This window comes from Callospermophilus lateralis, chromosome 18, assembly GCF_048772815.1.
Source record: "Callospermophilus lateralis isolate mCalLat2 chromosome 18, mCalLat2.hap1, whole genome shotgun sequence".
NCBI classification, from domain to species: Eukaryota; Metazoa; Chordata; class Mammalia; order Rodentia; family Sciuridae; genus Callospermophilus; species Callospermophilus lateralis.
In genome coordinates this window covers 10,786,326-11,038,783 of record NC_135322.1, presented here as the reverse complement: position 1 = coordinate 11,038,783, position 252,458 = coordinate 10,786,326, and the positions used below count along the sequence as shown (strand labels likewise).

The following is a 252,458-nucleotide window of genomic DNA, read 5'->3' as shown; positions in this document are numbered from 1 at the left end:
ATTAACGTCACGGAGGATCCAGGCTGCTGGGAGGACTTCAGGACTGTTAAGAAAGGAAGAGCCACCTGAGGGGAGGAGAGCAGCCAGGGGTTGGGACAGGGAGTGGGATGGGTCACCTGTATCTGAGGGATTGTTGGGCTTTTTCTTTTGATGTGGGATCTCCCCATCTCCCAGCCAGTTGTCTGAAGTTCTGTGCCCAAGTGACCCCTGCACTCAGCAGGAGGCGTCGGAGTTGGCCAAGCTGGAGCTCACAAACTACTGACTCCTCCAGACAGGAACTGAAACCCGCCCCCCCCCCCCCCCCCGCCAGAATTGGTGGGGTGCTGCTGGGTACAGATGACCCCTAGTTACCCTCAGAAGCCACCTCCCCACCTCTGCCAGCCATCTCTAAGTCCAAAGCAAACAGTCCTGGGCCTGACCAGGCATGAGTGCTCCCTCCCCAGGTGCTCAGCCTCCTACCACAGAATCCAGGGCTCCCAGCCCCTTGAGGAACCAGGTGTGAGCCCCAGGGCCCTGTCCTTGCCCTGGCTTCTCCCTGTGCTTCAAGTCTGAAACAGCGGGGAACACTAGGACTGTCAAGCTCCTGACCCATCATGTCCCTGAGCTGATACAGGTCCTACTCCGCCAGGGACTGTCCCCAGTACCTGCCACCTAATTAATCACCTGGCCTTGTTGCCAAGCCACGTCTGACACTGCAGCTCTTAAGACCATCCCACCCCCATGCTGGGATCAAACCCAGGTGCTCTACCACAGCCCGTTTCATTTTGAGTGAGTCTCACAAGTTGCCCAGCCTGGCCGCAAACTTGCAATCCTCCACCTCACCTCCCGAGGCCTGGGATTGGATGTGTGCGCTGCGCCAGCTGCTTTCCCACTTTTTTTTGTTGTTGTTTTTAATATTTTTTTTTTAGTTGTAGTTGGACACAATACCTTTATTTTTTTTTTATTTTTGTTTTTAATTTTATGTGGTGCTGAGGATTGAACCCAGCGCCTCACACTTGCTAAGTGAGTGCTCTACTGCTGAGTCACAACCCCAGCCCCCCCCCACACTTTTTTAAATATTTTTAAGTTGTCAATGGACCTTTATTTATATGTGGTGCTGAGAACAGAACCCAGTGCCTCCCACATGCTAGGCAAGTGCTCTACCATTCGGCCCCAGCCCCAGCCCATGCTTTCCCACTTTTATAGTAGAGAGGCTGCTCAGAGGTGGGTCGTTTGCCCAAGATCACAAGCTGGCAGTGGGCAGAGGCAGGATTCAAGTGCCGGTGGTCAGGTCTGGAGTCCAAACCTAAGCACTTTTTGCTTCCAGCGTATGAAGGGCACCCTGCCTGTCCCAGCCAGCAGCTGCTGGGTTCCCGTTTCACAAGTGGAGGAAAGAGCTCTAAGAGGAGGTCACCTGCACCCGGGGTCATACTCAAGACAGGGAGCAAGGGCCAGGTGCGGTGGCGCACATCTGTAATCCCAGCGCCTCGGAAGGCTGAGATAGGAGGACTGTGAATTCAAAGCGGGTCTCAGCAACAAGGAGGCATTAAGCAGCTCAGTGAGACCCTGTCTCTAAATAAAAAGTACAAAATAGGGTTAGGGATGTGGCTCAGCAGTGAGTGCCCCTGAGTTCGATCTCCGCCCTGCCTCCTCCCCCAAAAAAAGATGGAGCAAGGGTTAAAACCAAGTTTCACTCAAGTGCTCATGCCCATAAGGTCCCCGGCACCCCAGAATAGAGGAGGACGCCTGGATTACTGAATAAGGAGTCGTCTCCCTTCCTGGGGGCTGGGGGTGGGAAGTGGTCCAAGGCCTCCATGCCCCACCTCCTTGGCCCTGTTGTGTGTGAGGAGGGAGAGGACAGCCTGCCTCGTGACAGGGGGCTGGCCGAGTCCGCCCTAGCCCTGGGGTAGGGGGCGGGACAGGGGAGCCCTATAATTGGAGGAGTCTGGGCTCCTGGAGCCCTGCTCAGCTCCTGCGGACTCAAAGGACCCGCTACCCCGGGAGCCGGTGAGATGTGCAGCCAAAGGGCACAGGGACCAGCAGAGGGGTCTTGGGATGATGTGGGCACCTCAAAACCCCCTGACCTCTAGGGAAAGTCAGGGGCTAGAAGGAAAAGGCAGGAAGCTCAGAGAGCCATTTGGGAGACAAGATGGGGGGAGAAGCAGTGACCGGCCTCTGCCTGGATCAGTCCAGACACAGGAGCAGGGGAGTGGACCTTGAAAAGCCAGCGGTAGGGTCTCCCACCCTATCTAGAAGGTGGAGGGTGGGGGCAGCATTTGGGGCAGCTGGAAAAACCCAGAGATGAATCCTAGCCAAGTCCCACTGTGATTTATTGAGCACCTACTGGATGCCCCCATTTGTCTTCAGGTCTCCATAATCCAGGATGCAGGGGTGGCTAGACCAGATTGAAAGAAGTACTTTTCTATGTGGGTTAAATTAGCATGTAGATTGAAATCAGCGCTTAGACGCGACTTTGGAGCTTAGAATGTGAAGCTGGATGGAGGAACGCAGAGCTGGACCTTAGAGAGCCCAGCTGGGTGGGGGCTCAGTGGAATCTGAACCCTGGAGAGGGAGATGGAATTTTGGCAGTGAATGGAGAGATAGGAGAAGACAAAGAGGGAGTTAAATAGCCGAGTTGGGGGGAGCAGCCTGGTGAATGTTTATGATTGGATTAGGTTATCTCAGATCTTGGGGTGGGGAGGCTTTGAAGGTGGGGCCAGGCTGGGGGGAGGAGTCCCCACAGGGCTGTTGATTCAGTCTCTCCCCTCCCCAGACTGACCATCAGGCAGAAAGATGAAGGTTCTGTGGGCCGTGTTGGTGGCCACGCTCCTGGCAGGTATGGAAGCAGGTCCTGCCTGGTGACCTGCATGTCCCTCTTCTACCCCTTGGCCTCGTTCAAGTCCTCAACCCCCTCTTCTGTGACCCATCCTCCTTGAGAGTGAGGCCCAGGTCTGAGGCCTCCCTGACCTTCACTGGCCCTGAGCAGCTGCTGTCCGCTCTTTGGCCTGTTTTCCCATCTATAAAATGGGCACAAGCAATGTCGTGCTGCCGTGCTCTCAGGTAGGTAGTGAGTACCGGCCAAGAGGCAGCTGTGACCCTCCTCATTCTCCCTTGCTCCTGTGCAGCCCGTCACAGGGCCCACAAAGGCACGAAGGACGTGGACAGTGATTAATCAGACCACCCCCTCCCTGCCGGCCTGGGCTCCAAGGAGGCCCAGAGCACTGTGCAGCGCCTGCTCTGTGTGAGGGAGCGTGCCTGACCCTGATGGCCCCGAACTTGCCCTACACAGGATGCCGGGCGGAGCTGGAAGTGGAGCCAGAGGTACAGGAGCAGACCAAGTGGCAGATTGGCCAGACCGGCCAGCCCTGGGAGCTGGCACTGGGCCGCTTCTGGGATTACCTGCACTGGGTGCAGACGCTCTCTGACCAGGTGCAGGAGGAGCTGCTCAGCTCCCAGGTCACCCAGGAACTGGCGTGAGTGCCCCCACCCCCGGCCTTTGACCCTCTTGCTGCCTCTGGATCCTCTGAACCTCCAAGGACTTGGGTTCTTTTCTGTCCCTGGATCTCTGCCTCTTTCTTGCTCTCCTTTAAACTCCTGGCTTTCCTCTCTGCTTCCCCCAGCTCTCTGTCCCTGCCCATCCTCCAGGCTCACAGGCTGGTGCTCTCTGCCTCTGTCCCACATCCCCATCCCCTTTACTTATTTATTTATATTTTTTAGTTGTACATGGACAGAATACCTTTATTTTATTCATTTATTTTTATGTGGTGCTGAGGATCAAACCCAGTGCCTCACACATGCGAGGCGATCCGCCACTGAGCCACGACCCCAGTCCCCGCTCCTCCCTTTTTACTTTTTATTTTGAGACACTGTCTCACTAAGTTGTTTAGGACCTTGCTCAATTGCTGAGGCTGGCCTCCCACTTGGGATCCTCCTGCCTCTGCCTCCCAAGTTGCTGGAGTTACAGGCATGTGCCGCCACGCCTGGCCCCTGGTCCTTCTTTGTCCTAATCTCTGTCGTCTTGATCTCTCTGCATCTCAGTCTCCTCTGGGCCTCTTCCCCTTCCTCCTCTTCCCCTTCGGGTCCCCCATCTGTCTCAGTCCTGTCTTGCAGCATCCGCCCTCTTGGCCCGCAGGGTGCTAATAGAGGACACGATGAAGGAGGTGAAGGCCTACAAGTCGGAGCTGGAGGAGCAGCTGCGCCCGATGGCCGAGGAGACGCAGGCCCGGCTCTCCAAGGAGCTGCAGGCCGCGCAGGCACGGCTCGGGGCAGACATGCAGGACGTGCGCAACCGCCTGGAGCAGTACCGAGGCGAGGTGCGGGCCATGGTGGGCCAGAGCACGGAGGAGCTGCGGGCGCGCCTGGCCTCGCACCTGCGCAAGCTGCGCAAGCGGCTGCAGCGCGACGCCGAGGACCTGCAGAAGCGCCTGGCCGTGTACCAGGCCGGGGCCCGCGAGGGCGCAGAGCGCGGCGTGAGCGCTATTCGGGAGCGCCTGGGGCCGCTGGTGGAGCAGGGCCGCCTGCGGGCAGCCACCGTGAGCAGCCTGGCCAGCCAGCCGCTGCGGGAGCGCGCCCAGGCCTGGGGCGAGCGGCTGCGCGGGCGGCTGGAGGAGGTGGGCAGCCGCGCGCGCGACCGCCTGGACGAGGTGCGCGAGCAGGTGGAGGAGGTGCGCGCCAAGGTGGAGGAGCAGACGGCGCAGATGCGCCTGCAGGCCGAGGCCTTCCAGGCCCGCCTCAAGAGCTGGTTCGAACCCCTGGTGGAAGACATGCAGCGCCAGTGGGCCGGCCTGGTGGAGAAGATGCAGAAGGCCATGAGCGCCAGCACAGCCCCCGCGCCCAGCGACAACCACTGAGCGCCGGCCCCACCGCCCGGCCCCACTCCGCCCTGCTCTGCCTCCCTTCTGCAGCAGGACCCTGTCCCCACCACAGCTGGCCTCCCCGCGGCCTCTGCTTAATAAAGATGTACCGAGCTTCCAGCACCAACCCGGCCTCCCTGTGTGATTCCTCACCGCTCTAGCCTCAGTCTGCCCTTCCTTCCCCACCCGGCCACCCTGTTCCCAGTACTGTCACCTTTTCTGCCTGTGGTGGGCGTGTGTGTATCGGTGTCTTTCCTTTGTTGGTCTTGGTACTGTGGATTGAACCCAGCCGCAGGGAACCACTGAACTACGTCCCAGCCCTTTTTAAATAAATTTGTATTATTTATATTTTATATAAATATATAAGCAACTTTATATATATATAAACTCCCTGAGTTGCTTAGGGACTCACTAAACTGCTGAGGATGGCTCTGCACTCAGGATCCTCCTGCCTCAGCCTCCTGAGCTGCTGGGATTACAGGTGTTTGCTGCCAGGCCTGCCTTTTGTTGACAGCACTGGAATGGACCCAGGGACACTTACTACTGAGCCACATTCCTGGCCTTTTCTTCTTTCTTTCTTTCTTTCTTTTTTTTTTTTTTTTTTTTTTTAATATTTTTAAAGTTGTGGTTGGGCACAATACCTTTTTTTTTTTTTAATTTCTAGGTGGATACAATGTCTTTATTTTATATGTCTTTATTTATATGGTGCTGAAGATGGAACCCAGTGCCTCCTAAGTGCTAGGCTAGCGCCCCACTGCTGAGCCACACCCCCAGCCCACTCCTCCCCAGCCCTTTTCATTTTGAGTCAGGGTCTGGCTGAGTTGCTGAGGCTGGCCCAGATTTGCACTGCTCCTGCCTCAGCCTCCTGAGTCACTGGGATACCAGGCGTGCTGCCCGGCGTGACTCAGTTCCTCCTGTTCATAACACCAGTTTCAGAGTGGCTGCCACCAGAGCCCCAATGGGCCTGTGGACTTGGTTGGCTGTGCTGCTTCGCCTTTCTCTGCTCCTTCCCTCCTTTGTCTCTGACCTGCTCTTCCTTCAAGGCCCATCTTCTGGTTTCCTGTTTCCCTGGACCTCTGTTATCTCTCCCTCCTACAGTGGGTTGCTCTTGCTCTCTTGCCCGGGGCCTTATTATTGCTTTTCCCCCCTCCCACCTTCCCCTGTCTGTCGTCTGTCCGGTCTGCCCCCTCCATCACGTTTCCTCTGAGCCGCTGCCTTCCTCCTAGCCCCAGTTAGCCTGCTGCCTGACCTTTGCCCTCTCTGGCCTGAGCGTCCCAGCTCTGCACGGCTCTCCATTCTCCTCTCCCCAGCTGTGGTGCCCAGCTTTTGTTTTTCCCAGAAAGCCTATGGGGTGCAGGGTTCAGGCTGGGGAGATGAGAGGCACCTACCAGGCACCCTGTAGGAGTCTGCACTGGCCCTGAGCGGAGCTGGGAGCCGGCCTGCAGAGGCGAGGGTGGAAGGATTCTGGAGGGACTGGCTGCCTTCCCCTCCCACCCCCTCAGTTCTCAGGGAAAGAGCAGGGTTCCCACCAACTGAGGCAGGCCAGGGCTTGAGCTGTGTCTCCGGGGTTTGGCCTGGGCCTCTCCAGTCCCCTGCTGGCCTTGGCACACCCTGAGCTCAGCTTTCCCTGGCACAGCTTTGAGCACCCATGTGCAGGCAGGCTCCCCCTCCTGGAGGTGACTCACCCAGCCAGTGAGGAGAGGAAGGGTCACTGGGCTCAGAGACCAGGGCCTAGTTGGCTGGGGGCATGCCTGTTCGGAGCCTCAGTTTCCCTAGTGAAGTGACAGATGCCACCTTCCACTTAAGAACTGAATCCTGAGCCGGGCGCAGTGTCGTACACCTGCAATCCCAGCAGCTCAGGAAGCTGAGGTAGGAGGATTGTGAGTTCAAAGCCAGCCTCAGAAAAGCAAGGTGCTAAGCAACTCAGTGAGACCCTGTCTCTAAATAAAATATAAAATAGGGCTGGGAATGTGGCTCAGTGGCACAGTGCCCTGAGTTCAATCCCTGGTACCCCTCCCCACCAAAAAAAAAAAACCTGAATTCTGAATTCTATTCCTGAATCTCAACAACTTGAGAAGCTGAGGCAGGGGTATTTCGAGTTCAAGACCAGCCTCAACAAATTAATGAGGCTCTCAGCAACATAGAGAGACCCTGTCTCAAAATAAAAAAAACAATAAGGTATGGGAATGTGGCTCAGTGGTAAAGCACCCCTGGGTTCAATCTCTAGTACCAAAAAAAAAAAAAAAAAAAGAAAGAAAGAAAGAAAGAAAGAAAGAAAGAAAAGAAAAGAAATCCTTACTATTGAATTCTCACCAGTGGAGACACCTAAACAGGGGGTGCCTGACTTCACCACAGCCGTGGCCAGACCCAGGAGGAACAGGAACTGAGGAGTGGGGATCAAAGACTAAGAGGGTGCTGTGGCCAGTGGCTGACCCCAGCAGGGATCTAGAGAGCCCTCCTAGAGTCCAAGAATGGAGTGGGGGACAAAGCCCTCTCATTCCTCACTAAGGTATTGAATTGAGTGCTTGGCCCTCCCTCAGTTTCCCCATATGTCAAAACCAGAAACCCCTGCAGCGGAGGAGGAGACAAAGGAAATAGCAAAGGCCTGCTACCCCATTCCCAGAGAGATGCAGACATCCGGGTGGCTGTCTGAGGAGCAGCAGGAGGGTCCGGCCAGAGGCCAGCACACAGGGACGGGAAGCTGAGTCGCCCGGGGGTGTTGCAATCCTGCCAGGGTCGCATTGGTGCCATGCCTTTCACAACCAGCCCCCCACCCCCCCGAGCAGACACGTGGTTGTGGGGGCACAGGGCCAGCCAACCTAGCGTCTGGGGACGGCCACCCTCCCCACCAGCTGCCAGGGATCACTGGCGGTCAAAGGCAGCCCATGGGGAAGGGGGGAGGCCTTGGAACGCAGCCCTGGAGAAAGGATGTGAGACGGAGGAGGGAGTGGAGGGGCAGGCTTGGAGCCAGGAGGGGCTTGGGGGTGCACAGTCAGGAGGGGCTGGGAGGCAAGCGATGGGGTCACACAATGGGGCCTCCGCAGCTTCGGTTTTGCAGTTTAGAGAGGCAGAACAGGCAGACGTGGAGGTGCACACCCGAGATCTTACAGACTCCAGAGACTGAAGCAAGAGGATCACAAGTTCAAGGCCAGCCCCCGGCTATTTAGCGAGACCCTATCTCAAAATTTTAAAAAGACTGGGGATGCCGCTCAGCAGTTAAGCACCTCTGGGTTTAATCCCCAGTCCCAATACCTAAATAAATAGGCAGAAGAGTCATGTACCTCTAAGAGGAAAGAGATCAGGAACTGAAGTTTGGACCCCAGAGATCAATCACCCAGGGACGCAGGGGACACTCCCAGGTGCACGGGCGGGCAGCTGCGGGGCCAATGTCAGAAGAGGGCTGGGGGTGGCAGCGGGGTAGGAGCCAGGCACAGAGGGAGTGTCTGAGCTGGGGGAGTTTGCAGAGGGGGGAGGGCAGGTGGAGGAGGTGGGCTGGGGACACAGCAGGCACCTGGGATGAACCTGAACCACACAGAGTTTTTCCTGAGACTCCTGAGGGGAGAGGGCAGCAGGGAGGGGGTGAAGCTGTGCCCCGAGTGCAGGAGGGGGGCCACCGCGGGCTGAGGGTGCACCCCACTCCCAGGTCAGGAGGTTTAGAGCGAGGATGCTTAAGGGTGACGGGCCTTGGCCCTAAGGGATAAGTCCCGGCCAAAACTAATAGCCCTCCGACTCCCACCAGCCGGCTAAGGGCAAAAGGGAGAAAAGTGGGTGGGCACAGCGATGGGGCGGGGCCAGGAGGGCGGGGCTTAACTTGCCCCGCCCCGGCCCAGCCTGATAAAAGCCCGCGGGGTGGGGACCTCCTACCCTTGCTGGTCTGGGACTGTCCTAGCCCAGGTTGGTCCCAGGAGGGAGACACAAGAGCTGGGTGGGGGTGGAGAACCACGGTGGGGAGGGAAGTGGGGCCACTAATGTCGCCACCCGCCTCTGCCTCCAGGTGCCGCTCGCCGCCATGAGGCCCCTCCTGGCGCTGTCGGTTCTGGTGGTGGTCCTGTCCGTGGTTCTGGAAGGTAAAAGTGGGCTAGGGGAATTGGGGGATTGGAGGTTTGGGACTAGGACGCTGGCCACAGCCTCGGGGTTCAGCATAGGGAGTCCTTGAAAGCTCTGGGACCCTTCTGTGCCCTGGTTCCCCTGCAGTCCTCTGTCACCCACCCCTAGCATGCTAGGAGGGTCTCAAGGTTCTCTAAAGGTCTGTCCAGGGTGGCAAGGCTGCCCAGGGAGCCCCAGCGACGGGTGACTTATGCGCCTCTCTGAGGCTGGCTGTCCCGCAAGGGACAGGAAGGTGAGGGCCACTCCAGTGCCCACCCCCATTCTAACTCCAGGATCCCCAAGGATGACTTTCAGGGACCTCCATATCCATCCCTGGAACCCCATCCTAGGGATTCTGCCTAATCACTGACATGTTTTCACCTCTCCCTCGTTTGGGGGAGCAGGCCCAGCCCCAGCCCAGGCCGCCCCAGATGTCTCCAGCACCTTTGAGCAAATCCCGGGTAAGCTGAAGGAGTTTGGAAACACCCTGGAGGACAAGACCCGAGAAGCCATCGACCACATCAAAAACAGTGACTTTGCTACCAAGACTCGGTTAGGGCCCTTCCCAGGGGGCCGTGAAGGGACCTGTGGGTGAAGCCCTGAAGGGCAGTCCAAGATGAGCAGATTGGGGACACTGAGGCCCTAAGAGGCTTACAATATCCCTATGGTCACCCAGCTAAATCTCAGGGTGCTAAGATTCACGGGACAGGTGCCCTGACTCCCATCCTGGACACATTTTAGAGATGGGCCTGGGTGGTCACAAAGGACCCCAAGCAGGACAGTCCACAGGCTGGTGTAGACACCCTTCTTCCTGAGGGATCCCAGGAGAGGGGCATGACAGCTGCCTGAGACCCCTCCTCTCTAAAAGGGGTAGTTCTGAGGGAGTAAAAGAGGAGGCCCTGAGTGGCGCCTGGCATATGACCAAGGCTGATGCACTAATTAACCAAGTTTTGTGCCCTTGGGCAAGTAAAGAATCCTCCATTCGTTAAGAGGTGTTTATTGAGCATCTACTAAATGCAAGGAAGCCATCAAAGTGGGGAAGTACACAGAGGTGACAAGTGGGGGAGACAGATGATAAACTGGTGAATCCCAACTAGTCCGCATGAGGTTAAGCACTGTGAAGACCCTAGAGAGGATGGGGGTGCAGCCAAGGAAGGGAGAGCAGCTCTTTGCGATTGGTGACTAGGTCTTCTCTGAGGAGGTGACATATTCAATTGAGATCTGAATGATGAGGAAAACTCAGCTGAACCAAAATTTAGGAAGGATGTTCTCTGTGAAGGGAAAGTACAAAGGCCCTGGGGCAGGAAGACCTGTCAATAAGGAGAGGACTTCCAGGCAAGGGGGACAGTTCAGGAAAGGCCAGAGGCTGGATGGAGGGACAGCTAGGGCGGGAGCAGACTTGGTGACAGTGTTGGGAGCAAGAGACGGCAGGCCTGGAGCCAGGCCAGGTAAAGTGCTGTGACTTCCAAGGGCTCTGGTCTACCTGGGGAAACTGAGGCACAAGCAAGCTGACCCCCCCCCAGCCCAGGTGTCTTCCTAATACCTCAGACAATGGGGATGGGGACTCAGGAAGGGGAGGATCAGGGAGTCATGGATAGAGTGGAACTGGGACCTCCTGGGGGGACTCCCACAGTGACTCCTTCCCCCATTTCCCCCTCAGGAACTGGTTTTCTGAGACATTCACCAAAGTGAAGGAGAAGCTCAAAGACGCCTTCTCCTGAACTCCTCAGGATGGAGCCTAGGCCAAGAGGGCGTCCATGAAGCCCCCAGCCGTCGTCCCACCTAATAAAAATCCTACAAGAATTCTCCCTGAGTGCGTCTTCACTGTGGGTCCCCAGGGGCTGCAGGACAGGGTCAGGTGGCGCCCTAAGGACTGCTGTCGGGGACTCCAAAGTATGGAGGTGCCTCGACTTGGCCTGTGCTCAGGAGGTTTTAGCTTTATGATCCCCATAAATTAGATTTATGAACTGTTGCTCCCAAAAAGGACACTGAGGCCCAGAGATGTGAAGTCCTTGGTCAAAGATCACATAGGCGGGGAGCAGAAGGCGGAGTGAAGCCTCAACCTCCACTTCCCTGGGCTCCTTTCCTGGTTTGGGCTGCTCAGGACAAGAGGCTGGGTTTGATTTATCACAGCGCATAGTAGGTGCTCATTAAACTTCAAATGCAGAGAAAAGGGAGACGCAGAGGAAGGCAGCGGTGGGACTGGCTAGAGCCCTGACGCAGACCAGCAGTCCTCAGCCTCCAGGTCTCCATGTCCCCTCCTCCAGGAAGCCCTGCCTGACCCTAGGCTGGATCAGCGCCTTGCTCCCAGCCCTGCCAACTCTGGGTCTTCACTGCCTGGGGACCAGACTGTGAGCCCCAGACAGCAGAGGCAGGACTGTGTCCCCACAGTGTCTCCAGGCATTGCCCAGCATGGAACCAGTCCCAGTATGGGGGCTCAGAATATTAGGTAAAATAATGAAGCTAAACTTGGATAGAAGTCTTTTCCCCGCGTTTTTTTTAATCGGCGTATCAGCGTTATACATAACAGTGAGATTTCCTGTTGTTTTCTTTTACCAGGGTTGAACCCAGGGCCACTCTAGCACTGAGCTACACCCCAGAGCCTTTTCTTTTATTTTTCCTCTTGACACAGGATCTCTCTAAGTTACCCAGGCTAACCTTGAACTTGATCCTCCTGCACCAGCTCCCTGAGTTTCTGGGATTGCACCACACCAGGCTAAAAGTCCATCTTTTTTTTTTTTTTTAATTTTTATTAGTTATTGATGGACTTTTATTTTATTCATTTATTTTATGTGGTGCTGAGAATCGAACCCAGTGCCTCACATATGCCAGGCCAGAAATCTACCCCTGAGCCCCAGCCCCAGCCCCTAAAAGTCCATCTTAACACGTTGAATTCCTACAAACCCCTGTCACATAGAGGCTGCCACGGCTCCACTTATTTTCATTTATCTTAGGTGCTGGGGATGGAACCCAGCATGGAACCCAGAGCCCGTGCCTGCTAGGCAGGCCTCTGTCACTGAGCCCCAGCCCCAGCCCTTCCCTCCGCTCCTCTGCCTCCGCTTCCCGCTTACTGATCTCTCATGTGTGATGTCTGCTTCATCATTTGCCTGGTTACTCGCTGGCTCCAGTTAGTAGGATGCCAAACCCATGCCACCTGACTTTTCTTCTTTTTGAGGTCCCAGGGCCTTGCACATGCCAGGCGAGTGCTCTAGTGCGGGGCTACAGCCCCACTCCTTTTTTTTTTTTTTGTACCAGGAATTGAATCCTGGGACGCTTTACCCCTGAGCCACATCCCCAACCCCCCCCCTTTTTTTTGGGGTACTTGAGATTGAACTCAGGGGCACTCGACCACTGAGCCACACCCTCAGCCCTGTTTTGTGTTTAATTTAGAGACAGGATCTCGCTGAGTTGCTTAGCAACTCAAAGTTGCTGAGACTGGCTTTGAACTCATGATCCTCCTGTCTCAGCCTCTCAAGCCTCTGGGACTACGGGCCTATGCCACCACACCTGGCATCCCCAGCCCTTTTTACTTTTCGTTTTGAGACAGAGTTTTGCTAAGTTGCTTTGGGTCTCACTGAGTTGCTGAGGTTGACCACCATCTTGTCATCCTCCTGCCTCAGCCTTTTGAGTCCCTAGGATTCCAGACGAGTGCCACCACCCCTGACTCATGGAAACTGTCCTGCTCCTGCGGTGCCTCAGTTCCTAGAACAGTGCCTGACACACAGTAGGTGCTCAATAAACACTATGGCCAGGTGGAATTGTCACTCAGTGGTACAGCTCTTGCCCAGGATGTGTGAGGTCCTGGGTTCCAGCCCCGGCACCTCCAACAAAACCAAATGACAACTCTCCAAAGCCACGGAGATCACTGGCTTTCCACTGAGGCAGACGGGCAGACGGGCAGACAGGCAGACGCTCAGGTACAGGCATCATCCACTCCTGAATTCTGAGTCTGCAATTTCCCTTCCCTGTTTCTTACATCAGAGGCAATTCATGTGTTCTTCAGGACCTTGACAGCATAGAGCCCTGGTCACACCAAGGAGACACCCAGAGTCCCAGGCCCATATGTGGAGGCCACACTTGCAGGCAGCCAGGGCAGGGAAAGGGCTCCATGCTGGGCACCTGGCCCAGCCCCAGGGGCCAACAGGGATTCCTGGGGGAGGGGACGTGAAACCCTGGTGATTCAGAATTAGCCCAAGAGAATCAGGGCCAGGCACGGGGGTGCACCCCTGTAACCCCAGCACTTGGGCCAGGGCTCAGGTGGGAGGATCACCCAGTATCAAAATAAGGTAAAAATAAATAAAAACAAGTAAAAGGATGGGGGACATGGCTCCATGGTGAAATGCCCCTGCGTCCAATCCTCAGCACCAGAAGGAAAACAAAACAAAACCGAGTAGATGCCCTGAATGACGCTCCGGTGAGACTGTTGAGCAGTTCCTTAAAAAGCTAAAGGACAGACGGGCGGCCTGGCGGCACATACCTGCTGTCACAGCAGCTTGGGGGGCTGAGGCTGGAGGATCACCAACTTCAAAGCCAGCCTGGGCAACTCAGCCAGGCCCTGTCACAAAGCAGAAAGTAAATGGGGGGGGGGACTGGGGTTGGGGCTGGGACTGAGTGGTAGAACGCTCACCTAGCACAGGAGGCCCTGGGTTCCATCCTCAGCACCCATAAAAATAAACTAATGAAATGAAGACATTGTGTCCAACTGCAACTAAAAAAAATTTTTTTTTAAAGTAAATGTGCTTGGGATGTAGCTCAGTGGACCAGGGGATGTCACCCAGCACCCCTTGTTCAATCCCCAATACAGAGAGAGAGAGAGAGAGAGAACAGTAGTTAGACAAAGAAGCCAGACTCAGAAGCCATCCATTCCTGCTCCATTCCTGTGAAACATCTGGACAGGTGAATGGCTAGGGGCGGAAGGTAGGTAGAGCCGGGTCGGGGAGAAAGGAAGGGGGAACCACCGCGAGGCTTACAAGTCTCCTTTTGGGATGATGAAAGAATGTTCTGGAATTGGTGGTAATGGTTGTGCAAATTGTACTAAAACCTTATTTATTCATTGGTCTGCCTGGGCAGTGCTGGGGAGGGACCAGGGCACAGGCCTCCTGGGCAACTGTGGTGCCCTGGGCTCCGTCTGTGACCGCTGTTTACAGGTGACGGGTCCTTGCTTCCCCGATGCTGAAGGATCACACCAGAGAAGCAGGCCGAGGCGAGAGGAGAGTGGACCTGGAGGCTTCATTAAAGGACAGCGGAAAAGGCTTCTCCCCAGGAATTAGGGGACCCGAAAGGCGAATCCGTGGAAGGGCGGGCGAGGTCTGCCCTTTATATGGCTGAGGTCTTCTCTTAGTGTCCCACACTCCTGTCCTTGGTCTCCCTCTGTCCTGCTGTGATAGAACACAGGCGGGAAGGCCAGAAGGTGGGAGAAGGGGGACTGGGGGGCAGGGAGGAGGGATCAGGCCGGAAGGGCCTGGGGGGTCTGATTAGCACCTGGCTGTTTGCTGGGAGCTGCTTCTTTAACAGTTCCTTAGGTCAGGCTGGGGCCTTGGGGACATTAGCATTTCAATTTCCCCAGGTGTGGTTCTGGTTGCCTGGACTCCACTCTCATAATGGCCTCCAATTTCTTCATCTCACTCACCCTAGACCCGATTTCCCTAACTACACTAACGACCTATCTTCAAATCTGGCTTCACATCTTTGGCCCTTCAGGTTTCCTTTAGAGACGGGCCTCCCTGGGCCCCCAGGCTGGCTTTGCACTGGCCCTCTGCCTGCTCGGCCTCCCTCCCCCCTGAGCCCCAGCTCAGTGGGAATGACGTCTCAGTTTCCACCAGGAACAAGTGGATGAGTGGATGGCGACTTCCCAGAGGGAAGGCAGAGACCGGGGCATCTCATACCCCTTTCTACCCAGATTCCCTCCCCAGACAGCACAGGCAGCAGGGTGAAGGGTCAGAGAGGCCCGAAGATGAGCCAGAGGGTGCCTAGGGATGGGGGGAGGGGAGGGGTCTTGACTGGGGAAGGACCCTGTGGTCAAGGGGAGAGGAGAGTGACTGGGGGCGACTGGCCAGGCCTGGAGTCGTGGAGAGCACAATCGCAGGTCCAGAGGTGCTGTCTGCCCTCAGACGTGTCCGTGTCCCAGGTCTCAGGGTCCCTGGCCACCAATCCTAGTCCCCGTGTGGTGCTGAGGGCTCTGCTCCCTCCCCCTCCCCAGCCCCCACAGGTGTTTTTCAGTTGCCTCTGAAGTCCACAGTGAATGACCTTCGGCCTGACCCCGTCACTAAGATGAGCAAACATTGCAGGCAGCAAACAACAAACAGCCCACAGCCCTCCCTGCACACCGGCCTTGGAGCTGGGGCAGGGGACAGAGACCTCCCCCCCACTCTCCTGTGCAGGCGTCTCCAGGTGGGAGGGGCGGAGGAAATCCCTGCTCAGCCCCATGGAGAGCGAGGCCCCATGCAGATGGACACCCACACCCGCAGCCTCGGTTTCCTCATCTGTAAAAAGGGGATTCTGGGCCTGTGATCTCCGTGGCTCAGGAGTTGAGGAGGAGGATCTTGATTTGGAGGCCAGCCTCAGCCACTTAGCAAGATGCTGTCTCAAAATAAAAACTAAAAGGGGCTTGATGTGGCTCAGCCTGGAAGCACCCCTGGGCTCAACCCCCAGTACTAGCCCTCAAAAAGGGGGGATATTAAGAATGCCACCTCCTAGGGCCCTGGTGACCTCTGCCCCTGTGACCACGCTCTGCCTGTTGCACAGCGGGACACATATTCTAAATAGAGAGCAGCAGATGATGACCAAGCACTTCCCCTGGGCACTCCATGTGCTCCATCTCCTGATTTCTTCCATGCTCCTGTTCTCGGTTGAGCCTGTGAGGTCACAGCCTTTGACTCCCAGGCAAGGACGGTGGGGGCAGGGGAACAGGCCCAGAGAGGTCAGGTGACCTGTATCAGGTCACACTGCTGGGAAGAAATGGAGTTAGCTCTGAACACCCAAAAAGGCACAGTGGGTTTATTTTTATTTGGGTTTTTGTTTCTCTGTTGGGTCACAATCCACATGACACACATTTTCCTACTTTAGCCATTTTTCGGTGTATATAGTGCACCGAGAACATTCAGGTGGTTGCACAACCATCCGTACTATTTCCAGAACTTCCTCATCATCTCAAACAGCAACTCTGGGTAGTCTTATCTTTTTTTTTTTTTTTTAATGTATTTTTAAATGTATAAAAATGGGTAAAATGTATTTAAAAAATCAGACTTTTTATACCTTTATTTTATTTATTTTTATATGGTGCTGAGGATGGAACCCAGTGCCTGACACGTGCCAGGCAAGTGCTCTACCACTGAGCCCCAGCCCCAGGCCCTTGGTAGTCTTCTCTTGTTGGTTATTGTTAGCAATAACCTCCAGGGACTGTGTGTTCAGCACCTACCACGGGGAGGTCCAAATTCTCCCGGAGGCTCCAGGTCAGGACCATCCTGTACAGTTGTTCAGGTTACAACCAAGGTTAGCTTCTCAGAATTGCCACTTACAAACAGAGCATGCCTGTCATCCCAGCAACCTGTGAGACTGAGGTGGGCAGATCCCAAGTTCAAGGCCAGCCTGGGCCACTTAGTAATACTGAGCCTGGTTGAAAATAAAAAGGGCTGGGGATGGAGTTCCATCGTAAGGTGCCCTGAGGTCAATCCCCAGAATGAAATTTTTTTTTTTTTTCTTGTTACTTATTCATTATGCACAGGCAGAGTGGCACAGGCCTGTAGTCCCAGCTACTCAGGAGGCTGAGGCACAAGGGTCACTCAAGTCCAGGAGTTGAAGGTCAACCCGAGCAACATAGTGAGACCCCATCTTTAAAAAAAAAAAAAAAAATCTATCTTAAAAAAAAAAATGAAAGAAATCATTGTTGAACTGAAATTCACATGCACCTGGGTGTCTGGTACTTGATCTGCAACCCTAGACCAAGGCATCCCATGATCCCTGGCCAAACCGTGAGCCCTGGGGTGTGACTGGGTGCTCTCTCCCCACCTCACACCAGGTCTGTGCCTGCTGTGGCCCTCCGGGCCTGCTGGTCAGCAGCTGGACCTTCCTGCATGGGTCCTGCTCAGCCTTCACAGGGACCTGGGGGCAGGTGCTCGTGACCCTCCCATTTTACACAAGGAAACACTGAGACCCAGAGAAGGGATCGTCTCTGCCTGGTTGTGCAGTGAGGGAGACAGGCTTGGAGGCCCAGGGCTGTCAGCAGATCCAGCCAAGAAGAAAGAGCTAGAATGTTCAGGATTCAAGGGATGGCAGGAGGTGAAAGGGGAAGAAACACAGGTTGGGGACCTGGGACTGTACCGCCGTCCAGCCATCCAACTGGCCCTGGTGAGGCCCCGTAGCTCTCAGAGACAAAGTAAATGATCACAGCCACCCACCGTCCATGAGCACCCACACTGCTGGTCTCTCCCTTAAGGGAGGTGGGAGGAGAGAGGCCAGCGTGGGCGGGCATGGCCTCTGATTGTCACTGTCACCTGGGCCCTTCTCTCTGAAGTCCCTGCCAAGGCCTGTGGGGAGGTGGCTGTGGGAGGGCTCTGCTGGTGCAGCCGGCCCCTCCCCAGATCTGGACAGCTGAGCACAGAGGGGCTGAGAGACGGAACCCCCAGAAATGCCGCTCCTGGGAGACAGGGCCCGGGTCCTGCCCTCCCTCTGCTTCTGCCTGCTGGTCCTAGCCTGGGTTGCGGGTGAGGAGCAGGGTCTCATGTGGGCTGGTAGACATGGGTGCGGCCCTTGGTGCCCGATGCTGTGTGTCAGTGCACATGTGTGACTGGGGTTATACGTGTCAGGGGCTGGTGTGAAGTGTAAACGTGGGGTTGGTACAAATCACAGTGGCCATTTGCGTGTGACAAGCAGATGTGTGTGCAGTTGTGGCAAATGTGCATGCCAGAGAATGTGCTTGTGTGTACCAGGTCTATGTGTATAAAAGATTAAGCTGGGCACGATGGTGTATGTCTGGAATCTCAGTAGCCAGGGAGGCTGAGGCAGGAGGATTGAAAGTTTGAAGCCAGCCTCAGCAACTCAGTGAAGCCCTAAGAACTCAATGAGACTGTGTCTCAAAATTAAAAATAAAAAGGGCTGGGGATGTGGCTCAGTGGTTAAGTGCCTCTGGGTTCACTCCCCAGGATCAAAAAAAAAGAAAGAAAGAAAAAGAAACAGGAAATTGGAGTGCGAGGCCATGTGTGAGGGTTTCTGTGAGCGTGCGGGTGTTGGACGTGTTTTGCACATGGATTTCTCTCACATGGATTCAGTGCCTCTGTGTGTCCAAGGCACTGTCCTTTGTGCACTGTGTTAGCTCCGGTTCCCTCCAGAGGCAGGTGTATGAGTCCCCCATTCTACAGAAGGAAAAACTGAGTCTTAGAGCAGTTATGTCGTGGGCAGAAGCCATGCAGGTCACATGGTGCCTCTGGACAAGGGTGTGTGGTGGGCCTGTGTCGCAGGTGGGCTTGTGGGTGGGGTCTGCACATGTGTGGGGGTGCTGCACCCACAGGTGTGTGCAAGGAAGCAAACTGTGACCCATGGTGGGACATCTGGCCCTGAGGAGGGGCTGACAGCTTGGCCATGCCAACAGCCATCCTGCGCGTGTTCTCCCTCCGCTGTGTGCTGTGTAGTGGTGGCTCGGACCCTGTGCAGGGGCCGAGGGGAACGCGAGGGGCTGGGGCTGTCCCAGACAGCAGATCAGGTGGCTAGAGGAGGCATGGCGAGGTGGAGACAGACAGAGGGGGAAGACCACACAGGGCAAGGGACAGCTCTGGGGTACAGGGAGAGGGGAGAGTCAATGGTGGAAGGGGACAAGAGGACAGAGGGCCTAGGAGGGAGCAGGAGGCAGCCCAGGCCCCTGGAGTGACAGGGGGTGAGCTCGGGGAGAGACGGAGGAGTGGGGTTCTGGGGTCCCAGCAACTCGAGCTGCTCTCTGTTCCCCCCAGCATGTGTGCCCACGGGGACCCCGAGCCTTGAGCCAGGCCCCGAGAAGAGCCGCTGGAGCCTGGTGCCGGGCAGGCTGAAGGAGCTGGTGGAGCCGCTGGTGACCAGGACCAGAGAGAGGTGGCAGTGGTTCTGGTGAGCCTGCGCCGGCATTAGGCTCGGGGGAGAGCAGGCTGGGCCCCGGGGCTGGGGGAGGAGGCTGGGGCCTAACCCTGGACTCTAGGTCTACGGGGAGCGGAGGGGCCTGGGGCTGCCATGGGGGCTGAGGGCAGTGGAAGGTGAGAGGGCAGAGCGGGGACCCTGGGTCAGAGGGAGAGGAGGCAAGGGCAGGGCCTTCGGAGGGGCTTGGGGTCTCAACTGTGGTGTCCCCTTCCTGCAGGCGCCCTGGGGCCCTCCAGGGTTTCATGCAGACCTACTATGATGACCACCTGAAAGACCTGGGTCCCCGCACACAGGCCTGGCTCCTCAGCTCCAAGGACAGCCTCCTGAACAAGGCCCAGAGCCTGTGTCCCCAGCTGCTCTGCAGGGAACAGGCCCAGGATTAGCCTGCCCACACCTCCCCCAACCCCAATAAAGACCTCCTTATCTGTGTCCCTGTCCAGTCCCCTCCTTTGTGAAGCTGGAGATAACCCTCCCCACCCATGCCCAGGAATTATGAGTGGAAGAGGCTACACGTGGCAGGGGGGAGACTCTGGGGTGGGGGTGCTGGGGGCGAACCGGGTTGGGGGACTTCAAGGCTGCCTTTCTGGGGAGCGGGGAGGGTGAGCAGGTCCCCAAGGTGGGCCCTCAGAGCTCTGCCCTTGTTTCCCAGCAGATTCAGGCCCTAGGCCCCGTTCCTGGTGGGTGCTTGGGACCCCCAGCCCCTCCGCAGCTCCCACCGCCCCCTCTGTCAGAGGGAATTATCAGTCAGGGTTATCTGAGGTTTGACCTGCCAGCGGACCGACGTCACTGTCCTTCTTGCCCTTCCTGCCCCCCGCCCCGCCTCGGTGGCTCTGTTGGCCAGGACTTTGGCCCAGGCTGAGGAGGTGGCAGCCGTGGAGGGAGGTGGGCCTCCAGGGGTATAAAGCCTGGGTGCCTGTCGGGAGCTGGTGAGGACAGAAGGCAGAGCCAGAGCCCGGTAAGAGAGGGCCTGTGGGGGTGGGGAGGGGAGGGGGAGACATGGTTAAATTGGAAATTGCCAGAGTGGCCATGACGCTCAAGATGGCACCACGGGATGCGGAATCCCGGTGTGTCTCCCCCCTGAGCCTCCTGGATCGATCTGGACCTGTCTTCTACTGCAGTTTCTCCAAAGTGAGAGGGTGACTTTGTGCAGTTAGTAGTTAGCCCAGAGCTCCTTCCAAAGTGGATTGGGACAAGGATTAGGGAGCCCCTGAGAGACGAGAGACATGTCCTCTGTGCTCTGCTGGGCGGGAGATTTTTTTTTTTTTTTTTAATATTTATGTTTCAGTTTTCAGTGGGCATAACATCTTTATTTTATTTTTATGTGGTGTTGAGGATCGAACCCAGTGCCCTGCGCATGCCAGGCAAGCACGTTACCGCTTGAGCCACATCCCCAGCGCTGGGCGGGAGTTTTCTTGGGCTCCCAGCTGGACCTCAAGGAGGCTGCTCCAGGGAGTGAGTGGACTTTGCCTGGAGTTGACAGGACAGGGCTGGGGTGCACTGTGGCAGAGGCTTGCCCAGCATGCACAGGGCCTGGGCTCCATCCCCAGCTCCACACACACAAAGCCCACCAGGCGTGAACTGTTAAAATCAGGGCAGTTAGAACAGAGGTCCAAAATAGACCCCTTGTGCCTGTCAGTGTGACCTGGAGTCAAGCAGGAGGAACGAGGAGCACAATTCCAGACCCCTGCCCCAGAGTGGGGTGGGCCCCAGTGACCAGCCCAGTGACCCTGCTGCTCGACACCCCTCAGTCTTCCAGGTCCCTCGACGCCATGGGCACGCGATTCCTCCTGGCTCTGTGCCTGGTCCTCCTGGTGCTGAGCTGTGGTGAGTGGCCTGCAAGGGGCATTTCGAGGAGAGGGAGCTGGGAGCATCTTCTCACCCAACCTGGGCCACCTCCTCTCCTTTGCTGGTTGTTTCAGCTCCCCTAAGCCTTGTCCTCTCTGCCCCTGCAGAGATCCAGGGGCTCCCGCAAGATGAGCCTGCCAGCCCGCCTCTGCTGGCCCAGGTGAAGGAGTCGCTCTCCAGCTACTGGGGCACTGCCAAGGCAGCTGCCCAGGGCCTGTACGAGAAGACATACCTGAATGACATGGACGAGAAAATCAGGTGTCGTCTCCCCTGGGAGAGAAAGAGCTGGCCCCTGATATCAACCACGGCCAAAACCTGGGAGTCCAGGCCCAGCCTCCTCCATCAGACCTGGGGGGCCAGCCCAGCTCTCCTCCCTCAGACCCCGGGGTCCAGGCCCAGCCTCCTCCCTTAGATCCGGAGGTCCAGGCCCAGCCCTCCTACCTCAGGACCAGGGGTCCAGCCCAGATCTCCTCCCTCAGACCCAGTGTCCAGGCCCGGCCCTCCTGTCTCTGACCTCAGTCCTTTCTCCCCAGGGACTTGTACAGCAAGGGCTCGGCAGCCATGAGCACCTACGCAGGCATCTTCACTGACCAGCTCCTCACTCTGCTGAAGGGAGAGTAGTGTCAACCCGGGGTGTGGGTGGGGAGCCCAGGCCCCAGCATCCCCTGGTTCTCCTGACCTTCCCGGGAATCGGACGGGGCTCCCGCCACGCCAGCTGCAATCAGCCCTCCCCTACTCTGGCCTGAACTCTCACCAGTGAGTGAAAAAAATAAATAATAAATATTTATTCTCTTTGATGTGGTGGCTTTTCTGGGGCTCAGGGACCAACATAGAGACACTGACTGAGTCCAAACAACATTTAGTCAGCAGGTATTGTCTGTGTGTGGCCATAATCTGGAACCTGGTCCTGAGAATGAAGAGGAAAATAAAAACAAGAAGTGATCATAACAATGAGTCACTGCTCTTGACTAAGGTCTGCTGTTCCCCTGTGTAAAATGACAAATCATGGACGAAGATAACCTGCAGTGACCTCTGACAACACAGAACCCCTGTGTTGACACTTTACTTTTTGTTTTCTTCAGTATTTGTTGCTGTTGTTGTTGTTGGGGGTGTAAGGACTGAGCCCAGGGCCTCAGGTATGCCAGGCAGACGCTCCAGCATCGTGCTCCACCAGGACCCTGAGATGACAGTTTAGATGTGCCATCTCAGGGAGTATCCAAGGCAGGAAGGTGGGCACCCACAAGTCCCTGCTAAGCTTATGAAGTTAGTTCACAGTTTGGAGGGGACACAGGAAGACAGACCTCTGAAGCCCTGATGTTTTGACAATCCAACGCATTCATCTCACCTGATTTCCTGGAGATCGGCACCAAGCCCTGAGGGCATAGAGGGAAATACAGATAATCCTGCCCTCAAGGGGCTTCTCAAAAAGCCACCGAGGGTGCCCACCTGAAATCCCAGCAGAGTGGGAGGCTGAGGCAGGAGGATCAAGAGTTCAAAGCCAGCCTCAGCAATTTAGGGAGGCCCTTAGTAATTTAGCAAGACCCTGTTTCAAAATAAAATACAAAAAAGGGCTAGGGATGTGGCTCAGTGGCTAAGCCACTGACCTAATCCCTGAGGTCAACTCCTGGTACCAATAAAAGCCACTGATGGACGCTGTAGCTCAGTGGTGGACTGCTTGCCTCACACGTTTGGGGCCCTGGATTTGATCCCCAGCACATTTAAAAAATAAAAATACAGAAGCCACAGATCAGGGACTGTTGCAGCTGCAGGCAGTTTGAGCGATTCTGGTTTTATAGTGTGTTCTGTGGGCTGTTCTCTCCTTGTTAGTAATAACACTTCCTAAGCTCCTCAGAGCCAGGAGCTCCACTCCACCCTGAGGCTACAGCTAGACCCCTGCCTCAGGGAGCAAGAAGACAAGTGGAGATCATTTCAGACAGCAGCATGGACCCCAAGGAAGACTGAGTGGAAGAGACCCCCAGACCTTGGATGTGGCTGCTCTAAGCAGGCAGAAGTAGGGCCCAGGCTCCATTGAAGACGGGATGACCAGGCTGGAGCTAGTCAAGGGGACACAGTGCAATGCATTCTGGGTAGGGCTATTGTTGCTGGAAAGTGGGGTAGAGGAGCGGGTGCTGATTGGGCCCCCTGGTCCAGGTGGGGTGGTTAGAGGGTGGGAGGGAGCATCTAGCAGCAGGAAATTGCAGGCAAAAAGCACAGGATGAAGGACAAGGGTGGGACTCCATGGGCTGAGGGAGGCCGGTGCTGGGCCCAAGGGTGGACGATGGGGCGCTGAGGGAGCAGAGGATGCTCCCACAAGTCCCTGGGGTGGGGCTGTGGGTCTCTGGGGATCCATGGCCTGGATTTCTCCTAATCTGCTTGGCATTATCCTCCAGCCAGTCTTTCAACGATCTTGGGGCAGTTTTCCCAGGTTCTGAGGCTGGGCAGCTATGAGCCCAGTAGAAAACAGAGGCCTTGGGAGGGGCTGTGGGCAATGTCCCCAAGTCCCCAGGTCTGGGAAGAACTGAGACTGCCAAGACCAGGGGGTGGTGGGGAGGGGGAAACCCTGGGGGGGAACAATCCCTGCTCTGTCCACTTGTTTCCCACAGACTCGAGCCAAACCAAATCACTGTCCAAGCCAGCTTTGCTTCCAACCAATCCGGATGCCATTCCCAGACTCCTCCTGCCTTTCTCAGACCCCGACTCCCTTCAGGACCCCAGAAGACCAGGGCCCCAGAGTCCTCCTCCCCAAGAACTCAGCACACTGAAGGATAGACTCCTCCTTCCTCAGACTTATAAGTCTGGACCCTGAATCCCTTCTCCTAGAGCCTAGAAGTTCAGGTCCCCAGCCCCCTTCTCCCTTGAAACCTGAAATCACAAAGCCTGGCCAGTGTTGGGCTCCCCCTAGTGGAGGGCAGAGAAGGCCCATTCTGAGAACACTTAACTGAATGGGATTTATTTGGTTACCCAACAGACAGGGAGCAGGGCTCCCAAGGGCTCAGGCTCTGAAGGGCCCTGTGCAATGTCACAAAATTGAGGGAGAGTCTCATGCTCTATCGGATCAGGATCTGCAGTGTATGAGACTTGGAGGACATATTGTGGCATTTTGTAACTAGAGCTGGGAGCTGCCTCCCTAATCCTTTTGAAATTATTATGAGTATTATTACTATCATTATTTTTTTGGTGCCAGGATTGAATTCAGAGGTGCTTAACTACTGAGCCACATCCCTAGTCTTCTTTTTTATTAAGACAGGGTCTCACTCGGTTGCTTACAGCCTCCCTAAATTGCTGAGGCTGGCTTTGAATTTGTAATCCTCCTGCCTCAGATTCCTGATTATAGGCATAAGCCAGCACACCCAGCCCCTTTTGAAATTTTGAGACAGGGTCTCTCTACATTGCTGAGGTTGGCCTCAAACTTGTGATACTCCTGCCTCCACCTTCTGCTTCGCTAGGATTACAAGCATGGGCCACCACACCCACTGAAGCAAGGAGCTACAGGTTGCATTCTCTTCCTTGCATAGGCCCTCAAATCACCTTGTGCGTTCAGAGAGCCTCGTCCAATCATCCCCCTCGTCCAATCATCCCCAAGGCAGTGCTGAAGTTTCAGGAGCGGCCACCAGGGTCCAGGATCTACCTGCTCAATGAGGGGGACACACCCATTCCTGGCAGTGATTACAAAAAGTGAACAGGGGTGGGGAAGCTGAGGGGACTAGAGAGGCTGGGGAGAGGGTGCCTGGCCCTGTAGAGAAGAGAAGCTTCTATTATGACCTCTAGTTTAAACTAGTTATGGTGGTGCATATTTGTAATCCCAGCAATTCAGTAGGCTGAGGCAGGAGGATCTTAAATTGAAGGCCAGCTTCAGCAGCTTACACAGGCCCCATCTCAAAAACAACAAAAGCACCTAGTTTATAGGGGGTAAGATACCGAGGCTCAAATACAAGTCACTTTTCTGGGATCATTTAGTCGGTTGGTAGCACAGGTGAGAGGTCCCCCCAATGCACTGGTAGAGGTTCAACAGTCTGAGAGGTCTACGTCCTCCCTAGGCTCCATGACGCCCTTTCTGAGGTCACCCTCAGCACGTGCCCGCCTTGGCGCTGTAGGAAGACACACGGTTAATGAAACATGATGGCGTTCTCAAAGCCCACGAAGCTGAGTTCAGGATGGCGAGGTCTGCCAGACAGCGAAGGCCTCTAGGGGAACGAACATGCGCACTAAAAGTACGGCTGCCCAAAGCCCAGGGAGCGGCTGACAGGGTCCCATTCCGAGGTTTTTGTGGCCGTAAGAATCCTGAAATAGGAACTCTGAACGCACGGAGAGACTATAATCTCTGGGGACTTGAAGGGGGAAAGGTGTCAGGAGGCGAGAACACCCATGGAAGGGCCTTCTCCTTTGAGTCCCACTACGGTGGCCAGAGAGGTTCCTTTAAAGCAGGAGGGGCGTGGCTCGGGCGGGATGTTTTGAAATGTTACGGTGGCCGGAAAAGTTCAAGAACCTTGGAATGAAAAACAGAAACGGCGGACCGAAGCGGGCAGGAGGGCGTGGAAAGCTTATACAAATCGAAAAGGCGGGTTAACTCGAGAGACAGAATGAACAGAATTTGTGGAAAGTGAACACGTTGTTCCAAAAGTCCTGGAACTTCGGTGCATTCAGTGTTTACTCCAGGTGAAAACAAACAAGCTGCAGGGCAGAGTGGGGAGAGGCGAAGTACGGTGGCTAGTTTGGTCCTTTCATAGCCGGAAGTGGAACTTCGGGAAGGCGTGGCTGCGGCGCTCTTGGCGGATACGGTGGCCCATTGGGTCGGGCAAATTGTGAAATCTCGCGCGATTGAGCTAGTGCCGTCGGGGACGGGGCGGGGCTGGCGGCGGGGGCGGGGACCCGGAGCGGGAAGATGGCGGCGGCGCAGGAGGCGGACGGGGCCGGCAGCGCCGTAGTGGCGGCCGGGGGAGGCGGCTCCGGTCAGGTACGGAGGCCGAGAGGGGCCTGAGGGGGCTCTTCCCCAGCCGGGGGGCCTCCCACGGGGCGTGTCCTGCCTCTCTTCGCAGAATCTGGTGCATTGGGGGCTCCTTGGCTAGAGGGACCTTGAATATCTGGCCCAGGCAGGGCCGGGCCGCCCGGGAGGCCGGACAGTGGCGGGAACGGGGCCTTGTTGCGCGCCCGGTCCCCTGCACGCTCGTGCCGGACTCCCACTAGACTCTTCATTCCGCCCGGGGAGATCGTGGCGCGGTGGGGCGCAGGCTTGTTCCCAGGAGTCCTAGGTTCTTCACTCTGCGATTCCAGGCTCCAAGACCATTCCTAGAGTGGTCTGACGTCCTGGGTCTCACCCGCAGCGCCTGACATGTTGGCCGTGGGTAATTGGAAGTTTTCTAGCTCTGGGGAAATCAGGTGATTATTGTAGGTAAGGGCACAGGCTGTGGAAGCCAGTAGACCCATTTTACAGAAGGAATCCGAGAAACAGCGAGACTAAGGCGCTTGGAGAAGGTCACCCAGGTTAAGTTTGGCATCCATTCCATGTAGAACCTGATCCAGGGTGTCTGGACTGACATGGGGATGCTTTTAGCATAAACTGACCCTGTGGGGGAGTGGGTCCAAGTACAGACGACTGCTAACCCATTGTTGCCTAAACTAAACTGAGGCTGTAGAGCATACCAGGTAGGCAGCCACCATTCAGGCATCTGGGGAATGGATGGAGTGACATCAAGGTGCTGTCGACCCACCCACTGGATGTCACTGACATGTGGGAGGCAGCTCAGGGGAGAGAAGTGCAGGTTGGGAGGGGAGAATGAGGCTGACTGTCTCTGTGACCTTGGGCAAGTTCCTTTCTTTCTTTGGGCCTTTCTTCTCCAGTGATTAGTGGAGGTTGTGGACCGGAGGGCTAGTCCTGTGATGGGTCACAAAGATGACTCCAGCCATGTTCCTGCTGTCTGGGGAGTGGGAGAGGAGACTGCCATAAACAAAGAGTTATGATCTTGGATGACTTGGGTGCTGACAGAAGGCTGGGTCAGGGACTCAGGGAGCCCAAAGGAGGACAAATAATATCACCTGGGGAGGATGCCAGGAGGAAATTTGGGGATAGAGCCCAGCCCATCTGGACTGGATCTTTTCAGCATTTCAGGGCTTGGCAACTCAGGAAATGGTGAAGTTCCTGTTGGAATGAAAACATAGGCCCTGTCTTCAGGAGCTTCCCAGTGTTTCAGAAAGGAGGTCTTTCCTCCTCTCATGGGTGGGGGTGGCTGCAGAGACCATAGCTCAGGTTGCCCTGAACTTCCAGAAACCTAGATCTTCTTTTGTCCATCTCTGCTTGAAAGTTGTCAGTGCTTACCCTTGGCCTTTAGGAAAAAGTACAATTTTTTTTTTTTTTTTTTTAAGCAGATTGCGGCCTTTCATGATCTGTCTCTTATTTATATTAAACTAGGATTTCTCAAGTCTGGTGCTATTGAAATTTTAGATTGAATAGTCTTTGTTGTGGGAAGCTGCCCCATGAACCTGAGGATGTTCAGCAACATCTGTGGGCTCTACACTAGATGTCAATAGCATACACACCCCTCCCTGTTTGTGACAACCAAAAATGTATCTTAATGTTGTGAATGCCCCCTGGGAGGGGGGCAGAATCCCTCTTGCTTGACAACCACTAGACTAGAGGAGGGCGAGCCACTGTGAAACTCCCCAGTTCCAGTCGTGTGCCCAGATCTCTTTCCTCACAGCCTTTCCATGTTCTCCCTCTTCACTTGGGTGATCTTTACTAATCCTCCAGATCTCAGATGTCTTCTCCCCCGGAATGCTCTTTCTGATCCTCTCAGACTGGGTCAAGTGCCCCCTCTGGGGTCCCCTGTCCAGGCTGCCCACTCTGGATTGCCACTGTCTGGGAACAGGTGTGGGTGTGTGTATTCCACTGAGGTGGGAGCCCTAGGAGAGTAGAGCCAGGACTATCTTGGTCACCATTGTGTCACTAGCACTGCTCTGCTTAGGGCCAGGCACGAGGAGATGCTCAGGGTTTGTGGAATTAATGGGTCTTGAACCAGAAGCTGGGCTGAGGTGAGGTTCCCCAGAGCGGGAGCGCGGCTTCCTCCCATCCTGCCAGCAGCAGCAGCAGCAGCTGCTTCCTGGGCCCTTGGGGATGTTCCCAGGTGTTGTGTGTGAGATTGGACATGCAGGCCCAAGAGTGGGCGCCCTGTCTTAGTCATTTGATATGTTCACTGTCCCCGCCGCCGTCCACCAACTCGAGGGCTTAACACAGCCCCAGAGTGGGCAGACCCTCGCCCAGTCGTGTGCGCCAGCCAGCTTGCTCATCTCAGCCAGGAGCTCAGGCCTAGAGCCCACAGTGCCACCGCTGAGTCCTTCAGCTGATACGGTGGAACCAGCACTGCCTGCTGGGGACACAGCTGTGGACAAACAGGCCCTGCCCTCCTGGAAGCCCTGCTCCTCTAGAGGCTGGGGAGGAGGGAAGTATGAACAGGGACGAGTAGTAACAAGATAAATAAGAAGAACACACAGCGTCCTAGGTGGCAGCAAGTGCGGTGGACAGAAGTGAAGCTGTGGAGGGGACGCGCAGTGGGGGTGGTGGGAGGGAGAGCTGCAGTTAATGTTTTGGTTCTGGAGATTAAACCCAGGCCAACAACCCTGTGCTTCCCTTTTCTTTCCTTTCTTTCTTTCTTTATTATCATTATTATTTCGGCTTGTTTGTGGACACAGGGTCTCACCAGGGTGCTGAGGCTGGCCTCAAACTTGCTGCCATCCTGCCTCAGCCTCCTGAGTTATTAAAGTCTTTTTTTTTTTTTCTTTGTAGTGGGGATTGAACACAGGGGCTTTCTCCCACTGAGCCACATCCCTGTCCCTTTTTATTTTTTATTTTTGAGACAGGGCCTTGTTAAGTTGCTAAGGCTTTGAACTTGTGATCCTCCTGCCTCAGCTTCCCATGTTACTGTGATCACAAGCATCAACTGTTATCCTGACTGGCTGCAGTTTAAAGAGGTGGCCCAGGAAGGCTTCTCTGAGGAGGTGACACTTGGCTAAAGACCTAAAGGAGGTGTGGGAGGGAGTCACAAAAACACGTGAGGGAAAAGCTTTTCAGGTAAATGAACAGCGTCTGCAAAGGCCTTGGGGCGAGCAGCTTGGTGTGGTGTAGGAAGAGCCAGTAGCTGGCTGTGCCCTGGAGCGGGAGGAGGGGGCACTTACTTTGCTAGGCCACCATGAAGACTTGGCCGTTACTCTTTGAGAAAGAGGAGTCATTAGAGGTCTCTCCCTCTTTATCTAAGTATTACTGTGCTACTGTGAACTTGTCTGTGTTGGTGGGGGCAGAGTGGCCTTCAGCACAGTTGTGCAGTGGAGAACCTCACATCTGGCCCGAGAATCAGTCCTTCCTCAGAATCCACAGGAACTAGTCCCAGGACTCCCCTTCTCCCACAGCCTGGGCTGCTCCAGGCCTTTATGTAAAATGCTATGATATTTGCATACAACCTACATGGAGGTCATTTCTAGAGGACTCACAATACCTAATACAATGTAAATACTTTGTAAACAGAACAGGAGCATGGCCTGTAACCCAGCAGCTCTGGAGGCTGAGGCTGGAGAATGTGTCAAGGCCAGCCTCAGCAAGATGGCAACACCCTGTCTTAAAATAAAAATTAAAAAGGACTGAGGATGTGGCTCAGTGGTAAAGTGCTCCTGGGTTAATCCCCAGTACCAAAAAAAAGAAAAAAGAAAAAAAAAAGAACAAAGCTTTACTGTATTCTTTAGGGTGAATGATAATAAGAAAAAGTAAAAGTCAGTACAGATGCAAATCCCCCCGCCTGGGTATTTTCCATCCACAACAGGTGGAATCCTTGGATGCAGAATCCACTAATGTGGGGCCAACTGGACTTCATCTCCTTCAAAAGCTCCCCCATCTCCTCATTACTCCCCCTGTCTTTGGAACCAGGGATCGAACCCAGGGGCACTTACCCACTGAGCCACATCCCCAGCCTTTTTTATATTTTATTTAGAGACAGGGTCTTCTAGGATCTTGCTGAGTGGCTGAGGCTGGCTTTGCACTGGCAATCCTCCTGCCTCAGCCTCCCGAGCCACTGGGATTACAGGTGTGTGCCATCTCACCTGGACCCAGCCTTTTTTTTTTTTGCTTTGAGTCAGGGTCTCACTATGTTCCAGCACTGGCCTTGAACTTTTAGTCCTCTGGAATTACAGAAATGAGCCACCGCATCCAGTCCCTCACCCATACTCTTCCCTCTTGAGAGAATACCTATCCTTGGGCTCCCTGTGGGGCTCCCTGTCTCCTCCTGAGGGTCTGACACAAATGTCAAAAGTAGCTCCTCGGGTCCTTGCTGATCACCCAGGCCACCCTGCGCCCTACCTACCCCTGCCCCCGTGGCTGTCTCTCTCCCTTCTTGTTTCTGCAGAGCACTCTTCTGGTTTTCCAGGCCTGCCTGTCTTCCCTCTGGTCCCTGGGTCTAGGCCGAGACCTCCGTGGTCCCACCCCTAGGCACAGGGCCTGGGGCTCAGAAGGTGTGCAGGGAGCAGTGTCTTCAAGGAAAGCTTTTCTCTCCGATTAGTACTAGCTTTTTATACCCTGGCCCTCAGGTCAGGGAGGCAAAGTGACATGTCCTTCCAAGGTGTCGTAGCCGAGAACTGGGGGACCAGGACCACAGCTGTGTCTGACCCTGGAGCCCCACTTCTGACTTCAGTGTTGATCTGTGCTTTGGGAAATGGCAGGAAAGAGCGTCTTCTGGTGATGGGGACAGGAGGTGACAACAAACACCTGTAACGCGCCAGCCCCAGCCTTCGCCTGTACCCCAGGCATGTGCTGTCTGCCAGGCAAAGTGGACAGAAAGACCTTGCAAAAGAGTGGGCCCTGGTGGGGCGGGCTGGGCAGCAGGGCCTTGGGAAAGGGAGGGCGGGTCCTTTGGGGACAGCAGGTGCCATGTATTTGTCGGCTGTTCTCGTGCTCCACCTGGTGCTGGCCCTGTGCTGGTCAGTACTCCTGAGTAGACTGGCCCGCAGCTCTGGTTCTGTCTCCTGAAGGGTGAGGGGCTGCTGGCCGGGGGACAGGGACGGGAAGGGGAAGCCAGCAGGGTCCCTGCTCAGACTCCCACACCCGCTCCTTAGGGGTTTTCTGATTCTGAACATTATTTCAGTGAGGACTCTTGTGGCCTCCCTGCCCCTGTCATCCTGCTGTTGTCTTCGTCCTTCCAGAGTGACCAGACCAGTAGCTTAACCTCTGGAGCCTCTGGAGCTCAGTTCTGCCCGGAGCGGTTTGGAGTCCGCCCGGGCTCTGTGCGTGTTCAGGGCGCCCACCTCCCTGCATGGCTCCCGCTCAACCTATGTCCCCTGTGTCACCTCTGGACCAGCAGCCCCTGGAGGGCAGGACTGGGCACTCAGGAGGCTTCAGGAACTATTTGCCCTTTCAGACAAACCGCAGCCTTGCAGTCTGGCCCCTGTCACAGACCCTTGTCTTGTCTCCAGTAGACGCCTCCTGTGTCCTGGCTGCAGCCTCAGGGAGTAGTGGCGGCCCCCAGCCTCACACGGGTGCTCTTACCTCTGTTTCTGCACCTGCCCCGGCCCTGCCCCCGCCTCCTGCGCCTACCAGTTGCTGCAGTTTCAGTCTCAGCTCCCTGAACCCTGGCCTGGCTCAGGTGTCCTTTCTGGGCTCCTGCATCCCAGCCCTGCCCGCTTTGGGTCACCACTGTCTAGAGATAGGTCTGTCTCCCCGGGTTATAGATCCCCAGGAGGTCAGCACAGGGCTGGCTGGGTCACCACTGTGTCCCCAGCACAGAGGAAGCACTCAGGGAGTATTTTCCTCCTGAGAAGAAAACCCAGCTCCCTGCCCGGTGCTTTCTTTCTTTTTTTTTTTTTTTTTTTTAAAGAGAGAGTGAGAGAGGAGAGAGAGAGAAAATTTTTTTGATATTTATTTTTTAGTTATCGGCGGACACAACATCTTTGTTTGTATGTGGTGCTGAGAATCGAACCCGGGCCGCACGCATGCCAGGCGAGCGCGCTACCGCCTGAGCCACATCCCCAGCCCCCGGTGCTTTCATTTATTCAGTCTCTGGCTGCTGGTTGAGCCTTCTCTGTGCCCGGCCCTCCTGGGCCTTGGTGGGTGGTGGTGCCTAAAATAGCCCTGTCTCATGTCCCGTTCCCTCTCCTAACTCTGGTGTGTGTCCCCCACAGGTGACCAGCAATGGCAGCATTGGGAGGGACCCGCCAGCGGACACCCAACCCCAGAACCCACCACCCCAGCCAGCACCCAATGCCTGGCAGGTCATCAAAGGCGTGCTGTTCAGGTGAGCAGCTGGGGATTGGGTTTGTTCACTGGAGAACTTCAAGGAAAGCATAAGGGTCGGGTGCCGGGTTGAACGTCTTGAGTCCCCGTAACTTGACAGGCTGAGGCAGGAGGGTCACAAATTCGAGTCCAGCCTGGGCAAAACCCAGTCTCAAAATAAAGAATACAGTGTGGAGCACTTGCCTAGTATGGGTAACGCTCTGGGCCCAAGCCCTGGTGCCATTAAAAAAAGAAAAAACCGGGTGCAGTGGTGTACATAGGCCTGTAATCCCAGTGGTTTGGGAGGCTGAGGCAGGAAGGTTGCACGTTCAAATCCAGCCTCAGCAACTCTTGAGGCCCTGAGCAACTTAGTGAGACCCCACCTCAAAATGAAAAATAAAGACTGGTCTAGGAGTAAAGTGCCCCCATATTCAGTTGCCAGTACCCCCCTCCCCCCTGCCCCAGAAAAAAAAAACAAAGCGGAAGGAAGAAAGGAAGACTCACCTGAGGGTGAGGGTGATGCTCATTGCCCACTGGGAGAGGGTGACTTTTTTTTTAATATATATATATATATTTTTTTTAGTTGTAGATGGACACAATACTTTTATTTTATTTATTTATTTTTAATGTGGTGCTGAGGATCGAACCCAGCGCCTCACACGTGCTAGGCGGGCACTCTGCCCCTGAGCCACAGCCTCAGCCCAGAGGTTTACTTTTCGTGTGATAGAATTTCATTTTTTCGCAGTGCTGGGATGCACACAGGAGCCTGCGCTCACCACTGCTGAGCCACATCCCCAGCCCTCTTCTTTTTTTGTTCTGGGTCCTAATCTCTCTCTCTCTCTCTCTTTTTTTTTTTTTTTTTTAAAGAGTGAGAGATTGGGAGAGAGAGAGAGAATTTTAATATTTATTTTATTTTTTTAGTATTTGGCGGACACAACATCTTTGTCTGTATGTGGTGCTGAGGATCGAACCCGGGCCGCACGCATGCCAGGCGAGCGTGCTACCGCTTGAGCCACATCCCCAGCCCTCTCTTTTTTTTTTTAATGTTTATTTTTTAGTTTTAGGTGGACACAATATCTTTATTTTATTTTTATGTGGTGCTGAGGATCAAACCCAGGGCCTCACGCATGCCAGGCGAGCGCACTACCACTTGAGACACATCCCGAGCCCCCCTAATCTCTCTCTCTCTCTCTTTTTTTTTTTTTTTTTTTGGCAGTGCTGGGGATTGAACCCAGGTCCTTGTGCATGGGAGGCACAAACTCTATGAACTGAGCTATACCACCAGCACCCCCTGGGTCCTAATCTCTTATAAGGAATCCAGTCATGGTGGATTAGGACCTCATATAACCTGAGTAACATCTTAATTTCAATTTTATTCTGTTTTGTGGTACTGGGGATTGAATTTAGGGGTGCTCTGTCACTGTCACACATTCCTAACCCTTTTTATTTTTTGTTTTGCCACAGGGTCTCACTAAGCTTAATGAGAGCAGCTTTCAAATTTATGACCCCCTGCTTTGGCCTCCCAAGTAGCCGCAGTTCCAGTAGCTGTGCCTGGCCTTGCTTATTTAAAAGGTTTTTTTCATTGTGCTGAGGGTCAAATCCAGGGCCTCATGCATACTAAGCACATGTCTACTGCTAAATTGCCTATTGATTATTATTTATTATTATTGCCATCTCTAAACACAGTCACTGAGGTACTAAGAGTTATTCCTTCAATACAGGAATTTTGGGGAACACAACTCAGTCTGCAACCTCTATAGAGAAAATTTACTGTTTTAAGGTTGGGTGTATTGCTTAGTGATAGACCACTTGCCTAGTGTGCTCAGAACCCTGCCTTCAATCCCCACAAGTGCAAAAGAAGACAAAAATTGACCATTTTAACTATATATATGTATATTCTTTGTAAGGATGGTGGGGGGACCGGGAATTAAACCCAGAGACACTTTACCATTGAGGTACATCCCAAATCCTTTTTTTTTAATATATATATTTTTTTATTTTTTAGTTACCGTTGGACACAATACCTTTATTTTATTTATTTTTATGTGGTGCTGAGGATTGAACCCAGCACCACATAAAAATAATGTGAGCACATGCTAGGTGAGCACTTTACCACTGAGCCACAACCCCAGCCCCAGTCCTTTTAATGTTTTAATTCGAGACAGGGTCTTGCTAAATTGCTGGCCTCAAACTGGCTACCCTGCCTACGCTGTCAGAGTTGCTGGGATTACGGGTGTGTGCCATCATGTCCAGCTATTTTAAGCTTTTCTAAGTGTAAGCTCCTGTGGTATTAAGTGCATTCACATTGCCAGGTGAGATGGCACACTCCTGTAATCCCCGTGCCTTGGGAGGCTGAGGCAGGAGGATCACAAGTTCAAAGCCAGTCTGGGCAACTTAGCGAGACCCTGTTACAGAATAAAAAATAAAATGAACTAGGGTTGTAGCTCAGTGGTAAAGTATCCCTGGGTTCAATCCCTAGTACCCCCAAAATAAAAATAAAATAAAAAACAAAAAGACTGGGGTATATCTCAGTGATAGAGTGCCCAATTACACCCCCAGACTCCAACCAGATGCAAAAGTACATTTACTCCGATGCATGCCTGTCATGCTGTTCACCTTCCCAAACTGAAACCCACTAAATACAGACTCTGCACTTCGTTTTCTCACTGCCTTCTGACATGTATCTGTATACTTTCTGTGTGTGTACGAGTGCTTGTCTGTCTCTCTCTTTTTTTTTTAAGAGAGAGTGAGAGAGAAAGAACTTCAACATTTATTTTTTTTTTTAGTTTTCGGCGGACATAACATCTTTATTTGTATGTGGTGCTGAGGATCGAACCCGGGCCGCCCGCATGCCAGGCGAGCGCGCCACCGCTTGAGCTACCTCCCCAGCCCCATCTCTCTTTTTTTGGCACTAGAGATTGAACCCAGGGACGCTTTACCACTGAGCCACACCCCCAATTTTTAAATTTTGAGACAGGGTGTTGTTAAGTTGCCAAAGGTCTTGCTGAATTGCTGAGACTGGCCTTGACCTTGTGGTCCTCTGGATCACAGGCATGTACCACCATGTCTACTTCTGTCCCTGTGACTTTTTATTTATTTTTTTTTAATTTTTTAGTTGTAGTTGGACACATACCTTTGTTTTATTTATTTATTTTATATGTGGTGCTGAGGATCAAACCCAGGACCTCACATGTGCTTGGCAAGCGCTCTACTGCTGAGCTACAACCCCAGCCCCCTGTCCCTGTGACTTTTACTGCTTTGGTTAGCTCTGATGAACGGTCAGCCTTTGTTTTCCTGTGACAGGCGATGGTATCTTCTTGCGTATGGATTCTCATGTTCCTTCTAACAGTGGGACTCAGGGTTGTGCCCTCAGTGTCTAGTTGCCTGAAGTCTTGGGGGGATAATAGGTGGGAATGGGGTGGTATATCTGACACTTGGTTTTGTCCTTGTCTGTCTACACCTAATGACAGGCCCTTTTTCTGTTCTGTGCCCTTATTTACCCATCTGCAAAATGGACATTTCTTTGTTCTCTTCTTTTTGGAGAGGTCCTTCAGTAAAATGGTCAGAAGACCAGGCCATACAGTTAGGCAGTCATCTGTCTTCTTTCAGCTGTGAGAAATTACACAGCAGAAAGGTTTAAGTTTTGTTTTCTTCTTTTCCTTCAGAGGCACTCTACCACTGAGCCACATCTCCAACACTGTTTATATTTATTATTTGAGACAGGGTTTCACAAAGTTGCCTGGCTGGCCTCAAACTTGGGATCCTCTGGCCTTAGCCTCCTGAGTCGCTGGCATTACAGGTGTGCCCACCATTTCCTTAGCTAGAATGTCTGCACATCACCAGGGCTGGCCACAGGGAAGGCTGGGAAATGTAGTCTTTATTCTGGGGACCCAAGCACCTTGCTGAAAAGCAGTGATTCTGTTCCTAAAATGAAAGGAGGGTGATTCTGTGGGGGCAGGGATCCGTCTATAGATTGTTGGGCAGATCTGTAATTTATTAGATTTCCTCTAAATTTGTAAATCATATGTACTTATTGTACAAAATGAAACAATTTAGACAACATAGAAGAGTATAAAGAAAAATGAGGGGCCTGAGCTTAGCTCAGTGATACAACATTTCCCAAGTCCTGTGAAGCCATGTGGAGTCTGTGTACACCCTGCTCACAGGCTCCCGTCTACTTCATTATTTTGGAAGGGAGAGAAAGGAATGGAACACAAGGATGCTTTACCGAGCCTCATCTCCAGCCTTTTTTAAAATTTCTTATTTAGAGAAAGGGTCTCGCTAAATTGCCTAGGGGTTCGCCAAGTTCCTGAGGCTGGCTTTGAACTTGCCATCCTCTTGCCTCAGCCTCCCTAGTCACTGGGATCACAGGTGTGCGGTGCCACGCCTGGCTTTCCCATTTACTTTCAGTCATCCCTAGATTTCTTGGAATGCCTAACACAGTGCACATGCTGCATAAACAGGTGTTACACTGTACTGTTCAGGGAATAATGAGATGAAAAAGGTTTATACATGTTCAGAAGCAGTTTTTAATTTTGAATGCTTTCCATTTGCGGTTGGTTGATTTCACGTAAGTGAAACCTGCAGCTCTGGAGGGCCGACACTAAAGAAAAGACGGGACTGTTGGTTGGTGGCCATCTGGTGAGCACATACCTAGTAATTGGCCCTAAGCAGGTCACATTAGGATGCTCAAAGACAAACTTGTTTAAGAAAAATTATGAGCAACCTACGTGTCCAAAATAGCGAATTAGCAAACATCATTTGGAGCGGAGAAGGTTGGGGGCACCGGTGGCTCCGATCGCATGGGAGATCCGGCCCCAGGACGGCTCTGTCACCTCTCAGCTGTGGCATCTGCTCAGGTGATCACCTTTCCTGTGCCTCAGTTTCCACCTCACAGATGGGAGTGCTGACCAAGGGTCATCAAGTGGATTCTATGAGAATCCATGTCACCAGTGTGACATTGCTTTTCATTGCTTTCATTATAGGCTGGGGCTGGGGCTCAGCGGCAGAGCGCTTGCCTAGCATGTGTGAGCCCTGAGTTCGATCCTCAGCACCACAAAAAAAATAATTAAACGAAATATACCGTGTCCATGTACAGCTAAAAAATAACCCACAAAATCTGACACAGTTGTCAATCACATTCTGCCGTGGGACAGAGTCATCTGCCTGGTGTGCTCCAAGAGTGGCACATAGCCAGGCATGGTGGCACATCCTGTAATCCCGGTGGCTCAGGAGGATGGCAAGTTCAAAGCCAGCCTCAGCAACTTAGCAAGACCCTGTCTGAAAATAAAAAGGGCTGGGGCTGGGGCTCAGTGGTGGAGCACTCCTGGGTCAATCCTTGGAGTCCCATGGGCTACCGGGAGCTGTGCAGGAGAACTCTCTTCTGTGTGTTCAGCCCCTAAGCCTGGGCGTGCTCCTGCCACTGGCCCCCCAGGCTTCTCCACCCTGAGCTCCTTTCCCCGCTCCCTTCCCCGATGGTCATGTAAGGATTTAGGATCTTATTCTGTGTCACTCATTTTTCACAGCCCAGCAGCTCTGCATAGATTATTTGTGTCCTTCCCTTCATTTTTACAGAAGAAGCAGGCTGTATCACACACTGGCCTCTCCTTGGTGTTTTCTCATTAGCAAGGTATCTGAGAAATCTTTCTGCATCAGTACAGAAGGGAGCTTGCCGCGGATGAAAGAGCTCTAATACAGACTCACCGCAGGCTCATTTCCTCCCTGAGAACCAGCCGCGCCGCGGTCAGTTGGGTGGGTGCGCACAGACCATTTTGTCTGGAGTCATCCTTTTTTTTAAGGTGGACACAGTATCTTTATTTTACTTTTATGTGGTGCTGAGAATCGAACCCAGTGCCTCATGCATGCTAGGCGAGCGCGGTTACCCCTTGAGCCACATCCCCAGCCCTGGAGTCATCTTTTAAGGTGTTATTTTTTGGTTCAGAGGTAAACCCAGGGCCACCTAACCAGCCCCAGCACTTCTTATTATTTATTTTGAGATGGGGTCTTGTTAAGTTGCTGAGGGTCTTGCAAAGTTGCTGAGGCTGGCCTCAAACTTGTAGTCCTCTTGCCTCAGCCTCCCGAGTTGCTGGGATTACAGGTGTGCTCCACCACATCTGGCAGTGCTTTTTATTTTCAATTTTGATTTAGGGTCTCAATGGGTAGCCCCAGGCTGGCCTTGAAATTGTGAGCCTCCCAAGTAACTGGGATTAAAGGCATGCACCACCGCCGCTGCCCCTGCCTGTCTGCACCCCAGCACTGGAAGCCAGGGCCTTCGCACCTTAGGCACACACTCTACCTTTGAGTGCTTTTTTATTTTATTTTCAGACAGGTCTCACTACGTTTCCTAGGCTGGCCTCAAACTTGTCATCCTCCCATCTGTGTTGGAGTTCTTAAATTGAGCTTCAGGGTTTATTTTCAGGGTCCCATGAACTCCTCACAGCTTTAGGGAGATTATGTGAACTAGGCCCTGGGGACGGGTGGCATGTGAGCTTGTCCTCAGACTAGACCTGTGGTTGCTGGGGTGGAGATGGCCAGCACTGGGTGTATAAAGGAGTGGGGAGACGGAGGGTTTGGTTTAGTCTGTTTTTTCCCTCTCCATCACTCAGGGATTGAACTCAGGGGTGCTTCACCACAGAGCTACATCCCAGCCCTGTTTATTTATATTTTAAAACAAGGACTTACTAGGTGGCTGAGACTGGCTTTGAACTTATGATCCTCCTGCCTCGGCCTCTGGAGTCACTGGCGTGCATTCCGGTGTCCAGCTAGGAGGGTTTTTTTTTGTACCGGGAATTGAACTGAGTCACCTCCGCAGCCCATTTTGTATTTTATTTAGAGACAGGGTCTCGCGGAGTTGCTGAGCACCTTGTACCTGGCCAGCTAGGAGTTTTAATTTATGTCTTTTTATACATTTACGAGTTTCCAGCTGAGTATGGTGATGCACACCTGTAATCCCGGAGACTCGGGAGCCTGAGGCAGAAGGATCACAGGTTTGAGACCAACCTGGACCACTCTAGAGCACTCGTCTCAGAGTAAAATACAAAGGGTGCTCGGGATGTGGCTCAGTGGTGGAGCACTGGCCTAAGCCTGCTGAGACCCAGGGTTCAATTCCCAGTAATGAGAAAAAAGGGAAGAAATCATATTTACAATTTTTCTGAACTGGTGGCTGTAGGGCGGTAGTTGGGGTGGGAAGGAGGGAGGACTTAGAGTCTGTTTTATTTGCTTACTCGGGTAAATTGCAAAGTGTCAGGAGGGTCCAGGCCCCATAGGCCTGGCTCCATGAGCAGAGGACCGTGTCTGTGAGCCTTCCACAAAGGCCCTGAAGACCATGGTGACACATGTTCTCCAGAGAACTAGGCAATGGAGCCCCAGCCTGCCTGGTTTTATTCAGGGGACTTTCCTTCTGGGACCCAGGAGCCCAGAGGGATGGGGACCTCCGTGGGCTCCTCACTAGGCAGGACGGAGCTGCCTGTGGGTGTCTTTGCTCCCAAATGTTCCTGGGAGTATTTACTAAAATGGGAACTTCTCGTGGAGGCGGTTGGGTCCCCAGAGAATGCCAGCCGTGTGCCTCAGGGACTTTTTGGGGAGGCAGCAGGTGGCTGAGCTAGGCCACGGCCCCTGAGACCCCAGACCCCTGGGCCTCATGGCTTCTGCAGGCAGAGGCAAGTCCCTGCGCCTGACCGAGCTCAGCCGGGGGCAGCCCGCCCATGCCAGCGGGGCACCTTGTCCTTTTCCACTTTGCAGCTTTTGTTTTTGTGGTGCTGGGGATGGAGCCCAGGGCCTTGTGCATAACAGGTGGGTGTTCCCACCGAGCTGCACCCCAGCTCAAAATCCAGGCTTCTTAGCTGGACATGGTGGCACACGCCTGTAATCCCAGCCGCTGGGAGGCTGAGGCAAGAAGATAGCAAGTTTGAGGCCAGCCTCAGCAATTCAGTGAGGCCCTGTCTCAAATTTATAAAGGAGGCTGAGGATATGGCTCAGTGGTAGAGCACCCCTGGGCTCAGTCCCTAGTATCGGTCTCTCTGTTTTCCTCTCTCTCAGACACGCACACACTGAGCCACATCCCCAGCCCATTTTATGTTTTATTTAAAGACAGGGTCTCACCAAGTTGCTGAGGCTGGCTTTGAACTTGCATTCCTCTTGCCTCAGCCTCCTGAGCCTCTGGGATTACAGGTGTGTGCCACTGTGCCCAGCTTCTTTGTTGTTTTTTAGGAAGACAGGGTCTCGCTGTGTTGCCCAGGCTGGCCTGGAGCTCCTGGGCTCCAGGGATCCTCCTGCTTCGGCCTCCTGAAGAACTGGCACTTCAGGCATGCACCACCGCGCCTGGCTGGTTTTTTTTTTTCCCCTGAATATGAATATTTTTTATCAGAGCTTGGTTGGCTATGGATGCAAAACCTGCAGATACTGAGGGCCAAATGTATTCTCATTTTTTCAATATTTGTAATTAACAAATATAAAATGTGTTGATATATTCTTAGTATATTAATTGATTTTTCATTTTTGTTTTTTATTTTAAAAATTTTTTTCTAGTTGTAGATGGACAGACACAGTATCTTTGTTTTTATTTATCTTTATATATTAGTCGTAGGTGGACACAGTGCCTTTGACTAATTAATTTATTTTTGTGTGGGCTGAGGATGAAACCAGGGCCTCCCCTGTGCTAGGCAAGCGCTCCACCACTGAGCCACACAGCCCAGCTCCCTCTGCAGTTCTCGTTGAGGGCCGAGTGGGTCTGAAGGACCTCACCTTGTGGCTAAAAATGAGGACTAACCCATTACTTACCACCGTTTCTCCAGTTTTCGGTTGATTTGAAGTTTGAAAATGTTCCTTCTTGTAAGGTTTTGTGTCCCTGAAATATTGGGACTCCAGATTCTTAGGATTCTCTCACGCAGGGACCCCGGGGGTTGGGGCGGGTGCTTCTCAGGTGTGGGAGCTCGTGAGACCATGTGACCACCCAGAGCCCCTGGGGGAGTCAGGGTGGCCCCATGTGGAGCCAAGCAGTGCGGGGCCCCCAGCACCCACTGGCATCCGGGCCTATCTCCATACTTCATTTGGGGCCCTCTTGCCATCTCAGCCACCTTGTGACTGACTTTTTGGGGACCCTCCCCCACTTGGTCACAGCCCTAGCCAGACCCCAGAGCGCAGGTGCCCAGCAAGGCACTGGGTTGCTGGGGGCAGGCCTGTGGCTCAGCCGTGTGCTTCCTCCTCAGGATCTTCGTCATCTGGGCCATCAGCAGCTGGTTCCGCCGAGGGCCGGCCCCTCAGGACCAGACGGGCCCCGGGGGAGCCCCACGTGTCGCCAGCCGCAACCTGTTCCCCAAAGACACTTTAATGGTAACTGCTGGGTGGGAGGTGGTGTGGGTGGTGGAGGAGTGACAGTGCCGGGATGTCGGGAGGGAGCAGACCCTGGCCATCGCTGGCTTGTGAGCGGGCAGGGGCCGGGCCTGGGCCACCAGCAGGTGTAACCTGGGCCACGTGGAAGGAAATGGTGAGCTCCTTGGGCTTTTTGTTTTGTGCGGTTGATGTTGAGGCGGGACACCAAAGACTTCTCTTAGTTATTTAAAAACTGTCCCAGCAGGGCATTAGCTGTAATTCCAGAAGTCTGTCCAGCCCTTAGAGGTTGTGATGGGAGGCATGCAGGGAAGCGGGAGGGACAGGGACGGAGGGCCGGCACCAGGCAGCTCCGGAGCCTCCACTGTAGGCCTTGGCCTGGGCCTCTCCCTGGGGTTCTCCGTGGCTCCCAGGCAGCTTCCCAGGGTTCTGGTGGGAGGTGACCCCTGCAGAGCTGTTCTTGAGTAGGCCCTCAGGACTGCAGAAGACTAAGATGGCCTGGGCAAGGAGGGTGTTCTCCAAAGCCTGCCCCCTCCCAAGTCACTAGCCCTGGGGCCTGCAGATGAAGGGGGGCCAGTCGAGGAGGGGTTATCCAGGGAGGTCCTGCCTTTTAAATTTTTTTCTTTCTTTCTTTTTTTCTTTCCTTTTTTCCTTTCCTTTCCTTTTTTTTGGTACTGGTGTTTGAATCAGGGTGCTTTACCATTGAGCTATATTTTTTGTTTTGAGACAGGGTCTCACTAAGTTGCTGAGGCTGGTCAAACTTGTGATCCTCCTGCCTCAGCCTCCTAATTCAGGCATGCACCACCACACCTGGCTCCTGCCAGCCTGAGGTGCTTTGTGCTCATGGATGTCACAGACTCAGAGCAGGACAGGCAAACCTGTGTCAGTGTGCCGGCCCCTGCCCCCAGCTCTTCCCCTGCTCTTTATCCGTCAGCCTTCAGAGGCTCTGAGCTCTGCACTCTTCCTGACTCCACAGAACTTGCACGTGTACATCTCGGAGCACGAGCACTTTACAGACTTCAACGCCACATCGGCCCTGTTCTGGGAGCAGCACGACCTCGTGTACGGAGACTGGACTAGTGGCGAGAACGCCGACGGCTGCTACGAGCACTTCGCCGAGCTTGACATCCCGCAGGTGGGTGCCCGTGGTCCCGGCCCCACTGGGGACGCCTCCTGCGGGTCCAGCCCTGAGGTCCCTGGGCTTCCTCTGCCTCCTGAGGAGCTGGGTGGGGTGGAATTGGTGTGCGATTCTCCCAGCCGCATCCAAGATTGCGCGGCCCGAGCTTTAAGCAGTGAGAAGCGCAGTAATCGTCCTCCAGGGCCTCCTTGTCACCTCCAGGGCCTTTCGTCACCTCCAGGCCCTCTTCGTCATCTCCAGACCCTCTTCGTCACCTCCAGGGCCTCCTCGTCACCAGCGTGTCAGGAAGCCCAGTGTCAGAATAATGTTGACCAAGCACTCACCCAGCAGGGAAACCTGCCGCACCCCATGAGGGAGCAACTATTGCTGTCCCCATTTGACTGGCAGGGAAACGGGGGTACAGAGAAGTGTGGCGACTTCCCCAGGGTCACGTAGCTTGTGAGAAATCCAAACTTGGGGTCTCCGTCTCTGGACACTGGCAGCTTAGGTTCAAATCGAGCCTCTTCGAGGAAGCCCTCCTGCCACTCGGGCTTGGTCACACTCCCTCTCTGGGTCCTCATAGCCGGCAGGACTTCCCATCTTTCCCTGTCCACTCTGGGTCTTCCTGTTTGGGGACAGATCTTCCTCCCTCGTAATGTTTGAGCCCTGTGAGGGTTAAGTCTGCAGCCAGTTCAGTCACGTCTGTGTCCCTGTCACTGTAGCCCAGCAGGGCGCCAAGCACAGGCTGTGGAGCAGCGAGGAGCCTCCCTGGTTTGAGCCTCGGCCTCTTCTCAGCAGGCCTTCTCAGCCTCCAGGAGTGTGGGGCGCCTCTGCCCTGTCTGTGTGGCTGGAGGATGTGGATGCAGTCTTAGGCAGGTGACACCGCCTGCCAGGATACCAAGCCCAGGCCCCACCCCAAGGCCGAGAGGAGGCTGGGGACTGGCCAGCCACGGGCGAGAGCTACTCCCATGGACTTGGGTGTTCCCTCCTTCAAAGTTTCGGGGTGCAGTCAGGGATGGACTTCACAGGCAGGACCTGGTGCCGAGTGAGTCCCAGCTCTGCTGAGAGCTGCCCGGGGCCCTCCACTCCAAGCTCGGGCAGCCTGCGTCCCCTCAGCCTTGGTTTCCTCGTCTGTATCCAGCGAGAGCAGCCCCTTCCCGCAGATGGGGAGGGTTAGCCCAAGAAAGGCTTTGGTGGAGCTGGGCCGTGGGAGGCAGGACAAAGAACGTGGAGGGGACAGTGTGTCGTGGGGTGGTCCCAGGAGCCTGCACCCTGAGTTCTGGTCCACTTACTCGTCCCCGTATTCTTTTTTTTTTTTTTGGTATGGACCTGGGGATGGAGCCAGGGCCCTCTACCGCTCCGCTACATCCCAGCCCTTTTCTGAATTGTTCTTTGAGGCACGGTCTTGCTAAATTGCTGAGCTGTTCTCAAACTTGGGTCCTCTTGCCTCAGCCTCCCAAGTAGCAGGGATTACGGGTGTGTGCCTCTGTGCCTGGCTTCACCCTGTATTCTTTAACCCCTTCATGTGAACCCCAGTTGTCTCCTCTGCAAAATGGGGTTGTAATGTGACCGACTCACGGCACAGGGCTGATGTGTGACTGTTCACTCCGGTAGGGGGACACTGGGAGGGGCCTAGGGCAGGGGGATTGTGGTAAGAGCTGGTGTTTGTGGGCCTTGTCTTCCTGCCTGGTGGGTGATGGTTGTTGTTGGTGGCGGTGACCAAGGCCTCACTGTGCCTTGTGGACCCTGCTGGGTGCTCTGGGTCCTCCCTGCAGTGTGGTCTGGTCAGGGTAGCGCCATGCTGACCCACGTCCTTTAGGTGGACACCGAGGTCCGGCGGGGAAGCCGAGCTGGAATGAACTCCGCATCTGGCCTGGTGTTTGCTCTGAGCCGCCCAGCTGCTCTGCCCACCCCGGCCCTCGTAAACAGCTGGAGAAGTGGGGACAGCAGCTTCTGGGAGAGGTGACTGGCAGGGCTTCCGTGCTCCTTCTGCCCAGTGGCCCGCCCAGCTGCCCGTCTGTCTTCCAGAGCGTGCAACAGAATGGCTCCATCTACATCCACGTCTACTTCACCAAGAGCGGCTTCCACCCCGACCCCCGGCAGAAGGCCCTGTACCGCCGGCTCGCCACGGTCCACATGTCCCGGAGTAAGTAGTCACTCCCGACAGCCAGGACCATCCACAAGGGGCCCGGCCTCCTGGGGCCCAGGCTGGAGTGGCGGACAGTGAATCCCAGGTCAGGAAGGGCAAGCTGCGGCCCATGCCTAGGGAGGCCCGGGCCGACAGACACACTCACACCACCACCCCTCACGTACCCTGTGGCCTCAGCACCCAGACCACAGAGGAGTGAGCTAGGAAGAGCAGGTGGAGGTGGGGACTTCAGGAGGGAGAGAGTGTTCCAGGGGTGGCGGGTGACTCGCGCACAGCCTGGGCTGGTGAAGCTGATGCTCAGGTGCCCCGTGGACAGCGCAGGGTACATGGCAGGGGAGCGGGGTAGGGCTTGGCACGGGAATGGCATCTTTTTCATTGTGTTTGTGGAGGTGCAGCTTCTGTGTGCAGGTGCTGGGGGCGCACACTGTCTTTGGGGGAGTCTCTATGCGTGTGTTTTGTGGAACGTTGCCTGGCTCCCAGGTGGCCCGGTCATTTGGGTCCTGCAGTAAGGTCTGAGTCAAGCTCGTCCCTGAGGAAGGCATGGTGAGGGGCCTTGCAGCTGGATGAGGCCTTCTGTTTCAAGGACTGTCCCCCTACTTTCATGCGGTCTGGTGGCCTGGGCAGTGCTAGGCACGCACTGGGAGAATCTTGATTGGGTGGACAAACCTCGGGGCACCATCAACTGACCCTGGGCAGAGCTGGATGCTTATGGCCTCTTTTGTGTGTGTGCAGGGATTGAGCCCAGCCACAGAGCCACATCCCCAGCCCTTTTTTTAGTTTTAGACAGGATCTTGCTGAGTTGCCCAGGCTGGTGACAAACTTGTGATCCTCCTGCCTCAGCCTCCCGAGTTCTGGGATTACAGATGTGGGTCACTGCACCTGGCTGTTCGTAACTTCTGACACAGCCTATATGGAAACCAGTTTTATTTCTCTCCACTCAGCGCATCTGGTTGACTATTTTTCAGATCTCCTATTGCACATATATGGTTTAAAATTCAAATACTATGTCAGGTGCGCCAAGCCCAGGCTCCCGTCCGCCCCTTCTCCTCCTCCTGGCCGCCACAGCCAGCCTCAGTAGAGATCCACTGAGCTCTTTATCCTGCTCCTTCACCCCAGGGCTCCCACTGACAAGTTAATACTGGAGTTTCTTTTTTTGTTGTTGGTCCTGAGGATTGAACCCAGGGGTGCTGTACCCCTGGGCTGCGGCCCCAGCACTTTTCTTAGACGTTTTTGACTGTGTGACTGTTACTTGTATCTGAACCATTCAGTGAGTCGCCTTTTTTAAAATTTCTTTCTGCCTAACTTCACATTTTCCAGGAAGCTAATAATTGTCTTTACCTGGCTTTTTGGGCTACTTCCTTGAGTCCATGGTCTCCTGTCGGCACCCAGAGAAACCTCACTGTCCCTGGGTTCCAGCAGCTCTGGAGAATGGCTCTTCTGAAATCCCATCCCCCGTTCCCCTACCTTGGGTTTTGTTTACTCCCTGGAGCTTTTATTTTATTAAGCACTATTCCCAGCGCCCCTGTGGGCTTGGTCAGACCCACCTGGCTGTTTGGGATAGCACTGTGACAGATGTCATGGTTTTCATATGCGTCAGGCCTTCCCTGTTCCCTTTGTTAAAAAAAGATCCTGAAGGATGGTCATTCTGTAAAAGAAAGTCCGTGAGCTCATGTCAGTCACCAAAACTGACTTGGAAAAGTCCCCTGGAGTTTGCCAGTCACGTTCTAAGCCAGTGTGCCTGGGAGCGCGTTCAGCTGCCGGCTGGCTTCCCTGAGAAGGAGCTGGGAAGAAGTGGGAGAGGTGGCCTGAGAGGCTGTGACCTACCAGGATGGTCCCGTGGATATGTCGGGGTCAGGGTGGAGGTCAAAATGTGTGACACCTCAGAGGTTGCCCTGCATGTAGCCCAGGTGGGTCCCTGCTACCTTCGCTTGCTGCTCACCTGATCATCCTGGTGAGCTGTCGGATGCCTGTGTTTGCTGGGGTTTTGACTTGGGGGAGTGTGGCTTGTGCAGTGAGGTTGCTCATGGGCAGTGTGACAGAGGTCAAAATGTCTGTGAAGTAGGCCTGCAGCCAGTAGACTGAAAAGCCACCCAAGGCCACCCAGGCCTCCCCCCAGCCCCAGTCTGTGCTGGGACCCCTCAGAGAAGGGACATAGAAGGACTTGGACTTAGCTACCTTTGCCACAGGGTGAAGAATGAGGATGTGATCAAAAAAGCCCCTTTCGTTCCCCAAAGGCCAGCATCCGGGTCCAGAGTAGCCCTGTGTGGGGAGGTGCAGTGTGAGCCAGAGGCTTGAAGTTCCTCCTGGAAAAGAGCCAGCAGTAAAGGGGCAAATGAAACCAGCGGGTTTATGTTAATGGCACGAGGTTGAGCTCAGTGGCACCTGTCATTTCCACGCGGAATCAGTGTGGGAACGAAGGTGAGGCCAAGAGCACACCACGCCCACAGCCCGCCTCCCGCTGACCAGCCACGCTTTCAGTGCTCAGTGGTCGCAGGGGCCAGGGCCCCCATGCTGGGTGATGCAGCTCTAGAAGCTAAATCTGGAGAACAGGAGGCTCTCTGCTCCCCGTGGCAGCCGGGCCCATCTCCTGTTAGAGCCGGGCCCTCTCCATGCTCCCGCCCAGCACTGCCCCCTCCCTCCCTGGTCGCCTCTCCCAGGTGAAGATGGCGCAGGGCACGTCCTTCTAGAGTTCGTTCTCTAGGATGCCCACCCTCAGTGCTCACTGCTCTCCTGGGACATGGGGCCAGGTCTCAAATTAGTTAATTCTCTCTCTCTCTTTCTTCCTTTCTTCCTTCCTTTCTCTCCTTTCTTTTTTGAGATGGGGTCTCCCAGTGTTTCCCAGGCTGGTCCTGATCTCCTGGGCCCAAGTGACTCTCCTGCCTGGGCCTCCAAACACTGGACCTGCAGGTGCACACCCCAGGCCCAGCTTCAGAGCTGGTTAGAGAGAGACGGTGGCGCTCGTGTTAGTGACAGCAGGCCTGGTCCTCCTTTCCAGAGCCCAGGGAGGGACTCGACTCGGCATCCCTTAGCTTGCAGGAGTCAGATCCAGGGCTGTCTCCAGAGCCCTCGTGGTGGCCAGCTCCTTTGACCAGCTCCCCTCCCTCCCTGGCTGCGGGCAGGACGGAGAAGGTCACAGCAGGAGAAGGTCACAGGCAGCTCTTCTTCCCCATGAAAGGGAATAAGAAGATGTCCCCGTGGCCAGGAGTGGGGCGACGGGCACGAGTGAGCGCCCCCCTTCCCAGCGAGTCCTGGCAGTGCCCAGGACAGGGCTCACAGAGCCTGGGGCCTTCGTGAGAGGAGTGGGGGCGGCCCTGGCTGGGGTGTCACGGCCCCGGGACGCCTCTCATGTTGGCGCTCCAGGCCTTCTCGGGGCTCCGTCTGCAGCCTGCCTCGTCATGACCGAGTGTGTGGCCATCCCAGCCTGTGGTGTGCGCGTCAGTGTTTGAAATCAGCCGCGACTGCTGCATGGGCTTGGGTGGGACACAGGGGCAGTGGGCTTGCGTCGCCGAGGGCTGTGATGAAACAGCTGGGAGGGGAGTGTGCTCAGGGGAGTCGCTGAGGATGGGACAGTTAACCTGGGACTTGCAGGCTGAGAAGGGGCCATCCATGAAGACTGCAGGGGACAGTCACAGGGAGACGGAGCAGCCATCCAGAGGCTCAGGCAGGGGTGATGGAGGTCAGCTCAGGGTGCTACCCACCCAGCAGTCCCCCGACAGAGGTCAGGGGGCGTGGCCTCTGAGAGGCCAGTGAGAAGGCAAGCCCTGTCATCCAGGTGGGGGCCCTGGGCTGGCTGGGTGGGTGGAGAGGCCAGAGGACCATCGGATGTGTGGTGCAGGCAGTGGCGGCCTCCACTGGGTGAGCAGAGGCCTAGTCTCTGGACATGCAGGTGCCCGTGCCCGAGGCCTCACGTCCCCATATTTCCCCTCCCCCGCCACCTGCAGTGATCAACAAATACAAGCGCAGGCGATTTCAGAAAACCAAAAACCTGCTGACGGGAGAGACGGAAGCCGACCCAGAAATGATCAAGGTAACTGTGAGTGGGGCTGTGGGCGTCGTAGGGACCAGCTGGGTCGGTCACCCTCAGCTGGCAGCCCCATGGCTCACGGCTCCCCTGAGCTGGGATGCGCTGGTCCACCACACCTCCCTCAGCCTCCCTTTCCTTACCTGGAAAGGGGTTGGGAATCAGGTGGAGTGGGGAGGTCTACCGGTACGCCTCTCGCTGGCTCTGTGAGGGGGTCCTGCACCAGTTCCATTTCACAGGGAGACACGTGCCCAAGTCTCAGCCAAGCAGCGGTGGGGCGGGACTCACACCCAGGTTGCTGGCGCAGAGGAGAGGCCCGGGGATGCAGCCAGGGGGAGCTGTGGGCTGCAGGTCCTGGTGGGCTGGGCAGCAGGGGGACCCGCAGGATGGGAGTCTTGCTTCCTGGGTGGTCCTGGGAGGAGGAAGTATGCCACTCAGGAGCCTGTGGAGCCACCATCTCAAGGCAGGGCCTTGCCCCTACCTGAAGTGTGGGCTTCACTCTTCTGTCCCCCTGGTAAGAGGATCTCAGGGGTCTGAAGACTGGCCTTGGGTGGGCCAGGGCGAGTCCTCTGCCCCTGGCTGTGGTTGTGGAGAGCCAGCCTTCGTGACAGTCGGGTGTTGAGGAGGAGGTGTGTGGAGCAGCTGCCACCAGCCCCTGTGCTCCCCCGAGCCCACTGCCGTCCCCATCTTCCCGCAGAGGGCCGAGGACTACGGGCCCGTGGAGGTGATTTCCCACTGGCACCCCAACATCACCATCAACATCGTGGACGACCACACGCCGTGGGTGAAGGGCAGCGTGCCGCCCCCGCTAGACCAGTGTAAGCCCAGCCCAGCGGCAGCCTGCAGAGGCCTGGGAGGGTGCTCGAGTCCATTTCCTGTCTCACCCCGGGAGACCTTCCTAAGTCCTTGCCCTCCCTGGACTCCAAGCCCTGTCTTGCCTCTGCTCTCCTCTCACTCCCACGCCCCTGGTGACCCAGGACCAGCTACCACTGGTGACCAGCTGCCGGGTGCCAATCCGTCTGCAGCAGGTTTCATCCATCACAAGCATTTTCAAAAACTTCATCTGCTGCCGGCTTTGGCAGCTGAGGCAGTTCTGACTGATTCCGTAAAGCCCACGACACGGGGTCACCCCGGGGCACCTGGCTGCGACCTTCACCCAGGCCCCTCTGCTGAGGTTAGGGGCTCTCACACAGCCCAGAAATGGCCCTTGGCCTCCAGTGTTTGTCATAAGGGCCATCCTGGGTCCCTGTCCCCAGCTGGCTGAGCAGTGCCCCGCCCTGTGTGCCCCCAGACGTGAAGTTCGACGCGGTCAGCGGGGACTACTACCCCATCATCTACTTCAACGACTACTGGAACCTGCAGAAGGACTACTACCCCATCAACGAGAGCCTGGCCAGCCTGCCGCTGCGCGTCTCCTTCTGCCCGCTGTCGCTCTGGCGCTGGCAGCTCTACGCGGCCCAGAGCACCAAGTCGCCCTGGAACTTCCTGGGTGACGAGCTGTACGAGCAGTCAGACGAGGAGCAGGACTCGGTGAAGGTGAGCTGGCTCCTCCTGGCTGCAGAGGCCAAGAGGAAGTGGCCCGTGGGCTGGGGACTCCCTGCAGCCCCTCCTGCCCCCCAGTTCAAACTGCCTGGACCCTTCCCTGCAGGGCCCTGCCTGGCCTGGGGCCTTGCCGCCGGCTCTGTCAGCCCGTCACTGGGCCGGGCCCTCTGGATCTGGACCCGCCCCACCCTGTCTCCCCGACTTCACATCCCTGCCCTAAGTGCCTTCCTGTGGCCATCTGTCAACCTGGCTGTGTGACATTGAAACTAGGCTCTGTGTGCCTGAGGCTGTGGTTGCCGTTGGGTTTCTGTTCCTCGCTGTCCCTCTGTGTCCCTTGCCCCACCCCTCTCCCTGTCTCTGCCTCTCCCTGTGTCTTCTCCCGTCTCTGTATCATGTCTTCGTCCCCGTGTGTCCTTCTCTGACCAGCTGTCCTCCTGGCTGGTGCTGGCTCTTCCTCTCTGGAAGGCCCCAGGGGCGGGCCTGGGGATTGTCAACAGGTCCTGTCTGGGGTGCCCTGGGACAGGAGGGCAGCTCTGAGCAGGAGCAGGCAGTGCTCATGGCCCTTCCCCCAGGTTGCCCTCCTGGAGACCAACCCCTACCTGCTGGCGCTCACCATCATCGTGTCCATCGTCCACAGTGTCTTTGAGTTCCTGGCCTTCAAGAACGGTAGGTGTGGGACCCCAGGGCTCTGAGAGACCTGTGGGGCCTGGGGATGGGAGGGCGCAGGGCAGGGAATCGGGGTGCCTTTTCCTCCCCATACCTCCCCCTACCTGGGATCTCTCAGCTCCAGTTTCCAGAAGCCTGGTGAGCTGGGGAGGGACAGTGACCCCAAAAGTCCCAACCCAGAAACTCCCACCCACCAGCTGAGGGAGGGGTTGGACCTGCTGCTCAGGCCGAGGCCAGGATGCACCAGCAGGAACAGGCCGGGGAACTCCAAGGCCTAGAGCAGGGAAGCCCCAGAGCGGCTCCTGGTCTGCCTGGTAGGCCGCCTCCCGTCAGCCCCCCGCCCTCCTGGCGGGAAGGCAGGAGTCCCGTGAAGGCAGAGTTCTGAGGACGACCATGCTGGCCCTGAGGAGGCTGTCATCACCCCTCAGGTACAACAGAGGAGGCAGAGGTCAGAGCTTAGGCCATTTGCCAACGTCACCCAAAGTTTCAGCCTGTTTTACCCTCGTGGCCAGGGTCCCCAGGAGGAGGGGGTGCCTGCACCTACTGTCCAGAAGAACGTAGTGTCCCACTGTAGTCCCTGATGTGACCTCCATGGGGACCTGGTTAGCTGTCACATGGAGCTTCACTAGACACTGCCTCACCAAACCCTCTGCCCACCCTGGGCAGGTCTGCTGGGCTCTTCCTGTCCAGAAGAGGGAGGAAGCTCATGGAGGTGTGGGCGCTCCCCTTGGTCCCTGCAGGAGTGGAGCAGTTGCTTTCTGCCCTAGGAGGGACTCAGCCACCCCTCCCACCAGAACTTGCCTCCCCACCATTCTTACCAGTGGGCCTGAGGGTTGGTGTGGTGGGCTGAGCAGAGTGGGCCAGGTCCACAGCCCGAGTGCCAGTGGGCCCTGTGTGACTGCGGCCTGGCCTTGCTGCTGTGAGCCAGGCTGTGGTGTGGCCCTCCTGTGGTTGCACTTGTCACCCTGTCAGCCTGGCTGGGCTCGGAGGGGTGTGGTTGACCTGAGTTTCCCAGGTTGGAGACTAGAGCCCAAGGGTGTCCACAGTCCATTTCCTTCATGGTTTAGCACGAGGGGAGCTGGAGGAGGTCCCCAAGCCTGTGCCCCAGACCTTCCTATCCCAGGAGGCAGGGTGGGCCGTGGTGTGGCAGGCCAGCATCTGTCCAGGCTCCACCCTACCCGGCTGTGACCCCCAGCACTATGCACAATGAGCATCTGTCTGACATCAGGCAAGGGACGGCACGTGGGGGTACTGGGTGCTCCTGTTCTGCATGGGGACCTCAGAGGTCCTGCCTGCTCGTGGCGTGGAGGCCACCAGTGCAGAGAGGCCCTTCCTGGGGGAGCGCAGTGCTCGTCTGCCCGCGGAGGGCCCTCACGCCCCGCCTCGGCTCGCAGATATCCAGTTCTGGAACAGCCGGCAGTCCCTGGAGGGCCTGTCTGTGCGCTCCGTGTTCTTCGGCGTTTTCCAGTCCTTCGTGGTCCTCCTCTACATCCTGGACAACGAGACCAACTTTGTGGTCCAGGTCAGCGTCTTCATCGGGGTTCTCATCGACCTGTGGAAGATCACCAAGGTCATGGATGTCCGGGTACGTCGGGGCGGTCAGGGGCGGGGGCCTCCTCCCAGCCTGGGCCTGGAGCTGGCCTCTGGGGCTTTCCCGACGCTGCTGCACTCCAGGACGAGGGGATTTTCACACCAGGGGATTTTTTTGGGTCATACGTCGGCCAGGGGAACTGGGAACAGTGGGGAGGGCATGGTCTGGTTCTGGCTTGGGGGCCGCAGGGGCCAGGGCCACCACTGACACCACTTCTTTCCTGTGTGCAGCTGGACCGGGAGCACAGGGTGGCGGGGATCTTCCCCTGCCCGACCTTCAAAGACAAGTCCACGTACATCGAGTCCTCTACCAAGGTGTACGACGACGTGAGTGTCCCCTGCAGCCCCAGGGAACAGTGTCCAAGCAGCTACACTCCTGAGGAGCGGGGACTGAGCCATCAGCCTGCCAGCTGCTGAGCCCACACTTTAGGGCCTATGCCACACCCTGTGTCCCCTGCCTGCGTATCTACTTCCTGGCCAAGTCCAGAGTTCCCAGGGCTACCTGGAAATTCCCCCAGCCCAACTTGCCAGGCCAGGTATGGGATGGGAACAAGGGTGCTAGGTGGGGCCCTCAGAGCCAGCCACAGCCCTGCCTGTGACCCCACAGATGGCCTTCCGGTACCTGTCATGGATCCTCTTCCCGCTCCTGGGCTGCTACGCCGTCTACAGCCTCCTGTACCTGGAGCACAAGGGCTGGTACTCCTGGGTGCTGAGCATGCTCTACGGCTTCCTGCTGACCTTTGGTGAGCCCCCGCCGACAGGGCAGGGCCTCGCTGGTGGACAGTCCCAGGCCCTCTCTGGGCAGTACCAGAACACAGTGGGGATCCAGTCGGTTGGGCCTGCTCTCCCCAGGCTTGGCCATCATTAGGGGAGTCAGACCTGTCCCACAGAGCGGTACCCAGGGTAGAGAGGTGGGATGTGGGGACCTAGGGGCGCCCTGGCCCCATTTGTGGTGAGGAGGGCAGATCGCGGGTGCTACTTAGAGGGAACTGGGGAGGCCACTCTCGGGACGGTGTCCAAACTGGGGCTAAACAGTGCCAGGGAGGGGACCACACAAAGATCTCACGGCAGAGGGCAGAGGACATGCAAATGCCCCAAGGCAGGGATGCAGCGGGGTTGTGGGTGGCGAGGAGGCCAGTGGGGCTGGACTCCGGGGCCCTGGAGCACTCCAAGGCCAGGAGCACCCGCGTCCCCGCACTCAGGGTGCCCTTCGCTCTCACACAGGCTTCATCACCATGACACCCCAGCTCTTTATCAACTACAAGCTCAAGTCCGTGGCCCACCTGCCGTGGCGCATGCTCACCTACAAGGCCCTGAACACCTTCATCGATGACCTGTTCGCCTTTGTCATCAAGATGCCCGTCATGTACCGGATCGGCTGCCTACGGGACGGTGAGGCCTGGGGATGGGGCTCAGGCCCCGGGTCAGGGGGTAATGATCCTGGGCTGGGGCTGGCATGCGGGCGAACCCAGGCCTGAGGACCCTGTCCCGCTGCCATCCACAGACGTGGTCTTCTTCATCTACCTCTACCAACGGTGGATCTACCGCGTCGACCCCACCCGCGTGAACGAGTTCGGCATGAGTGGCGAGGACCCCGCAGCCGCTGCCCCCGTGGCCCAGGCCCCCACGGCAGCAGGGGCCCTCGCACCATCAGCCCCCACAGCCACCGCTGCCAGGGAGGAGGCCCCCGTGTCCCTGCCCACCCAGCCCACTCAGGGGGCCAGCCCCGCCACTGAGCCCCAGGATGCCCCTCCAAAGCCAGCAGAGGACAAGAAAAAGGATTAGCCCTACTGGTCTTCCTCGTCCACTCCGGTTCCTGGCGACCACCACCCCTGCCGACCTGGCCCCTGCCGCCCCTTCCTGTCGCCCTCTCCCTGGACAGATTGGGCAGGCGGCAGGAGGCCCCCTTGGGCCAGGGCCCAGCGTGTGACACGGGGCCGGGGCGGGCTGGGCTCGTAGTTGTGGAGGCGCCGTCTGTCTGTCTGTCCTGTTCCAGCCATCTCGCCCTGCCAGCCCAGCCCTGCTGGGAATCATGGTGAAGCCGATGTGGCGCTGCCGAGGGGGGCCAGGTGGGGAGGGGCCGGGGCCCCTCTGTGGGACGCCCGCAGTCATCCATTGTCTTGTCCCTTGTCCGACCACCCCCTCCTCCCAGACCGCCACCCTTAACACAGTCTGGATTTAATAAATTCATGTGGGTGTTTAACTTAAGCTCAGCTGCCGCTCCCTGCCTGCCTTCCTCTGCCCCGCAGAGCCTCTCCTGGGGCCCGGGGCTCTCCTGGCTTCCAGAGGGAGAACGCCTGGTGCAGGATGCAGAGTGGGGGGAATAGTGGCCCCAGGGAGTCGCGCCTCGGGACCAGGCCCCTCTCTCACTCTCCCCTCCCACTGCCCTCGAGGGGCTTCTGAAACTGTCTCAGACTCCGGGGAAGCTGCCCCGTGGCAGGCCAGCCCCCACCCCACCACCAGGCAGGGCCAGGAGCGCTGCTCACAGGAGGCCTCCTCCTGACTCAGGGCAGCTGCTGGGAGGGACGCTATGCTCAGGTTTCCTGCTCGCAGTGTGACGTGTCATGACACGTACCTGATGTGCTGCCGCTCACCTCAGCTGTGGCAGGGAGCAGCACCCCAACTGCTGCAGCACCAGGCGTGGAGGCTGCCTGCCGAGGACCCGCTCCGCTCCCGGGTGTGATGCTTGTGCCGCCTCTGCAGGTCACGAGCTGGGACTTTGCCCGCTGGAAGTGAGGTGGCTGGGCTCCTGCACCCTGGAGGGGTGGACCCCGGTCACCTGCATCTGTGGAAGGGTTGGTTTCTTAGCTCAGAGGAGGCCGGGCTGAGGGCCACTTTGTAGGCTCTCCTTGCTTCCCAGTCTGCAGAGCCTGGCTGGAGGGAAGCACCTGCGAGGTGTCCGTGCTCACTGAGCCCATGTGTGGCACTGTGGGCAGCTCTGTCCCTCAGCCTAGATCTGCCTCATTCCCTGCCCCACTCTGTATCAGGCCGTGGCTCCCCAGTGCCCTTGGAAAGACCCCAGGCCCCACAGCACTGCTCTGTGGGCTCCTTAGCTTGCCATTCCCTGCCTAGAACATACCCCGGCTCAAAACTTCATGCCCCAGGCACCCTCCAGGTTGCAGCTTGGGGGCCGCCACCTCCAGGATGCCCTCCCTGACCCCCAAGTCCAAGTGCCGGGGTCTGATCTAGGCCTGGGAATGGCAGCCTCTGGGCCCACAGGCAGCACTGGGGCTGTCTTCCAAGGCACTGGAGCCAACATCCAGGGACTGTGGACTGCTGGCTTCCCTGGTGCACATTCACTGCCACAGCCACGGCCAGAGAGGGCAACTGCAGGTGCTTCCCTCCAGCCAGGCTCTGGACTGGGAAGCAAGGAAGCCACAAAGGCCCTCCCCCTGTGCTGGGACCAAAATAGTGCTGCCTACCCTGTGGATGCAGGCCTGCAGAAATCCTCAGGGCATGCATTCAGTTATTTATTCAACAAGCATGAGTCCTGACAAGAAGCAGAGGGGAATCTGGTGGGCTCATGGGCCTGACATAGTAGGAGCCGCTGTTTGTTGGTCCTCAGAAGCCAGGCTCTAGTCTAAGCACCTAATGTGGTTTGCTTTACCCATTGAACTGAATGTCACTCCATGTCCCCACTGCCTTGCCAGCCGGTTGTGCTGGCCCAATCTCCACCTCTTCCCTCAGCCACTGCTCCAGTTTCCTCTCCACTCTTGGTGTTTTGGTACCAGGGATTAAACCCAGGGGTGCTTAACCCCTGAGCCACATCCCCAGCCCTTTTCATTTTTTGAGACAGGATCTTGATCGGTTGCTGAGGGCCTCCCATGTGGCCCAGGCTGCCCCGCTGCCCAGCTTCCCCTTCCTCACTGCCCTTAAGCTACACATTTCTCTACCTCAGGGCCTTTGCACTTCTTCCCTGTACCCTGAACGTGCTTCCCCCCAGTTATCCACATGGATGGATCCCTCACCTTCAGATCTCTACTCAAATGTCACCTCAGACCCTCCCAGTGTCCCCCCCAAATTCTATTCATATTTACTGCTCTTTTCTTCTACAGTAGCATCACCACCAGATGTGTAGTTATTTATCTATTTTATGTCTCTCTTGGATTTTGGCTCCTTGATGGCAAGGGCTTTTGTCTGTGGGTTCCTTGTTATGTCCCCAGCTTTTAGAACAGTGCCTGGCACTGTTGAACAGAATGTGACACTTTTTTCCCACCCCTGGGGATTGAACCCAGCAGTGGTCTACCACTGAGCTGTATCTGCAGCCCCTTTTTATTTTGAGACAGGGTCTTGGTAAGTTGCCCAGGCTGGATTTGAACTTGCAATCCTCCTGTTTCAGCCTTCCAAGTAGCGGGGAGTGCAGGCATGTACCACTGTGCCCACATCATGTGTAATAAGTCTGTAAATGGAGCGTTCGCAGCGATCCTTTGAAGCTTGCTGTTCAGCCTCATCTAGCAGATGAGGAAACAGCCCTGCAGAAATGAAGGAATTTGTCCAAGGTCACACAAACATCGCAATGCAAGTACTGAGGACCTAAAGTGTTTAGGGCGGTACACCTGTCACGGGGAAGAGCTACATCCAAGGGTCTACCACTACTATTACGATGATGAATAGATTGTTTTGAGATGGGGGTCACACGTTGCTCCAACTGACCCTCAAATTCCTAAGCTCCTCCTGCCTAGGGAGGAGGGACTATAGGCATGTGCCACCACATCCAGCATATTATCAGTATTTAATTCCCACAGCTGTCCTACTGAAGACCCACTCTACAGCTGGGAAACAAGTTCAGAGATGAAATCAGTTATCTGAAGTCACACAGCAATTGAGGTCTAGGATTTGAACGCAGTCAATCTGATTCCAGTCCTCAAAGCACAACCTCTATAAGGCCTACATGCCAAATCCAGGCGGGGGCTTAGTTTCCCACTAGTTTTTGTATTATTTTTACATTTTTAAGTGGTTGTTACAACCTAAAGAAGAATCTCTCATGCTCCTTTTGTGGCTCACAGTGTAAGAATTGGTTTCATGCCACTGTGGGGTGTGCCTCTCGCCAGCCACGTTATGATGTCAGCACATCACCCACCTGGCAGGAAGAAAGAATATATTGCTTTATGTGAAAATTATATGAAATTTCATTATTTTATAACTTTTTTTTTCAGTACTGGAAACTGAACACTGGCCTTATACATGCTAGGCAAGTGTCCTGCCTCTAAGCTACATTCCCAGTGAAATTTCACTTGTGATATCCATAAAATAATACGTTGTTGGAACATAGCCCATAGCCACACTCATTACTTCTTTTTCTTTCTTTTTTTTTTTTTGAACTGGGGATTGAACCCAGCGGTGCCTTATTGCTGAGCTATATCCCAGTCCTTTTTATTTTTATTTTGAGAGAGGGTTTTACTAAGTTGCTGAGGCTGACCTTGAATTGGAATTCTCTGGAGTCCCTGGATTACAGGTGTGCCCCACCATGCCTGGCTACACTCATTACTTTTGTACTGCTGTTGGCTGGTTGTGTGTAATGGCAGATTTGACAGTTGAGACCACCTGGCCCTCAAAACCTAAAGCCTAACCCATTTGCTATCTGGTCCTTTGCAAGATGGAGTTTGCTCGATAGCATTAATTCTCCAACTTGGCCCTCCAGCAATCACCTGAAAGGTTGGAGGCCACACTTTTGAGAATCACTGCTGTATATGAAAAGCTATAAGGCCTGAGCTTCTGAGTCCTGTGTCCTACTGCCCATACAAGTTACAGCACACAGGTCATGCTGAATAACACATACCAGGGATTGAACCCAGGGGTGCCTAACAACTGAGCCAAATCCCCAGCCCTTTTTAGTTTTCATCTTGAGACAGGGTCTCACTAAGTTGCTGAGGCTGGCTTTGAACTTTCAATCCTCGTGCCTCAGCCTCCTGAGCTGTTGGGAGTACAGGTGTGCATCACTGTGCCCAGTTAAATAAGTGTATGTTGAATGGATCAATTAGTCCACATGGGTGATGAAGAGAAGAATTGGAACGTCCAGATTTTTCACAAGCAAACAGGGAGGATATCAAACTCTGGCTCTGGGGGTGCAACTGAGTTTGAACCTAATAGTTACTTTCTCAGGAACATGGAAGGCTTAGGGATGTAATCTAGCCAAGTGTGGTCCCTCTTTGAGCCTCAGTCTCCTCTGCAATAATCCTAATTCTAGCAAGTGCTCCTGGTGCTCTTGCCAGGTACCAAGCTCTGTGGGCACACTGCTCCATGTGTACAGCAGGGCTCCTGCTGTCACCATTCCAGAATGAGTTATTAGCCTTGGGACTCAAAGCACTTTGCATTTATTAATTTTTATCTATCTATTTATTTATTTACTACTGGGATTGAACCCAGGGGCTCTACCACCGAGCAACACCCCCAGCTGCCCCTGCCTTTGAGGCAGGGTCTCTCTAAATTTTTGAGTTCCAAAATTGTCATCCTCCTGCCTCAGCCTGCAGAGTTGCTGGGATTACAGGCGTGCACCATTGTGCCAAGCACTCTGTGCCGTTTCTAAGTGTTTTGGAGAGGCCATGGGAAAGAACAAATAAAACATCCATCCATTCATTCAGAAATATTGGACACCTACCCTACTGTGTTGTGTTCTGCATTAGGGATACAACAAGAAACAAAACAAACGTACATTCTGGCATTCCAGCTTTAGCCGTTCACTATGTGAACTTCATTCCTAATTTACAGCTGAAGAAACCTCGGGGATTTCATAAAGATCATTATTATCAATGACATGTCTCAGTGGCACAACTTCTGAAGCTTCCCTTCCAGCCTGAGAAACAGCACGCTCAAGTCCTACTAGGAAAACATAGGCCGGGGCTCAGTTTCCCGGCTTGCTCGATGGGCAAGGCGTGAGTGGCCCTAGGCAGGTTTCAGTTGTGCTGTCCAGGGTAATGGGCAGTGACGCTCGCCTGGCCCCTCCACAGCACCCAGACGCCCCTTCCCGTTCGGCCCCGCCCCCACGACCACGTGACGCGCGGGGGTTTTCCCGTTTCCCTGGCGTGACGTCACGACGGGGGTGTAGACCAATGGGCGCTCAGGCTGGCGGCGCCGGGGAATTCCGCCGCCCCGCCCCCTCCCGCCGCCCGCCCGGCCCGGCCCGGCGCCCCCCGCAACCCCGGGCGCCGCGCGTCGTGCCCGGCCTGCGGCCCCAGCCCCTGCGCCGCTCTCCCGACCCGCGATCGCCTGCCAGACTGTGCCTCCCGGTTGTCCGGCCTGTCCGCGTGCGTCTGGGCCGGCCTCCTGGCCTTCTGTCCCCACTGGCCGGGCCATGCCGAGTCGCCGCGTCGCCAGACCGCCCGCTGCGCCGGAGCTGGGGGCCTTGGGTAAGCGGAGCCGGTGTTCGGGAGAGGAGTCTGGGGCGGGGCTGGAGATGTGGGAGTTCTGGGGGTCCTGGAGCAACCTGGGGGTTCCTACAAGAGTCTAGGTATTGCGCGGGGAGAATGTGAGGGTTGTGGGACACTGTATTAGAGGGAAGGAGGCAGAGGATGATGAAGGGTCCGGCCCAAGGTACTGGCGAGGCGTCCCGCTGTAGAGTGAGAAGGGGGCGGGGCCTCACTCTGAGGCAGAGAAAGGGGCGGGTCCCGGCTTTCAGAGGGAGAAGGGGTGGGGCCTGACTCTGAGAAGGAGGAGCTGGAGCGGCTATTGAGGGGCTAGGGGCGGGGCTAGGCTCCGAGAAGGAGGAAAGGACGCGCCACGGATGGGGCGGGGCCTGATGGTGAGGGCGGGAAGGGGCGAGGCTTAACGCAGAGGAGGAAGCAGAACCCGACTCAGAGAGACGAGGGGGCGGGGCCTGGCTGCGGAGCGAAGGGGAAAGGCGTGTTCTGAAAACGAAGGGCGGGGCCTGGAGCAGGGAATGTGGAGGGGTGGAGCCTGCCTCCCGAGAGAGAAGGGGCGGGCGCGACAGTGGAAAAGGGAAGGGGTCGCTGAGAGAAGGAAGGGGGTGGGGTATTTCCTAACAGGTAGAGAATGGGTCCTCTGAGCCTCACCTTAAGGGGAAGAGGCTCGGACAGGTCTTGGGTGTGATGAAGGGTGAGGAATGGCAGAAAGGAAAGGTCAGGACCTGTCCAAGGGTTGGCAAGGAAACTTGGCCAGGCTCTGCAGGTAGGGGGAGGGGCCTGACCCAAGGGACAGGAACAAGGTGGGGCTTGGATAATTCCCTGTTCGAACGTCTTGCTGCCCATCACCCTCTGAGACATGCCTCCCTTTCCTAGGGTCTAATGACCTCTCCTCGATCTCACTGAGCGTTTCCAGGACCACAGGTGAGCAGCCCTCCGCAGCCCTGCCCACCTGTACGCGCGGGATGGGGTGGGGGGAGCCCCTGTGTGGACAGCATTGGGCATGCCTCTGTCTGGGGGATTTGCAGAAGTCTATTTCAGCCCACCTTTGATGAGCTGTGTCCCTTCCTGCCCTTTGAGATGGTCCCCTAGGTGTCCGTACTTTCTGGACTGTTAGGAGTCTCACAGGTAAAAGTAATCACTTACTATGCAAGAAGGCCCCCGGTAGAGATTCCCCATGGTATAGCAGAAGGTAAAGACTGCCATGCTGGTGCCACTGCCCCCTCACTGTATGAATGTCTGTGAGTCGCTTACCCTGTTTGGGCCTCGGCTGTCCTAATCTGTAAAATGGGCACAACATTAGTGCCTCCCTTTTAGGGAGATTGAGAGGATACAATAAGTTGATAACAGTGAACTTGCAAAGCAGTGTGTGGCAATGGTAAAGGCTCCATAAGTGTAAACTGTTAGAGGTGTAATAATAATGCTAATAATAACTTTTAGGCAGTCTATATAATAGTGTTGAAACCATGTGCATTGAAATCACCCAGAGGGCTTATTAAAACAGACTGTTAGGTCCTACCTGTAGAGTTTCTTATTCAGTGGGTCTGGGGATGGGCCATGAGAGTTTGCATTTTTAGGAAGTTCCCAAGAGATGCTGAGAACTGTTTATAAGGTCCCTCAGCCTGTGCCTTCCAAAACTCAGTGCTGCCTAAGGAAGTGCAGAATCCTCACCAAATTCTGACACCGTGTCTGTTATAAGTTTGCTGGGATTTGGAGGGCAGGGATAGAGTCCTGACATTGCGACTGTGCAGTGGTCCCAGTTGGCTGGGTCTGGGCCTCTGTCTGGAAGTAGAATCTTGGGATGGACCTCAGGAATGCTGGGGCGGCCATAAAGGAGGTGCTGTAGCTTCTCCAACACATGCGAGAGTTCGGGGGTGGGGGTGAGGGTGGAGGAAGGTAGGAAATGGCATTGGGGACAGATACAGTCCTCGCACTGGTTCTGGGCAGAAACAAGACTTGTGTGGCCTGAGACCCAGATCTTTGGTTTCAAATGAGAGTGATTTCTGATGCCATCTATTCAATAAATATTTATCGAGTGCCTGTTCTATATCTGGCCCTGTGCTGGGCAGGGCTGGGGACATAGCAGTGACTGAGATAACCCCAGCCCTGCCCTCATAGGACTCCTTCCCTGGATGGGGAGGAGAATATATAAACAATAAGTTGATGTGGGATTATAAAACGTAATAAGGGCTATGATGAAATCTTAGGGTCAATGATATTTAACAGTAGGGTGGGGTCAGGAGACCTAGGGAGATAGAGGGAAAGTTCCCTTCATTTTCATAAATACAGGCTGGGCCTTGGGGATACACTGAGGATTGGTCAGACACGTTCCCCACTTTTTGGGGCTCACAGTCTGTGGGAGGAGACAGGTAGGAATCATTATAGTGACAGGATATATCAAATCCTCATCAGTGCCATGAAAATTATAAAACAAAGGGACTGGAGTCAGGGGCTTGGGGGACTGTCTTGGATAAAGTGGCCAGAAAAACCTGTCTAGGAGGTGATGTTTGCACAGAAATCTGAAGGAGTAGTAGGAGGGAGCCATGCAAAGAGCTGGGAGAAGAGCATTCGGGAAGAGACCAACCTGTGCAAAGGCCCTGAGGTAGCAAATACATCATCAGCTTTCTGCTCCCATGTGACCCATCCTGGCTGACCCTGAATGGTAGCAAGTCTGTTATCTGAATAGAGCCTTGAGTAAGGAGAAGAAGTTCTTAACATTTCCTGGCTGAAAGAAGACTTCAGATAATATTAGCCAAGCTTTATGGAGGGCGTAGGGTGGTCGCATGCAGTACTTAGCAGTTTACGTGCGTGCTCTTAAAACCTGACATTACCTCCTTATGTAGGAGCTCAGACCTCATTTAATAGAGGAGGCTCAGAGAAGTTAACAGACTTGGCCATGGGCCAGTGACTGCTAGGATTCAAACCAGCCCTGTGTACTGTACCCCTTATGTTGTAAAGCCGTGTCTCCTAACTTTCCCATTTCATAGACAAACTGAGATCCAGAGAGGGGAAGGAATTACCTACGTCCCTAAAAACTTGTCCCCCAACACTTTGTCTAATAGCAGCCAGCATTTATGTCTTGCCTACCATGTGACAGTTCCAAGTATTGTTTGATTTTTAAAATTATTTAAGCTTAACAAGGTAGACATTATTGTTCCCATTTTACAGATGAAGAAACCAAGCACAAAAAATTTAAGTGGTGGCACAAGGCCACACAACTAGCAGGTAGCAGTGCTTGAACTTGAACTGAAGCTGTTAACCCCAAGCTCCAGCCAGCATCACCCAGGACTCAGCCTCCCCCTGCAGCCTGGAGATGCTTAAGGGCCCCAAATCTGACTTGCCTTTGGGTCCCCACTGCATCCAGCATAGATGTGTAAGGAGGATTTTCCAAGTTGAAGTAACTTGACGGTGACCTTAAGCAGGTCCCTTTCTCCCTCCCATCCTCACTGTCCCTGGTTCCCTAGTGGGGACCGAGGCACCCTACTGACTTCACTGATGGCTTGAGATAAAGGACGCAGGATAACCACCTAGTAAGGGGCAAAGTCTGGCTGCCAGCTGCCACTCCCTGAGCACAGAGGAGGAGGCTAGATCTGGCGCAGGACAGGTCCCCAGCCAGTGGCCTGCAAGGCATCCCTGGGCGGAGCCTCTGGCTGGGCCCGACCTCCTCTCTGGGTGACTCCTAGGCTCACTAGTGCTCTCTGGGCTTCCCCGCGTCCTGTCGTGGAATGACGGGAGGTTGGTTTCAGTTTCTCCACTGCCCCTTTCTGGGTTGAGTTTTCCTGCAGGAGACAGGGGCTTCCCTGAGGACCCAGCATCACTGCTAGCCCTGTCCCAGGAACCCCGGGGCAGTCTGGGGTGTGGGTGGGCACTGGGGCCCGGAGGATGGGGCTTGGATCCAGGCAGCTGAAGATCTGCCCCCTCGGCCCTTGAGGCAGCCTGCGAGGGCCGGGGGGGCGGGGGACGACAGGAAGGAACCTCCACTCGGTTTGCTCAGAATCAAGGGGGTTCATTTTCCCCCTGGTGATAGGGCCCTTTGCTTTCCCCCTGTCCCCAGCAGTGCTTCCCAATCGCTGGTCTGAATGTTAGGGGAGGTGCTGGCTGAGTTTGAGGATGCCCTAATGCTGGGCCCCAGAACTGGGGGGTGAAGGGAGGTTATCCCAGAAGGGGAAGATGGGGGCTGGGGGCTGATGCCCAGGAGTCATCCTAGGGTGTCTCAGGACGGAGGCTGGGGGAAGGGTCACAGGAGGGACAGGGTTGGGGATCTGTCTGGATAGCTGACAAACCCTGGCCACTTTCTGAACCTTTCTTTCTCTTCCTTCCACAGATGAATTGGGTGAGTACCAGGAGGCAGGCATGCGGGAGGCGGAGGGCCCAGGTGCTCACATGGGGGCGGGGGCAGGCCTCGGGTGAGGAGGGTGACAAGGGTGACAGTGCAGCTCTCATTTGCACCAAGTCATGCTCCCAAGATCCTGAGTGGTCCTCGAAACTGGGATTCCTCAGCGGGAGTCAGCAGCCTCCGATTTACTATTATGGCCTCCTTCAGGGACGTCAGTGAGCCCGCCTGCCTGGGAACCAGGCACTGCTCTGAGCACCGGGGACCGTCAAAGTCCTGAACAAAGCAAAGTCCCTGCCCTCATGGAGGTGGCACAGAGAATGGGTTCAGGAGTGTTAGGGATGGGAGTCGATTTAGGGGGTGGAAGTTGAGTGGGGCTCAACTCCAAGGCTGGCGAGTGAATGACAGAGTAAGGTTAGAGCAGGCGGAGTGTGAAGGAACAGGACAGCCACAGGCGCCTGGGAGACAGGGATCTGGCCTTCCGAACAGCTGACATGTGAATGGAAATTTGAGGGGAGCCTGTGTGGGTTGAGTGGGGAAAAGTGGGGTTCAGGACGGCCGTGGGAAGAACAAATACAAGGCCCTGAAGGGGGCCAGGCTTCTTGGGTGCAAGGAACAGACTGAAGCTGGTTTTTTGGAGGGTGGGGAGCTCACTGGGGGGGAGTGTGGACTCTGACTCCCAGGAGGTTTCCGAACAGAGAAGGGACAGGCCTGGACATCCCAAAATCCCTCTGGCCGTGCACTGGGGACAGATGCAGGCTGGAAAGGCAGGAAGAGGGGGCTGTGAGCTCGGGACTGCTGTGGTCCAGTGGGAGGTGAAGGAGGTGATCTGGGACAGCAGTGGGAACAGGAGAATAAGCAGAAAGTAAACATTTTTGAAACCGACATGGATTGGAAGTTTATCCATTTTTTTTGAGACAGGGTCTTACTAAGTTGCTTAGGGCTGCCTACCTTGCTGAGGCTGCCCTTGAACTTGGAATTCTCCTGTCTCAGCTTCTGGCTTCGCTGGGATTACAGGCCTGTGGCACTGTGCCGGGCTACTACACAGATATGATGGTAGGCGATGAAGAAGGCCCTTGCAGAGGCGGGTGACTGTCACCTGTAACCCCCGCTGCTATCAGGCAGGAAGGCTGAGGCAGGGCCTCTCTGTGTTGCCGGGGAGAAGATGACCTTCCAGTTGGAGCCCTGGTGGCTGCTGCAGAGCAGCTGTCATTAGTGTTAGCAAGAGGCCGAGCCCCGGGGGTCGGCCCTTACCTTAGCCAGGTGAGGGGTGGCACGGAGAACGGGTTCAGGAGTGTTAGGGTCGGGAGTCCATTTAGGGGGTGGAAGAAAACAGAAGCGGACCGACCCCAGGTTTCTGGCTCAGCCTCTGGGGCTCCTAGTGGTTGCCAGGAGGGGCAGGGCCTTGGCGTGCCCAGCGAGGCCCTGTGCCCTGCGGCCCCCGGGGAGGCAAGGCCTGGGCCTGGAGTCGGATGGGTGGGACAGATGGGTCACACGTGTCTGTCTCCCGCAGAGATCATCGACGAGTACATCAAGGAGAATGGCTTCGGCCTGGACGGAGCGCCCGGGCACTGCGAGGGGCAGCCGCGCCTGGTGTCCCGCGGGGCGGCCTCGCTGAGCACCGTCACCCTGGGCCCCTCCGCGCCACCCGCCACGCCGCCACCCTGGAGCTGCGCCTTGGGCCGGCTGATGCCGCCCGCGCCCGGGCCGGGCCCGCGGCCGCACCTCGTCATCACGGAGCAGCCGAAGCAGCGCGGCATGCGCTTCCGCTACGAGTGCGAGGGCCGCTCGGCCGGCAGCATCCTGGGCGAGAGCAGCACCGAGGCCAGCAAGACGCTGCCCGCCATCGAGGTGGGCCGGGCGCGCGGCCGGGACGCCCTGCACTCCTGGCCCGGGAGGGAGTCGCGTGGTGCATCCTGCCCTGCTGCTGCGGGGCCAGGGCGCAGCCTCCCCCACCGCGGAAAAGGGCTGCAGAGAAAGGCGTCCTCCCTGGCTGTGTGGCAGTGTTTATCAAAACCGTCCCTGCCCCTAGGCAGTGCAGCCTCCTGGCTTGCAAATGGGGCCTGAAGAATCCCAGTACCTGGGTTCCAACCCCACTTCAGCCATTTACTAGCTGTGCAACCTTGGGCAGGTGACCCGGTCTCCCTCTGCCTGTGTGCTCCTCTACAGAGTGGGATAATAATAATACCATCCTCCTGGGTGGGCTGGGAGGGTTCGGTAGACGTGCCAGGGCCTCTTCCATGGTCAGTGCTGAGTGCAGGTGAGCTGCTGGTATCTTAGTGTTTCTGTGGTCCTCATTACCCCGAGGCTGGGCCATTCCACTTGGAGGACTTTGTCATGTGGCTGTGTGCAGCTAGGTGAAGAAGGGGGTTGGGTGTCCGTTGCAGCCTTGTTGGCCTAACCAAGAATCGGGAGCTTGAGTGTTAATGGAGAACTGGTAAACCGTGACTGTCTGTCTGTGCTGGCACTGCTCTAAGGATCCATCTGTGAGAGCGAAAACATAAATACCAAGACTGACAGAGAAATGCTAGAAATGCAGGTGTCCCCTGTATTGATGTGGAAGTGTCTCCAGAATATAGTAAAAATCCAAAAAATTCAAATGCCATGCAGAACACTGCACAAGTATTATACTACTGTGTGTGTGTGAGAGAGAGAGACAGAGAGAGACAGAGAGAGTTTGGAGATCCAGCCCAGAGCCTGGACCGTGCTAGGTAAGAGCTCTAATAATTCACTACACCCTAGCCCTGCAAAACAACCCAAAAAACCACACAGTGGGTTTTGGTTTTGGTACTGGAGGGTGCTCTACCACTGAGCTACACCCCAGCCCTTTTTATTTTGAGATGAGGTCTCACTGAATTGACAAGGTTGTTGCTAAGTTGCCAATGCTGGCCTCATGCTTGTGAATCTCCTGCCCAGCCTCCTGAGTCCCGGGATTACAGGTATGCGCCACCATGGCAGCTCGCATACTTTGCTGTGCGTTTTTAGCCTGGGGAAGCCAACCCAGGGTCTGGGGCATGCCCAGCACGTGCTCTACCACTGAGCTACAGAAGCTCCCAGCCCGTGTTCTGCTTTTCTTATTTAATAATATATCTTAGAGTAGCACATGTGGTGCAGGCCTGCAGTCCCAGCGACTCAGGAGGCTGAAGCAGGAGGTTCAAAAGTTTGAAGCCAGCTTCAGCAACTTAGCGAGACCCTGTCTCTAAAAAAACTCCAAAACAGTGACCTTTGCACTTATGACTTTAATTGGGTGATGAGCAGAGCAGCTGTCTGTCCTCTCTATCCCCGCCACCCTGGAGGAGGCCAACAATTGCGGGAAAAGTTGGCGTTTGAGGGTAGAAATCCTGGTTCTGTCGCTTACCTGTGAAGGGGGCGGGCTGCCAGTTCAGTGCTCCTCCTGGTCTCAGTTCATATGCAAAATGGGGTGCATCTCTGCCCCTGTAGGACCCTGAGAGCCTGGGCCAGCTGCCGGGTACAGGTGGCAGGCTGTGTGAGGGTGAGTGAGGCTCCTTTTCTGCAGCTGGCCACTGTTATCTTTACTTGATTCAGTTACAGGCGTTGTGGTCCGAATTGGGGTGCGGAGTGCGTGTAGGGGAAATTCTGATCAAAGAACGATGTTCTACTGTGCATGCGTGTAACTCCAGAGACTCAGGATGCTAAAGCAGGAGAAGCCCGGGTTCAAGGCCAGCCTGGGCAACTTAGCAGGACCCTGTCTCAGAATGAGAACAAAACAAAACAAAGGCTGAGGGTGGAGCCCCTGGCAGGGCGCTTACCTAGCATGTGCCAGCCCTGGGCTCCCTCCTCGGTACCCAGGGAAATTGAAAAAAAAAATTTTTTTTTCTTTAACTGTATATTCCCAGTCACTGGGGTTTTAGGAATGGGGAGACTGTGGTGGAATGGGCAGTTTCACAGTCCTTCTGTGTCTCGATCTGTGTAGTGCTGGGGGTTGAGCCAGGACTTCATGTAAGCTAAGAGAGCCTCTACCAGAGCCACATCCCGGCCTTATCCCTTGTACATTTTTAACCATTAATCTGTTTTTCTAATTTGAGAGGAGATTTCATTTTTCAACTTTACCTTTTTCTTTTTTCTCTCTCCGTTTTTTGGGAGTTGGGGTGAGGTGGGTTATTGGGGATTGAACTCAGGGGCACTCAACCACTGAGCCACATCCCCAGCCCTATTTTGTTTTTTATTTAGAGACAGGGTCTCACTTATCCTCCTGTCTCAGCCTCCCAAGACACCGGGATTACAGGCATGCGCCACCGCGCCTGGCTAACCTTTTTTTTTTCTCTTGATAAGTTATTTACTTATTTTGCAGTAATGGGATGGAAAGCAGGGCCTCAATCATGTTAGACAAGTGTTCTACCACGGAGCTGCACCCCAGCCCTCTTGACAGGTTTTGAAATTACATAATATATGCAAGAATAGTGCGGTGGATACCCATATGCCTTTGCCACATTTGCTTTATGTCTCTCTCTTTCTTAGTTGGTGCTAGTACCCCCAGCGCATCTTTCTGTCTCTTGTTTACAGAGGGAGATTTGAACTGTGAGACAGGATACTGCACCCAAAGTGTTCTGTCGTGTGTCTCTTGAGAGCAAGGACATATTTTTTTCTTTATTCTTTTCTTTTCTTTTTTTGGTACCAGGGATTGAACCCAGGAGCACTTGGCCACTGGGCCACATCTCAGCCCTATTTTGTATTTTGTTTGGAGACAGGGGCTCACTGAGTTGCTTAGAGCCTCACTAAGTTGCTGAAGCTGGCTTTGGACTTGTGATCCTTCTATCTTTTTTTTTTTAATATTTATTTTTTAATTGTAGTTGGACACAATATCTTTATTTATTTTTATGTGGTGTTGGGGATCTAACCCAAGGCCTCGCCCATGCTAGGCAAACGCTCTACCGCTGAGCCACAACCCCAGCCCATGATCCTTCTATCTTAACCTCCAGAATTTCTGTGTTAAGACAGATGCTTTGCAGAATGACCTACATCCTGGGTTTGTTGGCTGTTTGCAGATATGATCAGGTTATGCATTTACGGAAAAACAGGACAGTAACGTTGTTGTGGCCTTCTTAATGTCTTGCATTAAAAGACCTCGGATATTGCTTTGACCCAGTGTTGATGATGTTAAGTCAGATCCTGTGCTTAAAGTGACGACCCCCCAGGTCTCTGCATGGTAAGGGATGGTTTTGCCATTGTGGTTTTAGAGTTATCCCAATATTTTAAGACTATGTTTTCCCTAATATTTTTAAATTTCGGTCTTTCCATGCCATTATTTTGGCTCTGTGTTTGTTTTCATTTCAAATAGTTAGGATCCAAAATGCCCAATAATAGGGCAACCTCTCTCCAAATCTGAAATCAGAATTTTTATCCCCATCTTTATGAGAAAACTGAGGCTCAGAGAGGTTGTTACTTGTTCAGGGGCACACAGCACTTTCACTTGACCGATGACTACCATTGACTAGGCCAGGTACTTTTCATGTTTCTTTTCTTTTTTCTTTTTTTTTTTTTTTAGGTACTGCTGATTGAACCCAAGGATGCTGTACCACTGAACTATATCCCAGCCCCCTGTTTTAAATTTTATTTGTTCATTTGTTTTGGATACTAGGGATTGAGCCCAGGGGTACTTAACCCCTAAGACACATCCCCAGCCCTTTTTTATTTTTTTCTTTTGAGACAGGGTCTCAATTAAGTTGCTGAGACTGGCTTTGGCCCACAATCCTCCTGACAGGTGTGAGCTATTAGCTACTGGCCTGGCCCTCCTGCCTTAGCCTCCCTGGTTGCTGGAATTACACATGTATACTCCATGGTGCCCAGCATGTTTCTTGATATGTATTTTATAGCTAAGGACATTAAGGTCAGAGAAGTTTCTTGGTTGGCTTAGGGCAGAGCCTAGATTTGGTGTCAGCTGTAACTTGCTCCAGTCTAAAATCTCACCCATGATCTGAAAAGCTCAGTCCTGGAGTCTTCATAGATCCTGAGGCTATTAGTTCTGAGTTTTTTAAGCATCTCCTAATATTACAGGTGGGGGCTGGCTAAAGTGACGTGTGTGTGTGTGTGTGTAAGTGCTAGTGGATGGAACCCAGGGCTTCCCACTTAAGAGGCAAGCAGCTACCATTTAGCTAGCCACCAGCCTTAAATGAATAGTTTTAATCCTATTAGACTCAGTGAGATTTACAGACACTAATACCTACCTTCTCTATAGTCACCCCCCAAATTCATATTGCCGTGTTGTAACATGAAGGAGTGACAGGAGGACATAAATCCAGCACATTAATGAATAAGAACACATTTATTTTAATATGTAAATGTTCAAGCACAGCCTCATGGGATACATGGATGTTAACGTTGCTTGGGCCTCTGTGTGGACTCCTGGGTGCAGGGTCCACGGGGAGCAGCCTGACCCAGCCTGGCAGACCTGGTGACTTTAATGCCACATGCAGGCAGCACTGGTTGAGGGAATTCTTCACAGTATCAAACAACTCTTGGTCTAAACAAAAGCTAGTCGTCTTTCAGTTCACATGGTGATTGCAGCCCTTGAAGATTCAGTGTATGTTGAAATTATGGGAAAATACTGTTGATGCGAAACGGGGCTAGGTTCTGGGCTCGGGTCATTTTAGACAGGTTTCCTTACTGCTGTGAATTCTGGAAACATGTTCAGATGTCCTGGAGGACATGGGGTAGGTGTGTTGGACTGTCCTTGGTATTACAAACCAGCACTGCTGGTTTGCTCCATCTTCTACCTGCTGTGGTCCCTGCCCTCCCACAGTGTCAACCAAAGTCCCTCTCAATATCCCCTTCAGCCACTAGAGGGCAGCAGGCCCCCACGGAGACACCTTAGTTAATTGCATTTCCCTGTTGGGTGTTGGGGATTGAACCCAGGGGCACTTTACCCTTCAGCTACATCCCCAGCCTTTTTTATTTTTTTTTTTAAATTTTAGTACAGGGTCTTGCTGAGTTGATGAATTCGTGATCCTCCTACCTCAGCCCGCTAGGGTTCCAGGTGTGGCCTCTGTGCCTAGCTGGTTTATTGCATTTTACAGCTGGGCATTAGGAGTGCAGAGTGGGCTTCAGAAGGTCTCAGATGTCCAGCAGGGCCCAGTTGGTGACCAGAGGAGCTAAGTGACTGGCTGAGTCAGGCATGATCTGAAGAGTCTGGTTTCTGTCTGGGTTGCCTGTGGTGGTTGGTGAGAATTCTAGCTGCAATTATGGCAATACTTTTTTCCCCAGTGCTGGGGAAGGAAGCCAGGGCTTCACACAAGCTAGGCAAGCGCTCTGCCACTGGTCTACCTCTCCAGGCTCCCCATCCACTTAAAAAAATATATATTTATATTTTGATCCTGGAGATTAAACCTAGGGGTGCTTAATCACTGAGCCACACCCCAGCCCTTTTTTGTATTTTGTTTAGACAAGGTCTCACTGAGTTGCTTAAGGCCTTGCTAAATTGCTGAGGCTGGCTTTGCAATCCTCCTGCCTCAGCCTCCTGAGTTGCTGGGATTACAGGCCTGCACCACTGTGCCTGACTGGTCCCAAGCATTTTAGATGAGAGACACTCAGCCTGTCCTGAGCCATTGTTACCAATGTCAGGGACACTGAGTTGGCTCAAGTGGTGGCCACTGTATCTCTCTGCTGTACAGGTGTCTTTCTTTGCTTGTGATTACCTGTGTGTGATAGATTTTGTGTGCGTCAGATTTTTTTCAAGGTTTGTGTGACCAAAGAAGTCACGTGGGGCAGATAGCCCATTACGAGGCCTCCCAGGTCACGGGTTGGAAGTTTCCGGCTTTGGATAGGAAAAAGAGTCTTCGCTTTTCTTTTTTTTGTGGGGTGGGAGTACCGAAGATTGAACCCAGGGGCACTCAGCTACTGAGCCACATCCCCAGACCTATTTTGTGTTTTATTTAGAGACAGATCTCACTGAGTGGCTTAGTGCCTTGATTTTGCTGAGGCTGGTTTTGAACTCACAATCCTCCTGCCTGGGCCTCCCAAGCTACTGAGAAGGAGAGGGGTCTTAAGCAAACACCCTTCCATGACCCTGGTGGGGGGTTGGGGAGGTGGGGATCCACCAAGGGCAGCCTCAGGGAGCTTGGCTCGTCTGTGATGAGCCTGCCAAAGCGCACCTGTCTCCCTGCAGCTCCGGGATTGTGGCGGGCTGCGGGAGGTGGAGGTGACCGCGTGCCTGGTGTGGAAGGACTGGCCCCATCGGGTGCACCCGCACAGCCTCGTGGGGAAGGACTGTACGGACGGCGTCTGCAGGGTGCGGCTCCGGCCTCATGTCAGCCCCCGACACAGGTACCTGATCTCTGACCCCTGACCCTCGGTCATAGAGATTCTGAGGGGCCGAAGGTCGGTCGCCCAGGGAAACTAGGGCAGGGCCAGCCTGGCCACACCCTCCCTGCTGCATTTCCCCCTGGGGAAACTGAGGTCTGGGGCAGCCACGGCCTCGCTTCAGCCTGCGACCCTGCCATACCCCGTGCCCTCCGGAGCTGTGCACCCCGTTTTGTAGAGGGAGAAACTGAGGCTCAGAGAGGTGATGGAGCGGGTAGTCGATGGCAGGCAGGGCTGGGGCTGGACTCCAGAGCAGGCTTATCTGAAGGCTTAGTCCTTCTCTCACTCTACAATCTAAATATTTTTATCAAATGAAAGATGTAAAAAAGACGGCACCCTTGATCACAGCCACTCAGGAGTCTGAGGCCCAAGGGTTGCAAGTTTGAGGCCAGGCTGGGCAACTCAGGAGCCCTGCCTCCAAATAAAAGAGTTAATAAATAAAAAGCGCTGGAGATGTGGCTGAGGGACAGACGCTGGCCCAGCATTCCCAAGGCCCTGGGTTCATCCCCAGCACTGAAAAATAATTCTCTTCTCAGAAAGAAAATCTTTGGCCTTCTAGCTATGTTTTTCTAGAAACAACTGAAGATATGCCACATATATGCAAGCACATATCTTTTTTTTCATATTTATTTTTCAGTTGTAGTTGGACACAACACCTTTATTTCACTTGTTTATTTTTATGTGATGCTGAGGATCGAACCCAGGGTCTCGCACGTGCGAGGCAAGCGCTCTACCGCTGAGCCTCAACCCCAGCCCACATATCTTTTTTTTTATATATATATATTTTTAGTTGTAGTTGGACACAATGCCTTTGTTTTATTTATTTATTTTTATGTGGTGCTGAGGATCGAACCCAGGGCCTTGTGCGTGCTAGGCAAGTGCTCTATCTCTGAGCCACAATCCCAGCCCCAGCACATATCTTTTTTTTTTTTTTAAATTTTTATTTTTTAGTTGTAGTTGGACACAATATCTTTATTTTATTTGCTTATTTACTTATTTTTAATTGGTGCTGAGGATTGAACCCAGGGCCTCACACATGCTGGGCTAGCGCTCCACCGCTGAGTCACAGTCGCAGTCCCCCAGCACTAATCTTTTTTAACAGACATTCACAACTTGTTTTTTGTTTCTGCTGCTAGGCATGGAACCCAGGGCCTTGTGCATGCTAAGCAAGTAAGCAAGTGCTGTATTACTGAGAGACAACCTTGGCCCCTACATCTTGATTTTTTGTTAACAGTACATCTTAGACCTCATTCCCTATCAATATATTTAGAGCTGCCCTATCCTTTGTCTTGGCTATCTAGTATTCTACTTCATAGATGGACACAATTGACTGAAACTGCTCTCTATTAATGGGCACCTCTGATGGTTCCTGTGTCTTGTTGCTCTGTGGCTAACAGTGCTGAGAAATACCTTTAAAGATATGTCATTCTAGATAGGTGTAGTTGCACACACCTGTAGTCCTAGTGGCTCAGGAGGCTGAGGCAGGAGGATTGTGAGTTCAAAGCCAGCCTCAGCAACATAGTCAAGCCCTGAAGCAACTTAGTGAGACCCTGTCTCTAAATAAAATAAAAAAGGGCTGGAGATGTGGCTTGGTGGTTAAGTGTCCGTGGTTTCAAACACTGGTACTAAAAAAAAAAAAAAAAAAAAAAAAAAAAAAGGTATGTCATTCTTTAGGATTAGTTTCTAAAAATGAAGTTGCTGACTCTAAGCTGATATATAATTTTTGGGGTGCTAGGGATTGAACCCAGGGCGCTCAACCACTAAGCTACATTCCCAGCCCTTTTTATTTATTTTGAGACAGGGTCTCCTTGAGTTGCTTAGAGCCTTGCTAGGTTGCTGAGGCTGGCTTTGAATTCAGGATCCTCCTGCTTCAGTCTCCTGAATTGCTGGGATTTCAGGTGTGCACCACTGCGCCCTCCTTGATTTATAATTTTAATGATTTATCAATTTAATGAAAACATAAGCTCACTGAGAGCAGGGATTTTCTCTTTTCTGCTCCCTGCTCTATTTCCAGAGCCCAGCACAGTGCCTGGCATGTAGAGATGCTCAGGAAGCACTTGGGCAATCAATTACTGCCAAGTCCTGCAGTTCACAGTCCGGCCAGCGGGGAGGGGGGGCGTCCGACCCCTCCCAACCTCACCTGGACGGTGACCTTCCCCGCGAGCTGTTGGATGAAGGAGCTTGGCCAGTAGTTCACGTGGTACAGATAAGGCGGGTTCCCGGGTCTTCCCAAGAACCCCAGGCCCTTCCTGATGCCAGGGGGAGCCCGGCAGCAGAGTTGAGGCCCGCAGCCCCCCCTCACGAGCACTCCTCCCCCAGCTTTAACAACCTGGGCATTCAGTGTGTGAGGAAGAAGGAGATAGAGGCCGCCATCGAGCGCAAGATCCAGCAGGGCATCGACCCCTACAATGGTGAGTCCCGGAGCCCCTCCCCTGCCCCGCCCACCACGCCCCTTCTCCAGCCCCCGCCCCTCCTCTAGGCCCCACCCCTGCCCCGCCCACCCTCAGCCTTCCTGTGTCCCCACCGCAGCCGGCTCCCTGAAGAACCACCAGGAGGTGGACATGAACGTGGTGAGGATCTGCTTCCAGGCCTCCTACCGGGACCAGCAGGGACAGACGCGGCGGATGGACCCTGTGCTCTCGGAACCCGTTTATGACAAGAGTGAGTGCAGGGTGCTGTGGAGTTAGGATTGTCCTTGGCAGCAGGGATCAGAAAGCCCTCCTTAGTGTGGCATGAACAAACAGGGAATTATTATTTATTTGTCTCACTGACTAAGTTTGTGCACATTGATTTAGCTGCTTAACATCATGAAGTTTCCACAGCTCTGTGACTCTCAGCTTTTCCTTCATGGTCACAAGATGACTGCCACAGCTCCAGACATCATATTTGTGTTCAAGACATGATATAGGCAGCATCACCCTGTGTGGTTGTACAGATCGCACCCTGCCTATTTTGGGGGATCAGCATTTACTGTGTAGCTTATGAAAATGGCACTTCCTGATTTTGAGAATGCACAACAGTGACCCCATTGAGCCCTAGGGAAGAGGCATCACGAAGAATAATACCTCTTTCTCTTTTTAAATTTATTTTTTAGATTTAGGTGGACACAGTATCTTTATTTTATCTTTATGTGGTGCTGAGGATCGAACCCAGTGCCTCATGCATGCTAGGCAAGTGCTCTGCCACTGAGCCCCAGCCCCAGCCCCATACCTCTTTCTTTAGTAGATAAAAAGTTTATATTCTCCAGAATCTCCTTGGCAGTCTTCTGCTCATGTCTTATTGGTTAGAACTTGGTCCCATGGCCACACTGAGTTGCAATGGAATCTGGGTATGTAAGTATACAGGCTTTTCAACCTGAATAGAGGGGTACAGACTGGAAGAGGGGCTTGGGAATAGCTGTTCGGCTTTAGCCAACCTACAGTGACTGCCACAGCATCTAAATGAGGAAGGACAAGCCAAGCACAGTGGTATGCCTGTGATTCCAGCAACTTGGGAGGCTAGGGCAGGAGGATTGCAAGTTTGAGGCCAGCCCCAACAACTCAGTAAGATGGTCAGCGACTTACTGAGGTCCTGTCTCAAAATAAAAAACAGCGAAGGGCTGGGGATATAGCTCAGTGTTTAAGCTTCCCTGGGTTCAATCCCCAGTACCAAAAACAAACAAACAAACAAAACAAACAAACAAACAAAACAACACCCAGTACAGGACTAGCACAGTGCTTCAGGTCTGGTTGCATTCTGACCTCACGGTGTCACTGGGGGTTCCATCTAGTTCTGTCCCCCAGTTGTGCTTGCTGCACGTTAGAGTCCATCCTGCCAGGCCTTCCAGGGCTGTGTGCTGATACCTCTCCTGCACTCCAATGAGAGCTTTAGCGTCTCTCACCCAAATTTATTTGCAATATTGAGAACTGAACCCAGAGATGTTCTACCATGGAGCTACATTCCCAGCCCTTTTTTATTTATTTTATTTTGCTACAAAATCTTGCTGTGTTGCCTAGGATGGCCTCAAACTTGCCATCCTTCTGCCTGGCTCTTTCCTAGTATTTTTGCTGAAAAATCTCAGGGCTGTCTCTCATTGGCCTGCGTTTGGTCATTTGCTCCTCCTTGACCAATCAACTGTGGGTAGGGGAGGTGATGATCTGATTGGCCCGATCTGGGGCATGTGATCACTGCTGAGCTGGTGAAGGGACTCAGTCCTACCCAATCCCCTTGACTGAAATGGCCAGGGCAGAGGGAAGTGTGTCTTGAGGGAAAGTGGTGTCCCCAAGAGGACTCTTCACAGAAGAAGGGCTGGGACTGCTGAGCAGGCCGAGCAGCGGCACTGCAGGACTTCCGGCCGCTGGCTGACCGGTGGCCTCTTCCTCCATCTGAACCAAGGCACCTGCCTCCTCAGTCTCCTGCCTTCCCACCGCCACCGGGTGGAAAGGTGCCTGGATTCTTGTTTTCCCTTATTGGCCTCTTCCTCTCCCTCCTCCCCAGAATCCACGAACACGTCCGAGCTGCGGATCTGCCGCATCAACAAGGAGAGCGGGCCGTGCACGGGGGGCGAGGAGCTCTACCTGTTGTGTGACAAGGTGCAGAAAGGTGAGGGCCTGGTTGTGAGCCCGGGGGAGGGGGCTGGGGGTGTGGTTAACCAGAATGGCAGCCTGGAAAGATCCAGAACCCTGGCTTTGGGGTCAGATGGCACAGGCAATGGGTTCATCCTGGCACCTGTCCCTGAGCAAAGGTGGCGGCCTGTGAGTGGCCCAGGCTGGGTGTCTGGCAGTGTGGCTGTCACTCTGCTCCCCATCCAGGAGGCTCTGAACTTGGTGGAGAAATTGCCTACGTGCTTTAGGAGGGGCAAGTGGGAAGTGCTGGCCCAGCACAGGCAAGACCCGGGGACCCTTATGACAGTTGTGGTAAAGGATGCTAAGAAAGCAAACCGGACAAAAGAAGTTTCTTGCATTTGCATCTATTCAAATGTCCCTTGCTCAAATAGGCCTCAAATCAAAACCCCAAAAAACTAACAACTAAAAAAAATAAAAAAACCCTACCTCCACCCAGAACCACCAGCTGAGGAGAGGGCCAAAGGCTGTCTGCCCTTGTGCTGGATTCATTTTTTCTATATCTTCTGCCGTTTTTCTCTCTCTCTCTTTCTCTCTCTCTCTTTCTTTCTCTTTCTCTCTTTCTCTCTCTCCCCTCACCTCCATCCTCTCTCTTTCCAGTACTGAGGGTTGAATTCACACATGCTAGGCAAGCGCTCTACCACTGAGCCACATCCCCAGCCCTTTTTACTTTTTATTTTGAGACAGGATTTTACTAAGTTGCTGGGGCTGGCCTTGATCGTACCATCCTCCTGCCTCAGCCCCCTGAGTAGCCGGGATTATAGCCCCGTCCCCGTGCTGGGATTCTTTTACATTTTCCATCATGTGACTATATCATAAATAGCATCACCACCAACAATAATGACATCTGTCTCTCTCTGTTTTTTGTGGTGCTGAGGATGGAACCCACGACCCCACCTGCATCCTCAGGGTGCACTCGGCCACCAGCTACATCCTTGGCCCACGACATTGCCGTGTTCTAACTACATGCCAAGCTTGGCTGCGTGCTCTTGGTGTGCATGGTTTATTAGGTCCTCCAGTCACCTCACTAGGTGGCAGCCTGGAAAGATCCAGAACCTATGAGGCAGACCTTGTTATTATTCCCCATTTTATAAATGAGGAAACTGAGGCATGGAAAGGTTAAGTAACTTGCTTGAGGTGACACAGCTGGTCAGGTGGAGACAGGATTTGAATTTAGAAAAGAAGACTCTGAAAAGAACAATCCTTCTACCATCAGCGTTTCTTCTAGGAAAATAAAATATAGAGTTGGAGAAAAATCACAGGAAGTTGATAAAAATAATATTTAGTACTTTTTTTTCCAAATGAGGGAAGGAGGCAGATTTGAAAAAACATCTGGAGAAAAGTCACTTTCCAGAGTTGTGTTTGAGGTGATGGTGATGGTCAGAGCACTGATGGTGACGACAGCCTGCTCTTGGAGTCCTGGGCTGACTCAGGTGATCTTCTCAGCAACCCCTGAGGTCGTCTCATTTTCCTGTCACAGTGAGGAGACTGCTCTCAGCAATGCCACTGCCTTCCTCGAGCCCTGGCAGAGCTGGTGGGAAGAGCTGTGGCCTCCTGGGTCCCCGCCGAGGCTCCACTGCTCGCTGACCGTGTGACATTGGACAGATGACTTCACCGCTCTGTGCCTTTGTCTCCTTCTCTATATAACAGGGTACCTAATGGCGTCTTCTTCATAGGGTTTTTGTGTGACACAGAGGCAACCTGTATGTATCTGTCACCTAGAACCTCAGCACTGGCTGCTGGTGTGTCGAGAGGCAATTCAGTGAGATGCGGAAAAGAAACAGGCAGGCGTCTCGGTGGGCCCGATTTCCCTGGAGCAGCTGTGGGACGCCTCAGTGCCTCCAAGCCTTGGTTCTCCGTCTCTGACGAGGGCGTGCAGAAAAGAGTGCACACAGCAGATCTGAGACCTCTGTCCTTCAAAAGCCCTCCTTAGAGCTGGGTGCAGTGATGCACATCTGTAGTGACTCAGGAGGCTGAGGCAGGAGCACCTCAAGTTCAAGGCCAGCCTCAGCAATTTAGTGAGGGCCTCAGAGACTTAGTGAAACTCTGTCTGAAAATGAAACAAGTTGTGGCTCGGGGGCAGAGTGCTTGCCTAACACAAGTGAGGCACTGGGCTCGACCCTCGGCACCACATTAAATAAATAGATAGAGAAATAAAGTTAAAAGAAAAAAGTAAAAAGGGTGGGAATGTAACTCTGTAAATCGCCCCTGGATTCAATCCCCAGTACCAAAAAAATAAAGTAAAAAATAAAAACGGGTGGATGGGGGTGTTGCTTGGTGGTAGAGCACCCCTGGGTACCATCCTCAGTACCACAAAAATAGTAAACAAAGAAACAAAATAACTTAAATAACTAGCTGTGCTCCCAGAGGTTCTGGGAACATGGGTTTGGGGAGGTTCCCACCTTCCCTAGTGGCCAGGAGTGGCCTGTCACGCCAGGTAGACAGGGGGCTGAGCTTCCTCAGTGGATGTGTTGTTTTAGTTTGTTGCTGGAGGCTCCCGTGTGGCCCCTGTGACTGCTCAGGGGAAGGACTCTTGGCACCTTGTGCCTGGTTCCCCCTGGACTGTGCTGCAGGCACCAGCACCCTGTCACTGTACCCTGTTACTATAACAGATCACAGCCATGGACATGGCCGCCCATTGAACTCTGCGGGTCCTCAGAGTCCATGGCTCAATCTGAACATGGTCGTGGGGCCCTCTGACATTGTGGGGACAGTGATTTTCCCTGCTTCTTGTGTTGCCCTAAGGATTAGATGAGATAACTTAGGATGCTCAATTTAGGATTTTTGACTCTAGAATGATGGTGTGAAATTAATATACGTTAAGTAAGCTAGGAGCGGTGGCGCACGCCTGAGATCCCAGCAGCTCGGGAAGCTGAGGCAGGAGGATCTTGAGTTCAAAGCCAGCCTCTGTGAAACCCTGTCTCTAAATAAAATTTCAAATAGGGCTGGGCATGTGGCTCAGTGGTCGAGTGCCCCTGAGTTCAGTCTCTGGTACCTCCACCCAAAAATCAGCTGTAGCTCCTGCTCAGCCCCACGGTCACAAGGGGAAAATACCAACAGGCCAAGTGTACCAATGCTAAGCTACGGTGTTCCATAGTTTAACTACAGTCAATGCCTTTTCTTTTTATTTATGTAATTTTTGGTGCTGGCAATTGAACCCAGGGGGACTTTACCACTGAGCTACATCCCCCGCTCTTTTTTGTTTTGTTTTGAGAGAGGGTCTGGCTAAGTTCCCCTGCCTGGTCTTGAACTTTTGATCTTCCAGAGTGGCTGGGATTACAGGTCTGAGCCTCCCTGCCTGGCCTGGGGCATTTTTGACCTGAGATATTTTCAGCTCTGGTGGGTTTGCTGGGATGTAATGCCATCATAAGCCAAGGAGCATCTTCATATGAAAACATATGAACTACTTAGTGACTGTCCCACTGGACGTGCTCAGGTGAAAGCTACCTGCCAGGTGATTAGCTTCACATTGGGAACATGAGGGCTGATTTTGAGGGAGGCTGAGCCGGTTCATCTCAGAGGGCCACCCGTCCCCACTGGCATCTCCTTCACCCTCCAGAGGACATCTCCGTGGTGTTCAGCACAGCCTCCTGGGAAGGCCGGGCCGACTTCTCCCAGGCCGACGTGCACCGCCAGATTGCCATCGTGTTCAAGACGCCGCCTTATGAGGACCTGGAGATCATGGAGCCCGTGACTGTCAACGTCTTCCTGCAGCGGCTCACGGATGGGGTCTGCAGCGAGCCGCTGCCCTTCACGTACCTTCCTCGGGACCATGGTAACCACGGCTCACCCGGGTGACCCACTGGCCAGCTCAGCCTGGCCAGGGATGAAGCAGACCAGGAGGAGGCAGAAATGCGGGGGGGCTGCCTAGCTGGGGGCGCTGCTGCCTCCAGGCTCTGTGACCGTGACCGTGGCTTCTCAGGGCTGTAGCCCTTCCCTGTGCAAAACACACGGTACCTGTCCCGGGGCGTTAGGGTTTTCTCTCGCATTCCCTCAGCCTCTCTGCTCAGTGTGGCCCTTTGCTGGCTTGTGCTGGGGACACAGCAGTGACCAAGAGAGCCCCTGGAACTTCCCTCATGAGGCTTACAGTCCTTTGACGGGGGAACATCTCTTCCCCACAGTGATGGTCAGAGTGACTACTGGAATGGGGTGGCTTGGGGACTCAGGGCACCTGCTCAGTCTCAGGGGTCAGGGAGAGCAGCTGAGCCGAGGACACAGGAAGACTGATGGGTGGGAGTTGAGGAGAGTATGTTAAGCAGTGGAAATAGCAAGAGCAAAGGCCCTGGGCCAGATTGTGTTTGGCATGTTTGGGAACAACAAAGAGGTGGGTGTGCGGGAAGTGAATTTAGATTTTATTCTGATTAGGATGTGGATATCTGTTTGCATTGGTTGGTCAAGAACCAGCTCAAACTCTTCCTAAATGGTCTAAGATTAATTATTGCTTTGCTACTGTTGCTGATGGATTGTTCTTTGTACCCCTGGTGTCTCTAACAGACAGCTACGGTGTGGACAAGAAGCGGAAACGGGGGCTGCCCGACGTCCTTGGGGAGCTGAACAGCTCTGGTTTGTTCCCTGTGCCCCCTTCCACACCCATCCCCGGGACCTTTGGAGGGGATGGCTGATCCCACTGTCCTTCCCTGTCCCACAGTTGAGGGGTCCTTATCTCTGTTTCCCCTTCCTTTAGACCCCCATGGCATCGAAAGCAAACGACGGAAGAAGAAGCCAGTCTTCCTGGACCACTTCCTGCCTAGCCACGGCCCAGGTGAGTCCCAGCTTCCTGCGAGCCTTTGGCCCTGGGATGGGCTGAGGAAGCACAGCAGCCCTGCTCCTCCAGCAGCTCCCCTGGCCAGCGCTTACCTCAGAGCCGGCCACAGCAAAGGAAAGGAATAGGTTCTGGAGACAGAGTGGAGGCAGCCACACCAGGCCCGTGGTGCAAGTCTATGATCCCTAGGACTTGGGAGGCTGGGGCGGGAGGATCAAGAGTTCAAAGCCAGCCTCAGCAATGGTGAGGCGTTAAGCAACTCAGTGAGACCCTGTCTCTAAATAAAATACAAAACAGGGCTGGGGATGTGGCTCAGTGGCCAAGTGTCCCTGAGTCTAATCCCCAATATCCAAAAAAAAAAAAAAAAAAAGAGGCTGCCACCCCACCCCTGCTAGGCAGATGATTTGCTGTGTGACCTATGGCAAGTTTCTCCCCCTTTCTGTCTCAGGGGTTCCTCTGTAAAGTCTCACTATGTACTCACCTCGCTGAGCTTTTCAAATTTAATGTAGAGGATGGCCATCCTGAATGTGCTGCTCTGTTCAGTCTCACAGTAGCTGGATAGAAGACTGCTCTGGAAACCTGGTGCTCTGGGCTGAACAACAACAACAAAATTTTGAAACAGAATCTCACTAAGTTCCCAGGCTGAATTCAAAGTCATGGTCCTCCCTCCTCAGCCTCCCCAGTAGCTGAGATTATAGGCATGCACTATCACACCTGGCATAAAAATTTTTTTTAAAGTGTTTATCTTTTTACGGACACTGGAAGAGAGCCCTCAGTGCTTGGTATGGGCTACTCATTTAGTCTGCACAGTCATCCTGTGAAGGAGGTTCTGTCATTCCACCCATTTTATAGGTGAAAAACTGAGGCCTAGAGAGGTGAAGTCTCTTACCTGAGGTCACCATGTGTCAGATATGCAGTGGAGCAGGGAGTTGGAAGACTGGGCATCTGTATGGAGGGATGATGTGGGTGCCCCATGTATTGGATGGTACATCAACTGTGGTGGATGCAGCCAGCCAATCCCAAGTTCAGGGCCTTCTCCATCCTGGCTACCCTCTGGGCTGTGCTACTACTGCCTTCATCTCAGCTCACACACCAGCTCCAGGTCTCACCACTCCAATCCTAACTGGCTGCCATCCAAAGAAGCCTTCCCACCCCTGACCCACTGACCCCCCAGCTCTAAAAAAGCTTCCTGCCAAACACCCAGCCAGTCCAGGGCATCCAGCCCTGAGCCAGCCACCAACCACTCAGAGGCTGCTGAGCCCGGGCCACTCCAGCCAGTCCCACCCTGGAAGTTAGCAGTACTACAAGTTGTCCCCACCCTCTCTCAGCTTGTAACCAAGGCCCAACAGCTCCAGCCCTAGCAACCACCAATCCTAGCGCACTCCGCCAACCTCTCTGGTCCCCAGAGCTCTCTGCCATTCATCTATCTGATCTGTTTGTCTCCCTCATTCCTGAGGCAAAGCCACCGTGGCACTAGGGTAAGGGTTAGGAGCACAGCCTGAGGATTTACTCTGGGTTTGAATTGGGTCCACAGTTTTGCAGCTTTGTGACATCTATGCCTCAGTTTGCTCCTCTGTCAGATGGCGACTCTACCTCATGCTATAGGGCTAGAGCGTGTCACAGAGCTAAGGCAGCCTCTGTCCCTGGTTCTCATGATTATGCCAGAAAGATTTCAGAAATATCACCCAGAAGCAGGCATGAGTTTATAAGAGGGGATAGGAGAAGGGGGCACTCTCAAGGGAGAGGGTGGGTCCTCTCAGAGAGGAGGTGGATGGTACACCCATCCTGCCCTACAGTTTTATTGGGATCCAGGAAGTTTCCAGAGTCCCCCCGCCCCCCCAGGCCCACCTCTTGGCTTTTGTTTTGTTTTTTAAGTTGTTGATAGACCTTTATTTATTTATATGTGGTGCTAAGAATCGAACCCAGTGCCCCACACATACCAGGCAAGTGTGCCACAACCCCAGCCGTGATTTTTTATTTTAACTTCATTTATTTTTTTCCGTGGTACTGAGAATTGAATCCTGCAACCTCAGGTGTGCTAGGCAAGTGCTCTACCTCTGAGCCACAACCCCAGCCCACCTATTTAATTATTTATTGTGGTGCTGGGAATTGAACCCATGGCCTTGTGCATGTGAGGCAAGCACTCTACCAATTGAACAGTATCCCCAGCCCTACCTCTTGATTTTTGATGGACGGCAGGATGACTTTCAAGTCCCCATTGCACATGGTAAAGTTCCAAGGCAATTCTGAGTCACTTTGACCCTTGCTGACCAGTTCTAATTGGAACTTGTTCTTATAGATTTTATGGTTAGGGGCAATTATTCTTATCTCCCTGCGTTCTGTGTAAAGGTCACAAAAATCTACTCCCCCCCAGGGTAACTTGTGTTCTTATCAGCATTTCAGGCCTGCATTTCCCGTGCAGGTTATAGGTTGTTTCTGAGGAATATAACGTTTCCTATGAACTTAAGCCAGACAGGGCCACGGGTAAATTGTGTTTTAAAAGCAAGCATGTAATCTCAGTGGCTGGGGAGGCTGAGACAGGAGAATCCTGAGTTCAAAACCAGCCTCAGCAATGGCAAGGTGCTAAGCAACTCAGTGAGACTCTGTCTCTAAAAAAATACAAAATAGGGCTGGGGATGGGGCTTAGTGGTTGAGTGCTCTGAGTTCAACTCCCAGAACCCCCGCCCCCAAAAAACAGCAAGCATGTGAGGGTCAGCACCGTGGGCCCAATTTATAGAATTATTCCCTTAACCTGGTGTTCCCATCAGTTGCATCTGTTACCTCTCACTGTTAAGGTCCTTGTCAGAATTTAGTGAGATCATGTCATAATTATTTACTATAGTAGTATGTTAGGAATTTGCTAGAAATCAGGAATGCCACGTGCATTTGTTATGGTCATATTTAACAGCATTCATATCAAAACCCAAAATAAAAGGAGCTTTAACAGGATAGAACTTGGGGCTGGGGCTCAGAGGTATAGCACTTGCCTAGCATGTGTGAGGCACTGGGTTTGAGTCTCAGCATCGCGTATAAATAAATGAATGAAATGAAGGTCAATCAACAACTAAAGAAAAGATTAAAAAAAAAAAAAGATAGAACTTCTCCTCTCACATAAAGAGCACAATGGTAGCTCTCCAGGTATGATCTGGTGGCTATAAGGTCATCAGAAATCCAAGCTCTTGCCATTTTCAATTTGCAGTTTCCACCTCCTGCCCAGGTTCCACTTAGTCCCATGACCACATTAAGCTGTACGGGATGCGGGGACTGACTAGGTTTGGGTCTTGTCTCTTTTTTTTTTTCTTTTCTTTCTTATGGTACTGGGGATTGAACCCAGGGGGTGCTTAACCACTGAGCAACATCCCCAGCCCTTTTTTATATTTTATTTAGAGATAGGGCTCGCTGAGTTGCTTAGCACCTTGGTAAGTTGCTGAGTCTGGCTTTGAACTCCCAATCCTCCAGCTTTAGCCTCAGAGCTGCGGGGATTACAGGTGTATTAACCTTTGTTGATTAGGTTTGTCTTATCCCGAAAAAGAGGAAGACAGGCTCCAATAATACTTATCATTTCACTTTCCATCTTGGGGACTGATAATTTAGGAATCTCACTGGTGTGGAGATTTTGCTTCATTGAAGGTGGCATAGCAGCTCCTCCCTTTCCACATTCTTGGTGAAAACTGCTCACAGCCCTGCAGGAGTGTGGGTTTGGTCCTGGTTTTCCAACTAGACAGCTTTGTGTGACTTCCCGTTATTTTGTCTCAAAGTTTCAGTTTGCTTATTATGAGAATGGTGATAGCCTCTACCTCAACAATGCATTTAGTATGGGGTGTTGTGTCTGGATTAGTGTTTTGCCAAAAGTTGGCCCTAAATCCGCTGCACTTCTCTTCTCATTCCCTAGGCCCGTACCTCCCGCCCTCAGCCCTGATGCCAGACACAGAATTCTTCCCAGGTACCGTGTCCCTGCCCGGCCTGGAGCCTCCCTGCGAGCCTGACCTCCTGGATGACAGCTTTGCCTATGACCCCACGACCCCCACGTTCTTCACCATGCTGGACCTGCTGCCCCCAGCGCCGCCACTCATCAGCTCTGTCCCCGCCAGCGGGGGTGCAGGGGTCGCAGTCGGGGAGCCCCCTGGCCCCGAGCCACTGACGCTGGACTCCTACTCAGCCGCCGGCCCGGGGGACGGAGGCACCGCTAGCCTCGTGGGCAGCAACATGTTCCCCAATCAGTACCGCGAGGCAGCCTTCGGGACTGGCCTCCTGTCCCCGGGGCCTGAAGCCACGTAGCCCGCGGCGCCAGAGGAGAGGCACTAGGTGGGGAGGTAGCTGGAGGGACCCTGCGAACCCGGCCAAGGGTCGGTCCAACGCCCCCATCCCCCTGGGCCCTTGGTCAACCTTCGACCTCGGTATCTTAATCGGACATCCTCAGCGTGGCGAGAAGCTCGGCAGCACTGGTCTCCCCTTGATCTTATTTTACAAAAGAGAAAACCGGAGTCGGGAGAGAGAAAGGGGCGCGGCCCGGGTGAGACGCCCACCCGTGGGGAGTACCTTCTCTGGACGTATCCCGAAAATAAACTCTACAGGAGTAAGGCGGCAGACCCGCGGCCCCTCCCCAGACCTGACAGTGGGCGGGCATTTTCCCAATAAAAATGTTGATTCTTGGGGGTTCCTTGTCTCCGCTTGGGAAACACCGAGCGTGTCGGGCCGCCGAGCCCCGGGGGACCTCCTCTGCCGCCTCCAGGCCCCGCCCACCCAGGGCGCGCCCGCCTCAGCGCCGGCGGAAGTGCTTTCGCGACGTACTCCCCACCCCTTTGCACGGCTCCCCATTTCCGTTTCCGGTGCGGGCCGCGCGCGAGCGCAAGAGTGGGAGGCGGCGACCAGCCGGTGAGTGCAGGCGTCGGGCCCCGACCACCTTGGCTTTCGGGCGGCGTCAGCCTAGCTGTCCCCCGGTCTCGGGCTCTCCTGGTGGCGCTGTGGGGTCCCGCCGGGCCTGTGCTCCGACGGCCCTCTGCCCGCAACCCCTTCGTCCTGACGGGACATCAGGCCGCGCCCCTGGCCGGACGGGGGCCCGATTCGCGTCGTCCGACTCGGCCCTGACCCGGTCCACAAGCTCATTCGCCACTCGTGGGCTCCGCCCCTGTCCACACACACTGACCCCGACTCAGCCCACCCTCTCCCGGCAGCCGCCTCCTTCCAGGCATTTTACCTGGATTCCCCTCCCTCCACACAGCCCTTCTTTACCCCTCAGCCCTACTCTCTCTGAGCAGACCCCACGTTCCCCCTTCCTCCAGCAGCACCGTCCATCCACGCCCTTCACCTGTCCTCGACCCCCGCCTGACCGCCACGCCAATGTTCCGGTGAATTTTCGCCCTTCCTCCACCTGTTTTCGTCCATATCACTTGCAAGCCCGTCCCCGCACCCAGCCCCACGGGTGGCCCCTCTCAGAGCCCTTTCAGCTCAGAGCCCTTCAGCTCTTCCCTTGGGCGTCAGCCCTAGCTGCTCGGGGTCTGCCTCAGACATTCCGTTCCACAACCTTTCATCCCCACTCTGCGCATGGAATCTAGGCCACTCCTTCCCTGAGATGCTCTCGCCAGTCACCTAAGGCGCTTTCAGAATGCTCAAGCTCCTGGGTCCGAGCTGTCAGGGATACACTTGAGCATTAGGCCCGCAGATCCTGGCCTCACTTCTCTTCCCCCTAAGCTGAGACATGGCACCACTTGTTAGATGACTGGTTCTGCCCTTCTGACACTCCTCATCCCCTCGTCCCTAGGTTGAGGCCTCAGGCTTGGCCTCACCACAATGTGGCACGAGGCTCGGAAGCATGAGCGGAAGCTTCGAGGCATGATGGTTGACTACAAGAAGAGGGCAGAACGGAGGCGGGAATACTATGAAAAGATTGTGAGTGTCCCACCTTTTGTCTAGGGTGGGAGATTCTCTGGTGGGTGGAGCCCTGGTCATACAGGTAAAATTTGGTTGTTCAGGGACCTTTATTTTATTATATGTGATGCTGAGACTTGAACCCAGTGCCTCACACCATGCTAGACATGTGCTCTACCACTCAGCCCCAGCCCCAGCCTCAGCCCCCCTCATTGTTTCTTGAGCAGGATCAACAGGGAGGGCCTGAGGATGTATGTGTGGTAGTATACAGTTTGGGGCAGCCTCTGAGTGCAGATGTGGCATTGGCAGGAAGAAGGGAGGACTTTGTAACACTGAGCAGTGCAGACACAAGACTGCCTCTTCAACGTCATCTGTGTTGCGTATTGCTGTGTTCCTGGGACTCTAGAGTGCTCACCACTCTTGAGGTTTGGTTTGGCACAGAGTAGCCATGCCATCAGTATTCACTAAGTGACATCTGACCACTTCCCTCTTCTGTTTGATGCTTCAGTTGCTTTTGGAGAAAAAAAACAAACTCCATGTCTTGACCTACAAAGCCCTTGTGGTCTGTCCTCTACTGGCCTCTCCACTTCTTCTTGGACAGTGCCATTGGCCTTTTTCCACTTCTGCCACCACAGGGCCTTGGCCTGTAATTCCTCCCCTCACTGTTTAACTCCTCCTTGTTCTTGGGTCCCCAGCTTGAAATGGGCCTGTTTACCAGGTTCAATTCTGTTAGATGATTTTGCATAGACACTCAGTGTCACTGTGCGGCCTCCTCTTGTTCTCCTAGCTTCTGGGTCTCTCTCTTCCACCATCTTTAGAGGGCCAGAGAGGTGTTTTTGTTTATTTGTTTGTTTTGTTTTTTTGTTTGGCAGTGGGCTTGAACTGAGGGGTGTTTGAGACAGGCTTTCACTAAGTTGCTGAGGCCTCCTGCCTCAGTTTCCTGTGTTGCCTGGATCACAGGTGTGCACCCCCTCAGGAAGATCTCTCTAAAGCACAAAGCTAACTTTGTCCCTTGCTCAGAAATCTCTCTTGGCTCCCTAGTGTTCAAGCTCCTCACCACAACCTTTAGTGTGACACCCCCCCACTCCCCCCCCCCCCAGTGCTGGGGATGGAGCCCTGGTCCTTGTGTATGCTAATCAAACACTGTACCATTTAGTTACACCCCTGCCCACCATGGGCTGGCTTTTGCTCCGACCTCTATACTCATGCCACTGCATTCTGCCTCATTACTTTTCTTAAGCCATCGTGGCCTCCTTGCCATTCTGCCATTTTTCCAAGGGTTCTGACCACAGGACCTTTGCATGACCTCTTCCCATCCTGGTTAACTTCTGTTCATTATTAGATCTCATTCTTCAGGGAAGTCTTATCTTGATCCCCAAACTGAGTTAGATGTCCCCTATAAATGCCATCATAGTCCACTGTCCTCCTTTATGGAATGTAACACATTTGAAATGTATATATAATATAGAGCATATTTATGAATGTATACATATACACACCCCCAACTTTTTGAGATTGGAACTAGGTATTTTTGGATCACATTTACATCCCAAGTTTGGACCTAGCAAATGTGGTTTGAAAGAACAGACAAAGAAAACAGTATTAACAATAGTAGTCGCCACTTAATTGCCCCTTCTTTGGCACCAGGGAGGGTTTTAGATGTGTGGATTTTTTTTTTTTTTTTTTTTTTTTGTACTGGGTATTGAACCCAGCGGTACTCTTATCACTGAGCTTACATTTCAGCCCTTTTTATTTTTATTTTGAGACAAGGTCTTGCTAAGTTGCCCAGGCTGGCCTAAAGCTTGTGATCCTCCTGCCTTAGCCACATGAATTGCTGGGATTACAGGTGTGTGCCACTGCCCCTATCTGTGTGGATGTTTTTGAATCTCACAGATACTCAGAGATCAATGCAGGTTGCTCTTATCCCACTCTGCAGAGAGCAGGAAGCTTCAAGAGCTCCTTGCTTGCTATGTCACCCAGGAAGGATCCACTGGGTGGTGAGAAAGACCATCTGTAGTGGTACCAGAATAACTTGAATGTGCCTGATGGCAGGGCATGGATCTGTGTTGTTCATAGTTGAGGCCCCAGCAGTGGGTCAGAAGCCAGTAGCATTCAGGCAGTAATAGCTGCCATTTATTATGGTGGTATGGTGTGCCAGGCTCCATGCCCACTGCTTTGGTACATCCTTCCTAGTTCTTCCAGTAGGCCTGAGAGGTAGGCAGCAATGATGCAAAGGTGATGACCAGAGGAGCCATTTCTTTTTGGGATCTAAGCTACTTGTTTGTGGTTCTGCTGCGTACAGGTTCTCTTTTCTGTGTTGACTTGAGGTCTGAGAGAACTGCTCAGGTTCTAGTTATCGTGTCTTCATCCCATCCAGCAGAGAGGAAGAAGGGAGAGAAAAGGGACTCTCATGTTAGTTAAGAAAGTTCCTAGATGTTTTCCCATGATCCTTTGCCCATATCCCATTGTTTGGAAAGTAGTCCCATGGTCACCTACAACTCCAGGGAAGCTAAGAGGTGTAGACTTTGTTCTGGGTGGTCTTTTGTTCTGTTATTACCAAAGCAGGGGATTGGGGATTATTGTCAGTTAATGGAAGACAAGAACAGCTCCCTTGAGCTAAGTGTGATGGCTCATGCCTATAATCCTAGCAACAGGCTGAGGATCACAAATTCAAGGGCAACCTGGGCAACTTAATGAGACCCTGTGTCAAAAACATGAAGGGTTGGGCGGGGGTTGTGGCTCAGTGGTAGAACACTCACCTGACACGTGTGAGGCACTGGATTCAATCCTCAGCACCACATAAAAGTAAATAAAGTCAAGGCATTGTGTCAGTCTACCACTAAAAAACCCAAACAAACCATAAAGAGCTGGAGTGGTAGAGCACCCTTGTTCTCAGTACTGCCCAGAAAAAGAAGAAAAAAAAAACCAGGCATGGTGGCACACAGCTCTCTTGCAGATTTCTTAGTGTTGGCCATGTAGACCTCTGAGTGTGAGCCTGCCTAGAGGAACCACTGTCCAGTAAATATTACCTCTTACTGTGAGTGACAGTTATTGTGGTAGAGTGGTAGCATAGAGCTGGAATTTTGATCCAGGCCAAGGGATGGCAGAGAGGAAGGAAAACTCAGGAGGCCTGGGATTCTGGGCTTCCTTCTTAGCAAGGTGCCTCCTAGCTTGATTCCCCTCAGGACAGTGGTGGTGGCAGCCCCCGCTGCTAGACTGGGAGAACTCTGAAACAAGTGTTTGTGGGGTGCTTTGTGGTACAGGCCTGTACAAGCAGCCAGTGTCCCTGCACAGGAACGTGATCTGCATTCAGAAGTGTGCTGCCAGGCTGTGGGAGAGGGCTGGCCAGTGGCTGATGGCTGCTTTGAGGAGGGGATGGGCTGCTTACGCAGGCCCCCCATCTTCTCGGGCTGAGAGAAGAGGCTGGAGGGCATCTGTGAAGAAACTGAGGGTAGCTGATGGGCTGAAGGAGTGCGTCTGGACACAGCTGCTTTCTTTCTTCCTGATTTGTCCTTGGTGCCTCCTCTCTCCCTGTTTCAGTTTGTACCTGACTCTGGTTCTGTCATTGCTCTTTAGTCAGTGGTTTGATTAAAGAAACAAAGTCCTCTGTTGACATGAAAATGGGAGATAAACAGATGGCCTGCTGTAGGAAGGTCCAGGCTGGCTCCCCAGGCTGGGTCAGCATTCCCCTAGGCTGCACTGCACATGCTAGGTCATTTCTGTGTAGGACAGGTCTGTGTCCCACACTGCACTGTGAACCAGGAGGGCAGGGCCGAGGTCATCTCAGTCATTGCTGTGCCCTAGCATAGGGCCTGCTACATATTGGTGCCTGACAAAAAAGTTGAGTTAGCAAGTGAATGAATGAACTCTTCTGACCCCACCTGATCCTAGAAGCAGGGTAGTCTTAACGATTCAGAGTAGATTTTGGGATGGGTGCAGTCGTACATGCCTGTAATCCCAGTAATTCAGGAGGCTGAGGCAGGAGGATCAAAAATTCAAAGCCAGTCTCAGCATCTTAATAAAACCTTGTCTTAAAGTAAAAATTAAAAAGGCTGGGGATATGGCTCAGTGGTTAAGTGCCTCTGGGTTCAATTCCCAGGACCACAAAAACAAGGAGATGCCTTGGAAACTTGGGGGAGGTGCTTGTTCTTGAGCTGAGCAAAAAGAAAGTAGATTTTGGCAAGTTCGCAGGGTAATTCAGTGGTAATGTGCTTGTCTACTGTGCATGAGACCCTGGTTGATCCCTGAAGCACCTCCTAAAAAATGAGGGGTTTAGTTTTTTTTTTTTTTTTCCTTTTTGGTACTGGGGATTGAACCATGAGTGCTCTACCACTGAGCTACATCTACCCAGACCTTTTTTTTTTTTGATATGAAGATGCCTCATGCATGCTTGGCATGTATTCTACCACTGAGCTGCAGCCCCAGCTTGGATTTTGAGTCATGAAGAGACGTTTGGGCACCAGTAGTTCACATGGCCGAGTGCTATTGTAAATAATGTTATAGCATTATTTACAACAGCCAAGAGGTGAACGCAACCTAACTGTCTGTTTGTGGATGATTGGATAAAGACATTTTGATGTATGTACTTACAATGGAATATTATTCCTGTTTACAAAATTAATCCTTTCCATTTGCTGCCTGTGGACGTTATGCTAAGTGCTAAGCAAAATGATCTAGTCACAAAAAGACAGTACTGCAGGATTCCATTCACAAAGGTAACTAAAACAGTCAGACACTTAGAAACAGAAAAAAGAATGATGGCTAGAGGTGGGGAAAGGGGAGTTCAGAGGGTACAGAGTTTTAGTTTTGCAGGATAAGAAAGATTTAGAGGTTTGCATAGTTAGCACGTAAGTGCATGTAGTTAATACCATTGTACTGTACACTTAAATGTTTAAGGGCTCGGTTGTGTTCAGAACATGGACAAGGCCCTGGGTTCCATCCCTAACACCACAAAAAAATAAAATAAAAATAAAAATTTAAGCCAGCCATGGTAGCACACACCTGGAGTTCCAGCCACCCAGGAGTCTGAAGCAGGAGGATTGTTTGAGCTCAAGAATTCAAGACCAGCCTGGGTGACAGAGTGAGATCCTGTCTCAAAATCAAAAATAGAAAGGGTTGAGGATGTAGCTCAGTGGTAGAGGCTTGCTTAACATATGTGTAGCCCGTGTTCCGACCCTGGCAACAGAAAAAAAGGGGGGTAGATTTTTGTGCTTTAATTATGGGCTTTTTACAACAATAACAAAGTTACTCTAAAATTTGAGGAAAAAAGTGAAAATTAAGGAGTCAATGTTGGAGTCATGCCCATCTGGGTTCAAAACCAAGTTCTTATTGGTTCTGTGGCCTCGGCATGTGGGTCTCTGCTCTGAGCCCAACTTTCCTTATCTGGTATTTCTCCATGGTTGACTGAGGAAATGTAAAATGGTGCTCAGCTCAGTGCCTATCTTTTAATATGGTTCATTGACTTCCAGAATTTGCCAGCAGAGCCAGGCCCCAGACTCTGGGATTTTATTCCCAGAAATCAGTGTTTTTTACTTTTGTGATACTGATCTCGTCAGGGTTTTTTCCTCACTTGCCAGATTCCATATGGTGTCCTTGAGTCTTGGCTGTGGGAACTGGGCCATTGGCCTGGAGCAGCCCCAAGAGCGCATTGAGCTTTGGGTTTTAGGCCTGCTGGGGCGGAGGGAGCTAGATGTGCTCGTGGCCTGACCTAAGGAATTACAGGAGCAGGTGATGCACAGGGTGAGGGTTGGAGTCCAGCAGTGCTGCCCCAGCTGGTCTTGAGCGTGTCCTGCCTCAGTCTCTTTTGGTGTGGAATTGGGAGCTGACATGGTGCCTGGTGCAGAGTGAGTGCAGAGCCAGCCTAGCCGCCGTCAGCTGTAGTCCTCAGATGTCCTCAGCTCTGCAGTCGCAGGATGCGCCTGCTGTTTGCTGAGAGGGGAATCATAAAGAGAGGACGCCTTGGAAACTTGGGGCAGGTGCTTGTTCTTGAGCTGAGCGGCTTGGTCTCCTCTCTCGGTGAGGATTAGCTCTCCCTTATTCTGTGCTCCTGAGTGTCCTGTGAGCCTGGCCCTGGGGACAAAGCAGTGAACAAACAGATCCCTGCCTCCCAGGAGCTGGTGCTGGTACCTGTGCTGGTGTGGGAGGCGGCTCGGGGCAGATGCGCGAGGAGAATGCGGGTTGAGTGGGTAGAGTAAATAAGGGGGCCTGGAGAAGCGGTGTAGACAGGGTGTCAGGAAGACTCTCGAGGGAGACCCGGAGTAAGCGAGGGAGTAGCCAAGGCTGGTGAGGGGGAGTGCAGGCATGCCAGGAGGCTGGCATGGGCTGCAGCCTTGAGGAAACTTAGCAGTGAGTGGTGGATGCTGCTGCTGCTGCTAGACTTCTCCCTTTCCTGTCATTGTTGTGATGACTTGGACTTGTGACCTTGGACCAGGACTCAGACTGGAGGCCCATGGACTTGGGACATTCTCACTTGTCACGGTGTTCTGTTGAGGAAGTCCTGTACCACACGGGTCCCTGGTGTGAAGCGTGCAGCTGTCTCAGTGCCTTCTGGTGTGCGTTGTGCAACCAGCAATACTGTCAGCGCTTAGCAAAATTCCTTCACCCCAGAGAGCAAGCCTGCCCCACAGCAGCCTGTCCCCTCGCTCCCCACTGCCAGCTCTAGGCAGCTAGGCGTCTCCTCTGTCTCTGGTTTGCCTGTTCTGGACGTGTCATGTAAGTGGAGTCCTGGGGTGTGTGGCCTTTTGTGATGGGCTTTTTCCCTTGGCCCAGTGCTCTCAAGGGCGTCAGTGCCTCTGTTCAGGTGGCCGAGTGCTCTTGTACTGTGTGGACATACCCCATTTTGTTTTTCTTTCATTGATGGACATTTTAGATTGCCTTCACCTTCTTCCTTTTATGAATAATGCTGATGTGAACATCAGAGTACAAATATTGGAGTACCTGTTTTCTCTTCTTTTGGGTATGTATCTAGAAGCAGAATTGCTGGGTCATATGGTAATTCTTTATTTAACTTTTTCTTTTTTGTTTTTGTGGTCCTGGGTTGAATGCAGGGCCTCACACATGCTAGGCAAGTATTTCTCCACCAAGCTGTGCCCCAGCCCCTCTTACCCTTTTGAGGAATCGAATTTCTCCACATTTGTGTCAGTACTTGTTTTTGTCCTTTTAATTTCAGCTTTCCTAGTGCGTGAAGTACTACCTTGTGGTTTTGATTGGTATTTCCCTGGTGACTAAGGATGTTGGTCATCATCTTCTGTTTCCCAGTCTTGTTACTCTGGCCCAGGCTGAAGTGCTCACACCTGGTTCTGTTGGGAGATGAAGAGTTGCTGGGGCTGCGGGTGTGTAATATTCTAGGCAGGGGCATGTCAGTACTGTCTGTGCAGAAGATTGGTCCAGAGTTCAGATCCCTCACCACTGTCTAGGAAGGAACTGGTGCCCTGTTCTAGGGTTAGGTGGCCCCGTTAGTTAAGCTGTTGCTGCTCTGCAAGTTGGTTTGCCTCTGAGGTGTGGCCCATTTGACATTAGAGGCCAGGTCACCCCTCAACTTGATTATAGGGATGGGACCTGAAGTTCACTGGGTGGTGACCTCTGTTCTGTCTACCCCATGCAGAAGAAGGACCCAGCCCAGTTCCTGCAGGTGCATGGCCGAGCCTGCAAGGTGCATCTGGATTCTGCAGTGGCCCTGGCCGCAGAGAGCCCGGTTAACATGTGAGGCTGCCGTGGGGGCAGGAGTATGTCTGTGACTGGGGACTGGGCATCAGAAGGAACTAGGAGGTGGTGTGGAGTCAGCAGCAGAGATTCTGGGATATAGACAGGCCTTTGGGAACTCACGCAGGAGAGTGAAGGTGACGGTGAGGGAGCATGTGGGGTTGGGATGGTGGCCCTAGCTGGACTTAGAAGGGGATGGGTGGGACCAGGCCAGAGGCTCAGAGGAAGCAGAAAGAAGGTAGGTTGCCAGAGTGGGGTGCGGGGTGACAGGCTCCTCAAGTAGCCCTTAGTACCTGGCTTATGTTCTCTGCTGTTGCTTGGTCCTGAGAAATGGAGCCCCATTCTCCCCCTGGGCAGTCAGATAGTGGTTTCTTCAAGGTTTTAGGAGCCTGACTGTAGTTTCAGAGTGCTTTGCAGCATCAGGGACTAAGAGCTGGGAGTGAGGGTAAAGGCCACACTATGGGTATCAGGGGCAGCAGGCCAGGCTTTCAAGCACCAGGTGGCAGGGAGCAAGTGCTTGTGTCCAGTGGCCCCTGAGCTCTTTGCTTCCCTGCTCTCATCCTCCCCTCTTCAGGATGCCCTGGCAGGGGGACACCAACAACATGATTGACCGCTTTGATGTCCGTGCCCACCTGGACCACATCCCCGACTACACCCCCCCACTGCTCACCACCATGTAAGCTGCCTCCCCAAGGGGTTGCCTGAGGAACCAGCAGCACGTGTCCTTGCCCCAGCCTGCCTGTCACCTTCCTAGGAAGGAAGCGTGCAGGTGGGGAGGAGCACTCTCCCCTCCCTGAGCCCGGGTGCTTCGTCCCTCTTCCTGCTGGCTTGGAGTGGAATCCATCCCTCCCTCTGATCTCAAGATCTTGACCTCCCCAAAGCTCCCCGGAACAGGAGTCAGACGAGCGGAAATGTAACTACGAGCGCTACCGAGGCCTGGTGCAGAACGACTTTGCTGGCAGTGAGTGATTTGGGCAAGGAGTGGGAAGTGGGGGGTCCCTGGAGACTGGAAGACCTAAACAAGTTTGGGAAGAAAAGCATCCAGGTACTTTCTACTAAATGACTTGCTGTTCTGGTCATAGCTCTGTCAGAGGCTTGCTCTGTCTCCAGGCCTTTGTCTCTGGATTGGCCCAGAGGATGTTAGCTGAATCAGACATACCTGCCAAAGTCACCTCCACATTCCTTACGCTCCGATTCTATATTCTTTTTTTTTTTTTCTTTAAAAGAAGAAATGGGAAAAATAGCAAGCACATGTGTATTTTTCCTTGCTTGTATCCATGAGATTGTCAGGACAAAAGAGGAAATTTTGCCTTGTTTTAAATGACTTATCAGACAGCATTCGGCAGTTTGCCAGGTGTCCGTAGACATCCAGAATTCTCCAAAGCCAGCCTTACCACTGTTACCCTTTTATTGTGTAAAAGCAGAGGCTTGGAGAGGCATCTGCTTCTTCTTCTGGGCTGCCTGGGGACGTGGCACCCAGCAGACTTGTGGTTTTTTGTCCCTATTATCTGTTATCCCTGCACAGTCACCAGCAGGGTCGGGTCGGGGTGGCATTCCACTTTACAACAGGATGTTGAGGCTGAGTGGTGTCCGAGGAGCTGGGGTTCTCCCTGCATTGTTGACCACCGCTGCCTCCCAATGGAGAGCTCCCCGCCCATATCCCACGAAGTACCGGAGGTTCCCCTCTTGGTCTCCCTGAGCCCTCCTTGGTTTGTCCACACCAGTCCCTTACCTGGAGGGCTGGCGGGTCAGGTCCAGCTCTAGGCCCACACGCCAGGTTCCACATGGGGCTCTGCTTCCTTGTTTGTTTCTGAGGTGTTCAGAAGTTGCCAAAGTGCTAGAAGTCACTGAGGCCTTGGAATCAGGGGAATCTGTCACTGTCACTGTCATTTTTACCATCACATGAGGTCGTGTGGGTTCTTGGAGGTGTGATTTCCTTAGCTCTGTCTCTGCATTCACTCATTTAATTCCAGAACAGTGAGGGCACCTGGGACTGGCTGGTGTCGTTCTGGGGTCAGGAGCCTAATAGGGGAGAGGGAGCAGCAGCATAGGCACAGAAGTGGTGGTAAGGACAGACTAAGGTGATGTTATAGCAAATGGCACACTGTTCTCTGAGGAAAGGTAGGACAGGGTTTGACTGGCATGATCAGTGAGGGATAGAAGGTGCTTCCCAGGGAGGTGAGGGGCCGTGCAGGGCTCCAGGCTGGACACAGAGGCTTGGGGTGGGCACTGGAGGAGACAGCCTGTGTGGCTGGGGCAGGGCGGGCCATGGCGCTCAAAGGAGGCAGGTCAGCAGGGCCCTCTCCTGGGCCATGTAGAGGGGGCAGGAGTGGGAAGGTGTGCTAGAGCACAGCAGGGCTGTGCTGCTCCCCAGATAGAATAGCCAAAGCCTGCGGAGGGAAGGAAGTACTCACCCAGGCTCCCACAGTGAGTCTGGAGCAGGGGGATAGGAAAGGCTGGTATGTTGTGGAGCTCCCGGAGGAGGAGGGTGTTGGGGGGCGAAGGAGTGCCTGGATCATTCCAAACCACATTTAAGCTGAACCATGGGGAGGCACTACCCAGTGGAGTGGTCTGTGGGATCTAAGTAACTTCTAGCATTCAGGAGAGCAAGGTCCAGCCAGAGGTCTTCATAACTGTAATAATGGTAGCAGTGTCCAGGTCCCAAGTGCTTGCTCTGCCTTATGGAAAAGTAAATTGAGGCACAGTGGGGTTAGGTCACTTAACCATAGTTGTACAGCAAGTTAGTGGTATAACCAGGGCTGTATTGTTGCTGTGTCCCACCAGAGGGGTGAGATTATCTGGAGGTGACTCTGCCCTTGGCTGCACTTGGGTTGCCCCTGCCCTCCTGCACCCCACTGCATTCTATTGGCCCCCTGGACTCCCCATCATCCTCCAGCCCGCCTGATACCCTGTATCTTGCTTGCTGCAGTCTCAGAGGAGCAGTGCCTGTACCAGATTTACATTGACGAGTTGTACGGAGGTCTCCAGAGACCCAGTGAGGACGAGAAGAAGAAGTGAGTCAGGGTTGGGGTGCTGCAGGGTTGGGGGAGCAAGGAGGGCTTTGAGCCCGACCAGGCTCAGCCTCTTCCATCTTCTGCATCACAGTCTCACCAAAGTCGAGGACAATACTCGGCACACAGTAGGTGCTCGTGCTCAGTCAAGGTGTAGAAGAGGAAGCCGTGGCTAAGGGACAGGGTTTGCCAGAGGCTTTCCTTCTTGCTGCTTCAGTAGGGTGGGGGGCAGCCCTGGGGGTCAAGCACAAGGGAGGGTGTCCCTTCGGAGTCTGATGTGCTCCTCTGTGAACAGGAGCTATGAGGGGTGCAGGAAATCAGGCTCAACAGTGCGCTGTCCTGCTGCCTGCTGTTGTCAGCAGTAGCTGATGGCACTCTGGAGAGCTGGTCTCAGAGTGGTGACCCTCAAGGACTGTCCTGGAGGACAGAGGCCCTAGCTGACACAGCCTCCGGGGTGGGCATCTCTCCGTAACAGCCGTGAGCAGTCCTGTCCTCCTTGCCCTCCGCCTGCACATTTGCTTGGCCCTGCCAGAGGCTCTGTCCCCCTCCAGGGTGGCTCCTGCTTTGTCCCTTCTTGGTAGTTGAAAGCCTGGCTCCATGGAGGTGCTGCCCTCAGTTGTTCCTTCCCTCCTGCCCCTGAGGTTCCCCTGGTTCCTGAGCACTGCTACTTTTTCCATCAAAGAGTTTTCATGGGGCTGCACTGGGTGCTTCCAGAAGTCTCTTACCTCACTCGTGACCCTTTCAGGATAAGGCTGGCACTGAATGGTGGCAGGGAACACTGACTAGATGAATTCAACCATGGGCCCTCACAAGGCCTCTGCTGTGCCCTGGTCCCTATCCTCACGGACTCTTGGTCTAGTCAGGGAGACAATCGTATCCCCTGGTAATAATGACCCAATGTGGGCAAGGCTGGAGACCCAGCCTGGAGGGGTGGGTAGGAAGGGACATGCAGCCTAGGCTGGCCAGAGGGTGCTATAGAACTTGAGAGGCCAGTGTGCAGGGCCTTCCGTGGCCCTTTTCTCTGCTGAGCATTGCCCCGGCTCACAAGGTCCCCCATCCCAGGCTGGCAGAAAAGAAGGCTTCCATTGGTTACACCTATGAGGACAGCACCGTGGCCGAGGTAGAGAAGGTAGCAGAGAAACCCGAGGAGGAAGAGTCCCCGGCTGAGGAGGAGAGCAACTCGGACGAAGATGAGGTCATCCCCGACATCGGTGGGGTCCCCTCTCTGCCCTCCCCACCCACAGTCCCTGGGCATTGTTTTTGTGCCTCGTCCCTTACCCTCTCTGGGACACCCCTGCTTAAGAGCCTTCTTGTCCTCTCCCTGATCCAGGACACTCCCGCCTTCTGCTCATCCTTGTGTCATCCATACCTTTGCTCCCAGCCCCCTCTGTGCTTCTCTGGCTTCCCGTGTCTAGGACACTGTTCTTACGGTGTGCTCCCCACCCAGGTGTAGGTTCCACTGTCTTCCCCGGGGTGGGCTTCTCCCTGCCTTTCCTTCCTGTTCTCTTTTTCCTCTGGAAAACAAGCGTTCATCCTTGGACAGAGCCGCCCCTCATCCCCCAGCATCTGTTGGCCCATCTGCTCCAGGCCCTGGCAGGTTCCCCTCCCACCTAATAACAGCAAGCTGACCTCCCTCCTGTCCCAGCCCTCTTAGCCTGACCTGCACCCTGCCGGCCGCCTGTGTGTTTATTCTTGCGCAGAGCCAGACATCTAAGTCCTTCCTCCGTCCTCCCATGTGTTTGTCACCCACCCAGCTCCTAAATACCTTCCACCCACACCCTGCCTCCTGCTCACCCTGTCTCCCCCGCCATGTCTGTCCCCCTGCTCTCCTTCCTCCGCACCTCACTCATCCATCCACCCACCCACCTGCCACCTCCCAGTTGTTTCCCCAGCCCCCACTGCCCACTGTGTGTTTATTGGCTTCTGGCCAATCCCCAGGCCAGCCTGGGGGAGCTGAGCTGAGCCAGCCCCTCCCTGCCAGTTCCTGTAGGCTGGTGGCTCCCTGTCCATCCTTCTTCACGGGGCACTGCCCCTTCTTCTTGTCCTCTCACTTGGCCTTGGCTCCTGACAGCCTTTCTCTTGGTGCAGACGTGGAGGTGGATGTGGATGAACTGAACCAGGAGCAGGTGGCAGATCTCAACAAACAGGCCACAACCTATGGCATGGCTGATGGGGACTTTGTCAGGTGAGGCCTGTTGCTGACACCACCCTACCGTTTAGATCCCAGCCTGGTTTCTTTCTGTCCGTATCCCAGGTACTAACAACTGTTTGCTCCTGAGCCTAAGGGTTGGGTACTTATGACACAACTCTGCAGAAACTGAGTCTGCACCCAGAATTACTTAGCTTGGCATGCTCAGTAACTCTTTTTGCCGTGCCCCAGGGTAAATCTGCCCGTTGAAGCTGCCCCAGTTCGTAGCCTGGTGTACCGCACCCCCTGGTAGAGTGGCTTCATTCACTGGGTCAGTCCCTCAGCCATTGCTGCTGAGCCTGTCCTTGGGCCATGCCTGGGCCGAGCTCTGCTTTCATCTGAGGAATGGAGCAGTGAACTGCAAATTGAGTAAACCCAGGTCTAAACACGGCACCTCTGTCCAGAGCCCTCTGTGACTCCCACCCCACTCAGGAGCAGCCAGCATCCTCGCCTCTGCCACAAGGCCTTACCTGTCTGGTCCTCTGTCCCCTCCCTTACCCCAGGTCCTTCCACTCTGCCTATCGCTTCTGCCCCGTCTCTGTGGCCTCTCACTTCACAGAGGCCTGAGGCCATCTGACCATGGGCCCGTCCATCTGCCATTTACTCTGCTCTTCACCCTGCCTGGCATCTGCACAGCCTGCTTCCCAGGTTCCTCTCAGATGTCATGTTCTCTGTGAGGCTTCCCAGTCTCTCCACTGCAATGTGTAGCTACCCCTGTCTGGATCCTGTCCCTTCCTGTCCCCTCCTGTGATCCATGTTTCCTGTCAAGCTTGGTGCCATCATAGGGACTGTGGTCTGTATTCCCGTGGTCACTGTCCCTTCTTCCCTAGTGTGCCAGCCCACAGAGGGGAATCTTGGTGCCTAAGCCAGCACTGGGCACATAGGAGGTGTTTAGTAAGTTATGTTGATGGGAGAGCAGGCACCACCGGAGGGCATGGGCCCTCGCTTTCACTGAAGCCTTTGCGAGGGCCAGCTCCCCTATGACCTGTGCCCTCCGTGGGAATTCTCATTCCCCTCTGCAGGATGCTTCGGAAAGATAAGGAGGAGGCAGAGGCCATCAAACATGCCAAGGCCCTTGAGGAGGAGAAAGCCATGTACTCGGTGAGGTCAGGGCCAGGGTGAAGGGAACGGGTGTGCCTCAAGGAGTGCACACTCCTCACCAGTCTGGCATGCCTCTGCCCAGGGCCGTCGTTCCCGGCGCCAGCGGAGAGAGTTCCGGGAAAAGCGGCTGAGGGGTCGCAAGATCAGCCCACCCAGGTAGGGCGTCTCCCCTCGCCTCTCACACACCCCACCAGCATTAGTCTTGGAGGCTGCAGGGAGGAGGGGGCAGGGCAGGTCCAGGAAGGCTCTCTGGAGACAGACTTGGATCTGTTCCTGGGGGGTATTGAAAGGCCTGAGGTGATGGTTTAGTGGCAGGAATGACTTTGAGGGGCATGTGGACACTTGTTCAGCTGTTCCCCTCACCTGGCTGGACTTGGGGTCTTGCCATATTCCCCAGGAGCCAGTTGAGAGTTGACATCAGGCTGCTGCTAGGGATGGCTGGTAAAATTGGGGCCTGAGCTAGGAGACACGGGCAGGACTCTAGATCCTGCTCAGTTCTGGAGCCTAGCCACCTCCTTAGTCAATAGTTGGATAAGCAACTCCCTTCTCTAAGCCTGCATTCTCCTTTGGAAAATGGTGGCTATTACTTTTTAGGAGAGAGGATTGGGCCAGTATTCACATGGAGGTCTTGGGGCAGTTTTGAGAAGACCAGTTGGGCATGGGGGTCTATGTGGTAGGCCTAGGAGCCCCAGGCAGATCCATGCCTCTTGCCACACATCTGTTGAAGCCAGTGTTTGAGTGTGGCTGCAAGAGGTGAATGACATGTTGTGGCTCAGGGTTTAGTGTAGAAAATGTTCATCAAAGGATGGTGCTGAGCTGGGCATAGTGGCGTACACCTGTAATCCCAGTGGCTCAGGAGGCTGAGGCAGGAGGATTTTGAGTTCAAAGCCAGCCTCAGCAACTTAGCAAGGCCCTAAGAAATTCAGCGAGACCCTATCGCTCATAAAAGTACAAAAAGGGGCTGGGATGTGGCTCAGTGGTTAAGTGGCCCTGGGTTCAAGCCTCGGTATCAAAAAAAAAAAAAAAGACTGGAATTGATTCTCACCATCACTGTCATCAGCACAGGGGCACATGTCAGTGTCATGGGTAAAGCACAGGCTTAGGGTCATGGGCCTGGGTTTGGATGCTAGCTCCCTTCATTTATGAGCCTTGTGACATGAGGCAGGTGACTTCATCTCTTGGGCCTGAGTTTCCTCGGCTGCACAAAGTGAATGATCAGAGTTGTTACAGGGAGCCACCAAAATAATCTATATTCATCACTTAGTGCCTGGCATATAATCCGCAATTAAAACTCAGCTGTTTCAGTCTTATCATTTTTATCAATAAGTCAGGACCTTGTTGAAATTATGGATGTGGGATGGGAAGGAGGGACCCTTTTAGATTCAGGTCAGGAGACAAAGCAGGGCCAGGGCTGCTGAGGTCCCTATTGCTTGGAGTCAGGGAGGATCTGAGATGTTGTTGTGGGGGTTGGGCCCTGGCACTCAGATCTGATGTGGGGATAGATGGAGGAACCAGGGCCAGACTCATAACCTAGGGAGAAGCCCCCTCACTATGCTAGCTCCCTGGCCTTGTATACTGAGACTGAGGACTAAGCTTGGTACTATGCCTGTTTAGATCACCTGCCCTCACTCCTACCCGCTTCTCTCCATAGCTATGCACGCCGAGACAGCCCCACCTACGATCCCTATAAGCGGTAAGTTCCCACCGTCCAGGGAGGGGCACCATTCAGCCCCCTCTGATGGAGGGCACGGAGGTGAGGCAGGCCAGTAGGAAACCCCTTGAAGGCCAACCTCTAGTCACAAACTGCATGGCTTACTCTGCGAGGGTTCATGGCTCTGTAACATTTTTGTGTTTTCCTTTTTTTTTTAATTTGAGTTTTCTTAAATTTTTTATTTAAACATAATAGTTTTGTGGTAAACACAGTCAAACATGGCAGAAAAGTGTGACTCAGAAATCAAGTGTCTCTTTAATCTCAACTCTCAGAAATACCCAATAGGAATAGCAGTGGCTGAGCCTGTGTGCTTGTCTACGGTGTGGCCTGGGCAGGGCCTGCGGGACAGGTCTGTCTCACCCCACTTCCTTTGTCTCCTGCAGCTCTGTAAAGTCCAGTTGCATTCAGAGTGGGAGTAAGGATGGGATCTTCCTCAGGGACTGAGGCAGGCTCAGTGAGCCGAGGCGCTTTTGGCTTTCTGTGAGATCAAAGACCGACCAGGGCTGCACACACTCTGTATTTTTTACAATGGAATTAGGCTGCACTTATTTTAGACCTTGCTCTTCACCCATCTACCTGAATTGAGAAGAACTTTCAGGAGAAATACAAAGATCTGTTCATCACACACCTATAATCCCAGTGGCTCAGTAAGCTGAGGCAAGAGGACTGCAAGTTCAAAGCCAACCTCAACAATTTTTTTTTAAAAAATATTTATTTAGTTGTAGATGAACATGCCTTATCTTTATTTATTTTTATGTGGTGCTGAGGATCGAACCCAGTGCCTCACACATGTGAGGTAAACACTTTACCACTGAGCCACAACCCCAGCCCCTAGCCTTAGCCATGTGGCTCAGTGGTTAAGCACACCTGGGTTCAACCCCCACTACCTCCCACACACACAAAAAAAAGATCTGCTCCTTCCATCTTTTGTCTTTTTGTGGTGCTGGGGATAGGTGGAACCCTACCCCTCCTACATGGCAGGCAAATGCTCCATCACTGAGCTCTGTATCCAGTCCTTTTTATTTATTTTGAGACAGGGCCTTGCTAAGGTGGCCAGAGTAGCTGAACTATAGGGTGCACCACCTGGTTTCATTGTGTGTGTTGGCGGGGGACTGGGGATGAAACCCAGGGATGCTCTACTACTGAGCTTCATTCCTAATTGTTTTTATTTTTTGAGACAGGGTCTCATTAAGTTGCCCAGACTAACCTGGAACTTACCGAGGCTGGTTCTGATACTCCTGTCTCAACCTCCTAGTCACAAGGATTACAGGCATGTGTGTCTCTGTGCCTAGCTTCATCCTTTTTTTTTGTACCAGGAATTGAACCCAGAAGCACTTAACCATGGAGCCATATCTTCAGCCCTTTTTAGTTTTTGAGGCAGTCTTTCTGAGTTGCTTGGGGCCTCGCTAAGTTGCTGAGCCTAGCTTTGAACTTGAGATCCTACTCTCAGCTTCCCAAGCTGCTGGGATTACAGGCCTGTGCCACCACACCCAGCAAGCTCATCCTTTTTCTTTTTTTTTTTTTTGCTCATCTGTGTGTGTGTGTTTTGGATGGACAGAATGCCTTTATTTTATTTATTTTTATGTGGTGCTGAGGATCAAACCCAGCGCCTCATGCATGCTAGGCGAGTGAGCTACTACTTGAGCCACATCCCCAGCCCCCGTCCTCCTTTTTCTGTGTGTGTGTGTGGTGCTGGGGACTGAACCCAGGGCCTTGTGCATGCGAGGCAGGCACTCCACTAACTGAGCTCTATCCCCAGTCCCCGTCATCCATTTTTAATAGCCACATAATGCCAGAAATTTTCTGGCATTTCTTTTCTTTTTAAGCATTCTGTGGTGGTGGCGTCCTCACAGGTGGCCATCTCCTTGGCCCTTCCACCCTTTCCATCCTTCCCTGTGCCTGGGGCCGTCATTTCCCTTGTGCTGTCTCATCATTGGATAGCAGGCTGGAGAAGCCTGGGCCCCTGAACCCTTCTTCCTGTCTGCCTGCAGGTCCCCCTCAGAGTCCAGCTCAGAGTCCCGCTCCCGCTCGCGCTCCCCGAGCCCAGGCCGGGAGGAGAAGATCACCTTCATCACCAGTTTTGGGGGCAGCGATGAGGAGGCAGCTGCAGCTGCTGCTGCTGCTGCCGCATCAGGGGCCGCCACAGGGAAGCCCCCTGCGCCCCCTCAGACTGGCGGCCCCGCACTGGGACGCAATGCCAGCGCCCGGTCGGTAACGCTCACGCTGCCCGCCCTATGCCCTGGCCGTCGTGGGAGGGCCCTGGGGCAGAGAGGGGCCCCAGCCCAGGCCCATGCTGACTGGCCCTCCGTGCCTCGCCTGCAGCCGGCGCTCCTCCTCCTCTTCCTCCTCCTCTTCTGCCTCGAGGACCTCCAGCTCCCGCTCCAGTTCCCGTTCCAGTTCCCGCTCCCGCCGCGGTGGGGGCTACTACCGCTCCAGCCGCCATGCCCGCTCCCGGTCCCGCTCCTGGTCCCGTTCCCGATCCCGTTCCCGGCGCTACTCCCGGTCTCGCAGCCGTGGCCGGCGACACTCAGGTGGGGGCTCCAGAGATGGACACCGCTACTCACGTTCACCTACCCGGCGCGGAGGTTATGGGCCCCGGCGCAGAAGCAGGTGCGTGAGGTCATGTGTATGTACGGTCAGGCAAGCGATCCGCATCCCAGGGAGGCCAGGCTTGGGGGACCTGGCCAGTCTGAGGGGTCAGGCACAGGCCACTGTTCTTTCTTAGGAAGCTCTGAGTTTGTAGGGAGAGGCCTAGGTGCCTGCTCTGTTCAGGGGGTGCCAGGCCAAAGACAGTGGGACAGAGACATCACCATGTGCCTCTGTCACTGCTGTTAGGAGTGCCTATGCCCTGGGAGCAGAAGTCATGAATGCCCCAGTGTTTCCTGCAACTTGCATTGCGGGACCCAGGAAAGTGGGGAGGCGTTGCTGCATGTGTGGGTGCAGCTGGGGAGGGAGGCAGAAAAACTAGGGCTCCCTTTGTGGAGGAGGTAAGGTTTCAAGCAGCACTGAAGCCTGTTGAGGAAATAGTCACCAGGGATCAGAGCATCCTTCCCCTGCCAGTCCCCTTACACGATGAGAAGTCTGATTTAGACAGTGAGAGTGGTGGGTGGAGGTGGGCTGCCCAGTGGGGACCTGCCTATTGATGAACTCCGGGGTCCTGCCTTCTTCATCAGCAGAACAGAGCCAGGAAGGCATTCACCTCCTTGACTTTTGCAGAAATTTGACAAATGAGCTGAGTAGAGCACTCAGAGCAGGGCCTGGCCCTGGGTACGAGCTGTGACCATCATCAGTGTTATTGCCTGCGTTGTAAAGTCGACTGCACTGTCAGCTTTGTGCAGGTGCCCCTGGTGTACTGGCAGCTTGTGTTCCCTCGGTGGGCTCTGGATCACAGCAGCAGGCCTGGTGTTGCCAAGTGTTCAGTTTTTCAAGAGAAGTTGAGAATCTGGATATTTATTTATTTACTATTTTTTGGCACTGCAGGTTGAACCCAAGGGTGCTTAACCACTGAGTCACATCCCCAGCCATTTTTACTTTTTACTTTGAGACCAGATCCCACTAAGTTGTTGAGGCTGGCTTTGAACTTGTGATCCTCCTGCCTCAGCCTCCTGTGTTGCTAGGATTATAGGTGTACACCAAATGTGCCTGGCCGAGTCTGGATTTAAAAAAAAAAAAAAAAAAACCTTTATTATTGTCATGTTCTAACAAAAATAATAAAAACAGCTACTTTTCATTGAAAAAAAATTTTATTTATTTTTTTGAGAGAGAGAGAATTTTTTATACTTATTTTTTAGTTTATTCGGCAGACACAACATCTTTCTTTGTATGTGGTGTTGAGAATCGAACCTGGGCCGCATGCATGGCAGGCGAGCACGCTGCCACTTGAGCCACATCCTCAGCCCCTATTATTTATTTTTATGTGGTGCTGAGGCTTTGAACCCAGCACCTTGCACATGCTAGGCGAGCGCTCTACCGCTGAGCCACAACCGAGTCTAGATTTTTAAAACTCTTATTTTCTTGGTGTTTACAAAAACATTAACTTTGTAAATACCCATGATGGACTGGACACAGTGGTACATGCCTGTAATCCCAGCTACTGGGGTGGCTAAGGCAGGAGTATTGCAAGTTCAAGGCCAGCCTCCCTGGCTTAGACCATCACAAAATAAAAAAATGAAGAAAGGTTGGAAATTTAGATCAGTAGTGAGCACTTGCCTAGCATGTGTTATGCCGGGTTTGATCCTCTGTACCACAAAAAAAAAAAAAAAAAAAAAAAATCAGGATGGCCCTGGCAGAGCAGGCTTGTGTGGCTTGGCACTGGCTTGCAGGTCATCCCACGTGGTCTGACCCAGGGTGACCACAGGAGCAAGACTGAAGGAGAGAAGTAAGGCTTGGTCACACTGATGCCAGCCTGAGGGCAAGCCCCTGCTCAGAAGGTGACAGGGCTGGGCATGCTCACTCCTGAACTTGCGGGTCTGTGCTGGAGACTGGTGCGACCCCACCCCCGCCCCCTGTAGCAGGAGAACACCCTAGGAAACTATGTGCCCCACCTTGGGATGGTTATGGTATGGGGCCGAGTCCTGCCCACCCATAGGTTACATCCCCAGAAGTCACAACTGGGTGTCTAATGAGGACAAGGAGCGAGTCAGATGCTGGAGGCCACAGGTAACCAGGGGACAGCTTGGGGTTTCTGGGATAAAGCAGAGGATCACATCTGGACATACAGGACCTTGCAGGTGGACTCCGTGTGCAGGTAGGGGGTGAGTGTGTAGGGTCCCTGGAGCCTCACAGCCGTTCTCCTATCCCCACTGTACCCTAGGAGCCGCTCCCGCTCAGGGGACCGATATAGGCGGGGTGGCCGGGGCCCCAGGCATCGCAGTAGCAGCCACAGTCGCAGCAGCTGGTCCCTCAGCCCTTCCCGCAGCCGAAGCCTGACCCGCAGTCGCAGTCGTAGCCGAAGCCCCAGCCAGAGCCGTAGCCGCAGCCGCAGCCGCAGCCATAGCCAGAGTCACTCACCATCGCCCCCAAGGGAGAAGCTGACCCGGCCAGCAGCGTCCCCTGCTGTGGGCGAGAAGCTGAAAAAGTGAGCAGGGATCAGGCTGGGGAAGAGGGTTGCTAGCCTCAGGTGGGGACTGGAGCTCCCTTCCCTCTGAAGGGAACTTGGTCCTACTCTCTGAGGTCTGGGTGGGACCTGGCCCTCATTCAGGGTTGGTCTAAGGACACCGCCACATGGAGGCTCTGCCTTGGAGGTGTTTGGGGTGGGAACCTGTCCCTTTGGGGTCAGAGGGGGACAGGGTCACTCCCTGTGGGATCTGAGGTCACGACCTTGGCTCCTGGGGGCTGTGCTGGGGCTGTGGGGTCAGAGGTGGCAGTTGCCACTTCTTCCTCCCACCAGGACCGAACCTGCCGCTGGTAAAGAGACAGGAGCTGCCAAAGTCAGTAAGAATTTGGAACTCGCCCGTCTAATTCCCGCCAGCAGCAGTGCCCAAGAGCTGGGCCCGGTGGGCCTGCAGGGGGGCCCGGGTGGGCCGGGAGATCCCGCCCCAGGGATTGAGGAGGGAGGAGGCCAAGGGATCTGCCTTCAAGAAACCATGTCCCCTCCCTGCCTCACTGTATATTGGGGCTCCAGTGTCCCTGAGCCTCTCAGAGCCTTGTGGCAGGTGTTCACAGCCTGTCCCTTCCCCCACAAGTCCCAGGCTCTTGCCTGAGGTGGGTTGGGGGCTCCGGGACACCCACCCCTCCTGCCTCTTCTCCCCCTCCCCCAGCCCAAGCTGACGCCGCAGGAGAAGCTGAAACTGAGGATGCAGAAGGCGCTGAACAGGCAGTGTACGTCCTGCCCTCCCCTGGGGAGGAGGCTGTGTGCCTGACCTGCTGCCCAGTGCTGAGGGCCCAGCCCGCTTGGTGGGGTAGGAGGGTGGACTCCAAGGGAATCCTCAGCCATGCTCCTTCCTTCTGCAGTCAAGGCGGATAAGAAGGCCGCTCAGGAGAAGATGATCCAGCAGGAGCATGAGCGCCAGGTTAGGGGGAGGGCGTGGGTGGGGTGCTGCTCAGGTGGGTGCTGGCCTGGCCATGCCTCACAGCTGGCTCTGCCGTAGGAGCGGGAAGATGAGCTGCGTGCCATGGCCCGAAAGATCCGGATGAAGTAAGGCTGCCCCCCACCCCGGCCTCCTGCCGCCACCGGCTGGAGCCCTGCCCAACCTCTGTGGGTGGATGAAAGTCGGCCCTCACCTGGCCCACAGGGTGTGCCTGGCCCTTTGGCTCCTCTCCCTCATTCTGCTCCCTACATCGCCCAAGATCGCCTCCTTTGTTGTCCTCTTGGCCCATGGCGGTTCTCCCCGGATGCCCCAACCCCTCACCTTGCACAGGCCTCCATTACTGTCCCACCCAGAGCACCCTGCCCTGCTGCCCTTCTCCCGCACTGTGTGTCTCGCTGAAGCACCTGGCCTGCTGTTGGGGATGGGCTTTTCTTCTCTGTCTGCTTGCTTTTCATGCAGTGTTGTGCTGGTCAGGAGTTCTGAGCTTGGGTCACAGACTTGATCAATTTCAGCTGTGCTTCTCTCTGGTCATGTGACCCTGGAACTCTCTCAAAACCTCACTTGGTACTCTGAAGTAGGACAGTCCAAAGTGTCTACCTCGCTGGGCAGGCCAGGAAGTAGTGTCCATAAGACTTCGGCTTGCCTAGGACCCATGGGCAGAACTAGGGGTGCAGCTGGGCATGGTAGTGCAAACCTGTAAACCCAGTGTCTCGAGAGGCTGGGACAGGAGGATTGTAAGTTTGAAGCCAGCCTCAGCAATTTAGCAAGACCCTGTCTCAGCAAAAGGGGGGCAATTGGGAGACAACTCAGTGATAAAGTGCCCCTGGGCTCATTCCCTAGTACCTTCCCCCCAAAAAAAAAAAAAAAATCCCTGACTTCGGTCAGCAAGGCCAGCTCTGAGCAACAGCACTGTATGTGCAGCAAAGATGGGACTCCGTTGTTGTGATTCCATCCCATTGTTGCTGTGAGTCTGTGGGTGAGCAGTGTCCCATGTCTGAGGTGGGACTTCCTCCTCTGTAGGCAGAGGTGGTGATGCTCCCACGCCCACGGGGTCTCCTGCAGGGCTCAGCACGGTGTCTGGTGGGTGGGAAGGCCTGATGCTTGATGCTCAGAGCTGCTGCTGTTCCCATTTTTGTCATTGTTGTGTGTTGAGCTTCAGAGGATGCTTTGTGCTGTCATTAGCAAGTGGAGGAAGAGTTGGGCATGGTGGCACACACCTGTAACCCCAGATACTCAGGAGGCTGAGATAGGACCCCAAGTTCGAGGCCAGCCTGGGCAACTTCGCAAGGCTCTGTCTCAAATAAAAGTGGGGGAGGGGGCTGGGGATGTAGTTCAGTAGTTCAGCCCCCAATACTGCGGGGAAAAAGTTGAAGGGTTGTCAGGGACTGGGGTCTGTCACACTTAGCCACCCAGTACTGTGGGCCTTTGTTACATTTGGTCTTGTTTACCCATCTCCTAAATAGAGAAGGAATCCTCAACCCCAACATAGGCTTGTTGGGAGGATTTGGCATGATTGGGGCCAGGCATGGAGATGGCACCCAATAAACACAACCATTGGTTGCCAGTCCTGACCACTCAGAGGGTGTGCATGTTCCCAGAGTGTGATGGAAATGATAGCAAACTGTCTGGCCTACCTTGGGTGTATTTGACCAGGCTTTCCTTGCCAGGGCCCCCTGGAACTCCAGTCCTGACTGCCAGCCAGTGTCCATTTCCAGGTGGGGACAGCAGTACCTGCCCCCTTGGTTTAGGGCTGTATTTGACTCAGGTGTCACATGACTGGTGTTCACAGCAGGTGCTCACCTCACCCCCTGGTGGCCTCTGCTTTCTCCCTGCAGAGAGCGGGAACGTCGAGAGAAGGAGCGAGAAGAGTGGGAGCGCCAGTACAGCCGGCAGAGTCGCTCACCCTCCCCTCGCTACAGTGAGTGCACCTACTTGTCATTTGGAAGAGCCAGGCTACTTTCAGGGCTGGAGGGCTCTGGGGTGTTAAAAAAAAAGAAATCAAGAGCTGGGCATGGTCGCACATGCCTGTAATCCCAGTGACTCTAGAGGCTGAGGCAGAATTCCAAGTTCAAGGTCAGTCTCAGCAATTTATTGAGACCCTGTGTTAAGATAAAACATGGATTGGGACGTAGCTCAGTGGTCAAGTGTCCTTAGGTTCAGTCCCCACCACCAAAAAATGTTAGCCCAGTACAGTGGCACTTATCATCCTGGTTACTCAGGCAGGAAGATCACTGAGCCCTTGGAGCAGCCCAAACCTCATAGTGAAAATAAAAACAAGTGCCAGGCAGGATCACACCAAAGACTGCGGCACGTTCCCATTCACCATCTATAAAGTGGTATGTTTGAGGTGCGAGCTTGAATGTGGGCACAGGTGATGGCTGCAGACAGCAGGTCTGCAGCACCCTGGTGGACTGCAGGAAATGTTGGCCACCTCAGTTGGAGACAGTATGGGAATAGCCGCCTTAAGGACCCCAAGGTCAGGGAGGAGTCCTTGGCCCTGGGCAGGGACTTAGTCTCCACCCATCCTTTCCTTTCTAGGTCGAGAATACAGCTCTTCCCGAAGGTAAGGCAGTCTGCCTGGCTCCCTAGGGCAACCCTCCACTGACTGGGAAATTACTTTCTTGTACTTGGGTGGGAGGTATCACCCCTATTCTCCCATCCTGCAACCTAGAGTGGGGGGTGCTGTCATCATTGATTGATGATCGGGAGACCCCCCCAGTCTAGGCATTGCTGCACATGCTCACAGCAAGGCTGCGTCCTGACCTGCCAACCCCCACCCCTACCCACTACTGCACTTCTCTCTGCAGGCGCTCGAGGTCTCGGTCCCGAAGCCCCCATTACCGACATTAGGCAGAAGAATAGGGGACAGGGAGGGGGTGGGGCACAGGACTCAAGCTGTGATGCTGCTGGTCTTCTCTAGTAAAATAAAGCAAATGTTATTTAATGCCCTTCACCTGGCCGTGTGTCATCTGTGGGTTGGTGCAGGGCCTTCAAACCCCACTTTGAAGCACACTAAGCTGGTAGCTGTGTGTTCCAGAACCCAGTGAGGCCTGCTTAGGCAGGGGACCTGAGCAGGTAGGAGAGTTCTGCCCACATGTGTGGCCTGGAGGACCCACCCAGCACTCTCCCTGTGGAGGATGGGCCAGGACTCTGTGCCCAGGGGCCTCTGGTGACAGGTCCAGGCCTCTCTCCCCGCCCTTGCTGCCCTGGCCTCACCCATACCAAGAACCGGGAGCACGGCTTTCTGTGCCAGTCCTGCTGTGCCCCAGGCACTGGGGGCTGGCCTTTCCCCTCACCCCCCCACTCTAAACCGGTCTGTCCAGCTATCCCCAAGGGGGAGAACCTTCCCACCCCACCTTAGACACCCCAAGAAAGCTAGAGACCAGGTGCCTGGGTGTGAACAGGGGAGTATGATTTACTTGCAGAAAGGAAAGGACAAGGAGGTTGGCAGTATCAACAGGTGTCAAGAGTCAGGGGGGCACTCTTATGCTCAGGCAACCTCGCCCACCTCGGGGTGCTTCTGCCGCAGGTGTTTGTCCAGGGTAGCACGCAGGCCAAAGGGCACACAGCAGTGTGGACACTCAAAGCGGGTGCTACCAGGCCCCAGGCCATGCATGCGGCGGTGACGGTTGAGCTTGCTGCTTTGGGCACAGGCATAGGGACACTGGTCACAGGTGTAGGGACGCTCGCCAGTGTGTGAGCGACGGTGCACGGTCAGGTTGCTGCTGTTGGTGAAGTGTTTCCCGCAGAACTCACAGCTGCCCCCTGGCCCACGGCTCTTGCCAGCAGATTTGGGGGTCTTCTTAGGTGACATCTTCTGGCTCTTTGCAGGATCAGTTCTCTGTTCTTTGGCAACAGCTCCCCAATCACCCCCACCTGGGCCTGCCTGAGCCCCACTGCCAGGAGCCCCAGGTTCCTGAACACCTGCAGTAGCTGCGGCTCCAGCCCCCTCACCACTGCTGCACCGGAGGGTGCTGGCCGGGGCAGCAGCGTGGGCAGCTGGCTCTGGAGGGGCTGCAGAAGACTGATCCTGGCTAGCATCAGCCAAGGAGGGACTCTGGGACAGCTGCCGGTGGGTCTTCTTATGGCGGTTGAGCTTGCTGCTCTGGGCGCAGGCATAAGGACACTGGTCACAGGTGTATGGACGCTCACCTGTGTGTGAGCGCATGTGCACCTTGAGATTGCTGAAGGAGCTGAGGGTCTTCTTGCACACTGAGCAGGTGGGGCTCCGCCGGGTGAGGCTACTCACACGGGAAACCTTGGCCTCAGCTGCTGGCCCTACCACTGCTGACACGGCCGCAGCCACCTCAGCCAGGCCTAGCAGGGGGGCCTCTGGGGCCTCTGATTCCGTCTGGTAGATGGATAGTCCGTGATCCCACTGGGCATGACGCAGCAATTTCCAGGCCCCTGTGAACTGTCTGCCGCAGCGGAGACAGCTCAAAGCCTTCACCTCCTTGGGTTCTGGAGAAGAGAAAGAGGAGCAGGGTGTCAGTGCTGGTGGATACAAGGATTATAGGTCACAGTGGCCAGCTAGACCCCTTCATGGGAAAGGCTCTATTCCAGGCACAAGAACTCTGCAGTAAGAACAGATGGAAGCCCCCCACCCCCACCCCCAGGAAGCTCCTTAAGTAAGGAAAATCTCTAGTGAGTGCTAAATACACCAGGATGGGTAATTGAAATTTATTTTTTGTGTTGCTGGGGATGGAACCCAGGGCCTCATGCATACAAAGGCAAGTGCTCTAGCACCAAGCTGCATCTCCAGCAAGATGAAAAAGGTAAAAACTTCAGTCAGAGTGAAGGACAGAGGGAATGTTGTATGGGATACAGGGTTAGGACAGCCTTGCTGAAGAGGTCACTAGAGTCTACAGGTGTAACTCAGTGGGAGTGCACTTGCCTAGCACTCCCAAGGTCCTGGGTCCCATCCCAGCACCCAAGGGGAAAAAAGGTGACCAAATTCATCGAACATTTCTATGTGCTAGGTGCTGCGGTCACTCAACAGGACAGGAAACGACCTCTAAAATAGACATTGCCCCCAATGTCACACAACTTGGAAAGGGTGGAACTAGGATTTTAATCAGAAATCTGGGCAGTGGGGTCATGGGTGGAAAACCGTTTTTTTTTGTTTTGTTTTGTTTTTTAAAGACTTGATTTAATAACAGTTCTTGATTACTAAGGGGGCTTCTCTGTTCCAGGCTCCATGCTTAGGGTTCCGTCCCATGGATGAGGGGACGGAACCTGTCTGTCCATTGCATGGACCCCTATAAGGTTTTCTCTAGACCCACTGGGTATTATCAAGTGGACACTTTCTAGATGTACTTAGTATTATTCCAGGGAGTTCATGAGAGCCCTGCCCTCTCCCACCAGGCCACCCTCAGTCTGCAAACTAAAACCATCACAAAGCCCCGCCTCCTCTCTCCCACCAGCCACTGTCTCAGGCCCAGCCCTGAATATAATTCCACTTCCTAAGTCCAACTAGGACATTGGCTGGAGGCTATAAATTCATAGGTTTGAGTGAATCCCACAGCCACAAACTTAGGATCCTCAGAGGGTATTAATTCCCTCAAGAGAAGGACACTAGGTGTCTGCCACTGGCTCAAACCAGGGGCTTCCCAGCCCCGGACTACTGGGAGATTCCACCATGGCACCAAGAGAGAAGCCCCTTCCCTAGCTCTGAACAACTGTCCCAGCACCTTGATCAACAGTGATGAAGAAATGGAAGGGAATGGCAAGCCTCCCCTTCCAGCTGGTCTCCAACCCCTCCCCCAGGCCACTGCCCTCCCAAGTGGTCCCTCTACTGCCACCCTGGTCCAGCCACCTGGCCAGTTATTTCTGTCCAAGGGGAAGGAGAAGTGAAACCAGATTGGGGGTGTGTGGCAAATCCCCAGGCCAGTTTTCTGGGGCTGGCCACACCCTGTGGGCCGCCCTCCTTCCCTGCCCAGCCCCCGCCCCACCCTCCCACCTCTAGTCCCTGCCCTAGGACCGGCAGGCCCTGGCCACGCCTAGGCTGCGCCGGGTGGGGAGCAAGAAAAGGGAAGTAATGCTCAGTGCCCTGCTAGTCCATCTCAGCCCCTCTCCCGCAGGAAGCGGAGCCCTTGAACTTCAGAGGGAGACTGAGCCTGTCGTTACTCACCTGAGCCCAGGCAGGGGCTGGGGCCTCTGAAGAGCTGACAGCCCAACTTCTTATGGTCCATGAAGGCAGTGATAGCCTCCAACGGGAAGGTCTGCAGGCAGCGGCCGCAGGTCAACAGATCTGGGTGTTTGTCGGTCCAGGGCTGGCGGTCTGCTGGGAGGAAGCGGGTGGTGAGCGCGGGGTGGGGCCAGGATGGGGGCCGGGGGTTCCGAGGGAGAGGGGGAAACCCGAAGGTCAGAAGGGGGCTGGGACCAGGACGCGGCTAAGGCGATGAGGCTGTCCCAGGGGCCCCTGCGCAGGGCAGGGGTCCCACTTGGGGGCCACAGATAAGGAGGGCTACCCCGGGAGCTCACCGGAAGGGTTCGGGGTCAGCGTCCACAGAGCCCACTGGTTCCTCACCCCGAGGGCGGGGAGGGTGGCCCCGGCAGGCACGGAGCCGGGAGAGTAGCGGGGCTCGCCTCCGAACCGCCCCGGCGCCGACACCTCCCTCGGGGAGAAGGGCCCCGGCCCCAAGGCCTGCAGGGGCCGCACGTCTGGGTCGGGCTTCATTTCGATGACGAGGTCGGACATCTCCATCCCGTCGTCTGAGCTGGCGGCCGGCGCGGGGTCTACACGGCGGGGCGTGCTGCCGGCCTTGCGGCGGGACATGAGTCGCGGGCCGGGCGAGCGGGCGGCCTGGCGGCGGAGGACGCGCGGGCGCTGCACGCTCGGAGCGAGGCGCTCAGGTGAGTGGCTGCAGCGACCGGCCGCGAACTTTTACACGTGCTGGCCAGGCCGTGGCTCCGCCCACCGGGGGCGGAGCCTGACGGGAGAGGCCGGGGCGGCCCCGCCGGCCGCCAAACTCAATCCGAAGTCCCGACCCTCCGCCCTCGCCTTAGTGACCAAATCCGATCATTCCGAATTCTTCTGAGGAGACTCAGAAATAGGTTTACAGAGCCCATTTTCGGGCCGGTGAAACTGAGGCACGGGATGCCCCCACACACCCTTAGTGGGAAGGGGTCAGGCCACCTTTCTTACCAGGCACTAATAATCTGGACTATTCCATTAAACGTATTGCGAGAAGAAAATAATTGGACACCATTTATTGAGTGCCTTCTGCGACCCGGCGCTGTTCTAAGGGCTGCAGATGCAGGAGTGAACAAAATCACAACTAACCCTGCCCTCTGGAGCTTATGTGGCGGGGGAGACACTGAACACAGATAACCTGTGTAAACTGCGGAGCACCGTCCGTGATGACAGACGCCAAGGAGCAAAATAAAGCTAGGGATGGGGACAGGGTAACCCCGTGCCAGCAATTTTCTCCCCATGCCGGGGCAGAGTAGCGCGGAGCTGAGACCGAGGGAGGTGCGGGAGTCGGTCTGGGCATTCGGAACGCTCGTGGGTGTAAGGTGGAGCGTGGAGGGATTGAGTTCAGGGAGAAAATGGGGCTCCACCACACGGGCCTTTGGTCAGTTTCATGTCTTTTGATTTTCCTGAAACAATCCCTGGACGGGTTTTGAGCTGAGGAAGATTGTAATCAGATACATCTACTTTTTTTCCAGTAAAAATCAAATAGCCCAGCAGGTGTGGTCATGCACGCCTTTAATCGGCTGGAGAGGTTGAGGCAGGAAGATCACAATTTTGAGGCCAGCTTCAAAAATTAGTAAGACCATGGACTGGGATATAGCTTAGTTGGTAGAGTGCTTGCCTCACGTGCACAAGGCCCTGGGTTTGATCCCCAGCATTCTCCCCCTCTCCACAAAAAACGTAGCAAGGCTTTTTCTCAACCTAAAAAAATTAAAAGAACTTGGGCTGTGACTCAGCCAAAAATTGCCCCCAGGTTCAATCCTCAGTACCAAAAATAAAAACAAACAAACTACCTGCCCCTTCTTGGGCCCCTAGAACTTCTTTCCTCTAGCAATTCTATCTGCTGCTGTTTGAAGTGGCATTGACACTCTGCCCCACCCTCAATCCTTTCTGAGTTTTTTTTTTCTTCCTGGCGGAGACCACGACACAGTATAGAACTGTTGACTGCCCCCCCCCCCCAACCTAAGGCATGCCCCCTGAGGTTAGGGTCAGGGTCTGTCCTACTACAGGTGTCCCTAGCCCAGCCCTGAGTGAATTCCTGATGCTGATCTCCTGGAGTTCCGCATATTGTCATTCAGGTCTCAGCTCAATTGTCCTCTCTAGAGCAGAAGGCCTCCCTGACCGCCTATCTAAAGTAGCCCCACCCTGCTGAAGGCCTTGCAAATTACCCTCGATGACCTCCATCTGTCCTAGTTCCCTTTTGGACCTCAGTTTCCCCAGTTCTCAAAAGAATGTTAGAATCAGAGGGTTACCTGAAGTGGCCACCTCTGACCACCCAATGAAGCTCCCAACCCTGCCACACACTAATGCTGTGCCCCTTATTTTATTTCATTTTGCAGTACTGGGGTTGAGCTCAGGAGTGCTTTACCACTGAATGACATCCTCAACACTTTTTTATATTTTATGTTGAGACAGAACCTTGCTAAGTTTCTGAGACGGGCCTTGCAATCCTCCCTGCCTCAGCCTCCTGAGTCACTGGGATTATAAATGGGAGCCACTACTGGGCTGGGATTATTTCATTTTATTTTTGGCATCCAGTTATCACGTGTTGAAAGATCCCATTTATGTTTATGTATTTGCTCATTTATACTCTCTTTTATTTTTCCCGCCCCCTCTAGAATGCAAATTGTGAGACGGCAAAGTGAGCCCCGGTCTGGTTCAGAGCTCCTCTGCCTCATGATTCAGTCAGCAAGTACGAAATGACTTTCTTTTATGTGTCTGGCGTCTTTCCACAGATATTTGCAGAGCACTCGTGTGCCAGGCCCTAGGAAAGCCGAGGTACGCAGGATCCCTGCCCAAGTGGACATTAACGAGGGGAAGAAGCGAGTTCGGCCCGGGCCTAGAGCTGAGAGGTTCCGTTTCCTCATTCAGGGTCTCAGTTTTGTAAACCTGGCCAGCAGGGAGAGCTGGAGGACAAAATGACCCTCTCTCGTCCATCTCAGCTGCTGTCCTTTAAGCCTATTTCCCCGTCCGCGGCTGCAGATAGCACGATTTCAAGGTTGCCACGGGGGAGGTGGCGTTCCCCCGGGAAGTGCGGGGTAGGAGCGTGTCGGTGCCACGGGCGGGGGCCAAACGCTAAACTCTGCCCTTGACCCAGCCGCGGGGAAGACTTTCCCTCTATGAGCCTCAGTTTCGTGCTCCGTAAAATAGGCATCCCAGACGCCCCCAACTAACAGGCTGGCCGGTCAAGGTGCTGGCGGGGCGGTGACCAAGGCGGTGCCCGGAGCCAAGCCTCCCAGCCGGCCGTGACCACGTGGGGCGGCGGCGGCGGCGCGGGCGGAACCCAGGCTCGGAGGCTTGCGGCCCGCCCGGGCCTCTGCAGCGGGGGCCCCGGCGGAAGTGTGGGCGCCAGAAGCTGTGGACCTGGGTGAGTACGGGGTGGCGGTGGGGAATCAAGGGCAGGTTCCCGGCCCCCGGAAGGCCCGGAGTGGCGGGAAGAGGCGGATCGCGCCGGCCGCAGGTGGCGGAGGGGGCAGGCGGAGTGCTGTCCCTCAGGGAAGTAAGGAGGACCTGGATGATAACAGTGGCAACGGTAGCAGTCAGGAGACCCCCGTCTTCCCCTGGGTGGAATCATGGGTTTCTTCGGAAACTGGAGGTGGGAGGAACGTCCAGCCCAACGCCCAGGGCATGGTGGGAAGTGGACGCCTGGGGGCCGGGAGGACCTACTTAGTATAAGAAAAGGAGAGCCATTAGTGGCCCTGAGGAATTGAAATAAAACTGACCTGCCCCCAGGGGCGGAGGAGAGGCGTGTTTAGGGTTCATACCTGCTCAGGTGGCCCCATTTAACAAATTTGCCTCAAGACAGGGCATCCCAAGGTATGTGCCTGGTCACCTCTGCTCTCTGCTCAGTTGGGTCCTGCCCTTGGCTATTAACCTGTTAACTCAGCTGGTTCCCTCCCCTGGCAGCTGCAAAGGGTTGGCCCAATGTTGCTTGTCCACTGAGCTCTTCCTTTCTCATTTTCTTAAAGCCTGCCCTGAGGCCCCAAGCAGGGAGATCAATGAATCCCCTTCCTCTGCCTGGACCTAAATGATGAGATCTAGTCTAAAGGGTTCGTTTTTCAAGTGGTGGCAAATGACTTTGGACATTTTTCCTGAAACCTTTGGGCAGGAAATCCCTGCACCACCCCCCCCCCCCCTTGGATTGAGATGATAAAGGCCTCTAGGGCCTGGTACCTGGGAGAATGGATTAGCCCACCCTGGCCTTTCTTGGACATGCTGTGTAAGGTTTCTCAAACCTGTTTCTTATCAGATCACACCTTGGCTCCAAAACCCTCAAGGGCTTCCCCTGGACTGTGGAAAAAGTTTGTCCTTGTGCATAGGGTACAGTGAGGGCCCTGTTGGCTCCCTTGCCTGCCACTCTGCAACCTGTATCAGGTAATGATTCAACATCTTCCAACTTCATTTGTACTTTAGGAAAGTGACAAGTCCCTCCACTGGCCCTTCCTCCATTTCATTTTTTTTTTTTAACATTTATTTTTTAGTTGTGGATGGACATGATACCTTTATTTTTTAAATTTTATTTTTTATGTGGTGCTGAGGATTGAACCCAGTGCCTCATGCATACTAGGCAAAGGCTCCACCTCTGACTCACAACCCCAGTCCTTATTTATGTATTTTTTTAATAGGCTTTAACATAATTTTTTAGCGGGTGGTGTGGGCCCGTAATCCCATCTACTCTGGAGGCTGAAGCAGGAGGATTGAAAGTTCAAGGCTAGCCTGGGCAGTTTAGGAAGAGCCTGTCTTAAAAAAAAAAAAAAAAAAAAAAATGGAGGCTGGGGCTGGGGATGTAGCTCAGTGATAGAGTGCCTCTGAGTTCAATCACAAATACCTGCATCCAACAAAGTAAAAACCCCCTAAAACAATGTGTTTGGCCACTTGTTTAATTCCCATCTGGGAGACCTCAGTGTTTATCTTTTTTTTAATATTTATTTTTTAGTTTTAGGTGGAAAAATATCTTTATTTTTTATTTTTATGTGATGCTGAGGATCAAACCCAGTACCTCATGCATGCTAGGCACGTACTCTACCACTGAGCCCACAACCACTGAGCCCACAACCACTGAGCCCACAATCCCAGTCCTGATTGTTTATCTTAAAATACTTAAATGTTAACTTAGTTTGGAGAAAGGCCCTGGGGACTGGTGACAGTGGTCAGATAAGTTTTTTAAATGTAAATAGCCCTTAATCCCATTCCCCTCAGTCTCCTGCATCAGGGAAAAAAAAAAAAAAAAATTGGTATCTCCCTTGACCACCTTTTCTTTAGTTTATACTTTGCATCCTTCAAGGAGAGCTCGAAACCTTAAAAACATACTCGTATCTGACCTCTCTTTCCCCCCCCCATCTCCTAAACACTGTCATTTACCTGGGCCATACGGTGACCTCACCTACTTCTCCCTGTGTCCCCAGTCTGTTCTTTGGGCAGCAGTGAAAACGAAGGCCAGATCCCTGTTTTTCCTACAAAGATTCAGAACCACTTTTGTGCTCCCCTGTCTCTCAGAATTGAGGCCCAAATTATTTTTATTTTATTTAAAAAATTTTTTGTTGCATATGAACATAATGTCTATATATTTTTACGGGGTGCTGAGGATCAAACCCAGTGCCTCACACATGCTAGCTACATCTCCAACCCTAAGGCCCCAATTTTTTTTTTTATATCTTTATTTTGTTGGTTTATGTTTATGTGGTGCAGAGGATCTAACCCCGTGCCTCACATATGCAAGGCAAGCACTCTACCACTGAGCCACAACCCCAGCCCCTGAGGCCCAAATTCTTATCACAACCCACAAGGCTCTCCATCCAACTCTCCTCACTCTGTCTGCTCCACACTGACCTCCTGACTGTGCCTCAAGGAGGCCACTATAGTGATGTGCCTTTGTGTTTGCTGTTGCCTCTAGCTGCAGTCCTTCCATAACCTTGCTCCCTGCATCTATACCCTCCTCATTCAGGACCTTGCTCAGATATGTCCGCCCTTCCTGGACACCACTTTTCACCCCCTCCATTTGACTGGGTGCTGCCCCCTCTGGGCTCCTTCCTTCCCACTCTGCCCACTTTGGTCTGCCCTCTTGCCTGGGGATGAGATTGTGTACCCCACTGGATGTTAAGCCCATGTGGCAGGAATGGATTGGGCTGTTTGAGTCCCTAGATTTGTTCTCAAGACCCCCTAGCATGGGCTTGGCACAAGAGCAGGCACAGTGATGATGGTATTGATCATATTGGATAAAGTGGATGGGTGAATCATTTTCTTTTAAGCATCTTGATTTGCTTTATTCTGTGATTCTAGAATCAGGCACCTCTTCATTCCATAAAATCAAGTAAATGTTCCCTGGGTGTATGAGTCTTTACAAGTCTTCAAAAAATATATACTGAATCTCCCCTGCCCTACACCTGGTCAGCCAGTCCCCATTAACCAGTGGGATGTAGTTGTGAAGTATCAGACCTGTCACCCTCTCTGAGCCTGATGTTGGTGGGACAGGCAGCTTGTGGATAGATAGGTACACTCGGGCACTTTGTAACGGCATGTCCATCAGGATAGGAGTCCCCAAGGATGATTACAGAGAAATTCCTAATGAGGCCGTCATTGGCATGACATTGCAGTGCAAATGTGACTCACATTCGTGATGGGGCTGGTGTGAACACTACCGTAAGTCTGTGGCATAAAAGAACAGTACACGGGGCTGGGGTTGAGCGCAGTGGTAAAGCACTTGCTGAGCATGTGTGAGGCACTGGGTTGACTCTCAGCACCGGTATAAACAAATAAATAAATAAAGGTCATCAATAACAAAAATTTTTAAAAAAGAATAGCACATAGAATTATGGACAGTATGTAATATTTGATATTGACAATAAATAACCGTGTTACTGTTGTGTGTATTTGTGATGCCATGTGTTTTATCACTAGAGTGTGCTCTTATTTATTTTTTTAAAGCAGCCTCTGTTCATGTGCTCTGAATCTCTGTTGCATCAAGGAGGCCACTATAGTGAGCGATGTATGCCACCTAAGTTTGTGCAGGTACACTATGATTTTCACACAGTGGTGGAATCCCATGCTTCTCAGGAAGTACTCCTGTTGTTAAGTGTACATATGGGACAGTAAATACATATTGTCGGGAGGTGGTAGTGCCAGTGTCATGTGCCTATAGTCCCCGCTACTGGGGATGCTGAAGCAGGGGGATTTCTTGAGCCCAGGAGTTCAAAACCAGCCTGGGGCTGAGTACAGTGGCATACGCCTGTAATCCTGGTGTCCCAGACTGAGGCAGGAGGATCACAAGTTCTAGGCCAGCCTCAGTAATTTAGCAATCTCAAAATTTAGAAAAGGAAAATTTAGAAAAGGGCTAGAGATGTAGCCCAGTGGTAAAGTGCCCCTGTTCAATCCCTAATGCCACACACACAGAAAAAAGAAAAAAAAAAAAAAAAAAAAAACAGAGTGAAGGATATACTATTTTTCCTGCCCGTAGAGATGATATTTAGGCAGCAAAAAGTGAGCTATGCTTCTGGAAATATATGATCTCCTATCTGAAAGAGGGTTCCAGGCAATAATAATGGCAGGTACAAAGTCCCTTGGGCTTTGGTTGGACTGAGGTTGGCATACACCTGGAACAGAGGGTAGTGGGGTGGGAGATGAGGTCAGAGAAGCGACAGGCCTTATAGCTTCTGTAATGGTGTGGGCTCTTGCCCTGGTTAAGGTGGCTCCCGGACTTAGTTGTAACAGCATCCCTCTGACAGCCAAGGTGGGGAATGTACTGGGGTGACAGTAGAGACCTAGGAGCCCAGTGGGGAGGTCTTTGTGATTGCCTGATGGGAGGTGATGGTGGCTGGACCCAGGAAAGGGCAGAGTAGTGGTGGGGAGAAGCTGTGGATTCTGGATGGCTTTCAACTTGAAACCCAAACTTTGCTAATAGAATCAAAGTGGCTTCGAGAAAGTGAGGTGTCTGGGGATGGTCTCCCTGGCTCTCTGGACAGTCACCACCCTCCCACTCACACTTCTCCCCACTACCCTAGTCTTTTTTTTTTTTTCTTTTCTTTTTTAGGTGCTAGGGTGGAACCCAGGGCCTTACGCATGCTAAACAAGGGCTTTGCCACTGAGCCAATCCCAGCTCAAGGTCTTCATCTTTTTTGTGGGGTACTGGGGATTGAACCCAGGGACTTTTTAACCACTGAGCTACATCCTCAGCCCTTTTGTTTTACTGTGAGACAGGGTCTCACTAAATTGTCCAGGCTGGCCTTGAATTTGTGATCCTCCTGCCTTGGCCTCCAGTAGCTGAGGTTACAGGTATGCACCTTCATACTGAGCATTTTTTTCTTTCCTCACTTAGTTTTGCTGCACTGGGGCTTGAACCCGGAGCCTTGCGCATGCCAGGAAAGCACTCTACCACTGAGCCACATCCCTAGTCTAGAAAAGCTTTTTTTTTTTTTTTGTACCAGGGATTGAACCTAAGGATGCTTAACTACTGAGCCACATTCCCAGCCCTTTTTAAAATATTTCGGTGTATGAATCTTTACAAGTCTTCAAAAAATATTTACTGAATAATCCCTCCTACCCTACACCTGGTCAGCCAGTCCCCATTAACTAGTGGGATGCAGTTGTGAAGTATTCAGTCCCGTCACCGCCTCTGAGCTTTATGTTGGTGGGACAGGCAACTTGTGGGTAGATAGGTACACTCAGGCGCTTTGTATAACAGTGAGAGAAAGGGTCTCACTGAGTTGCTCAGGGCCTCACTAAGTTGCTGAGGCTGATTTTGAATTTGTGATCCTCCTGCCTCAGCCTCCTGAGCCACTGGGATTACAGCTTTGTGCCACCATACCTGGCAGCGAAACAATTTTTTAGTAGACTTTTTTTTTTTTTAGTTGAAGATGGACATAATATCTTTATTGCTATTTATTTTAATTTAGTTGTCAATAGATCTTTATTTTATTTATTTATATATGGTGCTGAGAATCGAACCCAGTGCCTCACACATGCTAGGCCAGCGCTCTACCACTGAGCCACAAATCCAACCCAATATAACATTTCTGATGCATGAAAATTATATAAACTTAGAATCATTGGAATCACCTCCCCCTGGGGTACTGGGTGCCCAGTCCTTGTCAGTCTCCTCCGTCAGTCACTAGGTTTTTGAGGGCAAGGGACTAAACTACAGATGAGCCTCTGTCCTCCTCTCAGTCTCCTGCTCACAAAGCCAGCGTTGTTCTACATGCATTTAACATCATGGCAGCGGCACTTAACGTTCCCCTGAGCTGAACACCGTACTCGGGTTCAGTCATTTGGTCCTCTTGCTAACTCTAAGGGAAGTCCTTGCTTACAGACGGTGAGACCAAGGCCCAGAACCATGAAGCAGTTTCCCGGCCCCATCTGCAGGAGCCTGTTAAATCCTGATAAGGGTGCAGGAGGCATCAGTCCTGTTTCCATGATCATTCTTATTATTTACTTGCTGTGCAAGGGATGGAGCCCAGGGCCGAATAAGCCAGGCAAGGCTTTACCACTGAGCTGTATCCCCAGCCGGGACTGTCTCTGGACTGAGGTCACGCGCCAAGCCTGGTGGGAAAGTGTTTCTACCCTCACTAGAGGGGGAGCAGGACTTGCTGAGCCTGGTCTTTGGGCCACGGTGGGAACAGCAAGGTGGCTGCTTTGAAGCCACCTGAGGGAAAGAACATCCAAGCAGAGACAGGAGGAGACCCTGTGGGCAGCCAGGCTTTGTGCCCAAGGACCAGTGAGGAGGCCAGTGGCAGTGGGGATAACAAGAGTGGTGCCCACTGAGCTGGCAGGGCCTTGTGGGCTGTGGTTTTGGCTTTGAGAAAGAAGCTGGTGGAGGGCGGGAGCAGAGAGGATGTGAGCTGCCTGGCGTGTTAACAGGGTGCTTTGGCCAAGTGGGGGGGCACAGCTGTGGGGGATGAAGATGAATCAGGGAGGAGCCGACTGCAGTAGTCTAGGCAAGAAGTTACTGGGGTGGCATGAGGATAGAGGCAGAGGAGGGGTTGAGAAGGGGGAGGGTGTGATGAACATAATATAGTTTTATAAGCCTTTGTCTTTTATGAACTTGACTTTGTTTTTAGTCCAGACTAGTTTTGTTGGTTTGTTATAAAATGTTTCTCAATTGAGTTTGGTAATCCATTTTTGGAATGAATACCAGAGATGTGGTTCTGTCCTTGGTGTCATTACTGGAGCTGTTGGCTTCAGTCGCCAGGTAAAGGGGGTGTCCGTCAGGTGTATCCACTATGAAGTTACTGCTTTCCCTTTACAGAGAATAAAGATCTTAGGAGGAGGTACTTTAAGACAACGCAGATATTCTATTCCTCATCAAACTTTAATCCATAAATCTTCACATCCATTGATGATTTTTCCAACACATTATTCCTCTTACATTCATTACTTGACGTTCTGTAGTAAGGAAGACCTTTCCTGTCTCCCCCTTTTTTCGTTCATTTGTAATTATTATGGACTCTGGTTTCTGTTTCTTCCAGTAGTTGTGGTCTGTAACTATCATTATATTCAAGTTCAAGACCTTCCAGATTTGGCCAGCAGGGGCCCTTTCTAGCTGGCTCCTGCACAGGCGGGAATCTTTTTGGAAGCAGGATTTCCTGATGGACTGGGTGGTTTGTGTGTATGAGAGAGAAGGCTGAGGGTCATTATTCTGGCAAATATTTATTGCCTAGAACTGGGATAAAGTTTTGATAAAAGCAGATTAAAGTCTCTTCCTTCGTGGGGCTTATGTTTCTGTGCTGTGACACTTTGATTCTGGCCCAAGTCACTGGGGGAATGGTGGTGCCATTTCCCAGGAGGCGGAGAGCTAGGGGATACTGGCCCAGGTTTTAGGAGAGTCAATGTTTTAGACAGGTTGAGATGCCTAGAAGAACAGTGTCTGCCCCCCTCCTCAAGCCCTGCACCCCCACTTAATGGCTTCCCTGTTTTTCACTCAACAGCCAGCACAATGCAGACTCCATTGGCCATTCCTGTGCCTGTGCTCCGGCTCCCCCGGGGCCCCGACGGCTTGAGTCGTGGCTTTGCCCCTGATGGACGCAGGGCCCCCCTGAAGCGCGTAGCTACTGAAATCCAAGAGTGTCCCATCCTTCAAGAATCTCCAGAATCCCAGGAACAGCGGGCCCGAGCTGCCCTTCGGGAGCGCTACCTCCGCAGCCTGCTGGCCATGGTGGGTCGCCAGGTGAGCTTCACACTGCACGAGGGTGTGCATGTGACTGCCCACTTTGGAGCCACTGACCTGGATGTGGCCAACTTCTACGTGTCGCAGCTGCAGACTCCCATAGGTGTGCAGGCTGAGGCACTGCTTCGATGTAGTGACATTATTTCATACACCTTCAAGCTGTGAAGACAATATTGTGGTCACCCTTCTGCTGTGGGCTTAGCCACAGTATTGCAGGCCTCCAAATGTTCCTGAGCCAGGCACTGTGGACCCCACAGAGTTCTGAGCTCCCTGGGAATTTTGAACCAAGCACCTCTGTATTTTTGAGGCCCTCCAGGGTCTAGTTGTAAAAGTCTGCAACCCTAGGAATTCCAGATCTCGTTGAAAGGAATGCTCTACCTTGCAGAACTCTGGACTCTACAGAAATATGGGCCAGTGCCAGTTCCTGAAGACCCAGGTGGGAGGGTGGGGGCTAGAGAAAGATGAACCGCATTGGAGAGATTGCAGAATTCAACCACCCTGAAGATAACGCCCCAAAGCTCCCCTCCTGCCAAAGAACCAATTATCCCAGGAAAATTTGACTCTTGTTTTTCATTTTCTATGTACTCCATCGGGGATGGAGTCAAATTTAGGAGTTGTTAGAATGGTTATCCAAGGGCGGAATCCTGTGGGGCTGGATATAGATGGTGAGGAGCTTGGATAAAGGTGCAGGGATTGTGTCACCCCGGGTCCCAGGGATGGCTGGAGACCCCTGAATGGGGGCTCGGGACCTAATTTTGGGGTGGGCCCGATGGACCTTTACAAGGCGAAGGGCACGGCTCTTATTGGGTCACTTGGTCCTGCACAGGTGCTCATGGCAAGCTGCAGATTTTGCTTTTCTATTCCATACTGGGGGGGATGCTGCGATCTTGTGTGGTGGTGTCACTAAGAAGAGGCTGGAGATTAAAAGATAGCCTGAAGCTTTGACTTTCCTCTATTTGGCCTTTGACCCTCCTCCATTTGGCATGGCCATCCATGTCACCATCTTCACTCAGTCCCCTCTCACTAGAAATCTTTCAGCAGATGGAATTTTTTAAAAAGTTCCTGTCCTTTTAGTCCCTTCAAGTTCAGAAAGTAAGTGAAGCCTTCAGTAAGTACAGAGGACTTTTTGTTTCCTTTTCAGTCTCAAGAAGGGCTGCTGCCAATGTACGGAGCAAACAGATAACCTCTCTGCCACCGTCCGTTCACAATGCCACCGCTGGCGACTCCTAGCTCTCTAGTTGCCTAGGCAACAACCTGGCTCCCTCCGCCCCGAGGCCCTTTTATAGTCTCAGCCCCGCCTTCGCTGGTGGGCTGGGAGAGCCTGTCGAAAGTGCGGAGACGAATCCCGAGGGCCGAGTCGACGCCTGGGGGCGCGGCTTGAGCTCGCGCAGGTTCTGCCGGGCGGGTCATCTACCTTCCTCTCCAGGTGTTTGGGTCGGCAGATTCATCTCTCGCCTTTGGAATTTTATTCTCCCGGTTTTAGGTCAGGTCTGTGAATACTTCTCACGGAATCATATTTATTTTAAAATCGTAACTTACATTTTATGTAACGCCGCCATGATACAGCTTTTGATGAAACTGCAATCTGCAAATGGAAAGCTAGAGACTAGCAAGGGAGCATCTTCGTTTCCAGAGGATCCCTCTGTCAGCGCCCGTCGCCTGTACGTACGCATACTCAGCGCAGCTCCCACTGCCTTTCCTTTCGGTGTCTTTATTTTCCTCGTCATCCCTTTATTCCTTCCTCATCAGTTGGCGGAGTCCTGCCAAACAGTTGTTTTGATAACTATCAGATCCCCTGCTTTCCACATAACCTGGGCTCTTGACGTATGTACGGGAACCTGGACACAGTTACCTGTACCGAGGCGGGGTGGGGGGGGCGGGGTGGCTCAGTTTCGCGCGTGCGCGCTGCTCTTGGAGACGGCGTCCACCTCGCCCCGCCCCCCGTATTCTGCAGTTCCGGCTCTGCAGATTCGCTGCTCACGTTTCTTTTCCCCGTGGCTTTTTCTGCCCTTTGTTCCCTTTTCCACGTTGCCCGCAAAAACAATTCTTCCTGCAAATGGCCTAAATAGATTTTCTGACTTTCCGAGTGCTCGGCGGGGGTCCTCGGCCTTTAGCGAAAGTGCGACTGCGAATAGCAGAAGCACTCGGGGCTCGGCGGAGGCGCGCTTGGGCTCCCGGCGGCGACGACGACTACGACGACCAGGAGAGCGGGCGGAGGAGGCGCCTGAAGCAGCTGCGGAGCCCATGCCCCGGGACGGCGGGCGGACCCGGAGAGACGAGCCCGGGACCCGGGGCATGTCCCCGGGGCCCCCGTGAGGAGGCGGCGGCGATGGAGATCCCGCCGCTGGAGGAGCAGCCCGGGCCCGGCGCGGACGCCGACGCCGAGGGGGCCCCCGCCGAGGCCGGGTCTCCGAGTCCCGCATCACCCCCGGCCGATGGGCGCCTCAAGACTGCGGCCAAGCGCGTTACGTTCCCGTCGGACGAGGATATCGTGTCCGGAGCGGTGGAGCCCAAAGACCCCTGGAGACACGGTAGCCACGGCGATGGCGCGGGGGCGGGCTGGATGGGGACCGGCAGGCGGGAGAAGGCCGGGCACGGAGGTGGCGCTCGGTAAATTGTACCGAAGGTTGACTTAAAGAGACCGAACTAGATTTCGAGATGAAGGCTGTTAGGGGCTGGCTGTTGGGTTGGAAAGTGGCAAGAATTGGGTTTCTGCCCCCTCCCACCTCGGGACGCCGAGGGTGAATGTTTTAGGATTGACCACGAAGAAATTAAAGAAAGTTTGGTTTGTTGATTTAGGAGATTGGGAGGGTGATAACCGTTGAGCTCATAATTCTCCCCAGAGAAGGATAGGGCTTTCGGGAGAGGCAGAGTGGGTCAGCATCGGCCTGGAAAGGGCACTTGGAGGAATTTGATGGGCCCGTGGGGACGGCGAGAGATTAAGTCGTTGGTCGATAAGCCTCGAGACAAGGGGTCCTCATGCTGATCACTTTCCTGGTTGAAAGGAGAAAGGAGTAAACCCGGATTTTGGCTGCAGAGGAGCTGGTAAATCCTGCAGTTGGGGAAAGTGAATAGGGTGAACTCCAGGGCACTTGCCCAACAAGTTCCAGGCACTGGGGGGCGGGGATGGGGGCGCGGAATCCCGGGCAAAGAGCAGAGGTGGAGGTAAATTTCCTGGTGGGATGAATAGTCAGAGGCAGTGTTAGGAATTCAGAAGAAAAGCCACTGCATGACACCTTCTCCTCCCCCCAAAAAGGGAAGCAGAGGATTGTTTGTCGTTCAGGAACAGAGGAAGCTGGGGCCTGGTCTAGAAGGATCTGGTTTTCCTTTTGGGAACGAGTTGGGGATGTTATGAAGTTAGGAGTTGGAATCGCTTGTGAGTAGGATTGGAGAGTATTGAAGTCTGGTGGCCTGTGAGGGTTAGGAGAGGGCCAGGTCCCTGGATGCTAGGAGAAGGAAGGTTGGGCTGAAAGGGCAGCTAGTCGCATACATTGGACCCACAGGGATGGGGACTTGGGCAGCCCCTTTCAGCCTGCTTCTTCACTGGAGAAGTCAGTTTTACTGGGGTGTGGCCTGTTAAGAGAGGGACCCGACTGGCCTTGCTTCTCTAGACATTGGTCTGCTGGCCTGAGGAAAGGAGAGGCACTGTCGTCAGTCTGTGGGCATTGGAGGAATTGGTGGCTTTGATGTAGGGGTGGGACACTTGGTCACTGGAAACTGAACACACAGGGAGCCTGCCATAAATGCCAGTTTGTCTAGTTATTGTCAGAGATGATAGTTAATTTAAGACTCTTGGTGTTGAGACCCAGCCAAATTTTGGGCTCCAGACACCAGGGCTAGTGGAGCAGTGTGGGGTTGGAGGGCTTGGGAGCCTGGGACTGGGGGAAGGAGGAGTGAGAATGAGCCCTGGCTGTTGCATGATAGCCAGTCCAGAGAGTTCAGAGTGGGAAGGGAATGGCCTGGAGAGGAGAGCAGCATGGTTAAAGCAGAGGCTGTGGGCAAATCCTGACCTTTCTGTGTGCCAGCTTCATGACTTCGGGGTGATTACCCAACTCTCGTGAGCCTCACTTTTTCCATTTGGAACGTGGGCAGCAACACCTATGGTGCAGGGTTTGGGAGAAGACAAGATGAGATCACATATGCAAAATGATTGTCCAAGCTAAGTCTTTCTGAAATTGCAGTTACTGTTATTGTGGTGATGGTCTTGTTTTTTGGTGTTACTGATTTGTACCTTGTGGCACCGGGGGCAGTGTTGTGGGGGGGTCAAACCCAGAGCCTCATACATGCTAGGCAAGCATATAGTTGTTATTAATGCAACTTCTGCCTGTGTAGGTGCCAATAGAGTGGAGTTGGCTAGGGAGGGGCCTAGATGAGGCTTCAGAAACTTCCAGGACATGTGTAGAGATGGCGGCAGATTTGTGGGCTGGAGGGTCGGTGAGGGCTTCTGGGAGTTGGACACGGGTGGGGATTATGCCTCTGGTCTGTAGGTTCTCAGAAAAGGTTCAGCTTTGAGGAAGCAGCTTCTCCTCTCTGAGCCTCCTTTTTCTTTCTCTACAAATGGAGGTGCTAGCTGTGAAGATCAACTAGACAGTCCTTGTGAATTCCTGTCACATAAGTAGCAGCTGTTATCCAGGCAGCTTGGTGTTTGGTGTTTGTTTTCTCAAGGGCAGGGTGGTTTTGTTTTGTTTTTTTAGTTGTTTCATTTTGATTTTTGGTGCTGGGAATTGAACCCAGAGATGCTTTACCACTGAGCTATATCCCAGTTCTTTTTTCTTTTTCTTTCTTTTTTTTTTTTTTTAAACTTTTTGGTACTGGGGATTGAACCCAGGGGCACTCAACCACTGAGCCATGGCCCCAGCCTTTGTTTAAATATTTAGAGACAGGGTCTCACTGAGTTCCCTAGGGACTCACTAAGTTGCTGAGGCTGGCTTTGAACTCACCATCGCCTTACCTCAGCCTGCCTAGCTGCTGGGATCACAAGCATGCGCCACCATGTCCAGCTTCATCTTTTAAGAGAATTGGTGTGACTGACCTGGAACTTGTGAAACTCCTGCCTCAGCTGCCTGAGTTGCTGGGATTAAAGGTGTACCCCGACCCCCATGCCTGGCATCGTGAACAGTTTGGGAAAGGCAGAAGTTTGTGGGGAGGAATGAATGGGAATCTGAAGGGGGTCAGTTGGAGCCTGGCTGGGAGTGCTGATTGGCCTGCTCTGGGTAAGGCCGAGGTGGTGACGGCCTGCAGACGGGAGTATCTTTCCCAGAGCTTTAGAAAGGGTCTCACCCTCCAGTGGAGTTGGGTGGGTGGATGGTGGAGAGGCGATGACATGATAGGGTGGAAGGATGGACCCAAGCTGGCTGGAGAGAGGGCTGCAGGAGCTGGCCTGGCAGTGAAGGAGTTGTGTGAACTTGGACACTGGCAGGAGAGGGATCTTGGGAAGCTGGTGAGTTTGGACAGTGGGATTTGCAGGACACAAAAGTCAGAAGACCTGTCAACACCAAGGAGCAGGTGATAACCTCTGTCTGGGAGGACAGTGGGGTGTTGACTGGCTTGGGGCTATGGGATGTGGGGTGCTTCCCACATGTCGGGTAGAGGAATTGTGGCACAGAGAGTTGGTCCAGGGCCCAGCTGAGAGGCCAGGGAACTCTGGTGGGGGTGGGGGCTGCAGGGAGGAGGGATCCGTCTGGGAACAGGAGTGGGAGGTTCCTTGGATTTGGTATCTACACTTTGTGTGGCAGGGGTGTCATTTGAGCTCCTGCTGGGTGGCATGACTCCACCCAAGGCCAGAGAGTGACAGTGGAGCTGGCAGGTCTGAACTGAGGGAGACTAGGCCATCCAGAGATGATTCTGCTTCTCCCTGGACTTGGAGCAGTTGCCTAGGCTGGGGGGTACAGGGGGTCCCAGGGTGGGGAGAAAACGGTGAAACCCGACTGGGCACATAGGGTGCCCAATCAGCCGTGCTTTGCTCTGGAGGAGAGCCTCCAGCTGTGGTGGCAGAGGGCCAGGAACTGGGTGGGAACCTCTGGGTGTCTCTCTGAGGGTGAGAGCTCTCAGTCTTGCAGGGGTCTGGGTTGGGGGCTTTCTGAAAGTGAGATAACCCAGGGACTTGCCATGAGGGAGAGCCTCCAGCCTATGGAGGCCCAACCCAGAGCCTCAGAGGGCCCTCCCAGGCCTCTGACCCAGGGTTCCCCCTGCTGAGGACCTGCCTGTATTTTCCATCAGTGGCCGTCTGATGCCCCACCGCCACAGGGAAAGGAAAGCAGGCGCCGGGCCGAGCACAGGGCAGATTGTACCGTGGCCAGTGGAGTTCCAGGTGGGCCTGGCAGCATGTGCTCTCTGACCTCTTGCTGGGCATTGTGTTTCCTCACCTGTAAAACAGGGCCAGTGATCTGTGTCCTGCAGACCACTCAGCCGTCTGAGAGGTTGGGACAGCCCCAACTGCACGGGGCTGTGAGCCAGGACAGGTGTGTGTGGCTGGGTGGGGAAGCTTGGTGAGGAGGTGGGTAGAGATTGGGAGTGGAAGAGGCAGCTTCCGCACTGCTGGCTGGGCACGTGGCTGTCAGGGAGGGGACAACCAGCTGCACCCACCACAAGGGGCAGGCCCTGTGGTCCCAGTTTTTCTCAGGACCAAAGCTGACCTTGTGCCAGGAACCCTTCCAGACCTAACTGCAGGAGTGACCCGAGGCTTGGCTGGTGTCCCTGGTTGCAGCTGAGCGCAGCGTGGGGCTTGCAAGACAGGCGTGTGAGGGGAGCTGTGAGTGGAGCATGTGACACCAGCACAGTCCCGGTGTTTTGCCCCCGCCCCAGCCCTGCCAACGACTCACTCCTGGTTCCCTGGCCGGCAGTCCGGGCGTGCATGGCAGGGTTGCCCACCAGAAGCATCTGGTGTGAAATAGTGGTGTCTGAACGGGAAGGAGGCCCAAACATGCCACCATCTCCAGCCCTTTGAGTTTTAGGGGACGGAGAGGGTGGTGGGGGCAGTGTCCTTAAAAGTACATCCAAGGGAGTGGAAAGGCCACGTTGTTCTCGTTGAAACCTGTGCAGAACATTTAGTCCTTGAAACTGGTTTGACAGGTAGAAATGTGTCTGTCTGCAGAGGAAAGGACCTAGGTTAAAAGCCCAGGCTGGCTGGTGCAAGGGGGGGCATAGCTGGGGAGTGGGGCCGAGGGGGTGGCTTCAGTGCCATCTGGACCCATCACTGCCTCCTGCTGTAGGAGTGGGAAGTAGACTCTGCCACTGAGCAGCGTGACTCTGAGTGGCAGTTCTTTCTGGGCCTTGATTCTTCTATCTGAGGAGCAGCTGGTGCAGGGGCCCCCAGAGTGGTGGGCTGAGGCGAGGAGCAGGGCCTGGGCCTTGTGGGACCAGCAGAGGCCACCTTCCTCCTCGAACCCCACCCACCATGGCTGCCGCTGGGTTCTGCTTCCTCCTCTGTGCACTTGAGCTCATCTCTCCCCAACACTGTCACCCTGCCAGCATCCCTCTTTCCCTCAGGCCCACCTAGATAGTGTGCCACCTGTTACAAACTGGGTGGCCAAGGGCCAGTTGCCCAGCCTCTTCTGAGTTCAAACTAAATGGGCAGGTGTTGGGACCTAGCCTGAGAGGTCATCACGACCTACAGTTCCAGCCTGGACTCGGAGCCTGCTGATGGCTTTGGGCAAGTTTCTGCTGCTCCCTGAGCCTTCTTGTCCCCTGCAGTGTGGCCTCGCTGCCACCCCTCTGCCCTGTTGGGAAGCACGTTTGCTGGGCAGTTGGATTGGCACTGGTCCCCTGGCACTTCAGACCTTGCCGATCTTGGTGCCCTCATGCCCAGGCACCTGCCTATTCTTCCACTGCTGGCTCTTGTTTTGAATTTGCATGGAATCCCCACTTCAAGGGCAGACACCTTGTGTGGGTCTCCTTGGTGACCCCAGATTGGTTTCCAGGATGAGTGTCAGAAAAATCAAGTTGTTTTTCCTCAGATCTAATGCCACATGGTGGTATTTGGGGAGAAATTTTAAGGTAGCTAATCCAGTTAGTGCCAGGACAAGAGCTGTTCTTCAGAGGTCTACAAACAGGCTTTGGCATTTATCCAGAGACCCCAGAAAGAGCATGCAAAGCTGGCCCTCTGCAGATAGCCATCACGAGAGGGAGCAGAAGCACGTGCATTTTTGTCTGTGGGAGCGCGGGATGAGCTCCCTCTCTGCCTCCCCTGGCGCTGAGGGGATTAAGCACAGTGGCGCCATAGTCCCTGGGCTGGGCAGCTGAGGCTGAAGCATGGGGGAGCAGGCTGGGATCTATTTTTTTTTCCCAAAGGCTCCAAGCTGTTCTGACAGCTGGCTGCTCTGTCCTTGTGCTCTGGGCCCTAGATTCAGCTTATCCATTCCGCACACTGCATCCTGACTGTCTTCCAGCCGCAGGGGTGGCTGGGATTGACCTCAGATTCATTTTGGAGCAGGTCAGCAGGTGAGCACTGAAATGTCAAGATTTAAGGAAGCACAGGAGTCCTGCTGGGGAGGCAGCCTGCTGCAGCAGAGCCAGAGTTGGAATCCCTGTCTCAGGGTGACCAAAGTGGTCACCAGTTTTTGCCTTCCATGGGCCGGGCACTGATCTAAGTGCCTTTGATATATTATCTCACTAAAATCCTACAACCATCCCGGGAAGTAGGTGCTGTTCACCCCAATTTATAGATAAGCCACAGAAAAGTGAAGTAATTTATCTGAAGTCACAGAGCTGGCAGTAAGTGACCAAGTTGGGGTTCAGACCCAATCATCTAGCCCTGGAGCCTGTACCTGTGACTACATGGAGCTCAGGCACCATGCATTCAATTCAGCATGTTGTGTTGTTTCTTCATCTCTTCCCAGTCCTTTGTAAAGTGGAGATGACAATAATGGTCACACTAAGTTGGAGCAGGGATGAGAAGCAGTAAAGTGGGGCTGGGGCTGGGGCCCAGCGGTAGAGCGCTTGCCTCGCATGCGTGAGGCCCTGGGTTTGGTCCCCAACACCACATAAGAATAAACAAATAAAAATATATTGTGTCCATCTACAATTTTAAAAGTATATTTAAAAAAAAAAAGAAGAAGAAGAAGCAGTGAAGAGCTTGACCTCACAGGCCCTCAGGAGGGATCACTGGTTCCCCGGGCAATTTCAGAGTCCTGGGAGGGCCAAGTTGCTCCTATGTCCTGGCTGCCTGATCTGATGTTGGCCCTCGGGACAGGCTACACGGTGTCTGGTATGTATCCTTGCTGCATGAGTGACTTGGTGGCCCTGAGAACAGTCACTCATTCAGTCTGGCCATGCAGGTGTTAGGGGTCAGGGTAGAACACACGCCCAGTCCCTGCCTCTGTGGAGGTCACAGTGGCGTGAGGGAGCCACACAGTAAATCTCATCAAACCAAGGGTTGGGCCTGTGGTGACAGAGTGATCCCACAGCATGGCAAAGCCTGGGAAGGGACATCGGATAAAGAAATGTCTAGTCAGCCAGCTCAGCAGCTGGAAGTCTGTACAGGTGTCAGGCAGACAGTGTGAGTGGCACGTCCAGGGGACAGAAAGCAAGCCCAGCTCACGGGAGTGGAGGCAGGGGAGCCTCAGGAAAGGTGGAGAAGGCTGGAGAGCCGCTGGGTAGGGGCAGCCCGGAGGGTTTAGGAGGCTGAGATGGTGCTGTATCACAACCTTAGGGAGAGGGTGTCGTGGAGGTGGGCAACCAGACTGGAACCTGTAGGTGCTGGCTTCCTCGGCCTGCCCTGCCCTTGGCTAATGGCTGACACTGGGCCACACTGATACCTTCATCAAGGTTACTTGCACCTCCTTCTCCTCGGGGGCTTGTCGTTGCCACTGTTATTGGTAGCACCTCACGATAGTGTCCCCCATCTTGGATCTCTGAGCCCTCCTTCCTTTTCCCTGTTGGGTGTCCCTGGCCTGCCTAGGACATGCTGCCCCTGTTTGGGGAGTGGGTGTGGGAAGTATGCGGCGTGTGAACTTGGGTGCTTCTGCCCTACCCTGTTAATTCTTCAAGTGACTTCACTTCCACAGTCCCTTTAGGTCACCCAGATCCCTCTAGGGGCCTAGTATGATATAGTATCCTAGCACTCACAAAATCCAAAACAGGGCTGGCCCAAGGTTTCCAGTGGGAGAGTGGGATTCCATGGTGGGAGAGGCAGCGCAGGGCACTGGCAGGAGTCATCCCAGCTGTGACCTTGGGCTGTCACCTAGCTTCTTTGCCTCAATATCCCCATTTGTACAGGGTTTAAGGATTAAATTAGTGTGTACTGGTACAGACTAGCTGTGTAGCATGCAGTAAGGACATATCACCTCCTGTCAGCCTGCCCTGACTCCTTCCTTTCAAAAAGTGAAGTGACAGTTTCTCCTGTCTTTCCTTGAGGGACAGACAAACAAAACCAGGTGACTAGTGGTTGGGAGCAGTCTGTTGGAGGTGTCTTCAGTTTCTCCACACCCAGGCTGTGTGACCTTGGGCAGATGCCCCCACCTCCCTGGAGTGTCTTGGCAGACAGCTCTGTCCCTGAGCTGTTTTGCTCCGGGAGGAGCAGAGAGCCAGCCTAGGGACCGGCAGGGCAGGGGAGCTCACCTGCCTGTTCCTGCTGGGTCTGCCCCGGACACCTTCAGAAGTGGCAAAGGCTGCCAGAGTGGAGTTGGGACCGTCTCCCCCTTGGGAAGCTGGGGTCCGTTTCAGTTTAGTGTGGGTGGAGTCCCCAGTTGCAGGATGAGGGTTCAGAAGCTTGGTTCCCGAAGGCCCTGGGCAGGCGCTGGTATTCCCGGCCTTGGAAAGGCGGCTCCTGGAGGGCAGGGTTGCCTCAGCCCTGCTCTCTGTCCCCAGGGCCTCGCGGTCCCCGACTGGCTCCCCACAGCCTCTTAGGTGATGGGTTAGTCATGGAGGTACACAGTAGGCACTCAGTGCCTCCTCTTCCCCTTCGAGGCGGCTGTGCAGAGCCGTCACCTCCGGGTGGCATGGGGACTTGGCAGTGCAGCTCCCCCACGGGCCTTGCCAACTCCCTCTCTCTTCCACAGAAGCCTGGGGCGCAGCCCTGCAAGCCAGGCACGATCCAGCTGGGCAGTCCTTTCTGGTGTGTGTGGGGCCACCAGGGGCAGGTGGGTGTGCCTCTGGTGCCTGCCCCTTCCTCTCGGTCTCGGAGGCAGTGCCTGTTGCTGCCTGCCGAGTGCTCAGGGCTCTGTTGCGGGCAGCTGCCCCCTTGGGCATGGCACAGCACCTTCAGGACTGAGGTCGCTTAGCTTCCTGGGGTGGGAGATGCTGCCAGAAGATGAAAGCAAACCTCAGGAAGTGACCTTGTGTGGGGTCATACCCCCTGGTGATGGCGGTGATGGTGATGGGTGGGGGTGACCGTCACAGCTCCCTTCAGTGGCGCCCTTCCCATATCGAAGCTCTGCATTGACCCATTTCAGCTTTAGAGCAGCTGGAAGGGGAAAGGGGGCTCACGGGGCCAAGGCCACAGGGATAGCAGGGAAGAGCAGGATCCCCAGAAGGAAGGCTCTGACTCTGCAGCAAGTCTCCCAGGCTCCTCTGGGCCACAGGACGAAGCCCACAGCCAGCCTGGTGTAGGAGACCTGTCCCTCGGTGATGCCCAGCGGCCTGCTCCACTCGGCCTGCAGCCACCCCTCGCCAGACCCGTGCCTGCCTGACTCACTCCTGCTCAGTCCTTCCAAGTCGGCCCTTCCCTTCACCCCCAGGGAGTTCTGTCCTGCACTCGGGGGTTCCCATGCCATTGCCTCACACTATTATTATTCCTTGAGTCCAGCTCCCTCCTCTGGACCAGAACCTCCCAAGAAATGGCACCCTAAACTCCTGGAACCTGAGGCCCCCGGGGCAGAGGTGGTCTGCTAAGAAGTGGCCCATAAGCCAGGACACTGCTCGCTCCATGCATCAGGACATTGCCAGGTCCTTTCGCGGAGTCCTGTCCCACATCCCTCTGTACTGTCTCACCGCTGGGGGCAGTGAGCAGGTCCTGAGGCTCCTCCCCATCATGGTGCAGGACTCTAGGTTTCAGTAATAGTTCTGACTTTCCAATGCTGTGGCAGGTAACCAGATTCCCCTTCTCTTCCAATGATAAGGTCTATCACAAGGGTCAGGGCAACCAGCTGCCCAGCCCAAGCCTCGGCGACTCTTTTTCCTCCCCCTTGTTCCTTGTTCTGTAACCTCCTCTTTTGGGACCCTGACTTCCTGGCCCAGTTCTGCCCCCAGTGACCACACAATGCCACATTCCCTGGGAGCCACCTTTGCTGCCAGGCCTGGGGTCAGCCCATGGGATCTGCATGCTGAGCTCTTCTGGAGTCCTGCCCTCTATGGGCCATCTCTGTCTGAAGGGCAGGGGTGGAGCTCCATTGGTCCCTGCTGTGTCCCCAGCATAGCTCAAGACACACACAGTGCTTAGTAACTGTTGTTCCCTTAAATGGAGGTGGGTAAGGGTGGACAGAGCCCACAGACTGTGCCCTCTTGGAGCCCAACTCTGAAGCCTGCCAGCCCTACGTAGAACTCTGAAGCCTGAGCCCATGTGGGCCAGGCCAGGGTACAGCAGACATCACCTAACTTTGCAGGCCACCAGCATCTGTGGGGTCCAGCACCTGTGCCCACTGCCCCTCGCCCCCAGCCAGGAGGATCGAGGCAGCACAGGCCATTTCTTCCTCTCAGGGAAGGGCTTACCCCGAGTCACACATGAGGCCCCGGGCTGCTTACCCGAGGATGGCCTGTGCTTCTCAGCCACCCAGCGCTGAGGGGCTATACTGGGGGAGAGAAAGGGAAGAGACTGACCTATCATTCAGCCACACCCCTGGCCCCCCTCACCCAGTGAGGTGCAACCAGCAGAAAGGTGTGGGCTCAGGGAAGCCAGGGTTCCAGCTCTGGCCACACCCTGTCGCTCAGAGACTGGGCGCCCCCCTGGAGCTGGGGAGGAGGGTGGGTGGGCTCCCTGGAGCTGGAGGGGGGTTGTTGCTAAGGGAGGCTGGTCCCTTGACAGTGCCTGTCCATTCTTTTCTGACCCTGAGAGGAAAATGTGCCCCCTGGGCGCTGTGGTGCCACCCACAGTCCACTGCCTCCAAGGGCTGAGGGTCCAGGCCTGCCTCATTTAGCACCTTCACGGATTCCCATGCAACATGGAAACACCCTGTTTCAAATAAAAAAATAAAAGTTCTAGAGATTTAGCTTTGGGGTGAAGAGCCCCTGGGTACCACCCAAAAAAGAAAAGAAAGGTATGCTCCTTATAAAAACAAAGTCTAAAGAAGAAAATAAAGCCAATTGTTAATCTTGCCATCTGGGATTTAAAAAAAAAATGGATTGAGATGAAATTCACACAGCACACAGTTCACCCGCTTCAAGGCACTGGCTTTTCAGAGTTTCATAGTTAAAAAATCCCGCTGTCACGACTCAGGTTAGAATCACACTCAAGGCTTGGCACAGTGGCATGAGCCTGTAATCCCAAAATTAGCCTCAAAAGAAGCCCTGTGCCCCTTACCTCACCCCGTCCCCCACCCCCTTGTACCCCGACACAGTTTACTCATGTCTCTTGTTTCTGGGGGTTCTGGACATTTCCTATACACGGAGTCGTGCAACTACACACCTCTTTGCAAGCACCTGCCTGCTCTCGGTGGGATGTTTCCAAGTCTCCCCAGGTTACGGCAGTGATCATCCCTTTTTATTGCCAGGTGATTCTCTGAGGTGTGGATAGGTCACAGCTGACTAATCTGTTCACCCACTGCTGCACCTTTGGTCAGTCCCACTTGGGAGCTAATAGAAAGTTTTGTGAACATGAGTGAGCATGGTGTTTGGATGGACGTTTTCTTATCTCTAGGGGTAGAACTGGGGAGCAAACGGGTGACTTAATTGAGGAACTACCAGATTGCTTTCCACAAGTGACTGTCCCACTTGACATTGCCTCCGGCAGTTTGTGAGGGTTCCCATTCTCACAGCCACACCAACCCTTGTTACTTGTTACTGTCTTTTTTTTTTTTTGTACTGAGGATTGAACCCTCAGTGCTTAACACTGAGCCACATCCCCAGTCCTGTTTATTTTTTGTGACAGGGTCTTGCTAAGTTGCTTAGAGTCTTAGCCTCTTGTTGGCTGGGATTACAGGCATGTGCCAATGCACCAAGCCTTTTGAATGTGATTCTCAGTGGAATGGAATCTCACTGTGGATGGCGTTGGAAGAAGGGTCGAACCCAGGGGTGTTCTTCCCCTGAGCTACACACCCAGTCCTTTTTACTTTGAGCTGGGATCTCACCACGTTGCCCTGGCTGGCCCCAAACTTGCCATCCTCTTGCCTCAGCCTCCTGATTGTAGGCTTCTGCAGTTGTGGTTTTGATTTGCATTTCCCTGATGGCTAATGATGTTGAGCCTCTTTTCATGTGCTTATTGGACACTTGAGTATCTTTGGAGAAATGTCTTCATCTCTTTTGCCTATTTTTAAATTGTGCTATCTTTTTATTATTGAGTTGCAAGAGTTCTATATATATCCTAGATGCACGACTTACTCGATCAATGGTTTGTAGCACCAGGGAGGGATGTTTTCAATTTGGCATGCTGGTGCGTCTCCTTCCTGTCTTTTCTCTGACTAGGTATACAGCCCCTTGTGTATACAAATAAAACTGAGAGGATTCTGTAGATAGAGTTGAATATTGTGTGTCCTCACTTCATATTCTATCTCTATCGCTCTCTCTTTTTTTTTTTGGTATCAGGGATTGAACGCAGGGGCACTTAACCACAGAGCCACATCCCAGCCCTCTCATTTTTTAAAGAGGGTGATTTAAAATTAAAATAATCACTGAGCTCTTAAAATCTGCCCTGGCTATTTCCACACTGCTGAGCATTCAGGTCCTTTCTGGTTTTCAGCCACATAAATACCATAGTGATGTTTATCTTTATGCATAAATCTTTCTGTTCATCATGAGTAGCTTTTGCAGAAGACATTCTTAGAAGGTGATTTTGCCAGCTCAAGGCAGATAGGAGCTTTTGAAGCCCCAGATTCATTTTTCCTTCCCTGGATGGCAAGCCTTGAAAGGTTCTGGGGTCATAGTCACCATTGGAGGGTTTTACTTATTTATGTTTATTTTAATTTTTTTTAACTATTTTGTATTCAATTATAAATGTACTAATTTGCACCTTTGTGGTTGAGCTGATACTTTATCAATTTAATACATAGCAACTACTTAATGGTTTTATTTTTATTTCTAAGTTTTATCATTTGTGATTAGTTGGGTTTTTTTATTTTTAATAAATGACTGAATACAAAGTCCATGCACTGTCCTCAGTCTTGCTCAGCTCTGCTACCATGATAAACTTCGACCTCAGGTGGATGCTGTGACTACAAAGAGTTTATGGAACTAATAGCAAAACTTTGATTTTACGGCACTTGAAAAATTACAGATTTTTCTTGTATTATACATGTTGACTAATACTAACTTGAGTGCTGTTCAGGGAATCACTCAGAAAACCTGCATTAAAGAAAAGAAGGATGAGTATGGTATACTATTCAGTTTGAGTATAACATTTTGTATCAAATAATATTTGCCTGCAGTATATTTGAGAATACTAGCAAATTGTTAAAAATTTACATGATTTAACCTTCCATTTCCTCCCACTAAATTAGCAAGAGAAACATCTTCTTTCCTCATCCAAAAAAAAAAGAATGAATACTGTTTGCATTTGGATCTTTTTTTTTTTTTTTTTTTATGTACGTGAGATTGACCCCAGGGGCACTTAACCACTGAGTCACATTCCCAGCCCTTTCGTATTTTTTATTGAGACAGGCTCTCATTGAGTCTCTTAGGGCCTTGCTTAAGCTGGCTTTGAACTTGTGGTCCTCTTGCCTCAGCCTCCTGAGCTGCTGGGATTACAAGTGTGCACCACCACACCTGGCTTGGATCTTGATATCATCAGATTGGTGTTTTGTGTTAGGTAGCATTTCTTTGAGTACTAGTTAACTGTGTATTGTTAGTACCTTATATACTTTAGGGAGTTGTTTTCTCCTATCTTAAGTCTCCCCCTCCCCTCGCTTTTTTCTTTTGCAGTACTGGGGATTGCACCCAGGGGTGGTGCTTTTATCACTGAGCTACATCCCAACCCTTTTTATTTTTTATGTTGAGACAGAGTCTTGCCAACTTGCTGAGTTTGGCCTTGAACTTATGATCCTTCTGCCTCTCCACTGGGATTACTGGTATGCACCATCACTCCCAGCCCTGTGCCCATTTTTATTTTGAGACTTTTGTAAGGGCTCTTTCTTGGTTGAGATATGTGAAATTTTGGTGTTCAGGTCTGTTTCCTTCATTTATCATTTGTCTTGCTGGGAAAGTGGAGATTAGGGACTGTTTCACTGCGTCTTAATAGTATCTTAGCCCAAGTAACTTACAATAGAGGAGCCCTAGGTTAGGGCTGGCAGAGGTCAGAGGAGGCCCCGTAGTGCAGACCAGAGTACAGTACGCGTTAGTGGGGTCCTAGTCTGGGCAGAGACTGAGGGTACCCTGCAAACACACCTGCAGCACTGTTTGATGAGCACAGGCCCAGTGAAGCTGGCAGTGCCCCAAGCTTTGTAGACAGGGAAACAGCTCGTTGGAATCATTTAGTCACTTGACAAGCATGTACTCCTTCGCAGAAGGTGGCATGAGCCGGGAAGCCTTAGCCCTAGCCCTAGCCCTAGCCCTGAGCACCCCCAGCTCACCATAGCTGTGCTGGCTCAGTGAGGCCCTGCACCTGTGTTTGAGCAGGAGCGCAGGCTGCCCAACCTCCTACAGTCACAGGTGCCGCACCCTTGTGTGTGGGGGTCCTGTTTACCACGTGCTGTGTCCAGTAACTATGACCTTTACAGGCCCTGGGGGACCCGGTGTTCCCCCATGTCTGCTCCTGCGCCAGCCTTGAGTGGGGCTGACTGTCGTGCTTACTGCCTTGTCTTGGCACCGCGGACAGTGCTTATGGCACAGAATGGGCTAGGCGAATATTTGAAGAAATGAAGGAATTTTTATCTTTTAGGTCCCGGCTTAAATATTCCTTATTTTTTTTTCCTACTTTTTTTTTTCCCCTGCTGGGGATAGAAGCCATGGCCTCGCATGGACCAGGCAGATGCTCTGCCACTAAGCTGCCTTCTCAGGGCCTCCTCCAACTTTTTTTTTTTTTTTTTTGCAGTACTGAAGATTGAGCCGAGAGCAGTCTATCACTGCATCTCTAATCCTTTTTATTCTGAGACAAGATCTCACTTAGTGGCTGAAGCGGGTCTTGAATTTGAGATTACTCCTGTCTTGGTCCCCTGGGTCACTGGTATTACAGGCTTGTGCTGCTGTGCCTGGTGTCTTAACCTTAAGTCCCAAGTTTCAGTTCTGTAGATATTTTTTAAGTATTTTTTTAGGTGTAGAAAAGCATAATATCTTTATTTATTTTTGTGTGGTGCTGAGGAGCAAACCCAGTGCCTCACATATGCTAGGCAAGCGCTCTACTACTGAGCCACAGCCACAGCCCCTCTACAAATATTTTAATGAAATTGATACAGATGCATTAAAATAAGTTGGAAATCATAACCCAGAGCTTATATAACCTTTATATGTATTTTATTTTCCTGGCAATAGAGATTGAACAACCCCAGGGTGCCTAATCACTAAGTCATATCCCCAGATCTTTTTATTTTTTATTTTGAGACAAGGTCTCACTAAGTTGTTTAGGCTTTCATTGAGACTGTCTTTGAACTAGTGATCCTCTTGCCTTAACTTCCTGTGTTACTGGGATTGCAAGCATGCGCCACTGCACCTTGCTTATATGTATTTTCATACATATGTACGAAATATACATTTTTTTCAAATGCTCTGATCATTCTCCTGTTACTTTTCTCAAAACAATAGATATCTAAAAACAGTCATTTCCAAGTTACCATAGGCGATATATTTTATGATCTGTTTGCCTTCCGTTAGGACCCAAGGGAAGGACTAGACCTGTTCTGAGTCATCACTGTGTCTCTCCAGCCCATTTGTTCTTTGGTAAAGAGTAAATGAAGCTGGGCCGGGTGGCACACACCTTTGATCCTAGCAGCTCCGGAGGCTGAGGCAGGAGGATTGCAAGTTCAAAGCCAGCCTTGGCAAGAGCGAGGCGCTAAGGGATTCAGTGAAACCCTGTCTCTAAATAAAAAAGGACTGGGGATATGGCTCACTGGTTCAGTGCCCCTGAGTTCAATCCCCAGTACCTCCCCCCGCACCTCTCCCCCAAAAGTAAATGAGTAAATCTGCATGGTGTCACATGCATGTAATGCCTGGGACTCCAGAGGCTGAGACAAGAGGGAAGATCTCAAGTTCAAGGATAGACTGAGCAATTTAGCATGACCCTGTCTCAAAATAAAATTTAAAAGGTCTGTGGACATAGCTCAGTGGTAGAATGCCTGCCTAGCGCTTGCAGGGCCATAGGTTTGGTTCAATGCCCCCCCCCCCCAGTACCAGAAAAAAAAGAGAGGAGGGAGGGGAGGGGGGGGTGGGAGGAAGACTTAACATTCTTTAGCTCCAGGCAGATTATATGAGAGTTGTGGCCTGCTACCTGGTTTGGTTTGGTTTGCAGTCCTAGGGATTGGATCCAGGGTGCTCTAGCTCCAGTGACTCAGCAAATCTTTTTTGAGCACCTCGGTGCCCCCAACTCTGCCGAGTCCTTGCTCTGTGTCTCATTTGACCTTGATGGTGACCTTCAGCTCCCCAAAGGTATCATCTGTACTTGGCATTGAGCCTGGCACGTGCCAGTCCCTTGGCAGTGACGGTGGCCACCTCCCTCTGCTTTTTAAGTCTCTCCTCTCCTCGGCGTGTGGAATAGATGCTGACATGCGGTGCCTCACAGACACTCGGGTTTGTTTCCAGTTTGAGAAGGAGAAGGCCGTCCGCTCACCTTGTGTGTTGGGGCGGGCAGCTGGCACACGTGGGCTCAGAATACTGACCTGACTGTCGTGATGGTCACACTTCATTTCCATTTCTTTTTAGAGTTCTGTTACCTGTGTGTGATGAAAAGCGTTATGTTTGGTTTGCCTCGTTTTCTAGTGTTTCGAACAGGCTGCTGGGAGTGGACTCCTGGCTCTCGCTGTCCCTCTCGCCATCCTCCTGTCTCCCAGTTTCCCCGAGAGGTAGCTCCAGGCTCTTTTTTCTTTCCATTAGTACCAAGGATTGAACCCAGGGCCACTTAATCCCTGAGCCACATCCCCCTGTCATTCTTATGCTTTTATTTTGAGACAGGGCCTCACTGAGTTGTTGAGGCTGGCTTTGAACGTGGAATCCTCTTGTCTCAGTCTCAGATCCCTGGGATTCCGGGTGTGTCCACTGCACCAGGCTTGCTCTGTAGTTTGAGGTCGGCTGCGCTGCTACTGGTGGACAGTTGGGCAGACTCATTTTTCAATATTGCAAACTTGTGTAGCTGTGAACTTCTAAGACACATTCCCCAGATGGGAGCAAGAATTTCTGCAGGGTCTGGAGCTGAGAGGAAGTGCTGGTTGCAGTCAGTGCTTAGGTTCAGCTTCATGAGGTAATGCAGACATTCACCAGTGAGCGCTCTTCCTCTTTTTACCTGGTGAGCACCTGATCATTCTCCAAGGGTCTCCTTCCTGCTTTTCTTTCCTTCAGTAGGGACTTAGGAGCACTGCCATGTGCTAGGTGCAGTTATGCCACAGGAGCGACAGGAGTGAGATTCTCAGTTCCTGCCTTCCCACTGCTGGTGATGTCAGATGGCCCCTCCTCCAGGAAGCCTTCCCTGTAGCCCAGGATGGGTAAAGAGCTCTCCCAGGCTCCTCTGCTTACTCTGGTCTGCTGCTGGCCACATACCTTCCCATCTGCCCTGAAGACAAATATTTACTCCTGTCTGCACAGTGAGCACACGGTCTGTCACCCCGACTGGACCGGGAGCCCCATGTGGACAGCGACTGGGGTAGTCTTGGGTACTGTGGCCCCAGCATCATCCTGTGTGCCACAGAGCAGGTGCTCACTGAAGTGTCTGTTGGGTTTGCTGTTGATGCCCCCCTTCAGGATGTGGCACTGGGAGGAAGAAGTAGCCTGTGTGGGCGCTGGCAGAGTGAGTGGGCAATGCCTTTGCCTTGGCAGCTCAGAGGAGGGCTGTTGCCAGCTGTGTGCAGGCTAGGGGGAGCAGGGCCGGCCGCACTGCCTTGCAGAGGCATGAGGCCATGGCCTGCGGGGAGCTCTGTGCCCGCATGAGTGTGCAGACCCCTGCCAAAGGCCAGCAACGCCAGAGTCATTGCATGGAGTCCTGAGGAGCAGTAAGGGCTGCGGGGGGCGGGCCACTGGGCCCACAGGTCAGCAGCAAACCCTGGCCACCGGCTTTGGCGCTGGGCCCCCTGCATTTCTGCTGGTTCTGCTGGGTCCCTGTGCCACAGGTTGGGTGCAGAAGGAGGAGCCTGAGCCCCAGAGGGTGAGGGTCCTGCCCACCTAGCTCACCAGACCTGGCTAGCCAGACACCAAACCCAGCCCCTGCCCTGCGTGGTGGCCGCAGGGCCCGCATGAGGCACAGTACAGCTGTCCACCTGCCCGCTCGGTTTGCCCCAGCTGGGCCCCGAGACAGGGCCATGTGTCCTCTTTGCAGGTGAGCAAGAGGAGCAGTCAGTGGCCCTGGTGCCGGTCTGAGTGTGTGTGTGGGTGCCTGGCGTGGCTCTGCCTCTGCCCAAGCACGCCCGCCCCCTTGGGTTGTCCATTTTTCCTTCTGCTCCTCCCTCTGCCGATGCTGGGACACCCTCAGGCCTGCACCTCTGCACCCTCCGGTGCCCAGCCCTGAGTAAATATTTGTCTTCAGGGCAGGTGAGAAGGTGTGTGGCCAGTGTTTCCGAGGTGGGGTGCAGGGGACTGGCAGAGGCAGCTGGTTTGGGGGCAGCTGCTTGGCGAACATCTGGCTGTCGCCAATGGTTTTGTTTATCTTCATTCCTCCAGTCCCTCTGGCCGATCCGCCAGGCCCTGGGCTGCCAGGACAGTGGCTGTTGTTCACGGAGCACCGGCCTGTGCTGACACTCTAGCCGGGTGGCCTTGCTGACTGCTTCTGGAAGTCACTGCTTGCTTGGCGTATGTGCTTGTATGTCATTGGCTCCATTTTCCAGTTGAGGAGGCACAACCATGAGGAGACCGGAGCCAGTGTCTGTGACAGTTGTCATCAGGGCCAGATCCACGTGGGGCTGTGTGAAGTCATGAGGTGTTCATCAGAAGGACACGGGCCTCTGCAGCTCCCCAGGGCTCAGACGCTGGCAGGAACTAGGTTTGCACCTGGGCTCTGACCACGCACATTCCTTGTTCCTCTTTCTGTCTTTAGAACCTCTCCTCCCACTGGACTTTCCACAAGCACAAAGCCTGGCCATCCCACCAGCTGGACAAGGCCACTTAGTCCAGGTGCCCAACATAGTGGTTGTGTAGACTCGCTAAGATTCTGCCACCTCCCTGTCAAACGGGACTCCCGAGGGCAGCTCTGCCTTGTGGCGGGACAGTTTTCAGAGGAGGAGGCCTGGGCTCTGTAGACGGCCAGGTAGGCACCACCAGATACGCAGGCTGGTTCTGGAGGCCACGCCCTCACTAGGTCACTCATTTCCTGTGTCTCAGAGGTGCGTTCAGATCACGAGGCTTAAAGTCACCAGCTTGTTCAGCCGCACATATCCCTTTCCAGATGGGGGTCATGGAGGCCACAACAGAGTCCCCCCAACCCCGCATGCCTTCCGGCAGAAAACCCTGGGCTAGGTCTAGTCTTGGGCATTTGTGTTACATGGTGACGTCTATCTTCATTCAGCACAGTGTCGTCTGTGTTTTGTGGGGTTCAGGTGCTCATTCAGCCAGGCTTGAGTTTGTGCCTAGTCCCATGCTGGAGACACAGCAGTGGCCAGGACCCACCTGGCCCTGCATCTCAGGCTCACTGTCCAGAAGGGGCGACGTGAGAGGTGGGCCACATGTAGCACAGCTGCAGCCTGAGGAAAAGGTTTGAGGAAACAGACCAATGGCTGGGACAGAGCCTGAGGTGCCAGGGCCGAGGGCAGACAACTAAAAAATATTAAAAAAAAAAAAAAAGTCTGAGGCCAGCCTCAGCAACTTGGAGACACCACCTTGTGCTGTCCTCCAGGGCGCGGCCACCTGCACCCCAGGCCTGGTGGAGCAGCTGCACGGTCAGGCCTGCCTGCACGTGATGTGTCCTCAGCAATGTGCCCTGCCGTTTCCCCAAACCTCAGATAGTCCCTCTGGGGAGGCAGGGCAGGTGATCACCAGAGCAGTGGCCAGCGAGGACTGTGAGGGCACAGGCTGCTCTGGCTGGAGTGCCCACCCTCCCTTTTATTGGCTCAGTATCTCCCTGAGCCCCAACTGGGAACAGTTGAAAAATGGGGGTGAGCCCCACATCCTAGGGTTGTTGGGGAGAGTAAGTGGAGTGACGAGTGTCTGCTGTTGTTCATGTTCATAATTTATACTGAAAAAGTGTCTGTCACACAGCTAGGACTCAGGCGCTTGGTGCTGGCTGCAGACCTGAGACCAGAATGAGGATCTGGACTTCGGTTTCCTCAGGAAGCTCCTTTGGCCTTGGCGTGACCTCCTGGTGACAGCTCTGTGCCAGGCGGCAGGGAACTGGCCTGCTCTGCCTCATTTCTGTGTCTTGGAAGCTGTGGGTGTCTTCTGACCATTCGTGTCCCTGTCAGCCAAGTGGCTTATAAAGTCAGGGTGAGGTGGGTGGCAGCAGAGCACCTGCCATCTGTGGCCTCCCACCTCCCTGCCATGCCCTGGCCTGCAGGGCTGGCTCTAGCTGTTGGCCAGAAGCCAGCCACCTCCTGCGGTAGGGGTCCCTGGTTGTGCTGCTTCCCCCCAGGAGAGGCAGAGGAGACTACCTCTTGTCACCCTGAGAGCTGAGGTGTCACATCTTTGGATATCACAACCTCACCCTGTCAGGCCTTCCTGCTAGGGCACAATGTGGCTTCTCTTCCTTGTAAGCTGTGACTCTGGAGAGAAGGGCCGGTGGGTACTGTCCCCATTTCCCAGAGCAGAGTGGCACTTTCATTCCTTCTCAGACATCTGCTTGAGACAGCCCAGTGACATCCAGGCTCAGGGAGCCCCGGCTCTAGGATGGAGTGAAAAATAAGCAGATTCCCATGGTCGGGGTGTGCTCTGTGAGGGGACGGGCAGGCAAGGGTCCCCAGGGAGTGCTGCTGTAGAAAGGGTCAGAAGGCGTCTGGGACGAGGTAGCATCTGAACTGAGGCCCCAGTGACATACTAGCCATGGGGAGCAGTTGTAGACCCAGGTCAGGAGCACACGGGTCAGAGAGAGGGCTGGTGTGCAGGTGGAGGGGATGTGGGGCCTCCTCAGCAAGGGCCACCTGGGAGGCCTGGTCCTGGTCATCATCCTCAGTGCAGAGAACAGACAGTGCAAAGCAGGTGTGGCAGAGCCTGGCGTGCTTCATGGCAGGGCCACCATAGGCTGAATGGGCCTGCTGCTTGGCTCAGGGGCAGGAACAGCGGGCGGGTGGGCGGGTGGGCGGGCACTCGCTCTCCCGCACACCCCTGCTCTCCCGGCCCACTGGGCGCAGCCCTGCAGCTCCAGCTGCTGGGGAGAGTGCAGCCTAGGGATCATCTCAGCCTCCCTACTGTGACAGGGACTGGCTGTGTGCCACCAGGGCAAAAACCAGTGCAGCTCATAGGCTGGGTCGCAAGAGCGAGGCGGTGGAGTTGGTCCTGGGAACCTGGCAGGTGTGGCTGGGGGAAGCTGCTGCTCTTCCTCGCCCTGGACATCCTGCCACGTGGACTGGACAAAGTCTGGGGGACAGCGCCAGCTCCCAAGCCCTGTGGTTTCCAGCCCTGAGTGTCCCTCAGTCACTGAGCTCCTGATGGGGTGCGAGGAATCTGAGGGACGCTCATTGGGAAGGGTAGTGCCACCAACATCCCTTCACTTTCGGAGCAGTCCCAGGTGAGGGTCTTCAGAACAGCCAACCCGGGACAGATCTTCGCCCGGACCTCCTCCCGCCACCCAGTGGGGCGGATGCTTGCTGCCCTGCACCTTTCAGTTTCCTTCTGATACATCTTGGCAATTGTCCCTGTTGACTTAGAGAGCATGCTCTCCTTGGGAGGGCACGTCACCTCCTTCTGTGCCCACACCTGTGGCCCTGAATCACTGTCCCCCAGAATACCCTGCAGAATGCCCAGTCGTGGGGAGAGGATTCTCAGGGGCGAGTGGGTGGCGAAACCCGGGGCCTGGGGAGTGAGGACACCTCCCGGACGGTGAGTGGCCGCAAGCTGACGTTGGAGTTTCACCTGGAAGGCCACCCCAAGGCTTAGCAGTGAAAGAGGAAGGTCCCTGGGGAATGTGGTGACTCAAGCTGTCACCTCTGTGTACTTCCTCTTTTTTGTCTTGGGCAGGGGTCCTGGGCCTCCCCCAGTTCCTGGGGCATGGGGAGGGCTTCAGTGAGCCTCAAGTACATGAGGGGGCTGCCTGAGGGGCGGCTAGAGCACAGCTGCCGTGGGCTCCCCTCTGCAGTCACGGGCGTGGGCTGGAGCCCCAGTTCCTAGTTCTCCTTGGAGAGCCCTCCTTCCAGTTGTCCTTGTGCCTGAGTGTGGGCTCTGAAGTCCTGCCTTCCCGCAGCCCTAAGGAGCCCTTAGGGTGGCTGCCACTGAGGCCACACCAGCCTTTATAATGGAGGGTGTGGCCAAAGGTGACCTTGGCCCAGTCCTGCTGCTGCTTGCTGCTCAAGTGAGAGCCAGTTTTCCCTCCCAGCCTTAGGCCACCTCTGGCTGCTGGGGCCCCAGCTCTGACCACTTGCTTTCCCCTCATTTACTTTTTTTTTTTTTTAAAGGGACATTTTCCAGTTTATGAAAGAAGTACAATGAGCCCAAAGTGACCACTTTCCGGTTTCACTGATGACCATAGTGTGGCTGGTAACTGTACCCCTGCTGTCTCCACCCCCATTATTTTGCCAGCGCATCAGCTGTCCACCTCAAGACTGTTTTTCTAGGGCTGGGGATGTGGCTCAAGCGGTAGCGCGCTCCCCTGGCATGTGTGCAGCCCGGGTTCGATCCTCAGCACCACGTACCAACAAAAATGTTGTGTCCACCAAAAACTAAAAAATAATAAAATTCTCTATCACTCTCTTTAAAAAAAAAAGACTGTTTTTCTTATAAATTTTTCTGAGTTGCTTCTGAAATGCTGGCGACACTCAGCTCCAAGGCAGCTCTCTTCAGTCCTCTGCTGTCACCTGCCCAGGCCCAGGACAAAACCACTGGGGAGGCTGGGGCTGTGGTGCTCAGAGAAGAGCCCAACTCCATGCTGCCCGCAACCCTGAGTGGCCTCCCTGCTTGAAGGCTTTACCCCTCAAGTGGCTTCACGGGCTGCTTCACCTGCTGCCCCAGCTCTGTGTTACTTTGCTTCTTAATGATGAGATCAGATTTTTATTTCCCCCCCTTTATTTCACAACAGGTGGCATTCAGCTGGATGCCAGCCACACACCTATAACCCCAGCAGCTTGGGTGGCTGAGGCAAGAGGATCGCAAGTTCAAAGCCAGTCTCAGGAATTTGTTGAGACCATGTCTCAAAATAAAATATAAAAAGGGCTGGGGACATGGCTCAGTGGTTAAGCACCTGGGTCCAGTCCCTGGTTAAAACAATGGTTTTGTTTGGTTAACAGCAACAACAAAAAAACAGGTCACATTCCCACGCATACCGCCCTGCACCTTTCAGTTTTCTTTCTAGTACCTCAGCTGTTGCTCTGTTGGGGCTTAGAGAGCGTAGGCTCCACAGGGTTCCATTACATGGGGGAACTGGGTCCCCTGGTCCCCTGTTGGTGGGTACTGGGTGGTTCCAGTTGTGCATCAGTAGGCAGTGCAGTGAATAACCTTTTAATATGGAATTTGGCACTGGCAAGTGGCTCTGTAGGATGAATTTTTAGGAATGGCATCGCGGGATCAAAGTGTGTATGCATTTGTACTTCAGACAGGTTCTGCTAAATTGTCCTTTAAAGGGGTCTTACCCGTGTTCACACCCAGCACCTGCTGGTGAGCTGGCTTCCCCCAGTCCCACAGATAGCATCGTGTGCTGCCCAGATTTTGGTCGTTAATCTGTTTGATTGGTAAAACTGATATTGCGGTGTACCTTTTTTTTTGGACTAGGGATTGAATGCTGGGGCCCTTTACCACTGAGCCACATCCCCAGCCCCCTCCTTTTTTCTTTGTCTGAGACAGTGTCTCACCAAGTTGTTTAGGGCCTCGCTGAGCCTGGCCTTGCGCTTGCAGTCCTCCTGCACCAGCCTCCTTGTCCGCAGGGGTTGCGGGCATGTGCCATTGCACCCGGCTCCATGTGTCTTCACTTAACTTGCGTTTCTCGGTATGAGAATCAGAGTGCTGAAGAATTCTAAACCTCAGCTTCCTACTTTGGGGAATGTACTCAAAAAACCCTCTTAGAAAGTTGAAGTGGAGGGCTGGGGTTGTGGCTCAGTGGTAGCGTCCTCGCCTAGCATGCATGAGGCACTGGGTTCGAACCTCAGCACCACATAAAAATAAAGACAATAAAGTCCATCAACAATAAAAAATATTAAAAAAAAAAAAAAAGAAAGAAAGAAAGTTGAAGTGGAGAATTCCACGATCACCCACCGGGGTGAATGGAGCCTTCCTAGCCGCTCAGAATCCCGGATTTGGAGGGTGGCAGGCGAGGACCCAGCCCTGCATCTGCTTTCCTCTGGAAGCGTGTCCTGGGAGGTCGCTTCTCACCTCCCAGCCTACTTGGGAGAGTGGAAATGATGCCTGCTCAGTGCTGCTAGGAGCCATGAGATGAGGCCAGGAAATCACCCGGTGTGGGGGAGGCGGCCCCAACGCACCTTCTGTGCTGAGTGCTGCTGAGGCTTCGGCGGGGCTGAGGGTGGTCAGTGTTGGGGACGCAGTGGCTAGAGGGATGTAGTCACCAGAATAGCCCTGGATGTAGACCCCACTGTGAAATGAGACCTTCTCTTCGGGCCTCTGATTTCCTACGTGAGACAGGGCAGGTGTCGGCCGTGGTACCCTGGTGTAGGCAGATTCCTGCCAATCTGTAGCAGAGGACTGTGCGGGGAGGAGCCTGCAGGCAGGTGGGCAGTGGGCCCTAGGGAGGGCACGAGCCAGGTGCTAGAGTCCAAGGGTGGGGAGTCCTCCAAATAAGGAAGGCGGCTGGAGTCTGGAGGTACCTCCTCACCCTGAGAAAACTGACTAGTACCAGTCACCAATGCCACCTCCCAGGGGTCTCCTGACAGGAGCAGGGCCTTCACAGGTAGCCATGTGTGCTGTGTGATAGGTAGAGGTGACAACTGCTGTGCTTCCTGGGCTGAAGGGACCCTCTAGATACAGTCAGCTGCTGGGGGCTTCTGTGGGCTCTGCCTGGCATCTCGGGGCCTGGGTTTGAGTGTGTGTCAGCCTGCCCGATGCCCTTCTGGAAAGGTACTGCTGTGGGAGGGCCTGGCCGGGGCCAGCTGAGTTGAGCCTAGTGTCTGTGGTCCCAGGCTCCGATTCTGGGCCCAGAGCAGTGTGGCTAAGGGCTGGAGACGAAGGAGGCCAGCCCGCAGCGTGGCACCCCTGCAGTGGCAATGCCGCTGTGCGGGCCTCCTGACTCCTTCCTATCTTAGGCTGCAGGAAGCCCTGTGCTCCCCACCTTGGTGACGCAGGAACACAGGACGGAACCTCTCACCCGGCTCACAGCTCTCAGGAGGTCCTTGGAGGCGTTGGCTCTAGCTGCTCAGTCCTTCCCGCTGCACAGCCCCATCCCCCAGTCCCCTGGCGCTCACTGGTTCTGCCAGCAGGTATTTCTTGAGCTCGTAGTGTGAACACGCAGACTATAGAGCTTCACGTCAGGTCATGAAAAGTGCCACAGAATAAGATGTGGAGTGGATGGTGACAGAGGAGCGATTTCAGTAGAAGCTGATCAGGGAAGACTGTTGAGGTGACTTTGGAGCAGAGACTTGCAGGGAGGGAGGGGGCTGGCATGGGGGAGTGTAAGGCCAAACACGCTGCTGGTGCAAAGGCCCCAAGGCAGTGCTGAGATGGCTTTGTCACTGACAAAGTTCCGGACACCTTGACGACTACACGGGGTAGAACCCCTGCCCGCCCTGGATGAGCGGCATCTCTGCTTCCCACAAGCTTTGCCTGCCTCTGGGTGCCACCTCCTTCCAGTCTCCTTACTGGCCCTCTTTCCTCTCACACACCAGAAGTGCCATGCGGTCTCCTGTCCCTGTACTGGGTCACACCCTCCCTCTGCCTGAGACAGCTTTCTTTGCAGGGCCTCTCACCCTTGCAGACCGCAGGGAGGCTTCCCCAGGGCCTCTCACCAGTGGCCCCTCTCCCTCGTGGCCTTGGTGCTGTTCTGCGACTGTTTTCACGTTTGTTCCCCTGACCATGCAGGGGGCTCTGGGAGAGGGCTGGCATGTGGGGGAATAGGTGGCTGCTTATGGGGGTGACTTTGAGGAAGGGGCGTTTCCACCCCAAAGTGGAAACCTCGGAGGGCTGCTCTGCTGGGGCCGCGGCTGGCCCACCATCCCAGAGCTCGGTGGAGAACGGTGCAGCCTTGACAGCCGCCCCTGTGCCCGCTGTCGCATGTTGGGGAAGGCTGCATTTCCAGGCCTCCACAACCCATCTGTCCAGCCTGAGGCCAGGGTCCCCAGAACCTTGGGGACGCCAGGAGAGGACAGGGACAGCCCTTAGTATGATCGTCTCTCTGCCATCTGCAGTGTGCTTGGTCACAGAAGACCATAGGTGTCGCCGAGGCAGTCCCTCTTTGTGCAGGGGTGGTGGGCTGGACACAGCTGCTCCGCAGGATGATGATGTGAACTAGAGATGCAGTAATGAAGCATTCATCAGCGTGCCCGGTGGGGACTGGGGCTGAGTAGAGAGCCATCCGTGTGGCTCTGTGCTGGTAGCTCTGTACTTTCCTGACCCGCCTCCCTTGCCTCCTGTCGGTTCCTGGTCCGCTGGACCTTGGAGCCTCCCTAAACACAGGGCCTGGTCCAGTGGCCAGGCAGCAGCCGCTTTTCCTGTCCATTCACTCGGCCTGTCTTGGCTCCTTCTCTGCCTGGTCCCACACTGGGCAGTGTTGGAATCACAGCAAGAGACACGCTGCTCTCCACGACAGAGATGGGGAGGCCAGAGGGTGGGGCCTGCCTTGCCTTGTGGGGTCAGGGGGCACTCCCCAGAGGAGGGGACACCTGAGCCAAGAGTGGCGATCATGTCCCCTTGTCGGGTGGAGTGGCTGTGGTGGGCGTAGCCTGGCCTCAGCAGCTGAACTGGGCAGAGCGGGGACTCCCTGTGTCCCATGCCCAGGGCTGAGCTCCGGAGATGTGCTGCTCATGCAGCGAGAAGCCGGGAAGCCAAGGCTGGGGGGCTGCAAGGTGGTGTGGCTGCAGGTGGAACCTAGGCCCAGCTCCACTTTTGGTGGCAGTTGTTATCATGGGCAAGAGCGTAGACCTCTCTCCTGGAGGCCTGCCACACCTGTCTGACTGCAGGATTCTGAAAAATACCACAATTACTGTCGACTTCCCTTTTCGAGATTATATAATTAATACTTGTCTCCATTCCCTCTGCACAGAGTGACATGTATCCAAGTGGCCTCCGTGCTGCCCCATCTGTCTCGCCCTCCTTCAGTGACCCTGGCCTGAGTCACATTCGCCTCCACCTTCCCCACCCTGCCCCACCCCGGTTCTCAGGGGTCCAAGTCCTGTTGACCACCTGCCTCAGTCCTCTGGAACCAGAGCCTTCTGGGTCGGCAGTTGTGGAAGCCTGGCCTCCTAGGACAGGCAGACATGGGGGCTGTGCAGGGCGGGGGGCCGTTATGTTTTCTTCCTTTCTTTTTAAAGAAGTATTTTTTTTATAACTTTGTTTTTACAATTAATTTGCTTTTATGTGGTGCTGAGGATAGAATCCAGTGCCTCTGTGTGCTAGGCAAGCGCCCCCCCACTGAGCCCCAGCCCGGCCCAGTTGGGTTCTCTTCACTGATGTGGGAGCGTTTCGCGTGGTAGTATCTGTATACATCTTGGCACTTAAAAGTTATAAAAGATGCAGAGAAAGGTAAGCTCCTCTCCTGCCCCATCAGCGTCCCCAGCTCACCTTGCAAAAAGCCGCCTAGTTTCTTATGAGTGTGACAGCACGGAGACGTAATCCAAGCTGGCCGAGCCTAAGCTGTGGCCAGAGTTTGTGAATAAAAGCTGTATTCGAGCACACCCGTGCTCACTTCTTGCACGCCACCTGTGGCTGCTTTCCTTTTAGGGTAGACGACTAGGGATTGAACCAGGAGTGCTCTACCACTGAGCCACATCCCAGCCCTTGTCACTTTTTATTTTGAGGCAAGGCCTGGCTAAGTCGCTGAGGCTGGCTTCAAACTTAAAATTCTCGTGCTTTGGCCTCCCAAGTAGCTGGAATTGTAGTCACACGTCACCGTGCCCTGCTTATGATTGTTTGCTTTTGGTAGAGCCTGTGTCCTGCAAAACCTAAACTAAGTGCCAAAAATGTGACCTGCATTGTGACTCTGTGCGTTTTAAAGTCAGGCCAGACCTCTGTCTTCCAGTCTCAACCCCCTTCCGCTTTCCATCTCTGAGTCTGCTCTGAAAAGAGGACACTAAAAGGTGGTCTCTCTGGTGGCCGGGACTGCCCAGCCTGCCTGTGACGTGAGCTCCTCCATGCCCACAGTCCTGGCCCTGCCTTCCTGCCTCATGCTGCCTGTTTGCCACCAAATGGAAGGTCGGGGCTGGGGTGCACTGCCTGAAATGGAAGGGCCCCTCAGGAGTGCCACCTGGTGTGCCAGTCCCTGCAGCCTACCTGTTGGGTCACAACCAGGGCCTCTCCCAAGGCCTGCAGGAGATCCCCGTTCCTCGAGGAGTCTTTGCACTGCTCCCAGCCCCAGTGACTCCTGACTCCTGAGCAGGAGGGAGAGGCCCACAGTCATCACCCCTCAGCCTCCACTGCTCCCCATCCTGTCCAGCAGCCTCCTGGTCCCTGGATCTGCCCCCTCACTGCCACAATCACTCCCACCCCAGGAATTGTTCCCTGCAGTCTGCCTCCGTATCCCTGAAGCCTCACAGGGACACCTTCGGGGCCTGCCAGGTCCTAGAGTGCCTTCTGAGTAAGAGTGCAAAGCTGCGCCCAGGGCTGGGCCTCTGGGACGCCCCCTCTCCTTCACTGGCTCCTCCTGCTCCTTCCTTCTTTTTCCAGAATAGTGAAGCAGCGCCTGCTCTGCAGAGCTGCGGTATCCTGGGTATGTTTGCTCTCAGATCACTTGGCCTGGCCCTAGCTGGGACCTCCTGACTCTGTACTCTCTTGAACCCAGCTGCCAGAGGCACCCTTCACACGGGGGCCCCTGGTGTGGGAAAGCTGTTCTGGATGGGGACAGCGTGCCTGGTGGAGGGCAGGTCTTAGCGTTCTACTCTGGGCCTGTGCGGGTGCCCTTCCGCTCCTCCACCCGCGCTGCTTCCTGGTGGTGTGACTCCACCAGCTTCGGGCTGGCAAGGCTGGCTTGAGCCACAGCAGCCCCTGTCCTCGCATCTCAAGGGTGCCACCTCACCTGTGTGAGCACATGTAAGAGCCACCTAACACCTGACACCCAGCATCAGGCATCTCTCTCTCCCTTTGTGACAACCCCGGTAGAGGGAAGCAGCCCTCTTTGCCCCTAGCCTGCCCCTGGGAGGCTGTGGTAGCTTCCGGTGGGCTTCAGAGACCCAGCTGCAGCAAAGGCTGTCTCGCCTGGATCTCGGCCCCGAGAGTCCAGGGCTCCCAGCAGCCTGCCTGCTCCTTGGGCCAGTCGGGGTGGCTCAGCTCAGCTTCAGTTTCAGAGCAAGACAGGCCTGGGAGTGTGTTCCAGTCCCGCCACACCTGGCTCTGTGACCTAGGTGGACATCTTGCCCTCTGGTGCTCTCCCCGAGGACAAATGGAGATATAATTAGGCCATCCCATGGGGCAACGGCTGGCCAAGCCTGTGTGCAGACAGTGCGTGGCATTGGCCTCACCAGGGCCAGTTCCCAGGACTCGACGAGGCCACCCCATCATCTTGTTCTCCAGCTGTGTCTTCTGCTGGCCAACCCAGCGCTGTGTTGTGGTGCCAGCTGCTTCTCAGTGCCCTCATGCCCCTTATCTCCTGAGACTCCACAGACATCCCTTTCAGAGAGGAAGAGGTCACTGTGATCACTTGTCACACCCTTGGCAGGCAAGGCTCCGAACCTGGGTCTCACTGTAAACCGTTCCCTCTGTGATTCCATCCCCTGCACATGCTTTTGAACACGCACACACCCCGCCCTCCCCTCCTGGTAACCACTTCAACTCCAGCCCTGGCTCCAGTTGGAGCAGAACATGGGACTCAGGGCACACACCCAAGGCCTGCCCCTTGAATGCACGCACTTGCACAACTTGCCTTTACCGTGCCAGCGAGTGCCAGCCTCCCGTGTGTTTGGTTGTTCAGCATATGCTTTGGGGGCCTGTCCCTGGGTTAGTGGAGAGCAGGAGCTGCCTCCTGGGGGGCGGAAACTAGTGGGAGGCTGCAGGGCTGAGTGAGCACCTGCGGGTCTGCAGAGTGCCCCCGGCAGGCCCTCGAGCTGCTGGTGCACACACGAGGGCCAGCGCACCCCAGGCCAGCTCCTAGCTGCAGGCTGCTTGCCCCGTGACCTTGGGCAAGCCTTTGAGCCTCTGCTCTGAAGTGGAAATGAGGAGTACTCACTGCACAGATGTGTTCCCAAAATTGACATGTGTGTTTGCTCGGGGTGGCGCCTGGCATGTCACAGGTGCCATACAAATAAATGCCACCTCTACATCTCTGCTGTGCCTGTGCTGCTGTCTCTATCTTCAGTTTTTCTCTCATTATTTTGCTTCTTAGTTTGAACATATTCAGCCTCATTCGTAAGTAACAGCAAGTGTGGAGTTTTGTTTTGATGTGCCAGTCTCTGCTTTTTTGGTTCTGGGGTTGACCCAGGGGAGCTCTACCTCTGAACTGCACCCCACCTCTTTTATTTTGAGACAGGCTCTCGCTGCATGCCATCCTGCCGTCTTAGTCTCCCAAGTCACTGGGATCGCAGGTGTGCCCCACAGCGCCTACCCCGCTGCCAGTTTGTTCTTAATCTAGGCATAAATGCTCATAAATAAATATTAATCTCGTCATTCCCAAGCCACCAAAAACACTGCCCCATCTGTCCACTGGTGATATGTCACGCCTTGAGACGTGCTGAGGACACTGTCAAGGGTGGGGGGTGCTGGCTGCCAGAGCGTGGGCTGCAGTGGGCCAGCTCTGAGCCCTGACCTGTTTTTCATGGGGTCTGTCCCTGACCTGAAGGTGTGTCTCCATCTTAGAGAAAATTGACAAGAAGCAGCTGACAGTTCTTTTTTTTTTTTTTGAGCAGTGGTCATTCTTGTGTCCGAGAGTTACCAAGTTGCTCTGGGGCCTCCTTTCCAACCTCCTCTGAGGATTCATAGTCCTTTCCACCCCTCAGCTCAGTTTCCCTTCCTGAAAGGGAGGAGGCACATGTACTCTCCCTGGGCCCAGGCTCTGGCAGTGACAGTGATTCTTGTGCGGTTGAACCTGTTTTTTTGAAATCGAGACACACTGAGTTGCCCAGCATTGCCTCAAACATGCGATCCTCCTGCCTCAGCCTCCTGAATAGTTGCCGTTTCAGGCATATGCCGTCATACCTGGCAACAAGGGTTTTCATATCTACCCTAAGACCCAGTGCCAGGGAGATAGTGGTGACCAAGACAGCCTGGGTCTTCCCTCCCCAAAGAGTGACACCCCAGTGGACAGACCTGGGATCCTGCATCTCAGGGGACTGAAGGAGCCAGATGGGGAGCTGAGGCAGCCTAAGCTATAGGTGGGCCTTCCTGGAGGAGGGGCCATTGGACCTACACACCTAAAGGACCTATAGCAGTTCCAGAGTTTGTTTATGAGTCTTATTCCTGTAGACCCTGCAGGAGTGGAGACGTGCTAGGGAGGCCATATTAGTCCATCCAGATAGCCCATCTGAATTTACCAAACCAGCCCTGGACCAGGGGCCTTTTTTTTTTTTTTTTTTAAGTGGTGTCAGGGATTGAACCTGGGGCCTCATACATGCAAAGCAAGCATTCTGCTACTGAGCTGCATCTTTTTTTTTTTTTAAGATGTTGATAGATCTTTATTTATTTGTTTGTTTGTTTATTTATTTATATGTGGTGGTGAGAATCAAACCTAGAGCCTCACACATGCCAGACAAGTACGCTACTGCTCAGCCCCAGCCCATGCATGTCCTTCTTTTTTTTTTTTTTTTATAAATTTTAAAAAATAATAAAATAAAAAGGGCTGGGGATGTGTCCTTCTTAATTTATTTTTATTTTTCACTTTTATTTTTCCAACTCTGGCCTCAAACTTGGAATCCTGTCTCAGCCCCCCAAGTAGCTGGATTTACAGGTGTGTGCCACTGTACCTGGAGACTTGGAGGCCCTTTAAAGCAGGTCTGTCTACGGTCTTGATTCTCACCCTGGTGTCCACTAAATCCTGTGGCCCCTGCTTCAATCTTTAAAAGATAAAATATCAAATGTGATTACAAAGGATGCAAGTTAGCTCAGCTCACTTCTTAAAATTGCATCTAGGCCTGGAATGGTAGCACACTCCTGTAATCCCAGCAACTCGGGAGGCTGAGGCAGGAGAATCGCAATTGCCAGGCCAGCCTTAGGAAGTTAGCAAGACCCTGTCTTAGAGTTTAAAAAAATAAAAAGGGTTGGGATATAGCTCAGTGGTAAAGATCCCCTAGGTTCAATCTCCAACACCAGAGAGAGAAGTTGGTTATCTAGTACTCACGCTTTTCCTCATGGACACACAAAATGATGGTTGGTAGCCGCAGCTCTGATGACTTCTGTTTTCAGAGCAGTTATGTGCATTCAAAATCTGCAGTGACTTATGTACAAACATCTGTCATTTCTTTTAATGACAAGATGGCAGTATCTGTCAAGTACTATTCATTTTCTTTCCTGTATTGACCTATGTTAATAAGAAGGTAGAAGAAAATGCTCCATTTCAATTTAGTGAAAATAAAGGGGTCATTTCTTGGGCTGGGGCTGTAGCTTAGTGGCAGAGCGCTTGCCTAGCATGCGCGAGGCACTGGGTTCGTTCCTCAGCACCATGTAAAAATTCTACAACTACAAAAAAGGGGGGTCATTTTCCCACCTCAAGTTCAAGGCCACCAGTTGGACAAGACCAAGGCTGGAGTGGCTGCTGAGTCCAGAGTGCTGCCTTCCCAGCAGGGCCAGTTTCTGGGCCATAAGCACGTGGGCCTTTGTCAGAGAGCTGCCCCACAGTCTGCAGGCAGGGCAGCCAGCACCTAGGAAGCTGCTGGTCACCTGCAGCTGCTCCTGGCTCCAGCCCATCTGTCGCCCACCCCACACCGGCAGCTCAGCACCCCAGCGCCACCCTAGACTACGGCAAGGGTTCTGGGCCAAGCGCTAGACTCGCCTTGTCCAGCTGCCTAGCCCCAGGGAGGTGACTTCTCACCTTGCACTATGGTTTCCTCCCCCAAAATATGGAGCAGTGCTGCGTGAGACCAGGAGTGCTGGCCCTGGTCTAGAGGGTGGCCAGAGGTGGGGACCTCATGGAGATGGCAACTGGGAGCTCCCTGGGGTCCAGGAGCAGAGCAGAGGGCAGCAGGGCGGGGGTGGCGCAAGGAAGCCTGCTGAGAGCCCTCTTCTGGCCTATTCCCCACCTGCCTGTCACCTGTGTGCCCACTCTGCTCCGCCACCTGAGATCTGCAGCAAGGCCTGGCCGTCTCCCTCCCCTGCTCATAGCCTTTCCTTCCCACTCTCCTTGGTCACCCAATAACACACCCCAGCGGCCAGACACTGAGGACAAATAGCAGCCGATGGATGTGGCTGTGGCAGGGCAGCTGTGATGCCCCTCGAGCAGGAGCCAGGAACAGGCTCAGCGGGAAGCCGGCTGAGAAAGGCCACGCAGTGTTTGATTTCATTTTTATGAAACGTCCAGAAAAGGCCAGAGTGGGCCTACGGAAAGGACGCGGTGGGCTTCCCGGAGCAGGAACGTGCAGCCGTGGGGTTTGGCTCAGCCCATAACGTGCTGCCGGGGACACGTGGCTTTTGCCCCGCCAGCTGTGGCTGTGCCGGGTGTTGTGGGAAGGGGAGTCCGTGAGGCACTAGGCGTTGCGTTTTGGAGCTGAGTTCAAGTCCAGCTCTGCTGTGTAGTTTCGTGGGAGGCTCTTGTCTCTGAGCTTGGTTTCCTCATAGGGTGGAAATGAACTTTCCTCCCTCTGTCAGAAAACAGCGGTGAATATCTGCTCTGAACCTGGCCCTATGTTGAGCAGTGTTGGGGACATGGTGGTGACCTAGATGGCACAGCCCTGTCCTCTGGGGCTCTCAGTGGAGTGGGGAGACAGCCAGTCAGAGAGGAGTTAGGTGTCCAGAAGCCCAGCACTAAGCCCAGTGCAGGCAGCACTGACTTGTTTTGGGGGTGTCCTGCAGTGGCCCTGAAGGGCCTTGTTTTAGGGGTGTCCTGCAGTGGCCCTGAAGGGCCTGGAGGGGCGGCTGGGCTTGGGTGCTGTGGGTGGAGCAGGGCAGGGGAGTCACAGGTCGCCCCTCTGCCTGCAGCCCAGAACGTGACAGTGGACGAGGTGATCGGCGCCTACAGGCAGGCTTGCCAGAAGCTGAACTGCAGGCAGGTCCCCAAGCTCCTCAGGCAGCTGCAGGTACGGAGGGGTTGCTCCCTGGGGTCCCTGGCTTTCCCAGCTGCCACCCACCCAGGGCCTGTGAGCGAAACTTTGGAAATCCTCTTCAGTTGTGAAGTTGACCAGGCTCTCCTGGGTGCCTGAGCAGCCTGGGACGGATCATCAGGGGAGAAATTCCAGCATTTGTCAGCCCCCAGAGAAATTGTGGTCCCCAGGGAAAGGCCATGTATGCAATCCTCGTTTATCCTCTGATTTTTTTTAAAAAATTAAAATACAGATATAAAAGGCCAAGTCCACTTCTCATTTCTTGCCGAGTCTCCCCAGGAGGCCCCACGGTCACAGTCTGTGGCCCGTTCTGCATGTATGAAGAGACTGGGTTATTGGTTCAGAAGGACCCAGGCTCAGGGAACTGGTCTGTGTCTATGCAGATGGGGTCTCCCGGGCACGTTCCTGGCTCACCAAGCCTGGCCACATTGCTAAAGCCCTGCCTTCTGCCCTCTCCCTGGATGAGTCCCTCCAGGGGGTTCCAAGGTCACCTGTTTCTAGGCTGCTGCTCCCACAGCCAGCTCTGCTGAGCGCAGCCTCTGTGTGTGAGTGGGGAGGTTCTGTAGGAATTCCAGAAATGGGTGCTGCTCAGTCCAGGGGAAGAGGGCCACGCGGCGTGGCTGCAGGGCATAGAGGCAGCCTGGTGATGTTGGCAAGGCAGGCCTTAGCCTCTCACTCCTAGACGTCCTCACGGTGCCTGTTCCTTGAGTGACAGGCGGGAAGCCAGAAAACAGAACCTGTGCTTGTGGGGACATGGAGAGCTCAGCCGGTGGGGGCTGGAAGGACTCCCTGTCTGCCGCCCTCCTGGGCTCCTGCCTCACCCTGTGTGTGGTCTTCCCTCAGCCTGGACCCCACAGGAGATGCCCGGGGCTGCTCCCCCAACTGGTGGAGAGGGGCTGGGGCCAGGCCAGTCCTCATTGACCCCACTCCCCGACCCCACAGAGCTCCTCCTACTCTCAGGGGCGCATACCCCAGTTCCAGCCCTGGGGCATTCTGGGGGACTTTGTTCAGCCACCCTCCCCCAGCCCTGCCCTGGCACACTGCCTCACTCCAGGACAGCAGAGTTGATGAAACTCTAGCCGCCCCACTGTTGGCCCAGTCTGTCTCTTGGGGGTCTTCGGGGTCTTCCCACTCTGACCAGAGCCCACTCTGCTCTTAGGAGTTCAAGGACCTCGAGCACCGCATTGACTGCCTGGACCTGAAAGGTGTGTGTGGAGGCTGGGAGCCGCCGGTGGGGGGCCATACGAGGTGGCGCTGGTCTCCTACTCAGGGCCGCCGCCTTCTTCCAGGGGAGAAGCTTGACTACAAGACCTGTGAGGCCCTGGAAGAAGTCTTCAAGAGGCTGCAGTTCAAGGTCGTGGACCTGGAGCAGACCAACCTGGATGAAGACGTGAGCAGTCCCCCCCACCGCCCCCCCCCACACCCACAGCTCCCTCGGTTCCCAGGCCCCTTTGAGGTCTCTGCGCAGACCCAGCATGAGATGGCACACTAGACCAAGGCCAGAGCTGGGGCAGGAGCAGGGCCTCTTGAAGAACAAGAAGGAGACATCAGTGTGACTCAGGGGGCAGGGGCATGATGGGAAGCTTGCAGAGCTGGCGAGAGCAGCTCCATGACCTCTGGCACCTTTTGAGAAGTTTGTCCTGAGGTCGCAGTGTGCAGGGCTGGGATCATTTGGAAAACTTCTTCCCAGAAGGGCCAGACTAGGAAGTCCCCAGACCGAGGAGCTGAGGGACACAGGGACCCTGCGGAGGGATACTGTGGGGAGGCAAGCTGCAGAGCCAAGGCCAAGGCCTGTCCTGGTCACACAGCACATGAGTCAGGATTCTCAGTGGCAGAAAACAGGCTGACTCCAGCAGAAAAGAGAAGGGGTGGCCTGCAGCCTGCTCTGCACGCGGCCGCCTCAGAAGTGGGTGCCCTGGGTGGACACCATGTCTGTCCGTCTCACCGGAGGCTCATCCCTGCCTAGAACCTCTCCTGTCGCTGACAGATCCTGTGGTAAGGCTCACTTGCCTCCCCGGGACCACCTCTCCCTGAAGCCAAGGCCCCGTCTCTGCCTGCAGGGTGCCTCTGCCCTCTTCGACATGATCGAGTACTACGAGTCGGCGACCCACCTCAACATCTCCTTCAACAAGCACATCGGCACCCGGGGCTGGCAGGCTGCCGCCCACATGATGCGTAAGGTGGGTGCCTCCTGCCCAGCCACTTCAGAGTGGAGGACATGCAGACACAGAGGGCAGTCCCTCTGGCCCTGAGTCTGTGAGCCCTTAGGGCCTAGGCCAGTAGGAAACTGTGCCCAGAGGCACCCTCCTCCCCCTCTCCCACCATCTTCACTCCTTCCTGATCTAATCCCTGAGCTGTGACTGGTCACCAACCCCAGTTCAGTCATGTGTGGGAAGCTGGGCCCAGAGAGGGAGGGCACGGGGCTGTCCAGGAGGCTCCACACAGGGATCTGGGAGTGTGCCCACAGGACCCCAGGCTGAGCTTTCCCCCGCCAGCTGTGCAACAACCAAATGGCAGCTGTGCCTTGCCTCTCACTGAGATGGGGGAGGCCTGACCCTGCCCCACCCCCCAGACGAGCTGCCTGCAGTACCTGGACGCCCGCAGCACACCCCTGCTGGACCACTCGGCGCCCTTCGTGGCCCGTGCCCTGCGCATCCGCAGCAGCCTCGCAGTGCTGCACCTGGAGAATGCCAGCCTTTCAGGGCGGCCCCTCATGCTGCTCGGTGAGCCTAGGCCCCAGGAGGACAAGTGGGGACCTCAGCCTGCTGCTGAGTGGGAACTGTTAGTGGGGTCTCTTGGGCAGGCCTCCCCCCCCAGGAGGTGGCCTGGCCGGTCACCTATCCCACACCTGCTCCCCCAGCCACAGCCCTGAAGATGAACGTGAACCTGCGGGAGCTGTACCTGGCGGACAACAAGCTCAATGGCCTGCAGGACTCGGCACAGCTGGGCAACCTGCTCAAGTTCAACTGCTCCCTGCAGATCTTGGACCTCCGCAACAACCACGTGCTGGACTCAGGTGTGTGGGGGTCACCCAGCACCTGTTCTATACCCCACCCTGGGCTCGATGGTGCTGGGGGCATGGATGTGACTGAGGGAGCCCAGAGAGGGTGTCTGACCCAGCGTGGAGTGCAGAGGGCATCTGGAGGGCAGGACAGCTCAGCGTGCACCTGGGGGCATGGTGAGGCGTGGGGTGAGTCGCTGAAGCAGTGATCTGCAGAGGGCATGAGGGAGGCTGAGAGATGGCACGAGGAGGACCCGCCACAGCGGGGGGCTTCTGGGCAGTGATCGGGACACTGTACGCCGAGCTGAGCTGGCCTCTTCTGCAACCTTGAGAAAGGGGCAGAGGGACTTGCCAGTGCAGTGGCCCGCAGTGGGAAGAGGGGTTTGGGGACCACAGTGCGCTCCCTGGGGTGAAGGCGTGTGGTATTGATGACCTTGGCTCCCCTCTGCCAACAGCTGGGAGGAGAGGAAGAGGTACCGTGAGCAGAGGGGCCCTGGAGGAGGAGGGACTGCCACATGGCACCATGGAGCAGAGTCCCCAGGCGCTTGTCAAGAGGGATGGTGGGCAGTGGGGGACCAGAGGCCAGTGTCCGCACTGCATGGCAGGCCACACCCCAGCAGTGCTCCTGCTGTTCTGGCTTTCAGCTCAGAGCTGGGGACAAGGCAGAGAGGAGGCACGTGAGCCAAGTGCCCAGGCTGCAGTTCGTGACTGGCTCCTAAGCTGGGGATGTTCTCATTTGAGCAAAGACCAGAAGCAGCTGGTGGGGGACATGGATGGAGGAGCTGACTGCCGGGCCAAGGGAGGCCACAAGGCCAGAGCCTGTGGGGCCGGGCAGGCAGGATCCAAGCAGAGGGTCCCACACACGTGTCCCTGGAATGTGCAGGGGCCACAGACAGGGTTCTGACTCAAGCCTCCCCCAGGTCTGGCCTACATCTGCGAGGGCCTCAAGGAGCAGAGGAAGGGCCTGGTGACCCTGGTGCTGTGGAACAACCAGCTCACGCACACAGGCATGGCCTTCTTGGGCATGACGCTGGTGAGTGGGCCCGGGAAACTGGAGGGGTATCTTGGTCGCTGCCACTGTTGTCTCCCAGCCTGGCTGCGTGGGCCCTGTTTTGCCAGCAGCCTGCGGGCCCTGTGCCACTCTCCTCAGTTGCCCTCTTCACCCGGTATGACGGGCTGGGGGGTGTGCTTTGCACACCCTGCAGACGTTTTGCTTAAGCGTTGTATTTTTGGAAGCCTTCAGGGAGGTTTCCGTCTTGAGTTACGTACCATGCATGGCCAGCCGAGTGGGCACTAGGGTTCTGAGGGCAAGCACTGGCTGCCCAGTACTGGGGTCAGCTCCCCCCGCCCCCCAAGAAGGCTGTCCTCAGACCTAAGGACACTCGAGGGCCAGTCCAGCCTCAGCCTCACCATGGAGCGGGCCAGGCTGTTGAGGGGTGTGGGGACCAGTGGGATGCCAGGAGTGTTAGAATGGACGGCCATGGCGCTGAGGGAGATTCTGCGTGCACAGGGGCTCAGCTGCTCCAAGAGTGAGCAGGTCAGGGCGCCAGTGCTTGGCCCTGTGCTCCTGGGCTCCGGTCTTTCTCTGGCATCTTTAATGACCTGTCGTCTGGGCCTCGGCTCACCACCCCTGCCCTCCCGCAGCCACACACACAGAGCCTGGAGACGCTGAACCTGGGCCACAACCCCATCGGCAACGAGGGTGTGCGCAACCTCAAAAACGGGCTCATCGGCAACCGCAGCGTGCTGCGCCTCGGCCTGGCCTCCACCAAGCTCACCTGCGAGGGTAGGGTGCGGGGCGGGGCCAGTGGGCTCGGCAGGGCGGCCAGCGGGCGTGGGGCCCACGGCCAGCCCTGCGGTCCCCCCGCAGGCGCGGTGGCGGTAGCAGAGTTCATCGCCGAGAGCCCCCGCCTCCTGAGACTGGACCTGCGGGAGAACGAGATCAAGACGGGCGGGCTCATGGCACTGTCGTTGGCCCTCAAGGTGAACCACTCACTGCTGCGCCTGGACCTTGACCGAGAGCCCAAGAAGGAAGCGGTGAGTGGGGCTCCACCTGCTTCCCGTGGGGACGGGGAGGCCACTGTGGGCGTGGGCAGCTGGCAGCCTAGAGCCGAGCCCTAGCCAGGCCCCACGCCACAGGTGAAGAGCTTCATGGAGACGCAGAAGGCGCTGCTGGCCGAGATCCAGAGCGGCTGCGGGCGCAACTTCGAGCTGGCACGAGAGCAGGAGAAGGAGCAGCAGCTGCAGCCGTCAGCCTCCATGCCTGAGATCACTGTCACCGGGCCCCAGCCCCTTGAGGAGCCCGGAGACACGCCTGCTGCCGGGGCACAGAATGGGGCCCCAAGCACTGGACCCAGCCCAGACTCAGACTCAGACTCCGCTTCTGACGGGGAGGAGGAGGACAGGCAGAGGGAGGAGGCCAGCAGTGGCCAGAGGCCCTCGGCCCCCTGCCCTGCTCTGGTGCCCCCCACGGACTCCTTGGGCCCTGGGGACAGGAGCCCCCCAAGCAGCCCCTCCTCCCCCACTGAGCAACGTATTTCTGTGACCAGCCCAGGCCGGGGTCACAAGGTGTTTGTGGTGACCCGGGTGGAGAGTCCACCGGAAAGGGCAGAGCCTCCTGCTCCCCCAACCTTGGTCTCCCTGCCCTCCTCACCTCCACCTTCCCCACCTGCCTCACCGACCCTACCACCAGCTGAGGCCACTGGCACCCACGACCCAAGGTCATCTGAGCCTCAGCCCCAGCTGGAGCTGCCTCAGTCAGGGCCACCACTGCCCAACGGCCTGAAGCCTGAGTTTGCCCTCGCACTGCCCCCAGAGCCACCCCCGGGGCCCGAGGCCAAGGGGGGCAGCTGCAGCCTGGAACATGGTGAGAGGGGCTCAGGGGCAGGGTGACCAGGGGCCCCAGGGTACCGAGCGTGACCCCAGGCCAGCACTGCCTTGGTGGGCCTATGTCCCCTTCTTCAAAATGGCCCAGCCAGGGCAGGATGCATGGGTTTTGTTTGGTCCGTGGCTCTTGTCCTGTATTCCTGGGGTCCTGGGAGCTCTTCCCAGGGTGGGAGCATGTGAGGTCTATGGCCTTCGGTTCACCTGCCGGCCCTGGGTCTGGCCAGGCAGGGCCGGGCCAGGCGAGTGTGCCCCCCACGCCCACCTGACACGCTGCCACCCACAGAGCTGCGCCGCCCCCAGGACGAGAAGAAGCTGGAGGAGATGCTTCTGGAGGCCAGTCAGGAGGCCACACAGGAGACACTGTGACACTGTAGGTGGGCGAGGACCTCCGGGAGCTGGGGAGGGCGACGGAGCCCTGCCCTGACTGCCCCGTCTCTGCTCCCCCAGTTCCTTTTTCCCGTTGGGTCTTCGATGAGCCGAGACCAGAGCCGTGAGAGCCTGCCCACCCCACCCGGCCTTCCCGAGACCAGGACGCTGGGTGGGCACCCGAGGCCCCGCCCCGGCAACACTACCAGTGGTGCAGGAGCTGCGGAGGTGGCTCCCACCTGACTTCAGCACTTCTATTTATATGTCTGCCACTCAGAGACTCGGGGCTGGGGTGGATGGGAAGAGGAGGAGGAGGTCTCCAGGGACATCAGGCCACAAGGCCACTCAGGAGTGTCCACTTGGCCAGGCCTGCCCTCTTAAGGGCAGGAGTTCAGGGTGGTGGTGGGATGGCCCCCGTTGGTCCAGAACAGGACCAAGCGGTGGCACAGGAGGGGCGGTGAGCCAAGGTGATGGTGGTGGAAATTCCTAGAAGCCCCAGGTGGGGTGCGGGTGGGGCTGGGTGCAGAGGGTCAGAGCTTTCTTTTTCTTAAGTGCAATAAATCTATCAGGGAGCTGGGGCAGCGGCAGCACGGGTTCTGGGGACCTGCTGCCCAAGCCACTTGAGACTGCGCCCTGGGAGGCACTACAAGCGTGGGCGGGTGGCGGGTGCGGGCAAGGCGGGTGGGGCTGGGAAGGCCCCTCCTGTTGGTGCAGCTCTGTTCACACCTTTTCTAATAAACTGGGACTGGGTTCACCGTTCGCCCCTCCGTCTGGCTTGACTGTGCGCCCCCTGCTGGCGTGAGCAGGGTTCCTGGTTACGGAGCAGCTGCTGGGTCAGGTGCCAGGGGTCCCCACTGAGGAAAACCAGGGGGCTGACAGGCCACAGCATGCCTTCCCACTCCACCCACCCCTTACTATGTGTTCCACGGGGGGCACAGCGCAGCCTGCCCTGTCCAGCTAGGTGGTGTGCACCTTTCCTTTGGGGGAACAAGCCCCAAGTAGCCACCAGCTCTAGGTCTAGTCAGGGTGCTGCCTAAGGGGCTTGGGTGCAGAAGCCTCTGCCTGGTCACCTGTGGCTCAGAGAGCCTGCTCCTGTCTCCTGCAGGGGAAGGGCCTTGGCCACACCCACCCTGTCCCCTCCCCCGCAGAGTGTGGGGTCCTGCTCCTGCATAGCCTGGGAGTCCTCCGCACTCTGGCTCCTGGGTGTCTAAGAACAGCATCTTTCTCCTTCAAACCACTGTGGGTTTGTGCTTATTGCTTGAGTGTCCTCCCTGCTCCCTAGGACAATTTGCGGGGCTCCCATTTGGGCTCAGGGAAACCATACACAACAGCTGCCACCAGTTTGTTTCTCTCATCTATGCCTCAACAGCTGGGGGACACTGGCACAGCCAGCCTGTCTCCGCTCCTGAGTTCTGAACCTTGTCATCCTTTCTGTTGTGGCCGTTTGGCGGGTGGGGAGAGAAAGAAGGGCCCCTCCAGGACGCCCTGGCTTCAGCACCTTCTGGGTGAGCCCAGAGATTGAGGGGTTTGTCCCCAGATGCTGAGAAGCAGGTCTTGCCTGGCTGGTCCAGTGTCCCCCAGTCCACCTAGTGCCCGAGAATCCCCACCTCTCAGGGCCATGGCCCTCCCCTTAGGCCTCTGCCTCCATCTGTAGGCCAGACGGGTGCGGCTCATCTGCCCCTGTGCCACCTGTGAGGGGCTAGGATCCTCTTCTTAGCCTTGTCCCTGCCCTTCCTTGCAATAACTTTGCTTGAGGTGAGGAGGATGTGACCTTATCTGGAAATAGACCTTACCCCGGTAATCATGTTTCAGATAAGCTCACTAGGGCGGCCCTAAACCAGTGTGACTGCCGTCCTTTTAAAGGGGGAATCGGGGCTGGATGTGGCTCAGTAGTAGAGCACCTGTCTATGTCTTACCTGAGTGCTGCTCCACCCCCAAGGCTGCTTAAGAACAAAAGCCTGGAGGTGCTCGCCTGTGATCCTGGGGAGGGGAGGCCAAGCCAGGAGGGTTGCAGATTTGAGGCCAGCCTGGGCGATTTAGCAAGACCCTCACTCAAAAAATAAGAATGGCTGGGAATGTAGTCACTGGTAGAGTGACCTGGGTTCAGTCCCCTGAACCAGAAAAGTAATAAAAGAATTTGGACACAAACAGGCCAACAGGGAGGACAGCATGTGGACAGATTCCTACGAGCCATGGAGGAGGCGCGGGAGAATTCCTTCTTGATCTTAGCCTCTGTACCTGTGAGACGATAATGTCCATGGGACTTTGTTATAGCAGCCACCGGAAGTGAATGTCCCCAGTTTTACAGGGCTCTTGATTTTCAGGAATCCCGAATCCTGGACTGGAGGCAGAGGGGATTCCCTTGGCCAAGTGCTTTCTCCCCTTGCCCTCAGCCACCTACAGGATGCCCCAGGGGCCTGTCGAGGGAGTCTTCTATCCCTACACCAAAGTTTTGTTTTTTAGTGGTCAATGGACCTTTATTTTATTTATTTGTATGCGGTGCTGAGAGTCAAACTCGGTGCCTCACACATGCCAGGCAGGGACTCCACCACTGAGCCACAACCCCAGCCCTATCTTAAAGACCAAATCTTAGGACCTTGATGGCTGTGACCTTTGATTTACTGTCGAGTTTGAGGGTTTAGAACCAGGCCACTGTTCACCAAGTGACTTGTGGATGTGGCCCTCTCATGCACTTGCGAGCTCTGTTGTCCCCTGGGGCTTCAGGCATCCCTGCCTTGGGGCAGATGGCTTACCCACTTCACCCTCTGCTGCGGCAGGACAGGCACCTGTGTCGCTTGTGCACCCTTACTGTGGTGACAGCCCCTTGGCCTTGCCTGGTGCCGGTGCCCACGAAAGTTCCACACACTAGAGGGCAGTGTGAATCTTGGTGGCAGAGCCATCACCGCCACACGCCACTCTTGACATCCTGTTGTGGCACTCCTGGCCAAGGTCTTAAGATAAATGAACAGTCTGGCCACTGCTGGGTGCCCATGATTCTGACTACAGCTTCTGACGGGCTGGGTCCTGGTTCTCACAGCCCCCCAGCCTGGGACCCGCTTCCTATAGCCTCCTGCTCAGCCGTGGGAAACGAGGTGGGAGGGACAACCTGAGGGGGTCACGAGGTCCTGTCTTCCCAGGTGACTTTGTCCTTCGACAGGCTCTCCCCTACTGTCCTCACTCCAGCTTAGCCACACCTGGGCTGGGACCACGTCTCTGGCGGTCACGGGGCTCTGACCCGCGCCGACCCCTGTGGCAGTGGCTGTGGTTAGGAGAGGGAGCCAAGGCATGTGAGGCCAGCACCCTCCCCGCAACCCAGGCCCGGTGGCCAGAGGATAGGCACCTTCACCGAGCCCTTCCTGGGAAACTGTCCTCAGCCCTCGGGCAGGGCTTTGGCATAAAGCCATGCCCTCAACCTCTGATCCCTAGCTTATTCAGTGCCAGTCCCCTTTGCCCCTCTCCCCAACTGGGCCAGGCCCCCCACAGGCCTTCGTGTGTGGCTGAATATTTGATGCAGGAATTGGGAACTGCCCAGAGAAGGACACCACTGTCCTAGGTCTCTGTCCCACTGCTGGGAGGGGCGGTTGGTGGCAATGGCAGTCTAGCTCACACTCCAGATACACCAAATGTCACTGATCCTGGTTTCCTTGTTCTCATCCAAGGGGCTAACAAGGTGGCTTCTGTGTCAATGACCAGCTGGTGGTGGCCCTGGGGTGACCCATACAACAGGCACCTCCTGGACAGTTACTCAGCTGGGGCAGCTCTGTAGCCCACTCAGCTGCCTGAGTCCAATTAGCCCATTATGCTGGGGGTGGAGCAGCCTGCTGAGGTCACTAGGGGCACCACCCTTGGAAATGCCAGTTCCTGCCCTGCCCACAGAGGGCAGGCTAGGGCATGGGGACAGGGACCTGGGATCCCCTGAGGCCTGGGTGCCTTGCATTGCTTGAGTCAAGCGGCATGTCTGTCCTTCATTTCCCCCACCTCTGCAGCCTCACCCACCGCCCCCGCAAGCCCTCCTGCCACCCGGGATGCCACCTTCTGTTGCCAGGATAGCTCAGAGGAGGAAATGGGCTGGGCAGGCCAGGCCTGGCCCCTAGTGCTTGCTGAGCAAGGAAGTCCAGGATGTGAAGCTCAACCCAGGCTCTCTATATCTTCATTTATTGCACTTGAACCCTGAGTTTTTCACTGGTCCTTCTGTGCGCCCTCAGACGCACACTGGCATGCTGCTCCTCCTGGAGGCTACTGCCCACTACCCACTCTGGCTCCCAGAGACGCTTGGGGGATGTGGCCACTGAGGCCTCTTGGGCCCCGACCTTCCCCACAGGCCCTCATCAGGGCTGAGGGAGGAGCTGCTGCCTTCTGTGGCCCCTGGAGTGAGTCATTCATGGTCCACGGGGGCTAGATCCCCCTGGAGTGGAGGGCAGTCAGGCCACCAGCCTTGGCTTGCCCCCGTGGGCTCTTTCCCGGGGTTGGTGGGCTTCACTGGCGTTCCCTGAATCCCGCCCTGCTGGAGACGACCCCGAGGCGCTGTTGGCTCCGTTGATGGCGTGGGGGGCATCCCTAGCAGGGGACTTGGGTGGGGTGGGCGGCTTGAGTGCGCTGACGGCCCGGATGAGGCCCATGCGGCGGCGGATGGAGTGGTCCAGGTTGACGGTGCAGCGCAGCAGGCACTGCGCCTCGGCCACCGTGAAGGGGAAGTCTGCGCCCAGGAAGCGCTGAAAGAGCTCGGGGTCGCCGTCCAGGTCGAGCACGTTCTGCAACGCCTTGGTCATGGTGTGCAGCTCACGGCTGTTGTCGCAAAACACGTCCCAGAGGCGCGCGCGACCCTCGGGCGCTCCCCCGGCCTGCTGCCGGTCCTCCAGGCACTGCAGCACCCAGCTGAGGCGGCAGGGCCACTGGTTGGCAAGCACCACCCACGCCACGGCCTGGCGCGGCGTGGGTCCCCCGCACTCTGCCTGCTGCTGCTGCTGCTGCAGCAGCCGCACGGTGATGGGCACGGTGTTGACGATGCGCCGCATGGACACCACGTTGTCGGGCACGTATTCGTACAGGCAGTCGCGCTCGTCGTGCAGGCAGAAGAGCGCCTCCTGGATGCGGCGTGCCGCCTCGGCGTCGATGCGGCCCTGCTCGCGCTCGGCGCCCGCCTGTGTCTCCACTGCCAGAAGCTGCACGCCCTCGCTGCCCTCGCCGGCGGGCGGCCGCAGCTTGCGCGTGATCTCGCGATAGAGCAGGTCGTCGCGGCTCTGCACCGCATCGTGCAAGAACTGCAGCTTGGTGCGGCGGCCCATGATGGGCACCGAGAAGGGCAGCGTGACTGTGCGGTTGAGGAAGAGGTAGCCGTTGTCGGCCGTGCCCTTCATGTTGCCCGCGCTCTCGAGGCACGCGGCCAGGATGCTGGGGTCCACGACCAGGATAAAGATGAAGGGCGCGTGGCTGTCAGACAGCAGCGTGTTGATGGCGTTGAGCACGCCCACCACGCGCTCGGGGTAGCACGTGTCCAGCCCGGTGACCTCGAGCACGACGCGCAGCCGGCGCCGCTGGTAGATCTCGAGGAAGCACAGGAAGTCGGTAAGCAGCTCCACCTCCTTCTTCACCTCGCACATGAAGCCCAGCTGGCTGCCGAACTTCTCCCGCGACACCAGCCGCTCAATCTTCTTGCGTTGGCTCACGAACATGTGCTTGCCCACCGAGTACACGGCCATGAGCAGCCCCGAGCCCGACAGCGTGGTGGCCGCGCCGCCGAACACCTTGAGCACGCTGCCGCTCGCGCTGCCGTGGCCCAGCGCGTGGCCGCCCAGGGACAGGTAGAGCAGGCCCACGCCCAGGCAGAGCGCCGCCAGCAGCGCCAGCAGCGCCAGGAACACGCGGCGCCGGCAGTGCCACTCGCGGTGGCAGCAGCCCGACGTCGTGGCCGGCTTGTTGCCCAGCACCGAGTACACGCTGAAGGGCAGCGCGCCGTAGTGGTGGCGGATGCCCTCGCACAGCGTGGTCACCAGACCGGCCCACAGCTTGTCCGTGCCGGCGTACTGCCAGGCGCTGAAGCGGATGAAGAGGAACTGCACGTTCTTGCGCCGCAGGTGCAGCTCGGTGATGATGGGCTGCAGGAACACCAGGTACCACAGCAGCCGCGGGAAGCCCCAGCCGCGCACCGGCCGCGGCCGCCACTGCACGCGCTCCAGCTCCTCGGCCTCGCGCTGCGCCGCCTCCTGCTGCATCAGCACTGCGAAGCGGGAGGCCAGTAAGTGGCAGAGCGGCGACGGGGGCAGGGCAGGCTGGGGAGGGGGCTGCACCGGGGGACCCGGGGATCGGGGGCAGGACTTGGACTGAAGAACTGAGTGTCATGCAGAGGCCTGGACCGGGCTTGCACTAAAGGCGGCCAAGGGCAGAAGCAAAGCCTTCAGGAGAGTGGATGGGAGGAAGTGAGGAGAGCCAGGACCCGGCAAGAGGTGGGCGGCCATTCTGGGGGTCCTGAAAAGGCTCTAAAAGGGCTGCCCAGGGACAGAAGGAACGACTGACTGACGCCCTGGGGAAGAGAATGGGAAGCAGTAGGGACGGTGTGAGTCTCCCTTCACTGTCCTGTTCCTCCTCCCAGGGGCCTCAGCCCTGGCTCCTCCAGGGAGCTTCTGACCCCAGGCTGGGTCAGGGTTATCTCTGTCCCCTGCTGGACTGTGAGGGCAAGGCCCTGGTTATCTTGGTCACCACTGTGTCCCCTGGGAAACCTGAAGAGCAGATGAGTCCAGGGCAGATTCTGTCCGAGGCAGGGAGCGAGCTCCTCCCACCTCACCTGGCCCAGGGCAGGAACTCCAGGCCCCTGCTGTGCTCCTGTGACCTCGCAGGGGCAGTGCTGGATAATCAGCGCTAGAACTGCCACTGGGCACACGATGGAGTGGCCTGAGGCCTCTGGCCACACAGACTGGGGTCAGCTCTAGCAGGCTCTAGCAGCTGGCCAGCTTTCCACTGTGCCTCAATGCTGGGTGCCTGGGAGTGAGCACCAGGGCACAGGGACCAGCAGAGCTGGCAGGAAGCTGCCACTTCAGTGAGGAGCCAGGTTTTCTCTCTAGGGCAGGGGGGACCACTTTGTATTTTAGCAGTGGATTTGTTGGGCAGGAGAGGAAGCCAGGGAGGACAGTAGGCAGGGACCAGGGCAGAGGCTATGGGCATGGGAGCGATCACTGCTGAGTTATGGGTGGCCACCCGGGGCAGGCTGATCTCACAGGTGAGTGGACCTTGGGGCAGCCTTGAACTAGGCAGAGGCCAGAGGCTCTGCTTCTTAACTCCCGCCCCACCCCCCGCCCAGGTCCTCACTGGTGATCTTGTCCAGCATCATGTGCAGCCGGCAGCCAAAGGGGGCGTAGAAACCCACAGTCACGGGGACGGGCACGTGGCAGAGAGTCTTGGCCAGGCAGCTGCAGTAGACGTCATCCTCTGTCAGGATGTCTGGGGGGTCAGGTGGGGAAACTGAGTCAATGAGGCTGGCCCGGCACCACCCTCCCACCTCCCAGCTATCCTCGAAGCCTCACCCTTGGCCCCTCCCTGCATGAGCAGCCCCTCCCTGATTCCCCAGGTGATCCAAGTCAGCTGCTTCAATGGAGGTCTCTGATGTGCTGTTTGGAGGATCTGACCCTGGACCCATCAGGCTGAGGCTGAGAAGCTGGACTCTCTCAGCCCCAGACCAGAGGCTTGTGGGAGTCTGGCTGTCCTAAGCTTCCGTTATCAGGCTTGCTGGACCCAGCTCATGGCTGCCCTCAGAGGATTCCATGGATCTTTACAGGACATGAGGTCCTCGGAGGCTAAGACACAGCTTTCCAGCCTCCAAAGTCCCTGATGCAGGTTGGCTTCTGCCCACTGTTAGCCTGGCACCAGGGTGGGTGGGTGGGTCTAGGGGACTACAGGTTCCTCTCCGCTTCCTGCCTACCCTTTACCCTGACCTCTCCTCTCTCCAGGACCCCTATGCCCACAAATCACCTAATCCCACCTGATCAGCCTTGGGAAAGAGGTGCCCGAGCAGGGTTCTGGTCCTGGCTCCTCGTTCTCAGCAGGACTGTGGAAGTGGGGCCCCTGAGAGCCTTAGCCCCCCCTCCTCCTCGGAGTGCCAGGGAGTGTGGAAGCCAAAGGGTCTGGCCAGGTCCTTGGTCCCTGCCAGGTTTTTGGCCAATGCCACTGTCTGGAATGGTCATTTAGGACACAGAATCCTGACCACCAGGCACCACAACAACCCTGCCCAACCCCTTAAGCCTTACTTCTTGGACCTGGAATTGGAGCACCAACATGGGGCTCCGGTGGGCAGTGTCCCACCCATTTCCTGAGCTACCTGGTGGGCTGCAGGAGATGGGCCTTGCCTAATGGCAGAGCCAGGAGGGCAGGAGGAAGCCTCAGAACAAGGTTGGCTGAGGTGGCAGTGGCCAGGGCACACCTGGTCCAGTTCCCCCTAATCAATGGGTGACCTCACCTCACTCAGCCTCTGTTTTCCTGTGTGTGAAATGGGCATCCTGGCCCCAAGGCTCCAGTGACAAGGTCGGGCCCAAACTAGACCTGAGTTCTTGTTCATCTTCTATTGAACCAGAGTGACTGTGTCCCCACCTCTGCTGCCAGGCCACCAGCACCTCCCGCCCACTCTTGCAGCCCTGAGGCACCTGCCACCCTCCCATGCAGCCCATTGTCCTGATGGGTCCTGAGTCAGCTCCTGCCTCACTGGGGAAAGCCAGAGTGAAGCACTGGTCTCCTTCTGTCCCTGGAACAGGTACCCCAGGGCCTCGGCCTTGGTCAACCCTGCTGCACCAGTTCTGCTCAGATGCCTCCTTAATGAGGCCCAGCCTCAGTGGCCTGTGTCCTCTGTAGACCCATCGCCCCTCCTCTCCCCGCTTTGTTTCTCTTTCATGTGGTGTCACCAGTGACAGGATTTTGGACTTTCTCGTTTGTTTCCTGTGCCTCCCTCCTCCCCCAGTAGAACGGACTCCATGAAGACACCCCTTGCCCTCTCCCTGCGCTGCCTGCGGCTGCTCCATACCTCGCAGGGACCACCTGGGTCCCGCCCCCCTCTCCCTGCTCGCTCCGCCCCCCTCACTCCCTACCTCTTGCTGCAGCTCCACACGACCCCCCTCCAGAGCTGGCCAACAAGCTGCCCATGTCACTGTTACCCCCTGCCCCATGTCCCCCGTGACCTCCTGGGCCAGCGGAGAGGGCGCCAGGCAGAGACAGCAGAGCCAGGGGTCAGCAGAGGGAGAGGGAGAGGCCTTGCTGCCCACCAGGACCGACACCGCGCACCCGACAGGCCAGGCAGAGGCAGCCACCTGCGGCCTGGGGCAGAGATGACGCCCCTTCTGCCAGGGCCAGAATGTGGGGGGAGGACAGCCAGAGCTAGCCAGGGAGCAGGAGGCCCAGGCAAGAAGGGAGGCAGGGACGGGAGGGGCCGGAGGCCTGGCTGAGCACCGGAGCCATAGGTGAAGGAGCCGCAGGCGGCGGGCGCCGGCAGGGGCCGGGTCTCGGTGGGCTCGCTGGGCTCCAGGAGGGCGCGTGCTGCGGAGGGCAGGGTTGGGCCGCTGCTGGCCGAGGCGCGGGCTGCGGCGGGCGCAGAGGGCGGCTGCGGGGCGCCGGCTGGTCTCAAGGGGGCAGCGGCGGTTGGAGGCAGCCCCTTCTGCGCCCCGTGAACGGGGCAAAGGCGCTGGCGCAGGGGGCCGGGAGGCGGGGGCTGGGGCTGCCGCTGCTGCAGGAGGCGGGGCTGGGGGCCCTGACGCCGGCCACTGCCACCCCCTCGGTGGATGTGGTAGGCCTGCTGCCAGTGTGACCGGGGGCACGGCCGACCGGGCCCATGGGCTCGAGGGGCCGCTGGGTCCTGGCACCATTGCTGACAGCATCCTAGAAGGAAGGAAGTGGGGTGGTGCTCCCGACTCCCTGACCCGGGGTGACTCCCTGACCCAGGTGCCCGCTCAGATGGGGTCGGTCTTGAGGGAAAGCCCTGGGGGGAGCGCCAGGGGCCCCAGACCAGAGACCTCGAGGAGGGGTGTGGGGGGCCAGCTAGGAGGCTGGGGCATGGGGGTCAGGGTTGGCGCGGTGACGACAGGATGCTTGTGCATCCTGGCACCCCGGATTCCTGCTGCCATAAATCCTGGGTCTTAAGGAGTCCTCGAGGCAGGGCTCATTGGGAGTGCTGGGGGGACCCCACTGGGGGTGGCCTGGCAGGTCCAGGAGAGGCCAGAGTGCCTGGTGGTGGCCAATGAGAGGGGCTAGACCAGGGCCAGGAAAGGGGGCTGGGCCGTGTTCCAGGCTCAGGCAGTGCTGGCCAGGGAGGCTGGGGGCCTGCCTGGCCCTGAGAGGCTGAAGCAGCTCTGATGGGAGGTAACAGTCCCCTCCCATTCTGGCAGGAGCACTTGCGGTCACCACTGGATGCTGAGTCCCCACCATGCAGAACAATAGATTGGGGCTCCCCCTCCCGACGTCTCCCCACAGCTAGCCCCCAGATTGGCTCTGTCCCTTGGAGCCTGGAGATATAAGGAGGGTCTCCCCTGCTCCTAGTGTAGGTTCCCACTCTTGGCCCCCTCACCCCTGCCGTACCCCCCAGGCCCCACGAAACTGAAGCCTCTACAGACCCAGGCTCAAGGTCAAGCATGTAGTCCCAGCTCCTAGGGAGGCTGAGGCAGGAGGATCGCTTGAGCCCAGGAGCTGGAGAGCAGCCTGGGCACCACAGCGCACCCCGTCATCTCCAACACACAGCAAAGAGCCTCTCCGGGGTGCCGGCGGCGCTCCCCCTGGGGCCTGAGTTCTCCTTCCGCTTGACCATCCACTCAGGGCCAGTCCCCCCACGCCCCCAACTGAATCCTTACCTTTTTGGTGACCCACCTCTGGATCCAAGAAGTAGCGCTCAGTGGGGCTCTGGCCACTCTTGGTGGAGTGGACCTTGTAGTGTTTGCTCATGGCAGGCCGTGACATTGGGGCCTGCTCCTGGGTAGAAGGGACACCACAGGCTCAGTGCCTAGCACCCTGGGACCTGAGTGGTGGAGAGCCGAGGTTGCCATCCCAGCCCTGCCCCGGGACGGCTGTGTGTGATGGCCAGGTGAGGCTGGTCCTGTTCCTGGCCCCTGGGCTGCGGGCAGGGGCAGCACTCCTCGGGGCATGAGGGATGGGCACGGCCACCAGGCAGGATGGAGGCCGCCTGGGTTGGACGGGGGTGCCGAGCAGAGGCAGGCTGGGGCAGCAGGGTTGCCCACAAAGGGAACAAAGGCTGGGGCTGGGGAGGCTGATGCGGCTTGAGTTGGGGGGCGGCCAAGGCTCTAAGGGCAGCAGATTCCGCAGCTGGGTACAGCTGGGGGTTGAATGAGGGCATGGAAAACATGGGGGGCTAAATTGCGCTGATCCAGTTTGGGGAGACTGGGCAGAGCCGGCCAGGAGGGATGTGTGGCTTTAAGGCGTGAAGCGCCCGGGCAGAGCAGGAGGGATGCCGCATGGGGGGCCGTGGCAGGGGAGGCCAGGGACCCAGGGAGTGGGGGTGGTGAGGGTCGGCAGCCAGGTGTGTGGTCCTGCCCACCATCTCCTTTAGTCTGGGGTCCCCAAACATACCTGGAGGTGGCCTTGTGGCCCCAGCTCCCAGCCCGTGGCCTGAGCTGCCAGGCCAGCCCCACGACTGTTGCGCAGGCCCAACTGGAGCCCTGAGCTGCCCGCTCGCCAGACCGGTTTGCCTGCCTATCCCCGCCCCTCCTGGCAGCCACCCATCCTGGTACTCTCTAGGACTGGGAGCCCCATCACTCCCACACTGTCCCCCAGGAGGATGGAGATGGACACCACAGCCCTCACACGGCCAAGCCACAGGGTCTTCCCAGCCCCAGGGCGCGCCTGCTGGGGCCGAAGCTGGGACTGGGTTGTCCTGGGAGAAGGCACAATCCAATTCAGTTGCCAACTCCTCCTTGGCCCAGCTGTGTGACCTTGGGCAAGTGACTTCACCCCTCTGAGCCTTGTCTTCCTCATTACTGAGTGGGCCCAGCTGGTGCCTGTCTCGAGAAGAATCAGGTAGGAGTCCACCTAGTTCAGGGCTGGGCCCTTAGCAAAGGCCCTAGCGCCACGTGAGGGGCACTGGCTGACCCACTTCCCAGGTGCTGCTCCGTACACACCTGCCTTGACAGCCCCACATGCAGGGCATCCTGGGACTGGTCACACTCTGCTTGTTTCTCCTCACCAGCGCCTGGGGCCTGCTGTGATGCCCACTTCACAGATGAGAAAACTGACGCCCAAGATGGGCAGCCCCTTGCCCCAGGCCACACAGCAGCATGGCAGGTGGCCTGTGCACCCAGGCTCCCAAGGCTTTGCTGGGCAAGAGTGACATGAGACTGTGGGGCCCTAGGTCCTCCAGGGACATCTCCCTGAGGTGGCTGGTGCCCAGGACCATCAGTCACTTCCCTCAGAAGTGGCTGGGGTGGTCTGGTGGGAGGGAGCCCACCGGGCCCTACAGGGCGCTCCCTCTGGGGTTCTGACTGGGTGACCAGGGGTAGGCCTCCCTCCTGCCACCTGCTGTTCTCTCCTCTGGCCCTTCGACCCATTTGGGGAAGGCTTCCTGCCCTGTCCTCCAACTTCCCAGGGCTCTGCCCTTCCCTGAAGCCCCTGGATAGCATGTGATGGCATCTTTACAGGTTAACCTCAGGCCTTGGCAAGGGCAGGGTGGCAGGGTTGGTGGTGAGCCGGGCAGAGCGGGGCCAAAGGGGACTCTGACCACTCTAGAGATGGAGGCGAGTTTTTAGCAAAGGACTCTTCCTGGTCACAGTGCCGTCCAGCCCCAGCCTGCATCCCTGAGGCCCAGGTGCTCACAGGAGGCGGCTGGTGGTGGAGCCCAGGTCCAGGTGTATGACACCCCAGATGTGACAAGTGCAAATGGGCACACTCCCTAGACAGTGCAGAGCAGCTAGGCCACCATCTCGGGGAGGATCTATGTCAGCCAGGCCAGTGAAGTGCACCCAGGTACTGGGTAGGGACGGGTGAGAGTGCCCAGCTTCCCCTCGACGGTGTTCTGGACGCCCCCAGCCCTGTTCCCAGAGAGACGGCGTAGTGTGCCCTGATGGGCAGAGGACAGCCCGCATTGCTAGGGAAGCAGCAGGCCCGGGGGCATCCAGGGAGGGCAGCAAGTCCAGGGGCTCAGCCCTCAGCACAGGCAGACGGGGGCAGAGGGGAGGGTCCCAGAGGTGGAGGAGCCGTCTGCGGCCCAGTGGGACCTGTGACACTGCAGCACTGCTGCCCCACCTTCCACTGAACTGAATGCCATACACAGAACTTTATTAACACCTGAGTGATGTCGCGCATGTCCCGCCACCAGTCCTGACCAGTAGGACACCTTGCCTCCAGCGCCCTGACCTCCTGTCGAGCACAGGACACTCAGAATTGTGGTCCCGGCACTGACCCCAAGACCACCCCCAGGGCAGCCACCCAAGGTCCTGGGCCAAGGCGACCGCTGTCTCCAGAGTGGGTGAAGGCCAGGGGTGCTCTGCAGCTGGGCAGGGGTGACCAAGTCCTCAAGGTTTCTGGATCACCACCTGGAACTTACCTGGAAGGCAAAGGCCACCTTAGCCGGAGGCTGTGATCTGGGGGAGGCAGAGGGCAGCCAACAGCCCTGACACTCCCGTGCCCTGTGAGGCAGCCTGGGTGGCCCGGGTGGGGCCTTGGTTCACCAGAGCAGGTCACAGGGCACGATGCTCCCATCCTCCTGGCTCACATCCCAGGGCTGTGTGGGTGACAGGGCAGGGAGGCCAAGCTTGAAGGAGGCCCAGCAAGGCCTGGCACAGGCCTCTATGGCATGTCCAGCTTCAGCCCTGCCCACCTCGGCCCCATTTCCCCATGAGTGACCTCTGAAACTGGAAGATGGGGAATAACTGGGGGGCAGGATGGCGAGGCAGCCTGGCAGCAGCATCAGGGCAGGCTGCGCTCGGACAGGGAGAAGGCTTCAGCTCCTGCTGAGGGGCTCCATCCCAGCAGTACCCGGGCATCAGGAGACACCTGTTGTGTGGACTGCCACGGACGCCCATCTCTAAGCCACCCTCCTGCCCCTGTGAGCAGACCAACAAGGAGGACACCTGTTATGTCCCTGGGTTCCGTGTTTGGGAAGAAATGTTCAAGATTACCAAGTGCTTCTCCCTGGGGCTGGGACTTCCCGAGGAGGCAGAGGCCTGGGCCCTCCCAGTGCCAGGGCATGGAGGGGCCTGAACAGGTGACTTAGGCTGAGCCCCAAATCCCACATCTGTCTGCTGGGGCCGGGGCCTATCCTGGCCTCCCCAGTACCCACCGAACAAAGGATGAGGAGAACCCCCCCCAACAAGACTCACAGGCGGGCAAGGCTGCCACGGAGGCGGTGACCAGGCTCTGGAAGCCCAGGGTATGGAGGGCGCCACACAGAAGGCCGCAGGTGAAGGCCAGGAACTGGGGCAGGGGACACAGACCATTGTGGGAGGAGGGGAGGCCAGCACCCAGGTCCTGGGCCCAGGATACCCCCTAGGCCTGGGAAAGGACCGCTAGGAGCAAGGGCGGGTAGACAGGTAAATGAAGGTGACGTCCCAGCCCCCCATACCTTGGGGGCTTCCTCCAGATACTGCAGGCCTGAGGCCATCGGGACGAGGAGGGGGAAGCTGTTGTCCTGCAAGACATAGGTCCCCTGGGAGCAGAAGAGAAGCTCATGGGGCCAAGTCTGTCCACTGGCATCGTGTGGAGAGGGAGGCAGGGCCCAGGACCCCACCTCACAGCTCTGTGGCTGGGAACCCTCCTGCAGAGCTGTGGGGGGCCACGGCCTCCGGCTGCATGGCTTCCTGGGAAAGGAGCTCCTGCCTCCCAGGTGGCTGGGGGAGCTGGAGACCCTGCCCATCGCAGCTGCTGGGGCTGGGCCCGCATGGGTGTTCAGTGGGAAGGGACCAGCACGAGTAGAGCAGCGTGGTGCCGGGCCACCTGCTGCCAACCAGCAGGGCTGCATCCCAGGGGGCTGGCGAAGTTCTGGAAATAGCCCTGATGCCGCACCGCAGCTGGGGCCTCCTCAGAGGACCACACAGACCCAGAGAAGTGGTGGCTGCCAGTGGTTCCCATCCGGGGTGCCTGCCTCCTGCCTCCCGGCATTGGGCGGCCCCCATAGGCCCTAGCCTTCCTACCAGGGCTCCCCCTCCCAGGCTCCAGCCTCTGCCTTCAGCCAGGCCAGCTGTGCTGGAGGCACCAGGGAATAGGGCACACACCCACCTGGTGATTGGTGCGAAGGCCATCCATCTGCTTTTGGAACACGGCCACCCACAGGTCTTTGCACAGGAACTTGAGGACATCCAGCTCCTCCCTGAAGGCCGGAGTGTCGCAGGGCAGCCTGGAGGGCAGGGCAGGGGAGGGCAGAGCAGGGCAGGGCAGGCTGGGGCCCCAGCTGATGCTAGCAGCAGGTGAGGAAGAGGGATGAAGCAAGGAGCAAGGTGACCTTGCCCTGGGCGAGGCTGCTAGAGGACCCAACCTGGGTCCTGCACACACTCCCAGCCAGGGTAGGGGGGGGCAGGAAAGCGGGCTCTCACCTCTCACCCAGAGCCTGGCCCACGCGGAACCCCACACTCTCCAGGACAGACGGGCATGTCTTCTGTCCCTAGAAGGCCAGGGAAGAAAGATTCAGGGGGTCCTTGGTCACCTCCCACAGGAGCCAGCCAGGAGTGGCCACTGCAAGCAGACCCCAAGAGCAGAGCCCCTGTCAGCCCAGGAGGAGGAAGAGGTGTCGGGGGGGACTTCCTGCCAGCCTGCCCAGGGTACCGGAGGCCCTGGGGGCCACCTGGCTGGCCAGTCTTGCCCTCTGCCCAAGGCAGCCTGTGCCCCCCCCCAATCCCACAGACCCCACGGGCCTCAGACTCAGCCTGCCGCCCCCAGGAGTCCACGTCTTCCCCAGACACGACAACTCCTCGCAGATGGCACCCTCCACACACCTGGAGCTCTTCCAAGGGGGAGGACCCCCAAGTGACTTTCCCAAGGGCCCATGTGGCCAAATCCCTGGGCTGGGCCATCAGAAGGGAGACTGTGAGAGTCACTTAAGACTATCAGGCCTGAAGAAGCCAGCCAAGGTCCCTGGGAGGACATGTGGGGTTCCAGGAGGCAGAGGCGGCCAGGTGAGGACTGAGATGAGAGCGAAGGGGGTGGGGGGCAGCAGGAGCGCTGCACAGGGACAGTGGACAGAATGGCTGGGGCTCTATTTTCCTGAGATGGGATTTTGTATGTATGTGTGTGTTGCTGGGGATTGAACCCAGGGCCTTGTGCATTCGAGGAGAGCACTCCAGCCCCGAGATGGCATCTTGCTGCACTGCCAGGCTGGCCGCTCTGGGCAGTGCCCCCTCAGCCTCTCAGGCAGCTGGGATTACAAGCGTGCACTGCCACACCCAGCCCCTCATTTGAGTTTAATAAGCCCATAAGGCCGGTTGTACTTCATACCTGCAAACGGGCTCCAAAGGGTTAAGTGTCCCAGGCCCACTCAGCCACAGGGCTACCAACCAAGCAGATGGGCTTCCAACAAGCCCAGATGGGCAGGCAGGACACCACCCACAGCTGTGCTGCGTCAGGGAGATGGTGAGGCAAGGCCCACCGGGTGGGGAGCACTGGGAGTGGGGCCTGAGCAAGGATTATCAGCACAGTGACACGTGGGTCCCTCTTGCACTGCCTGTGGCTTCAGCACCCAGGTTTAGATCTGCCCTACACTTACCAGATGTGGGAGCTGGGGCGATGGCCGAGTTCATGAGCCTCGGTTTCCCCATGTAAGAGGAGGATAAGGCTAATCACGTTACCTCCTGGGAGCCCCATGAGGAAAGGGATCAGTAAATGCCAGTCAGGTGCTTCAAGGAGGCTAAGTCAACCTCACCAACACCCCATCCACTGCCTGCCGAGCAAGGTGACAGCACCCTGGCTGATGCAGGTGGGAGCCCCTGGCTGGAGAAGAGCCACAAGAAGGAAGGGGCGCTCTCTCTCGGGGTCACCTATGCCAGCACCTAGCAAGGTCTGGCTGTCACTCCTCTGTGGCCTCCCATCCCTTCCACCCTGACAGGGCCAATCTCTGTTCCTGCTCACGAGGACTTCCCAGCATGGCAGGAAAACTGAGCTCTCCCCGTGGAGAGACGAGGTGGCTCGTCTCCTGCGACTGGCTAGTGGGCAGGGCAGAGCACAGCCAGCTCCACCAGGAGGGGCAGGGGCAGGCCAAGGGGGCTGCCATTCCCCATGGGCACCTGCAGCCAGCCCAGGGTTGAGGCCACAGGTGCTGCCTGACTGCCACATGCAGGGGTAGCAGACTCAGCCCCTGCCCTGCAGGCCTGCCATCTAGCAGGGAGCTGGGAATGCAACGAATAACCCTGAGAAAGACTGTGCTGGGTGACCTCCACCGGGCAGGGGGACCCCCTGAGGACACCCGGCCGGTCCGTGCTGTCTAGAGCAGGAGGGGTGGGTGGCAGCCAGGACTGCAGCCCCATAAGGTAAGAAGGGCCTGATGGGGCCAGAGAGCCTCGGAGGTCCCCAGCCAGGCCAGGAGGGGAGCCAGAGGGTTCAAGTTCTCCTTCCGTGAACTTCAGTTTGCCTGGGTTGGAAATCCTGGCTCCACCATACGAGGTGTGAACTGGGGCAGGTTACCTGCTGGCCCATGCCTCAGTTTCCCCACATGTACAAAAGGACTCATGGAGGTGCCTACTTGCACATGGTGTCACAGATGTTGTCACTGCTGGTCCCACTGTGCCTGGACCAAGACAGGGGCCAATTAAATATCTGCTGATCTGAAAAGACTGGCAGGTAGGGGTATGCGGAAGAAGGGCAAGCAGGAGGGGAACAGGAAGTGGGGGCAAGGGGCAGAAAGGGCAGAGGAGGGGACAACCAGCTAACTGCCTCTGTCACAGCCTGCCTTCCCTGTCTCAAGGCGGGGACTTTCCCATTCACACAAACGGGCCAGAGCCCAGCCCAGAGTTGGTGCACTTTCTGCTCCTCTCAAACCACTGATGGGAAGGAGGTAATGCCAGGCAGGGGACACGGGCGGAGTCGGGGTAGTACAAGGGCATCCTCAAGCAGCAGGGGAGTCGCTGTGGAGACAGTCCCCACCAGAGAGGAGCTCTGGAGTCAGCTGTCAAGTTCTCGTTTGGCCCCTGACTGTCCCTGTGCAGCCTCCAGAGGCCCTTCCCCTCACAAGTCCCAGTCCTGCCTCTGTTCTTCCCCGTTTGCACCTTAAGGCCCCCAAGAGCTTCCTGAGCCTGCTGTCCAGGCCACTCCCCACCAGTTCCATGGGAGGCTCTGGAAAGACCCCAGACTCAGAACCCCAGGGGCCTAGGCAGGGAACTGGGCCCAGGAGTCCCAGGCAAGGTCAAGTGCCCTGATAACCGGGGGTGAGTCAAGCTGAGTACAGCAGTGTTTCCCACACTTGCCTGACCACAGAACCCATTAAAACCCGTTCAGACAGTGAGGGAACACGGGAGGCACAGGCGAGAGTTATGGCTTGGTGCAAGCTTGAGGAGAGGGCACCTGGCTCCTTGCCCAGCTCCACCCTGGAGAGCAAGAAACCCCCTCCCCTCAGCTCAGGTGCTTCACCTACAGAGGGAGGTCAGGTGGAGCGTGGGAGGCAGGTGATGAGGAGCTAGTGCAACCAGGACTGTGATGCCCAGGGCGGCATGTGGGACACTCCTGCGGCAAGAGCCATGATGGGTTACAATACTCAAAGGGTCCAGGCCCGCTACCCCCTCCACAGCACTGGTCTGCATTCACTTCTGTGATAATCCACACTGAGGACCCACTACGTGATCCACACAGACCCGTCCCAGCTCATGTGGAGCACACAGTCTGGCACAGAAGCACAATTCAGATACAACCTTTCTGAGTGTGATGAAGCCCACCAGAGAGTGAGGAGGGGGCCCAGAATGTGTGAAGGAGACAAAAACTCGCCTGGGGGCTCAGGGAAGGCTTCCCTGAGGACAAGCATTTGAAGGAAGATCTGACAGATTAATAGGTGTTAACTGAGAAGTAAGCAAAAAAGCAGGCGCAGTCCCACAGGGGCAGAGAGGAGGGAGCCTGGGCCAGGGCAAGGGAGTGGACAGACAGATGGGAAACATACAACCAGGGCCTGGTAGAGGGCTGGAGGCAGGGAGAAATGGCAGAGGTCAGGGCCCCTGGGTTTCTGGTTTGAAAACCAGGAAGTGTGGGGTGCTGAGAGGCTGTTAACACCCTGACCAACTCACCAGCTGCTGTGCTGCCAGGCTTTATCTTACAGCAGTTATGCAATCTACCACAGGCTTCACTCATCTATTTCCATTACAATAGACACTCCAGGAGCACAAGGATTTTTGTGTGGTTCACTGAGGAATCCCCAGAGCCTACAGAAAGGCATGGTACCTTGGAGGTCTTAGTAAAAAGTTTGACAAATGAATGAATAAACTCAGAAGAAACTACCCTGATAATAACCAGCAACACCCTCCCTGGGACTCCTAATGTGCAAAAGGAAACCTGAACCAATAAAAATGTCTTGCATAGCCATTCATGGTGTCCCACACCTGTAGTCCCAGCTACTCAGGAGGCTGAGGCAAGTGGCAGGTTGGAGGCCAACTGGGCAATTTTAGGGAGAATCTGAGACCCTAGGTTCCATCCTCAATACTACAATAAATACATCCTTGCATGTGGTGATGAACATGATCACAAAACGATAGTGAAAAAGAGTGACCACCACCCCAATTATTAAGCACCTACACTCCGTGAAGCTCCATTTTTTCTCAATTACTGATTTCTTTTTTTTTTTTTTTGGTGGTGCTGCAAATAAAACCTCAGTACAGTGCAAGGAAGGCAAGCCATATCCTCAGCCTCCCCCATCAGATTTACAGCAAAAGCTCTGTGTTTCATAGACTATGTGCTAGACATCATATTGAATGCTTTAAAGTTTTGTCAGGCGCAGTGGTGCACACCTGTAATCCCGCAGTTCAGGAGGCTGAGGCAGGAGGATCAAAGTTCAAAGCCAGTCTCTTAAAGAGACCCTATCTCAAAAATAAAATTTAAAAAGCCGGGGGTGTAGCTCAGTGGTAAGGCACCCCTGGGTTCAATCCCCCAAAAAAAGTTTTAACTCAATTTAGTCTTCACAAGGACTAACTTCCAAAATGTCAAACGTGCTTTTTCTTCGGAGCTTCGCTCCTCCTTTCCTTCCTGGACTGATCTTACCAACCCACCCACCCCCACCCAGCCAGTTCCCCAGATTTGGTGCCTCCTCCCTTCCCTTCTTCAGGCTTGCCCCCATCATCCACCACGCACCCCCCTTCCTTCCTGGACTCTCCTGAAGTTTTCTTTATAGTACTTCTCAACAGCTAATGGCACGTTTTATTATTTGATTCCTCTACTAAAACCTAAGTTTCATGAAGATCGGCATTTTGATTTAGTGCTTGTGGAGTGAATAAATGTCCCTCCTACTCTGTGACTTATGTATTGCTGGGAGGCTCATCGTGCAAAGGAAGAAACTGAGGAACAAAAAGATTAAGTCACCGGACTGCATGCCTGGGGAGGGGTGGAGACGAGTCCTCACCCTCGGTGCACGCCCAATAACAATTATTATAATTGCTAACCGCTTACTCTATGCCAGACCTTGAACTAAGTGCTTTACCCTGAGTCATCTGGTTCACTTCTACCAATAACCCGCGAGGGAGGCACCGTCGCGACCCCCCACAACCCAAAACCTGCCCCGAAGCAGGGGCGGGGCCAGAGGTTCGAACTCGGCGGCAGACACCGAAGGCTCGAGCCCTCGGTGCGCCCCGAGGCCTGCACACCGTCTTCCCGTCGCGGTCGGCGTCTCCTCCCCCAAGACCCCGCGCTCACCCCCGAGCCTGGGTCGGGGTCGGGAGTCCACAGCTCCGCCACCATCTCGGTGTGCAGAAATTCAAACAACACTGCATCCGCCATGCGTCAGCCTCGCGCACCCAACTACCACCAGCAACTCCAGCTCTTATTGGCCGGACTGGGCAAGCCTCGCCTCCCTCGTTCCGATAGAGCCCGCCCGCCGCATTCCCATTGGTGTCTTAGGCTGGCCCCGCCTTCCCGCGGCGGGCTCACGCGATGAGCGCGTGAGCGGCGAGACGTGGGGCGGCGTTGCTCTGCCTCTCATTGGCCACACGTGATACCATCTTCCGCCTTTATTTGGACTCCTGCCCTTGTTCCATTGGCCGAATGCCCGACTGCACGTGACATTCTTGTTTTTTAAAAAAGCCCTATTTGTCCGCTCTAGGCTTTCCTCGAAGCACAACACGGAAGAGCCTGTCCGACCGCTTCCCTATTGGCCGTGCCTTTGTTCACGTGACTCTGCTGCGCACACGCCCTCAAAGATGGTGCTGGGAACTGGTTTCCTGGTTGGTAGAGAGCGACCCCTCGTGACTTGGCCGTCAAATGCCCGCCCAACCCACTCTCTTATTGGTCGGGACTTTAGCCCTCTGTGACGCCGCACTTCCGCCCGATAGGGGATCCTGCGGGCTCGGAGCTCCTGTGACCTGGTATGGCTTTGGGCTGTTGTGCTGACCCTTCACCCCCTCCTCGGGTTAGTGTACTGATCCCAGTCCCCTGGACTACCCCTCCTTTTTGACTGTCACTGGTTCCTCAGCGACTCATGAGCCTGCGTGCCTTCGGGTCTGAGGCCTGAAGGACTCACCGCCTCCGTTGGGAGGCGAATTCCGGAAGAACTGTTTAGAACTCTAGGAACTGGCCCTAGAGCCTTAATCGAGCTCGGCCTGTGTTTCCCATCTGTACACTGAAGAGGTTGGGGTCCGCTGCCCCCGTCACCTTCCAGGTTACGGAAGAGGAAACTGAGGCCGCGACAAAGGAAGCATTTGTCCCTAAATCGCTTAGAGAACCAGCAGAGGGACTAGGATTCCAGGTTATGCCCTTGTCACGCAGGGGTGCCTCTCACGCGGTGTTTTCGCTTCTCTTTCCTAGCGCCGCGCCATGGCATCCCAGGGTCGTCGGCGGAGGCCGCCGCGGAGGCCAGGGACCGTGGTTCCTGGGGAGGCGGCTGAGACGGACTCGGAGCTCTCGGCGTCCTCGTCGGAGGAGGAGTTGTACCTGGGCCCCTCCGGCCCGTCGCGCGGCCGACCCACGGGGCTGAAGGTAGCCGGGGAGGCTGCTGAGACCGACTCGGACCCAGAGCCGGAGCCTACTGCCGCGCCGAGGGACCTGCCTCCGCTTGTGGTGCAGCGGGACTCGGCTGGGGAGGCCTGGGCCGCCGAGGAAGCCCCGGCCCCCGCCCCCGCGCGCTCGCTGCTGCAGCAGCGGCTGGCCGAGAGCCAAGCGCGGCTGGACCACGATGTGGCCGCTGCTGTGAGCGGCGTGTACCGCCGTGCTGGCCGGGACGTGGCCGCCTTGGCTGGGAGACTGGCAGCCGCTCAGGCGACGGGGTTGGCGGCAGCCCACAGCGTGCGCCTGGCGCGCGGGGACCTCTGCGCCCTCGCTGAGCGTTTGGACATCGTGGCTAGCTGCTGTCTGCTGCCGGACATCCGCGGTGTGCCGGGAAGCGAGCCCGAGCAAGACCCGGGACCTCGGGCCTGAGACTCGACTTCCCCACCTGACTGCCTCTTGGGGGTAGGCCTGGCAGCTTTTGTGACTTGGCTGTGTCCCTGTACCCTTTGTCTTCCTTTCCGCATCCTAGTGTCACCCTAGGGCTAAACCTGCCCCCGCTGGTTTCGCCTCTTGGTCCTGACCCTGGCCTCTGGTAAATAGCTGCTCTGTGGTGGTCTATTTCCACCCTGTCTCCTGGCTCCTCCTCCTCCTCCTCGGGCTTGGCTCCACCCCTTCAGCCAGATCTCATCTCCAGAGTCCAGCCATACCTTTAGGATAGGTTTTGTTTCCTGTTGTTTTTCCTGTCCTGCTTACATTACTTACCTGGTCCTGGAGTTCATGTACTAACTAGTTTCCTTCCTCAGGCCCAAAATGATGCCCCTTCCTGACCCAAAGGAATCCTCCTGTGCCAGATCCCCTGGCATGTGACATCTCCTCCAGACCCAGGAACTCTAGGCCAAGGTGGTTCCCCTTCCTAACTCTCTAGACCTGAAGTGACACCCTTCAGGCACTTGGGCCCAGTTCAGCCCACCGTGGTGCTTTTGGTGCAGTAGGGTCCCACTTGGCAGGTAACTTGGCAGGTGCTCTCTGTTGGTTCCTGGGAGCTGAAAGGCTGTGGATTTCTGGCCCAGCTCCTGGGCTGGGGTAGCAGCCTCTGTGTGCACAGTCTGCTTCCTCTTTCAGGCCTGACTTTGTCCTCAGCATAGTCACATTTACACCCTTCCCCCCAGCCATACTCCAAGATCTGAGCCCCAGGATGGAAAGGTGGGGAAGAGCTCTCTATGGTGGACTTATTAAAATCCAAAACATTTCCCAACTTGCTCAGTTTCTCTTCCTTACTCCCCCACCCCTCCAGTATGGGCTGGGTGAGTTGGTGATTTCTCTGAATTGAGGCCCCCTCTCTAGCCTATTGAAGTTGAAACTGTAATTGGATTTTTCCCTGGTTTTGCACTTGTTTGTATTCAATTAATTCAACATACACTTTGGGGTTCCTGTGCTGGGGGTTGCAACAAGCAGTCCCTGCTTGCAGGGAGCCCCCAGACCAATATGGGAGACTGACAATATTCTATAAATAACTGGAGGAACCATAACTTAGTGTTCAGTTTGTTTTTTTTTTTTTTTTCCTGGCATGCTTAGAGCTCTAATGAAAGAGCAGTGTGGTTTAAGGTTTGCTGGCCTCTGTGCAGCCTGGTCTGGGGAGGAGTGGTCACTTAGCTTCTCTGAGGAAGTGACCTTGATATCTGAGCTGAGCCCTGTAGGTGTCCATAACTGACATGGGAGTAGACTGGAGAGGAATGCAGACAGCCTGTGCGGAGCCCTGAGTCAAAAGGGGCCTGACCTAGTGTTAACTTTACTACACAGACAAAATCCCCAAGACAATCAACCTGAGATAAGGAGGAAAGGTTTGCTTTGATTAGAGATTCAGAGGTTCCAGTCCAAGGCTGCTAGGCCTATTGCCTTGGGCCTGTTGCAGGGTACATCACAGCAGGGGAGCGCCTGGGGAAGGGAACTGCTGAATTCAGCTCACTACCACGCCCTGCCAGTGGGAGATCCTTTAACCCAAAGGCTTCCGAGGAGCTTTATAGAGCTTAGCTATCTGGATATGGTGATGCACACCTATAACCCCAGCTACTTGGGAGGCTGAGGCAGGAGGATCACAACTTTGAGGCCAACCTGGAAAACTTGGTAAGACCCTATTTCAAGAAAATAAAAAGGACTGGGGATGGCTCAGTGGTAGAGCACCCAAGGGTTCCATCCCCAATATTAAAAAAAAAAAAAAAAAACTGATCTATAGCACCTACTGAGGTATTAGAGGGAAGAGAGGGGGCGTAGAGGTGAGTGCAGCACCAGCAAGAGCCAGAGGAAGGTGGGCTTCTAAGCCAGGCAGGAATTCTTGCTCTTCACTTAGCAACCAGTAAGCAGAGAAGGACAGAGAATCAACCAGCATCCTCAGCCAAGCTCAGAAGAGAAGGGACAGTTGATTTCCTGAACTAGAAGTGCAGAGGTAGCTCAGCTCACACTTATCCTGACAGCATTTGTCAATACTGAGACCCAGGCTCTTGGATTACCATAGCTTCCAGGCCTTGATGTTTGAAGAAAGAAATAAAGGATTTACCCTTTCAGAATGGTCCAGAAAACTGCATTTATAAAGCAGTTCTGGTTCAAACTAGGGAATCAACGTTCAGCTCCAGACTGTGTAGCAGCAAAAGGACAGTTGGGTTTCAGCTCAGCCGGAACCTGCAGGAGGATAGGATGGTGAATGAGCAGGGCTGTGAGCTATGTCCTTGGATTTATCCTTGGAGAGATGGTCAAAGACTGAATCAGGAATAACACAAGATGCTGAGAAATTCCTGGGGAGACAGAGGGACTCTCCCTCTGTCTTAATTTTTATTGCTTTGTAACAAATGCCCCCAAACAGTTGTTCTGTTACACCCGAAGATTCTGTGGGTTGGGGGCTGGGTGTGGTGGTGCAGTCCTGTGATCTCAGTTACTCAGGAGGATCACAAGTTTGAAGTCAGCCTCAGCAACTTAGACCTTGTCAAAAAAAAAAAAAAAGGGCTGGGGATGTAGCTTGATTTATAAGAGTGCTTCCCTGTGACATGTGAGGTCCTGGGTCAGCACCACACAAGAAAAAAGTATATCCCTGGGTTAAGAATTGCAGCAGGGCCCAGCTGGAGGGTCTCCTGCTTCGAGGAGGAAGGGCCAGGAGACTCTCCTATGGCCGATTCCGTAGAGGTCGTGTTAGACCGTGGTAGTCACCTAGTGCGTGGATTGGCCTGCAGAGTCCCAGGCACTTGGTAGCTGGGCTGGACTAACTCAAAGGGTAGGCCATTGACTTGAGTGTCTGCACGTGGTCCATGTTTTTGGCTGTTTGGCTTGGGCTCACCATGAGAGGCTTGGGCGGCCTCACCTGGCTGCTGGGAACCATCCCTCTGCGAGCTCAGGGCTCCACAGTTGTTTACCTGGCAAACCTAGCAGATGTGGCCATTTCTGACCTAGATTCCAGAGTCCTGCAGCTGCACTGAATTCTATTCGTTGGGAAGTCACTTAATTCACCCAAGACCCAAGGAGAACGCTTAATGGGAGTGTCAGAACTGAGAGACTGTTCATCAATAATGGAGCAAAGGAAACAGGCCAAGTCCGGCTCTCTTGGACCCTGTGTTCTGGTTGTCGAGAAGGTGCCTGAAGGAACACTGAGGTCCATGTCAGGTCTCCCAGGAAAGACGTGATTATGGGTGGGCCGGGAAGAGATGACCCTGAAGAGGATTAGCTCACAGTGAGAGGGAGAACCGCTGGGAAGTACAAGGAGATGCCTGTTCCGACAGGAGACTGGAAATGCAGAGGCGCAGAAGGAGTGGGGGGTGTGTTTCCCAGGTACAGGCAAGGAAGCCCCTGTGGTCTGAACAGGGTTTGGGAGGGGAGGTCGCAGAGGCCGGAGCATAAAGGACCCTGGGGAGGCCCTGGAATCCTATTCTGAGTGGATGGCAAAGCCACACAAGATCTGTGTTCCAGCAGAGAAGCGACTTGGCTTTGCATCTGAAAGGACCTTTCTGGCATCTGTAGACCAAAACCAGGAGACTCTCCGTAAGGGGCCAGCTGCTGATATCTTATGCTGCAAGTCATGTGGTCTCCATTGAGAGCCTTCACCTCTGCTGTTGCCGAGGGAAAAGAGCCCTGGATGACAGAAATCAATAGCACGGGTGTGTGACCAAGCCAGGCCTGCTTGGCATACCGCACAGGATGCCAATCACAGAGTTTTGTAGAAGAGTTTATTCACAAGGCGGCCACATGTGGAGGCTGGAGAGGAAATCTCAAATCTGCCTCCCTGAGGATAAGGTTTGAGGACATCTATGGGAAAGGCAATTAGAGGTGAGGAGGCAATCCGCAGTTCACTCATGCGCCATCAGATTTTATCAGCCATCACCACCATGGCCCACATGGGAGAGGAGTTGTCTAGACTCTAAAATTGGTAAATTAGTTTTTTTCTTTTTTTTGGTACTAGGAGTTCAACCCAAGGTTGCTTTACCACTGAGCCACTTTTTATGTTTTTTAAAATTTTTGTTTATTTAATTTTTAAATGTTTAAATTTATTTAATTTTTAAGTGTTTTTTGTTTTTTTTTTTAATGTGATGTTGAGGATGGAACCCGGCACCTCACAAGTGCGAGGGAAGCACTCTATTACTGAGCCACATCCCCAGCCCCTTTTTTAGTTTTTATTTTGAGACAGGGTCTCGATAAGTTGCCCAGGCTGGCCTCAAACTTGGGATCTTCCTGCCTCAGCCTCCCTGTTACAGCTGGGATTATAAATGTGCACCACCCTGCCCATCTTAAAATGGATAATTTTTTTTTGCCAGGCATGGTGGTACACACCTGTAATCCCAGGGGCTTAGAAGCCTGAGGCAGGAGGATTGCAAGTTTAAGGCCAGCTTCAGCAATTTAGAAAGGCCCTAAGCAACTCAGTGAGACCCTGTGGGTGTGGCTCAGTGGCTGAGTGCCCCTGCATTCAATCCCTAGTGCCAAAAAAAAAAAAGGAATTTTTAAAGTCAGTAAAGTGAATAACTAAGAGCAGGTGAAATGACTGAAGTGTAGAGGGTTGGTTCAGGTGTGTTTTAATAAAACTTCATTTTCAGAAACAAGCAGTGGGTATATTTAACCCTGTGCTACCCACAGAATAGGGGACCAAAATAGAAGACAAACTAGTTTAAGGACCCTGTAATAAAACTGACCAAGAGGCAATGGCCACCTGGACCTGGTGTAGCTGGGGAGGGGAGGAGATGCTGCTGTTGGAAGGGCACCGGGAAGGCAGAGCTCACAGGACTCGAAGCAGCTTGTCCTGGAAAGCACAGCTGTCTATTGGGAGCAGGTTGGGGGCGGAGGGGAGATTACAGATCACAAAAAGAAGAATCTGGATGTATTAATCTTGGAAATCTATTAGATATCCACTAAGTACATCTGATGTAGGGCCTGGAGCTCAAGAGAGATTGGTTTTGTTCTATTAGATATCCACTAAGTACATCTGATGTAGGGCCTGGAGCTCAAGAGAGATTGGTTTTGCAGAAGCACGTTTCCGAGTCTTCCTTTTTGTAGATGGCCCCTTAACCATGGGGTGAGGCTTGGGGGTAGTTCAGTGGAAGAGTACTCGGTCACATGCACAAGGCCCTGGGTTCAGTCCCTACTGCCACAATAAAGGGCAGGGGATGGATGAGGTTCTCTAGGGGTGGGTAGAGATAGATAGAAAATAGGTCTGAGGGCAGTTTTACAGATGGGTCTCCCAAAGCTCCCAGGATAGTGAAGTTGAAGTCTTAGGTTCACTGTTTCAGGGAATGGAAGGGAGACACATTCTCAGTATGTGAGATTAGCATGCCTTTGTGTCCAAATAAGAATTTATAGGCCACCAGGTGTGGTGAAGCACACCTGTAATCCCAGCAACTCTGGAGGCTAAGGTAGGAGGATCCCAAGTTTGAGGTCAGCCTCAGCAATTTAGCAAGACCCTGCCTCAAAAAGGGCTAGGCTTGGAGCTCAGTGGCAATGTGTTCCAGGTTCAATCCCCAGTATCACATGCACCAAAACAAGAACTTATAGGTTGGCCTCATGGGTAAAGAAGTAGAAAAGACAGAAAAATCTTAATATATCAATGAAGAAAATCTAGAATTTATATGGATCAAGCTATATTTACCCTAGAAATGCAAAAGGGTTCAAATATTATTCTATTAATAGAATTTACCACATTTATAGATTAAAGAAGAAAGAATCCAGGATCATATATGACAAGAAAGCATTTAATGAAATGTAGCTCATGAATAGAAATAAATTTTTTTTAAAACTTTTTTTGTTACTGGGGATGGAACCCAGAATTTTACACTTTCCACCGTTGAACTCTGTAGGCAGCCCTCCAAAAAATCTCTTTAAAAGCAGATAGGGCTAGAGGGGACCTCCCTAACCTGATAAAGGATATTTATCAAACAAAAACATTGGAAGTATTCCTTTTTTATTTTATTTTTAAAATTTATTTTATGTTTTAGTACTGAAGATTGAACCCATGGGCACTCTACCACTGAGCTACATCCTCAGCCCTTTTACTTTTTTATTTTGAGACAGGGTCTTACTAAGTTGCCCAGGCTGGTCTCCAACTTTCAAATCCTCCTTCCTCAGCCTCCCAAGCCCTGAGATTAGAGGTGTGCATGTGCCAGAGTGCCCAGAAGCAGTATCCCTTTGTTTTCAAAATCAGGAAGGAAATAAAGATGTCAATCATTATCATATTTATCCTATTCAGATGATCCCTGACGTGGTTTTACTTTGTGGTCTTTCAACTTTATAATGGCATGAAGGCAAAATGCTCTCTGTAGAAATCATTCTTAGAATTTTGGATTTGAGCTTTCCCCAGGCTAGCAATATGCAGCTGGATCTCTGATCCTTCCTCCATCTGAAGCTTCTTAGAATGTCTCACATAATAAAGTTGAGTTGACGCAGGGAGAACACCATGTCCAGTGTCCAATCCCTGGTACAGGCAAGGGTCCAGTTGATGGCGCTGGAGGAAAGATTCCCATTAGCAGCTGATGGGAAAGAGCTGCAAAACAGGGAGAGAGAAGCATAGTTTAGAAAAAAAAGTAAAAATGCAGAAAAGAGCAGATTTAAGGAAATATCCCCACATTCCTTTAAATCAGCCTTCCAACCCTGGGGAAGGTAGCTAATAAGAGGGCGAGCCTCGGGTGTTTGGTGGAAGGTGTTCAGTTGCTCTTTTCATTGGAGTAAGTTACATGTTTATTGCCTGATGTGATTCACCTAGAAGCCGCGTTTTCCACCAATTAATCGACAGTCTCCTTGTGCTAGGCACAGTAGAAGGTAAGAACTGTTAACTTTTCTTTGTTACTTTGAAAATTTTTTTTAGTTGTAGATGGACACAATACCTTTATTTTACTTATTTATTTTCATGTGGTGCTGAGTACCGAATCCAGTGCCTCACACATGGCAGGAAGCGTTCAACTGCTGAGTCATGACCCGAGCCCCAAGAACTGTGAACTTTTGATTGGAGTGAGGCCGGGTTTCCATGGCGTTATCAACACATTATCACCCAAGAATGGGAAGCTATACTCCCCGAATGTATAATATGTCAAAATACATTCTACTGTCACGTTTACCTAAAAAGAACAAATAAAAATGTTATCAGGACTGGGGTTGTGACTCAGTGGTAGAGCACCTGCCTGGTTCAATTCTTAGAACCACATGTAAATAAATTAATAAAATAAAGATCCACCAATAACTAAGAATATATTTTTAAAATATGTTATCATATTTTTGATACCATATCAGTGGCTGCCAGGCACTGGGGCGCACACCTGCAATTCCAGCAACTCAGGAGGCTGAGGCAGGAGAATCCCAAGTTCAAAACCAGGCTCAGCAATTTAGAGAGGCCCTATGCAACAAAGAACCTGCCTCAAAATAAAACATTAAAAAAGTCTGGGGGGGCTGGGGATGTGGCTCAAGCGGTAGCGCACTCGCCTGGCATGTGTGCGGCCCAGGTTCGATCCTCAGCACCAAATACAAAGGTGTTGTGTCCGCCGATAACTAAAAATAAAATACTAAAAATTCTCTCTCTCTCTCTCTCTCTCTCCCTCCCCCCCCCACTGTCTCTTAAAAAGAAAAAAAAAAAGAAAGAATTTCTGATCACCTCTTCTAAACCATAAGATCTGAAATTTGGGAATAAAGTCCTCTCTTGCCAGCGACCTGCGCAGATGAGAAGAACTGGGTTTCAAAGAACTGGCCGCATCATTAAGCTAAGAAAATGGCGAAAAATCACACAATCCAGAGAGTAGTTCTTAAACCAAGGGTGGGACGGCTCTGAGACCTTGAGGTCCAGTTTCCACGCTGGAAAGAGAGCATGAACCCGGAATCTCTCTATTTTTATAGGGGGACCAACAAAGGAGTTCTGACAAAATGTTCTTCACCAAATAAGGCAGGGGATAAGGCTTCAAGGGCGGAGTCTTGCTTGGTGGTGTCTTGGCGAGTCACTCAGAGCTGCGTGGGATCACAGGCCCAGCTGGAGGGGAGGCGCACCTGCGCTCACTCCCTGCCAGGCCTGCCCCTCTAATGGCCAGGATGCACAATAGCTCACACACACAGCCCGCGACGGCTCGTGACAGTCCTCAACGCTGAAAAGAACTCCTAATGGTGACATGCAAGTGGATTTTCAAAGTAATCTCATTTGTCTGGCACGACCTTACCAATGAGGGAGCCTGAATTTTTATTTAACTGGCATTTAAGGAGGAGCATGTGGTGACAGGTGGAGCCAGGTAGCAGACCATTTATTTGGGTAGATTTTATATACTTAATTGACACATTTTTTAAAAAAATGGGCTGGGGCTAGGGCTTAGTGGCAGAGCACTTGCCTAGCATGTGTGGGGCCCTGGGTTTGATTCTCAGCACCACATAAAAAAAAATAAAGGCACGCTGTCCATCTACAACTAAAAAAAAAACAAGGTGGGTGCTTGTAATCCAAGTCACTCAAAGGCTGAGGGCAGGAGGATCTAAAGTTCAAGGCCACCCTGGACAATTTAGCAAAACCCTCGTCTCAAAATGAAAAGGGGGAAGCGGGGGAGCTCTGCTTGAGACCCTGGTTCCATCCCCAGCACAGAAATAAGTAATCAATGTTTGCAGTCCAGGCCAGAGTGAAACCTGAGATTACCCCAGTTCAGGGGATTTCGCGACCGACCTTTGTCACTAGCCCTGTCGGCAGCCTCAGCCTCCATTCTCCACGTGCTCCTGTCAGCCTAACAGCAGGACAGCTTGCAGAGCGTCTGACAGGAGGCCTGCCTGGGCCTTGGCAGCTCCGAGGTGTGGCTGCTGCCTGGACCGGGCGCAACTGTGGGCAGCCTCTCCATGGAGGAGCCGACCCAACGGCAGGACAGGTTGCACGAGGTGGAGGGAGGACCGACCAGAGCATTTAGCTGTCTGGCCAGTGTTGTGGTCATAAATGTCAGTGCTGAGTCACTTGCGTCCTAGTGAGAGTTGGAGAATGCTGCCTGGGGACCAAACCACAGGGTTTGGTTATAACAGCGTCGTATTTTGTCAGCCAGGAAAGGCCCCATACCATGCCTAGTTTTTTGCTTTTTTGTTTTAAGTAGCAAGAATGAAAACCAGGGGCCCTCAACCCCTGAATCACATCCCCAGCCCTTTTTATATTTTATTTTGAGATAGGGTCTCACTAAGTTGCTTATGGCCTAAGTCGCTGGCCTCGAACTTGTGATCCTCCTACCTCAGCCTGCCGAGCTGCTGGTATTACAGGTGTTTGCACCACGCCTGTCCATGCCTATTTTTGACAAAAGTTCCTTCCCACCTATCTTACCTGTGCAGGATTCTCTGTGGGCTTCCCTAGAAGTTCACTGAGGCCCCATTAACTCCAAAGAGGGTTTTCTTGGGCTGGGGCTGGGGCTCTGTGGTAGAACGCTCGCCTAGCATGGGTGGGGCCCTGGGTTCGGTCCTCAGCACCACGTAATGATAAGTAAAGGTATTGTGTCCATCTACAACTAAAAGTATTTTTTTTTTTAAAGATAGGGTCCACCTATAACTAAAAAATAAATATTTGAAAAAAAAGAAGAGGAGGGTTTTCTTTGGGGTTGTAGACACCACCTCTTGCCCATCCACCCTCCGTGTTTGGTCCATCAGGTGCTCACTTTGGCAGGGAAAAAAAACAGTTCCGGTTCCTTTTGCCCTGTTAGATGTGGACAACCCGGGCAAGCACGCCCGTCAGTGGACATGACCATGTCCGGGGAATGGGCACGAGGCCATGAGGGCTTTCAGAAAAGCAGGAAGGATCAGTGACAGCAAGATGGAGTTCCAAGACAGGCCACAGGAATGTGAGCGCCAATAGGCTGTGACATCCATCATCCCCCTGGCCACCAGGACTTAAAGAGAGTCCATAGTAGAAGGTCAGAAGGAGAAGAGGACACATGGATCAGAAGCAGTTTCCAATCTACTTTTTTTTTTTTTTTTTTTTTTAAGAATTTAGCTTTTTTTGTTGTTGTTGTTTTATGTGGTGCTGAGGATTGAGCCCAGGGTCTCACCAGTGCTAGGCAAGCGCTCCACCACGGAGCCCCGACCCCGATCTGCTTCTTAATAGATGGGACAAAAGGAAAAGTTTTTGCTTAAAAGGTCAAAGGAGTTTGGCCCTGTCCTTCCACTAGGAGTGGGTCCTAGGGAAGAGGAAAAGTAAAGACAGAGATGAAGATGAAGGTGTTTTTGTTGTTGTGTTTTCTGGTGCTGGGGATGAGCCCAGGATTTGCCTGCTAAGTGCTCTACTGAGCTGACTCCCCAACCCCGAGATGGAGACCTTGGGAATAATCTGCCAATTTTACGGCTTCAGGAGCTTGGGAACAGACTCTGTGAGACCATCTGCAGGGCTGGCCTTCCAAGCACCCTGCGGTTGGTGAGCTGCGTCCAACTTGGCCCAGCTCCTGGGAGTCCAGAGGGATATTTTATTTAATGGCAGCATTGATGGTCAGTGATACTTCATAAAATCTGTCTTAGCAAGGGGACAGGGAGAATTTTTTCAAACAACCTTGAAGGGCACTTGACCTTCTGGTGAAAAGGGACTCCAAGGCTTGTCAGTGGGGGCCAGGCATCTGTTACCTGTGGATGATGCTCCAGGTACCCCAGAACCATCAGAGCGCTCAGTCACGTTTCCACAATACTCCGTGAGTCCAGGGAAGGCAGGCTTAGAGGTGTCAGGCACAGGGCAACCAAGACACAGGAATCCACATCTCCTATTTGAAGTATGCCAGATTTTTTTTTTTTTTTTGGCAGAGTAGCAAGGGCTACATTCAAACCATGAAGTGAACCACTGTTAACGTTTCCCATCTGTCAATTTCTACATTCCATTTCTATGGAAAAATGGGCATGACCTCTCCAGGCCACTTCCTGGTGAAAGAGGGTGAATTTGGGAGAAGTAACCCAAAGTCCTTGTACTCTGTCAGGTGGGATGTGGACAGTGAAGGGCGTTCAGCGTCAGAGCAGTCCAGAGGTCCATAATGGCCGATGGCAGGTGACTGGACAAGGCAAACATAGGGCAAGAACTTAAAGTCCTTTTCATGTCAAAAGGTTTCTGTTCTGCCAGGCACAGGGGCACACACTGTAATCCTAGCCATGCAGGAGGCTGAGACAGGAGGATTGCAGGTTCAAGGTCAGCCTCAGCAACTTAACAAGTCTTTCTTGAAAATAAAATAAGAGGGGCTGGGATTGTGGCTCAGCGGTAGAGAGCTCGCCTCGCAGGGGCAGGACTGAGGTTTGATCCTCAGCACCACATAAAAAATAAAGGCATTGTGTTGTGTCCATCTACACCTAAAAAATAAAATAAAATAAAAATAAGAGCCAGGGATGCAGCTCTGTGGTAAAGTGACCCTGGGTTCAATCTCCAGCACCCCCCCCAACAACAAAAAAAATAAGTTTATGTACCACTTGCCCTGATGTTCAAGGACAGTTTTGAGTATAATTTACATTTATTTATTTATTTTGTAGTACTGAGAATTAAAGCAAGGAACTCTACCACCTAGCTATATCCCAGCCCTTATTTTGAAAAGGGTTGAAAGAGGGTTGCTCAATTGCTGAGGCTGGCCTCAAACTTTATTCCCTCCTGACTAAGCCTCTTGAGTAGTTGGGATTATAGACATGCTCTGCCAGGCAAACAAGTGGGCTTTTTTGTTCTGTTGTTGTTTGGCTGTTCCTTGGTCCAATTTGACCCACAGAGGATTTGGATCTATAAAATCCGTTTGGCTGGGGGAAAAGGGGAGGGCAGGAGAGGGCAGAAAGGAGGGTGGAGATGACGGAAGTATGATATATGCATGAATTAAAGTGCCACAGTGAGACCTGTTAATTCATGCAATTAATATGTGTTAATAGCTATAATTTTTAGAAAAAGAAAGAAAGAAAAAAATCCATCCAGAAGGTCACAAGGGGCAGACACAGCTGTGTTAGTGGCTCAGCATGGGAAGCTGGAGGCAAGTGGGAGCCCAGAGTTAAATAACTGCCTCTGTCAATTACAGTGGCAGCTGGAGCCACCATGTGCAGCATAGGGTCTTGCCTGCCGCCACAGGGCCCAGCTGACCTGAAAAATCTGCTCTAGAACACATCCGAGAGGCTACAGCTCTTCCGAGGATACCTGCAGCAGCCCCATTATTTTCTTGGCAATACAGGTGAACAAGGTTGTCACAATCAGGTAAGCTGAGAGCAGAGTATAGAGACAGTGCCAATTTTTTTTTTTTTTTTTTCCCTAGCACCGGGGATTGAACCCTGGGTCAGTCTACCACTGAGCTCCATCCCCAGCCCTTTTTATTTTTATTTTTATTTTTGACACAGGGTCACTTTCTGCTGCCCAGGCTATTCCTGAGCTCCTGGACTCAAGCAATCCGGCTTCAGCCTCTAGAGTTGCTGGGACTACGGGTGTGCCCGGCTGTCCCCGGCTACTGGTGCATTTTTCTGGTTGCCTTTTCAAGAGAGCCTAACAAAATCTTAATCCGCTGAGCTGTCAACAAGCTATCAAGCTCTCGGATGTGTAAATCCAGCCTCGCATAAAAGTTAGTCCTTGCTAGACCGCAGCAGACATTCCTGAGGATTTTCTTTGCCTTGGCCGATTCTTCTCTTACACAACAGCTTCCTTCCCTCAAAACCTCAGAAAACATCCTCCCCTGCTCCGCACAGTCATACAGGATTTCTGCCGTCCCCAAATGAGGAGTTTTTCTACTGGTGTACAATATTGCATGATAAAAAAATTTAAATAGTAAAATTCTATGTTGTATATATTTTGCCACAGCAGTAATAATAATAAAACACGAAGAACAACTGGAGGGAAAAGGGAGAAAGAATTTGTAAGGGAGGTTGAGAAGTACAGTCACAGGGGGAAGCAAAGGCCACTGGAAGGACTTTTTCAGCCTGAGCTGAAAATCTGCAGGAAGCATTTTTGGTTTACATACATAAACTCCTTTGTGATTGACAGTAGAAATCAAGCGCGCGACGGCGCACGCCTGTAGTCCCAGACACGAGGGAGGCTGAGGCAGGAGTTCAGAGCCAGCCTCAGCAAAAGCGAGGCACTAAGCAGCTCAGTGAGACCCTGTCTCTAAATAAAATACAAAACAGGGCTGGGATGTGGCTCAGTGGTCGAGTGCCCCTGAATTCAATCCCTGGAAACCCGCCTAAAAAAAGAAAGAAAGAAACAGGACCCCTCAGGTTGGTTGGATTCACCAACCAGCTCGTGAGGCCCTTGGCGGACCCTCGCCCACCCAGCGCCCAGGTCCTGGGCAAGGAGACTGTAGAGGGCGGCGCGAGGGCGGGTGGGCGTGGTCTGGGCTTTGGAATGGGGCGTGGCCAGGATGAGGGGCGGGGCTGAATGCCAGCCGGGCGGTGAGAGCAGGCCCCGCTGATCATCAGTGACGACAACCTGCTGGTCCGCCCGGGGCGGAGTCCCTGTCTACCCGACGCCCCCGGCGCGCAGGGCCGCCCCTGGCCACGGACAGGTGGGGAGTGATAGGGGTGGGGTTGTAGAACCGAGGACCGGAGACAGGTGAGTGCCCCCTGAGGGCGGGGCAGGGGGACTGCTGGAGGCCGGGGAGGTGAAGGCTGGGGCGGCCAGGGTACTGGAGGAATGAAGTCTCCGAACCTGTGCCGATGAGGGAGCAGGTGTCAGCGCGCCCGATGCGGGGACGAGAGGACGAGGCACGGGTGAGGTCGGGCAGGGCCCCTGCGGAGGAAGCGGCCCCTTCCTGCCCTCCTCCTGTTCTCTCCCCAGCCGCATGGGTAAGGCCTGCGCACCGAAGTCGGGGGGCAACTTGCAGAGGGTGACAGCTTCTCTGGTCTATTTGTCCTCAGATGCCCCATAGATTGGAAGGCTACTCCCTCAGGAAGCCTTCTTTCAGTGTCCCCTTTCCGCCACCTCGGGGACAGTGTTTCCACTGGTTTTCTAGCTTCCTATCAGACCTCTCATTATCACTCTGATTCACTCCTTCAAAACATACTTAGTGGCCACCGACTCTGTGCCAGGCTTCTTCTAGGTACAGAAGGGGATGGAGCCGTGAACCAAACTGGTTTTTTAAAAATCAAAAGAGGAGAGGGAGGCAGGTGTAAAGCACGTTCTGTCAAAAGGTGCAAACAGTTAAGGAGAAAAATCAGGAAAGGAGGTCAAAGAGTCCTGGGGATGTAGTTTCTTTTTTTTAGGCGCTGGGAGTTGAACCCAGGACCTTGTGCCTTCTAACCTTATCCTCTACCACTGAACTACACCCCCAGCCCCCACGTTCCAATTTTTATCTACTTTCATCAGAGAGGCTCTCACTGAGAAAACTCTGAAGGAGGTGAGGGAGGGAGTCATGCAGACAATTGAGAGCAGGAATTCCAGGGTGAAGATGAAGGCAGCTGCAAAGGCCCTGAGGCAGGGAGCATGGCTTATTGGAGAAGCCGGAAGGTGCTTGCTCATTGTGGCTTTATCAGAGTGACAGGAAGGAGACTGCTAGGAGAAGGCAACCGAGATACTCCTTCAGGGCTGGTCTTGGGGAATCTGTGGGTCATTGTGGAGACTGTAATGTTTATTGAGTGACATAGGGTCATGGGAGGTTTCTGAGCAGAAGAGGTAATTCCATAAGGGGTGAGGGTGGAAACAGGGAGATTAGACTAAGAGGCTCTTACAAATTCCAAGCAAGAGATGTTGGTGACTTTGACCAAGGAGATCACAGTAGAGGTACAAGGGATGTTTAGATTATGGATATACTTTTAAAGTAGAGCTGATGAGATTTACGGAGAAATCAAACAGGCTTGTGAGTACAAGGTTTTAACCTTATAACCTGAAATATTGTTAGACTCACTTTTTGATTCTGTATCATATCTAACATTTTTTAAGTCGATTTCTTGAAATTGTCTATGTAACCAATCATGTCATCTGTGAACAGACAGTTTTCCTTTCAAATCTGCATACCTTTTATTTTTTTTTTCTTGTCTTATTGCACTAGCAAGGAACTTCAATATGATTTTAAAGAGGATTTTAGAGTGAACACCCTTTCCCTGATCCTGATCTTAGGGGGTACAGCATTCAGTCTTTAGCCATTAAGCATCATGTTAGCAGTGGTTTTGTTCTCTTGTATATTCATTTGTTCAGGTAGATTTATTGTACATTTGTGGTGCTGGGGATGGATCCCAGGGGTGGCGCATGCTAGGCAAGTGCTTTACCATTGAGCTACATTCCCAGGCCTTTAAATTTTGTACACTTTGACCAACATGTCCCTTACCTTCCTGTCCCTCACCTTCCTGTCCCTCAGCCTCTGGTAACCACCAGTCTATTCTTTAATTGCATGAGATCAACGTTTTTAGATTCCCCACATAAGCAAGATCATGCAGTATTTGGTTTTCTATGCCTGGCTTACTTTATGAAATAAAATAAGGTTCGTCCATGTTGATGCAGATGACAGGATTTTCTCCTTTTGTAAGGCTGCGTGGTATTCCATTGTGTATATGTACCATGTTTTCTGTTTCCACCACTGGACATTTGAGTTGATTCTGTATCGTGTCTGTTGTGGATAATATTGCCACAAAGATGGGGGTGCAGATGGCTCTTGGACATTCTGATTTCACTTTATTTTCAGCACACCCAGTGGTGGGATTGCTGGATCTGACTGGATTTTTCCAAGTGTTGAATCCACCCAGCATTTCTGTGACAAATCTCGCCCATTCCCAATCTCTTATCCTTTCTACACATGGCTGGACTTGATTTGCTAATATTTTATTGAAGATTTTTTAGGTGTATGCTCATGAGGGATATCGATTTGCAGGTTTTCTCTCATGATATCTTTCCTTGACACTGACACTGAGATAATCCTGACCTTATAAAATAAATGGCTCCAAAGGGTTGACCAGAACATTTCAGACGGAGCTGCCATTTGTACAACAGAGAAGGACTGGGGAGGAGCAGGTGTGGGGGAAAGAGGGTGAGCCTAGGTTTGGAGAAACGTGTCCTTGGGGACACAGCCCTGCAGTTCAGGGGGAAGCCCAAGTTGGAGATGGAAATTTAGGCTTTGTCAATATGTCAATGGCATTTAAAGTCAAAAGCTAGATGAGAAGACTGTGGGGACAGAGACATGGGAGAAGCACAGTCCAGGTCATCCCTAGAGTCCCCAGAACTAAAAGATCTGAGAAAGGAGATGGAGCAGGAGGAAAACCGGAAGCAGAAAGTGCCGGGTTTCTGTTGTGGCGACTAAAAGGCTCAGGGGTCCCTCCAGGGGAACTGGGCGGACTGGGCTGCGCAAAATAACCACACAAGAGCCACAAAGACCTTTTTCTTTGGGGTCGCTGTGACGGCTCCTCTGGCCATAAGAGTCCACAGGAAGAGAGAGCGAGAGCATGCGCTGACCCCTTTTATTGAGGAGAAGCTGTTCAAATGAGGCACGGGGTCAGGTTTCAGGGGGCTCAGTCTATCTTCATGATGTCCACTGTCAGCAGGTTGACTGACACCTGGGTAGGCCACACCCAAGGGCACAGTAAGAGAAAGGGACACACACAAGGCACTTCCATGGAACATTCTACCCTAAACAGGGCAAGGGGTAATATCACAAAGGAACAGTTGAGCATAGCTCCAATCCATGGGGCTGTAGCAAGATACACCCATGCACGAGACAAACACCCTCGAACCCAAGAAGGGTGGGGAAAGCTCTGCCACATTTCTGTGACTGAGCACCTGAGCACCCAGCCGGGCGTGTGACTCAGTCACGTGTGAGGTTGGTCTCCCACAAGAAAGTTTAAAATTTATCGTATTTTATGTTTTGGGAGTAACGGTTGACCCCAGGGGTGCTCTACCACTTAGCTACATCCACAGACTTTTTATCTTTTATTTTGAGACAGGGTCTCACTAAGTTGTGTAGGGTCTTGCTAAATTGCTGAGTCTTGCAAGTTGTATTCCTGAGTCACTGGGATTACAGGTATGCGCCCCACCTCATTCCACATGTATTTACTAACTACGTCTCAAGAGAAAAGACAGTCTAGGTAAAAGGAAGAGCATGTGCAAAGGCCCAGAGGCAGGAAAATCCAAAGGTGCTTATGGGAACTAGGTCAGTTGTCTGCTCTTCCTGGTGCTTCCATGGAGTACCACTGACAGGAGATACAGCTGAAGACCCAGGCAGGAGCCAAGACATGCAGGGCCAGAATGAGGGGCATTGTTTTGCCTCAAGAGCCTTGGGGAGCCATGGAGTGTTCTGAGCAGGAGAGGTACTGGGGCTGCTGAGCGGAGAGTACCCAGGTGAGCCCCGGTCTGCCATAGTTACCTTAGTACCTTCCAGGAAAGAGCAGGTGCTCAGGAGACATAAATGAGTGGATTTTCTATCATTAAGAATATAAACCGATGTCTTCACTTGGACACAGGAGGCCCCATGGGCTCCTAGACTCTGTCCACTTGGGCCAGTGACCCTGGACTCCAACAGTCCCGAAGCTGCCGCCTGCCACGTGCCTTCCTGGAAGACCTTCCCCAGTGCGCCCTGGGCAGGTGCTGGTTTTCTCTTTTGTTCAGCGGTGTCCACAGGGTCTGTAACGCCAGTAACCTTGCAGTCAGGACATGGTCAGTATTCGGTGAGTCCTGGATCATGGCGGCTCTCCAGGCAGGTGGAACCTGAGCGAACTGGAGCTGGAGAGGCCTGGCTGGAAAGTTCCAGGATGAGGTTGGGCGGGGACAGGATCCCGTCTGGGACAGGATCCCTGGCTGGGCAGGAGGTCCTGGCGGATGCCCAGCCAACAGCGGAGGCACAGGTGGAGCTAGGGTCAGGGAAGGGGCTGGGGCTGGACAGGGGCCCGTCAGGACTGGGGCTCAGGCCTTCACCCTCCAGTCCCCGCTCTTTCCAGAGCAACTTTGTGGTAGGATTATCAAGGATCCCCAGGGGATTTGGGGGGTCTAAAGGGCCAGGAGACCTGTGTGTGTCCCTGGACACATGTGGGGCTGAGCCCCCTGCGCACACTGACCTCAGCCTTGAGCTTGCCCTCCCACTGCCCCACTCAGTCTCCCCGGACTGTTAGAGGGACACAGTATGTCCCCCCTCGCTCCGTGAGGGACGCACAGAGGCAGGGACACACAATGACATCTCAACTGTACAGCGCCTCTCGCTCACTCTTTACCGCCCTCTGTTGGGAAACCCACGGAATAGCCGGGCATCCTTAGAACACGGTACTCTATTGCCTTCTACTGGAAAAGTGTCCTAACAGCTGTAAATCAAGGTCTGGGACATGCATGAGGGTCCCTTGGATGAGGCGCCCTTCCCCAGTGTCCATCCGGCACAAGTGTTCAAGTGGATCTTGGTTCTGACCTTGCATATTCTCTGGTGCTAACTTTAAAGAATTACCTTCATGGGAAAACCAGTGCTGCCTTTCTGAGCATGTGGATTATTAAAAAAAAAAAAAAAAAAAGTGTGTGTGTGTATTTATGGTAGTAGGGATTGAACCCAAGGGGTTTCTACCACTGAGCTTCATCTCAATCCCTATTAATTAATGCATTTAAAAAATTGAGACAGGGAGTTGGGTACAGTGGTGCACAGGGAGTGGGTACAGTTGTGATCCCAGCAGACTGGGAGGCTGATGCAGGAGGATTGCAAGTTCAAAGCCAGCCTCAGCAATTTAGAGAGGTCCTAAGCAACTTAGTGAGACCCAGTCTCAAAATAAAACAAGAAGGACTGGAGATGTGGCTTGGCGGTTAAACAACCCTGGGTTCAATCCCAACTAGAAGAGAGAGAGAGAGAGAGAGAGAGAGAGAGAAGAAGAAGAAGAAGAAGAAGAAGAAGAAGAAGAAGAAAGTGAAAACCAGCCTGCCCTCTCCAATCCTATTTCTCCAAAGTGACCCCTAATTAAACATGTGGCAGATATTTTTTCCTCAATGCATTTGGAAGCATGTTGATGATTTTTTTAAAAATCCAGAATAAAATTTAATTTTCTGCAGCTTTGCCTTTTGCTAGTAGGCATGTGTCTTGGGGAACATTCTAATCTTGAAAAACAATAGGCCACCCATTGTTGTTACTGTCCCATAGTGACTGTCCATTAGCTACACTGCTCATCTCATCATTCCCTGTTGGTGAGCTGCCAGGGGCTCCCTATTATTTGTGCCTACCAACACCATCACCAGGAATAGCTTCGAGTGTTTGTTGTCCACATGTGTGAGTATCTTGCAAAGGAACAGATTTCCTGAACTGGACTTGATAGACCAAAGCAGGTATGTGTCTTTTAAATTCTACTAGGTACTATTTTTTAAAAACACATTCTAAAGTTTTAAATAAGAAAACGTGGGAGGTGTGGGGCAGCTGGTGAGGACAGGAAATCGTTGGTCCCATTTTCTTCCCCAGGGCATCTCAGATACTGCAAACTGCAACGTGATGCCCAGGGTCCAGACGAGTCTGGGCCAGCAGGGGCTGCACACAGGGCAGTGGCTCCTGCCATTGTGGGTGGTCCCCAGGATCCTCTTCTGGCATTGAAGATTATGTAGGAAAGTACTGAAGTGGGGGGATCGTGTTCCACCTGAGGGGGGCTATTCTAGGCTCGATAGACATCGGAGGCACAGTACGAGGGCAAGTCAGATTTCTTTTCTTTTCTTTTTTTTTTAAGAGACAGGGAAGCTGGGAGCCCTTGCGAGCCATGAGTTTTATAGGATGAGACAAATATGGGGCAAAGTGTTCAAAAGAAACGTGACGGGGGTGGCAGTCCAGCAGGAGGCAGTGGAGGGCGTTAGAGAGAAGCAGTGACCCCAAGGCTTCTTGCAGGAGGCGTGGTCTCACCTGAGGCGGGGCCTCAGGGGTGGAGCCGCAAGGTGGGCCTCGGGGGCGGGGCTCGGGGCAGGGCCTGGGGGTGTCTGGGGCGGGGCCTCGGGAAAGGCTGGGCAGGGGGCGGGGGCAGAGGCGGGGCCTCAGGCCCTTGGACCTCAGCCGCGCCCAGGGCAGGTTGCTGGGCACCTGCGAGTGCCGGCAGGAGCAGGGCGGACTTTCCTTCGCCAGCCCCTTCCCGCAGCGAGCCCCGAGCCCCGCGTTGGGCTTCACAAATGTCACCTGACAACCCGGCCGTCTGTCGGAGGAGGTCCTGGAAGATTTCCCTCACCAGGGATTGGACACCTTTGGCCTTGGGGTGCCTCAGTCCTGCTGTGTAGGTGCCTTGTTGGCAGAGAGCTCCCCAGGGGACAGGTGCGCAAAGGAGGGGAGACCCCTACCCCGGGCTGGGGAGCAGGTGGGCAAGAGGCCCCGACTGACCCCTCGGCCTTTCCCGCTGCCTGAGTGGATTTTCCCCAGTCGCTGGGGAGTCGCTGCCAACTGTCCTGCTTTCCCTCTCTCCAGAATCCTGGCCCAGAACTGTCGGTCTTAATAAAGATGTCCTCAAAGACGCCTCACGCGGAATAAACGGACAAGAGGCCAAGGGACAGAGCCGCCCTCCGCGCCCGCGCACCCGGGCCTCGGGCAGGAGCGCGACCTGACTCCGGGGCGGAAAGGAGGGTTCTTAGTATGTCTGCTGACGACCAAGTGGCCACTGGGTGAAATGACACGTTAAAAAGGACGCGTACGGTGGCAGGGGTGTCGTTTGCCGCCTTTTGTGAGTATATTAAAACGCCCTGAATTGTATACATCAAAAGGGTGGATTTTATGGTTTGTGAATTATAACTTGAAAAATAGAACCCATCTATACACGTGTGTGACATATATTTGTATATATACGATCCCTTCCTCGAATTATGCACAGTATCCAAATGAATCAGAAATCCCCATTGAAAAAGAAACCAAAAGTGAGATTTCCATTGTGGAGTGGGAAAATCTCACCAATTAATGCTGAGAATTAAAGCAATAACGAAAAGGACCTCTAGCCAGTATTGAGCTCGAGTTCATAATATGCTCCGAGTTATTTAGATGAATGGATAGAAAATCATAAAAGAAGTATATGGTAAAATATGAGAGGAATCTGCAGTGGCCGCAGGGGTGATCACTGTGTCAATCCTTCCGTTTTTCTGTGGGTTTGAAATTGTACCTAATAAAATGCTCGGGGAAACCCAGGAACAATACAATAAAATTTATAAATAAATCTACTTTGACAGATTTAGAAATTACTTAAGAAAAGATGATACCATAACAAAGGAAAAGTGTAACAATCTCAGAGAAAAATCTTTACAACTTCCATTGTACAGAAAATGTCTACTGCCTTAATATATAAAGGATTTTGCAAAGTCATGAGGAAAAAGATCAAAGTCCCATTTTTATATTTTATTTTTTGTGGTGCTGGGGGTTGGACCCAGGGCCTTGTGCATGTGAGGCAAGCTCTCCACCAACTGAGCTCTATCTCCAGCCTCCAAATCCCAATTTTTAAAGTGTGTAAAAAAGATGAATAGACAGTTCACATGCAAAGATGCTCAGCTTCATCCAGGATAATACCAGTGAGACTGGTGTGTCACTCAGTGGTAGGGCAGGTGGTTAGCACGTGTAAGGGTTCAGTCCACCAACAGGGGACCAAAGAAAACTATTTTGAAGTAGCATTTTTCACCTGTGGAACTGGCAGCATTTCACAAGCTGGAGAACAGGATCTTGGGTATTGCTGGTGGCACACACGATGGTCCAACCTCTGTGGAAGGAAACTTGCTGATAGTCAATGAACCACGTGTGTTTGCTCTTACACCTAGCAATCCTCTTCCCAAGACAGACAGACAGCCACCAGCAGAAGATGTTTTGTCCAGGCTTGATAATCTTGAAGAACGGAGAGGAGACCCATGTCTTTGGAACAGGGACGGTAGAGGAAGGTAAGGCTATTTTTAGGATTTTTTTTTTTTTTAAAGGATTTAAACCTACAGAAGTTACAAGACCAGTACCTATGGATCCTTCATCAAGCTTCACAGCTCACTGACATTTGCTTATCTGGTTTTTTAACTTTCCAAATACTATTGATGACCATGATGACGAATGGACCATTTGAGAGGAAGATATCATGATCCAGATTGGGGATGTGGCTCAAGCGGTAGCGCACTCGCCTGGCATGCGTGCGGCCCGGGTTCGATCCTCAGCACCACGTACAAACAAAGATGTTGTGTCTGCTGAAAACTAAAAAATAAATATTAAAATTCTTTAAAAAAAAAAAGACATCATGATCCTTTACTCTCAGATACTTTAGCAGGGAATCCCTAAGAACAGAGATGCTCTCTTCTATTTCAGTGCCGTGCCAACTGCAGGAAATTTATCACTGACATAGACTGTGTGTTTGTGTTTTTGTGTGTGTGTGTGTGTGTGTGTGCACGCACGCTGGGAATTGAACCCAGAGCCTTGTACACACACAGGCTTTGCCACTGAGCCATTTCCGCAGCCCCAACACATACTACTTTCAAGACACAGTCCATATTCAAAAAGCTCCAGTCTTCTCAATAACGTCTTTGTGGCAATGTCTTTTCTTGTGTAGAATCCGACCCAGGATCACAAATATAGTTGCTATAGTTGGCATCTTGAGAGTCCCCTGCAAAGGCCCATGTCTTGATGACTTGGTCTCAGGGTGTGGTGCTTTTGGAAGGTTGTGGGACCTTTAGCAGGTGGGTTTAGTAGATGGAAGTCGGGTCATCAGGGAGGGGTGTGCCCTTGAAGGGGATATCAGGCACCCAGCCTCTCCTTTTCCTCTCTCTTTGCTTCTCAGCTGCCTTGAGGTGAGCAGCTGCTTCTGCCATGCTCTCCTGCCATGACATACTGCCTTGCCCCAGGCACAAAAGCAATAGGCAAACTGACCAAGGACTGAAGTCTCCAGAACTGTGAGCCCAAATGAACCTTTTCTCTTTTCAACTTGATTAGTTCAAGTACTTTGTAACAGTAACCAAAAACTGACTAATACCATTGGCATTGGTCTTTAGTTCTTATCTTTTCTTTGTGCTGCACAATGATATTTTTTCTTTTTCTTTTTTGTTTGTTTTATGGTACTGGGGATCAAACCCAGGGCCTCTTGCATGCCAGGCAAGTACCATACAATCTAATATTAAGTTTTTTTAAGCAGAAACTTTTTTTGGGGGGGTACTCAGACTTGAACTTTGGGGTGCTCTGCCAGGGATCTACATCCCCAGCCTTTATTTGCTTTTGAGACAAGGTCTTGTTTAGTTGCTTAGCCTGGCCTTGAAATTGCAGTCATCCTACTTCAGCCTCCCAAGTCACTGGGCTGACAGGTGTATGCCGTGACCCCCTGCAAAGGCAGAAACATTTTGAAGCAAAAACAAAAACAAAACAACAAAACCAACCACTGTGTTTCATGGAATAAGGGATCTACTACCGGAAGGAGACCTTACTCAACTGCAGGTGGTGCTAGGGAAAGACTTCTAGAAAGGAGAGTTAACGGATCAGTGGGAAAGCCCTAGAGAGCCCCCCTGAAGCAGCGTGTGGGTGCACAAGTCAGATCTTGGAGGGAGATCTAGGGAGCAATTCTGCCAGGGACACCTGGGGGGTCTTTGGAAGGCTGCTGCTCTGCAGCAGGTGGTGGGTCTGGGGCTTGTGTTGGTCAGCAGGGCAGAGGGACAGGAGAGAGGAAGCGGGAGTGTGGGGAAAGGTCTGGAAGACCTGTGCCTCTCACACTGCAGGTGAGAGCAAGGGCCGGTTGTAACCCTCTAAGGACGCATTCACACCTCTTCTGGCTGCACTTAAGTAGAACAGCCATTCATGAAAAGTGACCATGACGGTGCTACACTTTGACTTCCAATTCCATGCAGTTTTCTCTTTCAGCCAAGTTCACCCCAGGACCATGCAGAGAAGAGGAGTCTCATCACGCTAGGCCCCGCTTAACCCATTTGGCCCAGTACAAAAGCACAGGGGTCAAGCAGCTGAGGCAGGAGGATCACAAGTTCAAGACCAGCCTCAGCAACTTAGTGAGATCCCATCTCAAAGTAAACAAAAACAAAAAAGGTTCAATTCTGAGTACACCCCCCCCCAAAAAAAAAAAAGCTGGGGATGTAGCTCAGTGGTAAATTGCCCCTGGATTAAATCTCCGGTATTAAAAAACAAGAAGAAAGAAAAAAGAAAGAAAAAGAAAAACAAAACAAAACAAAACAAAAAAATACAAACCAAAACAAAGGCTGGGGCTGGGGCAGAGTGAGGCACTGGGTTCGATTCTCAGCACCATGTATAAATAAATAAAATAAAGGTCTATCAGCAACTAAAAAATGAATTTAAAAACCCCAAACAGCAGAGAAGCGTGCCCTGCTTTTCCACTCCCTGAGAGTGTATGAGAGCAACCCTCCTCCTTGAGGTCTGGAGGACTCCAGGCGTGAGGGCATCTGGACCTGGATTCAGTGGAAAAGTTTTTAAGTTTGGGCTGAGTTCCTTTGATAAATACTGTATAAGGACCCTTCAGGGCTTCTCTTTCTCCTTTAGTCAGTTGTATGAACTGACTTTAAATTCTTGAATTTTTCAAAGAATTTTCCCACTTCATCTAAGTTTCCAAATGTATAATAAAGTGACTGAGAACGTTCTCTGTTCACCCTCGTCAGGCTCCACAGGGGCGTCTCACTGTGAGTTCTTTCCCTCTTCCCTCATGGTCTTGCCAGGGCTTTACTGGTTATATTAATTGGTTTTTTGGGGGGTACTAAGGATTGAACTCAGGGGCACTGGACCACTGAGCCCCATCCCCAGCCCTGTTTTGTATTTTATTTAGAGACAGGGTCTCACTGAGTTGCTTAGAACCTTGATAAATTGCTGAAGTTGGCTTTGAATTCACGATCCTCCTGCCTCAGCCTCCCGAGCCACTGGGATTACAGGTGTGTGCTACCATACCTGGCCTATATCAATCTTTTAAATAAACCAATTTGGTTTGTTAATTTTATATCCTGTTCCCCCCCATTGGCCATTTTCTCCTAATCTGTGGCTTATCTTTTCATTCTCATAAGGATTTTTTTTTTAAATATTTATTTATTTATTTATTTTTAGTTTTCGGCGGACACAACATCTTTGTCTGTATGTGGTGCTGAGGATCGAACCCGGGCCGCACGCACGCCAGGAGAGCGCGCTACCGCTTGAGCCACATCCCCAGCCCAAGGATGTTTTTTTGGAGAGCAAATGTTTCCAATTTCAATAAAGTTTCCGTAAGGGCGGTTTCTCATATGGCTCATGCTCATCCTGCTTTGGGTGTTACACGTGGCACACGTGGGTCTCATCTAAGGCCAATCCAGTGCGTTTGGTTGGACAGCAGCAAGGAGCAGTGCAGGAGAGGAAACCCCTCAGTGGGCTGGTTTTATAACACTTATTAAAATAATGTCATGGGTTAATAGAAGCAGCAAGGCAGGTGTGGTGGCACATGCCTGTAATCCCAGTGACTCAGGAGGCTGAGGCAGGAGGATCAGGGGTTCAAAGTCGGCCTCAGCAATGGTGAGGTGCTAGGCAACTCAGACCCTGACTCTAAAATACAAAACAGCGGGGCTGGGGATGGGGCTCAGTGGTTGAGTGTCCCTGGGTTCAATCCCTGGTACCCACTCCCCGTCCAAAATTGTGAGATTTGCATTTTGTATCCTTTTTCTCAATCCAGAAAAAAAATTTTTTAAATTTTACATATTGCATATATAAAACGAGATAGAAAATACTTTATAGACTTATAACAATGACTGTCAAACACACTGCCTTGCATAGTTCTCCTAGAGGAGAGGTTGATCGTGGCAACACAACATGATACCCAAAGATAGGGACAGACAGGATCCATGTGAGCTGGTCAGGAACACACAAGCAACACTTCCACCTGCCCCTGCTAAAATATTACATCACAGGGTCAGGAAAAAAGCCTTAAAAATGACTTTTAAAAAAACTTTTTGAAAAATAAAGATGAAGTAGACATCTTGTCTTGTTCCTGATCTTAGAGAGAAAGCATTTCTCCTCCTAGCTTATTGAAGTATAATTGTATATACTAATTGCATGTATTAAAAATGTACTGAACTCATTGCATCATGAAATGTAATATCAGACTGTTGTTTATAGTCCCTGAAATTTGGAATGTTTTTACTAGCAATAATAGATCATGGATTGGAATAGCATTTTTTCCTTGTGGTGTTGGGGATTGAATCCAAGAAATAGCATTCTTAACTTACCAAAGTCTATATAGAGTTCGTTTGTTTGTTTGGTGTTGCTGGAGATTGAACCCAGGGATGCTCTCCCGCTGAGCTGTATCCCCAGCCTTTTTAATTTTAATTTGAGATAGAAACTCACTAAGTTGTGGAGTCTGGCCTTGAACTTGGGATCCTCCCACCTCAGCCTCCCCAGTAGTTGTGACTACAGATATGGACTGCTACACCTGGCTAGAATCAGTTTTGCCATATGTGTATACCATGAGACTTATTGCCACCATCAAGATAATGAGCATATTATGCTCACAGGATCCTCCTGCCCTATGCAATCCTCCCACCTGAGCATCCTAATGAATCCCATCCCAAGGCAATCACTGATCTGGTTTCTGACATCATAGATTTTCTAGAATTTTTTAGAAACTTTCCAGAAATAGGGCTGGGGATATAACTCAGGTGGTAGAGTGCTTGGCTCGCATGCACAAAGCCCTGGGTTCAAGCCCCAGCACCATGAAAAACAAAAAGAAAGAAATTTTCCAGAAATGTATGTCTGTAGTATTTTGTCTGGTTTCTTCCACCCCACATCATTATTTTTGATTCATTCACGCTATGGCACGTGTCAATAGTTCATCCTTTTTCATTGCTATTAGTACAAGATTTCACGGACACACCATAGTTTGGCTATTCATTCATGTGTGAGTGGTCATTTGGGTTGTTTCCCAATTGTGTGTATTTATTACAGGTAAAACTGCTGCAATCTACTGCATTTGAATCTGTGTTTGAACAAATGCTTTCTTTTTTCTTGGGTAGGTATCTAAGAGTGTCAAACTTTCTCTCCCTCCTCCCTCCTCCCTCCTCCCTCTCTGTAGTTCTAGAGATGGTACCAGGACCCCTTGCAAGCACTCTGTCACTGGGCCATGCATGTAACCCATTCATATCTCCATTAGTGAAATATTTGTTTGAATCTTTGCTCATTTAAAGAAATTGGTTGTTTTCTAGACATCAGTTTTTAAGCAGTCTCAGAATCTATGGGTACTAGTTGTTTATCAAGCGTGTGACTCGTAAATGTTTTCTCCTAATCTGTGGCTTGTCTTTTCATTCTCATAAGGATGTTTTTTGGAGAGCAAATGTTTCCAATTTCAGTAAAGTTTACGTAAGCGCGGTTTCTCTTACGGCTCATGCTTATCCTGCTTTGGGAGTTAATGTGACATGTGTGGGTCTCATCTAAGGCCACGGAGATTTTTCTCCTGTTTCCTTCTAGGAGCTTTATAGTTTTGATTTGCCGTTCCTCCCTGTAGTCCATTTTGGGCTAACTTTTATAGAAGAGGACTTTATATTTACAAAGGGCATTTGTTGCGACAGCATATATGTGGGCCTCGCTCTGTTCCGCCTGACAATCTGTCTCATAACTGGACACTCACACAGTCCGGGTTTGATGTGATGATTCTGTGGATCCGTGTGACTGTGTCCCTGCTGTCCCTCTCGCCTGTGGGTCCCATCTGGTCTTTGACCTCTTTTTCTACCTTCTTTTGGATGAATCCGGTATTTTTTGTTATTGCATTTTATCTTCTTTGTACCTGGATGAGCCACAGCTCCGTTTCCTTTAGTTTCTAGTGGACGTCCTTAACTGATCACAGGCTCCCTGCAGGGGACAATTCCAGTCCACACGTGGCGTGCAGACCTGCCCCCCAGCCCCGGTGCCTCAGATTATCCACCCGCATAATGCGTGGCAGTTGCCTGCGTTTCCAGTCAGTTTTCTTTGAAGGAGATTTAGATAATAAGAAAAGCAGCTTAGAATTCCCCACAGAGTTACCATCGCCCCTTCTCCATTCCTCTGTGCAGCCCAGATTTCCATCTGGTATCTCCTCCTAGTGCCCGGAAGGGTTTCCTGCAACATATCTTGTCAGGCAACCGCTGTGGAGACATTCCTTACCCTCTGGAATGTCTGAAGAATTCCTTATTTTGCCTCTGGCTTAAAAAAAGAAAACAAAACTTGTTTCAGCTGTGGTAGATACAGACCACCTAAAAGTTATCATCTTCACTTTTTGTGTTCTGTTTTTGTACAGGGTTTGAACTCAGGGGCGCTTAACCATGGAGTCCCATCCCCAGCCCTTTTTGTATTTTATTTTAAGACAGGGTCTAGCTGAGTTGTTTAGTGCCTCGCTAAGTTGCTGAGGCTGGCTTTGAATTTGTGATCCTCCTGCCTCAGCCTCCCGAGCGGCTGGGATTACAGGTGTGTGCCATGGTGCCCAGCTATGGTGCATCTTAGCCTTTTTAAATTTATAGTTCTTTGACATTAAGTGTGTGTGTATGTATGTGTGTGTGTGTGTGTGTGTGTGTGTGTGTGTGTTGTACCAGGGGTTGAACCCAGAGTGCTTAACCACAGAACCCCATCCCCAGCCCTATTTTGTATTTTATTTAGAGACAGGGTGTCACTGAGTTGCTTAGTGCCTCGCTTTTGCTGCGACTGGCTTTGAACTCACCTTCCTTCTGCCTCAGCCTCCTAAGCCACTGGGATTACAGGCATGCACCACTGATATCCCAGCCCTTTTTGTATTTTATTTTGAGACAGGATCTTGCTAAGTTGCTGAGGCTGGCCTCACACTTGCCATCCTCCTGCCTCAGCCTCCCAAATCCCTGGGATCACAGGCGTGCACCACCACATCTGGCAAGTGCATTTACATTTTGGGGCAGTCATCAGCACCAGGCCGGAATCTTCTTGCAAAACTGAAACTTGGTCCCCATTAAACAATAACTCACCCACCCCGGCTTCCCTCCCCATGGCTCAAGCAACCACCGGTGCACTTTCCCTATCTATGAATCTGACCACACTCAGTTCCTCATATAAGTAGAATTGTGCAAGATTTGTTCTTTTGTGACTGATTCATGTCACTCAGAATAAGAAATTTTACTTCTTTTTGTAAGGTCTCCTCTCTGTTCCAGTGTATGTGGAATATTATTCAGTCTTAAAAAGGAAGGGAAAGGGTTGAGGTAGGACGCAAACTAGAGTAGCCACACTTGACCAAGACGAATTATTTCCCACCACGGAGGCCAGACCCTTCAGAGCCTTCTGCCAGTGCTCCAAGACGCACAGGGTTTCCGCTCTGGCTGCCGGGAGATGTTAGGATTATCCAGCACCTGGCAAGGTTTCTTCCAATTCTTCCAGAAGGTTCCTTCCCCAGTTCTCACTGGCCACCTCACACACGTGCATGCATGAGCACCCTGCTGTGTACTCAGGGAGCCCCTCTGCAGAACTGGGGTCTCTCCCTGTGCAAATGTCTCCCTGCAGTGCTCCATCTAGTGACCTTGAGCATGGTCCCCAAGCCCCAGCTGCGGTTCCTCGGCTTGGGATTCCTCTGGGCTCAGCCTGGTCCCCACCCCGGCAACTCTCTAGGGCCAGTTGGAGGCCCAGCTGCCTGTTTCCCATTCCTCAGGGGCTCTGGTCCTCCACGGCCTGACGGTCGACGTCCTCACCGCTGTCTCATACATTTTGTCTGATATTTCCGGTTCTTTCAGGTAGGAGGGTAAAAATGGTCCCTTTTCCTCATTCCAGTCTAAAAATGGATCAGGGGAGGATGAGCAAAGGGTACAGAGGACCCCTGCGCTGTATTCTGCAACTTCCTATGAATCTGTAATAACTTACGAAGAAAAACATTTTTCAAAAGGTACATCTAAGCCAGCGCAGTAGCCCGCGCCTGTAACCCCAGCAGCTCAGGAGGCTGAGACAGGAGGATTGCGAGTTCAAAACCAGCCTCAGCAATGGTGAGGCACTAAGCCACCCAGTGAGACCCTGTCTCTAAATAAAATATAAACAGGGGCTGGGGATGGAGCTCAGTGTTAAGTGCTCTTGAGTTCAAGCCCCAGGACCAAAAAAAAAAAAAAAAAAAAGGCAGGATTGGCATCCTGAAGAGAAGGGCAAGACCTGAGCTAGATGCTGTTTACAAGATTGAAATATTACAAAATATTTGCTCTGACCATAGCGAATCAATAACATGAAGAAATCTCAAAACACCCACAAGTATTATGAAAGTAAATAACCCAGAGGTCGAAGAAGAAATCAAAAGAGGAAGTAGAAACTGCATAAAACTGCATGAATGGAAAATATATTGAAATATGTGGCATGAGGCACAGTCATGTTTAGAGGGATTATTTATAGTTAAAAATACATTAGAAAAGAAGGGAAAGCAGTCAGGAGAGATTGGTCAAAGCACAACTGTAGCTCAACAGGAGACCTACACACAACTGGGTGACTGTGCTTAATAGTGTATTGTGTACCTGAAAATTGCTAAGGGAATAGATCTTAGACGTCCTCACAACACACAAAAGAAATGAGGAGGAGGCCAGGTAACTAACAGTAATTAGTTTGATTTCGCCATTCCACGATGTATACATGTGTTAAAACATAATGCACACCACAGATGTATGTAATTTGTATTTGTAAAGAAAGAGAGAGGCTGGGGTTGAGGCTCAGAGGTAGAGTGCTTGCCTAGCATGCATGAGGCACTGGGTTCGATCCTCAGCACCACATAAAAATAAAATAAAGGTATCGTGTCCATCTACAACTAAAAAAGAAATAAATGTTTAGGGAGAGAGAAAGAAACTAGGCACAATGGTACATGCCTGTAATCCCAGAAACTCAGAAGGCTGAGGAGGGGGGAATCACAAGTTCAAGGCCATCTTGGGCAACTTAGTGAGACCATGTCTCAAACTTTAGAAAAGAGGTGGGGATGTGGCTCAGTGGTAGAATACCCCTTGGTTCCATCCACAGTCCTGGGGGGAAAAGAGCTAAACATATATATCCTAGAGAAATACAAGCATTCAGCCAAGAAAAACCTGTACATGAATGTTCATAGCAGCATGATTTATAGTAGCTCAAAAATAGAAACAAAATTCAAATGTCCATCAACTTATAAACATGTAAGGGTGGTATACCTTCCCATGACCATGTGAAAGTCAGCTGTGTTTAGGTTAGAATATGAGGAGTTCCCCAGAAACTTCTGTTAATGCAGGAATATTTAGAGGTGAAATTATTAGATTATGAGAGTCCATCTTAGATTGAATGGACTGACTGGGTGGTAACTAGGCAGGGGAGGTGGGAGGAGGGGGTCACTGGTGGGAGGAGGGGGCTCACTGGGGCCCTTCCCCCCTTCCTTCTTCTTTCCATACTGGGGATTGAACTCAGGGGCACTCGACCACTGAGCCCCATCCCCAGCCCTATTTTGTATTTATTTAGAGACAGGGTCTCACTGAGTTGCTTAGTGCCTCACTTTTTCTGAGGCTGGCTTTGAACTTGCAATCCTCCTGCCTCATCCTCCCCAGCCTCTGGGATTACAGAATGTGTCACCACGCCTGGTGGCCCTTCCCTTCTCTTTCTCTCTGCTTCCTGACCCCACCATGAGCTGGGCATCTTTCCTCCACTGGGCCCCTCCCCCGTGACGTGCTGCCTCATCCTGGACCAGAGCAATGAAGCTGGTCATCTGTGGATCAAGACCTGTGGGGTCTGGGACTGTGGCTCAGCGGTAGAGCGCTCCCCTAGCACGGGTGGGACCCCGGTTCCATCTTCAGCACCACATAGAAATAAAGGCATTGTGTTGTGTCCATCTACACCTAAAATATATATATTTAGAAAACCAACAAACAACAACAACAAAAAAGACCTGTGAAAACACAAACCCCACATAAAATTTTCCTCCTCTAAGTGGTTCTTGTCAGGTGGTTTGGTGACAATGATGCAAAAACCAACTAAAACATAAATTTTCACCAGGACTGGGATCATGGTTGTGATGACCTGACCGTGTGGTTCAGAAGCCTCTGCTGCTGGTTTATGGGAGGAATTTTAAACAGTTTAGAGATGCACACAGAAAAGCTTTAGGAGGGTTGTAAGTGGAGCTTCATGGACAGTTCTGTGGGACCTCAGAAAACCAGAATGCTGATCAGAATGTGCTTGTGATGTTTCAGAGGGAAATGAGGGCTCTATTGTGAATTGGAATCAAGGCCACTCATGTTATATTTTGGCAAAGAACAGGATTGTATTTGTCCATTTCCTGAGACTTTGTGTCAGGCTGAATTTAAAGATGATGAACTCGTTAATCTAGGGGAGGAAACTTGTGTTTAAAAAAAAATTTAGATGTTAATGGACATTTATTTATTTATGGGGTGCTGAGAATCCAACCCAGTGCCTCACACATGCGAGGCAAGCGCTCTACCACTGAGCCACAACCCCAGTGGTAGGTGGAGAAAAATTCAAGATAGCACAGCATTGAGTCAGTGGGGTGAATATTGCTGGCAGTTTTTAATCAAGGTTTACTGTGAGAATTGGGAGCAGAAAACAAAGCTAAAGGATATTAAGGTCTTGTAGTTTGGCCAGAAAAGTATAGGTAAAGCTGGGGCCGGGGAAGGTGTGGTTGTTGAAGAGATCATAGCCCCTAAAGTGATGCTAAGTACTTTGCACAGAGACTGAGAATGATGCCTGAGGGCACCTCTGGAATTTACAAGACCACACCCACTGGATAGTTGGCTCCAGGGCACAGAGGAGAAAACTCTTTTGAGAAGAGGTCCTGAGGGTGCCCTGCTTGCACAGAGAGGCCGAGGAAGTTGGTTCACTACACGGAGCCACACAGGTACTCGGGGGCCACTGAAGCTGGGATTCTAGGAGCCCAGGTGTTGTGCAAGATGGCAGCACATCTTGGCATCATCCCTCGGGTGCTGACGTTGCAGGAATAGGTAAGGGGTCATGGTGGCTTCCCCGAGATTCCTGAAGAAGGTCTGGGAAGCCAGGAAAAGTGAAGCATGGTCAGAGTCCCTGCAGGCCACCCCTGAGAGGGCCACGTGTGAAGCTGTGCAGGAGAAGCTAAAGCTGGAATGGAGACCCCAAGAATTGAGAGATGCCGTAACATGGACTGTCCACTGAGGAAAGCTGCTGGCCGTGGAGAGCGCCAGGGTCAAAGAGCCCAGGTGGGCTGCTCAAGAGCCCTTTGGAAATGACATCTCATGGCCAAGTGTCCTAGGTCCTGTGTGTGGAGGTAGGAAACCCGTTTGCTCACTGGGTTTCCATCTTTCCTGGGAGCCTCTGTTCATGCCCCTGTTTCTTCTTTTTGGAATGGGAATGTTTACTGGGTGTCGCTGTCTATGGATAGATGTAACTTGCTTTTGTTTTTTACAGGGGCTCCCAGCCAAGGGTTTGCCTTGATCTCACAAGACTTTGGACCTGGACAGGATTTCTGGGCAAGGCTGGAACTGTTAAGACTCTGGGACTCTTGGAGACGAACTAGTTGCATTTTTGCATTGTGAGATAGACATGAGCTTCTGGGGACAAGGGACAGACTGTCGTGGTTTGTAAATGAGGTGTCTCCCCGAAGCTCCTGTTAATGCAGGAATTCAGAGGCTAATGATTAGGTCATGGGAGCTGTCACCTTCTTAGTCCATCCTGGTTTGAAGGAGCTGGGTGGTAGCTTTAGGCATGTGGGGCGTGGCTAGAAGGGGTGGCCTCTGGGCGTGTGTTCTGAAGGGTGCATCTTCCCTGGGCCCTTCCCACCTCTGCTTCCTGACCCTGTTGTAGCTGAGCATTGTCCCTCTGATGGACTCTCCTCCAGGAGTGGCTGCCTCACCTTGGCCCTAGCAATGGACTTGGCTACCTGTGGACCAAGACTTCCAAAACCATGAGCCCCAAATAAACTCTTCATCCTCTAGGTTGTCCTTGTTGGGTGTTTTGGTCACAGTGATGCCAACCTCGCTGACACAAGGAAAGAGCCCCGATGAGCCCCGCAGCCCCGATCCCCTGGAAACTGCCACGCTCGGGAGGAAGCAGTCACAAAGCCCACGGATTGCTTGTTTCCGTGGACATAAAGCATCTTCAAATGGTAGATTAACAGAGACCGAGTCACCAGTGGATGGTAAGGGCCAGAAGAGGACCTCGGAGATTGGAAATCCACTGTAAATGAGGATGAGGTTTCTCTAACATTTTTATTGTGGTGAAAAATATACATAAAAGAGATCATTTAACTATGTTAAGTGTATAATTTGGTGACATTAACAGGGCTGGCAATGTGACTCAGAGGACCAGAGAGAGGGCAGGACCTCCGAGGCAGAGGGAGGTAGGGAGGCTCAGAGAGAGCAACGGGGAATGAGGGATGGGAGGGCGTCCATGAAAGGGATCAGGTCTCAAGACAGAGGCTTCATGGGGAATGGCAGATTGGGGAATTGACGTGGGGCCTCCGGGGGTGGTCGGGGGTGGAGAGGTTGGAGTGGGGGCCCGGCAGGCATCTGGGCTCTTGGGTGGAGGGTGCATTGGCAGAAGACCCTGGGTTCAGGCCCAGTGATGGCGGGCGGAGCTCCCCCTAGCCTCTCTGCATCCTCCTCCCTTCTGCAGGCACGAGTCCCTGTTTGGCTCTGGGGTGCTGGTGAAGGGGCCCCCACCCTGGCCTTCTCCCACCGTGCGGCCAGGCCCTTCCCACCACCCAAAGGCTTTGTCGGTGGTCTTCAGCAGATGGTCCCATGGGAAACGGGGGCCGGGTCCACAGTCATCAGAAGGACACTGGGACCCAGAGGAGGTGCGTCCCCACTGCAGCGCGTATCAGCCTTCATTTAATTATTAAGTGAAGGTGTCCTGATGGATGCACTGTGTTTTATTTACCCAGGTGTCAGCCGTTCCCACTCTGGGCACCCCTGGGCACCCCTGGGCATGGCGCACGGTGGGGCTCAGTAGGCAGGGGGGCGGTTCAGTCCACCTGAGGGCTGGACTGAGGGCTGAATCCCAGCCTCTGCCTGGTCCCGGGTTCCCAGCAGACCCTCACCTCCTGAACCTGCTTCCCCCGAGGAGAAGCCTCTGTTCCCAAGGCCAGGGGACAGTGCCATGAGACTCTTGGCCTTGGAGACCCACTGGGTGAGTGCTCTACACATAGCAGGAACCCGGCCACCAGAGCCACCCCGCCCCACTCCCACAGCAGAAGGGGGCTGAGCCAGGATTTGAAGGCACCTCTGAGTCCGCAAGGCTAATTGTGTTTTCTAGTGCTTTCCATGGGTCAAGGCTGGTGCCAAGTGCCATGCACACAGGACCTCCCCTTGAGCCACCCCCCCCTCTCGCATGTGGAAGGGTGGCCGCTCTAGGGGCCTGGGGGATAAAGGCGGGGTCCTGGCTCTTGTTGGGGGGATTGGATGCACTTCTTCCCGCCTCCAAGTCCGCAAGCAAGTTGAGAAGGGCACCAAGGGAACCCGCGAGAGCACGTGTGTGTTCAGTGAATGCAGCTGCTAGGCTCTCTACCGCCTCCACTTCACAGAGGTAAAAACTGGGGGCAAGAGCAGGAAAATGTTTGCAACCTAGAAAACACAGAGGACCAAATTCATCATAGCCCCAAAGCGGAGACAACCTAAATGTCTACCCACTGACACAAAAAAAACAGGGAACACAGGTGCTGTGGAATGTATTCGGCAATAAAAAGAGATGAAACCTTGTCAGACACAGTGGAGATCACCTCTGATCCCAGTTCCTCAGGAGGCTGAGGCAGGAGGATCTCAAGTTCAAGGCCAGCCTGGGCAACTCAGTGAGACTCACAACAAAATTTTAGAAAGGACTGGTGATGTCTCTCAGTGGTGGTGCCTAACATTCATGAAGCCCAGGATTCCATTGTCAGTACACCCCCTTAAAAGTATCACTTTCAGGGATGAAGTGAAGGGGGTAGATCTTCCGGACATATTACCTCAGCCTGGGCAAAGAGAGGTTAAATGATTTCCCAGGGAGGGACAGGAACCAGAGCCCAGAGAGGGGCAGCTTCCTGCCCACAGCTACACAGCCAGGAGGCTACAAGAGTCTCAGTGTCCAGCTCCCAGAGTTCAAACGTGCGTGAGGTTCCAACCCCAGCCCTGGGGCTGACCCCTGGCCGTCTCCTCTTTCTGACTTCTCAGGGAAAAAAAAAAAATTAAAACAACACAGGCCCGGAAGCATCCATCATGTGCTGTCCATCTCGGGCCGGAGAGGCAGGGGTCAGCAGGGAGGTGACCTCCAGGCCTCCGTGGAGACCAGGATCCGGTGGGGCTGGGGGGGAGAGGCTGCAAGTTTTCCCACCCTGAGATTTTCCTGCATCAACCCAGGAGGGCGCCCTGGATGCCGCCGGCCCCACCCCCAACCTCCTTCCTCTCTTGACGCGGCTTCCCGGCCAAGGATGGACGGGCGGGGAGGCCATGCCAAGGTGCACCCACCAGGACCAGAGTGGACAGGATGATGGTCCCTGCTCAGAGTGGCCAAGGGCCGGCCTCAGAGCCACCCAGCCCAGGGACTTGGAGTAAATGGGTGGCCGGCAGCTGCGGTGGCCTCCCACAGCCTCCACTGCCCTGCGTGACAGCTGGACCCCAGCCTGGCCTTGGACGGGTGAGAAGCCTTGGCCCTGGGCCCTGCCCCCGTCCTTCCTCCGCCACACTCAGGACTCGGCCCTTCCTAGTGTTAAATAGAAACCTCTTTATTCTAAGTATCGAACATTCCTTAATATGTTGGATTGGGGCCAGACCTTGAGGTGAGGGGAAGGGGGGGCTGGGATATTTTTGCAGAGCCTTCCAGAACACCACCCTTACACAGGGCGGTGGGGGGAGGGAGCTCTGGCAAGGCGCTCCTTGGCCTTGGGAAGGCCTTTGCTCCCTCTGGCCTCTGCTTCCCCTCGGTGGGAGAGTTTGGGGCTGGCGGAGGGGACCTCAAAGGCTCTTCCCACCCCAGGGCTCTGTGGGCCGGGCAGGGAGTCTCGGGCAGTGGCACAGGGGGATGGCGTCTCAGCAGCAAAGTTGGGGGCACTAAGGCCGAGGGCTGGGAGAGCCTCAGCGCTGGGCCCGGGGCCTCGACGGGGACAGAGGCCGAGGCCGCAGGGGCAGACAGGCCAGGCTGGGCCTGGCCAACCGGGACAGGGGGAGGCGGCCCACCGAGAGGGGGAGGCTGAGGCAGAAAGAGGGGCGGGGCACAGGGATGTCCGAGAAGAAGGCACGATCCCGAGGGGGCGACAGGGCTCCCCCCTCACAGAGTTCCAGGTCCCGGGCCACGGCCAGGATCTCCTGGCGCGTCGCAGTGTTGTGCAGTCCTCGCACGTCGAGGAGGGCCGCCACGTGCTTCCGCCTGCGGGTAGAGGAACGCACAGGGTCGCAGGAGTCCTGGCTCTGGACGCACCTCAGTCCACCTGCAGACCCCACCTGAGTCCCTTCCAACACAGAATCTGGAGCCCCCTGGCCCTGTTGTCCCAATTGTCTCCTCCCCCAGTCTTTCTCTGGCCAACCATTGCGAAATCCTCCCGTGAGCCCAGATGGACAGCACAATTTCAGAACATTCCTCTCCAAACCCAGCACAGGGGTCTTCCTGTTCACCCCAAGTCTCAGCTGCTGGTTAAAATTAACCTTCAGCCCCAATTTAGCTCAGCTCTCCTAAATTTCCATCCGGGTATCCTTGCAACTACTGGATCCTACAACAAACCCTGAGCTTCACCTTCAGGGTCCGACCAAATGGCTCCACAATCATCTCCTTCGTCCAGCCCAGAACCGTCCACCACACTCCACTCCTAGCTCTCACCTTCGACTGAGGCCAGGACTGAAACCTTCATCCCAAACTCAATGGCTCTCTATTTGGATCTCATTGTAGAACTTTCATTCCCAAATTTGAACCTAGAATACTCATGGACCTTGTCTCCGGCCCCCACACCCATGCTCCACCAAAAATCCACTCCAGGACTAGAATTCACCTGGGAGACTCTCACTCCCAACAGAAGCCTCATGTTCAACTCTATTCTGTAACATTCTTCCCTAAATCCTCCTTCCCCTCCATTCCCCCCTCAACTCCAAATCACCGGCCCCAAATGAATCTCCAGAGCCACCCCATGTTTCAATTCAAGGCGCTGAGCCCAACACTCATTTCGAGAACTTTCACTTCGTGCAGATCTCTGGGGTTTCCACAGCCACCTCTGACCCACCTCAGTGTCTTCATCTTCCCACATCCCAAGTTTGCAATCCTTGCAGCTCCCAAACACAAATCCAAAACGTGGCTCAAGAACCTTCAGCCCCAGCCAAGCTCCAGAACATGGCTTTGAAACTAGTCCTCCCAGCCCAGCCTGTGAACTCTCAGATTTAGCTTCAGATTCAAGTTCAGAAACTCCAAACCTGGAGGAATGCCGGACCCCTTAGGGCTCCAGGCCTTCCTAAGGATGTGACCCCCGCCCCCACTAGGGATGGGTTCCAGACTCCTCTTCCTCAACCTGGAACCCAAACCTGCTTATGCCTCACTCTGGTTTCTGTGAGGCTTGTCCCTCTGAGTGGAGAAGGTCTGGGGGCCAGAGCACTGTGAGCGCAGGTGCTGCCAGATTCAGGTCCCCTTTCCGCTTTTAAGTGGGATATTTATGAAACTGGAATTTCTGCGTGTAGCAGATGAGTGACTAACTGTAAAGGGACCGCTTGCACAGTGGGCGTGCAGGATGCGCATTTAGGACGGACATACAGACTCTGCAAACTGCCCTGAGTAATGATGCTGATCAATTCCCCCAAGAATTCTAAGAAAACGGCACTATCATCCCTAGGGAGCAGATGAGGAAACTGAGGCTCAGAGAAGGTCACATAGGAAGGAAACGGCCCACCAGGATTTGGATGGCGCCTGCGCCTGCCACTGTCCCAGTGCGTGTGCGCCCGCGTGCCCGTGCCTGTCCCCGTGTCCCCCGCGGCTCCCCTGCCGGGCCGGCCCTTCCTGCCGCCCAGCGGCCCCGCGCCCCCCTGCCCTGGGCTTCCTGTGACCGCCTGTTTGTTTGCGAGTCCTGGTGGCGGTGGCGGCAGCGGCGGCAGTGGCAGGAGGAGGGAAATCGTATTAATAATGCCTTGGTTCCAGCAGGAAACGGCCGTCAGACACGCTCGCCGCCTCCCTCCCTCGCCCGGGGGGCAGGAAACGCAGGGACGGATGCCAAGGCCGCCAGAGACGGGCAGGCGGCGGGCGGGGGCGCAGGCGGGCGGGCGCTCACCTGATGTCTGGGTAGTCGCGCACCAGCACCCCCACCTCCACCTGGATGCTGGGCGTGTCTTCCAGCTGCAGGACTTCAGCCAGGTGCGGCACCACGGCGTCCAGCCACGAGGCCTGGGACTCCTGGGGGTGGGTGGGGTGCAGGGCTCACATCTCAGTTCAGTGCCCCCTCCCAGAGCCACCCTCCCAGGACGGAGCCCACCCCTGCTCTGGCTTCTCCTGGCCTTGGTTTTTCCCATCTGTACAAAGGGTCAGAAGACCCGCTGGCCGGGGGTTATCTGGAACCTTCAGATATTGGAAGGACAATCCATAATGTAATCTATACCGGGTTTTGCAGATAATCGGGAGCTGTGCCACATGACTCGAAATCTATTCCAAGTTTGCAAAATGTTGCCATTTGGGGAAAACTGGATAAAGGGTACAGGGAGTTCTGTGCGAGCTTTCTTACAACTGCATGTGATTCCACAATTATCTCAAAAATGTTTCAAAAAAAAAAAAAATTCCAAGGACTCCAGGCTAGAAACCAGAACAGTAGTTGACTCGGGACCTTCCAGTCCTGATGGCTACAAATGGGTTCAAAGAAGATTTGGTGGCTTAGCATTCTTAGATTAGGAGATGTCAGGGTTCCGAGTTTCTGTCCGTCCTACCTGTGCTCATAATCATGGCTAACGTTCACGGGGTCAACTCTGCCAAGGGACTGCCCTAAGCCTTTCACAGGAACTAAGTGATCTCACCCTGCAACAATGGGTGGGGATCGTTATTTTATTCTGCACCTGAGGCCAGCTCAGAGTCCCTGCCGCCGGAAAGCGCGGGTCCGCGCCCAGGTCACGGAACCGCGCGCTACGCCTCGCGGTCCACCGAGAGTGGTCTTTGAGTCCTGTGAGGGACTCCGGGGAGCCAAGGGCAGCCCTGGCTCGGGGCCCCCACTCACCAACCGCCTGAACAGCCTCTGCAGCTGCGCCGCGTCCTCCCGGAGCCTCCCGGCCACGCGGCTGCGGGTCCGCGCCGAGCGACAGTGCAGGCGCCCGCGGAGCAGCGGCCGCACGTACTCGACCAGCGCCCGCCGGTGCAGCTCCGCCACCAGCGCCTGCGGCAGGCGGGAAGGAGGTGCGAGGGTGAGCCCCACCCGGCCGCCCCGCACCCCGCCAGGCCCAGGCTGCGGGACCCCTTCCCCCATCCCCACCGCCCACCCCTCCGGTGCCCACGGGCGCCCAGTCCTAGCACTCAGCCCTCAAGCAGCCCTGCGGACCCCACCCGGCGGCCCTGTCCCACCCGACGATGCCCTCCCAGGCCCCTTAACAGTCCCCACAGCCCGCCTAGGGGCCCTCCCAGCATCTCCTCAGTCCCCAAGATCTACCTCCAAGAGCCCCACTCTGGCTGCACTGGACCCCCACACCCATTCCCAGGAGCCTCCCCTCCGGCCCCAGCAGGTGCCACCTCTCTGGCCGCGCGGAGCCACTCCCCACCTCGAGGGGGTCTCCCCCAGATCCTTGCTCCCCTCACCAGCCGCACACCTGGTAGGGCTCATCCTGCATCCTGCGCAGTGCCAGGGCCTGAGCGCCCAGCGTGCCCACGATGCCGTCCAGGGCCTCCGAGCTGCTCAGCCACTTCCGGCGCATCAGCTTGTTGAAGTATGGCTGGGTGGGACAGAGTTCAGGGAAGTCACCGCTCTCCTCCTTCCCCCTCCCTCTTTCCCCGGGAATACAATCTCTAAACCCTGCTCAGAGCTTAACCTAGGGTGTGGGGGGTGTGGGGACACAGCAGCAGGAGGAGACGGCCCCCACCCCATCCTCCTGGGGCTCCCAGTCCAAAGGGGAGGCAGACTGGTCCCCAGACAATAACAACCCAGAGCTGGCAGGGCCACAACAGGGAACCAGAGGTTTAGGAAGCCTAGAGTCCATGGTGGGCTGACCCAGCATGTGAGTCAAGGAGGGCTTCCTGGAGGAGGAGGTCAGGCCCTGACTCTGGCCATGGTTAGGAGCACGAGAGGGAACTGTTCATTCAGAAGGAACAGCATGCCAGTCAGAGCACCAGATAAAGGTCCCTGTGGCTGGCCAGACCATCGGCACAGTTTTCCAGGTGCCCGCCACAGGAAACCGGGGGCCCTCGTTCAAAATCACCAAGAACTTTAAGGCAATGACAGCAGACCTTTAAGGAAGCTTGGACCTAAGTGTGTGTTGGGGACTGTGCGACTCTGGGGCCCACACCAGTGGCTTTTTCCAGGCACGTGGCTGGGGATTGGAGAGAAGAATCTAGGTGGCAGGGCTGGAGCACACAGGGTTGTGCCAGCTTTCACACTAGGGAGCACTGGGGAGCCATGGCAGGTTCAGGACAGGGGAGAGGAGAGGGTTAGGTTTGTGCTTTACCCAGATTAACGGGAGGAGGCAAGACTGGGCAGAGGCAGAAATTATGGAGGAGGCTGAAGGGGAGCCCAAAGGAGAACAGGGAGGGAGAAAGGAGGATCCAGGTGGCAGAATTCACAGGCTACAGTTAGTGACCCTGGCCAACAGTTAGTGACCCTGGCCAGGAGAGAGGGAGTGTCTGGAAGGACCTAGGGATGGTGCAGTGGGTTGTGCCTGAGATGGAGGCAGGGAGGCTCAGGGGACACAGGGGCCATGAGGTGCCGACAGGCGGGTTGGTATCCAGGCATCTGAAGCAGGCCCCATCCCGCTGGCCCCCCACCCCCTTCCTTCCCTTCCTCCTGACAGCGGCCCAGTTTCCTGCCTCCAAAATGGGGCCTACGGGCTTTGGTTGAAAACGCAGGGCAGGGCGTGAGGTCACGGGACACAGGCCCTGGCAGCCTTCCCAGGCCCCCCGCCAGAGGTGCACAATACCCAGGGGTGCGCACTCACGTGTGGGCCATTCCCTCATCACAGGCGTCACACACTCACACCAGCGCGTGGCTTTGAGTCCATCTCTCCCAGTCTCTGTCTCTTCCCAGTGTCCCTCTGTCTCTCCAATCACCCTCCTTCCCTTTCTCCTTCCCCTGTCTCCCTTAGTCTCATCCTCCCTCTGATTGATTGAGATCGAGGACTGAACCAGCAGCCCAGGCCCCGGCAGCTTGCTGTCCTCACTTTCCTGCTCCACACAGCAGGAGTGAGATGGGAATTTAAGGAGCAGGCCCTGCCTGGCTGCATCAGCTCTGAGTCTGCTGGGGCTAGGCATCTGTATAAAATGACACTGTTAGCTGGGCGCCATGGCATACACCTGTATTCCCAGAGGCTCGGGAGGCTGAGACAGGAGGATTGTGAGTTCAAGGCCAGCCTCAGCAACTTAGCGAGGCCGTGAACAACTCAGTGAGATCCTGTCTCTAAATAAAATATTAAAAAGGGCTGGGGATGTGGCTCAGTGGTTAAGCACCCCTGGGTCCAATCCCCAGTACCTCCAAAAAATGATACTGTTGGTTATATTTGTTTAAAAAGGATTTCTCATCGTTGGGAGATACAGCATAAAGTGGTGGTGGATGTGAGGGGATTTTAACAGAATTCAGTGGGGTGGGGCCGGGGATGTGGCTCAGTGGTCAAGGGCTTGAAGTGAGATGCCCCGGTTCAATCCCCAGCACCGCAAAAATAGTCAATCAATCAATTAATTAATTCAGGGGGAGAAGGGGACTCTGGATGAAACAAGATTGGCCAGGAGTGGACGGTGACTGGAGGTAGGCCACGGGTCTGAGGGGGTCATTCTGTCATTCTGTCTGCTCTGGCCATGCATGTAGGTTTGACATTTTCTATAAGAAGGCATTTTAGAAAAATTCTCTAAATTCAGAGAACGCCCCTCAGGGGCTAATCACGAGTGTGAGGAAGCAGATTTTTTTAAAGGGCTGGGGCTGCCGCTCAGTGGCAGAGCCCCCACAGAGCCCCGCAGGCCCTGAAAAAAATACATAAGTAAATACCAGCAAAGGACACAGCATGGTGGGTGGTGGTCAGGGCTTTGGGAGACAAATGTAGCAGGGAGTCGGGAGGGGGAGTCTCAGGGGTTCTGTTTTTTTAAAGAGACGAGGTTCTCATCATGTTGTCCAGATCTCCTAGGCTCAAAGGAGCCTCCTGCCGCAGCTTCCTGAGTAGCTGGGACTCCAGGTGCGGGTCTGTGTGCCCCACTTAGAGGAGCTTCTGTTTTAAGTGGGGTGATTGGGGAAGGTCTCATTGAGAAGGTCACATTTGGGTCAAAATTTTAAAAAGGTGAGACAGGGAGCTACGGGGATATCAGAGGGAGAGCATGCCAGGCAGAGGGAGTGACAGGTGCAAAGGCCCAGAGGCAGGGATGTGCCTGCTGTGGGCAGCAAGAGGCTGGCAGGGCCCGAGTGGAGCAAGGGAGGAGTGAGGTACAAGGTGACAAGGTCTGGGATACCATGTGGGGCCCTATGACGGTGGAGGGGTTTGGCTTTTGCTCTGAGTGACTTGGGAGGCATGGGAGGCTCCTGGCAGAGGTCAGCTGTACATGTAGTGAAGGCCACCTCCGTGCACCTCCCCACTCGCTCTGGTGTTAGCTCCATGCACTCCCACACCTGGGGACCTAGCCCCTTGGGGCGGGCACAGGGACCCCAACATTGACAAATGGGACCCCAGGGACCAGGAGAGCTGGGCATGGATTTGGGGGACCTCAGTGTCGAGGGCTCCACCCCAGACCCCTCCTGCTGGTGGCTGTCTGTCCTTCTCCCGCCACATCCTCCCACCTCTTCCTTCCTGCACCCCCTCTGCCCCCCACAAACAGCGCAGGCATGGCCATCACCCCCACCTCTGCCTGCTTCCCAAACCCTGAGTCATGGGCTGAAGGGAGCTGCAGGGGTGGGGGCTGCCTGCACTGGCACAGCCCCCAGCCCCTTGCCCACTCACCTGCAGCTCCTGGAACAGCATGTCAGCCAGAACGCGGTGGCACAGCCTGGTCACGCGGTCCAGGGAGCCGGCGGAGGCTTCCCGGGCAGGCTCGCTTTCAGGGGGTCCCACCCTGGCCAGGCGCTCGGCCAGAGCCCTGCAGAGATCAGTGAAGCCAAAAGTCAAGGAGCCCCAACATCTCGGCCCAACTACCTGCCCCAGTCTCCCCAACGTGGGCCCTGTTTTATGGGGTGCATGAATGACAGGTCAGATGAGGACCTTAAAAGTGGGGGGCTCTGGGGAAGGTCTAAGGACTGAGAAATGTCAGGGAATGCCTGGGGCTGGGGTGTCGTGGAGGTTGTGCAATGTCTAGGGAATGGGGTGCTGAAGGACTCCGGGATGTTGGGCTGGGGGTGCAGAGGCCTGGGAGATCCTGGGGGATGTCTGGGAAACTGGGAATATCTAGAGGGAGACTGGGGCGTTCTAGGCAGAGACTAGGGAATTTTAGGAAGCTGGGGACTATGTGGGGGCTGGGGGATATTGGGAGACTAAGGGGTGTCTGGGGCTGAGGGTGTCAGGAGGTTGGGGATGTCAAGGGTCTAGGGAACATGGGGGAATTCAAGAGGTCTCTGTTTCTCTTGCTGCTTTGTAGATGGGAGTGAAGAGGCCTCCATTCTGTCCATGGTTCTAAACTTAGTCTGCAATTCTGAATTCTCCCTCTCATTTCTGTCACTGTCCCCTGGGCCCTCTCTGAAGATCTCCTTCTGGGAACATGCCTGCCCAGAGGCCCCGCACTTACAGGGGATGACAAGCAAACAGGGTTCTGCCCTGGAGCTGTGGAAACACATGTCCATCCACTGGGGATGATTAAACCAGTGACAGTGTGGGCAAGCACAGAATGTGGTTCCCACAACAAAAAGGAACATGGTGACCTTTTTTTCCTTTTGCAGTATAGGGATGGAACCCATGGCCTCCAGGGTGCTAGGCCAGTGCCCTACCATAGAACCCCTCCAGGCCCTGGAGCATGGGGACACTTCAAAGCATCAATGGGAAGATCCCCAAGCTGTTAGGAAGTATTCCACTATCTGTGCCGTCAGCCCAGCGTGTCCACATGCTCCGCACCACAGATTCAACCAACCGTGGATGGAGAAGATTCAGAAAAAAAAAAATGCACCCATAGCAAAACACGTAGACTTTTTCTTTCATCCTTCCCCAGTCAATACAGCATATCAGCTATTTAAACACAGTCACCATCATATTAGGGATCATAAGTCATCCAGAGATGAGGTCTGGCATCAGGGAGGAAGTTTGGAGGTTCTATGCAAACACTTCACTTAAAAAAAAAAAATCGTTTTGGTATGAGGGATTGAACCCAGGGGTGCTCAACCTAAGAGCCACATCCCCAGCCCTTTTTAAAAATATTTTTTAATTTAGAGACAGGGTCTTATTAAGTTGCTTAGGGCCTTGCTCAGTTGCTAAGGCTGGCTTTGATCTGGTGATCCTCTTGCCTCAGCCTCCCGAGCCACTGGGGTTACAGGTGTGTGCCCCTGCACCTGGCCAACACTACACATTTTATATAGGATACTTGAGTGACCATGGATTTGGTATCCACAGAGGGGACGAAGCGGGCAGGGAGATGTCCTGAAACCAATCCCCACTATGGATACGGAGGAAAGACTTCATGAAACAGGAGTGGGGCGGGGGGGCGGGGAGTAGAAGGAAGGAGGAGGGGAGGAAGAGAATCTATATGTATATAGTTAAATAGATTCACTTGTATTTGTATAAATATGTGTGCACATTCATATATACACTTATTTATACCTGTTACTGGTAAATATTTGATGTTCCCCCGCAAAACACACACACACACACACACACACACACACAAATACTAGTTGTCCCCAAATGGGGAGGAGGGGAGGTAGGAAGACTTATTATTTCATATATTTTCATGTGAATGTGTTACCATTTTTTTAGATGTTCATGCACCATTATTTCACTTATTTCTTTATATACGGTGCTCAGAATCAAACCCAGTGCCTCACACATCACAGGCAAGTGCTCTACCACTGAGCCACAACCTCAGCCCCATGTGTCACCATTTTTTAAAAGTGCCATTGAAGAGCTGGAGGTACACAGCTCAGTGGTAGAGATGTGCCTAACAGGTACTTATGGGGCCCTGGGTTCAATCCCTAGCACCAATAAATAAATCAATTTAATTAAATGCAATTTAAAACAAGTTAATAGTCAGGCATGGTGGCACACGTCTGTACTCCCAGCAATTTGAGAGGGTGAGGCAGGAGGATTGAAAGTCTCAAGCCAGCCTCAGCAACTTAGCAAGACTGTCTCAAAATAAAGAATAAAAAGGGCTGGGGACGAGGCTTAGTGGTAGAGTGCCTGCTGAGCATATGTGAGGCCCTGGGTTCCATCCCCAGTACCAGGGAAGGGGCTAGAAGGAAGTTAATTTTTAAAAAAGCAAAATAAAAGAAATACAGAAATACACGCAATTCTGGAGCCTTTGAATCTGGCTTCTAGGTTATCTATTATCTTAATTCTGATTACTCTATAATTCTAATTTGTGATTCTATTTTTTTTCTAGAACTCCCCTATTGTATGTTTCTCAGGTCCCATGTGCATGTTCCCCTGGGTCAGCCTTGTGATTCCCACCCAGGACCTGGACACTCCAAATCAGCTGTCACCCAGAAGAGGCGCCTCCACAGCCCGACATTGCGGGTGCTCTCACCTCAGTGGGGGCCCACAGTTGACCAGGGAGATGGTCCTGCTGATGTAGGTGTCAGAGGGCAGCTCCCGGATTCCTGGGTGCTCATGGAATCTCTCCACGCGCTGTTGGAAGCTGGGGGGAGAAGAAGGGGCAGTTGGCATGATAGATGGTGCCCAGTGGCGGGTCAGGGCCCCTGGCCGAGCACTCAGCCTTTCAGCCTGCGACCCTGATCCGTCCCGGGCCCCTCTGCCCATCCTCACTCCTCCTCTAGAAGATCCCAGGTCGCGGTACCCAACCCCCAGCCCCGCCCCCCGCCTCCAGCCCCGCCCCTCGGTCTGCAGACCCCTTACCTCTGCAGGAACTCTGCGAGCCCCCCCAGGCAGCAGTGTGCCATCCGCTCCCCAAATTCCTGGCTGATGCGGGGCGCTCGCTCCGTGTGCTCTTCCAGTAGCTGCGTGGGCCACAGGAGAGAGGTGAGGGGGGGCAGGCACAGCTGAAGGGCGCCCCTTCTCCCGCCGCCTACCTCACACACATCCTGGGCCAGGCTGCTGGACCAGTCCCCCGCGTCTGTCCAGTGCTCCTCTTCTTCCTGCAGCACCCGAAGAAGGGCTGCCCGTGTCTGAGCCTGGAGGAGGAACACGGGAGGCAGGCGGGAGGCAGGGGCCGCCTGTGGATCTTTCTCTCTCTATCCACCAGGTTCCCCTACCCCTGGAGCCCCAGGCGGTTCTGGATTTTACCTACTGGTGGACCCTAAGCTGAAGGTGATGCTGGGGAGAGAGACTGAACCAGAAAATCTATTTAACCCTTTCTGTTCCTAACGAAGTCTGTGGTTTGGAGCTTTTATACTGAGTCTGTGGGTTAAGCTTCCTCCATCTCACAGGGGTCTATATTTTCACTGTGTGAGGGAGCTAAAACTCTGCTCCCAGGCTCTGCCAATTAGTTCAAGACACAGCCTCTTGTATCTCTCGTTCTCTGGTCCAGTGGATTGTCTTCAATTCAATAAGCTGGCCATGTGATTCTGGACTCTAGACTCTGGGGTTACAAGGATCAGATTTCTGTGGCTGGGGAAAGATTAGCATCAGCCAAGAAATCCCACTGTGGCCAGTCCAGGCCGGGTGCCTGGGGCCGTTCTGTTATTAACTGCATTCACTATCAACCCAGCCATGATAAAAAGATGTTTGGGTATTGCACAACATGTTTGCATTCCTGAGCTGATGTTCTGTGACAGCTTTCTCCTGATCTAAGATTTGAAGGGTCCAAGGTTATGGAACCTGTATAGACAGTCTCTTCTTCAGGGCTCTGGTGCTTGGCACAGAGCATGGAACGGAAATGACCAGTGTGGGCTTGCATGTCTATGGCCTTTGACAGAAGCCAAAAGTTCACAGAGAAAAGGAGATGGAAATAGTGAATGGAGGAGGGCAGACCCCCCCTAAGCCGACTGTGACCCTTCCTCTCTACAGAGCAACTCCAGCCCCAAATCACCAATGCCGAGTCCCAGGTACCTTGACATCTGTGACACATTCATCCTCCAAACCACGAAGAGTGCCAGGGGAGAGAAGGGGGCCCAGTTCCCCATTCTCCAGGGCGACCATGTCCACCAGCCCCAGGACCTCCCTGGAAAGTGGGAGATAATAGACAGGGAGATCTGTGAGAGGAGGGGCTGGGCAAAGGGACCCACCTGATGACCTCCCACCGTGTTTGGGACCCTGGGCCACTCCCTTCCTCTTCCAGGGCCAGCTTTGCTCATCCCTCAAAGGAAGTCCTTGCCCTGGTTCCAGAGCTCTGAGTCAGCTCCCTGATGGATGGTGTCCGGGCAAGACTTACAGGGGTCAAGTCTAGGCTTGCTGGTCTGACACGCAAGGCCTCTCCCACGATCCACTTAGTCAGACAGAGGCTCCTTTCTGCCTCTGCTTCTAGGTCCTGCTTCTCTCCTGGCCTCAGGGGCTCCCCAGTCCAGCCCCCATAGTCCTCCTCCTGCTTCCCTGCATGCCCGGGCTGAGCAATATCACCACGGTCACCCCTACTCCTGCCTACTCGCACCTGACTTCTGCTCATTGCATCTGCATGAGCAGAAAAACTATCTCCCCCCGGGGGCGGGCATGACCCATGTCTCACTACTCCCGGAAGCTTTCCAGACCCCCACCCTGCCTTCGCCTCTCCAGATGGTCTGGGAGCATCCCTGACGGGGAGGAGAAATGGGGACGACAGGGTCAGGGCTGGTGCCACTGCCCTCTCATTCTTCTGATGACAACTTCCCAGACCCCTCACTCACCAAGGTGCAATTCGGGGTGGCAAACTCCCCCTCCGGGAGAGGATATGTGACCAAATGTGACTCATCACCAAAGTCCACTCCCCCAGGGTAAGTTTAGGATGCAAAGGTCAGTGGTTATAAGATTCTAGGCCTGGGAGGGTCAATCATGTCCAGGTCTCAGCACCAAGAGCGGGTGAGTCTAAGATGTGGGATTTGAAGGCTCACAAGGTGCTAAGAGCCATGAATTCCACAGTTCAAAGATAGGACGAGTTAACAGTCCTAAGATGGAAAGAGAGAGCGGCTAGAATTCTAAGGGCCAAAAGTAGTCAAGTTGAAGGTCAGTGCTGCCAAGGTTCTAGCCCTGGAACAGTCCAGGGCGCTAGGGAAGTCTAAACAGTCTAAACAGCTAGGATTCTAGCTGTGTAGGTGTCATCCCTGCTACTTTTCTGGACTGGAAGAGTCCACCACGCTCAGTTATCAGGACTGCTCAGCTATCAGGACTGCCATGGTCAAGGTTGTGAGGTGTGTGTGTGTGTGTGTGTGTGTGTGTGTTGTGCTGGGGGTTGAACGCAGGGCATGCAAGGCAAGCACTCTACCAACGCAGCTATTTCCCCAGCCCAAGATTTTAGAACTGAAACAACCTTTGGTGTGATAGGTTCTGGGTCTGGAAGTGTGGTAGGTGCCAAAGCCTAAGGACAGGATTGTCAATGTTACTAAGATTCTAGAAGCCTGTCCATGATGGGTCTGGGTCTGGAAGGATCAATGGTGCTAAGATTCCAGTGCTAAGATAAGAGTGGTAAGTGTCCATAATGTCCAGGGGCTGGCACTGGGATGCCGCTGAGGTTCTGGAACAGGAAAGACCCTTGGTACTAAGGTGACAGCGCTGAGATTCTAGGATTGTGCTGAGGTCTGAAGAGTCAGTGGTGCTATGGGGTCTGGTTCTAGGACTGAAGGGCTGGCGTTCCATGGTCCCGAGGATCTGAGGAGGCCAGGATGGGGCTGGGGCTCAGTGCGATCTTACAGCGGCGGTCCCGCTCACCTGGGGTACACCTGATTGTGCCAGTGCAGCAGGGCGTAGCGGTCCGCCAGCGGCAGCCTCCGGCGGGCGGAGGCCCCCAGCCACTCTGCCAGTGCGCCGTGGTAGCCGCGCAGGTAGACGCCGAAAGCGCCCAGGCCGGCGGGGTAGGCGGGCGCCAGGCGGCCGCGCACCACGGCCATGTCCTCCAGCAGCCGCGCCCGCAGCGCCTCCAGCTGCCCGGCCAGGCCCCCGGGCGCCCCGGGCGCTGCCGCCTCCAGGCGCTCTCGCGCCGCTCGGGCCACTGCCTCCGCCCAGCGGGCGCGCAGCTTGCGGGCCGCCCCAGGCCCCCGGCGCCCATCGGCCGCCTCCTCCTGCACCAGCACCTGGCCCAGCTGCGCCACCGCGCCCGCCCCGGCGCCCGCGCCGGGCCCGGGTCCCGCCAGCGTCTCGCGCACCAGCGCCCACAGCTCGCGCTGCAGGGCCTCGTACAGCAGCGCCACGTCCCGCGCCCGGCGGCCCCCGCTCGCGCCCTCCGCCACTGGCGGCCCTGGCGCGCCGCCCCCCGACGACGCCAGCTCCTCCGCCTCCAGCTCCAAGATGTGCTCGTCGGCCCGCGCCAGCTCGCGCTGCTGGATCAAGCTCAGGATCTCCAGCACTGTGGGGAAGAGGGAGGTCAGGGCGCCCGCCCGAGGCCGGCCCGGGGACGGGTGGCTAGGAGAGGACGCAGGGATGGGTTCCGCGAAGGGGCAGGCGAGAGGCAAGGTGGGGGAGGAGGGGAAGGGAAGTGGAGTGCGGGTGGGAGAAAGTGGGGACCAGGCTGGAGATGGAAGTCAAGAGAGGGTGGAGGGAAGATGGGGGTCCGGGTTGGGGTAGGGCAGGGGTGGAGGGACAGGGAGATGAGGTGACAAGAGAGAGGGCCAGGGCACCGAGGAGGTAAGGGGCAGGAGCTTTGGAGGTGGGAGAGGAACCTGCCTCGGGATGGGGGGCCACAAGACTAGAAGGTGTAGAATGAAGAAGAGGGTGGAGAGGGTGAGGGGGAGGCCGGGGGAGGGGGTGCGAGGGGGAGGGGCGGGAAGAAGGGAAGGGGCCAGGGGTCAGGGGATCCAGGAGGGCGTCAGGCAGAGGGAAGCCAGGGGTTGGGGGGGGGCGCGGAATGTGCGTCAGGGTTGGAGGGAGGGATGGGAACTGGGAAGGGGGGAAATAGAGGAGGGTCCCGGAAGGTGGAGGGCTGAGCCAAGACACAAGCCAGGTGAGGGGTGCGAGATGGAGACCACCAGGGGGCGGGGGCAGAGGGCGGAGAGGGAGGAAGATGTGGGGACAGGAGATGGGGTCTTGGGGGGTTGGCATGGCTGTGAGGGTGAGCTGGCACTTTGGAAATGTTAGACTCGCCCGGGAAAAGGGAGTCATGGGGTTGGGAGGCTCTGGCCAAGGCAGAGGGAGGGTCCCAGCCAGGAGTTACCCTGCACCTCCCCCTCCACTTCCTCCCTGGCAGAGAAACTATTTCCTGGCCAGCGCTATTTCTGCCCATCCGTTTCCAGAAGGCAGGGGCTCCAGTCACCCCCTCCTCACCTCCCTGCAGTGCCCTCCCAGTCCCCAGGGAGCAGGGGCCGAAATAGCCTCTGGCCAGGATGTGGAGGGCATCAGAGGACAGAAGGGGCTCTGCGAGGTCCCCAGCACAACAGCAGCATGGGCCTGGGGGGAGGGCTGGGAACAGGGCAGGGGCTCAGTCAAGGTGGGGCTGGGGACAGTGTTGGCAACTGGAGGATGGAGTTTCCGAGATGGGACCAGATGAGGATGGGAGGAGGATGGGGTTGGGATGAGCAAGCCCTGCATTGGGACCAGGTGAGGAATCTGCAGAGGGGAACAGGAAAGGAATCCAGAGTGGCACGGGATGGGCTGGGGTCTGGGTGGGCTGGAGGGAGGTGCAGGTGAGCTCAGAGGGCGGTGAGGACGGCAGGAAGGGAGAGCCCTGAGTCCGAAGATGTTGCTGGGACCCGAGATTGGGGCCAGGAATATGGATGGAGTTGAAGGTGGAGGATGAGGGTGGAGTTTGGATTTGGGAGTGGGGTGGGTGCAGAGGGTACTAAGGAGGTTGAGATTGGGGTTGGGGTTGAAATTGGGGGCTGGGGAAGGACTGGGTGGTACAGGACTGAGTGAGGAGGGGCGGGAGGGAACGGAGGGTGGGTGCTGAGCTGAGCCTGGGGCTAGGGGTCAGGAGTGAGACCAGTGGGGGAAGGAGTGAGATCAAACGTAGGGATGGGATTGGGGTGGAAGGGAGTGGAGGCCTGGGAGTGGAATGAGGTGAACCCACTCAGGGCTGTCAAGGTGTTGGGCAAAGAGATGACGTTAAAGACGCTGTTTGAAGAGGGGGCACAGGCTCTGATCCAAAATAGAGACCCCCGAGGGGGCTGCAGTGAGTGCCCGGTGGGTACAGAAAAGCACCCAGGAGGACCCTGAGGCCTGGCCTAGGGATGGGTTGACCGGGCACAGGATGAGATGGGCTGGCGATAGGGATTAAGAGTGCCAACCCTCCCCCTCCCACAAAGGATATCAAGTCTGGAACCCAGCACTCAAAATGTGACCTTCACTGGAAATCGGGTCTTTCCAGAGGTCGTAGGGTCATAGCCCCTAATCCTTAATATGTCTTTATAAAAGGGGAAATTTAGCCACAAAGACACGGAGAAGAGGGGAGGGGAAAAGGCCAGCAAAGTGAAAGATCGGCCTGATCGCCCCCCAGACCCCGGGAAGGCCAGAGCTTGCCGCGAGCCTGCAGGAGGCTCCAGATTGTATTTTTTGTTGTTTTAAGCCACCCAGTTTGTGGGACCTGGGAAAACCCTCCTGCTGGTGCTCAGATTTGGGTGGATCTAGTTAAGGGTGATGGTGGAGGTTAGGCAGGGTGAAGAGGTTGAAGGTCACGTCGGGACATGAGTTGACCTATTTGAACTTGAACGTGTGGGTTGGGGATGGAGTTAGGATTGGGTTCAGAGTGGGATGGGAATGAGACGGGCCTGGGGACAGAGGAGGAGGCTGAGGTGGGGGCTGGGGTGGGGTGGGGGTGGGAATGAGATGGAATCCAGGGGTCAGGGGGGGCCACGGGGTTGAAAGCAGATGCTGGAAATGACGGAAGGTTGGGTGAGGCTGGAGAGGGAAGGGGTGGAATAGCGGGTGGGGAGAGGATGGGACCCCAGTTGTGTTCAAGAATACTGGAGGGCTGGGGTGTGGCTCAGCGGTACAGCGCTTGCCTTGCATACGGGAGGCACTGGGTTCGAGTCTCAGCACCACATAAAAATAAATAAAAAAATAAAGATACTGTGCCCGTGTATAACTAAAAAGGTAGTAAAAAAAAAAAATAGAATACTGGGGGTGGGGTCGGGTTTCACTTGGTGAGGGATTTGGGGGGAGATGGAGGGTCAGGACCTCCCCACTCACCTGACAATGGCTCCTTCATCTTTGGGGGCTCCGGGACCTTGGGTGGGGGCTCAGGAGCAGCTTCCCCGGCTGGGACCACCCTCTCAGCCAGGGATGCCCGCCGAGGCTTGGGCCCACGCCCCAGGCGCAGGAAAGCCAGTCTCCGCGCAGCCTCCCCAGGCCCCTCCTCGTCACCGTGGGCCCGTGTCCCCTGCAGCCGGGCCAGGAGGCCAAAGTCTGCTGAGCTCCTTCGGAGCCCCGGGGGCAGCACGCGGCCCAGGAACGAGCGCGGTGGCCCATCCCCGGGACTGCCTGCCCGTCGGCCCTGGGCCCAGCCCAGCCGGAAAGGGGACAGGCCTGCCAGCTTCTCCAGGGTGGCGCGGCGGTGACAAGACGTTCCATTGGGCAGAGTCCCCAGCTCCCCAGATTCTTCTTCCAGCCCCGGAATGTCCTCGAAGGGGTTCCGAGAGGACCTGAGGGGCAGGGTCCCTGCCCTGGGCACCTTAGGGTCTGCCACCCCTAGGCTCTTCAGGATGGGCATTTTGACAGGCGGGCACCTGGGAAAAAGAATGACCAGGGATAGTGATGACCACTTTGGCACATGGATGTGGGAGGCCTGATCTGAGCTCTTAGTACCCCCTGAACCTCATTGGAGGGGGGGGGCACGTAGGATTCCATGATCCTGCAGGGGGCAGTCTCTCCAGGCTGCACAGCCAGGCACCTGTGCCTAGGCCCCTTTGCCACCTCCCCTGTTCACCTGGGGCCCTGTCCCCTCTGCCTCCCTCGTCCCTCCAGCAAACACTTCCTAGGAAAATCCAGATCCTCAAGGACAAAAGGAGATTGGTGGTTGGAAGGGGCTGGGGAGAGGGCCGGGAGTGCCCTCCAGGGGTATAGCGTTTCCTGTGGGATATGAACGTGGCTGGAACTACAGAGGGGCCAGTGTGCTAAATGCCACTGAACTGCACACTTTAAATTGGTGGATTTGGTTTTGTGTATTTGAACAAAATTAAAACAACAAAAACCCCTCACTAGATCTATGGACCCCTCCTGTGCAGGTGTTGGGGACATAGTGGTCACTAAGGCAGACCTGGTCCCTGTCCCTGCAGGGCTCACAGCTTCCTGAATCCTGTCTGTTCCATCTCCAAGTCTCTCTCTCCGGTCGTGGGTGTCTCAGGTCTGCCCCTCTCCCTTCTGTGGCCCCTGCCCAGCCAAGCCCTGCCCACAGTCTGCCCCAGATCCTCCCTGGACTCCGGCCTCTAGTCCTGACATCTCCTAGACCCCTCCCCAGCGCCAACCCTTCCATGGCTCCCCAGTGCCTGGAGACAAAGCTCAGGCCCGTCCCCACAGCCGGTGGTCTCCCCATTGCTGTCCTCCCCTCCTGACTTGGGACTCCCTGGGTGTCGGCCCTGCCGCTCGTCTACACAGAAGCCAGGCTCAAGCTTCAGGACTCGGTTTCCCTGCCCGGCTCCTCCAGGACACCTTCCCCCATCCCGAGGCTGGGTCAGAACCCCTCAGGGCTCTCAGAACCCCTGGGCTCCCTCATTCCAGTCCTGCCCCCCCACCCCCGTCATCACCATCTGGGGACAGATCTGTTTCCCCACTGGACTGGGAGCCCCGGGAGGGCAGGGCTGTGGCGGTCTCAGTCACTACTGCGGTCCCAGTGCCAAGCACTGGGCGGGCGCTCTGGGAATGGGTGCTAGCAGGAAGCAGAGGAAGGAGGAGGCAGACTGTCCCTTCCTCGGGTGGTGGGTCCTTCTGGAAGAGGTCAGTAGGGAGCAGGCCACAGTAGGGAGACTCGGGGAGACTTGGAAGAGCACTCTTTAAAATGATGAAATCGGGCTGGGCTGCAGCTCAGAGGAGGTGCTTGCCCAGCAAGTGTGAGCCCTGGGTTCCATTCCCAGCACCACTCGTGAAATGACCAACTAACTGAATTAATAAATGAAATTTTTCAAATGACAAAGTAGTCCGACCATTCAGAAAAGTGTAGAAAACAAACTTAATAAACACCCCTGTGCTCCCAGCCACGTCTAATGCAACCCTTTGTTCTATTTGCTTCAGGGGTTTTTAGTGGTGGCGCACGCCTGTAATCCCAGCGGCTCAGGAGGCTGAGGCAGGAGGATCCCAAGTTCAAAGGCAGCCTCAGCAACTTAGTGAGGCCCTAAGCAACTCAGCGAGACCCTGTCTCTAAATAAAAAATAAAAAGGGCTGAGGATGTGGCTCAGTGGTTTAGAGCCCCTGGGTTCAATCGTGGGTACCAAAAAAAATTGCCTGGCAGATGCAGTGAGTGTGTGTATGGGGGGGGGTGGACAAGTAACAGCCACTCCCTGACCCTCTCCTGGGTCCCCCTCCATCTAGTCCTTCTCCCAAGGACATGGAAAGTTGCTGTCCCTTCATCAGGTAGACTTGGATCTCCTGCCCCATGCATTCAGAAATAATGTCTTGCCTCACATAGTTCCAGCCACTTTAAATTACACACTTGTATCTTGCAACTTAATGGAGTTTTGTTGCTGCTGTTTTGTTTTGTTGAGATGGGGTCTCACTTGACTGGACTGGCCTCAAAGTCCTGGGGTCAGTAGTCCTCTGGTCTAAGCCTCCCAAGTAGCTGTGACTCCAGTCATGGGTCACCCTGCCCAGCTGATTTTTTTTTTCTTTTGTTCTAACTACAAATTTGTGAGATTTACTCACATCCACTATTTATTTTAAGAGCTGTATGATATTCCATTGTGTCACTATGACGAGACGCAGTTAAATAAAGCATCAGACGTTCACCGGTTCTCCTATTACTGACCTGTAGTTTTTGTTTTGTTTTGTATGGGATTGAACCCAGGGGCTTTTACTATACACTGGGCCCATTTCATTATTTTTTTATTTTGTTTTTCATCAGGGCCTAATTAAGTTGCTTACGGCCTCGATAAGTTGTTGAGGCTGGCTTTGAACTTGAGATCCTCCTACCTCAGCCTCCCAAGCTGCTGGTAGTAAAGGCAAGCACCACCACATGTGGCCCACGGGTTGTTTTTAATGGCCACAGGGTTCTGTGCCTGTGAGGGACAGGGTCAGCATAGTGCAGCGTGCACAGATGGATGAGCGGCCAGGTGCTGTGGTCCTGATGGGCTGGGCTGGGCACAGAGTACTCTATCTGTAGTGACCCCTCCTTCCCCCATTTCAGTTTCTGGACTTCAGCTTGTGCTTCTTAACCTCTCTGTTTCTAGAAACACCTTTAGTCTCCATAGTCCCCTGCCCCCAGGGTGGGCAGTCATCATGGCGACCCCTTGCTGGAAGCCCCTGTGTCTGTGTGCACTCAACGCCACCCCCCAAGTACAGCGCTGTTCCCAGGGGCTGATTTCTCTCATCTTCCACACTGGCTTCCGCATGCCTCGTTCATCATCCCCCCAAACTGCCTCCCACATCTCTGCAAACTGTCTCCACCCTTCACCCCCATGATAGCAGGCTCCACGAAGGTCAGTGTTGGCCACACTAACTTTTTTGTTTGGTACCAAGGATTGAACTCAGGGGCACTCAACCCTGAGCCACATCCCAGCCCTATTTTGTATTTATTTAGGGACAGGGTCTCACTGAGTTGCTTAGTGCCTCGCTTTTGCTGAGGCTGGGCTTTAAACTCGTGATCCTCCTGCCTCAGCCTCCGGAGCTGCTGGGATTTTAGGCGTGGGCCATCACGCCTGGCCCAAACTAGCTTTGACACTCCCTGGCCAGCTCCTATATCCCCCCAGACTGAATCCAGTACCCCCCAAATTATTTCCCACACTCCCCAAACACGGCATCAAGGCTTGCCCCCAACGGGTCCTGACTGTCCCCTTCCTGGCTCCGCACCCGTCTCTGCAAGCTGACTCCCGACATCCTGCTCTCTCCAGTGCCCTGTCGCCTCCAGTGCCGGGGCCCCTGACTCACTTCCGAGGCATCCCGCAAGCAAGCCCCCTGCCTCCCGGCTGGCTCCCCCGCAGGATGTCTCGGCCACCAGAGCTTCCCTCTTTGGGCCCCTCCTCCTCTTCCTCGCTGCCCCCAATCCTCCACGGCAACCCTCACCTCTATTTGCAGATTCTGTCACTATCTAGTCCCCAGCATCTACATTAGAGCCCTGTCCTCACAGGTCACATGTCCCCAAACCCGAAGCCCATGATACCACCCCAATCTAATCCTCGCCCCAAACACCATCTCATTTTCGGTGTCTCCAATCCCGGCAGATCCCGTGTCCCGCCTCGGAGACGCTGTGCCTTCCCGGCCTCAGTCTTCCCATCTGCATTCAGAGCACATCCGACCCAGGGTCGTCTGGCCTCCAGCAGTGGGTCGGGGCTCTCCAAGGCCCCCGAAGGCCCCAAGTTCTCGGGAGAGCTTCCTCCCGCTCATCTCCTGTGCCCTCCCACTGGCACCCACCAGCGCCAGGCCACTCTTGGCCCCCAGCCCCTTCTTGGTTCAAGGTGCAGGTTGGAGTGGCCACCAGTCCAGCCCACCTCTGGGCTGTGCCGCTTCTCTGAAGGGACCCCAGGGTATGTCCCCCTCCCCGCTGCACACTCACCTCTGTCCTTGGTGCCTGTCCCTGTGTCCCCACTGCTGTCCTGTCCCCAGGCTACTTGGGCCAGGGCTGCTGAGAGCTTAGATCTGGGGGGTGGCTTGGAGGAGGACAATTTCCTGTCAGGAAACCCCTCCCACTCTGGGGCCAGGGGCGGGAAGGACTCAGTATCTGTCTGCCCTCTTAGGCTGCGGTGGGCCTGGCAAGAGCAGGCCCACGGCCGTCCCCACCCTCACCCCCCCCAGGCCGGAATCCACCCGCCCCCCTGCCTGTTCTTCACGCCTCCCGAGGTGACAACACCATCCTGGGCACCCCGGGAGACACCCCGCCCTGGACTGGAGCCCAAAACCTCTCTCCAGCCCAAGCAAAGCCCGAGGCCTTGGACAGAGAAGCCGGTGGGCATTTCCAGAGGAGCCCCCCACACTTGGGGTCTCCCGTTATGAGGTGAAGACTGGGAGGAAGCCCTGCTGGTCGGGTGGGTGCTGGGCCTGGTGGGGTGATCGCTTTGCCCAGGAAACTGCCCGGCCCCCACCTTCGCAGGCTTCCTAGTCTCAGTTCCAGACTCCCCGCCGCCCAGCCCCTCTCTGCCAGGCCCCGGCTGATCTGTGGGCTCCTGAAACCATCAGATGTGCCTGCCCTGCGTCTCCTGCTCCAATGTCATCCTGGCAAAGCAGACTCAGTCCACCGTGCTCATGGCCCACAGTAGGCACTAGATAAAGACCTGTTTGCGAATGCAGCAGGCACCTGTTGTGGGACACACTGGGATTGAGGTCGGAGGTGGTTCTGGGGATGCTCCTCCTGCCAGGGAGCTGGTGGTGGAGACTGCGGCAGAAGTGTGTGGTTAGGTCTGAGATGGGAGGGGGTGGGGTTGGATGTGGGGGTCAGGTTGTTTTTTTTGTTTTGTTTTGTTATTTTTGTTCAGGGGATTGAACCCCAAGTATTTAACCACTGAGCCACATTCCCAGCCTTTAAAAAATATATATTTTATTAGAGTTGCTTAGGGCCTCCTTAAGTTGCTGAGGCTTGCTTTGAACTCCATTTGAGGATCAGCCTCCTGAGCCACCAGGATTACAGGCGTGGGCCACCGCACCCAGCTAGGGTCTTTTCCTGTGTGTGTGTGGGGGGGCTGCTGGGGATGGAACCTGGGGTCTCCTGCAGGCCAGGCAAGCTCTACCACCAAGAGCAGGCCAAGGCTGTTCCTAGGTTTAGTCAGTGTTCACCCTGTGACAAGCGTTCACTGGCCGAGGTGAAGTTGTGGTTGCAGATGGTCAGCAGTTCCTCTCTGAGCTCAGTGGACACTGAGGCTAGGGGAGGTGGGTCAGGGGTTAAGATTCCAAGGTCTGAAGGCCCCACTTCAAGGACAATAGGTTGTGGGGGAAGGGCTGGTTGGGTGGTGGGGCAGGAGGGGAAGGAGCAGGCCTCAGCCCCCCCACCCACTGTCCGTCAGCCTCTGCAGGAGGACCTGGGGTCACCAGTGGCCCATCGTGGGCTGTGACCACTGTCAGATCCCCTGCCCCCTCTTTTTAAAAAATTTTTTGAACTCTATACTCACATAGCACGAAATTTGCCCTTTGCAACATACAATTCGGTGGGTTTTAGTTTATTCACAAGGAAGCTGCAAGCATCACCATTAATTCCAGAACATTCACATCATTCCCCAAGGAATCCTGTACCCATTACAGGCACTCCCAGCCCTCTTTCCCCTCAGCCCTTGACAACCACTAGGATTTGTCTCTAAGAGTTTGTCTATTTTATACATTTCTTATGAACGGAATCATTTTGGATCTGACTTCATTCACTAAACGTACGTTTTCAAGGTTCATCTACTTTGTATCCTTTCTCTGTGTAGGCCTCACTTTTCCCCATCTTGGAAATGGGGTGGGAACAGTTCTGAGGAATAGGGGCACAGGGGTGGGCCCCAAAGTGTGTCCTGCAGGTGTGGGGAGGCAGGTGCTGCCCCCGTGTGGTCCACGGGAGGACTGCAGCTGTCTGCGCTAGGACTAGGAAGGGCTTGGGGGAGGTGGGTGGTGTCTGACCCCCTTATTCCACCCCAGGATCCCACTCCTCACCCCACAGAATCACTAAGCTTCTAGAACCCATCCTGAACTCTCCCCCACCGCCTTTGCCTCTATCCTTAATACTCCTTAGGCTTCATGTGCTGAATTCTGATAATAATGAAGTTCTAATCCAACTCCCGGGAAGCACTTGACTTTAGATATTCTCCTTGATTGGTTGCACACTGCAGTTGCTGCTGTTATTATCCAGAAACAGGAAACCATCGTGGTTAAAAGCACAACTTCTGGAGTTGGGAGACAGCTGGGTTCCAATCCCAGTCCTACCACTCACTGCCCATCAGTTTCTGCATGTGATTTGTCTTCCTGGGACCTCTGTTTCCTCATCTATAAATGGGTTGATAGAGATGACCTCTACCCCATGGGGTGGCAGAAAGGGTCAAGTGCTCAGGGCCTGGCATGGGAGAGGTCTCCTTGAC

General features: G+C 54.3%; 14 protein-coding genes, 1 long non-coding RNA gene and 1 other non-coding gene across 34 annotated transcripts; 11 read left to right on the top strand and 5 right to left on the bottom strand.

Annotated features, from left to right (window-relative positions):
* The first annotated feature begins 1,889 nt into the window (after window positions 1-1,889).
* On the top strand, window positions 1,890-4,959 carry Apoe (apolipoprotein E). The gene is made up of 4 exons (XM_076838018.2): window positions 1,890-1,986; window positions 2,753-2,815; window positions 3,269-3,452; window positions 4,112-4,959. Exons 2-4 carry the CDS (start codon window positions 2,773-2,775, stop codon window positions 4,827-4,829), a joined length of 945 nt encoding a protein of 314 aa, XP_076694133.1. The 5' UTR covers window positions 1,890-1,986; window positions 2,753-2,772; the 3' UTR covers window positions 4,830-4,959.
* Window positions 4,960-8,677: 3,718 nt separating this feature from the next.
* On the top strand, window positions 8,678-10,721 carry Apoc1 (apolipoprotein C1). The gene is made up of 4 exons (XM_076839005.1): window positions 8,678-8,726; window positions 8,827-8,899; window positions 9,323-9,470; window positions 10,579-10,721. The coding sequence occupies exons 2-4, from the start codon at window positions 8,842-8,844 to the stop codon at window positions 10,637-10,639; spliced, it is 267 nt and encodes an 88-aa protein (XP_076695120.1). The 5' UTR covers window positions 8,678-8,726; window positions 8,827-8,841; the 3' UTR covers window positions 10,640-10,721.
* A 6,823-nt stretch (window positions 10,722-17,544) lies between these two features.
* On the top strand, window positions 17,545-19,402 carry Apoc4 (apolipoprotein C4). The gene is made up of 3 exons (XM_076837503.1): window positions 17,545-17,620; window positions 18,860-18,992; window positions 19,237-19,402. The coding sequence occupies exons 1-3, from the start codon at window positions 17,545-17,547 to the stop codon at window positions 19,400-19,402; spliced, it is 375 nt and encodes a 124-aa protein (XP_076693618.1).
* A 1,386-nt stretch (window positions 19,403-20,788) lies between these two features.
* On the top strand, window positions 20,789-21,485 carry Apoc2 (apolipoprotein C2). Its single transcript, XM_076839361.1, has 3 exons — window positions 20,789-20,843; window positions 20,972-21,122; window positions 21,398-21,485. The coding sequence occupies exons 1-3, from the start codon at window positions 20,789-20,791 to the stop codon at window positions 21,483-21,485; spliced, it is 294 nt and encodes a 97-aa protein (XP_076695476.1).
* Window positions 21,486-25,729: 4,244 nt separating this feature from the next.
* Clptm1 (CLPTM1 regulator of GABA type A receptor forward trafficking) lies at window positions 25,730-54,393 on the top strand. Its single transcript, XM_076837923.1, has 14 exons — window positions 25,730-25,818; window positions 32,016-32,128; window positions 41,313-41,436; window positions 42,410-42,568; window positions 44,579-44,696; window positions 48,641-48,726; window positions 49,418-49,538; window positions 50,012-50,256; window positions 50,835-50,928; window positions 52,323-52,513; window positions 52,750-52,845; window positions 53,126-53,261; window positions 53,743-53,910; window positions 54,023-54,393. Exons 1-14 carry the CDS (start codon window positions 25,747-25,749, stop codon window positions 54,301-54,303), a joined length of 2,004 nt encoding a protein of 667 aa, XP_076694038.1. The 5' UTR covers window positions 25,730-25,746; the 3' UTR covers window positions 54,304-54,393.
* On the bottom strand, window positions 33,317-33,389 carry Trnag-ccc (transfer RNA glycine (anticodon CCC)). Its single transcript has one exon. It is a non-coding gene; the product is annotated as a tRNA-Gly (tRNA).
* A 5,240-nt stretch (window positions 54,394-59,633) lies between the features above and the next one.
* Window positions 59,634-86,540, top strand: Relb (RELB proto-oncogene, NF-kB subunit). The gene is made up of 12 exons (XM_076838786.1): window positions 59,634-59,864; window positions 60,753-60,800; window positions 64,201-64,209; window positions 65,723-66,060; window positions 72,332-72,489; window positions 74,845-74,936; window positions 75,055-75,186; window positions 77,002-77,106; window positions 80,686-80,901; window positions 81,621-81,689; window positions 81,811-81,888; window positions 85,781-86,540. Exons 1-12 carry the CDS (start codon window positions 59,810-59,812, stop codon window positions 86,164-86,166), a joined length of 1,686 nt encoding a protein of 561 aa, XP_076694901.1. The 5' UTR covers window positions 59,634-59,809; the 3' UTR covers window positions 86,167-86,540.
* Window positions 86,541-86,703: 163 nt separating this feature from the next.
* Clasrp (CLK4 associating serine/arginine rich protein) lies at window positions 86,704-112,438 on the top strand. 6 transcript variants are annotated; one of them, XM_076839669.1, is made up of 22 exons: window positions 86,704-86,763; window positions 87,650-87,777; window positions 95,360-95,457; window positions 96,032-96,133; window positions 96,339-96,418; window positions 98,387-98,471; window positions 99,531-99,679; window positions 100,557-100,653; window positions 101,679-101,757; window positions 101,840-101,913; window positions 103,409-103,450; window positions 105,460-105,675; window positions 105,791-106,078; window positions 108,282-108,545; window positions 108,858-108,897; window positions 109,228-109,288; window positions 109,421-109,479; window positions 109,558-109,604; window positions 111,165-111,212; window positions 111,333-111,415; window positions 112,036-112,060; window positions 112,305-112,438. In XM_076839669.1, exons 2-22 carry the CDS (start codon window positions 87,679-87,681, stop codon window positions 112,345-112,347), a joined length of 2,079 nt encoding a protein of 692 aa, XP_076695784.1. In that variant the 5' UTR covers window positions 86,704-86,763; window positions 87,650-87,678; the 3' UTR covers window positions 112,348-112,438. The 6 variants fall into 6 exon arrangements, with proteins under 6 accessions (XP_076695784.1, XP_076695786.1, XP_076695783.1 ...); XM_076839671.1 differs by lacking the exon at window positions 111,165-111,212; XM_076839668.1 differs by lacking the exons at window positions 86,704-86,763; window positions 87,650-87,777 and adding an exon at window positions 94,971-95,087.
* A 549-nt stretch (window positions 112,439-112,987) lies between these two features.
* Znf296 (zinc finger protein 296) lies at window positions 112,988-116,358 on the bottom strand. The gene is made up of 3 exons (XM_076837502.1): window positions 115,981-116,358; window positions 115,628-115,777; window positions 112,988-113,958 (listed from the first exon to the last, which is right to left on the bottom strand). The coding sequence occupies exons 1-3, from the start codon at window positions 116,273-116,275 to the stop codon at window positions 112,988-112,990; spliced, it is 1,416 nt and encodes a 471-aa protein (XP_076693617.1). The 5' UTR covers window positions 116,276-116,358.
* On the top strand, window positions 115,877-127,403 carry Gemin7 (gem nuclear organelle associated protein 7). 9 transcript variants are annotated; one of them, XM_076838032.2, is made up of 6 exons: window positions 115,877-116,352; window positions 118,429-118,471; window positions 118,565-119,060; window positions 119,662-119,742; window positions 119,943-120,067; window positions 126,610-127,403. In XM_076838032.2, the coding sequence occupies exon 6, from the start codon at window positions 126,618-126,620 to the stop codon at window positions 127,011-127,013; it is 396 nt and encodes a 131-aa protein (XP_076694147.1). In that variant the 5' UTR covers window positions 115,877-116,352; window positions 118,429-118,471; window positions 118,565-119,060; window positions 119,662-119,742; window positions 119,943-120,067; window positions 126,610-126,617; the 3' UTR covers window positions 127,014-127,403. The 9 variants fall into 9 exon arrangements, with proteins under 9 accessions (XP_076694147.1, XP_076694144.1, XP_076694146.1 ...); XM_076838029.2 differs by lacking the exons at window positions 119,662-119,742; window positions 119,943-120,067 and having other exon boundaries at window positions 118,565-118,691; window positions 118,844-119,060; XM_076838031.2 differs by lacking the exons at window positions 119,662-119,742; window positions 119,943-120,067 and having other exon boundaries at window positions 118,565-118,731; window positions 118,844-119,060.
* Window positions 127,404-127,480: 77 nt separating this feature from the next.
* On the top strand, window positions 127,481-170,486 carry Ppp1r37 (protein phosphatase 1 regulatory subunit 37). 2 transcript variants are annotated; one of them, XM_076838026.2, is made up of 13 exons: window positions 127,481-129,379; window positions 163,353-163,450; window positions 164,634-164,679; window positions 164,764-164,864; window positions 165,535-165,654; window positions 166,047-166,197; window positions 166,335-166,490; window positions 167,396-167,508; window positions 168,120-168,261; window positions 168,346-168,512; window positions 168,615-169,341; window positions 169,645-169,731; window positions 169,809-170,486. In XM_076838026.2, the coding sequence occupies exons 1-12, from the start codon at window positions 129,178-129,180 to the stop codon at window positions 169,725-169,727; spliced, it is 2,106 nt and encodes a 701-aa protein (XP_076694141.1). In that variant the 5' UTR covers window positions 127,481-129,177; the 3' UTR covers window positions 169,728-169,731; window positions 169,809-170,486. The 2 variants fall into 2 exon arrangements, with proteins under 2 accessions (XP_076694141.1, XP_076694142.1); XM_076838027.2 differs by having other exon boundaries at window positions 169,645-169,735.
* Window positions 170,487-174,148: 3,662 nt separating this feature from the next.
* On the bottom strand, window positions 174,149-180,635 carry Nkpd1 (NTPase KAP family P-loop domain containing 1). 2 transcript variants are annotated; one of them, XM_076839469.2, is made up of 4 exons: window positions 180,545-180,635; window positions 179,154-179,579; window positions 177,030-177,161; window positions 174,149-175,944 (listed from the first exon to the last, which is right to left on the bottom strand). In XM_076839469.2, the coding sequence occupies exons 1-4, from the start codon at window positions 180,633-180,635 to the stop codon at window positions 174,149-174,151; spliced, it is 2,445 nt and encodes an 814-aa protein (XP_076695584.1). The 2 variants fall into 2 exon arrangements, with proteins under 2 accessions (XP_076695584.1, XP_076695585.1); XM_076839470.1 differs by lacking the exon at window positions 179,154-179,579.
* A 2,334-nt stretch (window positions 180,636-182,969) lies between these two features.
* Window positions 182,970-190,627, bottom strand: Trappc6a (trafficking protein particle complex subunit 6A). Of its 2 annotated transcripts, none has more exons than XM_076838759.1 (6): window positions 190,512-190,627; window positions 185,231-185,298; window positions 184,917-185,034; window positions 184,264-184,347; window positions 184,022-184,115; window positions 182,970-183,246 (listed from the first exon to the last, which is right to left on the bottom strand). In XM_076838759.1, exons 1-6 carry the CDS (start codon window positions 190,593-190,595, stop codon window positions 183,215-183,217), a joined length of 480 nt encoding a protein of 159 aa, XP_076694874.1. In that variant the 5' UTR covers window positions 190,596-190,627; the 3' UTR covers window positions 182,970-183,214. The 2 variants fall into 2 exon arrangements, with proteins under 2 accessions (XP_076694874.1, XP_076694873.1); XM_076838758.1 differs by lacking the exon at window positions 182,970-183,246 and adding an exon at window positions 183,519-183,745.
* A 501-nt stretch (window positions 190,628-191,128) lies between these two features.
* Bloc1s3 (biogenesis of lysosomal organelles complex 1 subunit 3) lies at window positions 191,129-192,260 on the top strand. Of its 2 annotated transcripts, none has more exons than XM_076838513.1 (2): window positions 191,129-191,179; window positions 191,619-192,260. In XM_076838513.1, the coding sequence occupies exon 2, from the start codon at window positions 191,628-191,630 to the stop codon at window positions 192,225-192,227; it is 600 nt and encodes a 199-aa protein (XP_076694628.1). In that variant the 5' UTR covers window positions 191,129-191,179; window positions 191,619-191,627; the 3' UTR covers window positions 192,228-192,260. The 2 variants fall into 2 exon arrangements, with proteins under 2 accessions (XP_076694628.1, XP_076694627.1); XM_076838512.1 differs by having other exon boundaries at window positions 191,145-191,223.
* A 19,905-nt stretch (window positions 192,261-212,165) lies between these two features.
* LOC143384074 (uncharacterized) lies at window positions 212,166-214,285 on the top strand. 2 transcript variants are annotated; one of them, XR_013089251.2, is made up of 3 exons: window positions 212,166-212,404; window positions 212,555-212,807; window positions 213,903-214,285. It is a non-coding gene; the product is annotated as an uncharacterized LOC143384074 (long non-coding RNA). The 2 variants fall into 2 exon arrangements; XR_013089250.2 differs by having other exon boundaries at window positions 213,883-214,285.
* A 14,466-nt stretch (window positions 214,286-228,751) lies between these two features.
* Exoc3l2 (exocyst complex component 3 like 2) lies at window positions 228,752-250,061 on the bottom strand. Its single transcript, XM_076838978.2, has 12 exons — window positions 249,974-250,061; window positions 245,464-245,999; window positions 242,056-242,689; window positions 240,268-240,379; window positions 239,289-239,390; window positions 239,116-239,216; window positions 238,787-238,897; window positions 236,065-236,200; window positions 232,747-232,869; window positions 232,164-232,319; window positions 231,234-231,355; window positions 228,752-229,357 (listed from the first exon to the last, which is right to left on the bottom strand). The coding sequence occupies exons 2-12, from the start codon at window positions 245,981-245,983 to the stop codon at window positions 229,066-229,068; spliced, it is 2,409 nt and encodes an 802-aa protein (XP_076695093.2). The 5' UTR covers window positions 245,984-245,999; window positions 249,974-250,061; the 3' UTR covers window positions 228,752-229,065.
* Between the last annotated feature and the right edge of the window lie 2,397 nt (window positions 250,062-252,458).

Coding starts and splice junctions, on each gene's coding strand:
- Relb (XM_076838786.1), top strand. CDS start 59,810: ATGCCGAGTCGCCGCGTCGCCAGACCGCCCGCTGCGCCGGAGCTGGGG. Junction 59,865..60,752: donor GCCGGAGCTGGGGGCCTTGG/GTAAGCGGAGCC, acceptor TCCCTTTCCTAG/GGTCTAATGACCTCTCCTCG. Junction 75,187..77,001: donor GGAACCCGTTTATGACAAGA/GTGAGTGCAGGG, acceptor CCTCCTCCCCAG/AATCCACGAACACGTCCGAG.
- Clptm1 (XM_076837923.1), top strand. CDS start 25,747: ATGGCGGCGGCGCAGGAGGCGGACGGGGCCGGCAGCGCCGTAGTGGCG. Junction 41,437..42,409: donor TCCCCAAAGACACTTTAATG/GTAACTGCTGGG, acceptor CTGACTCCACAG/AACTTGCACGTGTACATCTC. Junction 53,911..54,022: donor GATCGGCTGCCTACGGGACG/GTGAGGCCTGGG, acceptor TGCCATCCACAG/ACGTGGTCTTCTTCATCTAC.
- Ppp1r37 (XM_076838026.2), top strand. CDS start 129,178: ATGGAGATCCCGCCGCTGGAGGAGCAGCCCGGGCCCGGCGCGGACGCC. Junction 164,680..164,763: donor TGACTGCCTGGACCTGAAAG/GTGTGTGTGGAG, acceptor GCCTTCTTCCAG/GGGAGAAGCTTGACTACAAG. Junction 168,513..168,614: donor GAGAGCCCAAGAAGGAAGCG/GTGAGTGGGGCT, acceptor CCCACGCCACAG/GTGAAGAGCTTCATGGAGAC.
- Exoc3l2 (XM_076838978.2), bottom strand. CDS start 245,983: ATGCCCATCCTGAAGAGCCTAGGGGTGGCAGACCCTAAGGTGCCCAGG. Junction 242,690..245,463: donor GATGAAGGAGCCATTGTCAG/GTGAGTGGGGAG, acceptor TCTTCCCCACAG/TGCTGGAGATCCTGAGCTTG. Junction 232,320..232,746: donor TGCAGGATGAGCCCTACCAG/GTGTGCGGCTGG, acceptor CGCCTGCCGCAG/GCGCTGGTGGCGGAGCTGCA.
- Apoe (XM_076838018.2), top strand. CDS start 2,773: ATGAAGGTTCTGTGGGCCGTGTTGGTGGCCACGCTCCTGGCAG. Junction 2,816..3,268: donor GGTGGCCACGCTCCTGGCAG/GTATGGAAGCAG, acceptor TGCCCTACACAG/GATGCCGGGCGGAGCTGGAA. Junction 3,453..4,111: donor CAGGTCACCCAGGAACTGGC/GTGAGTGCCCCC, acceptor CTTGGCCCGCAG/GGTGCTAATAGAGGACACGA.
- Apoc4 (XM_076837503.1), top strand. CDS start 17,545: ATGCCGCTCCTGGGAGACAGGGCCCGGGTCCTGCCCTCCCTCTGCTTC. Junction 17,621..18,859: donor GGTCCTAGCCTGGGTTGCGG/GTGAGGAGCAGG, acceptor TGTTCCCCCCAG/CATGTGTGCCCACGGGGACC. Junction 18,993..19,236: donor GAGAGGTGGCAGTGGTTCTG/GTGAGCCTGCGC, acceptor CCCTTCCTGCAG/GCGCCCTGGGGCCCTCCAGG.
- Clasrp (XM_076839668.1), top strand. CDS start 94,986: ATGTTGGTCATCATCTTCTGTTTCCCAGTCTTGTTACTCTGGCCCAGG. Junction 98,472..99,530: donor AGTGAGGACGAGAAGAAGAA/GTGAGTCAGGGT, acceptor CCCCCATCCCAG/GCTGGCAGAAAAGAAGGCTT. Junction 109,480..109,557: donor AGCAGGAGCATGAGCGCCAG/GTTAGGGGGAGG, acceptor GCTCTGCCGTAG/GAGCGGGAAGATGAGCTGCG.
- Apoc2 (XM_076839361.1), top strand. CDS start 20,789: ATGGGCACGCGATTCCTCCTGGCTCTGTGCCTGGTCCTCCTGGTGCTG. Junction 20,844..20,971: donor CCTCCTGGTGCTGAGCTGTG/GTGAGTGGCCTG, acceptor CTGCCCCTGCAG/AGATCCAGGGGCTCCCGCAA. Junction 21,123..21,397: donor GACATGGACGAGAAAATCAG/GTGTCGTCTCCC, acceptor CTTTCTCCCCAG/GGACTTGTACAGCAAGGGCT.
- Gemin7 (XM_076838029.2), top strand. CDS start 126,618: ATGCAGACTCCATTGGCCATTCCTGTGCCTGTGCTCCGGCTCCCCCGG.
- Bloc1s3 (XM_076838512.1), top strand. CDS start 191,182: ATGGCTTTGGGCTGTTGTGCTGACCCTTCACCCCCTCCTCGG. Junction 191,224..191,618: donor ACCCTTCACCCCCTCCTCGG/GTTAGTGTACTG, acceptor TCTCTTTCCTAG/CGCCGCGCCATGGCATCCCA.
- Trappc6a (XM_076838758.1), bottom strand. CDS start 190,595: ATGGCGGATGCAGTGTTGTTTGAATTTCTGCACACCGAGATGGTGGCG. Junction 185,299..190,511: donor ACCCCGACCCAGGCTCGGGG/GTGAGCGCGGGG, acceptor CTGGCCTTCTAG/GGACAGAAGACATGCCCGTC. Junction 185,035..185,230: donor GGCCAGGCTCTGGGTGAGAG/GTGAGAGCCCGC, acceptor CCTGCCCTCCAG/GCTGCCCTGCGACACTCCGG.
- Znf296 (XM_076837502.1), bottom strand. CDS start 116,275: ATGTCCCGCCGCAAGGCCGGCAGCACGCCCCGCCGTGTAGACCCCGCG. Junction 115,778..115,980: donor GCTGACCCCGAACCCTTCCG/GTGAGCTCCCGG, acceptor TCCTCCCAGCAG/ACCGCCAGCCCTGGACCGAC. Junction 113,959..115,627: donor CAGCCCCTGCCTGGGCTCAG/GTGAGTAACGAC, acceptor TCTCTTCTCCAG/AACCCAAGGAGGTGAAGGCT.
- Apoc1 (XM_076839005.1), top strand. CDS start 8,842: ATGAGGCCCCTCCTGGCGCTGTCGGTTCTGGTGGTGGTCCTGTCCGTG. Junction 8,900..9,322: donor CCTGTCCGTGGTTCTGGAAG/GTAAAAGTGGGC, acceptor TTGGGGGAGCAG/GCCCAGCCCCAGCCCAGGCC. Junction 9,471..10,578: donor GACTTTGCTACCAAGACTCG/GTTAGGGCCCTT, acceptor TTTCCCCCTCAG/GAACTGGTTTTCTGAGACAT.
- Nkpd1 (XM_076839469.2), bottom strand. CDS start 180,635: ATGAGCAAACACTACAAGGTCCACTCCACCAAGAGTGGCCAGAGCCCC. Junction 179,580..180,544: donor AGAGGTGGGTCACCAAAAAG/GTAAGGATTCAG, acceptor CCTTCCTTCTAG/GATGCTGTCAGCAATGGTGC. Junction 175,945..177,029: donor GATGCTGGACAAGATCACCA/GTGAGGACCTGG, acceptor CCCGCTTCGCAG/TGCTGATGCAGCAGGAGGCG.